This window comes from Podarcis tiliguerta (genome assembly GCF_965153285.1).
Source record: "Podarcis tiliguerta genome assembly, chromosome: 1".
NCBI classification, from domain to species: Eukaryota; Metazoa; Chordata; class Lepidosauria; order Squamata; family Lacertidae; genus Podarcis; species Podarcis tiliguerta.
The window spans coordinates 2,742,776-2,979,446 of record NC_139534.1 but is presented as its reverse complement, the minus strand read 5'-3'; the positions used below and the strand labels follow the sequence as shown (position 1 = coordinate 2,979,446).

The 236,671-nt window shown below is 42.7% G+C and overlaps 2 protein-coding genes and 1 long non-coding RNA gene across 5 annotated transcripts; 2 read left to right on the top strand and 1 right to left on the bottom strand.

The window, feature by feature from the left end:
• The first annotated feature begins 12,661 nt into the window (after positions 1 to 12,661).
• On the top strand, positions 12,662 to 138,290 carry ABCA12 (ATP binding cassette subfamily A member 12). The gene is made up of 54 exons (XM_083400196.1): positions 12,662 to 12,910; positions 25,758 to 25,851; positions 38,131 to 38,278; positions 41,441 to 41,529; positions 43,176 to 43,282; positions 44,290 to 44,475; positions 47,479 to 47,657; positions 48,366 to 48,478; positions 49,200 to 49,293; positions 50,358 to 54,371; positions 56,369 to 56,484; positions 57,325 to 57,431; positions 58,325 to 58,578; positions 58,695 to 58,807; positions 60,076 to 60,200; positions 61,264 to 61,437; positions 65,659 to 65,823; positions 67,651 to 67,852; positions 69,293 to 69,432; positions 69,753 to 69,872; positions 74,649 to 74,739; positions 75,890 to 76,069; positions 77,783 to 78,098; positions 79,961 to 80,075; positions 85,226 to 85,555; positions 86,428 to 86,497; positions 86,602 to 86,736; positions 87,908 to 88,063; positions 89,570 to 89,756; positions 91,091 to 91,309; positions 92,141 to 92,337; positions 93,196 to 93,356; positions 96,475 to 96,711; positions 97,590 to 97,722; positions 102,277 to 102,529; positions 104,306 to 104,392; positions 105,975 to 106,068; positions 108,871 to 108,998; positions 109,876 to 109,963; positions 111,784 to 111,889; positions 114,912 to 114,966; positions 115,309 to 115,486; positions 118,203 to 118,318; positions 118,972 to 119,131; positions 121,456 to 121,724; positions 125,226 to 125,442; positions 126,123 to 126,232; positions 127,577 to 127,721; positions 129,765 to 129,899; positions 131,790 to 131,893; positions 134,024 to 134,116; positions 136,201 to 136,306; positions 136,898 to 137,035; positions 137,870 to 138,290. The coding sequence occupies exons 1-54, from the start codon at positions 12,842 to 12,844 to the stop codon at positions 137,987 to 137,989; spliced, it is 11,838 nt and encodes a 3,945-aa protein (XP_083256322.1). The 5' UTR covers positions 12,662 to 12,841; the 3' UTR covers positions 137,990 to 138,290.
• Positions 138,291 to 169,666: 31,376 nt separating this feature from the next.
• Positions 169,667 to 170,754, bottom strand: LOC310659592. Its single transcript, XR_014502837.1, has 2 exons — positions 170,675 to 170,754; positions 169,667 to 169,935 (listed from the first exon to the last, which is right to left on the bottom strand). It is a non-coding gene; the product is annotated as an uncharacterized lncRNA (long non-coding RNA).
• A 274-nt stretch (positions 170,755 to 171,028) lies between these two features.
• Positions 171,029 to 232,347, top strand: BARD1 (BRCA1 associated RING domain 1). Of its 3 annotated transcripts, XM_083399901.1 has the most exons (11): positions 171,029 to 171,328; positions 172,723 to 172,779; positions 186,147 to 186,292; positions 198,154 to 199,124; positions 211,488 to 211,568; positions 213,310 to 213,482; positions 219,974 to 220,088; positions 222,728 to 222,863; positions 224,956 to 225,048; positions 229,609 to 229,706; positions 231,096 to 232,347. In XM_083399901.1, the coding sequence occupies exons 1-11, from the start codon at positions 171,192 to 171,194 to the stop codon at positions 231,426 to 231,428; spliced, it is 2,340 nt and encodes a 779-aa protein (XP_083256027.1). In that variant the 5' UTR covers positions 171,029 to 171,191; the 3' UTR covers positions 231,429 to 232,347. The 3 variants fall into 3 exon arrangements, with proteins under 3 accessions (XP_083256027.1, XP_083256028.1, XP_083256029.1); XM_083399902.1 differs by lacking the exon at positions 172,723 to 172,779; XM_083399903.1 differs by lacking the exon at positions 186,147 to 186,292 and having other exon boundaries at positions 171,189 to 171,328.
• The last annotated feature ends 4,324 nt before the right edge of the window (positions 232,348 to 236,671 follow it).

The following is a 236,671-nucleotide window of genomic DNA, read 5'->3' as shown; positions in this document are numbered from 1 at the left end:
GTAGATTAGATTGCATAATAGCTATTGATTATACAATGCTTCTGGCCACCTCACCATTGCTTGAAAAGTGAGGATTACATTTCACGTCTCCTGTTACCGAACAATCTCATTTATTTTGCAACAAACAAAGCTAGCAGGGAAACGGAAAAGCTAAAGAAACCTTCCAATCTAGTAGTATTGAGGCATCTGATCAAGGCCTGTATTTTAAAATGAGCTTAAAAATATGTTTGTATGTTTCATGCCAGGCAGAAAAGCAGCTGGCTGAGTACTTTAAAGCCCTATACGGCCTAGGACCCTCGTACCTACGGGACCGCCTCTCCTGGTATGCCCCACAGAGAAACCTACGGTCAGCAAATAAAAACATCCTGAAGGTCCCAGGCCTCAGAGAGGTTAGGCTGGCCTCAACTAGAGCCAGGGCTTTCTCGGCTGTGGCTCCAATTTGGTGGAACGCTCTGTCACAAGAGACTAGGGCCCTGCGGGACTTGACATCTTTCCGCAAGGCCTGCAAGACAGAGCTGTACCACCAGGCCTTTGGTCAGGGCGCAGCCTGACCCCCTCCTCTGGCAATCTGTACAGAGTCTTGCTCAATAGTTGCCATCAATTTGATTTTAATTAATTTTTATAATGAAAGGTTTTTAGAATGTTGGATTATTTTGATTGTTGTTAGCCGCCCTGAGCCCAGCTTTGGCTGGGGAGGGCGGGGTATAAATAAAATTTATTATTATTATTATTATTATTATTATTATTATTATTATTATTATTACTTTTGCAGTTGTTTATCTTCCTGCACAAGGGCCCCACTGATTTATAGCACCAGCAGGAGGCAAGTTTCTCAAAGTTATAAAAGGGAATTGCAGGCTGTGGGAGCAAAGGGTTATACTGACCATACAAATTACAGAATACAATCAAGCTGCAAAAACACTAATTAAGAGTTGGTAAATAGTTTAACAGAAAATAATACCATCAGACTCGAGCCACATTTCCCTAAGGTTAAAGGGCAAAGAGCTAATGGGAAAAGCAGCTGGCTGGGAAAGGGGGGTGTAAATTGAAGAGGTTTCTCTTTACTGAGTTTCTCAGGCAAAGGCCTTTTCTTCTAAAAAGCTATCTATGTTATGAGACTTGTTGACTTTAATGATGCAAAGGATTTAGAAAGTAAGAAATGTTAGATTCTTATGTTAGATTCTTATTTCATTGATGGTGTGTGAGAATATGAACCCAAGATCTCTGTTTAAGATAGAATTTAAAACCATGAGCCATCTGTTTTAGCCATTTGCCCCTGTTGCCAAAAGGGCAAAAAGGGCAAAAGGTGATCTGGTAATTAAGGTGCCTTGTCGAGGCAAATGTAAGATATATGGCTACTTGTCTGCCATTTATGGATAGAAGGAAATATAGCTCTTTGTCTCCCATAAAAGGTAATAGGAAATGGGTGTATCTTTTATGATTGGTTCTAGCAAACAGCCAATAGGAATTTCAATCAGGCTGATTGGACAGAGGCAGCCAAAGGAGGAGCAAGGGGGCTGGGCTGAGGACATATAAGTGCTGGCCATCAGGGCTGGAGTGTGCAGAGCTTTGGTAACCATATACCACTGTGCCTATCATTTATTTGTCTGACAAATAAATTATTATTTTAATTTCTCTATTATTTTAATTTCTCAATTTAATATTCTCTATTTCATTCCAGCTAAGCGTTAACCACAAGCAGGGTGCTACAGTATTACAAAAGAAACAGTGCACCAACAGCTATTATCCCAGGATGCGTAAGCGGCCAATTTGGGCAATCAAGTGTGATGCCATTGATGACACATACTGCTCTAATTGTGTCAACTTTCACACAGACACAGATTAAGCATTAGGCACTCATCACATTCTAGCACCTGGGTGTAACAGGGCATATTTAGTTTCCCTTTTCATTTAGCAAAAGGAAAAGTGACCTTTATAAGCTACAGGTAGCAAATGAAGACTAACAGTGAGACAAGAAGGGACAAACAAAAAGGTGACAAAATACAAGAGACACTTGTAAGGACAGACCTTTTGTTTCTCACTCTCTGGCCTGGCCTTCAAATCCAACAAACAGAAATGGGAATGAAATGGAGTTATGACGTTGTGTTATTGTTTGTTTAGTCGTCTTAGTCGTGTTCGACTCTCTGTGACCCCATGAACCAGAGCATGCCTTGGAAATTCTCACTTTCTTCTCAAAGCTTCTCCTTTTTATGTCCATGGAGTTTTCTTGGCAAAATATTGGAGTGGTTTGCCAGTTCCTTCTCCATCTGACGTTGTAGAATGGTCTAAAAAGAAAACAGAAAAGATAAAGGACCTCTGGATGGTTAAGTCCAGTCAAAGGCGACTATGGGGTGTGGCACACATCTGCATATCACTCCTGACTGCTTGGAAGCCCCACCCACCCCGCTTTTAAATGTCCTTGCAATTAGAAAACTAGAGCAACAGGGAATGGGCTGACCTTGAACAGTTCTCCCTCAGGTGCATTTTCCTGCAGCATTTTTTTAAAAAAACATAAGGTCATTAAAAATAGTGTGTGCCAGATTATAATAAAAGACATGGTTTATAAACCACTGGTAGCATGAAAAAAAAGAGGAATCTATAAAAAATAACTGGACAAGGGTTATCCAAGCTGCTAAATCCAATAACTTTGCTCTGTTATGGAACCCCATAGTGCTCTCCCCAACCAAAAGACCACCCATGTCAGACTGCCATATCTCCCCAATGATTTGGGAGGTGTATTTTCAGGAGCCCTATAGAGACACTGATGGTGGGGTAGCAGGGCAAATCTGCTGTCTCACTTGTACCATTAACTACTAGTGAGTTGGGTTGAAGAAAAAATTATTTACTGCAGTAAATTGTTGTTTTAGCAGGATTGCTCCACAAAGGCTGAAGGTGGGGGGTGTTATCCACCTGGACATGTATAGGGTTTACAGACAAAGGATTCATATAAAACCCAATCAAAAATCTCCAGACATCTGCAGAGAGTAGTTGGCAAAATACTTATTGGATACAACTCTCTGTGAAGCACCCTGACATGGCGCCCCTTCAACGGCCCCTCTCTTCTTACTAAAGTTCTGAAGTCTTCATAAATACAAGCCTACATACTAAAAGGGAGAATTGTAGTCTGAGATTTATGTTTACATAGATAACAAGCCTACATAAGGGCAAGTTGTCCTTGGTAAGCTGGGGCAGCCGGACTCCCAATGGCCAGACTCCCATGAATTTACTTCTTCAGAAGTTCACTCCCCAAATGCCTTATCTTTGGTATTTCCAGCAGACAAGCAGCAACTGGACTTTGTGTCTTTTATGAACCAAGGATTTTAACAGAACCCAGATGTCTCATTCAAAGGTGGCTATTTATAGGTTTCTCACACAAAGCATATTCTCACACAAGCCAGGCCCTTGGGGTCCCCCCACAGTGGAAGTGGCCAAAATATCTAAAACATAGAAAGTCTTCCAAAGTGGGATCCTGTGACAAGAACAAAGACTGGCAATCTTATAGCTCAACCAAATCAGGGGAAAGCCCTAGGAAAAGACTTCATTCCTGCTGAGGCCATCAAAAACAATTTGGATTTTGGGGCCCCTATCCTATACCACCCCAACATTTTCTGAGAAAAAATTGGGACACCTCCCACTCCCTGTCACTTGCCCCCTTCCTACCTCTGACCCCTTCCTCACTTGCCTGCTTGCCCCCCCCTTGTTGTCTTCAGCCTCCGAAAGTGGCCTCCGCAGGAAGCTTTATCTCCTGACACTACGCAGCCTTGAGTGGCCTCCAGCTGCGCTGCCTGGAGGTTTCTGGGAGGTTGTGGTGTGTCCTGGTGCAGGAAAATTGGGGCATCCTGGATTGCTTTCAGAAGCCGGGGCAGCTTCTGTAAATTTGGGGTGTCACCTGCATTGATATCTATGAACCCCCCAAAGATTTGGGACTTTCAATCATTATCCCAATATATAAAAAAGGGAAGAAAGATGATCCTGCTAATTATAGGCCAACCAGCCTCCTCAGCATAATCAGGAAATTGTATGCAAGGCACCTGCAATGGAAATTTCAGGACTGGCTGGAACAAGAAAACACCCTTGCAGAGGAAAAGTCGGATTTAGGGAAGGCCTCTCCACCACTGACCAGTGTTTAGTACTCCAACATTGAATGTTGCTCTCGCAGCACAGCCTCCCTTTATGCTGTCTTTATTGACTTTAAAGCAGCCTTTGACTCCATATCCAAACTATGGGAAAAATTGGAGGCCTCCCCACTTGACAGGTGCTTGTTATATTTAATAAGCATGTTACATGAAGGAACCTCGCTAAAAGTGTGATGTAACCCCCAGGGCTATCTCTCCAATGCTAGAGAAGTAGAGAAGTGCACCCTCTACTTCTGCAGCTGCCCTACTGCCTATCAAGCATCTTTTATTTATGTATGGAGGTGCTTTTATCTTATGCTGTCCTTAGGACCATAATAAAGATTTGGATTTGGAGATATGGTTTAGAACTAAAGCAGAGTTATGAGTTTACAATGTACTGATATTTATGAAGAAGCATTATGGTAAATAGAAATAGATATCCTTTCTTTATCTTGAAAAGTATTAGTGAAATTGGTGAAATCGTGTTCTTCATGTGTTCATCATTTGAGATTATGAGTATGTACAGGTAGTATAGCCTTATGTTAGGCTACCATGAAAATTTCTGCTCATGGATGAAGCATTGTTGTAAATAAAAATATGCCCTTTTCCCTTATGGGGTATCCAAGAGCCCATATAGAGTCCTTACATAGGTTCCCTATTGGTAGGAGAAAATAACAGAGGCCAACCAGAGAATATTGAGAAGCAAAGCAGCTAGTAAGCTTGATCTTTATTGATCTGTTGCAACATGGTACTCCCCTCACACGCAGGAGAGGAAGAGGACCCCCCAGAATTGCTGTGCAAGGGCTTATAAAGACCTTTGAAATTCCCATTCTGTAGATCAAGACCACCCCCAGAAACATTATGCATACATCACAGAAGGGGTGTAACCTAAGACCACCCCTCAGATCCCACCTACATCACAAATTTAAATGTTGTTTTTCTCCTTGTCACAGTTTATCTCCTGTCTGGCAAGTTACTTGATTGGATTGCCTGGGGTGCCTGGCCATTCTTTTGTGGTGTTAAAATACTTATTTCCTGGGCCAGGTCACACCTTATTCAAACAGACATATCTTGTGAGGAAAGAGGCAATGGGGAGGCTTTAAGACATATCTTGTGAGGAAAGAGACAATGGGGAGGCTTTTCCAGTTTAACCTTGCAGGGAAAGGATTTGGTCAGTTTAGGAATCAAAATGGTTCCAGGTTGGTCTTCCTATGTTGATCTATGTATGTGCAGTTATGAACATTGCCATATATCTAATACCATAAAATTCCTATCACAGCATTATAGCTTCTTTGCTTAATCTTGTTATGATCGATCATTTTAATTATCTTTTCTTTGATATGGAAATAGGAGATTTGGCTGAAGGTTCCACATACATTTTTATCTTCCCTGTTGTTTATCTGGGTCTGTGTTATCCAGAATTGGCTATAGGTTGGGGTCTGGGAATTGTTTCACGATGATATGACAGGTACTTTCCAGAAACAACTGAAGGCATTTTCATTCTGCCAACCTTTGCAGCTGAATGAATAGGTTTCTGCCACAGGTGTTGCACTGTTTTAAAACTTGTACACATATATACAACATAAGTCTGGATGGAGAAAGGTCAGAACTTGCACATTGCAAGAGGGTCCCTTGCTTCTCCCGTAGATGCAGCCGGCTTGAGTGCAAGAATAGAGTCTTCCACACAGCCTACATAATCCAAACTGAAATCCTAAAGCCTTTTTTTTTTTTGTCTCTGCCCACTAACACACAGCTGAAGATCCATGCCTCTTTGTCTGGCAGAGAGTAACCACTTTGTTAATCACCCATTATCTTTCTTTTGTTCTACATAATGGCTCTTCTGCCAGTTGATCTCCCAATCAGGAAAAACCTGAGGCTGTAGCCTGAGGCTGTTAAATCCAACACTGGCACCTTCTCTTAATACTCCAAGTTTTGGTTAAATTCTAACATTTACTAATTCTAGGAATTATAAGGAGGATCAGGCACCCAGGAATTGAGAGGGTCCTTACCCAACTAAACTTAAAACAATCCTATCAGATTGCTTTTGTTTTCAAGTTCCCCATAGGTAAACCACTCATGGGCATCATGACCACACTTTTCCAGAATTCTGAGTAACCCATTTTCTTCTAACCTTTGATTAAAAAGAAGGCACTAGACATGGGCCTTCTGACAATGTTTACATTGTCTCTGATAAGGGTCCCTGACAATGACACATGCCTGGATCATCATTGGCTCGAGATAATGATACGGAAGAGCAAGGCATCACTGTTTTTGTGGTTAGCGAAGGTGTGTACCAGCATTACTCAATGAAAGGTTTTTAAGACGGCTCACAAGCAACATTCCAAGCATCTAGATTTTCCCCATAACTTCTCAACAGCCACAAAAGAAAAGTCAATGTTTATTGCTAAAACTAGCTTATGCACGAGAAAATGAGGACAGAATGGCAGAGCCACATAACAAATCCAGAACTAGTATACTGTATGTGATAAAAAAACTAAGTTTAATCCTTCTCTGAACCACGTGCCATGCTGTATTCTGGACTTATTCTTCTGATCACTGTATTTGATAGTTGTTGTTCTTGTGAGATAATAATTTGTTCCTGGTGCTAAAATTTATCTAGATCCCAATTACTGCTTTGAAAATCATATATACTCAGTCTATAATCTTGTAGTATTGCTATCATGTGTTCTGTTCTTCAAGGAAAGACTACTTTAAAGCTTCTAAATAGATACAGGCAGGTTCTTTGTGTTGGTAACAGCCAAGCTATGGTCATATAATTTAGGAGGACTGATTCTTCTTGAATTAGTCCAGTACTTCCGCACCTTCTTTTTCTGGGGGTTGTCTATAAAGGATGACAAACCAGCAGTGCACCCCATTTGCGGAATGGCTTTTAGTTTGCTCAGTGATATTTTCATTCCCTCCCCCCCCCTACAGTCCCCCCCCCCTCAGTCTGATGCAGAGGTGGACACAGCAGGGAGGAGATGAAGGGAAAGTTCTGTTGTATCAAAAGGCATAACATTGGATATTGCCCAGTATCATGTGCCAGACTCCTCTAATCTCTGGATCCAGCAAGTGTTAAAAGCGACTCAAGCCTTCTAGTTCCGGAAGGTGGCCAATCTAGCTTCCTGGTGAGGTGATGGGGTATTAAGGGGCTCAGTGTGAGGTGGCAAATGGGTGGGGCCCCCTTCCTCAACAGATAAAGCCAGTGCTGAGAGCAGAGTTGACAGTGATGTGAACAAAAATCAAAGCAGCAAGCAGGGGAGAGAGCCATGATGGATCTCTGTTTGGATCCAAAGCTATGGCTATGGGAGAAACGAGACCCTTTGAGGGGTGTTAATGCTGTGAAGCCCTCCATCGTAGGCTGATAGAATCATAGCATTGTAGAGTTGGAAGGGACCCTGAGGGTCATCTAGTCCAGCCCCCTGCAATTCAGGCATCTCAACTAGATCATACATGACAGATGGCCATCCAACTTCTCCAATGAAGGAGAGTCCACCACCTCCCAAGGGAGTCCTTTCCACTGTTGAACAGCTCTTACTGTTCTCCCTGATATTTAGCTGCAATCTGCTCCTTGGTTCAAGTGTCCTGCCCTTTGGAGCAGAAGAAAGCAAGCTTGGTCCATCTTCCATGTGATAGCCGTTGAGATATCTCCTCACAGTCTCCTTTTACCCAGGCTAAACATACCCAACTCTGGCTTAAGGACAACTTTTACAAATAGGAGACATTTCCTATAAGAATTCAAAATTTCTGCTTTGTTAGTCACTTCAGTAAAAATATGGTTTTAGTGATTAACTGCATTCTACCAAGATTCAGAAAAAACATTTCACAAGTGCTGTTTGATGCTTTCATTGGTATCTATCTATACATACACATTCCCAAGTGAGAGAGAAAGAAAGTTGTATAGATGTGTAAATAAGCCATATATCATAAAGACACCACAGTCTTTATGTGTGCCTCATTCCCAAAGGAAACCTGAATCCTGGGTGGGTGCCTGGACCCCTTGGTATTTCACACTGCTCAGAGATTGGGATGGCATGCACCAATACCAAAAGTGGTGAGACGGCTGGCCAAAAGGCTTTCTTATTTCAGTGCTTGCCCTTGGGTAACATTTCCCTTCTCACCTGCCTTTACTTCCCTTTCATCTATTTTCTAATATCATTTGAATTAGCTGCAGTTTGCAGAGTCAGTACAATTTTTCCAAAAGTAAGTTGAAGGCAACTGCTCCTTTTGCTGCTGGCTGAATGCTTTGCATGCTGAGACTGGTTTCGTTTCTTCTCCAAGTGAGACCAAATGGCAGCCAAGCGCTTTCCATGTCTGCTACTTTGCATCTAATTTCAAAAGATATTCCTCTGCATGTTCTTTCATCGTTTATACTCTTATTGAGTAAATAGCTTTTTAGGGTGTTTTCACAATGGACACCAAGATTGGCTGTTCAGTCTGGAATTGGGTGACTTGCGAAGGTGGCTAAAGTTGAATGGAAAAGCAGTGAGTTTTGTCTATTAGCCGTTTATATAAAGAATTTGCATGTGCATCACACAGCTGTATGGCACTCAGCCTGTGTCTGAAAAGCATTGTGTAATTTCATATAGTTCATTCAGCAGGCAACCTTGGGCTGAAAGAGCTGGCATTCTGCAGAACTTGCCTGCATCTTGCTCTGCTCATATGAAAGAAGCGCAGGGCACTTCTCAGAAGCTGAGCAGACTTTGCTGATGTCTGATGGCAGAGATCCAATGGGCTGCTTCATAAGCCCAGTGGCAGCAACTGTACCATACAGCAGGTACAAGCTCTCTGGAGTACAGCAATCCACATATCTAGTTTCTCCAGGAATGCTGCTGTTTGATGCATTTCCCCTCAAACCAGCTTACTTCCAATCTGAAAATGTGAGGCACATTTATATTGCAATTAAACTGAGTTGTGCACATTTCAGACAGTTATTAGTTTTATTATGGAATAAAGTCTCTGTTGTTCAAGATGTATTTCATTTTATTTGCCTTGCAACAACTATGAATTCTGTTTCTGCTCCTAATATGATTACACCTGTTCTCTTGCTGTTTTGGTTGCTTACAGTATGCTTTTCTCACTCTCTTCTTTTGCCTGGCGGAGTGGAAGAGCCGAGCAAGTTTTATTCTGCTATCACAATGCCATTTTCTTCTTCTTCTTCTTCTTCTTCTTCTTCTTCTTCTTCTTCTTCTTCTTCTGGGGTCACCCACAGTTTCCCTTCTTCCACTGCTTTCCCCACCCCCAGGGGAAATCACTCTTGACTGCCGGATTGACACTTGATCCGGTTTAGCCCTAAAGAGCAGGTTTTCCCCGAGAAAGGAGTGGGGTGACACCAAACTGAAAACCACTTGGAGCCCTGCTTTCTAGGTAGAGGACCAGAGGAAGTGTGGATGAGCCCAATGTCTCCTTCTTGTGCCTCTTCTTCTTCTTTAGTTCTATGCTGGACAATTGCTGTTCCCTGCAAATATTTATTTGACTGTTACTTACCGTATATACATCCTGCCCCCTTGTTTGCTTTTCTGATTTTGAGGTTTGTCATTCAACTTTCTTGGCATCTTCTTCAATTGATTTATTACTTGGTGGTTTTCATTTACATATTGATCAAACTTCAAATTTTAACACTTTTCTTCTGTTGGGCTCTTGCTCTTTTACTTTCTGTTTCTCCTCATTCTGCTAATCATTATTTTATTGCATTATTCTCTTATGTTATTGAATATTGCCTAGACTTTTTCTGTTGACCTCATTTGATATCATTTCCTTTCTTCTTCACCTGCTCTTTCTAAGCCATTTCATGATTTCCAGTCCTTGTAACTGGATTCCTCTTTTTTTTTGGCTCTCTTGTCTTCTCTGTTTTGCTTGAAGTTTATTTGGCATCTTAAGCAGTTGGGGACGCAGGTGGTGCTGTGGTCTAAACCACTGAGCCTCTTGGGCTTGCTGATCAGAAGGTCAGCAGTTTGAATCCCTGCGAAGGAGTGAGCTCCCATTGCTCTGTCCCAGCTCCTGCCAACATAGCAGTTCAAAAGCACTCCAGTGCAAGTAGATAAATAGGTACCGCTGCGGTGGGGAGGTAAACAGTGTTTCTGTACACTCTGGTTTCTGTCACGGTATCCCGTTGCACCAGAAGTGGTTTAGTCCTGCTGGCCACATGACCACATGCTGTCTGTGGACAAATGCCAGCTCCCTTGGCCTGAAAGCGAGATGAGTGCTGCAACTCACCTTTGACTGGACTTATCTATCCAGGGGTCCTTTACCTTTTTACCTAGCCCAATATATTAGAATTTGGGAGATTCAGTGGTTGAAGTAGCCAAGCCACATTCTTGGTGAGTTAAGGAGCCTAAGCAGGGTCATTAGTATAACAAAAGGAAATATCTTTGTGCCAGAGGGCAAATGGGTGGGCATGGCTGGTAGGGAGAAGGACAATAGGTATAGCTGAAGCTGAGTTGTGTGAGCTGGGCTAGAAGTAGGCAGAAGACAGTGAGTGAGAGCCATGCTTGATTTCTGCTGAAATCCAAGGCTATGGTTATGAGGGAAGCACAGCTCTCTTGAGGTGTTAATGCTGTGAACCCCTCCATTGTAGGCTCATGTTGTATATATGTGTAAATAAACCATATATCATAAAGACACCACAATCTGTTATGTCTCATTTTGATGGAAACATGAACCCTGAGTAAGTTCCTATAACCCCAGGAAACTTACACTGCTTGGAGATTGATCTGGAAGGCAACAACACAATCCAATAACATTTTTGGGCTAAAGCATACTTTGGACATAAATAGCCTCTGCATGCTATTTGCATCTCATAAGTTTATAAGGAGTTGATGCAGTGGTGCCAGAATTCAAAACCACTTTCAAAGCCAACATGACTAACTTGGGCCTTTTAAATTTAAGGAAAGGGGAGCAGCAAATTGCACTTGGATGTTCAAATAGAGCAGTGTTTCTCAAACTTGGGTCTCCAGCAGTTTTTGAACTACAACTCCCATCATTACTAGCTAGCAAGGTCAGGGATGATGGGAATTGTAGTCGAGAAACAGCTGGAGACCAAAGTTTGGGAAACACTGAACTAAAGCTTCCAACCTTACAAAGGGATTCAAATGCAGAGCTGTCATCTTCCCTTTATTGATGAAATCCTCTTTGTAGTTCATGTAGATCTTGAACCAGAATGACAATGTTTTGGTATTAAGACTTGGCCCTGAGAACACTTTCAGATCCATGCTTGTTTCTTCTTTTTCCTACAACCAATCAGCTACCTACCTCTGTTTAATCATTAGCATAATTCAACTGTGGAGAGGAAATTAATTAATGTTGAAGTAGTGTTTTTGACCTAATGTCAAACTGTTATAGCCAACCTACATTAATTTAACAAAATTAATCAATTCTATTCATCTTATAGAAACAGTAAATTAAATTTACTTGCCACACTCCATTCAGGACAAAATATGTTGTATGAATGAAGAGTGCAAAGACTCGAAGAATTAAAAGAAAAAATTGCAGTGCCTATATTCTTTGAAAGGGAGCTCTGAGAAATTGCGCCAGCACGACACTCCCACAGTGTGTTGCAAAGTTACGACGCCATTCTCCACCCCTGCGTGGTCTCTCCACTTGGAACATTCGTGGCTTGGTGAAATGAATATAATTGACTGGCAACTGTGTTACCACAGTAACTTATGACTAAGGCACACATTCAGGGCTTAGCCACACTTACCTTTGCTCTGTGCCATAGAAGGAGCCAGGATTTTTTTTGTTGGGGGGGGGCAGAACCTCAGATTTGTATTGATTAGTATTGCTTTTGATTGATTCCCCTCTCCCCCTCCCCCCGGCTACGCCCATGCTCTGTGCTTTCCAGGCTCAGACCTGCACTTTAAAGCTCCATGTCCAAGGGCTCTTTCTTTTACTCCAGAGCTTTCCCTGCAAAAACAGCAACTCAGGTTTCCCACAGAGTGTCTGATTTAGCAGTAAAGAGCAGGTTTTCACAGAAAAAGCTCTGGAGAAAAAGAGCACACACACTTGGGCATGGAGCTTTAAAGCGCAGGCCATGCCTGGAAGGTGTGGAGGAAAGGTAAAGGCGGGGAAACCCTCTGTCTTAATGATTAAGAAGGAGCTGAAACTATCCTGGCATCTATTCACATGCATCCCTAGGAAGGGCCACCACGGTTGTTTTTGTTTTAAGGCAAAAGTTAGAGTCCCTGTTCTCTTCTATAGCACTCCCTGCCAAATTTATATGCATAGGAAAGCAGGCAAAAGAGTGAGACTGGCCACACTGGCTTGTCAAGCTGGTTCCTGGCTCCTTTTCTTTTATGACTTATCTTCTGCAGGCAATATGTGTAGGTGGCAGGGAGTTCCTAATTGGGGAAAAGGTGTGCTGCTTAGATCCCAGCAGAAGCATCTTGGAATGCCACCCATTTTTTATCACACAGGTACTGGAGGCAGCTCAAAGAGAGGGAGAGAATATTATAATTAACTCAAGACTGTACTGGCTGGTGCTGCTCCCATCCCTTCCTCATTGGAGGAATAACCTGTTGCATTTGCTAGGAGCTATTGCAGAAGCAAAGGCAGCTGCTGTGTGCACAGAGCAGAAGAGACAGGTTGATGAGCAAGCTCCTGAGAGCTATGCTGCGCAGAGAAAGTTCTCATTCAGAGTGGTGGGCCACAGCAGCATAAGCATTTGGACACCTCAAGGAGGGGGGAGAGAAGACTGAACCAGTTGGCTTTTGGGGGGGATTCCACGGATGGCTTCACTATTCCAGCACCTGCGGGTGCTGCTGTGGAAGAACTGGCTGGGCGTCAAACGGCAAAAAGTAAGTATTTAAGAAATAAGAATAAAATGAGAGAAAACCTTATATTCTTTGCAGGTTCAGACTGAGAAATGGCTTGTGACTCTGACCAAAAAAATAAAAATTAAGGTGGAAGATATTTGCTGGTGGAAGAGCCCTGAGTAGGAATGTGGAGGTGTTACATTTTAGATCATGTTCAAAGGTGTGTTGCCTCAGAACAGAAGCAAAGTCTCAGTTGCCTTTATTTGGCCTGTTCAAGTTGCTGTTGACTTTTTGTTCCTTAATGGTGATACTTCAGAGTGGTCTGGTCTACATGTGTAGCAGAATGAGGTGGCAATGAGTTGAAGTGTTATAAAGGGCTGCTCGACTGTAGGCTGCAGGTGATGGGTCACGCTTATGAATGCTCACGTTTCTTAAAAATACCCTTTGAGAAAACTAGCAGAGCAGTCAAAGGTCTGGGCTGGAGTCTCGCTTCAGTAGACTGCTTGCCCTTTAAAAAATGCAGTGGCGTAGCGTGTGTTGTCAGCACCCGGGGCAAGGCAAGTAATTTGCGCCCCCTAACCCGTGGATTTTAGTAGGGGCAGAGAGCTGCGAGTGCGAGCGCCCCCCCCAGATGTTGCGCCCGGTGCGGCCGGCCCCCCCTGCACCCCCCACGCTACGCCACTGAAAAAATGTAGAAGAATAGTCAGATTACTTGTAGTCAGAAGTGATACCAACTATTCTACCTCCTGGGAATTATGCCACCATATTCCATCTCTTTCTGCTGTATGTGTGCAGAAGTCGACCAGGCTTGCCATGCTCCTTATAGCATGAGCCAAATGCTTGTTGAGGCCAAAAAAGGAGCAGTGCTTACCTACAACCTCAGCTGGAGGAAAAGTTACAAAAGGAAGAAAAAAACATCCTCAGGAATCAAGGTTGTCTGTCTTTCATTGGTTCATGACTTTTTAGTTTCCACTGCACCTGTTTCATAAAGGTAAAGGTACCCCTGCCCGTACGGGCCAGTCTTGCCAGACTCTAGGGTTGTGCGCTCATCTCACTCTATAGGCCGGGAGCCAGCGCTGTCCGCAGACACTTCCGGGTCACGTGGCCAGCGTGACAAGCTGCATCTGGCGAGCCAGCGCAGCACATGGAACGCCGTTTACCTTCCCGCTGGTAAGCGGTCCCTATTTATCTACTTGCACCCAGGGGTGCTTTCGAACTGCTAGGTGGACAGGTGCTGGGACCGAACGACGGGAGCTCACCCCACCGCGGGGATTCAAACCGCCGACCATGCGATCGACAAGTCCTAGGCGCTGGTCCACAGCGCCACCCGTGTCCCCTGCACCTGTTTCATAGGTATACCTATTTAGTACTGTACTTATTTAGGACTGTACCTGTGCATCTACTTTCTGAGCAGGTGCTGCCCTGGACTGATTTTAGGAAAATTACTTCATAGCTGTACAAATTGAGCTGCCAGGATTATGCAAAACTTTCTCCGTAATTTCCCTCAAGAAACTTGGCAGTTTGTGAGCATTTGTATCATACAATGTGATGACAACTAAGCATTAAAATCTACTTCCTGAGTGGTAGTTTAATGTAGTGAGATATGTTAAAATTTAAAACCATTTCAGCAGGTATCTGTCTGCTTTTTTTATTTTGGGAGAAGGCTAGGAGACTTTCAGCTCCATATTCCCTGATTTTCATCCGATGAACACTGCCATTTTTATTTAAAATCAGGGTATCCTTCTCCCCTGTCAAATGTTAATGTGCATCACAGTCCATTCACAAAACTTTCCCCTCAGCACTCTGCCATCTGAAGGCTTAAAAAAACCCCTCTCTTCTATAATCCCCCCCCCCCACTGGATTGTTGCTCAACAGAGCTACTGCTTGTGATATTTGTTGGTCTTAATGTTGCCCCTTAAATATGTGGCAGTCGGTTATATCGAAGAGTCTTTCATCTGCCTGGTTTGACTGCATCTCTATCCTTTGGGGATTCTGACTCAATGGGACAGATACAATGAGCAGGCAGGTGGAGGTGTGTGCCAAGGCAGGAATTCTGAGAGCTGCCTTTTCTTTTTCCTCTTCCCCACCCCACCCCAGCTTCAGCCGGCTAGATGCCTCTGGGAAGATAAGCCAACGTGAATTACACCAAACTCCATTCAAGGGTGGGGCTGCTGGTGGCTGAGACGCCCTCAGCCTGGCAGAGGGATGGCAAGCCTTTAAAACAGAGTTTGAGTTACACCACCACCTTTGGGTGGGTGGGCAGGACAGCTTACCTCTCAGACATCTGACATCACAATGACATCAGGATTAACAGGTGGATTGTCCCGCCCACCTGTCAAACAGTGTTGAAGTGTTGAACAGTGTTCTGGCCTGGTGGACCAAAAGGGCTCCCCACCCCTGTTCTCTATGGACCACCTTCTTCCACATGTTCCTTTCTGAATGCTCAGTCCATCATCTGAGCCCTGCTCCAGATTCCTGGGCTGTCCAAGGAATAAAACTTACTATTGCCACCTTGGTAACAATACGCCATTTGGAATGCCCTCCTGGTTGAGATTCATGAAGACATGATAGTTTATGGCTTGTTTAATAATATATTTATTGCATAAAATTTATATACCACATGACTGTAGAAAGAAACCTCAAACTGGTTTATAAAAAAGGCAACACAATAAAATTATTACTTAAAAAGTTAAAGCTGTAATTTAAAACATACAGGAAGTTAAAACCACAATAGACGGAAACAAACTTTCTAAGCATCTGGGTAGGTTTGTCCAAATAAGATTTTTGTTAAAAGAATTAATGGCTGTTTCATGCATTTTGTGGATTTCATGTGATTATATTGCTTTAAGCCACTTTGAACTTCTTTTGGGTAAGGGGCATACAGGTTTGCACACGCACAGGCCTTGTTCTGTGCCCAATAAGTGCAGGGGGCCCTTTCCTGGCTGTTGTGGCCCATAGACTGAGCAAAATACTGGGCAAGGTTTTGCCTAGTATCCTCTCTGAACGATGTCCCATGAGACCTTGCAAAGCTTATATACTGTAAGACTGCTTCCGCTGGAGCTCAGAGCTTCACTCCCATGCACCCCTGGGTTAGAGCCTTCACTGAGCAATTGCATTGCTCAGGGTCAACACAGTATAGGGGCCCTCCATAAGGGGTCTGAGGGGAGGATTGACCACGGCACCCCCAAGTTTGGGTTGGGGTATCTGCTGGGTTGGAATCTGCACCCTGTTTGCCCAGTGAAACCTTGTTGCTTGGCTTGCACCACGGCAAGGTTCAACACTGCCCAACTCCCATGGAACGGGTTTGGGATGGTCCAAACCTGGTGGACCCATTCCTTCAATGTAGGGCTTATGGAATGATGAACTAATCCTAGGACCCCATGCCATGCCAACCATTACCCTGCCTGCTTCTGTCAATAAATATTTGGCCTGATTTCATCCTCGTTATTTTGCTGGTCTCATGGGTCACATAATGCGCTTGCCTGGGCAATTGGAATATTTTGGTTTTTGAATCAGAGGCTTCTTTCAATGTCTATATAAAAACGTCCCAAGGCCCATCTGAGTCCATTTTTGAGCAATTTCAGACTTGAGACTCGGCTAGCCTTTCAGCCTTCCCACTATTTATATAAATATGGAATAATTGCTGATGGAGAAGAGAGGCATTTGTAATGTTAATGACCATTCTAGCTAGTGTAGGCTTCCGTTACAAAACCATTTGATGGGGGAGCTGCTTTAAGCCTCATGCGAAAACACCCTGTGACACAGAGGCCGAAATATAACACAGTGCAAGAAGCAGGGATTTGTGTATGTTTGGATACCATCAAGTGCCATTTTGAAACAAGATGGCAGACTGAACCTTTCAGAACTGTACTGATTTCAACCACTGATTTCACAGCAGCACTTAACTTTTTGTTTCTTAGAATTCCCCCCCCCCCATTTTTTAATTGATTTTCACAAAACTATAGACACACTAACAACTAAACAAACAAAAATCAAACCTTATTAAAACTAATCGTATTAACATTGTTAAGTGACTTCCTCATATCCCCCTGGTTGGGTTTCAATGCATATCATTTTAACGGTTTTCCAAATTCTTATATACTTAACTTGATCACTTAACATCATTCTTTCTTCCTAATTCAGCATTAAACATGTTAATTCATCATATTACTTATTAAATCTTCAGTTACTACATAAATAAGTATCCTTTTTAAGATTTATAAAAATAACTCATTGCTATGCCCACTAATACTTACTACAGTGGTACCTCGGGTTACATACGCTTCTGGTTACAGACTCCGCTAACCCAGAAATATTACCTCGGGTTAAGAACTTTGCTTCAGGATGAGAACAGAAATTGTGTAGTGGCAGCGCAGCAGCAGCAGCAGGAGGCCCCATTAGCTAAAGTGGCGCTTCAGGTTAAGAACAGTTTCAGGTTAAGAACGGACCTGTGGAACGAATTAAGTATGTAACCAGAGGTACCACTGTACCTGTTTTCAGATTTGACACTCATTCTAATTTGTAGCAGAAAATCATTTGCTTGGTATAGGAATGAGGAACCTGTGGCTCTCTAGATGTTGCTGAACTCTAACTCTCCTTGCTGCTGCTCAGTAAGTTACTGGCTGGGGATGGTGGGAGTTGTAGAAGAGTTGCGTGCCTGGGGACATGGGATGGAATTTGTGTGCATTCCCCAGCCCCCTTCCATGTTTTAAGCCCTTGCAGAACAGGGCTGCTGTGTTACATGTAATACTAGAGTCCCTGAAACATCAGCACATGTACTTTTATTTTAACACTATGCTTCATTTTACTGTCTTCATGATCTCAGTAAGTTGGGTGGAAAAAGATTGCAGTCTATGCTACAGCAGCTGCAGTGCCGCTGCCCAATCTAATCGTCAGCCACGGCTGCCAGCTGTTTCGCACCCCAGAGCGATTGTTGGCCTTTGTATGCCATGTCTGCTCCGCTATCCAGTGGGGTGGGGGCTGGGGGAAGTGGGTCTGTAGCAGTGTTGTTATTGATTTTATAAGGCTGCAGTTTCCTGCAAGCCACCCTGATTGCATCATCTACCCAATCAAGCGAATCTAGAGCTGCTTCTATGATTTAAGCTATCACTGAGAGCAGAAAAATTCTCTGTATGCCATTCTGCCCACTGGCAAACCACATATTGCAACTTTTATATAATTCACCACTTTCTGAATAGTTCACTGGGGCACTGAGACAAAGTCCCATATATTACTGAGCAAGTGACTTAAAAAAAAATGCATATAAGAGCTCAAATGCTAGATTGTCTTAGTCATACTGGATAAATTGTAAAGTGTCCATGTTGTGTGATTGGTTTGTGCTGTGTGTTTCAATCAAAATGGGTCATATGACCATAATGAAGACATTTATTATTTTCCTTAGAATACCTGTGCCTTAAAACATGTTCCATGTTTTTTTAATTTGTTGATTTCCCCTTCATTGAGCATGTATTACAAGATAAACCAATAAAAGAGTAAAATGTAGAGTTGCTTGAGCATATCTGAACTATGGGGAGGTTCCTCCGCAAATGAAACAACATGCTTTCTAGCCAATGGACAAGCGAAAATGTGGACAAGTCCCTAATGGCACATTTTGCTGCAACTGGTCGACAAAGAGCAACTGGGATGGTCAAGGAAGTTAACAGCCCAGTTGTTTAAGCTCCAGCCAGGGAGTCAAATTCCCTCTTCCCTCCCTTTGGCTGTCTTTCAGAACAGGCATGAAAGAAACACCTGAAAGGCTGTCACATTTTCAGTGGGGACAAAAGGGTTCCCATAAACCTCCCTCCCACCCTGCTTTGTTTAACTCAGTACCAGAAAGACTGGGGTGGAATTCCTGAGTTAGACTGGGTTGCTATGTATAAAGTTGGGTGCCTCCCCACCCCCTGCCAAACTCTATGGGGTTCCAGGCACTCACCCAGGGTCTGTATTCCTTTGGAGAATTGATACACAGTGGAGACTGTCATAATAATAATAATAATAATAATAATAATAAATTTTATTTATATCCCGCCCTCCCCAGCCGAAGCCGGGCTCAGGGCGGCTAACAACAATTAAATAATCAAACAATCAAATAATCAAACATTCTAAAAACATTCCATTATAAAAATTAATTAAAGTCAAATTAATGGCAACCGTTAAGCAAAATTCTGTGCAGGTTGCCAGAGGAGGGGGTCAGACTGTGCCTTGGCCAAAGGCCTGGTGGAACAACTCTGTCTTGCAGGCTCTGCGGAAAGATGTCAGGTCCCGCAGGGCCCTAGTCTCTTGTGACAGAGCGTTCCACCAGATTGGAGCCGCAGCCAAGAAAGCCCTGGCTCTAGTTGAGGCCAGCCTAACCTCTCTGAGGCCTGGGACCTTCAGGATGTTTTTATTTGACGAGCATAGGTTTCTCTGTGGGGCATACCAGGAGAGGCGGTCCCGTAGGTACGAGGGTCCTAGGCCGTATAGGGCTTTAAAGGTTAAAACCAGCACCTTAAACCTGATCCTGTACTCCACCGGGAGCCAGTGCAGCTGGTATAGCACCGGATGAATGTGATCTCGCAGTGAAGACCCTGTAAGGAGTCTCGCTGCGGCATTCTGCACCCTCTGGAGTTTCTGGGTCAGTCTCAAGGGCAGCCCCACGTAGAGCGAGTTACAATAATCCAGTCTGGAGGTGACCGTCGCATGGATCACAGTGGCTAGGTCAGGGCGAGAGAGGTAAGGAGCCAACTGCTTAGCTTGGCAGAGATGAAAAAATGCCGCCTTTGTTATAGCTGCAATCTGCGCCTCCATGGAGAGGGAGGTGTAGAAGATTACACCCAAACTCTTAACGGACGGTGCTGGCACTAATTGCACCCCCGCTAGAGATGGGAGTTGCCCCCTCAATCCCATATCGTCCCGTCCCAGGCAGAGGACCTCTGTCTTCGAAGGATTTAACTTCAACCGGCTCCCACGTAACCATCCAGCCACAGCTTCCAAGCATCTGATCAGTGTGCCTGGGGCCGAGTCAGGATGGCCATCCATCAACAGATAGAGTTGGGTGTCATCAGCATACTGATGGCAGCCCAGCCCAAAACTCCAGACAAGCTGGGCGAGGGGGCGCATAAAGATGTTAAAAAGCATCGGAGAGAGAATCGCACCCTGAGGCACTCCACACACCAGGGAGTGGCGCGATGACAATTCCCCCCCAAGCGCCACCCTCTGTCCCCGACCAGAGAGAAACGAGCGCAGCCATTGAAGGACTGTGCCCTGGATCCCCACGTCGGCAAGGCGGTGGTCCAGGAGTTCGTGATCGACCGTGTCGAAGGCTGCTGACAGGTCTAGAAGAATCAGCAGCCCCGACCCGCCTTGATCCAGCTGCCTGCGGAGATCATCTGTTAGGGCGACCAGAGCCGTCTCGGTCCCATGACCAGCGCGGAAGCCGGACTGGAATGGATCCAGAGCCGATGTTTCATCCAGAAACCTACCAAGCTGTTCAGCAACCGCTCTCTCAATCACCTTACCCAGGAATGGAAGATTCGAAACCGGGCGGTAATTGGATAGATCTAAGGGATCTAATGATGTTTTCTTTAAAAGCGGGCGCACCACTGCCTCCTTCAGTTCCCCTGGGAATGTCCCGGTGCCAAGGGACAAATTGATGATATCCCCCAGGGGGGCCCGCACCTCGTCTGGACACGCTCTAATCAGCCAGGACGGGCACGGGTCGAGAGGACAAGTGGTGCGCTTTCCAGCTTGGAGGAGTCTGTCCACATCGGCTGGGGATATCTGGTCAAAGTGGTCCAATACTGGACCCGAGGACAGTCGGGGGCCTCCAGTTCCTTTATTGTATCCAAATTGGCAGGGAGGTCATGGCGGAGCAACAGGACCTTCTCCGCAAAGAAGCTCGCAAATGCCTCACAGCTGTGTGTCAAATTGTTATTTAAATTTGGCTGTCCTTCAAGGGATGTTAAAGACCGAATTATACTAAATAATTGCGCCGGGCGAGAGCTAGCGGATGCAATGGAGGCCGAGAAGTAGGACTTCTTAGCGGCCTTCACTGCCATCTCATAGGTTTTCATAAAAACCCTATAAGATGTTCTTGAAGCTCCGTCACGGGCACCCCGCCATACTCGCTCTAGCCGTCTGAGGTCCCGCTTCATTTTCCGGAGCTCCTCGGTAAATCAGGGAGCCCGGTTTCTGCGGGGTCGCAGAGGGCGCTTAGGTGCGATCTCATCGATGGCTGCCAGGAGCTGGGTATTCCAGCCCTCAACAAGCTCAGTCAATGAGTCGCCAGGGGGAGCAAGGTCCCGCAAGGCTTGGCGGAATCTATCAGGGTCCATCAGCCTCTGCGGGCGAGCCCAAATCAGCTCGCCACCTAAGCAGGGTGGGGGTGGAATGTCAATCCTGGCTTTCAGAGCGTAGTGATCAGACCATGGCACCTTCATCGAAGGAAACATGATCACATCTATACCGACCCCAAAGATCAAATCCAGCGTGTGGCCTGCTTGATGTGTGGGGCCCGAAACAAACTGGGAGAGCCCTAGTGTCGCCATGGAAGACACTAGGTCCAGAGCCTGTGAGGAGGGAGTGGCATCAGCATGGATGTTGAAGTCCCCCAATACCAATAGGTTAGGGAACTCCAAGGCCCAGCCGGCCACAGCCTCCAGCAGGCCTGACAGGGTGGCTGCTGGTGCGCTAGGTGGCCGGTACACCAGCCAGACAGCCAAGCTCACCTCGGAGCCCCACACTAGGCCAACACATTCAATGCCGGGGATCGCTGGCGATGGTAGAGCCCTGAAAGAACAATTTTCCCGGATTAATAATGCCACCCCTCCCCCCCCCGGCCCACAGTCCGTGACTGGTGGAGGACGGAGAAACCCGGGGGCGCCATCTCTCGTAAGGTAACAGTATCCCCTTCGCGCACCCAGGTCTCCGTCACACAAGCTAGGTCAACCCCCTGCGAGATAAAGAAATCTCGCAGGGTGGCGGTTTTGTTGCCTATAGACCTGGCATTGCATAACACCAGTGACGGAGGTGAGTAATCCTTGCTCACCCTACCCTCGTCTCTCGGGATGGGGCGCAGATTGGAAGGGGTACGAGCATATCCGTATCTCGATCCCCTTCGCCTATGACATCTGCCCCCACCGCCATACCTCCCTCGCCCCTCCACAGTAGGAATCCCAAGCCTCATACTCTCCTCCATTTACAAAATACTGTATAAAAGCAAGCAAACAAGCAAAAACAGTTACACTAAAACAAAACCAATCCCCACCCCACTCAACAACCATCCCACCCCACCCCAAAATAACACAAAACAAAATAAAAATACATGGATAAAAACCACCGTTTATGGTGGTACAACAAAGTAAAAAGTAAAAACCCTTTTAAAATATATAAAAACATTTTAAACATTTGCTGCTGCAGCACCAGTGTCCTTAAAGTTGTGGCGATGGTGAGTGTGGGCCCCGCCCCCGGCCTAGTAAAGTGGGCTTGCAGGGGGAAGAGCCCTCCCCACAAACTCATGGCGAAGTGGTAGCAGCAATGATAGCAATCATAGCTTTAAGAAATATGGTTTATTCACCTATTTACACCTTCATTCCAGATCTTACAGTCCAGATCTTACAGCATGAGGAGCTTGTCCCCCACAGCAGCGCAGCCATGGAGTCTGGTAGCTCTCCCAGCCAGCCTTCAGCCAACCTGCCCAAGATGAATCCCAGTCTTTATTCTTCCTTCTTCTTCCCATAACACCCTGCTAAAAACTCTCTTTTTACCTCATACCCAGTTACCCTGCCAACCTTCCAAAGCCCCAGTGTCTGTTCACACCTCCGGGCAAGAGGAAGGACAGTTTTATTGCATTGGCAATGGCTCCCAATGGCCCTGTAATGTTTCTTAATGGCCCTAGCTTGGCCAAGTCATTTTGCATAGACTAACCCAGGAATTCCTCTGCAGCTTATATTTCCCCCCTTCACATACCAGCTAATCAAAATCCTATCATTTATTAATTTCTAAGGTGTTTTTTTTTTGGGGGGGGGGTTCCCCTTCCAAATCTATAACATGTTCTGCCATGTCAAAGTCTGGTGAATTCTTTGAAACAAAAGAAGTCTCTTGGCTGATTTGTTGTTTTTTGTAAATTAAGGCCAGATTGTACAATATATTTCACTACTTTCTTTCCTTATGGGTGAAGTTCATTTATCTCTTAATTGGAAACTTATCTGGTATCCAAAGAAACAAAATGTAACTTCTGGTTTGTACAGGGTGCCAGAGATCCATGAGTTTCCAGTTCGCACAAGTCAGTTAGCCCATTGCATGGAGAAAGCTAAAACTATCACTAGGATGATTTCCCATAATTCCCTTGGCCTTCCCTCAATATATGACCTATGGAAGGCATAGGCAAACTGGAGGGCCGGAGTTCGCCTATGTGGCATGCCTGGCCTATGGCTCAAGTTTAAACTGCTTTAGAAACAAGGATATTTTCAAGCTCCCAGTTTCCAGTTACACCTACTTTTATAGATGCTAAAATCATGTAAAATTTTAGAAAACCACCTGAGAAGCAAAGGATTGGAATAAAGTGCACCCAACCAAAGGAAAGAGACAGCTATGCCACCCAAAAAGACACATTTGGGAACTAATATACAAGCTGTAATTAGCTGTGATATGAGCTTGAGCTTTGAGCTGGAGACTCATGGTTTATTGCTTCAACACATAAGTGAAGCATGAGTAGTACCAGCTAGCAGCCACCTCTACATTTGCAATATGGGGCAGTAATAATGCTGTTCTACTTTACACGGATATTGTAAAAATAACTGAGAAAATGTGCACAAAGTTCTTTTACTGTGAAGATGCACAGTTTAAATATTATTGTTGTTGCCATGATAAGTTGTTGCCATGATAAGGGAGCTGGGCATGTTTAGCCTGGAGAAGAGGAGGTTAAGGGGTGATATGATAGCCATGTTCAAATATATAAAAGGATGTCACATAGAGGAGGGAGAAAGGTTGTTTTCTGCTGCTCCAGAGAAGCGGACACGGAGCAATGGATCCAAACTACAAGAAAGAAGATTCCACCTAAACATTAGGAAGAACTTCCTGACAGTAAGAGCTGTTTGACAGTGGAATTTGCTGCCAAGGAGTGTGGTGGAGTCTCCTTCTTTGGAGGTCTTTAAGCAGAGGCATGACAACCATATGTCAGGAGTGCTCTGATGGTGTTTCCTGCTTGGCAGGGGGTTGGACTCGATGACCCTTGTGGTCTCTTCCAACTCTATGATTCTAGTATGGAAGAAAGGGGTGTTTTTGATCCATTGCAAGTGAATTGAAGCTGCTTCAGTGGCTGCTCCTGCTACTATTTCCAGGAGCTTCCACTTCTTTTTCTATGAATGTTGCTTAACAGTTCTGTATCATTTTCAGAGACATTTTTCTGCCTATATAAAATCAGTTTGCGTTGCTTGTAGGTCCCTGTGATTAAAAAAAGAGGCCCAGGAGTTGATTTGCCGTGAGCTGGTGTAAATTAAATAAGAATTACTTGCAGGCTGTGTAGCAATATAAGAAAATATGGGATTTTCACTGATCCTCTAACTGTTCAATTAGGATAATATCTCAAAAACTATTATAGAATTAGTTTAAAATTTACCAGTGCTTTCAAGGATTGAGACTCTCTGGGGAACCTTCTATGGAAGCCAGGTTTATTTGAGCCTAGAATGAACTTATTTGTTCAGTTATTTATTTTATTATTTGATTTATATACTGCCTTTCATCACAAGCTCTCAGGGCGGTTCACAGAATAAAACACAAGATAAAAACACAAGTAAATAGTTAAAAGAAAACCAACAAACAATAACCCCCCTCCTACAAGCCCATTTAAAGGGCTGTAGAATATCAATCAGGCTGGTTGAAGAGGAACTAGGAATTTAGGAAGTTATGTTTCACTGAGTCAGACCATTCAGGGCCAGCCCACACAAGCGGCCTCAGGCAGCAGGATCCACAGGGGCAGTAGCTCCAGCCAGTGGCGGAGGAAGGGGGGGCGGTGGAGGCGGTCTGCCCCGGGTGTCATCCCCGAGGGGGGTGACATCGCCCCCCCGCCCCCCTGGGACTCACACCGCTCGCCATGGGTGGCATCCCCCTGGGACGCTCGTCACAGGCGCTGCCCTGGGTGCCAGAGCAGCTAGCTGCTCCTCTGGCTCCAGCCTCCAAGAAATGCAGTGCCTTCTGCCATTGCTGCTGTCACTGCTGCATGCTCCTTGGAGACCCAATCTGCCGCCTCCTTGGCAGCGCCTCCCCACCCTGCTTGCCACCTCTACAGTGGCCTCTTGGCGAATAGGAGGCTCAGCTTGTCTCCCCCACCCCTATGGGCTGGTGTCTGGGGTCTCCTGGGCTCTGCACCTGCCCAGTGTAACTCAGAGCAGGCCCCTTTCAGCCCTGCAACAGCCTTTGACACCCACTTCAACCATCGGTGAAGGTTGCTTCGATTCCCCCCTTGTTCCTGTTCACTCACCCCTTCTTCCCTTGTGGTGGCAGGGGGAGGCACCATTTTGTGGTTCGCCTCAGGTGCCCAAATGGCTTGGGCTGGCCCTGAGACTATCGGTCCAATTGGTCTAGCCAAGTATGATCTACACTGGCGAGCAGTGGCCACTCAATGTTTCAGACAGAACTTTTCCTTTCTACCTGGATATGCCAAGGATTGAACCTGGGATTTCTCTCTGCAAGGCAGATTCCCTACCACTGAAGCCTAGGACAAGTATGACCACAAACAAATAAAGTTTCTAGTGATTATTTGTGAAATGTTGTTGCATTGGATTCTGGTAGGAGAATGGGAAAGCTGATATTTTATATGAGTGTGAGTTGCTTTGTTGAACAGATTTTCCATTTATGCTACTGACATACACTTTTATCCATTTAACATACTACCCCTGCTTCTCTCTCACAGGTTTGGTCATTCACATTAATTGCATGGCCTGTGTTTTTATTCATCCTTATGGCCATCATACGAACCAGATTTCCTCCAGAAGCCCAGCCAAACTGTGAGTAACTTGATCCCCCTTTAAAGATGGATATGGGATTTGTATTGTTGTAGAAAAGGCTCGGGTCCTTTACTTCTAGAAGCTTTAGCTATTTGAAGATAACTATCATTTCTCCTCTCAATCTCCTCTTTTCTGGGCTAAACATACTCTGGGAAGAAAAAGCTTTTAATAGTTTCTTAGATACCATTGTCCCAGAAGGGTGTTTTCTGTCTACTGCCTCTCTCCCCAATCTGTCTACTGCAACCTCTCCTATTATCAGCAAAGTTAGGTGCCCAATTTTGTGTGATGGTTTTGTCAATGGCGACTTTATGCACTGATTCTAAGCATAATTTGGGAAGTGTAGAGGTGCCACACCCTCTCCTTTTGGATGACACCGGCATGTGTGTGAAATCAAAAACGCTTAAGAGATAATCTGAATTTACTATATTCAAGGTCAGGTTGGTATAACCTGTTTGCTGGAATGTTTCTTAAGAGTTTCTTCAGCATCTCTCTTTCAATTTATTCTCACATAGAGCAAGCTATTCATTTTGCAGGCTCACCTAGAATTGTAGGAACAAGGAACAGTGCCTGTAGCAGCATGAAACTAGTTGAACAAGATCCTTCTCCTGTTAGCTAATAGTTTCTGGTCTCTGCATGATATTAAAAAAAGGAAAGAATTAGCAATTGTGCAATTCAATATTGAAGTCAAACACTATACCAGAATATTTTTCTAACTAATCCTACACTTAATCCAAACTAACATTGTAGAACTTAGTCTCAGTGGTCACTGCTGGACACTTCCAGCATTAGCTGCAGTTGGGGAGTTTAGCAGGGACAAATAAACTGCAAGGCTACAGTTCATCTTTAAGGGCTCGGAACCCACTTTAGTCTGGCAATTTCCAGCTAATCACAGCCATGACAGGTTTGACATCTTCCGGAGCAGAGGAAGAAGATTATGTAGAGTGGAAGGTATCACCAAATTTTCCCCTCTCCTTATTAGAAAGAATTGGGCCATGGACTTCATTTCTTTGCTTACCAGAGATGGAGGGCTGAGTAATCTTAAAATAATAAACTGGGGGTAGTATAGCTGCACCATGGCGGGTGTCTAAATTTGATGGGGCAGGGAGAGGATCTACTTAATCCGTTTACATTGGAAATTTCTCTGCTAAAAACCCTACCCAGCTGCTTTGCTCCCTGGAGGAGAAAAAACCAATGCAGACTTGGGACGCTCCCAGGCAGGAGGTTATTGTGGAATCAGCGCTGCTCATGCACATAAGCATTTTTGCAGTGACTAAATGATGTTGTCACCAAAATGCCATTCTGCACTTCTTCTTTTTGGTATTCAGGTGACGCCTTACTGTGGGGAATCCAATCAGGAGAAACAGCCATCATATATCTTTGGTAACCACTAGTGTGGAAGCTCATTAGAACATTTTTGGAAGGGGGGTGGTGGTTTGTCATGTGTCTGCTGGTGTTTCAGCTTCTCATGCAGTACCCTTACTTCCATTTGCTCCTCACCTGAGCACAACTTAGTCATTTTATCTCAGCAGCACCCAATAACACTCCTCTCTCAATTTCCACTGTTTGCTAGACATTCGTATATGAACAACCCAGCTCAGCAGAGCTGGTCTCTCAAGATCTCCACACAGTAAAGTAGTGGATTACCTTGGAGACTGTAACTGCAGTATTCCTAATGTTTTTAGGCATGTCCAGCCTCCCTGTCCTCCCCAAAAGAAACATAAATGGGTTGTGTTATGAAACAAGAAGGCATCTACATATTTTGGAGATCCCACACCTCTTACCTAGAGGGCCAGCGTCATTCATATTGTCTATGCTTGCAGAAGATAGCCAGGTTACACCTGCTGTTTTCTTGCTCCAGGCAACTAAGCCTCAGCTTGGTGTACTTCCCCTCCCACACCATCTAAATGGAGATTTTGGAGTCAATGTGTATTTTATATACATTCTACAAATGACAGAGCAGTGCTTCCCTTGCAACATTCACACATAAAATAGCCTTGTGAATCAAAGCATCTTCCTACTAACTTGAGTTGCAGCTGCGCTTAGGACTTCCATCTCATTCTCCTAACTATACAGGGCCCTGTCAACACATTTCCACCATGTTGAACCTTGACATCTAGAGCTGCTTTGCACATTGTATTTTGCTCCCGACTTCTGTGGGCAAAAGCACTAACATTCCAGTGGACAATTGTTAAAATGCATAATGTAATTCCTTAAGCTGATGCCTCTTCCTGCAATAAATAAATAATATGATCAACAATGGCATTTTAAACTGCATACCACTATTTGGTAAACTCTGCCACAACAGCAGTCCTCAATAGTGCTGCACTAGCCCATAAACGTCAAGGTCAGAAGTAAGAGATTTTAGGTATGTTAAAAATAGAAAAGAAGACATGCAGTTTTTGTCCCAGTGAAATATGTCACTTTGAAAATAATTTCCTCAGAACTGATACTTATGTAAAACTCAAGCTGGTGATGTAATGTCTATTTTCACTGTGGGAAAATATCATTCCAGATACTTTATAAGAAGGAGAGTGGCACAGAGCTGCCTCAACACTTTGCGTCTCCAGGGGCAAAGTACCCCCACCTCCATTCTCCTCTTCCTCCCCACTCTCACCAATACTTTCCCCTCTCCTTTCTCCCTGATCTGCTGTTGTGCCAGGGCTATCCATGCCACACTGAGGAAGGGGTCCTATCTGTGTACCACCATCATTTTGCTGCGATGGTGGCAAAGCTTGTAAAGTTAAATTTTAACAGGATTTGCCTCTGTCATGGCTAAGGGGCAATGGCACAGGTAACTTCCAGGGTCTCCTCACTTACACTGCCTCACCCTCAGGAAGGGGCACAGATCCAAAATATGTCACCCACGGGAAGGGGCTCACCCTCAGGAAGGGGCACAGATGGGGGCACAATCCACTACCTATCCCGAACCTCTACCTGAGGTGTGCATCAAGGTTTAAGCCCTGCGGTTCCAAAGTCTAACTTATGTAAGTTATTTTCAGGATACATGCATTCAGAACTTTAAAGCACTCTGCTACTGGAATAATCAGCTCCTACCTATTATGTGCCAATCCCTGCCCTTCCCCACCCCCAACTCTGTATCAAGGAAACTCAAATTTGCTGTCAAATTTAAAATTATCATAGTTTATGTACCTTGTGTTGCAGAATTATTCTCAGTTTTGGAATTTTTAGTCAGCAAGTATACTATAGTGGCGTGTAGTATGGGGTATGTCAGGACTTGCAATGCAGCATGTGCAGGAGAACTTATCTTGTCATGAGAGTGAGATACGAATGGTATTGGACTCTGGACAGTTTACAGTGAAAGTTAAAACCATATCATATGGAGAAAAAATACATCAGTTCAATGTATAGAACAGAATAAAACAGCAGCTGACTTAAACCAAAGTATTTAATACAAGATGGGTGACACCTGGCTTGAGAGCAGTACATGTGAAAAGGATCTAGGAGTCTTGGTTGACCACAAACTTGACATGAGCCAACAGTGTGACGCGGCAGCTAAAAAAGCCAATGCAATTCTGGGCTGCATCAATAGGAGTATAGCATCTAGATCAAGAGAAGTAATAGTGCCACTGTATTCTTCTCTGGTCAGACCTCACCTGGAGTACTGTGTCCAGTTCTGGGCACCACAGTTCAAGAAGGACACTGACAAACTGGAACGTGTCCAGAGGAGGGCAACCAAAATGGTCAAAGGCCTGGAAACGATGCCTTATGAGGAACGGCTAAGGGAGCTGGGCATGTTTAGCCTGGAGAAGAGGAGGTTAAGGGGTGATATGATAGCCACGTTCAAATATATAAAAGGATGTCACATAGAGGAGGGAGAAAGGTTGTTTTCTGCTGCTCCAGAGAAGCGGACACGGAGCAATGGATCCAAACTACAAGAAAGAAGATTCCACCTAAACATTAGGAAGAACTTCCTGACAGTAAGAGCCGTTCGACAGTGGAATTTGCTGCCAAGGAGTGTGGTGGAGTCTCCTTCTTTGGAGGTCTTTAAGCAGAGGCTTGACAACCATATGTCAGGAGTGCTCTGATAGTGTTTCCTGCTTGGCAGGGGGTTGGACTCGATGGCCCTTGTGGTCTCTTCCAACTCTATGATTCTATGATTCTATGATTCTATGAAAACCCGCAATGGTGAATAAAACACCAACACGTTATTCACTCATGGTAGAAAACTCCACAAGTACCTCACTCTGGTTATAAAATAAATAAAAGAACTATCACTTTGCTACCCTTTCATGATACCCATAACCAGCTGCCCGAGGTGGTTGCCTCACTCTGCCTAATGGTAGAGCCAGGTCTGAATGTTATGCAACGCAATACTGGGACCTTGCTCTCTACAAAGAAGTAAATCTGTGCCTAGGCTATACCAGCTTAAAGATCTACAGATAGAAAACTACCATGTATTTAAAGAGATACAATAAAGAATAAATTTCCAAGAAGGGTTAGAAATATGAACAGCAGTCAAAAACACTACTGCAAATATATACAATTAATTAGGTGGCATAAAAAGGATATGCAGCAAAAAAGAAAAAGAAAAAAAAGAACCATGGAGAGGTGGAGCTGGAAGTCCTTTAAAAGAAATAAGAGAATGAAAATGTAAGATGTGTATACTAAGTTTGTGAACATGCATAAATAAAAAATTAAAAAGGAAGAAGACTAGTTTTCTGTGTCCACCTGCATTCTAAAATAGTACAGCCTAGAGGGAGATTTACTGTCTCAGTGAGCACTAGACCCTAAGCCTCATTGTGAAGATAAGGGTTTGGGAAACATGCTTAAAGATTATGATTTTCAGGACCAAGAATGGGATGTGTTTGAAGGCTCAGGTTCACTAATTTTATTTTCAACCTCAGTTGACAGCCAGTTTTAATTTCTTAGATCTGTCATACTTTACTAGATGTTAGAAAACAGATCCTGAAATTATTAGAAGTACCAGAATGGAGGAGTGAAGCAGCATTTTTTAGGGATTGTTTCTCTCAGCCTCTAAGCAAGAGCACCTGACTTCCTGGGATGAATGAGAAACTTTGCGCAGGAGGAAAGCACTGGGTGTGAGGTGCAGTGGGAGGAAAATGTAGGTCTCTGCTTCTTCCACAGCATCTCAGAGATCAGTGAAGAAATTTGCGTATGACTTGGAATTGATCTGGGTGGTGTGGGCAGAAAGGCAGTTCAAGCGCTGTGGTGGCAAGGAGGGGAAGCATTTCTGGTGCTTGGAAAGAAAGATCTAATCAGGAACATACTCCCTTGCTTAATGTTGGGAAGATGAAGATTCCTTTAAAAATCATAATCAATTCTAATAATGATAAAAAATACCCTTTAAAAACAAACATTTGTGATCAATAACTCTGAAGAAAACCAAAGCTGGTGTTACCTAAGTGTGTTACCCTCCTAAAGCAGAGTTGTCCAGCCTAATGCTCTCAGGTGTTTGGATTATAGTTCCCATTATTCCTGAACATTGTCCATGCTGAGCAGAGCTAATATAAATAGCCTGGAGGACACTAGCTAGAGGAAGGCTATCCCCAAACATGGCGCTTTCAGTCTTAGACAGAACCCAGAACATATTGTCTGTTGCCATGTTTTCCATTGCTGGTGACCAAGGTGAGTTTCACCCTCACAGTATAGAGGTGGGATATCTCAGCTCCGCATTTGTAAAGTAACAGGTTGTCTGAGGGATTCTGTGTGTGCTTGAATAGTGGCATAGGGGTCGTTGACCCGGGTGCAAAATTGTTAGGTGCAAAATTTCAACACTTGGTGCTGCCTTGATACAGGTGTGTGCTTCTGTCACCGGGTCGGTTGAAAACAGCTTCTCCATGAGAACCAGGAAGTGTCAGCTTCATTCTGGAGCTGATCGAGGCTGGGAATGAGGCCAGAGAAAGAGAGATAAGAACCCTGGAATGTGGGAAGGAGGAGGGCCAGCCTAGCCGCCTGACACAGAACAGAGAGCAGGCAGCAGATGGCGACAGTAACCTGATCCCTGAGCATAGTGGACAAGGAAAGGGGCGCCAGGGCAGAGATACACAAACTAACAGTTTCAGCTCAGAAACAGAGGGAGAGAGGCCGGAAATAGCCAGCCCCAAAACTCGAAGGCGTGAAAGGGTCAGTGAGAGGAGAAGAACGAAAGCGAAAGGGCTTTTTCCCCTGTTGGAGGAAGAGGAAGGGGCAGAGTTTAGACTCAGCAACTGCTAACCTGGAGTCAGACACGGAGTGAAGGAGTGATTTATGTGTTTGAGCAATAAACCGGAGATAATTGCTACCAGTGTCTCGCTTCGCTTCTGTGGGAGAGCCAAGCCATTACAGGGAGTGACCTCCACAGACAACAGATCGACTACTCTTTTCTGATCTCTGTGGCTATGATCTCCTGTGTGATGTGGATGCAATTAGGCAGTTGCATGTGCATGTGTATTCCATCCTTTTCCCTCCCCACCCCTGCAAGGTCCCAGACTCTGGCAACACATGCTATGCCACTGAATAGCTGTGCAGTTACAGAACAGCAGACGCCTAAAGCCTGCGCATCTCCAAGCACAATTCAGTGTGCTGATTTTAATCTACAAAAGCCTTTTGTGTTTGGGATTAGGACTGGACAATGTCAGGTTTTCTACATCACAATGTATTGCTAGGCAAACATCATGATCTAGCGGTACATTGCAATGTTCAAAACCCTGCTTCCAACCACAGCGCTGAGGCATCAGGGTGTGATCGCCAAGGTGGTTTCACCCCAGCGCCTCACAGTGCTAGGGAGGAAGCAGCTTCATGCTCACCATCTAACCAACCCCATCCTTCTCCACCGTGCATGAGAGCAGGAGAAGGATTGGGGCTGCTCAGCTAGAGAGCACAAAGCCTCCCGCTCCTCACCTGAGTAGCCCCAATCCTTCTCCAGCTTGCACACGAGCAGGAGAAGCATTGAGGCGCCTTCAGCTGGGGGAAGGGAGCATTTTAACAGAGCCCCCACCCCACCACTGGCTCACACGAGCCAGCGGTAGGCTGGGTGCTCCGTTAACCGCTCAGCTGACGGGAGCGGCAACTGTGCTCCCCTCAGTGGAGCAGTTTCATGGAGCCTGTGGTGGGTCAGGGGCTCCATGAAACTGCTCCACTGAGGCAAGGGCAGCCGCACACTCCTCAGCCTCGCCAATGTAGCTTGTATCTCCTTCTGCATTGGTATGAGGGCAGAGTGGGATGGTGGCTTCACGGTATATCACTAACTGCTGCCGCTCCTAAGTCCCTCTGCACCTGGCTACAGCTTGTTTCTCTTTTGGTGCACTGGGCACTGGTGGTAGAGGAACTCAGGAGTGGCAGTGGTTTCACTCGCTGAGTGAAGCTGCCATCGCAGTCTGCCCCTCATAGTGGCCCTGGGTGAGGTATCAATACATTGCCCAGGCCTACTTGGGATCAGCGTACTTAAAACAACTGCTAGTAGTTTTGAGTGCTGGATTGAGACTTGGGAGACCAGATTCTCATCTCTACTCAGGAGTGATGCTTGTTATGAGGATAAAATGGAGAAAGGAAGAACCATGTGCCCCACCTTGGAGGCCTCCTTCAAATAGAGGTCTGACAGCCCTTAAGGAATCTCCTCAGTGGTCAAAATAGATAGAGATTCCTCCATTAGACTGCAAACTTAAAACTTTCTGTGAAGTTTCAATGAACTCAGAGGGACTTCGGAATAAACATATTTTGTGCTGTGAGAATCTGAAACTGATGTTCCTATGAACTGCTATGTTCTTACTTGCTATTCTGTTCCTTTTCTTTCGATGGAACAAAATTTTGCATTTAACCTTGATTTAATTTTTATTTTTCCTGTATTTTTTGTATTTAAAGCCATTTGAGTGTTTTGTATATATTTTAATTTCCCCAGTTTTATACTCTCTCCTTGTTGTTTCAGGGATTGCATATTGGACACTCTTTGCTTTTATTTGTTGGCTAAAATTATGGTTTTTTCCTGTATTTCTCTTATTGTATATATAGATTTTTCAGTAATGGGACAGAAAGATGGAGTAGAAATGCTTGCATGAACAAAACTTACTGTCCTTACATGATATAAATAGCAAAAACCCATGGTTTCTGTTGCAACCACCATCAGGAAAACCTGCAAATAATCTATATCTATCATCTATCTATCTATCTATCATCTATCTATCTATCTATCTATCATCTATCTATCTATCTATCTATCTATCTATCTATCTATCTATCTATCATCTATCTATCATCTATCTATCTATCATCTATCATCTATCTATATCTATCTATCTATCTATCATCTATCTATCTATCTATCTATCATCATCATCTATCATCTATCATCTATATCTATCTATCTATCATCTATCTATCTATCTATCATCTATCTATCTATCTATCATCTATCATCTATATCTATCTATCTATCATCTATCTATCATCTATCTATCATCTCTATCTATCTATCATCTATCTATCTATCTATCATCTATCTATCATCTATCATCTATCTATCATCTATCTATCTATCTATCTATCATCTATCTATCTATCTATCTATCTATCATCTATATCTATCTATCTATCATCTATCTATCTATCTATCTATCTATCTATCTATCTATCTATCATCTATCTATCTATCATCTATCTATCTATCTATCTATCTATCTATCTATCATCTATCATCTATCATCTATCATCTATCTATCTATCTATCATCTATCTATCTATCATCTATCATCTATATCTATCTATCTATCTATCTATCATCTATCTATCTATCTATCTATCTATCATCTATCTATCTATCTATCTATCTATCATCATCTATCATCTATCATCTATATCTATCTATCTATCTATCATCTATCTATCTATCTATATCTATCTATCATCTATCTATCTATCTATCATCTATCTATATCTATCTATCTATATCTATCTATCTATCTATCTATCTATCTATCATCTATCTATCTATCTATCATCTATCATCTATATCTATCTATCATCTATCTATCTATCTATCTATCTATCATCTATCGATCTATTTATCTTTCTCTCCAGTCTCTGAACCCCTTTGTCCATGACTGATGTTCTGCCCTAAGAAGGCACTAATTAACTGCTTTGTCATTTTAATGTTATGTTACTTTAATTACATCAAAATCCATTTCTAGAACAGGAAGGCAACTGTGCAATCATTGTTGCTTTGCTATCCAACAGTCATTAATTAATAGGTAGACTTCATTTGTAATTTTCAACTCTACAGCAGAGTTAACACCCCTCAGTCCTCTCCTTTATTAATATAAAGGACTATGGAGGAGTAAACAAGTCGTTTCTGGCTGAATTCTCAAGGGTCATAAGAAGAATCCTGCTGGAAGAGGCCAGCACCCTGTTCTCACAGTGGCCAGTCAGATGTCTATGAGAAACATGCAAGCAGAACCTCTCCATTTGGGATTCCCGGCACCTGGCATTCAGAGGCCTAGAGCCTTGGGACAGTGGAGGCAGAACGTGGTCATTGTGGCTGGTGGACATTGATAGCCTTTTGCTCCATGAATTTACCTTGTTGGCACCTGTCTGTCTTGGGAAATAAAGGAGGAGTGTGTCTTCAGGGGTGAAGTCAAACTGTTGGGGAGTTACAGCGCCTGTTGTGGCTGTAGAGACTGATATGGGAGAGATTTATGTTGTAGCTGGGCCAGATGCTTTCAAAGCCATCTAACCGGTGGCCATCGCTTCCTCTTGTGGTCCCAAATTCAACAGTTTAACTACATGCAACAAAGGTGGAGTTTTTTTGGTCTGCCCTGAGCCTTCCAAGATTCAGCTTCATTGGATGTTCATGAGTTCTAGTACAACAAGGGAGAAAAGCTTTTCTTCACACCGTGCCAATTAGGCTAAACTAAATGAGACAGGAGTGCCTGGCGTGCCTGGTGTGCTCTGGTCCATGGGGTCACAAATAGTCGGACACGACTGAACGACTAAACAACAACAAATGAGCTCTTAGCAGACCTGAATATTTACACATGAGCTTTCCTCAATTGAGAGTATGATCTAAGTGTGAACTCACCCCTTCCTTACTTTTCCCCCAGCAGGGACAGACTTTGGTAATATGGCATCCTGAGTGAAGACAAAATTTGGCAACTCTCATAAAGATGTCTTATATTCACAATAATTCATTTTGGTACAGTTGCTTTTTAATGGATCTTCTCAGTAGGTACCCCATATAAATATATTATTGTGTGCCTCCTCGTCTTGGTGTCCTTTGTGGGGGAACCACTTGCACTGCCCTAAACCTGCCGTTGCTCCCAGCCAGATTCCAGTACCAAAAGTGAGCTGGCTGAGGGTAGACTGCAGGAGAAAGAGAGGGGAATAAGAGGAGGTCGGTTCAGCACATACCTGATAGGCACTTTAAAGCATACCACCACACGTGTGATTGGGATTAACTCATATTTAAAATATCAACAATAAAGACATAAGTTTTAATGACTTTGGTTGAATACTTTTTCTGTGCACCATTTAGTCAGCTTTTACACTGGGGTGTAATAGAGTTCATAGTGGGGGGAAACCTTGGTGCATTGTGTTACCGGAAAAATCCGAGGGCTCCCTTGGACAAAAAGTAAAGACACCAACCAGAGTAAATTGGAGCAAATCAGCAGCCTGTAGGCTTGGCCTTTATTGAACTGTTGCAACAGGAGAGAGGAAAGACACAGAAAATGGTGTGCAAGACCTTATAAAAACTTTTGAAATTCCCATCCCCTAGGTCAAGCCCACCCCCAGAAACATCATGCATACATTACAGAAAGGAGGGGTTGAGGGAGGAGTTGAGGTGGTAACCTGAGTGTCCTGTCACCTGGCTGGTTCCCTTCTACCCCTCCCCATGAGTCATTTTCTGAAGACAAAAGGTAGTCACAGTTTCCTGCCCCCTGAGGGAAGATCTGATCATTGTCCTTTGTTCCAGTCCATGCTGAATCCACTCCCATATGCAAGTTCTTTGTGATCTTGATTGTCTTCTGTCTGGGATCATCAGGGTTGGCATAGCAACTGGGCAGGGCTCCTGTGGATGTGCTGGTATGGTGAAGGGATTATGGCGCCCTGTATCAAACCTTCCCCATTTTGTAGTCTTTCCTTCATGGAGTAAAATAAAAGTGGAACAGTGCAAATCCGATGTATGGTTGATTTTCTATGAATTTATAACAGAAGTGTAGCATATGTAGTGTGTGAGTGTTGAGTGTGTGTGAAGTTTGTACAAACTGAATGATGGGGGGGGGGGTTCCTGCTACAATTGCATCCAGGAAACCAGGCAAGGATAAAGTAACCTGGGAAACGGAATGCCAAATGCTCATCAGTCCATTAAACTTCTTCATCTTCATCATTGTTTATTTGTATGCTGGCTTTCCACAGTTAAACCAAGCTCTGGGCGGCTTACAACATGAAAAGATTTACATAATCACAAAAATATATCAAAAGTTTTAATAGCCAATAAATTACATATCAATAGGTATGCAATAAAATCAAGTGATCCCTACATAAGTCATAATAAGGGCTAACAATAATGAATCTTAAAAATACCCAAAACAACAAAATTAAGCATCTCCAAAATTAAATCTTGACCTCGACAAAAAACCCCAAACAATACCCCACACCAAGTGTCTCTAGGTATCGTGAGAAGCAGGTCCTGCTGGACTCAGAGCGAAGGTGGCCTCTGGCCTTTTCAGCAGCCAAGTGGAGTCAGTCAGGGCCCGGCCCTTCTAGGCCAGGTGCAAAGAGGCCAGCAAGGCAAGGAGCGGGTCTGGCAGGACATATCATATACTATTCTTTGCTCATAGCAAAGAATAGTATATGATATGTTATAAAGGTTTCTAGAACGATCTGAGTGGCTATATCCACTCTTGCCTCTTCTAGTCTTCCTTGATTTATTTTGTTCATCCTGGACCTGGGCACTTCTTCTGTACTCTGTATAAGACAGGCTCTAGATCATGCGCAGGGGGTCCTCAGCTGCAGGACCCTCTCCAGATGGAGCCTTGAATGCACGGAGAACAGGGCTGGGAAGTCTGACCCCCTTGATCTGGTTGGCCGTCTGCACAAGGCTTTGCTTACTTCTGCCCTTTGAGGTGGCCGCTGGAGATAAATAGCACTCTTCTTTGCACTTAGATTTGCTGTCAAAACCTTCATTTCTAATCTATGCGTGGTTCTGTTTTACTTCTCTTCATTATCAGAAACTTTTAATAATAAAAAAATGGAGCGTAATTTTTCACTGATTCTCATGCATACCACCAAGCCATACTGATTTACGCCTATTTCTTGCCTACTTTCCAGGTTATCTCGCCCCCCGGAACCTTCCCAGTGCAGGTTTCTTTCCATTTCTTCAAACTGTGATTTGTAGTTCAGATGCCCGGTGCAAAAGCACACCATATACACCTGAAGACCTGCTACCAAAATTGAATGGTGTATCGCCCATAAACAGGTAAGGGAGTAAGTCCTCTTGTTACGTAAGAAGGGGGCCAAGTTCTCTTCTAATGGAGGGTGGGGGCAAGGCAGCTGGGAAAACCCCTTGCCTGATGAACAGCAGAAAGTATTATTTCCCCATAATACAATAAAATTAGAAATAAACAAAGAAGTGAAAAAGACAATAGAAATAAAGAAAGGAAAAAGAGAAAGAGAGAAGAGTAAGATGAAGAAAACAAAAGTAAAACATTACCAAAAGCTGTAAGAGAACTTCCATGTTCCTTATATAGTAATTATTTTAAACCTTCAGTTCCTACAAACATCCATCTTCTCCACTCTCTGTTGAACAATATTTCTTTTAAATCAGGGTGTCTCAGAATTATTCATTTCTTTTTCCTACATTTCTTTTTCCAAGATAGGTTCTGTAATTATGTTAACCATTTTTTATTTTTTCCCCCCTCTGTTAATTCTGACCACCATGACTCCATATTGCAGAATACTAAATTCTTATATCCATATCCATGTTAAGGTCTCTCCATTGTGATCACACATTAGATCAATATTCCATTTTTACTTCCCGTTATAATCTGCTTGTTCATGCCCAGTTCTGTATGTTCAGTTCTATTTCCTATTATATTCTATTTCCAGTTTTGTTTATGTTTATGGTGGCATCCTGCTCTCCTGCTCTAGCATTCCCCCCCCCCCCAGTCTTTTTCCAGAGAGAGTACCATAACTTTAATACCATCATTCTCTGAATTCAGATCATAGGCAGAGTACTTTTTCTCTGCCAGAACTAAAGACAGGCCAGCGCTGAAGTCCCAGATCTTTCCCCCCTTCTCAACTCTATCAGCACCAAGTTCAAATAATTCTCAAATTCACCATGTGTGATTTTATCTTTTACTTCTCCAAATCCTTGTGTGGGAATCATTTCCATTTCTGCATCACCGTCTGCTTCTTTCTGTTTAATTATTTATTAATCCAGTCCTGCCAACATTTTATCAATTTGGTCTGAAGCCTCTGTGCATTCCTCCTTTCCATTTCCATTTTTGACCTCATATTACTCTGGCTCATTTTCCCCCATCATTCCCTTCATCTTCATCAAACATTGATCTGATCATTTTAAATTATTCATCCATCAACTGCTGAACAATACCAACAGTCACTGGGTCATCCAAAGGTACCATATTGGGTGCTTTTAATGTTCTAGATCTTATTAGACATTAAATCCACCTTAATGTTCTCCCTTAAAAGTCCTGGACTTCTGCAGCTGTAACTGTGTTGTTTCAAAAGCAGATTCTTATCTGCCTCCTTTCTCATGGCTAGTTATGGCTGCATCACTTTCGATTTCCCCGGTTCTTTAGTGGCAAGAAACAAAGTAAAAGGATTGAGGATTTCCTATCATCTGATTTAATTTTTGTTGTCTACCAGAAACCAGGCTGTCTGCTTTGCTATAACTCTTTAACAATTAGTTTCCTTTCTGTTTTTTCAGCCACAAAAGGTAGTACTCACAGATTTTCAAATTATAAATTTCCCCAAGCAGATGGAAAGGGGATGTGTGATTCTCATTACAGTTTTATTGTACCAAATATGTTTTAAAGGGCTTTTAAAAGAGAGGGTGAGATTCTTTTATTGGCATTGCTCCTTAGCTTGCCAGCTCTTCCTTGCTCCTGTCCAAGGTGCAAGGTGCAGATCCAAGTGTCTTGAGGATAAATCCTAGATTACTCTGTCTCCAGAGTGAGTAATAGACCCAAACTATCTGTCTGGCTATTAACAATCCCCACAGAGCTAGCAGATAGCTCTCTGAATCGCCACAACTCTCTCAACTGTAGGAAGCTAGCCGGGCTTGATTAGCTTTTAACACTTGCTGAATCTAGGGATCAGAGGGATCTGGCACATACAAACGCATAACGATAGTATCAGCTTGCAGCAAAACTAAGTGATCAATTTTATCAAGCACATTCCTTGCTCCTCTGAGACTCTCTCTTAAGATTTGAAATATTTTGATGTAGACCACGCACAGGAAGTTTACCTTACCCCAAGTCCGACCACCTGGCTCTATTGTCTGCACTGATTTGCAGTCGCTCTCCTAGGTTTCAGACAGGAGACATTCCCAGCCCTACCTAGAGATGCTGGGGGTGGAACTTGAGGCCTTCTGCATGCAAACCAGGTGCTCTGTCACTGAGCCACATCTATTCTGCACCCAGAATCTCCTATACAATACTCTAACCCTGCATCCCTGCCTAAGGTCACACGGAATGTGCACACCAAAGAGAGTGGCGGGCCATCACATGGTTGACCCTGATTTGGTGGTGTTGGTCAATTAACTTAGATAGGATTCATGAGAAATTCTTATAAGGTCTTGAAAGAGAAAGGTGAGGAAATATGATAGGAGAGTTAATTGTGAATTAAAAATTTCCCAAACTGCCCTCCACACACCTGGCTTTTAGCCCAGAAGTGGCAAACCCTTTAGAGTTGGAGAGCCAGATTCTCTCATGGCAACCTTCTAGAGCAGCCTTTCTCAACCTGTGGGTACCCAGATGTTGTTGAACTACAACTCCCATCACCCCTAGCCAGCAAGGCCAGAGCTCAGGGATGATGGGAATTGTAGTCCAACAACAGCTGGGGACCCACAGGTTGTCTAGAGGCTGCATGCTCATGGTGAGTCTTGGTTAGCACATTTGGGGGCTTCTGCTGATTCCTTGTGGTTGCAGGGGCTCTGCATCTTGTCATTAAGGTTGTGGTTAGACTTGCTGTTGTTCCCAGTCTTCCTTTCATCATGCTCACTTCTACCAGCATTTGTCTCAGTTAAGAGCTGCCATGTGCACTGGCTTGAACTGTTGCACCTGCAACATGCTGGGTGCTTCTGCTCTACTGTTGCAGCATTACCTTGTGATGGAGCTGCAGTCTTGGATCTGGCCCGATCCTCTTTTTGCCTTACCCTATGAGAAAGACCACCAGGGGGGAAAGCAAATAGCTTCTCCGGAAATAACATCAAGATTGGTTCTAGAATGGTTCTAAACAAAACGACAACCCATTGCTTGAAATAAAGGCAGTGCTTTATCAAGAAATTCACATTTTGGTGGGAAGAACTTGGCCTGAGTGGTTTAATGCAAGGAGCTTCAGTGAAGGGGTAGCTATAAGTGATGATGCAGGATTCTTCTCACTCCTTTTTCCTTATCAGAAAACGGAGAAGGTCAGCTAACCCGGAGAAGGACAGCCATCCATCATCCCAGAGTGCTGATGTTCCCAAAAGCAAGAATGGTTCATTGGGTAGGTTATTTGATTCTATTAAGAGTTTAGCAAACTTCCTCTCTTAGCTGCAGATAAATGTTATAACCATGGAGAAGTAGTTGAACAAGGCCCAGGCGAGTTCCATTAAAACAATTGCTTTGTTTTCTATGGGTACTTGAGTGAGTAAGCAATTATTTTAAGCAGCTGAGGATATCTTAGCAGAAGCCTATATGCATGTATATTCAGAAGTTCACTGGGACTTATTCCCAGATATGTGTGCAGTCTCATGTCCTGCAAGCTCCAAAAAGCTCAGTAGGACTTGATTCCCCCCCGTAGGTCATTGATATGATTGTGCTTTATTAGTTAAAACTATTGAGAATAGTTACAGGTATGTGCCTTTATATTAGGGTTGTCATACATCTGGAATTTCCCAGGCATTGTTGGGATTCGGTCCTTCGAAACAATGTCCAGACGTATGGCAACCCATGTCGGAAGTGTAGATTTCAGTAAATTTGCTTAGAAATAGCTCAAACAACTTTGGCCCTGCTTGCTCCTTCCATGTCTGCAAGGGGGGGGGGGGGAGAGAGAAAGAGAGAGAAGGGGGAAGAGGCAGTAGCCTCTGCTGCTAGCACTGCCTAAGCAACCACTCACATTTTCTGTGTTTTAATAAAGTTGTGGCCAAAATTATGCCAAAAACCTGAAACAAAAATTATGTATCAATTGTGTTTTTATTGGGGTGTCTTGGCAGTGGCGTAGTGTGGGGGGTGCAGGGGGGGCCGTCTGCACCGGGCGCAACATCTGGGGGTTAGGGTTAGGGGGCGCAAATCCACGGGTTAGGGGATGCAAATTACTTGCCTTGCCCCTGGTGCTGACAACCCACGCTACGCCACTGTGTCTTGGGGACCTCGACACACAAAACTAAAGTGCCCTTCCTTCTCTTCATGTATCCTCATTGGCTGGTTAGGGAGCCAAAGTGAAAGTGAAATTTCTCAGACAAAGGCAGAAAATCAATTTTCTGAGCTATAAAAATTTGTTCAGGACTATGGCAAAGTCAGGAAATTGGTTTTTTAAGCCATAAAAATGTGTGGCTCCCATAGTCCAGTTTGAAATCAGATAGATAACAGGCTTGCTTAAAATGGCATTAAGGGAGAAAGGAAGTTCTGCTGAAGAAGAAACCCCCTTAAGTGAATGGGAGTTGTTTTAGAAGCTTTGTGGGAACACCTTGGATGCCTCGTGACATGAGGTTGTTCCCTGGGGAAAACTGCAAGTCAGGGTGTCTGCGATGGGAGGGGAAATCCTACCTTTACTTTGAAGCATTGGGAATGAAGTGCAAGTGTGTGGCTGTTGGCTGGATAATAATTACCTGGATTCAGGCTTCTGAAATCAGCAGGGGGTGACTGCTCAGCTAGCTAGCAATTGTATGATTGCACGGTGCAGACAGTGGTGACCATCAGCTCCCTTATTCAAAGGCAAGAACATGATTCTCCCAAAACAAACTGTTTACTACTGGTTTCGCACCACAAAGTGCCTTACCAGTTACTGCTGCTTGGAGTAATGGACTATGACGGCTACCTTTATCTAGGCCAAACAGAGGCACTGTTTACCTTACGTAGGGGGCGTCATGAGCTCACATTCTTTGGCAAATTCAGCATTTGAAATTTGTATGTTTTTTAAAATCATTGCAGGGCCAATTGATTCAACAGTCAATCTGAGCAGCATTGCTGAAAATATTTCCTCATCAGCCAGCCATGCCAGAATTAACTTGCTCAACAAGATTCTCAGTCTGGGAGAGGTAATTTCTATATTCACTTTAATGAGATCACCTTTGGAATACCGTTTTGTTACGTAATATTAGTGCGTGGGTTTATTATAATAAGAAAATGCAAGCATGTTTCTAGTTTCCAAAATTGCTATATCGGTGTGTTCAAATAGCAACAGATCTTATTTTAGATTGTTCCACGGAGATCTGGTACAAATAGATGTGCAATTGAATGTGATTTGACTATGCCTGGTTCACCTTTCATATGAATCCATAGTTAAAATATGCTCCGTTTCTCCATTGTTGCTTTTGGTGCCGCCACACCAGGAAAAAACAAGCCACAGTCAATCTAATAATAATAATAATAATTTATTTGTACCCTGTCCACCTGACTGAGTTGCCCCAGCCACTCTGGGTGGCTTCCAGCATGTATTAAAACAGTAAAACACTAAACCTTAAAAAGCTTTCCTATACAGGGCTGCCTTCAGATGTCTCCTAAGGGTTACTCTTCTTCTTGACATCTGATGGGAGGTATTCCACAGGGTGGGTGCTCCTTCCAAGAAGGCCCTGGTTCCCTGTAGCCTCACTTCTTGCAGTGTGGGAACCGCCAGAAGGCCTTCAGTGCTGGATCTCAGTGTCCATTCTGAGAAGAGCCTGGGGTTTGGGCTAGTAGCAGCTTCATACTTTTCATACTTCCTGGTTTCCAAATAGAACATGAAGTCTAAGAGAGACATGTGCATACCTGAGTGTGAGCATGTGCAAACAAGCTATAGTCACTTCTAGGCATGGCAGTCGGACAGGCAATGCTCCATATGCCTTTACTGGGAAGTATGGGGTGGGGTAGTGGTGTTCACAGATTTCTTACAAGGTCTGGTGCCCTGAACCCTTTTGCTAGCCTCGTGGGTGTAACAATTGTGATCTTCTAACCTTTGCACCAACAATTGTAGCTGTTCAAAAAATTTGATGAAACCATTGATCATTCACACATTGAAACAACCACCTCATTTTCAGTTCTTCTTCTACGGAAATTTATTTTATAGATGCAGATGCACAAGTCTTCTGCAGGAAACCTTAAAGCTGGTATTTGTGAAGTCATGGCGGCTGATGCATCATCACAGAATCTCCTTTGGGAAGTCTTTGGAACAAACATCTATCGAACATTTTGCTTCACCAACTTGTCCCTTGTAGAGTCCTTCTTTCAGGAATTCAGAAGTCAGATTCCTAAAGTGAGTATCCAACTCATATTTTTTTTTGTCTGCTAAATAATAACCTCAATCAAATTGCTTAGAGGAAAAGTTCCCCCTCTTCCCTTATCAGAGTAGCTTTTCACATTGTGCCCATTCATTCACCCTGCATAACAGCTGGCAGTTTTGTGAAAGAGGCATTTCAGTTTCTTTGTGCTTCGTGAGCTCCAATAGCTGGAAATGAATGGCAGGAAGAAGCAGGGATGGAATATCAGACTTTATCTTTGATTGTTGGAAAATAGGCAGGCTGATCTCTCCTTGGTCAAGGGCAAAGGCTGGAGATGGGAACGCTTGTAATATTTGTTAAGCTAAACTCAATAGCATCAGGTGTGAGTGTTTAAACCTAGATTTTCTCAGCCATGTAAAAAGAGGGGAGTTGTGGGGACTGTTTTTAAGAGCAAAACGATTGCAAGGGCAGGAAGTTCTAAACCTTCTCCTTTGTGTGACTTCCTGTAGCTTATACATAGTTTATATCATGGATATTTTAATTCTCAGATGATTAGATTACGTTTCCCTCCATCCCTGACCATTGGCCATGCTGCATAGTGTTGAAGGGAATCAGAATCCAACAAAGACATGAGGTCCACAGGTTTTATAACTCTGTCCTAGGGGAGAAGATGAGAAGTAGGTACAGGGAGAGTTCAGCTCCATCAACCCACATACCTCCATATCTCTAACGCTTGGATCCCCACACCCACTTTTATACAATGATCGGAGCAGATCTGAGTTTCAACAAATAAGTTTGCTGCTGCCCTTTCTAGTTTGACCCTGGTTATACCTGACAAAGAGTTCTAGAGGGAAAATTCAACAGGGATTTGAGGGAAATTGAGAAATGAGCAAGCATTACTTACCCATAAAAGTCAGATTATTGGCCCATCTAATCAGGTGTTGTCTACCTTAATTGGTATCAGTTCTCCAATGTCTCAGAGGAAGGGTCTTCATCAGCTGCAGTCACCAAGAACTTCTGAAGTGGAAATGTGTATTGGTTTGGTAAAAGGAAAAACAGAATGTGGTGAAATAAAATGAGAATTCACTGTGTGCCTAGATTTGGGGCAAGTACTGGGCAAATGAGAGAGCCCAGCAGAGGTTTAAAATCACAGAGCATGCAACAAAGTAAAGCATTGAAATATAGGCTGTTAGACCTTTGAAATATCCCCTTCTAAGTTGCTTCCAAAGTTCCCCACTTCCCTTAGCATAGCAAGAGACCACACGTTTGGGAAGCTTAAAATGGTTTACAGTGGTACCTCAGTTGTCAAACGTAATCCATTCCAGGAGACTGTTCGACTTCCGAAATGTTCGACAACTGAGGAACAAAGGGCAGTTGGCAAAGTCAATGGAGAAAAGTGCCATGCAGTGGTCAGCCATATGTTCCCTCCCTTGAACTGAGTTCAAAAGAACCTCTTAGTGGAACCATCAGATTAGGTTTTTTAAATTTGATTTTCCGTAAGTGTCTGCTTTCTCCTGTTGTGCCTTCATCATGTTTTATATGGGCATCACCCAGCAACTCTTATTTGATCTGATGCTCTAGGACTAGTACAGTACAAGCCTTTGGCATACTTCAATACTATCTGGGAGCCCAAGCCTGTACCACAGTTTCCCCTTCCTATCTGGGAGGTTTTGCAACTGGTAGGGCAAGATCACAAGATCTCCTAGTCATGGAACAGGTTCATGCAGGTCTGTAGTTCTCGACTCACAGCAGCATCAGCAAATGAAGCAAACCTCCACACCCCGTATATAGCTGGGCTTTCTTGAGGTGTAGTATGGAAGCTTTTAAATTTTCAATCAGGCCAAATTAATATTTTTACTACTAGTAGTAGTATGGTTTGAAATATGTGTTTCAAAAAGTACTTTGAACAGTAATCAAAAAACCCCAGAAAGGTGTGCCCCTGAGCTGAGGAATGTGTATTCAGTTCATCACATGTCTTTACTTTCAGTACGGGATGAGAACGAAGGGGTTAAGCCAAAAGCTACTCAGGAAAGTATGGAAGTGGGTCAGCATTACGTAGGTGATCTGGGAGTAAGTTCTGGGCACGAGGAACAGCAATCAGGAAAAGGGGAAGTTTAAAGAGTACAGTGGGACACGGGTGGCGCTGTGGGTAAAAGCCACTAGGGCTTGCCGATCGAAAGGTCGGTGGTTTGAATCCCCGCGGTGGGGTGCACTCCCGTTGTTCGGTTCCAGCGCCTGCCAACCTAGCAGTTCGAAAGCACTCCCGGGTGCAAGTAGATAAATAGGGACCGCTTACTAGCGGGAAGGTAAACGGCATTTCCGTGTGCGGCTCTGGCTTGCCAGAGCAGCGATGTCACGCTGTCCACGTGACCCGGAAGTGTCTCCGGACAGCGCTGGCCCCCGGCCTCTTGAGTGAGATGGGCGCACAACCCTAGAGTCTGTCAAGACTGGCCTGTACGGGCAGGGGTACCTTTACCTTTAAAGAGTACAGTAGTTTGGTGATGAACCTGAAGCACCTTTCTTTGGTTAAGGCACACTTCACATGCTTTATAGGCATAACATAGCAAAGGAGAAATTTCTAAATCCATTTAGGTCATGCTATGACCCGTTTTACTTATCTTAGGCCACAGTCTTGCCCACAGTTGCTGAAATCTATGGGGCAACGAGGTGCACTTTTGTGGGCGGGCTGCTACCCTTAATCTACTGTTTTATTGCAGCAGCAGATGCTCTGTAGGACATTTTTCATCCATTCATTTCAAGATTAATTCTTAATTTTGCTGGCTTCTTCTCTCCTGCCTAGTTCTAAAAAGATATCTAGAATGACAAGCGCTGAAGTCAAAGAAGTGACTAGTAGCCAGGATGCCTGCCCAAGTATGGTATCACACACACATACATTCCCCACAGAGCTGCAGTCTGAAGTTGTTTCCCTCCCTCCATTGTGAGCAAGCTATGATTAAAAGAGAACTGGGGTCCTGTGAACTGCTCTATCTATCTATCTATCTATCTATTCCTTTTAAAAGTTTCATTTTTGTTTTAAGTTGCAGCAAGATTCTCAGTACCAGGTGGCTTTTGTCAAGGAAACAGTTTCGTTCTTATCGCTCATCTCCCAAGTGCAGAATGAAACTTCTCTATGGCGCATCCTCCTGATGGCCCCAGATATCACTCAAGGTGTCAGTGCTATGAAGGATATGATTGCTGCCCTTCAGAACACAAGCAGGTAAAAGAAAAGGCAAGCTATACACCAAAAACATAATAGCTATGCCTGGTATTTCGCTGACAGTGATGAAGTGGTAGCTTCCACTGACAGTTATAAAGGGAGGTGTTATGAAAGGAGAGCATGAGATTTCGGTGGCTCAGTAGTAGACTGGTTTATTTGAAGGTCTAGGCTGTGTACATGGACTTCATATGTAGTGCTTGTTTGATTAAAGTGATTTTATTGTTCTTGGTGATACAGAAATTTTTGCAAGGAAATAAAAATAAATAGTGTTCAAATGGGCAGTGATGATACAACAACATCTAATACAACATTGTATTATCAATTGTTATATCAAAGGAGTTAATAGAATAACATAGTGAAAGAAATGAATGTTTTTATGCAAAAAATTAAAGCAAAACAAACAAACAAACAAATGGGGCAGTGATGATTGCCACGTAGAAGTGTCTTAGGGAGGGAAACCCTGACTATTCAGAATTCATAGACTTCATGGCATTCATTTTCATCCTCCCCTTTATCTCCATTTCTTACTGCTTTGGGAATAGGCTGCCTGCCTCCTGATGCTTGCCATTTTGTTTTCCTAAAATGCCCTAGACATTGTGCAATTTCTTCCCTTACACTACCTAGCTATTTACAGGAACCAAAGCTATTTGATGCTCTATAATATGCTCATTCTGTGTTACTATTGCTTTATTTCCCCTGTTTACAAAGAATTATTATGGCTGTGGAAAAGGATTCTCCGCTAGTTGCAAGTGACAATGGACTGCAAGCCATACAGAACATGATTAGTGGTCTGCTGCATGCCTTGAACTGTTCAGAGCAAGGTGAGGCTGCTTGCTTATCTCTTTATCAGGCATCTAAGTAATATTGATGGACAAGTTTAAGCTCTTGCAAATCCATACTTGTTGCATCATACAAAAAATGTTTTTTTGCTTCAGTTTATAACAGACACTAAGATGCACAAAATAATGAAATGCTTACTGTTAACAGAAGCAATTTTTTCATAAGTTATTCAAGGCCTTGTTGATGTGTTTGTTCTGATAAATGGAAAAGATTAATAGTCATTAGAGATACTGGGGTGGTTTGTATGTAATGCTTAAGAGAGCTAGGAAAAGGGTCTCTTCTCATCTCCTCCTGACACATGCCATCTCTGGCGCATTATTTAACCCAGAGTTCATTTTTTTCTGAAACAGGTAACTCTGGTTTCATGTCAGTTTGTTTACTAACCAGGATCCTTAAACATGGTTTATTCTTGGATCTTGTTAAGATCCTAGTTAGCAAGCCATCACCACCCCAGTGTTCCCCATATGACACACTGTTTTAAGCAAACCGGGACTGAAGGGCTGAATATAGTTTTGGGATGGGGAGAAATTTGTTTCAGTTTCCATGTAAATCCTAACTGATCAAATTTGCACTTTCCAAAACACAGCCATACTTCAAAATTCACATTTATCCTTCAAATGCTATGTTTGACTATCATCACAATTAAAGTTGAAAGGCAGTAACTCAAATTGTGAATTTATCTTGTTTATTTTTATTTTGTAGATAATAGCAGCTCAGCAAAGAATGACATTTGTCGGCTCTCTCTTTACTGGAAAAACAACCCAACTTTAATGACTCAAATGAAAGACATTGTGAGGTGAGATTAGAGTAATAAATTATTTATGGGGTGAAACTTAGGTTTTTGCTAATGTGAAATTTTATTCTGGGGGGGGGGGGGTGGGAAGGGTGTTTTGCAAAAACTGCATAGCTTTCACTAGATCATATGAACATTTAACTAGCATCTGCTGTATTGTTGAGGCAAAGCTGGTCGATTAAACTCATAACGCACTGTGGATTTTAGGGGGAAATGTATCCCTGAGAGTTAGTATTTGTGTAACATGCATGATTCCTCAGAAGTAAGTCACCTTGGCCGGGATTTAACTAACCAGCTCCATAAATGGAAGTCTTGAACAAGGATTTCTGTTTGTGCAATAGGGCTTTCCTTCCTCTCCTCTTTCGGCAGGCCCTGTCCCTCAAAACTGGCTTTCGTGTGTATGTGTGAGAATTCCCAGAATAGTACACAAAGGGAGGAGAGGGGCTTGTTCCATCTAGCAAACTGAAATGCTTGTGTAGAGGGAACAATTGAAAGAGCTTGATGTTGAATTCTACCCACAGTGTTTAGCGGGCTTACTCCCAGCTAGCTGTGTATAGGATTTCAGCCACAGTGACAGAATCCATGGCACATTGGTTGTTCTCAAATGTAGCACAAAACTATGGCTTAAGGTTTATATGCGCAAGTATTGGGCACATGCACTTCCTTCCTCTCTTCCTTCAATGCAGCAGTGAGGTGGGAATCAGAACCTTTGGCTTCTGTTTTTTATGAATGATGATTTGTTGTTATATGCAAGCCTAGAAATGCAGCACCATTCAGAAACTGATGGGAGTGTACTTCATTCTTCAAGCAGAAGCAACATATTGTTTACTGAATTTTAAAGAATTACACATTTGCCATGGCATAAAGACTGACACGTTTATTCTGCCATGTTCTAGCTTGAGGGGGCATTATTGTCTTTTTATTATTATGTTATGTATTTTGTGGGGGTTTTGTGTGTTTTATGTTGCAAACTGCCCTGTGATCTTTGGGTGAAGGGAGATATATAAACTGGATAAATAAATCAAATCATTTGAATTTGTATTTCTGTATTTTTGTTCTCATTTCAGAAAAATATTACCTCCAGATTTTGCTGGTGAAGACTTCAAAACACGTAATCTCTCAAAGGATTTAGAAACCATTAAGAAGTCTCTACATCTTTTTGAAGTTTTGCCAGAGAAGTTTAGCATTGCTGAACTGAACAACCTGTTCAAGCAATATGAGAATAACAGTAGAGTGAACTTGACTGATATCCTTCAGTGGCAAATGGAGGCTGACAGAGACAGTAAATTAAGAGGTGCACTTAATAGGAGAGAAATCAACCAAATCAACAACTTCACATCTCTCCTGCTTCAAAATGACTTTAATAGGCTGCACTTGCTTGATATAATGGCTCACTTGAAAGAAAGTAAAAATGTTCCCAAGTTTAGAAACATTTGGACTCGAACATTTTTAAATAAGACTAATATTATGGTCACAAAGATATGGCAAACCATTAAAACGATAAATTCTCACAAATTATCTTATATGCCTGAAAACCTTAGAAGGTACTTAGCATCAGTCCAAGATGTGCCATCATTGTTTTCAGATTTTCTGTTTAAACCTACAACTATTTACAACTTTCCTGAGAAGTTCTTGGCACTCCAGGAAATCTTAAACACGGTAGCAAATGTTCAGAAAAGTCATAATTACTTATTGCTATCCTTCATTATTGACAAGATGCAGGACATTCAAAATTTCGTTGGTGAATCTCATTGGAATGAATTCAATCATTATTGGCGTATTACAGAAAAACTGAGGTCTGCAAAATGGAGTGATAGAGATATCGTTGCCTATGGGCAGGTTTTGGACATATTGCACCACAGTCTTCATGTTCACCACAATGGCTCTGGCCTTCCTTTGAAAAAGGAGCTTGGGCAGCTGACCAAATTCGTGAACCATTTAATGAAAGAATACAGTGAGGAGAACACCAGTGGGGCAAACTTCTCAATGTTTTTAGACGCTGCTCTGAAAACGCTGGATGTGCTAGAAGACTTGGAGGAAAGGTACCTCCATGAATTAATTCCTGTTAATCCACTAAAGGATGCCAGCAATGAAACTGTCCAGAGATTGTTCCAAATATTCAAGGAAGGGCTAGATATACTTTCTGATCCTAGGCTGACAGAATCATCTAGTATAAAAAAATTGGATGCCCTCTTCCGTTTTTCACGCATGTTACTTTTGCAGAAGTTGTATAGGACTTCAGCACAGCATGATTCTTCAGGAGAAGCAAAAGCACAGGATCTTTTGTATTTAACATTGACCCCTTTTCTAAGGGAAGACAATCAGGTTAATGAAAGACTGCAGAACTGTACTGTCAAGGATGTTCATCACATTGTTCTTGAAGTGTTGTTGAATAATGCCACCCTACTGGATGCCTTAAGAGGAAGCAGCTGCCATTTCCTCTTTACCGCCACAGACTTGGAAAACCAAACAGCCCACCATCATACATTTACTGAGTTGTTTCAGCTTGTGATAAGAAATTTAAAAATGATGCCAACTTTTCAAACTCTCCACAAAGACAAATGGAAATACTTTTCAGATGAATTTCAGTGCTTCATCAACTCATTACAAGTTTCATCAGAGTTTCTCTCCAAACTGAACTATTTCCATAGCTACAAGAATCCCTGGATACAAAAGATGCATAGACGTCTAACAGCCATCTCTAATGAATTCCACCAAAGTAATCTGACCTGCCAAGCACCGTGGCTCAGGCTTATGGACATTATAAATGGACCTTCTGCTTTGCACATTTTAAGCCCTTTTATTCTGAATGAAACAGAACCTCGTGCACAAAATTTATCTGGCAGTGTACCACAAGCCCTTGCATCTTTTATTTTGTTACAAAATGAGCCCTATAAAAATGCCACTGTATCAAAGATGTTAAAAGTGAGCAAAAATGATGCAAGTCAATCAAAATGGAAGAACTTATCAAAGGTATTGAGTGAAGTTGCAAATATGTTGAGCTCCAATCAGAATGTGACAAATGCAAACCAGTATGTTCGACTCTTGGACATGACCAGAAAAGCTCTACTTCTCATTGGCACAGGACTGGCACCTAATAAAACAGAAACTCATCTGCCCCTTGAGACCTTAAGTTGGCAGATGAAAACGTCCTATTTAGAAGATATGCTTGCTTCATTAAAATTATTCCTAAGTGAAACCTCTGACATAGATTTCAAAGCTCATTTAGAAATACTTTTTAATAATTCGTCTACACCTGTTGATGTTCTTGCTCAAAGCCTTTTTTATATGAACCCTCACTGGAAAGAAACCAAGAAGGCATCAAACTTAAGTAGAATGATTTGGAATCAGCTGTTTTTAAATGAGACCAATTTTAAATTAGCAACAATATGGGAAGATATCAAAAAGGTGATGTCCATGGCAAATCAACTGTTTCCTGAGGATGTGAACCAGGACTTTGATGCAACACAGGAAGCTCCATTGCAGTTTTCAGATGTTCTGCTTAGATCTAAAAGCACAAAAAACATTTTGGAGTACTTCTTAGCACTTTTGAATAAGTATCGTTTTACAGCAAACATGAGCATGAGCCACAATGCCCCCTTAATGGCGTACCTTTCAGGAATAATGCAAAAAATCCAAAACACCACAAATTTATACACACAGGATAATGGTTCTGATACTCTTTTCAGTGCAGAACTGGAGGAACTGACTAGACACTTATCCCACATTACACAGAAGTATACTGAGGAAGACTCACAAAGCAGCAACATCTCAGAAGTAATCAATGTGGTCCTCAGGAATCTGTTGTTACAGAAAACTTTTGAACACCAATTTAACACGAGCCAATTAGAAGCAACCCCTCAGTTGGTCTATGATAGCAATAAAGCCCTCCAAAGGGTATATGACATACTGAGGCAAGGGACAATAATGCTTTCTGGCAGCAGATTGGAAGAAGAAACTGCTAAAGAAAAAATTGCTGCAGTGTATGGTTTCTCACACTTTATCTTTCAAAAAGAATTTAATGAGTCTTTGTTAGGGCTAAGTACTTTAGCAGAAGCAAAGTTAATAGATGTCTTGCATTTATCTCTGAGTCCTTTCTTAGATATTGGGAACCATAGAGCTGGAAGGCCACATAACTGCAGTGTCCGAGATGTAATTCACGTAATACTTCAGATGTTGTTTAAGAATGCCACTGTCCCTGAGTCCTTGAAACAAAGTCATTGTGAACTACCTTTTACTTCCAGGGACTTTGAAAACAGAACAATGCCCAATCAAACATTTACTGAATTGTTCCAGGACTCAATAAGCAACTTAAAGCAGACTCCAGAATTAGCAAGACTTTACAAAAACAATAGTGAATATTTGCCAAGTGCATTGTTATGCATCATCAAATCACTACAGTTTTCTTCAAGCCTGCTTTCAAAAATGGACACTCTCTTTCATTATAAACATCCATGGATAAGGGACATTCATAAAACTCTAGCAATAATCTCTAACGAGCTGCCCCCAAATGATTCAACTTGCCCAATCCCTGTTCTTAGTGATACAAATAATACAGTCAACTATGATCCTTTGAATCTTGTCCCGCTTTTCTTTGCCAATGAAGCAGAATTTTATTCACAAAATCTCACAGACAGCTTAGCTGACGGGAATAATTTGTCAGTGTTTTTCAAGCTATTGCAGGATAGCCCTCCTTCAAATGCTGCCATAAACGAAGTGCTTCAGATTGCCAGGGAAGCTATCCACAGCCACTCTGGATGGAAGACTTTTCCCCATATCTGGAACATGTTTCTCAAGTGGAACATTACGGAAGTTGAGTATGTGAAGCGTGGCTTGGAAAGAGTTCTAGTTGACAATGAAGTACCTGATGCCAGTGTTTTTAAAAATGTTACATTTTTGAATTTACTGAAGGAGCTAAAAGCAGATGTGAATCTACATTTTCTTCAAGACAGAACCAATCTGGAATATCAACTTGACCATGTTGCACACCCTTCTGTCATGACCACTGAAATGCTTCTAAATAGAATACTGCTTCAGAATGAACTGGCGCAAACACTGCCTCCAAGCAATTTGATTGGACGGTAAGTAGTCAGTTTCGTAATTGTAACAATCTGTTGTTGAACTCAGCATTTCAGAGATTATTCAGCCTTGTTCTCAAATAGAGTTGGGGTGCCTCTAAATATCAGAGAGTGGCCAAATAGGGAGAGCGCTGTTCCACTCAGGTCCTGCTTGCGAGCTTCCCATAGGCATCCAACTGGCCACTTTGAGAACAGAATGTTGGTCTAGGTCAGCCATAGGCAAACTCGGCCCTCCAGATGTTTTGGGACTACAACTCCCATCATCCCTAGCTAACAGGACAGGTGGTCAGGGATGATGGGAATTATAGTCCCAAAACATCTGGAGGGCCGAGTTTGCCTATGCCTGGTCTAGATGGGCCTTGGATTCTCTTATGTCATTTTAAGTGAAGACTGGCCCACCCATGAGGCAAGGTCAGGTGGCAAATCTGAGCCCATGTTGCACACCATTTGCCACCATTGCACCATCACTGACTCCTCCTGTGTGTGTGCTGCTGCAAGCATGCCCTGCTGCCTCATCTGCCATGGGTGGCACCCATGGAGGTGGTCGTGACAGAGGTGACAGGTTTTGCCTCAGGCGGCAAAAGATCCTGGCCCGGACCTGATGCATGCTTTGGTATTTAAGCATGGGATAAAAACAATGTCTTGAATCCAAAGACAACACAACTCTCCCTTTTTGCTGAACTGCAAAAAAAAAAAAAAAAAATGACTGGAAGCTTACGGATTCTTTCAGAGCAGCCTTTCTGGCGGCCTGGGGGCAATTGCACCAGAAGGAGAAAATCGGCAACCTCCCCAGCACAAGCAGAACTACATTTCCCTCATACTGGAGATTGAAACTGTAGTGTTTGACAAAAATAAGAGGGAGGGGCGGAGGAAGGGGGTGCGGGCTGCCCTGGGTGTCACCACTGAGGGAAGTGACAAAATGCCGGGTGGCACTCACTGGGGGGCCTGCAGCACACCTGAGCCACACGTCTCTCGTGGGTCTGCCCACTGCCTCCCCCCAGCTGTAGGGTGGCTGAATTGGAGGAGGCAGGCAGACTCTGGAGCCCCGCAGTGCGCCCTGCCCCATGGGTGACCCGTCCCGCCCTCGCCCTGCCCCCATGGGTGGCTTGTTTTGCCCCTGGGTGCGCCGCCCCAGACGCCTGAGCGGCTTCCTCCTCTGCTGGACGGGGCGGGGGGGGGGTAAAATGAATGCACAGCTTCTTTTTTAAAAAAAGAGGCTGCGAGATCCAGGATAATAGCAGTTACCAAGACAGGAAAAATATGTAAACTAGAGGAATCTGTGTATGTGTAAGTGATTGAAATAATTGTTGCAGCCCAATCTTAAGCTTGCATATTAAGACACAAGTCTGACTGTTGTTTTTTACTGTGGGACTTCCTTCTCAGTAAGCAAGTTTAGAATTGTTGCCTGATGCCCTAATTGTGTACTTAAAGCTGCAATCCTAAACACACTTACTACAGGGAAAGTTGAATTGAATGAGACTTATACATGAGCAAACTTGCTTTGGATTGCATTTGGATTGGATCAATGGGTTTTAGTTAGCCTGTCTCCTGCTCCCAGCCTTCTAGCCTAAGGCTTACACTTGGACAGGCCGGGGAGGATCTTACTGAAGCTGGTGAGATTTCTTAAATCTATGAAGTTTAGACAGACTGTAAGTAACGTAACAAGTGACGTGTCATACAGAGAAATCTGTTTCATTATGGCTACTATCCCAGATGGTGTATCTCTAAATTTGTTTTACTCAAGAAAGCTGAACTCTGCTATCTCATTTGGAAACTAGGAAAGCTACTATGTGCAGTGTTGTTTAAAAAATTTACCACCCTCATGTAAAATTCAGCTGAGTTGTCTGGCTTAAGCTAATTTGGTCTCACTGAATCAAATATAAGTGGGCTACAGATACATTTTTTTTAAAGGATTTCTATTTCACACCATTATGTAATGTTTGCTGCGGCATACTTAAGAAGTCGGAGCATTCCTTTCTTGTTCTGTTTTTTTGTTTTAGGTTTCTGTTTTCGGAATTTGAAAATGTCTTCTTACGCATGTCCCCCAATAATGTCTTCAGATCGTACTTGATTTGTGTATTGAATGTCTCTGAAAGTCTGGAAAGGGAATTTTCAGGTAATGTATATGTTGATAGTGGCATCCAATTTACAGTGATACCTCGGGTTACATACACTTCAGGTTACATACGCTTCAGGTTACAGACTCCGCTAACCCAGAAATAGTACCTCGGGTTAAGAACTTTGCTTCAGGATGAGAACAGAAATTGTGCTCCAGCGGCGGAGCAGCAGCAGCAGGAGGCCCCATTAGCTAAAGTGGTGCTTCAGGTTAAGAACCGTTTCAGGTTAAGAACGGACCTCCAGAATGAATTAAGTACTTAACCCGAGATACCACTGTACTCGTTTTTGAAACTTCCCTTTATGGATGGCTGAACACTTTTATGTATGAATGTGCCATGGCTGGCTGTGTACACACCATACATTCAAAGCTGATTATCCTCTGTAAGGATTCTGGAAACTGTGGTTTACCCCCCATAGAACTAGAATTCCCAGTACCTTTAATAAGCTACAGTTCCCAGGATTCTTTGGGGGGAAGGAATGTGCTTTAAATGTATGGTGTGTAAGCAGCCTTGGACTAGCTGTTATCCATAAGATGAACTCAATATATGTTCATTCATGTATGCATTTATGTATATGTGCAGAGAGGGAGGGAGGGGAGTGATAGGATTTCCATTTTTGTTTTTACCAAGAGGAGCTGCAAAAGCCGCAGTCTTGATTTTGGGGGTGTCTGCTCAATTTCATCCTCCCCTACCTGCATTGGTACATGCAGGAAAATGGTGGTGGTGGTGAAGATGATGATGATAGTTGCATCTTCATAGTCATCTTTAGGGCGAAAAAAAGTACTAAGAATGCTTGACATAAATAGACAAACAAGTAATTGTTTGTTTTTTCTGTACAGGAAATGCTGCCCTTCCTCCAGGCATAGCACAGCTGAAAAGGGTTATTCTCACTCCCCATGATACCGACAAGAAAGATTTATCAGTTCCAGAGATCCTGATGCTAAGAGTAAGTAGGCTTATGATGTTGGCTGGTACAGTATGTTTGTGTGTGCTTGTAAGAACTATTATTAAGGCCTAGGTCCGCCCAACGTGCAAGTGTATTAAAAACCAGAAGACTACATTCCCTAGAGAAAAGCAGCTTTGGGAGGGGAAACCTAGCACAGAAATGGAGCAGGAACGCATCTTACCTGCTGCTTCTCTTTTCCAAATCTCTCTTTTCCCCATTGCAAACATACATATAAAATGCAAATGGAGAAACTTTTCCAGCCCCCTTTGAGGACCCCCGGTCGGAGGCAAAAATGGATGGAGCAGCAAATGTAAATTTTACCTTTGTTTCTACACCCTCACACAGCCCTCTTTATCCTCCTGCCAGGCACGCAGAAGGCATTTTCTGGGTTCAAGGACATATTTTGGCAACACAGCAAAAACGAAGACCACTCAAGGAGGGTGCAAAGCAGGGCTTATGAGCCATGTTGTCTGTTGAGTGGAGGTGTAGTTGCTGAAGGGGCGTGGCATGAGGACAGTTCTGGGGGCTCAGTAGAGAGGCTGGAGGGGCACATTTGACTCCCTCCCCAGGTCTGAGGTCCCCCTTAAAGCCGAACTTGGGAAGGTGGGAAGTGGTTTTGGCAGTGGCAGTTTAGAGCAACAAAGCGGCAGGTGGATAAGAGTTCATCGCCTCTCCCTTGGCTTCTCTGCTCCAGATTCCCATTCCAAAACTAGGGGAAAGCACCTATTGGGCCTCTGTCACATCCACTCACAAGTGCATATAACTTGCACTGCCATCATCACCTCACCAGTGAAACATTGTTTCTTCACCACGTTGGCCAGATTTTCCTCACTGGTTTTTGTTTTTTAACCACTCATTTCTGAATAATTTTTCTCTCTTGATTGTATTTGAAGCTAACTCACCTCCAAAACTTGACATCCCTCCTTTGTGACCACGAGAGCATCCGGTCATTGCAGCAAACCTGCCAACTCCCTGGCGTTGGCTTTGCAGAGTTGTGTGAACAAAGTGAGCTCCACAAGAAGCTTCTTCGTGGTATAGAACTAAGTGATCGGATTGTGACCAATTTCATGAACCATAGCAGGGTGTCTAGAGAATTTCGAGACATAATCATAGGGGATCCCGACAAACTCCAGCAGCAAATAAACAGGTAAGGCCTTCTTCAAGGTAATTTGTAGCAGAATATTAGCAGTGTATATTGCAGTGTCTTATCTGTAGCAGTGTATATTAGTTTGAAGTAACAAAGTATTTGGTGTGTTTTTTAAGGTTACAAGAAGATGTGCCACAACTTAAATATATTCGTGATATCCCACAGTATATGGCATCTTTGGATTCTATAATGAACATCACTCAGAATAGAATACACTCCAGGAAGCAAGGTAAGTTTTACATTCACTTGTTTGTTTCTTAGATTGAATTGCTTATTAAATTTAGTTGTCAGTATGGATCAAACCATTTTCATTGTGAAATTGTGGACAAGGCTTAGAATTTATACATATTTGTATAAAACTTAATTATATTCAACAAAGGTACAGTGACTAGTTACAAAAGCTGTAATTGGTGATAATATGACCTTCCTATCTCTGCTATGCTGATTTATTGTCTTTAGTGGGATAAGTAGCTTGGTCTCTGTTCAGTCCTGAACAAACAGAATCAAACTTACTCATAAATTTCCTCCTGGAGTCTGGCTTCTGAGATGATTGTGACATTCAGATCAGCAACAAAGCATCCTGGAGAATTAAATGCTCCCCCACTAGTTTCTGAAAGGTGCAGATTTTATATCAAATTTGTGTCCATTTAGTCTCTGTTTGTCCTTTGTAGACAACAGAAGGGCATTCATGGCAAGTGATGGATATATTATCATGTTGGAGGATGGACAGGAGAATGAACCCCTGATGACACAGCTAATTTTATTCATTTCTGTAATAGTGTTGCCTGAGTGGTCATCCAATACTATTATGGACTAATAACATCAGCCATACCTTTAGGGTCTCATTTACTTGCTCGTTCTAATAATATAAGCCACACCATCCAGGGATGAAATGAAGTACGAAAGGAAAATATAGCATTAGTGATTAACTTATTGCTATCAGCTAGGACTGAAATAGCGTTTAAATAGAAAAGTGGTGTTTCGTCTAGGGAGGATTGGTAAAGAAGCAAATGGAATACATTGCTGATGGTAAAATAAACTCATTTGATATGATTCCGAGAAGGAAGTGAAATTAGAAACACATTTATGGGCAATTGGGGTTTATTGTTAGGCTTTTGAAATAGAAGATTTGGACAAAATGTAGCAGGTGAGATTACTGTATTGATTTTTATCAGGGGCTATGCTTTATTAAGACAGTGTTATTTTAGGTTTATTATTTCAATGTGTATGGAAAATGTTTAAATACATCAAAGAGAAAAGAGGAGCTTTTTGAATACTGAATGGCCTTGAAATGATCTGGCCTCAGATCTCTCTGGGCACAGGAATGCAAAATAGTAGAAAATGGGAACGATACCTTTGCATTTAAATGTACCACATGGTGACACTCTTGAGGCATTTTCCCCACATCTCCCTGAAGCTACTTTCAGTGCTCTGCATAAGCAATGTTTCCTGAAGACTGAAATATTTCATTTCGTTTTGTTTTCTGATGTTTTAAAGACATGCTAATAGACCTTTTCAGAAATGTTGACCTCCTCAAAAATGATCTCAGAAATGTGGTAGGAATGTCGACAGAAAGTATCAATGCTTTGATGGAAATGCCTCTTCCAGAAAACAGAACACAGGCAAGTTTATTATGAATGATGCTGTCTACTTAGCTGGCTTTCCACATGCGGTGGTAACACTTGTGTGCAGCTCGTGTGTACTTATGCATTATGGGATGTGGTTACATGATCCACATCAGCCAGTAGCTCATGTTTCTTACTGATCTGTCCATTCGTAATGTATGTTCCGTCATAATTCTTTGTCAACATTTTAGCTTATAGTGCATCTTGTTACATATTCTGGGTGGACTTAATAGTGTGACAGCCTCTCCAGCGGGAGAAAATATGATGCTGAGACATATATAAAAAGTTCATCAGATGCTAGCTGCTACTAATTTAGAGGTGGTTGCTGGGGGGAAGGCTTGTTAAGAGCATGACAGAACATGTGCGTTATTCACAACTGCCAGTACAAAGCAAGGTGGCCCCCTCCCGTTTCTCCATATAACCTAAGTCAATAAACGCCTATCCTATCCTTTAGGAGTTTGGGCAACAAAAACCGCTCGTGGTGTATATACAACTGCTCTCTTTTGCCTCTGTTAATCAGGTTGGGCAGCTTTTTGAGTTGTTAAAAATGTGTAAACCTGTTTGACATCGGGGCAAAATAAATATGTAAGTACACCCCCAGGAAACAAAACCTCTCCCAAAACACTTTCAAGTCAAAAACTAATATTTGTCTCCAGCCCTGAGCATTGCTGGCCAGAGAGTTGTGATGGATTCAGTCACATAGGCTAGAGTCATAGAATCATACAACTGTAGAGTTGGAAAGGACCCCGGGGTCATCTAGTCCAACCCCCTGCAATGCAGGAATCAATGCAGGAGTCCTTCAGCAATACTTTCGTGGGCTTAAGATGCAAAACAAGTCATGAATATGAATAGTTCAAAGAACCTGAATCTTTTAACTTGTGTTCTTGCATGCAAGAGGTTAAGGAAACTCCCAATTTGTTGTGTGAAGAATTGTATGTTGCTCCATCCTCTACTGTGCTAGATGGCGCTGGTGAGGGCCGAAAAGAGAGAGATGCTTAATTCATCCTCATTAGAGAGAGCTCACTATTTACAAACTTGCTTTTCCTCTGTGCCAATACAGCTGATTTTCTGGATACTCGAGCTGGAGTCCTGTGATACTAATGCAGCTGGTGCTGAGCTGGGAGTCATAGCAAAGCAGTTCTGCAACCTGCCACTCACAGAAAGGGTCCACAAGTCTTACGTTTTAGGGGTCACACTACTGCATTACCTGGATGTCTACAGTTTCATGTACAAGGTTTGTGTTGCATTTGAATCTTAAAAATATCTCCCTAAATTTTCCAAGCTTGTTTGTATCAGTACAAGTCTGCTGCTTCTTTTGTTGCTTTGAACATAATAGGAAGGAAGTTCAGGAAATCAAGCAGCCTGGTTTGTGTGCCCATGTGCAGCAATGGTGTCATGTCTGTGAGCAATGGATACTCATAAAATGGCTTTAAATGGCCATAGCATTTGTTGGCATAAGGTAAAGGTAAAGGGACCCCTGACAATTAAGTCCAGTTGCAAACATCTCTGGGGTTGCTGCGCTCATCTCACTTTACAGGCCGAGGGAGTCGGCGTTTGTCCGCTTCCGCAGACAGTTTTCCTGGGTCATGGTGTGCTGCTGACAGCTGACTCCAAGCTTAATTCCCTCTCATTAATGATTGTTTCAGGAATGACGTGAGCCTGGGCTCTCCAACCATTATAAAAAGAATCATGGTTGTAGCTGTGATAAGGTACAGGGCAAGCTTTTTCTGAGCCTAGTTCACCTACCAGTGAAAATATCTAGCAGTGCAAAGGGTAAAGGAAGACAAATACAACCAAGCCATTGTCCCATCTTCCTTCTGCATGCAGTTCTTTATGGGGTCCCACCCGTGCACGATAACCCCAAACAATACCGTAAAGGAACCTGTCTTCTTATCATGCATTGTTCAAAGCTTTCATATTGCTATTACGAATACTAATCTGTTGCTGTGCTCCCATGTCGTATATTGTCACAGTCCACCCCAATCTCTGAGCGGTGCGAGGTTCCAGGCACTTAGCCAGGATTCGGGTTCCCTTTTGAAAAAGAGGCACAGTGGAGACTGTGGTGTCTTTAGGATATATAGTTTCTTTACAGATATATACAACCTGAGCCTATGATGGAGGGCTTCACAGCCTTAGCACCCCAAAAGGGCTTGTTCCTCTCATAATCGCAGCCTTGGATTCAAGCAGAAATTCTCCCTGCCTGTTCAGTTGCAGCTTTGTCCTCTAGGTCACATCATAGCAAATTCTGCCCTGAAAACTCCACCCTCAAAGAAAGGGTGGAGGAGCTCTACCCATTTGCTATCTAGCATAGAATCCTCTTTCCTTTTGTTCTCTTAATGGCCCATCACCCAGGCTGGCCTGGCTATTCTAGCAATTGAATCCAGGTATTAGAAGGGTCTCCATACTTCATAGAATCATAGAGTTGGAAGAGACCACAAGGGCCATCGAGTCCAACCCCCTGCCAAGCAGGAAACACCATCAGAGGACTCCTGACATATGGTTGTCAAGTCTCTGCTTAAAGACCTCCAAAGAAGGAGACTCCACCACACTCCTTGGCAGCAAATTCCACTGTCGAACAGCTCTTACTGTCAGGAAGTTCTTCCTAATGTTTAGGTGGAATCTTGTTTCTTGTATTTTGGATCCATTGCTCCATGTCCGCTTCTCTGGAGCAGCAGAAAACAACCTTTCTCCCTCCTCTATGTGACATCCTTTTATATATTTGAACATGGCTATCATCTCACCGCTTAACCTCTTCTTCTCCAGGCTAAACATGCCCAGCTCCCTTATCCGTTCCTCATAAGGAATCTTTTCCAGGCCTTTGACCATTTTGGTTGCCCTCCTCTGGACACGTTCCAGTTTGTCAGTGTCCTTCTTGAACTATGGTGCCCAGAACTGGACACAGTACTCCAGGTGAGGTCTGACCAGAGCAGAATACAGTGGCACTATTACTTCCCTTGATCTAGATGCTATACTCCTATTGATGCAGCCCAGAATTGCATTGGCTTTTTTAGCTGCCGCGTCACACTGTTGGCTTATGTCAAGTTTGTGGTCAACCAAGACTCCTAGATCCTTTTCACACGTACTGCTCTCAAGCCAGGTGTCACCCATCTTGTATTTGTGCCTCTCATTTTTTTTTTGCCCAAGTGCAATACTTTACATTTCTCCCTGTTAAAATTCATCTTGTTTGTTTTGGCCCAGTTCTCTAATCTGTCAAGGTCGTTTTGAAGTGTGATCCTGTCCTCTGGGGTGTTAGCCACCCCTCCCAGTTTGGTGTCATCTGCAAATTTGATCAGGATGCCCTGATCAATGTACTTCCTCCCACCCCAGCCCCTTGCAAACTGGTCTAGCACTCATAACAATGTATTTTAAAATGTAGCCCATTGAAGAATATTTTTTTAACAGATGATTTTGTAGAATTTAATAAAGCAATGATTAACCTGAGTCCAACTCCAAATTGCATTGAAGCACTCAAGAGTTATTACCTACTTGAAAACGTAATTGCTAAACTATGTTTAGCAATTGTATAATATTCCCTCTTCCCCTCTTCCTTGGCCCAATAAACCACTCTTTCCTTTGCTCTCTGCTTCCCTAGTCAGACCTGCAAAATCTCAGGCCTATCCAAAATTCCATATCCATTGTGTTCCACATGTATATTGACTGCACTCCAAAAGGGACATTTTTATATGCCAATAAGAGCTCCGAACCAGAAGCCAAAGCCAGTTTTTCTCTATCACTGCAATAATGTGATGAGAGGTTACCAGGTTGCCGAAGACTCACATCCTGGGATCTAATGGCAGGCGAGGAGAGAGATCTTAGTTTTGCCTGGTGGGAACAGGGGATGGCACCTGATGTCTCAGAGCCTTGCTGCGCTTGTAACCACAAGATGTACATAGGGTGCAGGGCTACACCAATGCAAGCACCCACAGTTTCTTTTTCAAGTTATACCAGTGGTTTATTTTGGAGTAGCAAAGAGACAGCATTTAGGATGACGGGGAGAAGATCCGGTTTCTGGCAAGAGGCTCCTGTTATTTCGACTCTCCCCTATTGTGTATGCTATTATATTCTGCAGAAAAGTGCAAATGGTCGTCTTGCAAGACTTGAATGGCCTTGAAATTATTAATAGGAACAATAAGTCGCAGTTGGGGTAGGTTAAAATCCACAGCAGCCTACAGCAAATATGGCTTTGAAAAATGTATTTCGCTGTCCAAAGCTCTTAGCATGCAGCAACTTTTCCCTTCTCTCTTGTTTTACAAAAACACATTTAAACAATACATCTTCAAAATTGCACTGCCTCGCTTAAACCTAAAAAAAAATCTGATTTTTTAAAAACTTCTTTTCAACTGGGATAATAAAAAGGCCACTCCCTGTCTTTTGTCTTAAGTTGCCTAAAAGCCATTCTAAGGCAAAATCTAAATGATAAAACAGCCATGTTCAGTCATTTGCCTGAACTTGCAGTAAGTGGAAGCAGGGGCAGCACCCACGCCCCGCTTCCCATGTCCCCAGATGTGCAGGCTGCTCTTCAGATCTTTCTGTTAAGTGCTGATGAGTGTTTTGAAGAGTATTTGATGGAACCTGTTTGATTGTCTTATCAGGGTTTCTCATTGCAGGAAATGTTCTATGCATGTTCAGTTTAACATACTTAACCAGCCCTCTAGATGCTTTTACTGTAATCCCACAAAGATCTGGAGAGCAGGGCTTGCCTTATTGCCCCCTCCCCCATCCCATGACTAACGAAAAGAAATAAAGTGACTTTTAAATGCAGCGGAACAAATTGCATGCTGTATCTGGACTTTGGTGTCGTCTTCTTCTTCTTCATCTTCTCCTTGCCAGTGTTGATAATCTATTCGGTGGTCCACGCCTGGTGAAAAGGCACCAAGTAGGGCTGGTGTGGGTTTCCTCAAGAATGTAGCACTGTCGGAACTGTGTTTTACTTGCAGGTATATGTTGTTCAATCAATATGCTTTATCCATAAAGAATGAAAAGATGTTTGGGGCAGGCTCTTGGCAAGTCATGCCTGTTTTGAATACTTTCCTTCGTACTGAATTATACAAGTTCAACACTGAGCCAGTGTTGATTATTTTACAGACCTAGGAAATGCTAACATATTTGGGGTGGATCCACACACAGGAAAAAATAAGTCAGAAATTAACCAGTTATAACAAAAGAAAAAAACGCTATGGAAAAATCACATGGAAAATTTATTTGTTCTCTGGCGCCATCAGGTGTTGCATGTTTATAATGCATTCAAAGCAAATTTTTTTTTTACTAATGAATACAATCACAATTCAGCCAAAGTTAAGCAGTTTTAAGTCCTATTTATTTCAGCAGGAGAGGTTTAAAAGCATGTGCTCAATGCTCCCATTGGGATCATTAGAATCTAGAAGTTCTCTGTTTTGATTTTGTTCCTCACATGCTTAGTTTTGGTTATGATGTTCCTTTCTCTTTGCTATTCTAGGTGCTTTTCCCAATGGAACTTCAAACTTCTTTGGATAAAGTGCTAGCTCTTCTTAAGGATTTGGATCACATCAAGGAACAGGTTGCATCAGACGTCCGTCCACTCTTAGATGCAATTCATTCACTTAAAAAACTACGTCAGTCAAGAAATGTACCACTGTCCAAGGTTGGTTTTCTTTTTCAATAGGCAAAAGACAAAAATTCATTCTAAATAATAAATACTGTTGTGAAAACTAGTTACTGGTAGAGTTTCAAGGAATGTTAGCAAACATAACTAAAGATCAACAAAACATATATTATGTGTATAAATAGCAAATCATGTGTTTTCCAGAAAGGGAAACCATGTTAGTTTGCTGCAGCCGAAACAATAGCCTTGTGGCACCTTAAAGACATAAGGATTTATAACAGCATAAGGTTTGATTTCTGCTACAGCATACTTCTTCAGATGCATAACAGTGTTTTACCCTGAATACATTTTATGCATCTGATGCAGTTACTGTAGTCCACAAAAGCTTATGCCATAATAAATTTACTGGTCTTTAAGGTGCCACAAAACTCTTTTTGTTGTTTTATGGTCTATTTTGGGGGAAGAATTCCAGGTAGGACAGTAGGAGCCATAATGAAGGTGGACAGTTGTATATCAGGTCTTTCTGGACTGTATTTAGCACTAAAGTATGTGCAAGATTTTACTGTTGTTGTTATTTTATTCATTATATTGATTTGTTTAGGTAGTTATTTAAAATAGATTTACCCGCTCCCCAGCAATAATATTTTTTTGGAACTGTCTTTAACATGAATTAAATAAAAATACATAACCATTTATGTATTTAAATACATAACCATTCTGCCACCAGAATGTGGCAGCTAGACTGGTGACTGGGAGTGGCCACTGAGACCATATAACACTGGTCTTGAAAGACCTACATTGGCTCCCAGTACGTTTCCGAGCACAATCGAAGTGTTGGTGCTGACCTTTAAAGCCCTAAACGGCCTCAGCCCAGTATACCTGAAGGAGCGTCTCCATCCCCATCATTCAGCCTGGACACTGAGGTCCAGCACCGAGGGCCTTCTGGCGGTTCCCTCACTGCAAGAAGTGAGGTTACAGGGAACCAGGCAGAGGGCCTTCTCAGTGGTGGTGCCCGCCCTGTGGAACGCCCTCCCACCAGATGTCAAGGAAATAGACAACTACCTGACTTTTAGAAGACATCTGAAGGCAGTACTGATATCCATCTTGTTGTGACGGGGCAGGGGGGCTTTTCTGTTGTGACCCCATCTCCCCTGTGATATAGAGCAGGTGCCAACTGTGCTTTGCTTTCAGGGCTGGTCAAAACTTAGCTATTTTGCCAGGCTTTCACTGGCTATTTCCACCAACTTAACATGGTTTCCACTGATTTGCACTATATTTTGATACATTCTAAATGATGTTTTATTGTGAGCCACCTTGAGATTTTTCTTAATGAAAGGTGGTATAGAAAGTAGAAAATTTATTTTTCTATAAAATTCTGAGATTTTTCTTTTTCCTGCCCATCCCCAAAGGAAGGCCATTTTAAAAAATTGTGACTGCCATTTCACTGTCACAATGTCCTGGAATGATGTCATGTCCAGGGCACTGTGGTAGATACAGAATGGTGGACAGCTGCCATCACAGCAGCTGCCTGCTTCCTGCAACAAATTACAACTACTGTAGGAAAAAAGAAAGAGATTTAGTCCCAAGAAATGTGGTGGACAATTTCTCCTGTCCACTCACTCCTTGTTCCCTGGTGGGGTAGCGGGACATGGGTACCACTTTGTGGTTCATCTCAGGTGCCAAAAAGTCTTGGGCCGGCTCTGTGTATCATCCAGACACAACACTAACCATCCTAGTCCCATTTTGGCTGCCAATGTTATATGTTGCCACATAAATGTTATGCCATATATAAATTTGAATGTTACCATTATCTCATTTGCCAAAATTTATTCTGTCCATCAACATGCCTTCTGTTTGCTTCCACAGGCATTGTCTCAGACGAGCAACTTAACAATGAACAGAGGGACATTTAAAATAATTTCGAAAGCTCTCTGCAATGAGGAAATCACTCCTTTGTTCTTTGAGTCTCTGCTTCCAGATTTTGAAGAGCAGAATGTTCACCATTCTTCTGTAGAAGATGAGCGAATACAACATATTATGATTAAATATGGCATCCCACAGAACACCAGTGAGTTGTTAATACTATTGGTATCTGAAGCCTCTTGTAAAACCTACAGGGTACAACCCAACAAATTATTGGGTGGGAGCAAGTTGTAACAAGTCTTAATTGGGAATTAAGATTTCAACTCATTGCTTTCAGGAGAACATAAGCACAATTAGGAATGTGCAAAACTGCATTTGTTTATTTCTTTAGAATTGTCCAATATGTTTTTTAAAAGTCCACAAATAGCCTGCTTTTCAAAATCCCACGAACCTCTGCAAGATCATGGTCATGTTTATGTGCCTATTTATGCCATTTACATTTCTTGATATGAGGAAACAGGCAAATAAAGATGTCCTAAATATTTTAGACATTTCCCCTTTCGCTCTTTCAACCACTGATCAACCTTATTCCCTTATAAATTAGTTAGAGGTCAATGAAATCTAAACACACAGGCAATCATAATCCAATAAGATACTCTCTGTGAACACTATTGAAGTTGCATAGGAACTGGTCCAAGAATAGCTTTTCTTTTGTCCTCCCACCTGTCTCACCAGGTAGAATAGAAATCTGGGACCTTAAAGATCAGCTTTCATTCTAACTTCATGGCTTATTAGTAAGGGTAATTAAAAGTCCCATTTCTAGAGTTAGAAAAGCACTTATATGAGCAGGATTCTGTGCTTTTATATCAACTGAGTAGGAAGATGACCACAAGAGGGAAGGGCGTATACAGGGTGTATTTTGCATAAGGACCAGATTCAATCCAGTTATAAAGGATTTCAGGTGGCAGGAAAGACCTAATCTTGAGACCTGGTGCCAGTCAGACCATTGGTCCAATGACAATACGAGTCAGAATGGACTCAGTATGGCAGCACCAGATGTTCATAAGGGCGCTCCGGTCTCAATGAGATCAAATTCTGCAATACATGTTTGTATGTAGTTATGGTGACCTATTTCAAAAATGGAAAAACTGACTTTGCTGCTGGAATTGCTGAGCTTTCAGCAGACACTTTACAAAGAAATGCAAGGTTTGCATTTTCTTGGTGCAAGAAAAGTTTCTATCTGAAAAGTGAAGCAATGCAGACAGCAGTTGAAGTGGCTTTAATACATTGCCAAATCTAAAGTCCCCAATGAGTTTGGCTTTAGTATTCAGAAAGGTCACTGCTTTTATTTTGAGGAGTTGTTTTTCCATCTGTACTGACACTCGCTCCTCTGAGCTCCAAAAGCTCCATTTAACCTTAAACAGAAGAGGTTTTTGCTAGAACAATAAGAACCTTGTTAGCTGAGTTCAGCTATGGGAGATCTTTGGGGAGGATTAGCTTTGTCAAAAGGCATCACATCAGGATGTGAAGACAGGGCTTTCAAGGGATTCTTCAAGCATCTGCTATCATCTGGCAAGCATCAATATCTGCATCCAGACTGTGCATCTGTGTTATATGTGCTAATTCTCACTCTGTCTTTTTCTAGCATCATTCTGCACATCAATCTTTTTGGACTTGGTGAAAACACCTACAGGGGCTTTAATTTGGTCTTTCTTAAAGCCCATGCTGTTTGGGAGGATTCTGTATACACCAGACACCCCTGAAACAAGAGCAATCATGGAGAAGGTAACACCACGCTCAATAAAATCAATAGTTCTTGGTGATTAGAAAACACTTGGTACTTGCAGTAGATACCAATTAGGAGGTTGCTTCTCCAGTGACTTAGGAACATATGGAATTCCTAATGTTAATTTGCCTTCAGAATATGTGACTTAGTTGGGAAGAAGTTTTGTAAAAATAGCAAGAAATTACTATTAACCAGTGTGAGACTGCTCTCATAATCAGGGAGCAAACCAAGGCATCAGAGCACTGTAATTCACTTGATTGACTAGATATGCATTTTTCTTTGCCCATATATTTTTTGTTCTCTCACCTAAATTCTCTAGTCTAATGCAACATTGAAACTGATGGCTGAATTAACACAAAAATCTCAGGAGTGGCTGGACAATTCACCATTGCTGATGAGCTCACTGAATATGTTAAAGGAAACTATTCCAATAGCAAAGGTATGAAATGTTTACTCCCTATCTCCTTAACTGATCGAGTGTTGATTTTGTCTTGTTATGGTTTTTGTGCTAGTTGATTTGTACGTCTGGATTAATAATTATGCTTAACATCTCATAGCATAGGATTCCAGCAAAGCTGACCTCGGAGCTCCCTGATTCATAAAATAAGGTCCCCTCAGCTGCTGCTTACTTTAAAATGTGTGTGGAAGATGAGAAGTGTTTCCTTCTCTCATAGAAAGGGGAGCATTGCCTACATGCCCAGGCCTGAAAAGCTTCATGTGCCAGTCTTCTGTCCATGATGAATGATGTGTCAGCCTTGCTGTCAGCCTTGCAACCATTTTCACATGTATCATGGATGGGGAAAGGGCCTTGCAGCAAGTGAATGAGTGGGTGGGTGTAAGGTTTTAATCAGAAGCAAGAAACCAGAGGAGACATAATGATTTCACAATAGAGTCTCCATCTCCTGTCATCCGGCTATCTCAAGTTCTCTCCCCCAAACCCAGGCTTTATGGGCCAACCACTGCTAATTTCTCAACAAAACGCCAAAGGTATTTTGGCTCAGCTATAGTTGCATACTTCCTATTAACTGTCTCCTCTCACGTGTACCTTCTTGCAATTTGGGGGTAGTGCTCTCTCTCTGCTTGGGGGCGGGAGTTGGTGGAGCAGTGGTGCTGAGGCTGCAGTACTGCAGTACTTTTGACCATCTGGCCCATCACATGGGGTTTTCTGATGAGGAAGGTAGACATAGCTTTTGGGCCTTTTGCAAGGGAAGGTTAAACTGGTCAAACGGCTGACAGAGCTAGTTCCCTGTCTAATTTTTAAGTGCAAATTCACCTGTCTGTACCTTTATGGTGTTTTAATTAAGCTGCTTAATTTTTTAAAAAAGTTATATCATTGTTGCAATGTGTGATTATTTTGAGGTCTTGTATGCCCCCTTGGAGCAACTTTGTTTTATGGGAAAGTATGCAGTCTGAAAAGTTTAAAATACTTTTTTTCATGATTAAATTAATATCTTTGAGCCTTTCCCTAAATTGTAGAGATACCTGTGTGCTGACAGGCTGGTACCTGCTCTATTATCTAAGAAAACCTGTTTGAGTCAGGAGGATTAAAATGGCTCTGTAGCATAATGAGTTGAAATATTTGAATTCAAGCTACAAAATTCAGACCTTCTTCATAAATCAGTGCTAAAACTCCCCTCTGGCGCTGAGTCCTATGGCAACAATCATTTTCTTTTTACTATGAAGTTGCAGCTGTCTTCTGTCAAATGATGTCTTTATTAACTCATGGTAGCATGTGAAATTCAAGACAATGTATCTGACAGAGCTAGCTATAACACAGGAACTTATTAACTCATGTAAGCAGTCAAATTCAGTATAACACAGTCAGTATAGCAAGGCTTGAGGAAAACCTTAGGGGTATTTTATTTTTTGTAACATGGAAATAAAATCTGGATGCTAGAAAAATTCATGCATCTCATGATGTCTTAATGGTGGCTTGTTTTTCTCTCAAGCCCATTTGAAGGCTTCATATGAAACATGCATATCAAGGCTATAAATAGGGATAAACAAAATTAGTAACGCTCATAAAGTGCTATAAAGTGAGCTGGTTTTGTTTTGCTGCCCTTCCACTTATGCCTGATGCAGTACTATCTACTCCACTGTGTGCTATGGTTTTGTTTTCAATCTGTCATGACCTACGCTGCTGTGCTATGCTATATTTACTAATCCATTGTCTCTCCTGCATGTTCCCTTTCAAAGTTTGATAAACAACAAATATCCTTGTGCCTTGTGTTAATGAACTGGCCATTACAAAACCATCTATGAATGCAAACCTAACCATGCCTACTTAGAAGTTAGTCATACTGAATTTAGTGGGGCATACCTTTGAGTGAGATGGGCGCACAACCCTAGAGTCTGTCAAGACTGGCCCGTATGGGCAGGGGTACCTTTACCTTTACCTTTACCTTTACCTTTACCTTCTGGTAAGTGAGGTTAAGATTGTAGCCTCTCTCACTGCCTTGATTTCACAACTCAGTATAAACTTGCCATCTTATATCGCTTCCCTCACTCAGTTACCAGAGGTAGGCAGTTGAGTTACAAGTCAAGAAAATTTCAAGGGGAAAAAAGTAAAGGAACTTTAATTTAAATTTCCTTTTTTCCAAATTACTTTTATTAATTTTCCAAATTATTACAAATCAAACCAAATTAAATTAATACAATTTCTTAAAATCAGGTCTTCCACTCATGTTCCAAACATATTATCATGATCATCATTTCCTCACATTGCCACATCATTTCTTATTTAGAGTCCAGTTGACATCCTTCACTTGCCGTTAAACCATTCTTCGTGTGTAGTCCTTCATATACATTGTTGTTCCAGACCTGGTGTGCTGGGAGAGTTAATTACTATCTTCCATTGTTCAGTTCTTTGCAATGTTTATCTGGATGGTACAAGGTCAAATTTCATTTTTCCCGCTGTTTACCAACTAGCGTATGAGCTGCAGCCATAAATAACTCACAGAATACATATCCAAACTCTGCCATTAAAATTCTGCTCTGGAGTTCTTCCTCGGCACACAGTTAAAAACAAGATCTTTTCTCAAATTCAGTCTCTTTGCCAGATCTGTTCAGCAGCATTTCATTCTCCCCCTGCTGCATTCCTCCAACAGCAGTTCAGGAATAATTTTAAATAAAGTCCATTCAGCTTCAGTCGAGAGGAGAGGGCTTAGTAAACCCTTGTTAAATTCCTTGTTGACAATAAATCAAAAGCCCCCCCCCTCTTTTCTGAAGTAACAAACAGAATAACATAGCAGTACATTGCCTGGCTTTTTTGCCTCAAAAATCCTGACTATCCCCTGCCTGAACCTCCCCTTTGCCTGTGGAGGGCAGCGAGGAGCTACTGCTATTGAGTTCGTGATGTAGCCAGAAACCTAGTTGAAGTTTACTTTTAAGGGCATTTTTATAGTGGTCAAAAATCCAGATGGTTCTCCCCACTTTGACAAAGAGGCTAGCACTTTAACAGAGGAAGAAATATAGAATCCACAGGTAATAAGAGAGATCACTTATTTACATATGAAAACAAAAATTGCATTCCATTGACTTCTAAAATTCACAATATGAAGCAGATCAAGGCTGAATCCCTAACTCTATTTACCTGAGAGTAAGCCTCACTGAAAGGGACATGGGTGGCGCTGTGGGTAAAACCTCAGTGCCTAGGGCTTGCCGATCGTATGGTCGGCGGTTCGAATCCCCGCGGCGGGGTGAGCTCCCGTCTTTCGGTCCCAGCTCCTGCCCACCTAGCAGTTCGAAAGCACTCTTAAGTGCAAGTAGATAAATAGGTACCGCTTTATAGTGGGAAGGTAAATGGCGTTTCCGTGTGCTGCGCTGGTGCAGGCTCGTCAGAGCAGCTTCGTCACGCTGGCCACGTGACCCGGAAGTGTCTCTGGACAGCGCTGGCCCCCGGCCTCTTAAGTGAGATGGGCGCACAACCCTAGAGTCGGACACGACTGGCCCGTACGGGCAGGGGTACCTTTACCTTTACCTTTACGCCTCACTGAATTCAATGGGATTTACTTCTCGGGTTTGCAGTCTTAGTGCATATGGGCTGCCTTCAGGAATAAAAAAAGAAAAGCAACACCTGTGTACATCGGTGACTTTCTTACACCTTGGCAGTGCCTCCCTCCATCAGCCCCACTTTCCTGTTAATTCTCTTTCAAAGTAAATAAAGCAGGTAATGGCCCATGAATTAGCCATCTCCCCACAGGGTTCTAAACATTTATTGAGCTTCATGATAACAGCATTGTGGAACATCAGGTGAAGTGACATGTAAAAAAATTACATTAATTATGTCAAACCTGCGTACTGAAAAAAATAAAATAGATGGCAGTGTGAATGTGGGTTGCATTCACTTCAAGGAATTCCATCCCTGAATATTGGGAACAAGAACTTTCCATATCTGCATCTGCCTATAGCAAAACTCTCCGACATCCCTAGCTATTAACAAAACTGCAGAGGGATAAATTTTGCCATTACTCTGAGGCCAAATTTGCTTAGTACTCAGACCTAATTTAGATTTACAGTTTAAAAAAAATAAGATTTTAAAAAAGAGGATTGAGCTGTAGTGTTACATATTTCTTCCACTGTGACTCTTTTCTCCCATATGTATTACCTCACCCTCCTCTATATTGTTTTGAATGAAACTAGGAAGACTGATAAGCTCACCTGGAGAACTTTGATTAACAAAAACAGGCCATCATTCAGACAATGTGAGGCACATAAGTTCAGAAGTATCCCTCCCTTTCTTTAAACTGAGTTAGCAACAGTTACATGACATACAGAAACTGGATGCATAGTTTTGGGATGGGCAGATTAATAGGAGCGAAGGGAAGGGCATGCCAGAAATGTAGATATAGGGAGTTTTGGGTTTGACAGTCATCTTTGGATATTGGGGGACAGTTTGCTAAAACCCACTACATTCTCAGCCTTGGTATATAATTATCATGGCAAAAATGTGCTAATCCTGGTGTGTTCCATGGCTTGGTCCCAGTCCAGCCCTTTTCCTTCTACAAATGGAAAGCTTGAAGTTCAGTTCCTGGGCCTGGCCTACATGACACAAGAAGCCAGTCACTGAAAGAGGAAAAGCTTGTGTCTTCTCTGGGAACTGACCAGACCTTCTTCGCAGGGGACTCGTTTCCTCCTTCTGACAACTGTGGTTCTAATTTTGAAAAGTGGTTGAATATACTTTGTTTAACCAAGCACTCATTCCATTATTTTGTAGAATGCACTGCAGAATCCCTTTGTGCAAGTGTTCATCAAACTCATGGTGAAACTAGATGCTGATGACCTTCTAAACCAAATTGATGAGCTGGGTAAGTTGTTGCACACAGCCATGCATGCTAACAGTACTAGAGATGTTCCTGATTATACACCTTTACTTGTCTCACATAAGTGGGTGGTTGCCGCTGATTTCTATAGGAAAACATAAGTGCAGTACCCTGTGGAGACACCTATTTTTTGGACTGCATACTAGTTGACAGAGTACCCACTGAAAGGGACTACATTTTGTGGGGTGGACAGAACACCCCACGCTTCCCTGTTGCTTCCCAAACTGCAAAACATCAGGTTCTTGTGTGAAGTGGGATTGTTGCTCAGGGGTAACAGAGCCCTGTAACCCACTTTAATCATGCAAATCTAAAGTTCTGGTATGCACTTGAATCCCTTCACTTCCACACAATATTAACTGTCTGGAGACACCCAAATTGGGAAGAACCCTAATGTGCGGTTTTATTGTGAAGGGATTTGCTTTTTGTATGGAAGAGTATTGGGTCATTCAGCCCTCATCTATAGTCTAAAGTGGTCTAGGCCAGATACAAGTTTACCCCTTTCAGAGAGAACTAGGCAATCATTAGATCTTTTTCAGCTTTATGAATCTGTGAACAGAAACTACTAAAAGTAACTTCTGCTAATTTTTAGGTTTCCTTGTGTCTTCCACGGGAGAGTGTCACATTATAATCAATAGATTATGGCAGAAGTGGTTTTAGGTTGGTGCAACTGGCAGGCCCAGACAGAGGGGGGGGGGCCATGTGAGCCACTTGGCCCGGGTCTCCGATTCCAAAGGGGGCCTCGGTCAACATATTTATCTATATTTTCAGTTTTGTCTTTATATGCAGATACGGTTGAAGCCTTGAAATAAAATTATTTGTCGGCATAACTTTTGTGAAAATTATTTATATACTTACTTATTTATAAGACTTCAGTTATCCCCAGGGTAAAGAAAAAGGACGGGCACATTATCTACCTGGCCCGGGCCTCTGCCTGGCTCTGCAAGGCCCTGGCAACTGGTGTGGTCATCCTGGTTGCCATCCTGCAGGGCTTGCCAAATCAATGCTGTAGAATACATTGTGAGAGGCTGGGGGGGGGGATTTTTGTCTCGCACAGGGCGCTGCTGAAATTTGAGAGCCCAAAGTGCACCACTGATTCTGGTTCTCTTGCTTCATTTCCCCCCCCCCCCACCCCCAGATGATATACGTTGGGAACTGCAGAATAATGCTGACATCATAAACCAGCTTAGCGTCTTAGCAGGACTTTCAGTAAATATCTCCTCATGTGTGTTGTTTGATCGTATCCGTCCATACAAGACTGTAGAGGAGCTGGAAATGGTGGCAAAAGATTTCTTTTTGAAGAATGAACTTCTTGCAAGTGAGTATTGTCATCTGAATTTGGATTTCTTTACTGAAATGAAATAGTTTTCAACCAAAATTCAAGATGGGTGTTAAAAGGTGGATCTTTGGGCTGAGATGAATCATTTTGGTCTGTTACATCGGTGGTTTGAAATACATTACTTGACAAATCAAAGCTGATCCCCAGTAGCATGTTTTCCAGCATCATTCGGGAATATCTTTTAAAACAAACAAGCTGTCTAGGAATAAAGTGCATAATGCACTGAGGTTATCTGTAAGCAAGGTCTGTTGCGAGAATCACCAGGGACTGCAGTGGCCAGGTGTGAATCGGATGTATAGCTCACTTCAATTTTTAGTTTAATTCTCTTCCCACCTTTTCCCTCCAATGGGCACATGGGCAGCAGTGCCATATCAATTCTCAGTTCAGCTGTCCCCAAATCTGATGATATACCTGTGTTTTTATTGTATACTAACTTAACATCCTTAAGATTCTCTGCTTTGCAAACTGAGAATCATAGCAATAGACATTATATTAATGCCTGTTCATTTTATTAAAGCATGCTTGAGATCACAAGCAAAATAAAGGGTGTACACACCTGGAACAGTGAGAAGGCCAGGCAATTGTACTCAACCTGTTTTTGGCAGATGCACAGACTTCTTTTGAGCATCAAACCCTGTTCTGCCAATTCACCCACCTTTCCCTAGACTAGAGCATTTTTTAAAGTTTGCAGTAACTGCTTTTTATTTCTTAGCTATTTATTCTTTGATAATTTTGTAATGTTACAAGTTAAACAAAGCAAAACAGTTGAAGTTGAACGCACAAAACAAGAGAAGTTTGCATTGTCAATTAAGAACTACAGAATCAATATAGCATCTGATACATTAGTGGCATTTACCAGATAAAAAGAGATAGAATATCAGTATTACATACTGATAAGATCATGCCAGAACAATTTATGTTGTGTTGAATAATGTTGTGTTGAGTATTGAGGGATCATTATTACCATAAGAAATGAAATGAAACTATCGAGCTACAAGAATTACTTATGACTACACAAATCTGTTGCATCAATTCTTTCATTAAATGTAATCTTCACATTCCATTATCAATTTTCTATATGACAAAACATTTTCTCTCTCTTCAGTTGGAGTTCTTTCTTTTGTCTTGTAGCACATATAGAAACAAGGTGATAAGGAACTGAGAAACATATTTAACAGGATTGGTTTGGTTTTAATGGCTGACAGATTAGTTTACTTATTTCCAGAATGTCTGTATGGTGATGCATGTGATATAGGGACCCTGAGAAATTTTGTGGATGTTTCCCTATTAAAATGAAGCAATGCATGAGTTTGATTCCAAATTACTGGCATTTCTTCTTTAGTGGTTACTGAACAAATGTTTAATTAAGGAACTTGCAAGATATCTGAAAAACAACATAAAAGGTTACTAGTTTGTCTGAAGCATGGTTGCAGGGCTGGGGAGAGAAAAGTAAATGTGTGTTTGCTTCAGAGGCAAGTAGACGTGTAATCTGAGGAGGACATTTTGGTGAGGAGGACCAACAGCAGACACAACTTCTGATCCCTGTCTAGAGGCCTCTGAGTTTGCATCCCAGAGTTCAAGGCTAGTGTCAAGGGTCAACTTGCTGATGGCCCCAGTAAGGAACCTACTGACACGAACCCCCCTTAGCCCTGCTACAGTGAAATGCATTTCTCTCTCTTTCTCTTTTAAAAGGTATAATTTTCAAGCCATTCTCAGACAGAAACAGGGAGGAGACAGAAATTCCTGGCAGCCTTTCCCTTCCACCACTAGTCAACTACACCATCCGAATGAGCAGCAAGATTTCCCAAACAACCAGAAGAATACGAGAGAAAATCTGGACGGTGGGTCCACATAACTCAGCCTCTCAAAGTCAGATCTACAGCCGAGCATTTATCTACATCCAGGATAGCATTGACAGAGCAATCATTGAATTGCAGACCGGGAAAACCGCAGAAGAAATCGCAGTACAAGTTCAGGCTACCCCCTACCCCTGCTACAACAAAGACATGTAAGTCTTCTGACTAAACCATGATAAGTAGAGTGTTTAATAAATGGTAGAGCGTTTACAGCAGTATGCTCTCTGTGGGGCTGCCCTTGGGCCTAGTCTGGAAGCTCTACCTGGTGCAGAATGGGGATCCTGGGTGGGGGCACAAAGCTACCAACATGTGACACCACTGTTAAAACATCTGCACAGGCTGCCCACCTACTACTGGGCCACCTTCAAGGACCTTGCACCAATTTACAAAGCCCTCAAGAACTTAGGTCCAGGGTACCCGAGGGACTGCCTGAACTGTTATCTCCTAGCTCAGTCACTGAGATCATCTGCAGGCACATCACTGGCAACAGTAAATTGAGTCTTTGGTGTCATCAGCCCAGTGGAATGTAATGCAACAGAGATTTGGGAGGTGCTTTCTGTTTTAACCTTCAAAAACCTGCTGAAAACTGTTCTGTGCCACCAAGCTGATGCAGACAATTAGGAAAATTAGGAAAACATCTTTCCTCAATAGCAGATGATCTCTGAGTATACATTTTTATGAGGGGTTTTTTAGTGATATATAGATATGGTATTATGATATAGTGTTATATAAATATTTTTATAAATAAATAAACATTATAATGGGACAGAAACATGGTTGCTCACAACGTCACCAGTTGTATCAGGCTTCTTTGCTAAAACACTTCCTGGTCAGGTAAAATCACCATAATGTGACAACTGGCAAAGGGATCAAGTAAGATCTCCAAACCAAACAGCAATCCTGATTTGGATGGCTCATTCAAATCACAGTTTGATAGTTTGGATATAATGTCTGTCTGTGCTTTGATCCAACTCATGTACCCAAGCTTCATTTATGCCTTCATAGACTGCCTTAACAATATGCAAAACCCTGAAAAACTATGTTCCTTTTCTTTTATGCCAACCTCTACCCACCTCCCTCCCTACCCTCACCCACCCACCCATTGTAGTGGAATCCTGCAACATCTGGTTGCCTGTATCTTAACTTTAAGAATTAAGTAATTTTTACTTCTCAGATAGGAATCTCCCCTTCTTAAATTATTTAACGATAGCCATGGTAAGGTTTGATTTCTCACTATCACTGTTTTAGGCATTGCTAATGGTAAATTGTCTTTGATCCAAGTGTTTTGTGTAAGTAAACTCAGAATACAAGTGGATCCATACCAAATTCATACTATGTATGCTCTATCAATAAATGACTGCAAAAATAATCATTTTCAGCGGGACTTAGTTCCACGTAAATATGATTCAGTTTACAAATTAAACCTATGCATGTTTACTCATAAGTAAATCTAAGTTTGCAGTCCTGTATAACAGGAAATTGCCAGGGAATAAGCCACGTTGAATACAGTAGGATATAAGTCTGAGTGAAGATGAATAGGACAGGACTTGTCTGGCATAGATGTTATTGCTGCTTTCATATTCATCTCCTGAGAAGATCACAACGTCAAGTGATATTTCTGCAAAACATAGTATGCTTTGTTTTGAGGCGGAAAATTGAAACTACTTCCAGTCTCTAACTTCACAGAGTTTTGCAAAGGTATAAGAGCCCTTATACCTTTATCCCTACATAGGTTTATACAGAGGAATATTAAGTATCAGTCAAGGAAGGGTGGGGCACAAAACATGGCTCTATGTAGGGACTCTGAGAGCCATAAACCAGTAGCTATAGTAAAAGCAAAAATTCTTTCATTGAATGTAGTTACCAGGTCCTAGAATGAGCCAAATGTTTTTTAACTATAGTCCAAGTTTCAGAGAAAAAACAAAGGCTTTTATGTTGAAAGTCATGTTAGTTATCCCTCCTTAATCCAAAATACTTTGCCTTTGCAGCTAAATAATTGCTTTTCTTTTTACAGGTTCCTAACCAGTGTGACTTACTCCCTTCCATTCATGTTGATGGCTGCTTGGATACTTTACATTGCAGCCTTTGTGAAGAAACTCGTTGAAGAAAAAGACCTGAGGCTTTACGAGGTAGTCTGAAGTTTTGAGTATTCACCACACCCTGCGGCTGTAGCTGACAGTCTGAGTACCTGGGTTGAAGGAATCCAGTCTATAGGGTTCCCTGTTAACTTATTCACAGAGACTGACAGAGAAACCACTTATGAAAGCTATGCCCTGAGCTCCTCTCCAAAACAATTCATACAAGCAAATTCAGTGGAAATTGCTCCTGGATAAGACCTGAGAATGCAGGTCTCAGAGTTCATTTTTCAGAATGAGAGATAGACTGCCAACAAGACTTGCACCTTTAAAAGCTAACAGAGTTAGTTCTCCAAGAATGTAGAGGGGCCTAGCAGTTGATCTAGAAGACATTCCAGTCTTCTTTGTGGGGCTCCTATGTTGTTTATCACTCCTATGTAGGGATGCAGGAGAAATTCAGTTCCTTTTTCCAGTGAAAGCTGAAGCTATTGAATTTGCACTTTCTGAAACAGTATGTGAACTGAAGCACATCTACATTTTGCGGTGCAGTTCTCCAACTAATGTTTGAAAATATGCATATATTCAGGAAAAGTATCCATAAAAATGAATATATTAGTGAAAACTCCTTGCATTGGGGGACATTGCTTGCAAAACTGTGTACATTAGTCAAAAATGCATATAAAATGAGTTCGCATTCGAATGTTGATAGATTTTTACAATTTCATTTATAAATTGATGCAAAATGTGGAGAACTCAGTTAGAAAAATGAGAAACCAAGAAAGCAGAAGCAGATCCTTCTGTTCCTGCTCCTAATTATGCATATTTAACATTATTTGTTCTTTGAAATATTTCTTACCCTTCTTTCACCACAACGCAATTCTAGGGTAGGATACAATTAAAACAGATAAATGACAACTTTGGGTGTTCCAAAGCTGGGGCCCACAATGACAAACCTCCTTGGTAGATCTCAACAGCCAGGCAGATCTATGTGGGAGGAGGCACTCTCTCTAAGTTATGTAGGGCTTTATAAGTCAATGCAAGCACCCTGAAATGGGCTTGGTAGCATATAGACACCCAGTGTAGTTCTGCCAAGATTGGTGTAAATTGTTGGCAATAAGCAGTCCCCAATAACAGCTCAGCTACCTCATTCAGCACTAACTGCAGCTTCCAAAACAGCTTCCAGTGCACGTTTCAGCAGTCCATTCTTAAGGCTGTTGTTGTTTAGTCGTGTCCGACTCTTCGTGACCCCATGGACCAGAGCACGCCAGGCACTTCTGTCCTCCACTGCCTCCCGCAGTTTGGTCAGATTCATGTTTGTAGCTTCGAGAACACTGTCTAACCATCTCGTCCTCTGTCGTCCCCTTCTCCTTGTGCCCTCCATCTTTCCCAACATCAGGGTCTTTTCCAGGGAGTCTTCTCTTCTCATGAGGTGGCCAAAGTATTGGAGCCTCAGCTTCACGATCTGTCCTTCCAGTGAGCACTCAGGGCTGATTTCCTTAAGAATGGAGAGGTTTGATCTTCTTGCAGTCCATGGGACTCTCAAGAGTCTCCTCCAGCACCATAATTCAAAAGCATCAACACTTCGGCAATCAGCCTTCTTGATGGTCCAGCTCTCTCGTTACCTGCACATGAAGCTTTCCCTGTCAAGACCATGTGTCCTGCGTGCAAGTTATGCATCATGCATATTATAACCCCCTCCCCCCCAATGTGCAGTGTGACAAAATATGTGGAGGAATATAATTCTCACTTTCCTGGCACTCCAACAGGGAATATTTGGCTGGAAAAGTTCCATTGTGAACAAACATCAAGAGGAAAACTGTGGGATGTAGTTGGGTGGGGAGGGTCTGTTGCTCAATGGAAGAGCACCTGCTTTGCATACTGAAGGTCTCAGGATCGATCCCTGCAGTGACGGACCTTGGCACCTCACAGCCACACAGGTCACAATCTGAGCCACTCTGATCCCTGGCATTTCCAGGCCTGACTGGGAAAGACTCCTGTCTGAAACTCTGGAGACCCACTGCCAATCAATGTCAACCATGCTTAACTCGATGTGCAAACGGTCTGACCTTTCGTAAGGCAGCTTCCTGAGCTCTTAAAAACTTTTGCACACAGCAAAGGGGTTCTTTGGATTATGGGCCTCTAAAAGAAACCCATAGATTATAGAAGAAAGGTCATTAGTAAGATCAGTGATTGGAAGCTCTTCGCTATTTTGTTTAGATACATCAGCGAGTTGTTAAGAAATTATTTCTTTCATAATTGGTTCTTCTGACATGATTCTACTTCCCTGACCTCTTACATACCATGGTGTTTTATGTGTTATTATCTCAAGTGAGGCATGTGCAAGATTAGATTTCCTGTGAGACAACATAGCGATCAATGTGAAAATCTTTCCCCTTCTTAACTTGATTTAGTTTTCAAACTGAACTTCCACCAGAGGAGCAAAATGGCTTTGTAATTCTTTGTCTTGGTAGTCAATGACTTCCACAGAATCAATTATTGCCTTAGCCCAACTACTCTCAATTTAGTGTACACTTATTTAAAATATGAGGCTATTTCTGCTAAAAATGTTCCTGTGTGCTGTCCTAACACTCAGTGGGACTTTTAGCACTTTCATTAGGGATTCAATCGATTCCACAGGTTAAACAAAGAAAATTATTGTTTTTGAGCAAACAAACAGATCCCACAGAGATACTACTATTTCACAGAATCATCTCGGGTCATCTAGTCCAACCCCCTGCAATGCAGGAATCTCAGCTAAAGCATCCATGACAGATGGCCACCCAACCTCTGCTTAAAAACCTTGCATGAGGCAGAGGGCACCACCTTCTGAGGGAGTTTGGTTCCACTGTGAAACAGCTCTGATGTCATTTGTGTAATATTAGAACAGCAGCAAGCGTGGAGAGCCTCAACTTTTGTAGAGTTATATCTGTGTATCTAATCCTCAAAGTATTTGTAGGGAAAGGGCAGAGCAGCTCTGTCGGAGGTTAGCTTCAGAGAGTCTTGGCCATGCCAGAATAACTCTCTCTTGCAAAATGTGGTAATGCAGGCATGAGGAGGAGTTATAGTGTGATCTTCTCACACCTCTAGTATTACGTTTTTGCCAGGGAAGAAGCTGTGTTAAAGCGGCTCAACAATGTAACATAAGAAATGGTCCACACATTCTTGTTTATGCCGAGTTAAAAAAATAACCAGGCAAAATATTTGGGGCAAATGGAGCAAAATATTTCACACATGCACCAGTAGCATTCAAGGATGTCGTACAAGGAAGTCTACCTCCTAATCCTTGAGTTATAAATGTTCACTCCAAAGAAACAGCCTGGAAATGTTAAACGGAGTGAATTTTAGGGTGGGGTGCATGATTTGTTCAGCAGATTGGCAATTTAAAATACTAGAATAGCTGGTATTTTTGAGAAACTTATCTATTTGGGAGGTAAGTGCCACTCTGTTTGTACTCCACCATAGTGTTGTTTATTTATTTCATTTTTCCCCTTAGCTTAGCAAGCTAGAGATTCCAACTTTTTGATCATAATACATTAAAGATTTTGGTGCAGGAAACAATACTTGTTGGAAGAAGCTGGCAGAGCTGTTGCTGACCTGGCACCAGTCAATAGTCCCTGCTGGGAGCACACTTGATAGGCTGGGCCATTGCCACTAGTAAACCTATCAATGCACACATAGCCCACTGGCCTTGTAAGGCAACCTCTACAACACCCAATTTTTAAAACACACACACACACAAAACAAAACCTACTTTGCTGTTAGTCAGAGTTTGCAGAAATATGAACTGGAGAGGTAACAGTGGCCTCAAGCATCTGATTTCTCACAATTCATTAGGGTGTGCACATTCAGCTTAGTGGGGCACAATTTGGGCATTCCTGGTAAGGACTGACATGTCCCTCTCAGAGACTGTAAAACTGAAATTAATGCTGCAGACCACCAGTCACCCCTTCTATTTTAAAAGAAGAGACAATGGCCATCTTACTATGCCTACAGTACATAATTAGAATATCTGGGTGGCGCTGTGGTCTAAACCACTGAGCCTCTTGGGCTTGCCAATCGGGAGGTCGGCGGTTCAAATCCCTGCGATGGGGTGAGCTCCCGTTGCTCGGTCCCAGCTCCTGCCAACCTAGCAGATTGAAAGCACACTGGTGCAAGAAGATAAATAGGTACTGCTGCGGCAGGAAGGTAAATGGCGTTTCTGTGTGCTGTGGCACTCATCACGGTCCTCCGTGCGCCAGTAGTGGTTTAGTCATGCTGGCCACATGACCTGAAAAACTGTCTTGGACAAACACCGGCACTCTCAGCCTGAAAGCAAGATGAGCGCTACAACCCCATAGTTGCCTTTGACTGGACGTAACCATCCAGGGGTCCTTTACCTTTTTTACCTGGGTGAGCTCCCGTTGCTCTGTCCCAGCTTCTGCCAACCTAGCAGCTCGAAAGCATGTCAAAGTGCATGTAGATAAATAGGTACCGCTCCAGCAGGAAGATAAACGGCATTTTCCCTTGGCCAATAAAGCGAGATGAGCACTGCAACCCCAGAGTCGTTCATGACTAGACTTAACTGTCAGGGGTCCTTTACCTGTTTTAGAAGACGACAGCACTTAATACTTTGGTGTTTGTGTAAATGGTTTTATTGCTTTAAAGGTAAAGGTAAAGGTACCCCTGCCCGTACGGGCCAGTCTTGACAGACTCTAGGGTTGTGCGCCCATCTCACTCAAAGAGGCCGGGGGCCAGCGCTGTCCGAAGACACTTCCGGGTCACGTGGCCAGTGTGACATCGCTGCTCTGGCAAGCCAGAGCCGCACACGGAAACACCGTTTACCTTCCCGCTAGTAAGCGGTCCCTATTTATCTACTTGCACTTGGGAGTGCTTTCGAACTGCTAGGTTGGCAGGCGCTGGGACCAAACAGCGGGAGCGCACCCCGCCGCGGGGATTCGAACCGCTGACCTTTTGATCGGCAAGCGCTAGGCGCTGAGGCTTTAACCCACAGCACCACCCGCGTCCCTTCTTTATTGCTTTAGAGTTGGCTAAATTGATTTTATTTTTCTTTGAGTCTGTGTTTCTGTGTTTTAGTCTGTTTTTACCCTGTGCACCTCTTTGAAACTGGTTTCTAAATTTGTTTTCATAATAAATAATAGTAATAACTAATATACATGTTTGAATTCAATTAAGTGGCTATCCTTTTATTATTTCTCCCTCCATAGTATATGAAGATGATGGGTGTCAATTCCAGCAGTCACTTCATCGCCTGGTTCATTGAATGTGCCACCTTTCTCCTAATTACTACCACGATTCTCATTGTTATGCTCAAATTTGGGAACGTCCTTTCCAACATAAACGTTGTGATACTCTTCCTGTACCTCCTGGACTACAGCTTCTCCATCATCGCCATGTGCTACCTCATCAGCGTCTTCTTCAACAACACCAACATTGCTGCCTTGGTGGGCTGTCTCATCTACATCTTGACCTTTTTCCCATTCATCGTCCTGCTTGTCGTTGAGAATCACGTCAGCTTTTCCGTGAAGAGCCTGCTGGTAAACCTCTCAGCTGTGTTAAGATGCGTGAAGGTGCTGGGGCAGCCTTAGTCAACCTGGAGCCCACAGAAGTTTTGGACTACAACTCCCATCCGCTCCAGCAGGGCAGTGCTAGGTGGGGCTGGTGGGAATTGTAGTTCAAGATGTCTGAAGGCTGGGGGAAGGGTCATTTAGCAGGGTTCACAGGGCCAGCAGATACCAGTGCTGATCTTCCTTCCTTCTTATTCCTGACGTAGATCTTCCTTCATCTCTACTTCCCTGGTGGGAAGGGGGGGCACCATTTTGGGGTCTGCCTCAGGTGCCAAAATGTCTTGGGTAGGCCCTAGTTAACACCTCTATGTTTCCTCTTATCCAATACAGGGTAAAATAGATGAGAATTGGCAAAATGTCAAGAATATTTGGTTTGGATGTGCAGTGCTGGATTCAAAAAAGCACACTCATGCCATGATGCTCAGTCAGTGGTCCCTAGAACTCTCTCTCTCTCTCTCTCTCTCTCTCTCTCTCTCTCGCTCTCTCTCGCTCTGTGTGTGTGTGTGTGTGTGTGTGTGTGTGTGTATAGGGTGAACTGCATGGATGTTGCCTTACTCTCCTTGTAGGAAGAAGAGTCTACAGGGATAATAAGAATGATTCCCAAGGCTTCTTTGTGCTCATTCTCTCAGGAATGCCTTCCTTCACATCTCCCCACTCTCTCCCTTCTTTCGTTTAAAAAAATACTTTCATTTTCATCTGAATCATGGGGTATAATTTTACATCTATACTTACATTTTATATGTCTCTGAAATCTGCATTGTCTTCATATGTTTACCTGGATATTTGTATGCAAATATTTCAGTAGGGTTTTTGTGTGTTTGTTTCTCCCCTGCTTTTTCCAGAGCCTGCTGTCTCCAACCGCGTTCAGCTATGCAAGCCAGTACATTGCCCGCTATGAAGAACAGGGCGTTGGTAAGGGCTCTTCTTATGTGGGCACTTCTCTGGGCAGCCCTGGTGCAGTCTGGTTCATTGGCTAATGTAGAAATTGTCTTTATCTTACCTTTTCTCTTTTGTAGGCCTGCAGTGGGATAATATGTATAAATCACCTATGTCTGGAGATGAGACTAATTTTGGCTGGATGTGCTGGTTAATTCTGATAGATTCTTTTATTTATTTCATTCTGGGCTGGTACATTAGGAATGTTTTTCCAGGTAAGTAGTGCATGCAAGAATTTTCACACACACACTCAAACACACACAATTACTAGGGTGCTCATAAGGGCATTATTTGTCTATTAAGTTTGCGTTAGATGGGACAGATTATGGACTGCAGCCCATTGTGTTGTTAATCACAGAGAAGCCACCAAAGACATTCTTTGGTTGGGGCAACCCAGCCAGATATGTGGGGTATTGTTGTTGTTGTTGTTAATAATAATAATAATAATAATAATAATAATAATAATAATTCCTATTGAGGACATCCTCTCCCTTGCACATTTGCAAGTGCTTAACAAATGACATGTGCCCTATATTATTGCACATTCTACCATTCTTTGCTTCTAGGGACTGTGCAGAAGGATGTATTTGCATGACGAATGGCCATACAAAGTCCTTACAAATGTCATAACCAGAATGGGTATCACTCATAATTTTCCATATGTAAATTATGGTGAGCTCTCCCACTCTATTTCTAGAGGCAGATGAATTCAGGAATGTGTGTGTGTGTTTTAATGTAATTATTTTGACAGCATTGTGGCATCATTATCATCATTTGTTCGCCGCCTTTCCATAGTTAAAACAATGCTCAGGGCTGCTTACAACATGACAAGATTTACATAATTACCAACGTAATAAAAGTCATAAGCAATAAATAAAACACATCAAAAAGTACACAACAAAATGGAAAACAACTTCCACATAAATCATAAAATCTAAAACTGAGAATACAGCATTAACATCAGTTACAATTTAAAATGACATAGATTAAAAAAAAGCAATTTAAAAAACAAAAATGGAGCCCTCTCTGCCCAGATGGAAGGAGGCAGGCAAGTCCCTCGCTGGGCAGCAGCAAACAGACACGGTCCTTATAGAGCCCTGTGGCCCTCTAGCCATCTGGTATGGGTACCCTTAGGATACTGGGAAATTAGGGAAGAAAACAACACATTCACTTGATCAGAGGTTGCACAGCACACAAGTGCAATATACTCTGGGAAATGATGAAACCACATTGAACTCACACTGCCGCATTCTTTGGGCTTGCAGTCGCATAGACCATGTAAACCTAATTCAGACCGTCACATGCTATAGAGTAACTTTTCCCAACTTCTCAGCCCCCCTCTCTCTCTCTCTCTCTCTCTTTCTCTTTCTCTCATTTTTTAAACAGGCAAGTATGGTATTGCAGCCCCGTGGTATTTCCCACTCCTTCCATCTTACTGGGCAGAGCGCTATGGCTATTTCCCCTTGTGGAGTGAGAAGAGGAAAAACTTTCTTTTCACCAATTTCTTCTTGAGAAAAGAGCCAGCATTCCCTGAAAAGATATGTACGTACTCCAAGTTTTTAGATGTGGTGAATATTTATTTCATAGATTCGCTTACTTTAAACCAGGGCACCCAACAAGGTGCCCTTGAGATGTTTTTGGACTACAACTCCCATCAGCTCTGCCAGCATGGTCAAGGATGATGGGAGCTGTAGTCCAAGAATATCTGGAGGGTGACACTTCGCCTGATCTCGCTTTAATCAAACCATTAGTCTTGTACTGAAATGTAACATAGATATTTGCCAGAGCTCAAAGCTGAGCAGTTATCTTGAGACGAGGGGTAAAGTTTAATGTTGTTGCATGTTGACCTGATGCACAGAGAAGGTGGTGAGGCTGGACCATGAACAGCTGCAAGTGAGCAACTTGCTCAACAAAGGCTGAGAGCAAACTGTAGCCTTACAAGGCTCTCTCTGCAGACTACCTCCTCCAGGCTCCACCTCCTTGTAGAAAACCTTAGAAGCTTAAAGGGCCAGCCCTCTGGCCTGAAGATGGACACTCCCTTGCTGTGTCATAGTCTCCTTTCTGGTGCTCTCCCAGACTAGTGATGCATGGGAAGCTCCTGGCTCTTCAGGCTCAGGTGCCCGTTAGTGACCAGGCTCTGGCCCTACAAGCCCTGGGGGTCAGGGCCTTTCCTCTGAGAGCTCCTGTCCAACCGTCTCAGGCCCAAGGGTCTCCCTATCTTCAGCAGTCAGCTCTGTGCCCTGAATCTGGCTACGCTGCCCCACAACCTCCGACTCCCTCTCCAGAGCACCATTAGGGTCAAGGGTCATGACAAAAGGCAACACAATTTAGATTCCTCACCTGACCCTGACTATATTTGGAAATATGTATGCTGTCATGTTTTGCAAACTTAAATATGGGTAGGTTATTTGGATACTCTGCATTGTGAAATCCCAAACCAAAAATTACCCCCTCAAGCTGATTGTGCAGGGCTTGTGTGTGATGACTGACAGGTAGGTGAACCAGGGATTGTTTGTCATTAGATATATACACAAAGTATAATTTCCATATTAATCTTCCACCTATTTAAAGACTACCCATCTTGAACCATATATTTCTTTGGTGGGGGAAGACAACCACAACTCACTGCTCTTAAATTTGCCGCTAAATCTGCTGTTTATTTAAAACCCACGTTGATGCATTATAGTTTGTTACAAAATGTTGTGGCTACACTGTCATGTACATCTAATTTTCATAGAAAAAAGTCTTAGTATCCACCCAAACAGCTGTGTTTTCCATTTCTCCTTTTGACATGTCAAACCTGGGCAGTAGCAGATATCCACAACATACGCCCCTTTCCTCTCCCTAAAACGAAACACAATTTTGAACTCCCAGCTCCAGAGGCCATTCCGCCAGCATACCTGCCTGTGTGGTACATTTTCATGCCACTTAGCACACTTACCATTTTTTGTGTTTTCTTTTACTGATAGCTGTGCATTTATTCCATATGCAAATTCCCACCATCTGAAGCACAGAGTAAAAGGTTTCTCCGTTCTTGTTGTTTTATAGTTGTTCAAGGTGCTCTGCCTTCTAACCTTGAACCTGAGCCGACCGACCTAAAAGTGGGAGTTTCTCTGTATGGAATAACAAAGGTCTATGGATCCAAAGCGGCTGTCCAGAATCTCAACCTGAACTTTTATGAAGGAAACATAACTTCTTTGCTGGGACACAATGGAGCTGGAAAAACTACCACAATGTAGGTTCTCTTTGAAGAGGAATTGCTTCGAACTGCAAGAAATACCACTTTGTAGCTAGTGAAGATAAATGCCAGAATCAGTAACATCTTTTTATGTTTCAAGACCAGATCAGTTGTTGTCTTTAAGATCTGCTTTTTTGAAGTTTATGCCATATACTTTCAATGTTCTTTATTTATCTCAGCAGGTTTCTGTCTCCCCTTCCTTCACAAATGAAAGCATATTTCTTATTTTTACTGATTTTTCTGCTGGCTTTTCTGCTCCTAGGCCAACAGAAGTATCAGCAGTAACACTTGTGGATGCTAAAGGTTCCCATTTTGTTGAATTATTGTAGAACTGTGTGCTGCAGCAGCTGGGCTTGGTGTTTCTTTTTATGCTCATAGCGGGAGAATGACATGCAGCAACAGCTTGTACTAGTCATCCTCCACACTAACTCAGTGGCTGTCATTTCCCATCAAACTAAGACCGTCTGAATTTGCAGGGTGCAAAAGTCCTTTGGGGTAAATCCAGCAGCTTTTCAGCTTTGCTAGTCTCCAGGAACATCCTGTTCTGTGCATGATATCTCAGTGCGGAGCTCCAGTTTTGCATAAGCATATCTCTGATCAAACAACTTAAATATATTTCAGGATCTGAACTATATGTTACAGATCAGTCTATTGTGATTGCCTTCTGTCAGCAAGGTGGAGCCTTATGACAGAGAGCTGAAATGAAATTTTGTCACAATAGCTTTCCATATTGACAATTCTGAAATATTTAAATTCTGATTTTTTTGTTAAATAAACAATTTGAGAGGGATGCAGACTGCAAAATGTTTTAGTTATCAAAGGAAAACCAAAGTCAATGAAAAACTATGGATCTTGGTTTGGACAATCATCAATAATAGCTTGCATTGTGCTGATCAAAGCGAGACAGGCATCCATCCTCCTGACTCACAGGGTACATGTAAACTGGTCTTAAAAGGATCGTGGCAGAGTGAGGATGTGACTTCCTTTGCAGTGACATTTCATCATCTAGCAGTGTTTGCAAACATAGTTCTGCTTTAGCGTGTATGCTTTACATACATTGTCTTGTTGAAATCCTTATAACAATCCCGTAAGACATGTTGTTATTATTAGCTCCATATTACAGATGCATGGCTGAAACTGAAAGAGGCAGGTTTTCCTAAGGCTACCTAGGGAGTTCATGGCAGAGGGAAGATTTAAAGGGATTTCCTCATTCATAGCTCAGCCTCATGGCCACCCCAGAGTGTCGTGACTACACTATACTAGCTCTTATAACTTGTGGGATGAAATGCTGGATATTTGTCTCAGCTGTTCTTTATTTCCCCTATTTCTAGATCTATTCTGACCGGCTTGTTCCCTGCTTCATCTGGCACTATATTTGTTTATGGTAAAGATATCAGAACAGACCAGGATACAATCAGGAAAAACATGGGAATCTGCATGCAACACAATGTCTTATTTAGTTACCTAACCACAAAGGAACACCTGCTTTTATATGGCTACATCAAGGTGCCCCACTGGAGTAAGGAGGAGTTACGCGAGGAAGTAGAAAGGTACATCAAAGTAGTTATATGGAGAACAAGTCTGAATTTGGTGGGTTCACATTAAAATGAGATCCAAATAAAATTTCTTCCCCACATTCCTAGCTGCAGACAACCAAATCCAAATCCAATAATGTTCTTTCTTGGTTTTGCTGTTTGTTATCACAACATTTATCTCCACACCGATTTTCTGTGTCAAGACTTAGCTGATTTCTGTATCCAAAGTGGCATAAAAAGACTGCATGGAGGAAATGATGTTTCCTAAATTACTAGGAGGTTTTCTGAGCAGGGTATACTTTGGATAAAAAATGTGCTTCTTTCCTTTGGCTGAGTCAGAATAATACTGAAATATTGGTGGTGAAATCAGGGTTTCATGACATTAATCCAAGACAAGCTAATCCCTGTTGCCAAGAACAGTAGCTTTTGCATAGTAGCTTTTCCTCATTATTATTGTCCTTTTTGTTTGGTTTTACCGACCAGTTTTTCTAAGGCTATTTCATGCCACTTTAGAGATATTAATCAACCTTTGCCATCCAATCAAAATGAGTTTGTGGTTTCTTTGCATCACTGGGGGGCTTGGAAGCCGGCCAGAATACATTGTGATTCAGCTCTGAGCCCTTAACCTCGACACATTGGCTAGAAATTCTGAAACATCTTAAAAAGAACAATAAATGAAATCAAGTCCAAGGAGCATGTTAAATCACAGTTTTGGATTATGCCAATTCTAAGACAGCAGTTTTTCATTTGTATTGTTGGCGCTTTGATATATATAGGTGCTTTTGTTTTAGTTGCACACAACGAAACATATTTTATTCTTATCTTTTCCTGGGCGCTATTTTGAAGGACTTTGAAGGAAACTGGATTATACAACCATCGTCACAAGCTGACCGGCTCTTTATCAGGAGGAATGAAAAGAAAGCTATCAATATCCATTGCTCTCCTTGGGGGGTCGAAAGTAGTGATTTTGGATGAGCCAACTACGGGGGTTGATCCATGTTCAAGGAGAGGCATTTGGGAGATTATTTCAAAAAACAGAAAAGGTAATGTGGACAGAAAAGTTGACAACCTGGCTGTTTAAAGCAAAAGTAGAAGTTAATACTGTCATACACACAATAAAAAATTGGTTGGGGGGTCACGGTGAGCTTGCATCATTGTTGAAACTCATGTCTGGAGTGTTAGGTAATCTTATGAAAAAAGTATTCTTTTAAAAAATATGTATTTTATTGGTTTTCAGCAGTAACATAAACATTACAGAAAAACAAAAACACAGAGAGTGCATATTATTGGATTGTTAGCTACAAAAAATAACAGTAAGGTACTTAATATCTGATTAATTAGTCCTCTGCACAGAGATACATGTGTTATAAGGGGGTTTGCAATAACTGCTGACTTACTGATGTGATCAATCAACAAAGAACACATGCCTAAAAATGTGTCTTTCTTTGCCTGACCATTATTAACTCTGCTGTGTTGGGTCAAGCATTCAGAAAGTGCTGTTCCCCATAGACATGCATGCCAGGATTTTCTCCTGTTTTCCACCTGACAGCTCTCTCCATCCAGGCAGCAACTAAGAGGAGAGAGACATGAGTTTGAGATGGAACCTCAGAGTTAGAGTTACACTCAAGTGACAAAAGCGCTAATTTAGGATTCATAATTGGTGACTTGCAGGCCAAAATGGATTGCCCAGAGGATGCCATTTACAATCGTCTGAGCCCCACACAGACCTATAGAGCCTCAGAGGAGGGCCTGCTTTTCAGTCTGAGCAATTCATCTCCTAGAGAGCAGACACTATCACACGAGTCCCTGTTTCCCATTTCCCTGTCGCATTTCCTGCTGTCTGCAACATCTCTGCAACGTATCGATTGATATCTGCTGCCTTTTCTGTATGCTTTTTTCAGGCAGAACAATCATTCTGTCTACCCATCACTTGGATGAGGCAGAGGTATTGAGTGACAGGATTGCATTCTTGGAACATGGTGGGCTCAAGTGCTGTGGGTCCCCATTCTACCTGAAGGAAACTTTTGGCAGTGGATACCACCTGACCCTGACTAAAAGAAAGGTTTGGAATTGCTATGCAAAACACTAGAATGTTGTTATGGGGTGTGAAAATATCTAATGTTTTTCAAACCTGATGTTGCCCTGAGGAGGAAAGTGAAGAAATGGCATCTAATGAAAATGATTTTTTTAAAAGGTATCCAGTGGCTGTTATGAATCTACAGGAAATGGTAAAATCGAGAGATCAGATCGTAAAACAGATTCTCCCCACGGTGTCTTTACGTTTTGATTAGCTATTTGTATAGAAACGGCCAAGTGCTTGTCCAGTTACACTCTCTTTAAAAATTTAGCTTTTATAGTTTCATTTGGCTGTTTAGAATAATAAAATGTCTCTTCCTGAGTTGCTGGAGAAAGTACATTTTCATGCATGTTTTGAGCAGGCCAGGAAATATAGTGACAAACCACCCCATTCCCCTTCAGCCAGTATCTGATGGTTGATTTAAACTCAAAATCAGGGATGCTTGAGGAATTGCATGTTTTGCAAGTCCTGATATGAACTTGCCTGATCCATAATTCTATCCACCAGATTTTGCACTCCTCCAAATGTTGCAGCACAGTTCACAGAAATTTAGGGTTACCAAGTGGGGCATTTAAATATGTTTTAAGAGAAATAACTGACTTTAAAATATGTATTTAAATATGCATTTTGTAATGGTTTCTGATTTGGAAGGAGAACAAAACTGAGTAAAAATCTGCAAAAGTTGCATCGCCTGGAAATAGGCAGATTTGACCATGGCTATAGTTGGATGGGGTTTTGTACATCTTTCCTACATTGCTTTTTTAAAAAAAGAAAGTTGAACTGGAGGAAGTGCAAGTGGATAGAAATCCATGTCAGAATCACCATTCCTGAGTTGCTTTCTCTCTCTCTGAAAGCATTACGTAACCTCTACCCTGGACGCGGGTGGCGCTGTGGGTTAAACCACAGAGCCTAGGACTTGCTGATTAGAAGTTTGAATCCTCGCAACGGAGTGAGCTCCCATTGCTCGGTCCCTGCTCCTGCCAACCTAGCAGTTTGAAAGCACATCAAAGTGCAAGTAGATAAATAGGTACCTCTCCGGCGGGAAGGTAAATGGCGTTTCCGTGCACTGCTCTGGTTAGCCAGAAGCGGCTTAGTCATTCTGGCCACATGACCCGGAAGCTGTACGCTGGCTCTCTTGGCTAGTAAAGCGAGATGAGTGCCACAACCCCAGAGTCGGCCACGACTGGACCTAATGGTCAGGGGTCCCTTTACCTTTACCCTGGACTACCCTGGATTTTAAACATGTGGAGAAAATACCGTATTTTTCGCCCTATAGGACACACTTTCCCCCCTCCCAAAATGAAGGGGAAATGTGTGTGCGTCCTATGGGGCGAATGCAGGCTTTTGCTGAAGCCTGGAGAGCGAGAGGGGTCGGTGCACACCAACCCCTCTCGCTCTCCAGGCTTCAGGAAGATATCCGCAAGCCTGCGGAGCCCGGCGGGAACTCCCGCCAGGCGCCGCAGGCTTGCGGATAGGTGCTTGCAGCCTGAAGTCCGGGGAGTGCGGCACTGTGCACCCCGGGCTTAGGGCAGCTATCCGCAAGCCTGCGGAGCCCTGCAGGAGTTCCCGCCGGGCGCCGCAGGCTTGCGGATAGCTGCCCTAAGCCGGGGGTGCGCAGTGGGCTACAGCGCCGCATTCCCTGGGCTTCGGATAGCAGCAAGCTCCGGGAGCGATGGCGAGGTTGAGCGCAACCTCGCCATCATTCCCGGACCTGTTTTGGGGGCTGGGGTTGAGGGAAGCTCAGGCTTCCCCCGGCCCCAGCCCCGCAAACTCCAGGAGCGATGGCGAGGTTGAATGCAACCTCGCCGTCGCTCCCAGACCCCTTCTGGGGGCTGGGGTCGGGGGAAGCTTGGGCTTCCCCCGCCCCCAGCCCGGCAAGCTCAGGGGGGGGTGTAATTTTTTTCTTTATTCCTCCCCCCCCCAAAAAATAAGTGCGCCCTATGGGCTGGTGCGCCCTATAGGGCGAAAAATATGGTAATTTTAAACTTTGCCTAACCTGTAATTTCATTCTGAGACTGATCCAGGGAGTGAGGTGGGAGGTAGTGGAGCAATTCTATTTTAACATATTTGCAGATTTCTTATAGTTAGGGATTTGTTGGACTGGAAAAGAAATAAAGTAGGTATGTGCTACTGTGTCGAATTTTGACTGGCCAAAACTACTTTTTTAATAAAGAAAACCACCAAGCAACTGCTGGATTAGGCCAAAGAGGCCTTGTCACCCAGCATCCTGCACTTATGAGAAGCCTGGAAGCAGGGCTTGCACCCAGCAGCACTCCCCCTTCGTGGGATTTTCCTTAACTGGTATTCAGGGGCATCCTGCCTCCATAGTGGCCAGGAGCCATTACTAGCCTTCTCCTCCATTTCTCTGTCTAATCCCCACTTAAAGCCATCCAAGTTGGTGGCTGACACTATACCTTATGGGAATGAATTCTATAACAGTCTACTGTGTCAAGAAGAACTTTCTTTTGTCTGCCTGGCCAGAATGTGCCAGCTTTCACCTTCACTAAATGCCCCTGGGTTGTAGTTGTTGTTGTTTAGTCGTTCAGTCGTGTCCGACTCTTCGTGACCCCATGGACCAGAGCACGCCAGGCACTCCTGTCTTCCACTGCCACCCGCAGTTTGGTCAGATTCATGTTTGTAGCTTCGAGAACACTGTCCCACCATCTGGTCCTCCGTCGTCCCCTTCTCCTTGTGCCCTCCATCTTTCCCAACATCAGGGTCTTTTCCAGTGAGTCTTCTCTTCTCATGAGGTGGCCAAAGTCTTGGAGCCTCAGCTTCATGATCTGTCCTTCCAGTGAGCACTCAGGGCTGATTTCCTTAAGGATGGATCGGTTTGATCTTCTTGCAGTCCATGGGACTCTCAAGAGTCTCCTCCAGCACCAGAATTCAAAAGCATCAATTCTTTGGCGATCAGCCTTCTTTATGGTCCAGCTCTCACTTCCATACATCACTACTGGGAAAACCATAGCTTGAACTAGACGGACCTTTGTTGGCAAGGTTGTAGTATAGTATCTTTGGTATTAATAAAGAAATATGTCTGGAGAACCAAATCCTCATATGCAATTGCTTTAGTGCGCTGTGTTCTTCTCCCCTCTTCCCCTAGAGTCCAACTCTAAACTTCTCAGAAGAATGTGATACCTCTGCAGTGACAGCCATGATCCAGTCTCATCTTCCAGAAGCCTATCTCAAGGAAGACATTGGTGGCGAGCTTGTATATGCACTCCCCCCATTTAACAGTAAAGTTTCCTCATCCTACCAGTCTCTCCTGAGAGGTCTGGACAGTGGCTTGAGTGACCTCCATATTGGCTGCTTTGGAATTTCAGACAGCACCGTGGAAGAAGTGAGCATCTAAACACTTTTAAACATCTGATAAGCTTTAAGTATCTGGTTGTTTTATTGCTATTTTATGCTGAAGTTTTATTGACTGTTGTTTTGTTTCAATTTTGTTGGGGGGGGCAGTTTAAAACTTGTGAACCACCTGATAACAATTTTACCAAAAGGTTGGATACACATTTATTAAAATAAATAAATCTACTGGGAGCTACAAAGGTGAAGCCAAGGTATTGATTTTCCCTTAAATATATGAACATGCTTTCAATTTATTTATTAATGTATACATCAATCGACATAAAGGGAGAATTGCAATCAGGTGCATAGGACTATTTATAGCCACCTCCAAGCTCTGCTTTCCAGAGATGGAGCAAAAGATGGTGTAAATTGACTCAATGGCTGGCCAGTGGCAAAGGTGCCAGCATGTACAAGCAGCATCTCCACTGGTCAGCAGGGTTTTCTGACCCCTGGCAGTGGGTTATTTACCGTACTTACGTCCAAGGCTCTTTACTCCAGGGAGGAATAAAAGAAGATGTGGATGATGAGGAAGATGCCAACTCAAGTCTTCCTGTTTCCCCATCTGTTTAGTTTCAGTGGTGATTTAGTGCTAGAAGTTTGTTTAAAGATATGTACATATTTTTGAAATATTTTTGAATTCACAGAATTATCAGTTGTCGGAAGACTCTGAACGGGCACTGTACACCAAACCCTTTGTCCAAAAAACTCAACAAAACTCAAAGTCCTTTTCCTTCCCTTCTGTGTGCTCCTTCCCCCCACCTCTACCTGCTTTTAATATTTTGCCTGGGCTGTGGCTTCTTCCCCCTTCTACATCTGTGAGAGGGCTTCACGGAACTGAAATAAAAGCATTTTTGTTTTGCCGTTATGCAGGTATTTCTCAATTTGACCAAAGACCTGGCAGAAGATGAACCAGCTGATGTGGAGTTGTCCCAAGAGGCGGCCAGTTGCAATCTGGAGACCGACGATCTCTCCATGAATGCCGATAACTTCACTGAGAGAGATGGTATTTATCCATGATTAGGTCCCTGGCAGCTAAATAATTGTCTACATTGTCAACTTGCGTTAGCTAAGGAAGGACTCCTGTTTCCTAGGGGAGGCCCCTCTGGGGGTGGTGTGTGTGCTACAAATATGAGGATTCTCAGGAACACTTGCTCCCCCTGCCAATCAAGAATAGTGGATGCCCCTGTCAAATCATTTATCTCATTTCCCCACTTTTCCATGCAGAGCACCTGCTTTGCATGTGGACGCTTCCAGGTTCAAAGCCCAGCATCTGCAGTAAGGACTTGGAAAGACCCTGTCTGCAGCCTTGGGCAGCCACTGTGAGTGTGGTGAGCCAGTGTGGTGTGGTGGTTAAGAACGGTGGACTCGTAATCTGGTGAACTGGGTTCGATTCCCCGCTCCTCCACATACAGCTGCTGGGTGACCTTGGGCCAGTCACACTTCTCTGAAGTCTCTCAGCCTCACTCACCTCACAGAGTGTTTGTTGTGGGGGAGGAAGGGAAAGGAGAATGTTAGCCGCTTTGAGACTCCTTAGGGTAGTGATAAAGCGGGATATCAAATCCAAACTCCTCCTCCTCCTCCTCCTCCACTGGCAGTCAATGTAGACAGTACTGAGATACATGGTTCAATGCTCTGGCATAGTATAAGGCAGCTTCCTATGCTGTTATGAAAATCTTTCAATGGGGAGAGGCTAAAAAAAGACTATGAAATCTTACCCCAGTGTACAGTTTCGCCCCCAAAAAGTTTCAGGCTTCCAGCATGCAAGAAAGAGTAGTTGCACTAACTACGATGTAATGCAGGCTTGCAAAACTCAGGAACCACCTCCCACAAATTAATGCATGTCATCAGCCTCCTAGATCCTTGGCCGCTACTCTGTTTAGACAAGCTGGAAGTTTATCAAGCCGGCTGGGTGGGTGAGAGATCTGCCATAGTAAAGGAACTTTACAGCTCAATTGTAACCACATTTATTGAGGACTCAATCTCATTTATTTTGGTGGGGTTTTCCAAGTAAATAAGCTTTATATGGATTCAGTCTTAAAGGACACAACAGGCACTTTCACAGTCAACCATTTGGGGAAGGGGTGAGAGTTAAAGTGTAACTTTTGCTTCATTTGCAAACCTAGCAATTCAAGTCCCAACTAGCAACCAACTTTTCTAGGACCAGAGAGCATCATCCAAAGAAAATCAGAGCTCTGAAGCTGCAAGTTGCTTAAATAATATTTTGCTTGTCTGAAAAAGCAGCTTGAATTATAGGCCTAGTTCCAACTGAGGAGGTAAACCCCTGCCTTGAGTGGGCTACTAGGTGGATGCTCACATGACTGAATATTCCTCCATAAAAATGTTAGATTTCAGAGAGAAGGTCCTTGCCTACAAATAAAAATGGGCAAATCATGTGAGCCCCCACGTTCAGACAATTACCTCCATGAAGAGAAGTAGGGCTTAAATACCTTAGGCAGCTGAGTATCATAATTGACTAGGTAAACCCTATTTTCTGTTGGCTAGTTCAGTACCCTAAGGTTTCTCAAGAGTTTCAAGCAAATAATACAAATACAGCTGTGAGGAGAAAGTAACTTGTGACTCATCACGGCCACACTGATAACTGACGCTGCTTTCCAGTGGTTAATCTTGTTGCATTAAAAATGGGTAAATATGTCGGGTAAAAGAAAATAAGGCTCCATTTGTTCACATGAATTACTGCTATCCACATGATTGTGCCAGATCAGACATCACTTTTTTCACCCAACGTTCTGAACTGGCCCTATGACTACATGAAATGAGCATTTTAAGGTATGAAAATCATGATGCAGTGACATATATGCAGCTTCATGGCTGTTTATCACTCAGGCTGGTTGAGAGCTTATTTAAAGTAATAAATATTATTTAAAGAGAGAGAGAGAGAGCGAGCGCTGAACTGCACTTTCTATGTGTCAGTGTAGATAATCTAATGTGGATAGCAGCATATCACCTCAATTAAGATTTGAGAATTTGATTTGACTGTTTTAATTTCTATTCCGCTTAATAGATTTCAAATGTCCCTAAGTGGTGTACAAAAAACTGAAGCAACAACAGGCAACTGTAAGAAAATATTTCAAAAATACACAGTTACATACACAAATGTTGCATTAATAAAAACATTACAATATACATTTATTTTCCTTCTGATACACCCTTTCTACTATGGCAAATTTTATATCTTTACATACTAAGAGACAATGTTCTTGTCTTTTTTTGGAGTCCCATGTATTATCTTGTAGTTGCGGCTTGCTTTGTACAAATTTAAAGTATGGCTTATTGCCGATGGATGTAGTTCATAAAGGCTGAACATTTTACCTAGAAAAAGTAAAAATGCCTGCCGTTGTTGTAAAGTCTCTATGTAGATTGGAATCTGAAACTTTGCTTCTGTGTTTTCATAATCCTTCAGCTGTTACTTTGCAATGACCCCAACCCCCTTCTCATTGCATTTGGGAATATTAGTGGGTCCAATGAGTGCTACAATTGCACAATACAGACTGCAATATGTATTTGGGTTGCAACCCCCAGTATCATGTTTTGAACAGCTACAGGATGATCTGGGAGGGAGCGCAGAGCTTTTGGCTTGAGGCTCTTCCTCAGGCCAAGGAAAACGAATTAAGCAGCACTGACCTTTGCCTCTCCTTTCTGGAGTTAGGCGTTGAGCCAAACTCCAGGCGAATCTTCCTTGCCTGAGCTGTTTCTAGCCTTTAAATTTTACCTCCCAGCTAATGCCCTCTTCGTGCTTCCTTCCCATATAACTTTGTGACAGCCATATCTCATGAGCTTAGAGACCATAGATCAGTGGCAGAGCACCTCCCTCCCTGGCACCTCCAGTTAAAAAGGCAAAATCTCCAGTAGCAAATGATGTGCATACCAGAGATCCTGAAGATCCTGACTGACTGTCAGAGTAGTCAATATTGAACTAAATGAAAAAAAAACAGCACTAACATGTCTCTATTGCCTCTCATGTCACTCTTGGGAATGGCCGGGTTGCACCTCTTTTGTGATACTGATGGGTCAGTTGACACGCACTGCAGCACCTTTCCACAATTGGTAGGTTTCCTCCAGTCTTGGCTGTGGGTCTAGGGTGAGCGCACCAACTCCTAGGGGCCGAGGCAGTTTTGGCCCCTCCCTCCCAAGTATTTTTTTAAGGAGCTGAGCCCCCTCAATATTCAGGGGGCATTTGGCTCTGCCCCCTAACTTCAGATGCGCGATGTCGTGACGTTGCCCCCTCAATCCCTTTAAGAAGATGGCGCCCCTGTTCTAGGGCCAACTTCACACATGTGGAGGAGGTTGAGCAGAGGGTTTGTACAGTCTGGAGCACTGGAGCAGCAGTGTTAGTAAGCCACTTTTTGTTTAATTTTTTTTACTTTGTTTAAATGGTAATTTTCAAAAAAATTTAAATTTGCTTTTTAAAAAATTTTTAATTTTTTTTTTAAATTACTTTGTTTAAATGGTAATTTTTTTTTTGGTACTATTCCATTCCTCCTGCTTTAACCACAGCTGGAGGACATCAAGCATAGAGACTGCATAAGGATCTTAGACCTATTTTTGAAGATGACTCTTTATCCATGGAATGAGGATAGTGTATCTGCTCCCCTTCTTTAACCTTGACAGCAACAGTGTGAAGTCAATTAGGCTGAGAAAGAGTGATGTGCCCAAGGCAATACAGTAAGCTTTATGGTAGAACAGGAATTTGAACACATGTACCCCTCCATCCCAGCCTGTCTCCAATACTCTAGCTACCACAACACCTTACAGAGGTGAGCCCTTACTACTTGGAGCTCAGAGGTTTGTAAAAACTTAATGTTCAGGCTAGCTAATTAATGAACAGCAGGAATTAACACAAAGCTGCATTGTCTGATTTGGTGCTATCTGCAGTGGACATTTCACACCCTCTAGTGTGGTGCTTTAGTACAAAACTACTAGTATGGTAAGCAGCACTTAGAAAAAGTTCATGTGAGGCTTCTACATGCCAGCAGAACTCTTTGCCCCGTGTTGAGTGCACCATCCATGTGCAGCACATAATTCCATGAGGTGGCAATTTGTGCCGCAGGTGTCAGAGTGCCAAGTGAGTGCATTTGAGGCACTTTTAAAAAAATCCTTTAGAGCAGAGCTTTCCAAACTTTTCATGTTGGTGACACACTTTTTAGACATGCATCATTTTGTAACACAGTAATTCAGTTTTACTAGCAAGCAGGAGGTTAAGCCTAACCCCTTTCCAGCCTCGGGAGGAGTGCCAGGAGCATTCACACCTACACACTTTGTCGCAAAAGTGTGAAAGAAACTCTGCTTTAGACAATGAGCTCGGGCTCTTGGCTGGCCATCAAGCTTGTGGCTCCAGCACAGATTTCTCCTAGGAAAGCAGCACTGGTGCAGAAGCCACCCCAAACCAAGGATTTTTGATGTAAATTAGTGAAAGAGAGGTAGCATCATTTTAAACCAACCCACGTGTTTGGGTCGGGTAAACTGGGTGAATGCAAGTGTGAGGAGGGAGCAACGCTCATTACTTATATATCTCGCTCATCCCTTTTTTGCTCAATAGACCAAGTGCTGGTGAAGCCGATGAAGTCGAACAGCTTTCCTCTCTTGCTGAGGAAGGCCACAGCTTTGCTCATTAAGAGGTTCCATCACACACGCCGCAACGTGAAAGGCTTTATTGCCCAGGTCATCCTTCCTGTGCTCTTTGTGACTGCTGCCATGGGCCTCGGCACCTTGAGAAGTAAGGTGGCGGAATATCCAGCGCTCCACCTCTCCCCATCCTTGTATGGTTCCTCCAAGCAGACAGACTTCTTTGGGTGAATATCCCTTTTTATGTTATTAAGCTAGCATTATGGACCAGGTATAATGGCCAAGATCTGCCATGTGCCATATGGACTTAGTCTGGGGGCAAAAAACAGTATCACAATGAGGTATACTAGGAATATGGTTGGTGTTGTCTTGTTGCTGAGCAACAACGTGCAGAGCTCAGTGGAATGGGAGCCCAGCCAACCAGAAGTCTCTTAGTCAGGTCCAATCCTAGGGTCGGGCAAACAGCAATCCACGTGTTCAGATGGTCCAAGGGAATATGTTGATCTTGGGGGTCAAAGGTCAAGGTGAGAAGGCAGCAGCATGGTGGGGCCACGAACTAAAAGCATTGTTACCAGCATCTGACTGCTGCTGGAAGCTCTGCTTAAGAAGGCTGAAGCCAGCTGGTTTTCACCAGCGCCTTCTCCTCTGCGTCCTTGATCAGCTGCTGATGGAGTCATTCTAGCTTCTGCCCCTTCAGGCAAAACTGACTCCTGGCTCATGACAGTTGGAAGAGGGGGTGGACAAAAGGAAGACATTTTATTAAATTCTGTAATCCAGTGTTTTCTAGAGTTGGGAAAGCCGCTGGGATTCTCTTGTGGGACAAATCCTCAGCTTACCAAGTGATGGCCTAAGAGGCTGGGTCAGCAAAGTGCAGGAGCACAGCTGTTGGCTGGTCGGCAGGGGTTTGTGTGTGTATCAGGGCCCTTCAAGAACACAACAGAACTCTGCAGACCCAGTAGTCCCACTTCCTCTCACACCTGTTGGTCAGGGACCTGAGCTCCCTTTGGTTTCCACAGCCAGGTGTTGCCTTTCAGCTCATGAATTGTCAGAGGCAGCTTTAAAGGCAAAAGAGGCTCTAGGTTGCCAGTCTGACAACCTGCGTGTGTGCACCTGTATACACACACACACTTCAACAATATGATTAGGTCTACTAAGAAATTAAGTCTGAATTTTTTTACCTATCAAAGAGATTACCCAGAAATCTCTTGACTGACAAATTCCACAGATTTGAAGCCTCGAAACATTAAAAGTTTAATTCAGTAGCGCACAAATGCGGAGCATCACAATTATTTTTAAACCTTTTCATATCAGCAGCTCTTTAGTAAACTTTCAATTGCTACTTTATATTCTTCTGGATTTCAAAAGTTTTGGCACAAGGCCGGCAGATAGGAAAACTGCTATCACTGTGCATACACCTTCCTGCCCCCCCCCCAACCTTAAAATGAATTTCTATATCAACAGATTCCTTGTGCTGAACTGCTTCTTCAGTTCAAGATGAATTGAATTCTAAGCAGCAGTTTGTGGATTCACCTTCAGGGACTGTTTACAGGGAAACACTTCAGAAGAATGACTCCAGTGTACTGTGCAGAAACTTTTTAGAGTGCTCTCTCATGTCAGAAAACGCCCCCTCCTGAAAAAGACACAGGAGAGCTGGGAAATTTGCTTCTGAGATAAAAGCTGTTGGTTCTTATTTGAAACGGGACTTATGAGTGATACAGGAAAATTTCTTTAGGGTAGATAATTGAAGAATTGCTCACAAACTGGTTATAGGGTCACAGCTGTAAATTTTATATGGCAAACCGTTAGTTTTATACGTGTAACTTTGAACCTAGCAAACAAATGTTTGTGCCAAAACTTCATATCTATTTCATGTTTTATGCAGTGGGATATAAAATAGTGTTTGACTTTGACTATGCTTATTTTATTCAGTTTATATGCTATGTATCAGTTCTGACTCTAATGAAAGTTCAATTAACAATTTTTGTACTTTTTAAAAACCGTAGAAATTATAATGAGACTACTGATGCTCTGGTTGCTTCGCTGCTTTCTTTTCCTGGAGCAGATAGCACCTGCGTGAACAAAAGTCATTTGTAAGTAGCAGTTTTCTTCTTTTAAATTCCTAATCAGGGAAGGGAAGTGGCCAAAAATTAAGAGTCATCCTGCATTAAGGGCACCCTTTCACCATCTGCCAAGCTATGATGCTCTTAGAAACAGGTCTCCAGCAACCCTCAGATTGTTAAAGAATGTCGTTTTTAAAATGTTTTGCATTTACTAAGGCTGATATTTAAAGCACACTTACTTGAAAGGTTCTGTTGGTATCCATTCTGTGTTCAGTGCCTAGATGCAAGACAAATGACTTCAACTAAATTTAAACCTTCCTCACAATGCTATTCATATTTACCCAGAAGTAAGCCCACATAATTCAATAAATTTTATGCAACCCAAAGTTATGTATGTTTACATTGAAGTAAGACTTTTTGCATTCAATGTGACTCAGTCTGAAGAAAATAGGCATAGATTACAGCCATGGATTTCCTGTTCAAGGAGGCTCACTAACAGTTAAAAGTGTGTGGGGTTGTAGCCTTACCTGCCCACGCCATATTCATACATTGATGGCATGGGCCAAGGTGGGTAGGAGATTCTGTATCACACCTGTCAGGTGCTGGTGGTGGTTGCTCGTGAATAACCAGGCAGGACTCTGATCTGTCTTTTACAGGTTTTATTGTGCAAACTATTTACAGTGCAGAGCTAAAGGGTTCATTTCCATCTTAGTCACTTGCAGAATCCGGGAGTGGCCCCTTCCAGCTTCTCCCCCAACATAAGAACTTTGACACCCCAACCCTCCGCCTCCCCTCCTTGCGTTTCACCCCTCTGCGCAAGCTGGGCGACGGAAGTGGCGTGTGTCCCTCTTGACCAGCCAGGCTAGGTGAGGCGCTTGGGCTCTCAGCAGCATCTTCGAGCCCTCTCCTCGCTTGGCTGCCCCCTTCCCTCTCTTCTCCACTGGAGGTGGAGGAGGAACTGCTCCTCAGAAGTTTCTGCGGCTCCCTGTATCCCAAAGGCCCCCTGCCTCCCCCCTGTTCCAATGGCAGTCCCCTGACAACACCCATTGAAGCACATGTCTCATCTGTGCTGACTGATCTGTGTGTGGGAAAGCATGATGGATTTTCATCTTGGGCCTTGGCAGTAGCTTCTGATTATCCCTGAACCAACTTAGCACAATTCTGTTGCTTAGGGAAGTATTTGTGCAGACTGCACATGATTAAGCAAGTATCACAGGATTATCCAATTAATGCTTTACCCATGCAATGCCTCAGGGCAGGCGCTCCCTTATGTTTTCAAGAAAATGTTGTTATTTTAATGTTAATTTCTAAAGTTTCTTGCTAAGGGATTTAAAGCAAGTCTCATTAGACCTTTGCAATCAATATCACAATTCAATGACTGAAAAGAGATTGACAGAGCAATAGGCAGAACCATTAAGAACTAGACAGGCTGAGTGAACTTCGCTCCCCTTGAAGCGAGTGGGATTTCTTGGGGGCTCTCAGGAGAATCAATCAATAAAGGCGATCTCCAGCCAAGTGCCCGGCATTAAATAGGAATCTGCCACCTTCTTACCATGTGTCATCTGCACACCTGCCAACAGGAAATGTCAGTGTTAAATCTGCTTATTTTCAGAGCATGTTTCAAGGAGGACGTGCCTGGAGAGTGGGTGTTCAGTGGGAACCAGAGTGCTCAGTATTCTGCCTGCAACTGCACAGACACCAGACAGGTAACGTTAAATTAAAACTCAATGAGAGGAGATAAATATGAAATAAACATCAGGGACTTGTGGAACTTGTTCAGGAGCAAGTGGCTGACTCCAAGGATTGCATATTTGAACATGGGCTACATACATTGGATAAATTGGTGACAGGAGTTGCTGTCCACTGTCTGTCACTACCTGGAATTGAAAATAAGGCTGTGATTTCAGTCTTTTTTAGTCAGGAACCAATTATGGTATAAACAGATATGCTTCTTTTTATTATATTCCTTCCACTTTCCTCAACCTGGTACCTTCCAGATATTTTAAACTTCAGCTCCCATCAGTCCCAGCAGCAGAGTTGTAGCCCAAAACATATGGAGGGCACCAAGTTGGGGAAGGCTGCAGACTCCAAGGTGGCTTGATGTGTTGAATGCTGGACAAGCACAGAGCTGGTTCACTCACAAACAAGCTAAAACAGAGTTCATGGATTTAAACTGCTTCATGGTCCAATCCTATGCACATGTATTCAGAATGAATTCAGTTGAACTTATTTCAAAATAATGCTGTGTGGGTTTAGAACCTTGGGTTGCAATTCTATGCACAGTTAGGCTGCTTAAATCCCACTTAGGCAAAGCATCACAGCCCGATCCCACTGGTCTCAGTGGGAATTGCTCCATAATACTATGGACTGTGATCTTAATCTCATTGGAAGCCCTTTTGTAAAGAAGGGAATTGCATTTGCCTCTGGAAGATATTAAAGCTGAGGGTTGGACTCTGGTGCTTTCAAGGCTGGTCTTCAACCAAAAGGTGAAAGATATAATTTGACTTCCAAGTGCTTCTCCTAGACCTAACACTGCACTTGGCAGCATATAGCAATCTTAGTTGGGAATTCATCTCTCTCTCCAACGTTTTGTCTATCCCTGGGTATACTTAAATCCTATTGTGTGCAAAATTTTGTGTGTGCAATCACTGTGCACATTTTTTTGAATGCTGATAAGGGTGGAGTTGCCATAGTCCTGACAAAAAAAAAAAAAAAAAAAGGAGAAAAAAATCCTATCTCAGAAGCTGCTACTTGCATTTCAAAGGAAACTCCCGTTGGCAAAAATGCATTTTTGTTGACAGCATACAGACCTGTCCCAAGACATTTTGCTGCCTGGGGCAAAATACAAGGTGCCCCCGCCCATGTCATGCCATATTCAGAAGCTCAGTGGGCCTGCAGGTGAACTTTAGTACAACAGTGGTGACTTGAACAGTACACCCCCCCCCCCCGGAGTGCAGCTGGTTAGCTTAGGAGGTGTACGGCAGGTCATGTGACACACACTGCTCCACCCTTCAGCATTTTGCCACCACTTCCCACCCATAGCAGCTGCCTAACTCTGCTTAATGGAACCATGACAGGGAATGAAAAATGCAAACTTCCCTGCCCCTCACTCACCCCACCCCGCTGTTGGGAGGCTTCTCAGGCATTCCACATACATAACAAAAATGTGGACATTCATTGCATTTACACAATTAATGCCACTTCCTGTCTGGCCTGCACTGTGCATGTGTGCCTTTGTATGTGTGTCACTGAGTGAAAGGAAGAGTGTAAAGAAGAAATGAATTATGTGCTCCAAATAGACCGTACTTCCTGTGATTGAGAGGGTGCCATATAAACCAAGAATATTGTCTTGTGTTGTCCTTAAGCCCGGGCTTAACAGGGGCTGTAGCAATGCCATGGTGTGCATATTAGTCTAAGTTTAAGGGCCTTAAATTCAGTGTGTTATGTTAATGGCTTTTGATACCATTGACCATGGTATCCTTCCGGGTTTGGGAGCTGGGGGCACTGTTTGCAGTGGTTCCACTCCTTCCTCCTGGGCCGTGTCCAGAAAGTAGTGTTGGGAGGTGAGTGTTTGGACCCCTGGGCTCTCACTTGTGGGGTGCCTCAGGGCTCTGTCCTCTCCCCCATGCTTTTCAACATCTATATGAAACCTCTGGTAGAGATCATCAGGGGATTTGTATGCGAGTATGCTGATGATACCCAGCTCTACCTCTCTTTTAAATCAGAACCATTGAAGGCAGTGAATGTCCTGTGTGAGTGCCTAGAGGCGGTTGGAGGATGGATGGCGGCTAACAGATTGAGGTTGAATCCTGACAAGACAGAAGTATTGTTTCTGGGGGACAGGGGGCAGGAGGGTGTAGGGGATTTCCTGGTCCTGAACGGGGTAACTGTACCACTGAAGGACCAGGTGCATAGCCTGGGAGTCATTTTGGACTCCCAGCTGTCCATGGAGGCACAGGTCAATTCTGTGTCCAGGACAGCTGTCTACCAGCCCCACCTGCTACACAGGCTGAGACCCTACCTGCCTGCAGACTGTCTTGCCAGAGTGGTATATGCTCTAGTTATCTCCCGCTTGGACTACTGCAATGCGCTCTATGTGGGGCTACTTTTGAAGGTGACTCCGAAACTACAACTAATCCAGGATGCACAGGCAGACTGGTGACTGGGAGTGGCCACCGAAACCATATAACATTGGTCCTAAAGGATCTTCACTGGCTCTCAGTATGCTTCTGAGCACAATTCATAGTGTTAGTGCTGGCCCAGTATACTTGAAGCAGCTGGGGGGGAAAATGCCTAGCTGAAAAAATGGTTTTTTGAACACATTTTATGTATCCATATTTGAATTTAGTTAACATTAAAACAAGAAACCTATTTCAAGCTAAATTTTATTATGTGTACTATGAATGACAAGTGATATAGGAACAGTAAAGTGAGTTGTACATAAGAATTATTTGCTAAAACTATATGATTTTTAGCTAAAAGAGTTAAAATTTCTGGTTGCTTCCTAGAAATGTCCAAAAGTTGACTTTTCTCCACCTCACAAGAGGACTTTCTTCTCCCGGACTATTTACAACCTTACTGGCCATGATGTTGAGACATACCTTCTAGTGACTGCCAAAGACTTTGTGCAGAAGAGGTACATTGTTTATTCTATTAACCCCTCTTTATTTCTTCCGCATTTTATTCTTTCAGTAAACCCTTTTTATTATGTTGCCTCCAGTTGTCAGGTCATTGGAGTTAATTTACAAGTGTGCTGTGTATTTAATTTTGATTAATTTTGAGGCATTTCCATAGTTCTCCCAGTAGATAGGGGAGGTGTGGGCAATGTGTTTTTGACTACAACTTCCATCAACCCCGGCCAAAGTAACCAATGTCAAGAGATTGTGACGATGACAGCTGAAGTCACCAACATTTGGGAAATTGCTGTGTGGAGTTTCTCTCTATGGTGCCCTGTTCACCTGATTTTACATCCCTGAGCAAATCCAGGTCACATTTCTTAAAGTTCTGGCAAGCCAGAATGTATGAATGACGTAATGCCACACATGGTTGAGGGCAATCAGGCTTGCTCTAGAGTATTTTAGGAATCTCAACATTCCTATTTTGAAAAGGAGAAAATTGTACAACTACATTTTTTAAAAAACAGGAAAATGCATAAATAATTTTTATTTTATTAATTTATTATAACATTTGCAGATACTGGGTTTTGTAAATGTAGAATTGTAAATATTGTGACTCTGCTTTCACTGCAAGAGATGGTTAAAATCCTGCAAATCTAAAAATAAAAGAAAATCACTAACAACCATTTGAAATTGTTATTCTTCATTAAGATTTCAATGCGCTGGCTTGGCATTGCCTTAATGTAAGTACTTATGCAACCATTGCTGTACATGGTATGACTGGGCTGCTGAGCCTCAGAGTTTCACCCACCTTTAAGGAATGAGGCAATCCTGTCTGGCATGTAATTTATGACTGTTCTGTGTATTTCCTGAGGCGTATTTGTTTCCCCGCTCTAGGTATGGTGGTTGGAGTTTTGGACTGCCTTTGACTAATGACCTGAAGTTTGATATAACTCCAGTGCCTGCTAACAGGACAATAACTAAGGTAAACTGCAGTTCTGGGATGAAATATGGAATCTAGAAAAGCAGTTTATTGCATTCAGTTTAAAATAGGTACATAAAAACTAACCTGGTTAAAACTGGCTAAAATAATTACATGTCAAAGTTGGAACATTGGGCTATATTCAACTAAGTGATGGTCAATAATTTCAAAATTCTTTGAAATTATTGAACATAACAAAGTTAGGTCCATTAGTTTCAATAAGTCTACTCTGAGTAAAGTTCAGTGGTCTGCCACCACCCAAATAACAGGGATTACCAGTGTTTATGACAAATTATTATTAGGATTAGCAGGGATTTCATCTGTTACATATTTGAGGTGTTTAATTAAAATGTCTTACCTGTGCCCTCTCAACCATAATGTATGCACACAACAAATATTATTTATTATATTCGTTAATTAATAAAATAAAATAAAAATTATTATATATAAGATCTTTTCTGGGTGGTGCTGGTGCCATGGGACTGGCTGTGGTGGAAGTATGTGTCACTGTTGCATAGGACTCGTTCACCCAGCTGGCTTGTTCTGGTGGAACAGTCTCTTGTATCAGTCATTTTTTCTTGCATCAATAACATTTTTATTATAACAAATAAAAATCATTGTGCAAAGGGATACATAGCTGCTGCCTGTAGCAAAAGAAACATAGGAGGGGCGAAGCCTGTCAAGATACTTGAAATAGTTCCATAAAAAAGACATTTCATGTTTATTGTCTTTTTGTGCTCTTGAGTGAATCTTTGAAAGAGCCTCCCCAGACCCCCATCTTATAGCAGTCCTGGGTTATGGCTCCTCCTGACTGATTCTAGATCATTTGACATCTTCAGGACTTGAGACCTGGGTTTCCTGAGGCAGGAATCTGAAAAGTCTGAGAACACAGTCCAGTGGGCTTACAGCTATGTCTGCCCCTTGTTAGCACCGTATATTGAAGGAGGGAATGTGACTGGAATAAGTATCAGGACTCTGCTAAATTGGGGGTCTTTTTCAGTCTAATCCCATGCATCAGTCAGAACTGAGTTGCACTGACGTCAGTGGCATTCATTCCTAAGAAAGTGTTGTAAAATTACAGGCCCAGGAACATTTATAGCTCATTTTCTCTCCTCCAAGGAACTCAAAGCACCAATATTAATTTTATTTTTACAGCAAGCCTAAGAGAAAGTTTAGACTGAGAGTGCGTGCCTTGCTCAAGACCACCTAGTGGGCTCCTAGCTGAGTGGGGTGCTCTGCTGTTGTTCAGTTACTGGAGGGACTAGGAAAATATCTAGGCTGCTTTCTGTACTACCATGTTAAAAAAAATTACCCACAGTTCAGAACATCACTCAGGGTCAATCTTTGAGGCACTTCTGAGTAGCGACTGTGAGGATAATACAGGAAAGTACAGAAAGGCAGTTCATGGAAGAGATTAGAGTTCATGAATTGAAATCAGGGGTACAACCTGTGAGGGAAATACCATAAATCCCTCAACAACAACAGAAGACACACACAGAGAGACACACACCTGAGAAGCTGCTTTGGTGGCATCCTGGCACTGATATTCATAGCTTTCAACGTTTCCCTTTTTTAAAGAGAAATTCCCTTATTCCGAATAGGATTCCTCGCAAGAAAAGGGAAAAGTTGACTGCTATGCTGATATAGGTGTTACTGGAAACTACCATTCACAAGTGCACCTTGTTTGGGTGGCCTTGGGCAGGGAGAAGAAGACACACAGGCCATATGCATAGTGCGTAAAGAACCATTTCTTATTAAAAGCAAAAATTAAAATTAAAAAATGACTCTTCCCTGTTGCTCTTGCCTCTCAAATTTAAATATAGGTCTGGTATAATCCTGAAGGTTATCACAGCCTCCCAGCCTACCTTAACAGCTTGAATAACTTCATTCTCCGTGCTAACTTGCCAAAAGAAAACTCCTCCGGATATGGTAGGTGCTCAAGAGGCTTTGGCAGCATCCGTTGCCTCTTCAGGTTGAGAGGCTTTCTTTTGTGCCTATTGCCTAATGAATTGTGACATTGTAAAGCATAACACTTTTATTCATGCCCATTAAGAATGATTGGCGTAAAACAGCAAAATGGCTTGTCCAATTTTTAGGCTTCTCAGGGCATCAATTACACTTTCCTTTATGTTCTTAATATGTGCTGCTGGAGACAAAACTAATTAGTAAACATTGTCTTAAGACTCACATCCCATGATCAAGCAGGAATTGTTTTCAGTCTTTTCATTTAAGCTCATTCAAGCACTTGGAACTGGTAAGTATGCTGTGAACTTGTAACTTTAGATAGGTCAGGCTTATTGAAACCTAGTTGGAGACAGAATTGATGGTTTTTTTCACCATGGCACCTTTCAAACAGCCAAAGTCGTTTGTTGCTTTGACAAATAAATGACAGCTTAAGAACCGTTGAAATGGCCAGATAAAAGTTGACTGTCATTTTAGCAATTTGAAATAGGTGGCAATCCTGCTTTTGAGGTTTGACTTAGGCTTCATGTATTTAAAAAAACCACATAAAAAGAGCTTTTTACACTGACACTAAGCAAATCATAATGGCTTTCGACTTATGTATATTGTGCTTCTTTGCCTTCCAAGCCTAAAAAATATGTATTGAAATGGAAATTTTGACTTCTAGCCTAAGCTGCAGTAAAGGGAAAATGGCTTTATAGTGAAGGAGCATTAACAGCTTAGTCAAACTGTATCTTCTTTATTTTTGATTGCTGGTTGGGGGGGGGGGATTGCTTTCTAGTTGTTAGTAGATCTTGTTCTGAACTAGAAATTGCTTTCATTCTTTGATTGAGGCATGAAACACTGCACTGAAGGGGAAATTTGGGGGTTGGTGGGTTTTTGGTTTTTGCAATGAACTGCAAGAAATATCCTGCTATTCCATATTGGCAACCTATTTTAAAAAGCCTACCCCAACTGCAGAAAACAAAACAAGTTTCCCCCCCTAAAAGAACAAATGTCAGCCAGGACCCCAATAAGAATGGATGACACATAAGCACTTGGCAGTGATTTCGAAATATTTTAAGAGATCAACCCCCTTGCCCCCCCCCCCACCTGCAGGCCTCATTTCAGCTCTTGTATAAATGTAAAGGAAAGAAATCTACATTTTATTTTATTTTAAGGGTTTTTTTTCAATACTTAGAATTTGAAAATGCTATTATTACATTTATATCTCACCTTCCTTTCAAGAAGTTTAGGGCTATGTAAAATGTTCTCTTCCCCAGTCCAATTCTATCCTCACAGCTATTCTTAGAAGCACCTGACTGTTTGAAGGTCACCCAAGGAACTTCATACCTAAGTGGGGATTTCATTTAAGTCTCCCCATTCCTTTTTGTGGAACTTGTAATTATTGCACCATACTTCCCATTTAAAGGTTGTTGTTTTTTAAAAAAATGTAATTACATAAAACAATACAATTAACCCATATAATCATAAAATTGTAGAGTGGGAAGAGACCCTAGACCAACCCCAGCAATGTAGGAATCTCAGCTAAAGCATCTATGACAGACGGCCATCCAGCCTCTGCTTAAAAACCTCCAAGGAAGGGGAGTCCACCACCTCCTAAGGGAGACCATTCCACAGTCAAAAAGCTCTTTCTGACAGAAGGTTCTTCCTGATGTTTAGTTGGAATCTCCAAACCCATGCAAAGTCTAAGAGTTAAAGGTGGCAGTATCTCCCCTTATCATGCTTCATCACTTTGGATATTTTTGATTTTATGGATTTTTGCAAAATGCAGCTGATGGTTTTCTTCCAATCTGGTACCTTTCATCTGGTCAGTTCAATTCTGACAAGTAGTAAAGGATCATCTTCTTTTTCTGAGTGGAGTCGGATCATGCATAATGATGGGACCTTCACCTGCTGCAAAAACAGCTGGATCACCCATTCCACCTATTCTGAACATGGCCCCATCCTTTTGACATCTGTCATAATTACATGTTTTCCCTAGCCCATTCTAGACCACACCTGGCCGGCTCCTGTAATATTCTCTGGCTCCTGCACCTATCCCCATCTTGCACCATTCATTGTCTCCAAAGGATTCATTATTCCAGTCCACTGAGTTCTAGCTCCAAGTGCCCTCACCGTCCTAACTTCTATTCCTAACCACCACATTGATCCCTTTAGATCTAAGAATGGAATGCTTTAAAAAGAGACACAGCTAAGGTTGTTCTTGTGGCTTTCTCTCCAAGAACAGAATTGTGAGCACCAGTCTTCAGATGCCTCAAGTAAACCTTGCTTATTGTCCTTGTATCCTGCTTTTCATTTGGAAAGAGTGATTTATATGCGACTTCCAGGGGACTTCCATCTAATCACTAATAAAAGCTACAGCTCCCCTGAATAAAACAACACATGACATTGGAAACCCGTTGCTAAAATTGGTTCTGCAGTGCCTCCCAATTCTTGTAAATTCAGGTGGAAGTGCAGGATGGGTGAGTAGGAAAGGGGAACTGAATCCTGCACTCAGTCAGCTCCTTTTACTCTGTAGCTGCTGCATCTTAGCTGCATTCCCACCCACCCCTGGCCAAAGCAGGGCTCCAAAACCAGAAGCTGTTCCTGCCATGAAAGAAAGTGCTGCAGTGTGCAGTAGTGTCAGGGTGAAAAGCGTGGCTGGGAGGAGATTTCAGTTCCCTCCTCCTGCCCACTTGAGCTTTACTTTCAATTGCATCTCCTGCTTTATAGAGGTTTGGTAGGACTCAAGATAGGTCTGTCCTCAGAACACCTGATTTGACCCTTAACTTCACTGGTGATATAGGATTGCCAGATCATTCCTTGGATAAATGATGGTAACAAATACTATTAAAAATACCTAATGGTCATACCTAATGGCTTGCCCAAGATGAAATACCATGGCATTCAGAACATAAATAGACTGCTGTTAACCTTCCTGCTCCTCAGCTAGCACTTGTGTTCAATGATCAGTTAAAGAAAACCCTAATTATTGTTCTTTGTGTAGGCATCTCAGTCGTTTCTCATCCTTATCCTGGTGGAGAGAGTCAAGAACAAGCTATGTAAGAAGTTGATTTTATTATTTATTTTTATGGAATTTAAATTGTAAGTCCCCCTTGAGGGTTGGGGGAGGGTGGGCTGCTGAGCGGCACCAGCCAACTGGACCCAGCCACCCTTTTAATTCCCCACAGTGCCCCAGAGGGGTGATAGGTTAGAGGCAATGTGGGGAATTAAAGGGGTGGCCGGTTAAAGCTCTGGCACCAGAGCCCAGAAAGCCCAGCCAGGATGACAGAAAGAAGAGGTGTTTGTGAAAAGACACTTTACCAGGACATCTATCAAATCTAGAGCTGGATCTGTCTGCATACTTATTTTGAACGTACTTTTGTTTACCTTCCCCCACTCAGGCTTAGTAGTTTACTGGATATCATAGTCTCCATGTCCGTCCTGATTGGCTACTCCATCACGACAGCCAGCTTTGTGCTTTATGTAGTCAAGGAGCATCAAACCAAGGCAAAACAGCTGCAGCATATCTCAGGCATGGGTGTGACAAGCTACTGGGTGACTAACTTCATTTATGACCTTGTAAGTATCTTACCTCTTACATATCAGTTTGCAAAATGGTGTATGATGAAGAGCAGCGTGGAGATTGCAGCACTGAGATTTACCTTGAACTCTGACACAGAACACCTGAAAGGAGCTATTAAGTACGTATTAAGCTCCTTTCAGGTGTTCTGTGTCAGAGTTAAATCAACACCTGGGGCTGGAGGAGGGAGAGAAGATCAAAGATGAGCCTGCTGGTTGTATCCCATCACCCTTAACTTTTGCAGCGAGCCATCTGCTAGACTTGTACAGGTTCCCCATGTGGTTAGAACCTGGACTTTCCAGGTTTCTAAATCACACAGGTAGCCTCCCTAAGTAGAACAGGCTCTCTGCTACAAAAGTTATCCCTTCAACTTGTGCAAGAGTGGGAATGAGAGGTGGGCTCAGTGTTCTTGTCCTTTCTCTCCTGTGCGTGTGGAACAGTTGAATAGCTGCAATGATAGTGGTGATTCTGACCCACATAGGAGCAAACTAACTTTGTGCGATGACATTTAAACATATTTAGAACTAGAGCTATTACAGTACGTATATGCTAAGAACATGGACAACCCCTTTTTTCCCCTGGCTGTAGCATATGCATAAAGCTCAGCACATTTATAAAAAGATCAGTGTGCTATTAAGGTCAAGACTTCATTTTATTTTTAACTTGTAGGCATAAAAATTGCTTTAGGTTAAATTGCAAAGAGGCAAAGGCAAAAAGCCAGGTCTAAAAGTCATCCAGTGGTATGTATTTTGTTACGAACTATGAGTAATGGCTGTTCATGTAAGACTGTTTCCTGTGACCTTCTAAACTCTGTCACATCTAGGCAGAAAATTTGCTCAAAAATACTCTGAACCATATTTTTCCAAGAAACATTTAATTCTTATTCTTATTAAATTATTTTGAAACAAGTATGTTGGAAGCTTTCCCTCTTTTCTGGGCTTGGTTACTTTTTTCAGAGTTGTTCAACCTCAAAACATAAAAAATTGTATTAAAAATTAAAAACATTTCATGGATTCACAAAACGGCATTGCATTAGCTTCTCAGGGGAAAAAAGAATATTTTTGATTGCAGCAGAATGAAAATATAACCGGAATAGAATCAATTGGATTGACTTCTGAGTAGACATTTGTTGCATTATGATGTAGAATGTTATAAAAGTTACAAAAGTAAGAGGTTGAATTATTACAATTAACTGGAGGGATAGTTACCCCAGAGCATAATACAACTTGGTTCAGGAAAATGATAGAAAGGGGTCCATGATAACAAAACAAGTAGGTTAGCTTATTCAATTCCTCTTCCCATTAATTAGGATGTGTCAAATCCTTATCTAGTCGCAGTTATTTTTTGACAACCTCTCTCTCTATACATCTCAGTGGCATGCTTCACTACACTGGTTCCTCAGTCAGGCTGAGGCTTCATACACACTCAACATTCAAAGTACATGACTCACCCCCCCCCTTAAAATACTTAGGAACTTTAATTTGTCAAAGGTGTTGAAAATTGCAGCTCCTTGAGGGGTAAACTACAGTTCCCAGGATTCCTGGGGGGAAAAGTATAAATGTGCTTTAAACAGAAGCTACTTCTGATATTGTGTGCTAGTGTTCAAGGGCTGCATGACCACCCAGAAATTCGTAGTCTCTCAGCCTGCAGGGACAAAGGTGCCTGCACTATTGCAATGGGAGAGGAGAAGGGGGGGGGTATGAGAGCATTTATGTGGGCTACACTCTTGTTCTCTCTTTTCAACACTTAGCCACCTCTTGCCAAATTATTCATTAGATCTGGGTTGTTTTCTCCAGTGGTTGTCCGAAATCACCTCCAACTGGCCTGTGCACCTGCAAGAATCATACAAGCCACCCAAAGTTGGTTAGAGCTGAAGAACTTGCCAAACATACTCTTCTGGCTCTAACCTTCATGTAATAGGCCTGCCTCTATCAGGCTCCATATGCTTGCCGTGAAATGGCGTATTTATATATCATCCAGTCGAAAACGTCACAGTGATCTAACTGAAATCAATATTCACCAGACTGAAACTAATGCAGTGATACTCTCCAACCTGATACTTCTCGGTGAATTCCTACTGGCAAACAATTCTCATTTCAAATTAAGGGGAGAGACTGGGAAGTCTTGAAGCTGCTGCTAATTAGAATTTGGGTTGGACTCAAGTGATTACACTTTCCCCCAACAAGAAACTATCAGCAATATTAAAAAAACAGCACACCTTGTGGTCATCCAGTGAGCTTCCTGCTCAGTGAGGATTTGAACTCTCCTCCCTGGTCCTAGTGGAAAGATGCACAGGATGTGTAGTTCTTGCAGAGAGTTGAAAACAATTTGAAAGAGAGAGTTGCTCTTCATGATGTATTTTGCTTAGCCCACTTTTGTTCTTGTTATCAGAGTTTGCAGAGTTTTCAGAAACCACAGGTAACAATGCGTCTCTCGAACTATTTTCAAATCTCTTAAAGACTACTGTATGTCTCTAGCAAAAGACTACTCATGCTGCTTTAAAAAATAATAATGAAAATTTCTTTTATTGAAATAAAAAAGCTTCACCAGAAACACAACCTTAGCCCTATGTGGAGTGGTGATTTCAATCCATGTCAGTGACTCTGATCAAACAAAGGGGAGGGAAGAAAAGATGTGATTATATGTATCTGTCCTAAGGATGCTTCATATTTTTCATGCAATAGAAGCTAATTCAGTTCCATGTGTAATTTTCAGGTTTACTTTCTGATACCTGTTACACTCTCAGTGGGAGTAATTTCAGCTTTTCGGATACCAGCTTTCTTCAATGACAGCAACCTGTTGGCTGTATTCCTACTTCTTCTCCTTTTTGGGTAAGGATTTGGTTTAGTTTAACCTACCTGAATTTAACACCCCATCCTGGCTCCAATTGTGAGCAGAACTCTCTAGCGACTGCCGCCTCACCCGTTCTGCTAATGGAAGCCTTGCCGTCAGCTGAACTACACCCGCTGGATACAATCAGAGTAAGAAAGGAGGTTTACAACATTGCACCATTATAACTTTCCACTTGGTGCTTTAAAAAACCCCAAACATATTTAAGAACCCCTTTTTTATTTTGGGATATTATGATTCTGTGTTGCCTTGCTGGCTCATTTGGATATAAAGTCAGGCATAACTAAATAAAGTACAAACTATGAATGGTCAGGCTAACCTCAGTTAGCAGCTTGATTAATTTAGTAATCAATCAAACCAAGCTCATCCCAGAAACAACATGATCCTTTCCTCATCTTTTTGCTCTTGATAGATATTTCAAGGAAGCCGATGACCAACACCAGCTTTGCTGTTCTTTTTGACTTTGCCCAAAAAAAGATGAATGGTGCAGCCTTGTTGTTTTCTTTACCAGAGACAATAATCAGCTGACAGGCTGACTAGACTAGTAGTGTCAGTCAATAAAGGACATACTTTGCTGCTTTTGTTGGTCTCTTGCTTTATTGTATTTTTTATTCTTGTTGTTGATGTTCTGCAGATATGCAACATTTCCATGGATGTACTTGCTGGCTGGAATGTTCAAGGAAACAGGAATGGCCTTTATAGTTTATGTCTGCATCAACTTGTTCTTTGGCATCAATACGATCATGACTCATTCAATTATGTTTCTACTTTCCCAAGAAAAGGCCACTGATCAGGTATGAGCCTTGCAAACACACCTTTAACTCTCATGTATAGAAGTTGTGCAAAATTCATTCTGTTTCATGCGGGGGACAGACAACAATGCTCTTACTTCAAGGAAGTTTTGACTTGATAGTACCACATATCTTGGAGGCTGGATAAATAAAGATGTAATATAATTGCTTAAATTGAGTACTTTAAATCAGCCTGTACCTAAAACTTCTAAATACAATCAGCCAACCTCTTGACATTGCCTTCTGTTTATGTAAGGATGGCTTTCTCTTTCAGATTACAATGAATACCATCCATAAAAATATCTAAGGGCAATAAATCTGTACTGTGGGTATATATCTCAGTGATGGGGTTTCCTTCATGTAGGCTTCTCCACTCTGGAGGTCTCAAGTGCCAAACTGCATCACCATTCTCAAGTCTCATTAGTGCAGCACAATGGACGGTGCCTGGGACCTTTAGAACAAAGGAAGATATTTCAAGGAAACAGAATGAATTCATACCTTCCCTCCAAAAACGAACCTCCTTGGCCAAACTGGTTGCAGTGGGACCATCCCTGCGTAAACCAGGAGAGGGGTGTCAAAGAGGAGCAGAGCTTCTCTTCCTCTGCCTGGGAATCTCATGATATATAGCTTCGGGCACTTTTTTCTGCAGCCTGAGTTTCCTTCCCTCACTGGATGTGGGCAGGGTAAGATGTGGGGTATCCGGCTGTTGTTGTTCCGTGTATTTCTTACCTGCCCTTCACTGGGTGGGCTTTTTTATATGAATCTTTTGGTTGCTGCAAAAAATGTCTTGGCCCATATTTGGGAATTGCCTTCAATACCAACAGCTGCAGCAAGGATAGTCACAGTGTGTGAAATTGTACACGTGGACAAATTGACATCAGTATGCTTCAGATGGTTTTCTGGGACTGTGTACTCATGTGCACAAACAGCGAGGTTTTTTTAGCTGTTCATATAAATGGGTGACATCCAGTGGAATCGGGCCCATTGCATCCACTGGCACAATGCAGGCTAGCACCTGGTGCTTTTATTCTTAAAGACACAGTCCTTATTTCTATTTACAATTTTTTTGCCCAAGCTACTGCATCGTATCTCTTTTTCTCTTTTATAAAAAAAGAAAGCAACCACAAAAACCACACATTGTGAAGAAGGATGATAGGTGAATAAAAACTGTGACTGCCCTTGTCATAGCTTGTTTAGATAACATCATGCCTGTCCAATTTAAAAATGTAACGATGGGTAGACTAAATTCCTAAATCTAAACATAAAAGCAAAGTACTTCCTCCCTAGTAAGAAAGTGTAGAAGCCAGCTCCCTTCTCTAAAATATAAGCATTGTTTTATAATGGACCAGCTTGTCAGCTTTCATTATGGACATAGGTCTTTCCTGAACATGCATTCAGCATTTTCCTTGAAGGCGTTTGATCAGGAAAGCGCACGCAAAGGATTTACAATATATTTGTGCCCATAGGCAGACAAGAGTTGTTGATTGACATTGATATGTCCCTTGCAGGTGCCTGGCTAAGTCTCCCTATGATGATTTATTGCATATCTGATGCCCAGCACAAGTGTCAACAGCATTTCTCACTCCATGACAAGAAGTACAGGGATCAGACACAAAGACCAACTTTTCACTGCTTGTCAGATGGTATTTTCACACACACCCTTCTTGGAACAGCTGTACATAGCTTGGGCCAGATTATAGCCTGAAACCATCTGCAGCACCAGTTTTTGTTGTCTGCTAGCTGACCTGAAACTAATGTCTTCAGTGTATCTATGTGTTAAAGACTAGCTGAAATAGAAGGTCATTTATGGGCTGTGGCAACAGTAGTGCTAGCAATGTAGTACCAGAGGTGAAGCGTTCCACTGTGCTGAAGATGCTACAACCCAGATCTCCAGAAGTTAACCTGAATCATATTGGCCTGGACTACATACCTGTAAACAAGATGTAAAAATAAAGCATACATGATGGGGAAAGGCAAGCATATTGGAAAGTGTGGCAGGAAAGGGGGGAAATTACCTTTTCTTGAGATGGGAGCAGGTTAAGCCAGCAAGTCCCCTTTTCTCATATAAGTGAGAGGTAGGGAAAGCCTTCCCCATTCTGGTGAAACTGGCTGACTGAACCTCCACCAAGAATAACCTGTTGATGAAGAAGGGGTCACAATAAATTTCTGTGTGATGCACACATACTTAGCAGCAGGATGTGTACAATCCCTCTGCACCACCACCAGGAGGGACATTTTGCTATAAAACTCAATACATTATTCCTAATTTTTATGACATATGAAACTAGAAAGTAAATGCACATTAAGGTATTTTTTCTTCCTTTCAGAGCTTGCATGACCTTGCTGAAACACTGAGGCATATTTATCTGATATTTCCACAATTCTGTTTCGGATATGGATTGATCGAACTGTCACAGTATCAAGCCTTGATGGGTTTCCTAAAAGCATATGGAGTGGATTACCCTGACAGAACCTTTGAGTTGGACAGGATAAGTTCCAAGCTGCTTGGGTTGTTTATCCAGGGGACTATATTGTTTTCAATCCGCCTCTTGGTCGATGATGGGACAATTCAGAAAGTCTGGCATAATACATTAGAGTAAGTGACCTGCGGGGAAAGGGTTCTCCAAAATCAGAAACAGGATGATGGATTGACAGGGAAAAAGATGTGGCATATAGACTTGTGATTTATTGTTTTACATTTACACCAGGGATTTGTAAAATGCTTCAGCAACAAACATGGATTTCTGATTAGATTATGATTATGACAACAGCCAAGCTCAGTTTGCCCCAATTTCTCTCCCCCCCACCCCCGCATTTCAATCTGCCTTCTGTGCATTGGATACAGGAATTAGAAAATTGTCTTGTCGCACTATTGCCTTACTACATAACAGGCACACAGCCCCAAAATTAGAGAAATCCAAAAGCAAGAAGGTATTTATCCTTGAGACAGGAGAATGGTCCCTCAGCTTGATTCACAAACCAGTATAAGCAGGTAGTTCTTACACTAAATTGGATTGCATTCCAATTTCTTTTTTTAAAAAAATAATATTTATTCGAGTTTCCACAAATACAAAGTTAAAAAAGACCAAATACAATAGAGTAGAAAGAAGAAAAAAGAGAAAAAGTAAAAATTTAAAAATACATAAAAACACCCCCCCACCCCACCAACAAAAAAAAACACACACAAAAAGCAAAAAACATTTAAAAAGAAAACACTTCCATTTTCCAAGTTCTATCTTTCAATAACTTATTTCCTCGGCCTCCTCCCGCCTCCCTTTTTGTATTCCAGTTAATTATATCAGCAAATTCTTCCCATCTTTCACTGCTTACTCGCTTATTTGTCTTAGTCCATTTAAACCTTATTCTCCCATCAGCATCTAAAAAATTGTCCAAACTCCAATCTACTAAACAAAAAAACTTAAATCTTATGCCCTTAAATCCTAATATCTCAAATCTTTATCTTATTTCCACTAAAGCCAAATAGATTCATTCCGCCATCTCCCAAAGTCCTTAATCATACAATGTTATGCTAAATGCTATTTTTAAAAGTTTCCAATTTTTCCCACCATCTCTTCCCCCTGGTTTTGGATTCTGCCAGTTTTTTCTACAATTTTTATCAGTCTTTCCTGTCAGCCATTGGTTCCTTCAACCCGGTTCCCTTATGTCCGAGGCTCTTAAATCTTCTCTCTGGACTGCCTGCAAGTTTCTTTCCAAGCCTAAAATTGAGTCCCAAAGAACTTCTTTCCCGACGTCTCCTTTACTCCTTTTCAACACGCTTGCCCAAGCTCCATGTTTAAATTTATAGACCAAAAGATATTCCAAAGCTTACTCCACAGTCTCTTTGGTGTTGCGAAAATCCATTTTTCCAAGGTTTCCCCCCAGTGCCACCCTCCAAAATATAAACCATCCATCTTGCCTTACTCAGTCCAAGTGGGGCACTGCCTTTCCAAGTCAGTCCTTCAACCTCCATAACCTCAATCTTCAATTTATATCCATCAATTTGAGTCCCTAATACTGGGGCTTCCACATGGAATTCCTCTTGCAGAGACAGAACAGGTTTTGATTGTCCCATCCTCTTCTCCAATGCTCATCCTTGCAAAGTTGGTTCCACTTCCCGAACCGCACCTGTTGAATTACTCACTTTCTTTACCAAAATAGCCACATTTTGTTTCAGACCAGAGATGCCCTGTTCAAGAGTGCCCACTTTCTTTGTGATTTGTTCCAACAGAGCTGTTATTCTATCAACCATGCTCCCAGGCTCTTCTTGTTTTTCCAGTGTTATCTACTACTCTTCAAGGCCACTTGTTTGCAGCCTCCATGGAATTTTCCGTCTCAAAAATGTAACAGTCGCAGTTTCTAAAACTCCCTCTGTCGGCAACAGTTTCTTTTTGTTATTTTCAATTCGAATTTCAGTTGCAAAATTACAGATCAGCTCCTTTTCATTCCAAATAACACGAAATCATTATCTAGAAATATGTATCTCTGTTCATCCTTCCATAAAAGTATACTCCATTCCTCCGTTATTGTTATTTTTTAAGTTATAAAGCCTTTTGACAGCCCGATCCCAGGCTTGAATTAGGTGAATTAGGTCGTCTTTTTACTGTCCTGCAGGTCTCAATCGTCCACAAAAGAATCCCCCCCCCTCTTCCCCTGCTTCCGAGGGGGTGCTCAAAAAACTTGAATGGTGAAAATTAATTCTTTACAAAGCACTTTTCAAAAGCTCCAGCTTACGGCGGCTTTGCTTTGATCTTTCTACAAAACGGAAGGTGGGCTTCCTGTTTAAACCTTCACGTTCAAGTGCCAAATTCAGAACCACAGAATCAAAAAATAGTAGAGTCGGAAGGGACCGCAAGAATCATCTAGTCCAGGCTTCCTCAAACTTGGCCCTCCAGATGTTTTTTGGACTACAACTTCCATGATCCCTAGCTAGCAGGACCAGTGGTCAGGAATGTAGTCTCAAAACATCTGGAGGGCTGAGACAGAGGATCTATTCCAACCCTCTGCAATGCAGAAATCTTTTGCCCGACGTATCTATGGGAGCTGGTCTCTTTTAACACACCATTTTAAGCAGGAAGTTGTTGCACTAAGCTCAACTAAGTCTGCAATCCTATGTTCACCTACCTGAGACTAAACCTGATTTAACTGAATAGGACTTATTTCTGGGTAAACATGTATAGGATTGCACTGTTAGTCTCACTGACTTCAATGGGATGGAATATTCCTCTCTCTAGATGGTATCTAGTATGTGCCCCTGGGGCAGCTCAGTCAGCAGAGCATGAGATTCTACCAGGAAGCAGGGCATGGGGGCCATAACCCTCTCCTGCTTTTGCTTTGGGTTTTTGTGCCCATTATCTCATCCTGAGAGATATTCCTGCCTCTGATAATGAATGCTCCATTTATTCTCAAAGGTGACAGCTATAGACTGACTTCTTCTCTTTGTCAAAAGTTGCCAATGTGTTGTCATCCATTGTTGTCCCAAGCCAGCATGACCAATGGTCAGGCTTAATAGGAGTTGCAGTCCAAGAATATCTTGAGGGCTGCAAGTTAGCTACCCCTGCTTGCCTCTGCATCTGTCCAATCCCCTTCAGAAGCTGTCTAAGCTGGTGGTCATCATAGCAACTTTTGGTAGTATCAAAGCTGCTTTGAGGATCAGAGTCAGGAACATAAGATTCTCTTGTTTCTAAATGCTGCTTCGAGGGCTCAAGAGTAGGTGTCTCCAACAAGCAGCTGTGCTCCTTCTGCATGAGATGGTTTGTTTGTTAATGTATTTTTATTGTATCCCATTCTGGGATTGCTTTTAGTAATGAAGAGCAGGCTAGAAATATTTTAAATAAATGCATTACTTAAATGTATTTCATGCCAATCAAACACGACTACAATTTGTGCCATCGCAATCTGTTGTTATGGAACATTCTCCTTCATCCCTTAATTTTCCATTTGTCTTTTAGTGGGGCAGGGCTGAGTTGGATCTATTTTTTATATGGGTGGTTCTTGTTATTACACTTGCTTTTAATGTGTGTGTTGTCAGCCACTTTGAGTTCACCTTTCTGAAAAACAATAAGATAGTGCTAACAGGAGTTGTCTTCCACCATGCCAGATTCATGCATAACATAGTACATGGCAAGCCACAATTCCACCTGGAAGCCATTGATGAGGAGGAAGACAAGGATGTACAAGCCGAAAGAGAGAGAGTCACATTAGGCTTAGCAGATTGCGACATGCTGCAGCTCCAGAACCTCACCAAAATCTACCATCTTCCCCACCGAAGAATTGTGGCAGTAAAAAATGTCAGTATTGGAATCCCAGCAGGAGAGGTAAGTCGGTACAATTAAAAACACTGCTACTGCCTTGGAATACATTCACAGACTGGCTGGCTGGCTGGCTGGCACCCAACACTGAGCATTTGGGGAGCCATTTACTCAGAGCTCTCTGCTGCTACACAGTGTTATTGTCTATAATCAACAGCTCATCCAGGCTACAGTAAGCAGGGATGCAAGTGAGTGAGTGTGGGATTTCTTCCCTAAGTGGCCATAATATTACATTGGAACTTCAAGGAAAAACAACTCCAGTATTGTGGAAAAACAGATGATATGATCCTCACGATACTGTACCGTATTACAAGCAAGATGAAAGGGTTTGTTCCTCACATCAAAAACATCCTCCATGTAAAAAGTGAACGTGTTTGCAGGAGTATTCAGCTGAGGCATTTGACTTCTCCACCTTGGAACTGTGATTTTGATTAATTTTGTCTGAAAATGAACGCATCCAAACACACTCAGGTCCCTTTGCTGAAGCCCATAAATCACTTCCTAGATTTCTTTTGTTGTTTCGGTTTTCTCATATGAATTAACAACTATGCAAATAAGATTTCAGATTTTGCATTTTCAAATCTGTTTTAGCTCCAGCTATTGGGTTTTCTGAAAGAAATTATGAATGTGTTGATCTTTATTAATGCACTATAACTAAATTCTGGTCTTTCCCCCTCACAACCCAGTGTTTTGGCTTGCTTGGTGTGAATGGGGCTGGGAAAACCACCATCTTCAAAATGCTGACGGGAGACATTGAACCATCTTTTGGAAGGCTACTGGTGCGAGATGAAACCGGGTATGGCAGATTAATTCATTTTGGGCAATGAAAGACAAGCAAGTTAGCTGAGGAAACAAGTCTAATGTGTGCTTAGGTTACAAATTTAACCATGAAGGCTGGCCATAAAGGAAGTGCAAACAATATAAATATAATGATTTTGCAGTTCCTTGGGTGTATGACATATGCCCAATTTTACTGTGCTCTCCATTTTGTTAATGGGAGATGGAAGCAATGTGGCAGTCTTAATGCAAACTTAGTTGGGAGGCATTCCCACAGAACTGAGTTGAACTTGTTTCTGGTGAAACAAATGTATGATCAGTCTGAAGGTTGCATCAAGTCATTTCTGCCCCAATCAATAGTCGGTTCTCCTTACTCCCTGAACACTTCCATGGTTACTCAACTACATCTCCCAGTGATTCCAAAGGGCCAGACATCCAGCGAAGTTTGACATATCCATATAAAAGAAGCAGTGTGGAATTTCTGTGGAGGGTTAGGGTGAGGAAACAAGACCAGTCGGTGAGATCTTGCTCCCCTGCTTGCATGCACTTTCACACATTGTGTCTGCAAAGTGTTTGCAAAGACATGGCCTTAGCCATCTCCACCCCCATTGTTCAGCATGGACACTTGAGGTCCAGTTCCAAGGGCCTGCTGGAGGTTCCCTCACTGTGAGAAGTAATGTTACAGGGAGAAGGCGTTCTTGGTAGCTGCGCCCGCCATATAGAACTCCCTCCCATCAGATGTCAAACAGATAAACAATTATATGACAATTATACACAGAGATCCAGCACTGAGGGCCTTCTGGCAGGTCCCTCGCTGTGAGAAGCCAAGTTCCAGGGAACCAGGCAGAGGGCCTTCTTGGTAGTGGCACCCACCCTGTGGAACACCCTCCCACCAGATGTCAAAGAGAACTACTAGACTTTTAGAAGACATCTGAAGGCAGTCCTGTTTAGGGAAGCTTTTAATGTTTAACAGACCACTGTATTTTAATATTTTGTTGGAAGCCACACAGAGTTGGAAGCCACCCAGTCAGATGGGTGGGGTATAAATAAATAAATAAATAAATTATTATTATTATTATTATTATTATTATTATTATTATTATTATTATTAATACAGCCAGATAGATATCTGAAGTCAGCCAGGAAGCTTTTAATGTCTGATGTTTTGTTGTGTTCTATTAATGGTGGAAGCAAGCCAGAGTGGCTGGGGCAACCCAGTCTGATGGGGGGGGGGGCACAAGTATTTATTTATTTATTTCTGCCTGCTGCTGCTACTACTAGACGGGGCTTAGGTGTTTGTTTTCTGTTAACCCTCACTTTTATTGACTGAAACCTTTCACATAACTTAATTGCACCCATTCAGGTCCTTGAATGATGTTGACGATGCCCACTGGTCACTGTTTGGATACTGTCCTCAAGAGGATGCCCTGGATGATTTGCTGACAGTGGAAGAACATATGTATTACTATGCCCGACTGCATGGCATCCCAGAGAAACATATTAAAGGGGTCAGTAGCTGTACATAAAGTTAGCAGTGAGTCTGTTGTGAAACTCTGCTCACCGTAGTTCTCTCTGGGTGTTACTTCCAAGGAGAGACACAATAGCAGGGGAAGCCATTGACCCTGCCTCCATCATCACATCATCATCTGGGTGCTCTGATGTCCAGCTTCTACTTCAGAAGCGGGAGCCTCCTGTAGTTGTAGAGAGACCCCTTGCATTTTAAAACCCTGGAAACAGGAGGGAAACCTCCGTGAGTACAGAAGGTCCCCAGCTTCAAAAGCAGCAGCCAAACATGAGAGCACATAGAAGTTGTGTGATGATGTAAAGACTGCCCTCTGTAATCCTGTTCTACTCATACTTCGGCTTTATAGGGATAACTCCTGAAGAGACACCGTGTTTTGGTCAGATATGTATTCATACATCTGTCCAAATTACTAAAGTATTTTGATTAACACTAAATAAATAATATCAATTGTCTCAAATTTTCATTCAGTAGCTGGAATTTTAAACAACTAGTTTCCTAAAGAGGTTGCTAGCAGATCACAAGTTACTGCCTTACAAAGCACAATGAAGCCACCCAGTCGTGGGGACTTAGCCTAGAGTTAAAAAACTTGGGGGACTTTGCTCTGCTGAACTGAACAAGGCTTACTTCTGAGCTAGCGTGTATAGGATTTCACTATCCAAGTGTGAAGATTGTGAATTGAAAGTCAAGTTACCTGGTGCATTTTGACCTTTTCAGTGTCTTCTTCAATGGCTAATATACAGAGTGTTGTCACATAATTCAGATTCGTCCACAATAAGAGAAAGGACATCTCTTTTAAATTCCCTTGCATATCACGGCTGAGATAACCATGGTCTTCAACAAACCTGTATAATTTTACTCATCACATAATAATGTATAAAATATAATGCCTTATATAGCAGGTTTTCCTCTTCATTGTCCACTATAATCTGGACACATGCAAGCTCTATGGCATTTCTAGGGAGACAAATAAGCATAGTGCCAATTAGACCTTTAATAATTGACGTTCCACTTGAATTTAAAGATGAAGGCTTTGCACTCAACCCTGGTTTCAGCTAAATTTGAGTTCTTGATCTTCTGCTTTGCCACGTCATCTTGGGGAGCCATACAGGACAGCAGCTGCCAAATGTCCAGTCTTCTCCCCTGGACTGAAACCACGGGAGGCCTTTTATTCTGATTTGCGGCAGAAGCTTCTGCACAGGGTGCTGCTGACTGGCTGGGAACTGGTGAGGTTATTAATCCGCTTCCTCCCAGAAGTAATTTTCAAAACTGAAAAAAGCCTCTGACAAAGAAAGAGGAAAGACAGAAGGAAGGAAGAGCTGGATATGCATTGTGATTGCATAAATGTAGATACGGGGCTTTAAAAACAAAAGAGCCGAGAGCCTGCTTGGATCATGGCAGAGAAAGGATGAGAGACAACCAAATCAGCATTCTCCTCAGTGGGCGGTATGTCTGTCAAATCAATGGCAAATGTGGCCTAGGAGGTGGAAGGTAGGAGCCAAGTTCAAGACATGACAGAAAAACACATACAAAACACAGCCTTACAAAACAGCAGAGTTTAACATGAAGGTCTTGTGAATGCTGACCCTGTTTTATTCACCTTCCTTCTTTGCTAACTCCAAGCTGGCAGAGCAGCCAGGCATGCACTGCTTTTGTTTAGCAAAAGAGGCTATAATATGACAGCAGTTTTTAGAGTTCAATACTTATTGCTTAATTTGACAAAACAGGATGAACAAAAATAAGAGGGTTGTTATTTCCATTCATTATAAATTAAGCAAAGTTTTATTTAAATGCATGCAAATTTCAAATTGCTGATTAGCTAGCATTCAGGCTGAGCTATTGAAAAAAAGGGCATATGAGAGGCAAAATAAATGTTGGGCAGTCTTGAGGCTGGCAAAGTAACTCATTTACCTGAATGTCAGGTGCTAATGGTTTTGTTGTCTTGCTGTCATTGTGCGAGTTGCTCAATGAGTTGCAACAATGACAACATATCAGTGCCCAATCTTAAAAACAAAATATGTTTCCACAGATTGTACTTCGGCTTCTTTATCGACTTAACCTGATGTCTTATCAACACAGAATCACTTCTATGTGTAGCTATGGTACCAACAGAAAGTTATCAACTGCTCTGGCCCTTCTTGGAAAACCCTCGATTTTACTCCTGGTAAGAAATCAACACCATTTTGTGTGTGTGTGTGTGTGTGTGTGTGTGTGTGAGAGAGAGAGAGAGAGAGAGAGAGAGAGAGAGAGAGAGAGAGAGAAAGTCTAAACTGTTACAGAAACAGCATCAACAAGAAGGGGCACCACATTAATTGTTAGAGTGAGAAGGTGTACTCAGAGCATTTAGCCATGAGATTAATGCTCTGAATAGAAACTAAACAATAGGGAAGGCTTGTTAATGTTTCACAATAAACGATCTCTTCTCAAGGAAATCAGAAACACTCTACATTCACTTTTTATAAAATCATTTTTTGGGCTCCAAATTGGAGTGGAATATAAAAGTTTTAAATAAATAAATACTCTTCTCCCCTCCAATTAACATATAACACTCAAGTGCTGAGTTCAAAGGGTAGGCTACAGAATAGTTTATTTTGGGTGAGAGAACGTAGGAGACTTGTATAATCTTTGCAGCATTTACCTTATTTACGAATATATGGGCAAAACCTAATGGAGACAAATACGCTCCTGTAAAGCAGACAGCACAGCCATTAATTCTGGCTCAGATCTTGTACAGAAAATAGCTGCACCCAAGAATGCTTCATCTTCAACCATCTCCCTCCCCCTCTCCCTTCTTCCCTCCCTCTCCTTCTCTTTCTCGTTTAATTTGCAAACCTGCTCCAATCTTCTAGCTCTGAAAAACACTATCTCACCCATTAAGGGGCATTAAGGTTCTTATGTTAAATTCTGGATTGTGCACCAAGGACAGGGCAGCCCATCACTTCCTCTAATAGCAAACTCAGCTGAGGGTTGTTGACAGTAAAGTTCAACCCCTTGTAGCATCTGATCAGGCAGAGCCATTGCCTCCTTGCATGGAGTCTCCCTTCCCGTCAGGGGTGCTTGTCACTGTCTCTGCTTCTTGCCCAATTAACGTCTGCGCATCCTGGAATGTAGCATCCAGCATGTCCTCAAGACTCCTTTGAAGCTGCACCACTTGCTGTGGGGTCTCCTGGTCCACTGGCCACTCGAGCTGCTCCTCCATTGCATTCAGTCCCTCATTCACTCCTTTATGTATCACATTTATACACCTCCTTTATCTTCCAAGGAGGCACTCCAAGTGATGCATTTGCACTAGAAGAGTGTGTGTGTGTGTGTGAAAGAAACGAATAAAGAACAAGGATGTTGTGTTAATGACGGAACTTATAATAGTTGGGAAGGAGATTTCCTCAGCAGAACAACTGCAAACTCAGCCTGGTTTCTGACTATCAAGCTGTGATGTTCCCGTTTTTAATATCATGTTATCAGCAAACAATCACAATTCAAACAATCATGAAAGTGCCTGGCAATTTTTGCTGATGATGCCTGCTGAAGGATAATAGCATATGGGAGCTCATCTGTGGTCTATTGTCTGTGTAACGCTCAAAGCAGAAACCTTGCTTTAATCTATAAATGGAGTAGTAAGAATGTGCACAGCCCAAGTACTACTTGAATAGAAGTCATACATATTATCTGCCCCCAACATCGTAATATCTGCCCAGCGCTGTTATCTAACAATGTGCATCTATCACTAATATTAACCATTTCCATTGTACACAGTAGCAATTGACTTTTGCCATTCATGATTACTTTTGTGTATTCTAGGAAGCATTCTATGCATCTGTTTAGTCATGCTTCTGTTGCAGCTTTACTGTTACAGCATTGCTATTATTATTATTATTATTATTATTAACAATAATATTAATCTTTTCTGGAAGCAACTACAACAAAAAGGGAGGAGTGATTAATGTGAAGGTCAAATATTAGTGGGGTTCCCCCGAAAAAAGAGGAAACAGTGGCAACAAATCACAAGTTCCTCTTCTTTACTTTTTACATTTGCTGTCGACTTCTTTTATTTTAGGATGAGCCAAGCTCTGGCATGGATCCGAACGCTAAGAGACATCTCTGGAAAATCATCACGGAGGAAGTACAGAACCAATGTTCAGTGATACTTACTTCTCACAGGTAGAGTCCCAGGCTTCTAATGAAAATGTTCAGACTCACCTTCCACATTGAGATGAGCCCAGTTCCTCGTTAGGCAAAAAAATTGTATTCAAGCCTGTATTTGTTCACTCAAGGTAGAGTGAGCACAAATAGAGACTACCATATGCTCCACTGAGTTAAAAGCTAAAAGAAAAATGGAATTGAAATGCTGGACTGGCCCATAGAACTAGCCTAGGAAATATAAAATAATGTTTTAAAGTGGCTTACAATGAAACACAGAATGCAACACAAGAACAGACCAATATCCACGGACTAACATGGTGCCTGCCCACTTGCACTATAGAAATCCACTTACACAGCAAGACTTCTGGTTTCTCTTCTCTCTCCAGCCCCCAGAACCCCTTGAAAAATATGCACTGCAAGGTTCCACAACCCACTGGTGCAGATTTTGGAGGTGCACAGAGGGCTGGAAGGGGGAGAGAGGAGAAGTCACATTGCCCACTCAAACTACACTGGGTTTCACCCATACTAAATTACATTTTTTACTGTATGTTCCCACTACATCTTCTCTTGCTGTTTCTAGTGGAGCAGAATTTCTGAGACTCTGATTCCCCTGAAAGACACCTCCTAAAAGCCCCTCGTCCTTTGATGGTGCCCCTTCGGCAGCTGCCCAAAGACCTTCTAGTCAGCAACTAAATGAAGGGTCACAAAGTTAAGCTAAACCACTAATTTCATTTAGTTGCTTGTTTCTAAAATCTCTGTACTGGATTCTTTGCTACCAAAGCACTGTCCTTTGCATTAACCAATAAAATGAAATGAAAGCCATTCTAAAAATGAAGAGCAATTTAAATCCAGTTATCAAATCCACAGAAGCTTTTATAATAGCTGCAGTGGAAAAAGAATCCAAATTGTATCAACCTGAGCCATCACTAAACACTTTCCTGAGGAACCATGTTTCAGCTAGTCATTAAATGTCAACAGTGAAGTGGCTGAATGGGCTTCCAGAAGCAGCGCATTGCATTCCAGAGCATGGCTGGTGAGGTGACTGCCTCGGGCGGCAAGCTCCACAGGGGCAGCAGATCCCAATGGAGACCTTTATTTTCCCTGCCCACCCCCTCGTTGCTGATGTTGATCTTCACCTCAGGGGCCAAAATGTATTGGGCCAGCCCTGGCTGCCATCTTGGAGAAGGTTGTGACTGTGCTTTCTTAGTCCTCAGGGTGCTGTACTTCCTCCACTATTCTGGCCCCCAAGGTGGAGGGGGGCATAGCATACTGCATAACTCTTATGCGCTTGGTGGTGGAAACTGTTACCATTATTTAAGCAATAATTGCACATTTTGCTACAGACCTGGAACATTATCAAAGTGGTAAGATGGGAGTGTTCCCTTCCTTTCTCATTCAAGAACAGACAGAATTATAGAGCTGAGGGAAAGTGTTGCTTGCCCCTCATGAAATGAAAAGCTAGAGAAGCTTAACGTTACAGCGATTAGAAATGGCAATCCTCCCCAAGCTCTTATTTGTGTTTTAGGGCAGGTGCTTGGAAAATGGAAAACGTCTATTAATAACTTTATTTATTTTTTTCGGAATAAAAAGGCCAGACTTAGTTCTGATTTGCTATACAAAAGGACGATCTATGGTGGGGATGGGAAAGGGATCAGTTCCTGATTATGGAAGACATTCAGGCACTAAACCAAGTTGGGGCATTGGGGAGGGGGCACGTCCAGTGATTTGGGCAGTGGGACCAATATGTGCACTTCCACCCCACTGCACACTTTTGCCCTCGCTTGTCCAGGCAGTCCTCCCAAAGAGGGCTTCTGCTTTCCTCCAAGAGGAAATTCTGCAGGGAATTCTGTTGGAGATGATGCCCCCCCCCCCATGGTCCCTTCTAACTGCACAGTTCTATGATTCTGTCAATGCAGCAGTGCTGCTGCTTGGCACTGCCCAGAGTGGATGACAGTCCAGGGAAAGCCCTTTATGTATAAGCCCTGGGAGGTCAAACAGCTGAATCCCATGCTGCTTAATATTGACTGATGTGCAAATTGTGTGCATTTTCCAAATACACTGGAGATCCACTCCACACACATTCTCACCATCATAGATTCTTCTCGTGCTTCTTGGGGACTTCATTACTCTACTTTCTCCGTTTTTCAGCATGGAAGAATGTGAGGCTCTCTGCACAAGACTGGCTATCATGGTAAATGGAAGTTTCCGGTGCCTGGGTTCACTGCAGCATATAAAGAGCAGGTTGGTAAAATGTCTCTCACAAGAGTTCCCGTAGGTTTACTGTGAGACCCAACTGAGCAGGAAATAGTGAAATGAAGACTTGTTTTTGTTACAAAGCCAAAGAAAAAAGGGAGAATGGAAATTGCAGGTTGCAGTCCTGTGCACTTTTCCCTAGAAGTAAGTTTCGTTGAACTCAATGGAGCTTTCTTCTGAGTAGGCATATACAGGACACCACTGTTAGTCTGCACCTGTTATCTCTGAGGATTTGGACAGGCTGGTTGGATGAGCTGATTCTCCTTGATTCTTGCCCATCCTGCCTTGTTATAGCAGCCAGGCTGGGCTGGCCAGGGGCTCCATAGGGGGGTGAGGGAGTTTTCCTGGACTCCCTTAAAGAAGCGGTATCTTTGGACCCAGCCATTATGGTCAATTATCGCCCAGTCTCAAATCTTCCATTCCTGGGCAAGGTGATTGTTCGGACAGACGGAGACCCCCAAGCCCCAGGCGACCCCCAGAATGAATAACGGCACCTGACAACATGTTATGGGATTAAAATTGGCCACAACTTTATTAAACTTTCAGATGTAGGAAGACATTGGCTTAGGCATTGGGCATTTATCCCTCCCAGTCCCCGTCCTGGGATCTGGGGAACATCAGGGTTATCCAAAGTGTGTGAGGATTGGGCTGACTCTTTAGAATGTCTCTTCAAACAGAGAGCCCACCCCCAATTTCGCTGCATTGAAGGGGAGAGCACTGACAACCCGTTGGCGTATGGCCAGTGCCTCCCCTCAAAATAACCCCTTTAATGTGGAACCCTGGGATCGCCGCCTGGGGGGGGGGCGTGGGTCACCGCTTCACGCCCCCCCCCCCATTGAGGGAAGAGAGACTACAGGATTCCGCCCAAGGCCTACAAACCACCAAAATTGTGACATTTTGCTACGGGGAAGGCGAAACCTGCCAATGCAGGGAAATTCCTTCCCGGTCTCTCAACGGCAACCATCAAAGACCGCAGCAGCGCCTGCATAGCTGTAAAGAAGAAGTTTAAACTGCAGAAGAAGGCATAAATTGAGGGAGGGCGGGGGCGGGGGGTTCAGGAGCCAACTGAGGACAAACAGGTAAGTTACACCCTCTATTGTGAGTGTGGGCAGTCCTAACTCTACCTGGCCAATTCCCTTGGCAACGCCCCCCCCAGCCAGGATTGGTTAATTGTTGAGGCTAGGCGGGAACCTCCAGGTACCCAGCTGGGGGGGGGGGAGGCGAAGCCAGGCTACCTTGCTGGGAGCCTCATAGTCTGGGGGGGGGGGGCTGCGCTCAACCACGCAAAAGCTGCCTCCCTGTTAATGTGGGGAGCAGTCATTGAGCAGGTGGTTGTGGAACAACTCCGGGCACATCTGGAGGATGCAGAACATTTGGATCCCTTCCACTTGGAATTCAGGCCCCAACATGGGAATGAAACTGCCCTCGTCACACAAGGGACTGAGGTGAAACAGGACTTCAAACTCTGTTTAGTAAATCATCTTCTGGTCAGCCCGAAAATAAACTCTAAATTATATGCAATACAGCTCTCATTTGGAGGGTCACACATTACCCATCCCTGGTGTGGATACTTGGGGCATGTTTTGTTTTAGATGCAGCACCCATACGCTGAAGGATGAGCATAAGGCTCATTAAAGTCCCACTGCTTCTCATTCAGCGCACTCACATTGCAGCATTTAGGCAATGATTAAAATCTGTGTGCACCTTCTGTATCCCCAGCCAGTCCTGGGTGTAAAATACTTGACCACTAGCCTATTCCGCCGGATGGTGACCTAGATTTTGTGACGTACATGCAAGCTGGGTGGAGGAAAGGAGCTCTGCTGAAGCAAATATTAATTCCTCTTGCACAGATAGTTTGCTTGCGCCTTACTTCTTCCAGACCCTACACGTTGACTATCCCTGACATGGGAGTTTCTGCACATTGACAGTGGCCAGATTTATCCCTAATGTCCTTGCAGTTATTGTAAGAATTTAAAATAGTTTTTGTTTGGTGTCCTAGAAGTACTGCTTGATTCTAGTTTTTAAACCTCTTTTACATTCCATAAAATATTTATTTCCTTTTATCCCCCCAGATTTGGAAAAGGTTTCACCGTGAAGATGCATTTGAATAATAATTCCGACAGTATAGAAAAGCTGACAGAATTTTTGCAATTGACCTTTCCAAATACACATCTGAAGGTAAATGTAGAAGAATGTGCAGGGCATTATGTTGTAGGAAGTGATAAATATTTTGAGTATCCACCTGCAGCCTAAAGTGGCGGAGCCCAGATACTGGCAAGAATGAGGGCAAATAGTTTTGAATGCATTTGAGCACTATCAGAATTTTTAAAGTGTCTTGAGTTATTTCAGCAATGCTATCATTAAAGTACTTCCATGATTTAACAGTACCAACCAAATATTACCTTCTTATTATAAAGGCAAGGGAACTGAGGTGTTAAGATTTTACATAGTTCCTCTGCAATCTCATGACTGAATCGATCTATCATGTCAGTGACAAAATGAGAGAACCAACATTTGAAACATCTTCCTGATCAATAGCAGCTAGTAACATTAGACCTAACTGATTTCGGTGCTCCTTGCATAACTGTTGTGTGGAGATCCAGAATCAGCAACAGAAACATTGGAAAAAAAGGAGGCTGTACGGAGGAATAAACACGAGCACACAAAGGGGCCAGAGCTCATAAGGATAGCTATCAATCAATAAGATAAACAATGCCTACCCCCTCTGAATCTGGCATTCATTAGCAGTAAATCTTCTTATTGGTACAGGACCATCAACTGAATATGGTGGAATATCATGTCCCAGTGTCTGCAGGAGGCGTAGCAAACATATTTCAAATGCTGGAAGCAAACAAAGAAGTCTTCAAAATCAGGCACTTCTCAGTGAGTCAAACAACTCTAGAAGAGGTATGGAATGATACTTGTCCAATTATGCTATACATGTATTTATGTATGTGTTTATTTTTATCTTAAATATGTCTACCTTGCCTTTCTAGGCATCCAAAGCAGCTAGCAATTTGATTGTCTTTATAAATAATAGTATACAGCACCAACACCTAAAATAACACAACACAACCTGTAAACACTGAAAACATCAGAGAGAAGCCAACAGATCAATATTATTTACTATCAAAAGCCTTGAAGAACATGGCAGTTTTAATCAAGTACCCAGAAAATAGCAGTTTTGGTGTCCTTCTGGGGAGGGAATCCGAAATCAGGGCACCACCACAGAGAAAATCCTGCTTTTGGACCCACCTTCTAACTTCCAAAGGCAGGGACACCTGGAGCAGGTTTATGCAGATGGTGGTATCTTTTAGATATATTGTATTTCCTTTTCAAACTGCTCCATTACTGAACATAGAATATCTAAAAGCAGCTTTTACCAGCTATATCATTCTAAGCTCACGGCCCAAAGTATAGGAACAATATGGCAGATACCAGCTAGATTTTTTAAAAATATAGGTGTACCTGAGATACAACGTGAATTCTTTAGCCAAGCAGTATATGAAGGCTTCTATTTAACATCTAATCCATTTTGCTATTAAAACAAAAAGAGGAATGTAGTAGGCAGGAAATTTCAGAGGGATCTGTAGGAAATAGGAAAAACAATAGTTTGCCTGTGGAATATTATGTTTTGCCAAGTCTCTTTACATGCGCATGAATATCCAGCCTTGGGAAGGCATTTGTAAGCAATCCACAAAGCAGGGTAGATTTAATTTCATATATTTTGTTTCATTTTAGGTTTTCATCAACTTTGCTAAAGATCAAGGTGACCTGGATGTTTCGGATGCAAGTTCAGACATAACCTCAGATAGCTGTGACTTAAGCAGCCAAGATTCTAACGTAACTGCTCTTTACTAAGGTTTTAGTCTCTCAAGATATTTTAGGTATTCATTTTGGAATCCTGAACACTAGAACCCTGGATGGAAAAACCTATCCTTATATCAGATTGGTCTTTAAATTGTTTCCTCTGCATTGGCTTCTGTGCTCATTATGTATAGACACTTTCCTGTGCATGTTGCCCTGTGGGCTTGGGAACTTCCTTCCCCCAAGTACCATATCCGCTAGATGAAAACAACTCTTCTGCATTCAGGGTCATAAGCTAATGCTTTGCTGTGTACGGGGTTACATCAGTATTAAATAAAATTATTTAAAACCCAAAGTCGTTACCTTTTAATTTCTGTGATCTTTGGTTAAAAAAAAAGGTAAAGAATCCCTGACAGCTAAGTCTAGTTGCAGACGACTCTGGGACTGCGGCGCTCATCTCGCTTTATTGGCCGAGGGAGCCAGCGTACACCTTCTGGGTCATGTGGCCAGCATGACTAAGCCGCTTCTGGCAAAACCAGAGCAGTGCACGGAAATACTGTTTACCTTCCTGCCGGAGTGGTACCTATTTATCTACCTGCACTTTTTTACATGCTTTCGAACTGCTAGGTTGACAGGAGCTGGGAGAGAGCAACGGGAGCTCACTCTTTCACAAGGATTCTGATCGGCAAGCCCTGGACTCAGTGGTTTAGTAGACCACAGTGCTACCTGCATCCCATGATCTTTGGTTAGCCCCATATATAAAACATGAAGCACCATATAAATTTTCCTGAAGAGTGGCCAGACAAAGAGAGTGTAGAATGAAATTTTCTTGGACTGATGGAGCAGAATTTGGATGTCAGATTCCTTCTAAGAAGAAAAATAAGTTTCCTAATCAATGGAAGGTTTCCAGCAAGGCTCCCAAAGGTGCAAAGTCCCCCTGGTGTAGCTCCCATATCCATATTGATACACTCTCTTGTCTTCTACCATCTTTGTTCTTGCCAAGATATTATGAAATTTACCCAACTTAATGGTGCAGCAATAAAACTGCTAGCGCATTTGCAAAGCTAACCAGGGACCGGTATGGTTTCATCTGAGGTGGGGGGTTGTGTGGTGAGATTCCTGCTTTGCAGGGGGTTGGACCCAACTCTACAATTCTGTGATCCTATCAATCCTCTAAAAAATCAGAAATAACTTGGATATAATATAATTTGATAATAAATTGGATATAATATGCAATATATATTATAGAATAAATTGGATATAATATAATTTTACTTTGTTCAGTCTGGAGGCAGATTATTCAGCTCCTTTTTTATTGTACAAAATTTGATCAGATTTAGAATAATCTCAGTGTAAGAAAATTTGCCTAGTAAAATGTGTAAATCCAGGAGCACAGCAACCTGTTGCTGCTGAGACCTATTACAGAGAGTGATTGCGGGTTTATCCACATTCCTCTGGCCTTGCTGCTTCCCCCACCCCGCAGAAAACAACAATTTGTGTTTTCCCCAGATGGACATTTGTTCTGATCTATCACTAAAGAGCAGGTTTTTCCTTGGAAGGGAGCAGGGCAAAGGGGAAACTGCTTGGACTCACGCTTTCTAGGCATCGCACAGGTGGAAGAGTGGCCATCCCTCATCATTTGCTTTTTTGTTGTTATTCCCATATTATTTTAATGAGCATAAAGGGGAACACATCCCACCTTTTCTACAACACTGATTTTTGTATTATTAGAAAGTGAGGTCCTGAGTTAGTCTTGCTATGTATGTGCAAGAGAGAAGAGGCTTCACTGACTTTTTTTAACCCTCCAAGAATTGCTCTTTCAAGCTATGCAGTCTTAAACTTGCTTCCATGAAGGTAACTCTCATGGATACTTCCCTCTTGTGTGCAAATGGTATCATTTTGGGTACATAAGCATCAGCTCTTACCCTGAACATCAGAAATAAGAGGAAATTGTTTTTATTTACTAAGACAGTGAAAGAAATTTTGCACCCAGGATATTTCTAACACCCCAAAATGCCCACAAAAAGCAAATTGTGGTGAAATCAGACTGATTAAACGGTAGTGAAAATTTGCATGTGCAAAGTACTTTAGTACAGAAGTTAATTTGATCAGGATCTGAAACAGCTATTTGTTGAGGAAAAAGTAAGTGTTTGATACATTAAGAAATACTTTCTGCTTCTCCCATTATGACTGTTGTCCCTATATTGTGAATTGGTTTTCGGTTGCATGTCACACAGCATAGACTCAAGTGTTCCTTTGATGGTGGGTTTGCTGTAGCTGCAAAGGGTTCAGAGCATGAATGCCAATGATTTAAATCCAATCATTCATTCCAGGCAGTGCATTGTTTTATGATGTCAGTGGCTTTGCTCTGCTGGTGACAGACGATTCCTAATCCTCAGTGTCCAGGGCTGGCTTTGCATTTGATGTGGGATGGAGAGAAAAGTGTCCCTTTTCCCCACTTTAGACTTCTGTAACTAGAAAATAATGTCTTTAAATGCTTTCACATGACTGCCAGTTTTAGCTTTAAAGAAAACATACCATGTTTAAGTATAGAACGGATGGACTGAAGAATCAGCAAGAGGCAGCATCCCTAGGAACCATTACTCTTTGCCTTTATTGTAAAGCACAACATTTTGGCCTCTGTCTTTTAAACCAACTGAGGCTCTTTCCAGCAGATTGCCTTCAGCGAAACAGTTTTTCAAGGTGGCTTCAGGTCTTCTGTCTTCCAAAGTCACTAGGACCAAAATCAGTATTCCCAGAACTTTTATCTAGACTATCAGTGGGAATGAATGTCGAATATGAAAAATCTAGTCAGTCACTCTTGAGTAGCTTTGCCCAACAGCAACTCTGGGGTTACATTTTGTCAGTGCTATTTTTCTAGAAAAAGAGGTTCTGGGGCTCACCATGAACGCTTCCCTTGTTCTCTTATAATGACAATGGCACCCACCTGAGAGGAGCCAGAACTGAGTTCCAGTGAGTTCCAGCTGAAAAAGCCCTGCATTTTGTTCATATGAATGCATTTGCCCTTGTGTCATAGAACAAACACTGTTATCTCCAACCTAAAACATGGAACTCACTTTTAATTTATTAGCATATAGAACCCACCTTGTTCTCTCAGATATAGGGTTATCTCACTCATCTCTGTGACGTGCGTTTCATCTCTGGTCTGACACAAAAGTTGCCTTGCCTTGTTTTTCAGAGCCTTAGATCTGTTCCACATTGACTATAGGAGGACAATAACAAATGCCTAGATCTTTTTTTAAAAAAACATGTTAGCTGATTTTGATAAAATTTTCAGGAATAATAGGACCTTTGGAGGGGATGAAGCCTACCAACTTTCAGGCAAACAGATGCAGGACTTTTTGTGATAGGTGTCTTTAAAGTTTTAGGTCTTTTCAAATGTGTTGTTTTCCTTGTGGGCAGTAAATTAGGGTTGCCATGTGTCCTCTTTTTCCAGGACATGTCCTCTTTTTCTTGGGTAGAGTCGTCATAGCAATCCATAGTTAAAAGCAGAAGTCAGTAAATGTGTCCTCTTACTGCTCTTCAAAATATGGCAACCCACCCTTCCTCACAGAGCACAGGGCAATCCATAGCATAAAGGTCCCCCTAAAATTCAGAGAGATAGATGCAGGGGTTAGGGATTTATGTATTAAAAAATAAGCAGGCTTCAAACCAGCCCTTCCCACAGGAAGAGAGAGAGAGAAGTACACACTCGCCCTTTTCTGTCTTCTCTCTGCCTGGCATTTCCCATTCTTGGAGAGCTTCTGGGAGAGTTCAAAAAGAAACAACTAGGGTTTTCTTTAACCCACTTTACAAGCTCTCCTGAGGTACTGAAGAGGTTCTGAACCCTTGGAGCCAGTTTGCTTTGCCTCAGACCATCATCCCAAGGCTGCTTCAAATCTCTCCCCAGGAAGGTTTGACTGGCCCCTTCAATATATAGTGGTCCCTTGGTTTGCCACCATTCTGGATCACAGCCACATCAAACCCAGAAGTGCATGTCCGTTTTTTTGGTTTACAACCCATTTTTTTGGATTACAACCTGGTTTTGGGGGGGAGGCCCCATTGGTGAAAGTGCACCTTGATTTACATCCTCTTTTGGTTTACAACCAGACCTCCGGAATGGATTATGGTTGTAAACCAAGGTGCCACTGTACACCTTTAGGAAACAGGCCTTTGGCTGATTGATATCTGATGCCCTTTTAAAATGTGTTGTGGATGGAGGGGTTATTGGGTTTTCTTCTTTTTTGTATTTTGTGTTTTTTATCGTGATATGTTGTGAACTGATCTGTAGGTATGGGGCAGCATACAATCAATCAAATCTATCTATCATCTATCATCATCTATCATCATCTATCAATCATCTATCATCTATCTATCTATCTATCTATCTATCTAGCATCTATCTATCTAGCATCTCAGAAGCATTGCTCCACATGTTGGTCTCATGCCTCATCTGAGGGGAATGTACAACTCTGTCACATATGTCCTCGTTATTTCTTCTCTTTTCCGACTCCCTGCCCCTTCTCTAAAAAAAAGAGGTAAATACAAATGTTGATGATACCGTTGGTGTGAACCACTTCAAAACAGAGTGCAACAACCTATTTATTAGCCATCACCCCAGTAGCTAAAGACCAAAGTTGTAGAAGTTCCCTAGGATACACTGAAACAATTGTGGCACAGCTGTCATTTCTGTGTGATTCTCCTCTGGCAGAAGTCTTGTGCAAACATGTCTTTCACTTCAGCACAGCAGAAGAACTCATACTTTACTGACTGAAATTCATCAATCTCTCTTTTCCCACCACTACTGATCACTGTGGTCCTGAAGCCCTCATTTCTTTTCCATCAATAAGCTTTTGACCTCTGCTCCCTTCCACATTATCTAACTTGAGAACTTCACAGTGCTAGAGCATTTTTCAGGGAATAGGAGAGAAATGAGTGTCAACTAGATGAATCATGTGGCCTCTAAATGTTAATTAGAAGAGGATGGTTGATTGAAGGACACTCTTGTAAATCACAAATGCAAGTGAGGAAGATTTGTACCTTGTGCAATGGCTAGAAAGGTCCAAGGCTAAAGATGTCAAGTAGACATTTAATAATTGACTCACAATGGTGACTTGAATTGATTGAAGTTGATTTGCCTCCTTGGGCTAATTTGGTACTTCAGGTGGCATTCCCTTTTATTACATGCCAAGTGTAGCATCACAGGTTACTTCTGGTCACAACGATTGGGCTCAATTGATTGGGGATAGCCCCTCCATGCCCAAAATAAATAAATCACTATGCCTAGAAAATTTAGTGTTGGGGCGGAGGTTCTAGCCTAGATTTCTCTCTGACATTTAGTTTCTTGTGTCTTTTTTGTATGGAGCACTTGCAATTTGTGATGTTACACTCCAGACACAAGAGTAGGTAAATGAGACTCCAATGATTTGTTGATGAACGAGCTTGCAATCCTTTCTTTTCAGAGTGCCTTGATCACGTAAGTACTGTGTCCAAATCAGTTTTTATACTTGAATAAATAATTTGTTTCTGAGACATTTCCCTTCAAGATACTCCTTTCCTTCCCTCCAGCCACCACTCTCAGCTCCTTGAAGATATTCTCTCTCTCTCTCATGATTTGGCTCAATGTATGCTGGATTTTATATATGTGAACTTCCAGAGGTGCTGGAGGCAAAACAGGCACAGCCAATAGGTGGAAGTTGCTTTTGTAGACAGAATAACTATCTGAATCTGAATTATATATATGTATAAAACCGGTAGCATGTATATATAATTTAAGTTGCATTTGGCTAAAAACATGCTATAGAAGGGCATCTACTAGGAAAAAGGAGGACAGGGAGGAGAGGTTGTTTTTTAAAAAAACAAAACCTGAAGAGCTCAAGGCGCAATAGGAGAAAGACTCTATGGTGTTATCGCACTGGTTCTTAGCATGTGAATCTAATTTGTTGTATTTGGCTAAAAACATATATTCTAGAAGGAGGGACTGGGCTTAAAAAACACCTTGAAGAGTTCAGTAAGTAAAAAGGAGGAGTACTCTATCATGCAATCATACTGGCCATACTGTGGCCTTTTATTGGTTTGAGGGTGATTTTGCATTATAAAATCTGCTTTGTATTAAAAATATGCAGGGACAAGGAAAGGGTGAAGCTCTATAACAAATGAAAAACATAATGGAGGAGGGAAAGGAAATTTGAACAGTGGTCGATGGTGGTGTTGTGGTCATTTTTGAAGTGCAAGAGCTGGCCATGGCAGTGCCCCGGCCATGCACCTAAGTAGAGTCCAAAAATGGTGGTCACATTGTTTGCTCATATATGTGTGTATGTATGTACATACTTATGTTGACATATTCAAGATGCTTTTGTTGTCATATAGATCCCTAAACAACTTGGGTCCTAAATATCTGTGCTGCCAGCAATTCATTGAATACTAAATGTCCTGTATTCCAACCTGCCAACATGGCAAGATGGTGATCCTGCATATGGTGTCATCACTGATGCAAAAAAAGTTCTGGAGATGTGTCTCCCTGCCACCCCAGGTTCTTGCTCCACCAAATCACTGGGCATTCACTTTATTCCCAAATAACTCTCTGCTGGTTATGTGTTAGTTATAAAGGGAGATGGGAAAGGTTTCTCTCAATATTTTATTCTGTTGCTCTCAAATATTATCTACACATAGTAAATTCCGGCACTCTGCTAGGATGGTTACACAAGCTCAAACCCAAAAATGCAGTTATTTGCAAAGTCTAAATCAGACAGGTCAGGAGGCCGTTTCCTGTCTAACCAGCTATCTGAAACTGCTGATGCTAGTTACAGGTCAGAAGGTCGTTTCCTGCCTAGCCAAAAACTGCTGTCAACTAAAAACCACTAGCAAGATGTTTCCTGCTTTGCTTCTGCTTTAAGTAATGCAAGATAAGAAGAGATACGAAGGGAATGCTTAGCTAGACACGTGTACAAGGAGGTGGGAGGGAGTGCTTGGCTTAGCAGAAAGACAGGAATGTTTAGCAAGCAATAAAATGTGTTAAGCAAGCAATATTTGCTAGCCGATTGGGGAAGTCTGGGGGTATAAGAAAGTCTGCTGAAGTGTCTTGCTTTACAGCCAGTGTATTTCTAGGAACTAACCAGCAGGCTGTCTCTGAGTACAGACCTTGACTCTGTGCTCAGATCTCAATAAACTCTTTTTCTCCAAAGAAGATTTTGCTTTCCTGGTACTTTTGTTCCCTCCGAGGTCCAGGGGATGGCGTGGCTAATGGATCCCTAGGTAAATAAGGCTTCATTTCTTTGGGGGCTCGTCCGGGATCAGCCCCCTCCCCAAATACGGACCGGAGGGCCAGGCTCAACCAAGGTGAACAAGCTCCAATCGGCGTTCGCATTTCCGGTGCACACCCTGCCAGTTTGTAGGGGGAGATTGCCACACCGTCCTGGAGCGGAGACATCTAGTTGAGGGAGAACAAGAGGACAGAACGGCGCCGAGGGGACAGGTCCGCAGCGGAGAAAGGTAAGCCCGAGGGAAAGGGCTAGGGGCCCGAGGGAAAGGGCCAGAGGCCTGATCAGCCTCACCTGGTAGTTGGCAGTAGAGTGCCCGGCAGTAAGAATGCCACCAGGAAAGGAATTGGTAAAGGTTTGGGAAAGGGAATGGGGCAGAGGGAATTGAGTGTTTTGTTGACATGTTGTGTGTCAGATACTCCAGTGACTGAATTGTTGTCAAGTGTGGGTCGGGGCCTAGCGCTCCCCTTGGCCGAGCGATTGCAGGGTTGTGCGTTTTCTGCCAGGGCGACCTCGTGCAGACCACAATCTGTATCGTGTGAACTGTGAAAGAATTTACAGCCCAGTCAGGTGCGGAGTATCTGAAAAAAAAAAAAAAAAAAAAAAAAAAAAAAAAAAAAAAAAAATAGGGTCTGGAGCAAGCCAATGTATTCCTCTGGAATGCTTTTTTAATAACTGGAAAACAGCCACGAAGAGTGATGATTCACATTGAAAAAACAGAGACTCAAAACTTTATGTGAGGTGGACTTGCCAACCCAGAGAACTGCGTGGCTTTGATTTGCAATTAATCAACCCCCTGTGGCAAATCAACCCCCTGTGGCAAAATATATTAAATGTCCACCCAGACCAGATCCCCTATATCTCTACATGGAAGACCAATGTAAAGAAAAGAATCTACCATGGCTAAAGTCTTGCTGTGACAGCAACACACAGAACAGGATTTGTACAGTGAAGCCTCTGGTGTTAGAAGACCCAGAAGATGAGGAGGGGGAGTGATTAAGCCACCACCTTACACTCCACCAACAGCCCCTCCAAACCCCCCCCCCCCCCCAGGCCAAGATCAAGAAGCACAGGGAGGTGCTGGTGTAGGGGGGAGGAGGACCTGCGAAGGAGGATAGTGAGACGGAAGAAGAGGAAGATGAGGAAGATAACGAAGAGTTTAGGAAGACACTAGATGATATGAATCAAGGAAAGAAAATGTGGACAGAAAGACAGAAAAAGAGACTAAAGGAGTTTGTAAAGCCATTTGAGGAAGAAGTTGGATGTAAGCCCCTTGTTAGTTGAGGCAGCAGAATGCTGCACCCCTGAAAAGAGGAAGAGATGGCAACGTAAGTGGGGACAGGCGGCGAAGAGAGTTATGTCTCACAGATAGTATGAGAAAACCAGGAAGGATCAGGCAACTGGAGAAATGCCCCTTCAGAGGGTTTATGATCCACCAGCCCCTGTCCCAGCTGAACAAGCGAAGGCACCACAGACCTACACGGTCCAGCATATACCCTTTTCAAGTGCAGATGTTTGTAATTGGAGAAATCAGAACCCCTCTTTTGAGGAGAATCCAGCAAAGATCGTAAAATTGTTTGAAGGGATTTTTTTTTTTTTAAACCTATAATCCCACTTATGATGATGAACAATATCTCCTGGACTCACTACTAATTACAGAAGCATTGCTTGGCCCCTGCATGAGTCAACTAGGGAATAGAGAAGGATCCTTTTATATGGGGCAGGGAACAGCAGCAGGCTTTTCAGGATCTCAAAGTGACAACAAGCCCCAGTGCTTGGCATCCAAACCCCAAGAAGCCTTTTACGCTGTTCATAGATGAAGACCAGGGGGTAGCCAAGGGAGTCTTATGCCAGAAACTGAAAAATTGGCAGCAACCCGTCGCATACTTGTCAGAGAAGCTAACCCCAACAGAACAGAGATTGCCCCCCCCCTGTATGAAAGCGATTGTGGCAGTGGCCACCCTACTCACGAAGGCAGATAAAATTCACGTTTGGACAGGACACCACCTGTGTGACTCCACATGCAGTCCCAGCCTTACTTGACATGAAAGGCACCTATTTCCTATCACAAGCGAAAATGAGGAAGTGCCAGATGCTGTTATTACATTCACGCCTGAAGTTTCAGGTTACCACAGCCCTTAACCTAGCTACCTTATTACAGGTAGGAGAAGGTGAACAAGGGAGCTGCCCACTCAGTCTTACCTGTGCCTGTAACAAAACCCACAAACCAAGTGGTTAATATAATTGGGGCCACAGGTAAATCACAAAAGGCCCCGTTTTTTGCAGTCTGTTACCTGCTGCCTAGGTGGCCAAGTAGTCCAGCACAATTTTTTGTATATACCAGAGTGTCCCATTCCTTTATTGGGCCAAGACTTGTTAACAAAATTACAAGCCCAGATTTCCTTCCAACCAATGGGGGAAGTAATGATGACAACTGGACCAGCAGGAGAGTTTTCTTTAGAAATGCCCCTGAGAGACCATTGGTGCTTGATGATGGTAAAAGAAGAGGAGGGAATCCTCCCTGTTAGCCTGCCTCATGATGTTGACCCTGGACTATGGGCGAAAGATAAAAACCAATACCCCATCCCACGACAGGCAGCTGAAGGAGTGTGGGTGCATTTGAAGCGATTGCTTCAACATGGAATCTTGAAACAATGCCAATCACAGTGAAACACCCCACTGTTGCCAGTGAAGAAGGAAGATGGTGGGTACCGCATATAGGCCCCAAAGTTCTGGAAAAGAGGAAAGGATGAACAGGACTTTGAAAAAAAACCATTGACCCAAGAAACAGGGTCTAATTGGGTGTCCATGTTGCCCTTGGCTTTGCTTAGAGTCTGTAGCCTCCCATTGAAACGTATTCACTTGTCACCCTTTTGAAGTGATGTTTGGGAGACCGGTTCCTTATGTGTGCATGCTTTCACCTATCCCTGCTCAAGATGTGGAATTGAACAATTATGTACAGTCTCTCTCTCGAGATTTTCTCTCTCAACCCAGGCCCGAACTTCTTGCATGACCAGTTTGAGCCAGGTGACGAGGTGTGGATGAGACTGGTCCCAGGCACCACTGCCGCCGTGCTGGAAGGGCCCATCTGCTCTCCACACCCACAGCTGTGAAGGTCGCTGGCACCACCCCTTGGGTCCACCACATAAGAAAGCTGCTTCAGATTGGACTGTGTCTCAGCATCCTGAAGATCCCCTCCAGTGACGACCGCCTTGCTGATATCTCTACGCACGGTGAAGAATTGGATGGGAGGGGCGCCCGCAGGCAGCGCCCCCAACGTAGACATTTGTTCTCCAGCCAATTTAGAGGCACCACCGGGACTTTTGATATTGGTACCAGAACTCACTCCAGACGATGTGGAACCACGTTACACCCTTGATGAACAGCAGTGGACCAGCCAAGAAGGAGCAACGCTCCAGGAAGGACCGGACAGCCGTGTTTTTGTGCCCCAACATCTGGCCAGCACAATTGTAAAGAATTACCACGAGTCCACCCATTTGGGAGGCCCAGCTGCTAAGGCGCACCTTGGGAGAATATTCTACCTCAACTAACTGCTGCTATAACTAACTGCTGCTATATCCCAAAATGTGCCCTGTGCGCCAACCAAGAGACTGAGAACTATCACCCTTTGAACTTCTATATGGCAGGCCAACCCCTTTCGTCCGAGGCATCCCCGCCGGTTTGGGCAGATGGGAGATCACATCACCCAAGAACAAGTGCAATCCCTGTGTTTGTTGTGTGTGTTTGCTTTCTTTCCAGGTATTCCCTCAAGCGTACACCTGCAGTCCCGTGGCAGTCTCGCTGAGCCGGTTCACCAGTCCCTCTGAGTGACAGCGTCTGGCGACCCCCTCATCCCTAACTGCAGTGAAAGTAGTCGAGGTGATCCCCTGGGTACATCACACGCATCTGAAGAAGGGTGTCTGGACTTGCAAAAGAAATCCCGCTGACCCTCTGAAGTTGATCATCACCTTGTGTCTGACGCTACCAGGAAAAAGCGTTAGGCCACGGGCAACGAGATCCTGCGACTAATCATCACAAGGACAGTTACAAAGACTTTCTCTTTTCTCTCTTATTTTCTTTATTGACTTGCTCTATGTCTTATTGCCCTGACCCTACCGAACCATACCAACCCTATTGGCCTGCTGGCCTCTGCTACGACTGGTTCGTCTTGCCGGTGGTAAGAGATGGCGTGCTCCTTGGCTATTGGAAACTGGGGTTTGATGAGATTACCGTATTGAGACACCCCACTGCCCCGTTGTGGCTCCTCTCCCACACCACTGACCAGCATGCGTGGACAGTGCTCTTACGGGAAGCTGTAGAGACGATCGAAATCTATCTAGTTCTGTACCGCTCTTGCTGTTGTGGGAGGGTAGTCAACTGTTATCTGGAAGGTAGAGCACTGTACCAACCTCATTTGATAGACCAGGTCCTACTCTTAACCCAGGTGATAGATGGGAGCCTGAGCCAGGTGTGCATTGAAATTACTAAACAAGTGCCAGTAAGAATTGCCACCCCAGGATTTCAGCTTCCATATGCTCTGGTCACTAGGGAGGCAGCACGAGAGTTCAATCCACCCAACAGGGCTAATAGAAAAATTGACCCACATAGTGGGAGCATCAGCTCACCGGTGGGCTCTCATCCTTGAGGCTCAACAGGTAGTCGGGCACAAATATCAGTGGGCTCTTCAACAATGAGCACACCCCCTGAATATTGGTGGGAGGAACCATGGAGATATTGGGTTTGGTGGGTAGGAGTGATATGTACCGCCCTTGTCATATGGATGCTCTCGTATTTCTGTTGGCATGAACGGTATCGTATTTGTGGGGAGAATAGGCCCAATAATGCTTCTATTGCTTTTCTGCTTCTGTATACCCTGCTTAATGCAATGCCTGCAACATATGATGAAAAAGATGATGTCTCGCATGATGGGACCTCGCGTGATTGCTGTAATGAGAGAATATAGACCCCTACCCCAGAACGAATCTAAGTAATAGATTGTTCAAAAGAAGAGGACGGAGTAAAGGGAGATGGGAAAGGTTTCTCTCAATATTTTATTCTGTTGCTCTCAAATATTATCTACACATAGTAAATTCCGGCACTCTGCTAGGATGGTTACACAAGCTCAAACCCAAAAATGCAGTTATTTGCAAAGTCTAAATCAGACAGGTCAGGAGGCCGTTTCCTGTCTAACCAGCTATCTGAAACTGCTGATGCTAGTTACAGGTCAGAAGGTCGTTTCCTGCCTAGCCAAAAACTGCTGTCAACTAAAAACCACTAGCAAGATGTTTCCTGCTTTGCTTCTGCTTTAAGTAATGCAAGATAAGAAGAGATACGAAGGGAATGCTTAGCTAGACACGTGTACAAGGAGGTGGGAGGGAGTGCTTGGCTTAGCAGAAAGACAGGAATGTTTAGCAAGCAATAAAATGTGTTAAGCAAGCAATATTTGCTAGCCGATTGGGGAAGTCTGGGGGTATAAGAAAGTCTGCTGAAGTGTCTTGCTTTACAGCCAGTGTATTTCTAGGAACTAACCAGCAGGCTGTCTCTGAGTACAGACCTTGACTCTGTGCTCAGATCTCAATAAACTCTTTTTCTCCAAAGAAGATTTTGCTTTCCTGGTACTTTTGTTCCCTCCGAGGTCCAGGGGATGGCGTGGCTAATGGATCCCTAGGTAAATAAGGCTTCAGTTACTGTTAAAATGCAACAGCCAATTTAGACCCTCCTTGTGGCTGGTTGTTGTTGGGGGTTTTTCTCCATCTTGGTTTATCCCCCGCCCCTCACTGCCCCCAATGGATTGTGCTCTTGCTTTCAAAGCAGAAGATTATTTAGGCACTAAATCCAGACAGGTCTATTGAAATCTGATCTGGAGTTCATTTAAACAGGATTGTCTTCGGTGTACCTTAGAGCTTAAGCCATCCTTTGCTGTCAAAATTAAATGATAGTTTAACAACCTTCAAACTGTGCAGATAAGTGCACTGTCATTTCAGATTTCTTGAAAGCACTTTTGGGGGGGAAACTGTGGACTTCATCTCAAATTAGAGTTCTTCTTTAAAGTGCTGGGAAAGCTTTTAATAACTTAACATTTATCTATGAGGTGATTCTCCTATCCCTGCACGATCCTAGACCAATTGAACCTGGAGGTGTGCACAGGGCAAATGAAGCACTGTGCCCACAATGTGCCAGCATGATGCTATGCAGGATCACAACCCCACTCAAGTCTGCAGCCGCTGTAAGCGGTACATGTCTGAAATACATTCTCTGCTACAGAGCATGGAATATACAGAGTTATGATTATTTATGTAGGGATGGGGAGTGCTTAGGGTGGTATAAAATGATAGCACATGACAGAAAATGTATTCTTTTTACCTGTTCCAAGCCTTATTTGCATTTACTGGCATATACAAATATCTGACTTTTGTCATCTGAAATGAAAACACTGAGTCACCGTGTAGCACAAGGCACCTATTAATATGCTAGTCTCATTCTGAACCAAACCGCCACACCATTTTTAGTTTGATGTAGCAACGCATGCACAGACCACAACATCTTCATAGCAAAGAGGCCTTTTCACTTTATGCATTTGACAGTTTGCATCACAGGTTGAGTTCAAAATAGCTTAACTCAGAACTCCCTATTGGATAAATCCAGCCCCATACAGCCAATATAATTTATGCATAAAGGGTTAAGACCATAGAGCAAGTTGTCCTGTCAGGTTTAGCTAGGTCCGACACCCTCACCTTAGAAGGAAAGTTTACAAAGCTATTTGTGTTCTCTCATTTCCACCATGTGAACCCTACCAGTAAGGATATCTAAGCTGGGTGCGTCATGCTTGGACCACATGGCTTTAGCAAGCCATCTTTGTGTTTCATTTTACCTATAGTCCCCCCCCCTTTCCAACCAAATTACAAAATATTAAAAACCAAGAGTCCTTCCAGTGCTTTCATCAGAGGAAAGATTGGTGCATTTTGCTACAACAGGCAGTAGGTCTTAAACTGCAGGCTGGGCCTCGAACTGCTGCTTTTCAAAATTGCTTCTGAGTGACCTCAGAGGCTGATACAGGGTCCTTGTAAGCAAGTTTAGTCATGCACAAGTCTTTGCCTGACAAACTATTTTCTTACAGCTGTGGGCACCAATGAGCTCCTTCTGGGGAAGGAAATGGGTGTGTGGATTATCTTGAGCTTGTTTATTTGGACTCTTTTATTATTATTTTTATAAGCCCTTTGTGCTGTGCAGAAATTGCCATACATTAAGCGCATAATACTTCACATTTCTGTACCACCTTTGAGCACACAAAGGGCTTTGCATACATTATTTTGTAATCCAAAAAACAACCCTGTAAGATAGGTCCGCGTTATTACCCCTCCCCCACCGCATTGTAAATTGGGAGGGAGAACTGAGGTCGAGAGAGTAGTAGCTTATTTAGGTGAAATCATGGTGAAGATGAAGTTTAAGCTGGGGACATCCGCATGCACTGTTCAGTCTCCATTTGTCAGAAGCAGTCATTGTAGTAATTACATTTATTCATTGTAAGCCTAATTGCTTACAGTTAAGTACTGAAATAGTAATACATACTACTGTTTTCAACTTCTGGAGAAACTCACCCACTTTGAAAGAGCTGATTTCTTGAGAGGTTTTCCTTCCCAGTGTCCCTTACTGTTTTTGAGGCTCTAAAGCGTAACATCCCAGCATTAATATCCAGGCTCTGCCTGAGCAGTACAGGTGATAGATTTACTTGTCTACCTTTCCTGGCAGTCTATTTATCTCCTAACCAGCTGCATCACAGTTGTCTTTGTTTTATAGTTATGAATAATGTCTTTGTGATAAGGGAACTCCAAAAGTCGGGCAAGTTTGTTTCTCTTGCACCAGACCAGCTTTTTTGGGATGGTTTAGCGGTGTGATCCTCGTTGGCTTATTGCTTCCACCCCTGATGGTCAAGTGTGTGAGTAAATTAGCAAAAGGAAAACGCATCTGCAACACATTTCAGTGATTGGCACAAGGTGTCAAGTGCTGCATTTTCCCAAAGATATGCCAAATGGGCAGAATCAGAGGTATGCCAGTCTTGTATGTGACACTACACTGAGAAAAAGAAATAACCCTGTCATGGCAGGGCTTTCTCAGTGGCTGCCCCCGCCCCCAACTCTGGAATCCCCTCCCCAGTGATGGTGTTTGCCCCCATCGCTCCAAAAGAAGTTGAAAACATTTCTGCTCACTCAAGCACTCAGTAGATAAAGATGTTTGATTTGGCAGGCGTGAAATTTTTATTTCTGACAATATTGACACGTATTTTTATTGTTTACGTTTCGCGTGTTTAACTGAGATGCTGTGTGGCTGCCTGGGTTCCTTTGGGAGGAATGGTTGGATAAAAATTGAAATAATAATAATTTAAAGGTCACAAATCATTATAAGAAACCATGGTTTCCATGTCTACAGGTTCCCCCCACCCCTCCCCCACCTTATCAACGGCACAGGATTTAATGAAATGGTGCCTTTTATGCTGTTACTTCTCTTACTGTTACATTTCCCTTATTTGTTAGGAAGGCTGCCTTGTCGAATGCCTTCAGGTATCCATCCTATGCAGGCTTACTTCAGAGTAAGGCCAACTGCACTCAGTGGGGCTTACGTCAAGTAAACATGCACATGATGAGCTTCAAAGATGGAAGAAAGGCAAGAAAAAATGCAGTATATAAAGCTGCAGTGCAAATAAAGCTGTATGCCCTAAGAGAAAGTAATCTATTTGCCCCCCTCCCTCCCAAAAAGGTACATTGCAAAATTAACATATAGATCATCCACTTGGCAGTGGCACATATGCAGGTATTCACGGGCAGAAGCATGCCATGATCGATGGGACTCTCTAGTATTTGTAGATTCTGGTAGTTTAAAAAATATTTAAAAAATTGTCGCTATATGTAACCAGAGTTTACAAGCTTGGAAGTTGGAGCTGCCTAGAGTTAAATCACCACCTTTTCTCTCTCATTCACACATCACAAGCATTGCTTAAGGGGGGGGGGGGACATTTTTCATTTCTCTTTTAATTTACATACCACCTTTTTTATATTCCTATATACAAGGCAGTTTACAAGCAGAAAAAACAACAAAATATACAACAAGGTCACAACACACAATCTGATCCAATACAAAGAATCATAGAAACATAACCATAAGATAAACAACAAAGCAATATTCACTAACCTATTAGAACAGTAATAACAACAACAACAATAATAATTTTATTATCTATACCCTGCCCATCTGGCAATAAATAATGACTGCCACAACCATCAAGCAAATTACTAAACTACAAAATAATAATACAGAATACAAATTAACTTATAACATTTAAGAACAATTTTAAACACCCCCCCCAAATAAAACAACCCCCACCCCAGTTAAACCCCATTCTCATTAAACATTAGCACAGGAGTTCGGGGGGGGGGGTATTTGTTTACAGGTTCTTCACATGCACAAGGATGGCTTTGGATTCTACTCTATGCAGAAGGTACGAGGAAGACACCTTCAGAGCCCCCTGGCGCCAGAAAATGAGGAGGGCAAGAGTGGGAGAGAGGGCTGCTGGACTTTCTCTTAGTCTCAACACTGCCCTTTACTGACTGGAGGCCTTCAAGCTTGCTTGTACCCAACAGTTTCTTCCACTCATTTCCTCAATTTGTTATTTCTGTAAAGGTTTAATACTTTCCCGCTGGACTAGGTGGTCATTTAAACTTTTTTTAAAAAGTGGTGAATATTCACATTAATAAGGCTGTTCCGTTGCTGCAACAATGCCCTGAATTTTGCAGCTTTAATTTGCTTTCTTTAAAAGCTGTGTGCTTACGTTCTCTGACATTTCTGTGCATGCTCCCCATTTTATTAAAAAGAAAGGAAGCAGCGAAACCGACGGCGTTTTTGCTTTTACCCACAAGGTTAGCCCCCAGCTCCATGAGAAGGGAACACGATGTGGTATTTTCCTGGTGCTGGGTCAGCACTGGTGCCAAAACAGCATTAAGCATTTTTTTAATTATTCTTCTCTGGACATGCCTTTAGGTATTACACTGGGGTGAGGTTACAAGAAAGAATTCATGGTACGTGGTTTAGCAGCTCAAGCCACACGAACAAAATTAGCCTGCTTTGAAAGTGTGTTTATTTACAATGAAAACCCTCCCCGCAAATAAGTCTCATTAATCATACACAAAGCAATATGTGGTTGCTGTTATTTATTATACCAACATAAATCACAAGGCACGGCCTCTGTATTAATTTGGATATACCATGTAATTCTAGAGAGAAGAAAAATGTCCTTCTTTGTACATGCTTCTCAGTTGTTTCCTCCTTCCAATCTCAATGTAAGAATTGCAGCACCAGCAAGGAAGTCCTTTTGTCTGAATTCTGACCACTGCCGTGTTCCAGGACCAGACGCAAGGAGGTAACACGTGGGACTTGTAGCAAATGTTGCCATGCCCTCTCTGAGCATACTCTGTTCCGTTTCCCACCTCCACCCCACTTTTTCTTGTAAGCATAGGAGCCAACTCCTAAGGGCCAAGGACCCTTCGGTCCCCCAATAAAATATTTGAGGGGGTCAGTCCATTCAAATGTTGTGTGTGCACCGTGTCATGTGATTGATTATGAAGTGTGGGGCTTACCAGGGTCTCCCCAATATTTTATTCCACTTAGCACCCCTGCTTGTAAGGTCAGTCAGCATTTCCTGCCCAGTGGGTTCTATTCCTTAGGGGAGAGGCTGTACCCCTTTTCTACCTCAGTTAACCTCGGGGTTCCACCAAGCCTGCTGGTCCCCCTCCCTTGTGACATTTTGGGCCCATAAAGACCCAGACTTGGAGAAGGAGTTCATTATTCGTATATGGGATTGACTGGAAGCCTGCTAGAAGCACTGTGGTCTATGATTTAACAACAAAAGACACACAAACTTGGCTTGGAAGTATGTAAGTGTAACCCTCGCCCCAGATCAGTGGGGCTGTGTAACTTACACCGGCATAGGTTCCCCCAAAAGAGGCCTGGAGCGACACAGGGCCCACACTCACCTGCCTGCTCAGTGGGCGGTGGGGAGGGGCAGTCAAAGTGGTTCAGCCATGCTGGACCTGTCCCTGAATCCCGTTTTAATTCCTGAAGCAGAGCCCCACATGGCGCTTCTTTCTTGCTGTTAACATTCAGACACCAGTTCCTGCCTTCATCCATCTTCCACCCCATGATGCGACCAGGAGCAGGTCACTTCCCCCATGGTTGGTCTGATCTCAACCGAATCCCTCTGCAACAATGGAGTGGGTCTGTTTTCAAGCTCAGCCTGGATGGAAGAAGCAACTCTGGCCCAGGACATTTTGTTGCCGGAGGCAAATGATGAAGTCCTGCTCCCTCTCCCGTTCCATCTACAGAGGCTGGCTGGACTGTCTGCCCACTCTTGCTTCATCAGTGGTGACAGGACAGCACCTTCCAAGACACCTGGCAGCTGCAGGTGGGGGCTGTGCCATTGGCACACATAGCTCTGATGCCCAACAGAGGAGAATGGCCAGGGGGCTTCGAAGGAATCTTCCACTTTGGGTGATTGTCTCACATGCCTAATGGTAAGGCTTGCCCTGGGAAGAAGGGGACCCTTGCCTCCACCCCCACACATCCCCCAAAAGCTGATTCAAAAATATACCGTATTTATCACACTGAAGCTCCTAGACCAGAAGCAACTCCCCCGTGGGAAAACATTCATCTAAAAGGGGAAGTTTTCATGAACTCAATTTTAAATTGGCCCATCCCTCCTTTATAAGGAACTATGAGGATCAAGGTCGGATCCTGCTGTTGTTACATCTGGTCACACCCTCATTTCACAAAGATGACGATGGCACATTCAGTCTCTCTCAGTTCAAAAGGGAGGGAGGTGGTTTCATGGGGTGCTTTTTCATATTCATCTGCTCCACATACTTTGTCTACTTTGTCCTGAGAAACAAACACACAAACACCTGCCACTAAAGGAAAGATTGGCCCCTGCAAAGCTCTCAGAAGTTCCAAATTAGTTTGGAACTCTTTCCCTTCCATGTTGAACGGTTTCAATAAGAAATTGATCACCTGGGTTGCAGATGTAAAATAAACTGTCAATTTAGCCACTTTTTAGTTGTTGCCATTTTTCTACTTCAATTTCCAGAGATCACGTCCTGGCTGGCTTTTTTTTGCAGGAGTGCCCTTTGGATTTAGCAATTCATAGAGTGAAAGCAGAACTGATGAACCACAAGCTCCTTGTGCTGCTGACTTTAATTAAAAATGCCATGTCTAACTCCAGCAGATGTTCCTGCGGTTGAGAGTAGACTAATAATTTAATGCTGCATAATGTGGTGCTGAGTCTGCTGCTTAGACTAAGAATGTACCAGATTTCTGTTCTTTTTTCTTTTTAAAAAGGCATCCTTTAGGGATCAAATCCCCCACCGCTCAGACTCTTAAAGTTTGCTGTTCTAATAGAGCTGAACCAATTATGGACTAAACTCAGCTTAGTAAACAGCAGTTCCAGGACTTGAAATCCCAGAGTTTGAAGAGACCAATATCACCTAGTCTGCTCCTGCAGAACATGAGCATCCCACCCACTCAGCAAATCTGGCAACTGGCAACCTCTAGAGGTCGTCCTGAATTAAAAGCACAGTGTAAGTGGGAGGCAAAACAGCTTTTCTTCCTTATTGCCCTCTTGTTTGAGCATCTTGCCTCCACCTTCTCTTACCATGAGCAGAATTCCAGTCTAGCTTGCTATATCAGGTGACGGAGGAGGAGGGGGAAGGGGAGAAAGTGGGAGAAGGTCCAGTGGCGTTGCTCCTTTCTCCTTAGCTATATGCAGAACATCTGCGCCTGGAAGCAGCGTACAGTCGCTCAGTGGAAGAGCGCACAAGTTTTGCATGCAAAAAGTCCCAGGTTCTCCAGGCAGAGCTGGGAAACATCCGTCTCTGAAAAGATGAAAGTGTTTCACAAATATGTTTTCAGTAATCCTAACAACAGTTTTAATGACTAGGCCTTATTATTATCCGCATATTGCAGATTGTGGACTTAGGTTAAGCGAGAATCATTTGCCTATTGGAAGTGATTTGCCCATTGGGCTTTTAGCTGAAGTGAGCAAGGCGGACCTTTGGTTCTTGCATACGTTGCCAGCTTATTTGCTGGTCCCTGCAGTTGTGCTTTTAATGACAACTTGATTGGCAGAAATCAGCTGGTAATGCTTTTATGGCATGGGGAAAGAAAACACCAACTAATCTCCATGCTCCAAAAGGATTATTTGCTGACTTCCTGCAAAATCAAGCCGCTATAATAATTACAGTAAAAAGAAGTAGAAAGTTATGTGTTTTCCCCCAGCCCAACATCCCTTTTCCTTACAGGCACCCCTGTAGTTTTGGGTCAATTAGTGCTGATCCAGCCACACACACACACAGGCAGGCAATGTGCCTGCTGACACCATAGGCAAAAATCAATGCAAATCGGCTTTCTCTCCCCACAACTTCTGCATAGGCTGTTCTGCATTGAATTTTGCAGGTGGCATGGGTGTTTGCATGACCTTCTTGGCATGTGCAATCTATAATTGGGAGTTGATTCAAAGCCACAGCATGAGAAGGTTGTAATAATTGTTCCTTGGAGGTTGGATTAAGTCCAGAACAAGAACTATGAAGATTGGTACAGAATGCAAGATAACAATGTTGTGAGTTTGCCGTGTGTGAGAGAGGCAATGGCCCCCTGTACGAGTCATTAAGGTAACCAACGAAGTGGCTCTGTGCCAGATGGCAAATGGGTGGGGCCCCCCTCTCTCAACAGGCAGTTAGTTAGAAGGACAAAAGGGCTTCTTAAAGGCTTGAGGTGTGTGTGAAAGAGCTAGAAGTTAGAAGCCTGTGTGAGAGAGACACGCCTGATTTCTTCTTTGAATCCAAGGCTGTGGCTATGGGAGAAGCAATACCTCCTGGGTGGTAATGCTGCAAGCCCCTCCACGGTAGGCTCAGGTTGTATATGTTAGTTGTGGGTGAACATATCAGACAACACAGCGATTCTTCAAACAGCTCTTGTTTATTCACAGGCCAGAACAGAACAGAAGGGTTCAGTCAGCCTGCTTATATAGAGCTCCAGTACATCGTAACTGTAACAACTTTCTAAAACTATCCAATCACTGAACGTCACTTTCGATCCCTTATTTGCATAACTATCTACAGTATCCCCCTGCTGGCCCAGGGTGAGAACTTCAGTACATAACAGTATATATGTGTAAATAAACCATATATCCAAAAGACACCACAGTCTCTGCTGTCCCCCTTTCTGAGGAAACTGAACTCTGGGTAAGTGCTGGAACCCCTTGCACCGCTCAGAGATTGGGGTGGTGTGCAACAATATGGTTTCAAAAAGTTTGGAGTGCTCTGCTTTCTATTGAATTAGCAGAAGTTTTGCTTCTGAGGTCAATGATGATAAGTGCTGGGAACATAAGTCATTTTATTTGTCCTCTGAAAGATTGCACTCTCCAGAGGTATCAGTGTTGTTGGTTGATTCATAATGTGAAACGATGTTGTTTTAAAAATGTTGCTCAGTATCTGATTTAACAGGAAAAACCTTTCCCTGTTCCACATGCTCAGGAAGGGGAAAGCAATTGACTTGTCAAACAGAAAGCACTTGCCTCTGTTTATCACCATCTTTCTTACTGTACCCTGTGCTGAGATATGATGAATACGGTAATAACTGTAACTTTACAGAGCAGTTGGGAACTTTCAGCAATGAATAAAATTTCAACTGGTTGAGTGTTTATATTAAAAGTGCATGACATAGGGAGCTCCCAGATGCAGAATGATGGATGGTCAATACACTTTCAATTGCATCAAGACCTACCACTAGCTGAGCGTGTGAGAGCAGTGGTGACTGCTTCTCTACACTAAGGTGTGCTTCCACCTTGCCTAAAAGAGATCTGCTTTCAAAAACACCCTCCCTGAACCCAGTTGTGCTGGATGATTTCCCTGGCTAATATCTAACCATCCGTCCTTGGAGCCTGGTCTTTCAGCACTTGCATCTCACCTCCAGATGTTCCTGGAAGACGGAGATGATCTAGAGCCATTTCAATCTGGTTTTAGGAACACAGAGTGGTATTCAACTGAGTGTTACTCAGAGTAAACCTATTGAAATTAATGGCCCTAACTTAGCCCTAACATTCATTAATGAGTCTACTCTGAGTAAAACATAGTGGACTACCACAGCCTTACACCACTGGTCCATCTAGCTCAGTATTGTCAACACTGTTTGGAAGCGATGCTTCCAGATTTCTTGCAAGAGACTTCCCAGCCCTACCCGGAGATGCAAGGGATTGGACCTGGGATCTCGAGAACTGCTGCTGGACAGACTAGCGAGATTGCCCGCTTGTGCATTAAAAGAACATATTAGTGAAGATAACATTTAAAAATCCATTGTATTGGGGGAAAGACTTGCAAAAACATGTACATTAATCAAAACTGCATGCAAAAATGTTCTTATTAGGAGAAATACGCACTAAAATGCTGATGAATTTCCACGAGGATTTAAAAAACATAAATAAATCTCAGACCTGAATTTGAGATTGGAAAAATGAGAAACAGAGAGAGCCAAAATTGACAGATCCTTCCATCCCTTTAAAAAAAGAAGACACAAATACTGGAACTATCTAACCCCCCCCCCCCCCCGAAACAAACAATCGCAGATCCAGACATCACTTCAACCCCACTGTTGGTTCACATTAAAACATTATCAAGTCTAATATAAGTGCTAGAAGTTTTGCTAGAAGTTCAAAAATAGCAAAAATGGGCGACATCTTCGAGCATATACAAAGTTCATATACATTACAATAGTCAGTCCTCTTTATAGCAGAGAGCTGGATATTTTAAGGCACTCAGGAAATATGTGCCTCACATTTCTTCTTTATTTAGATTAAACATGGGCTCCAGCAAGAGCGATTTCTTGATTCATGCGTTTGTAGGAACATGGTTATCTCTCTATATCTCACCAGTAGCAAAACTATTTTACTCATTTTCTGTCACATAACAAATTGATTTTAAAAGATGCAGGTATTGTAAAGACCAGACTTGCTTCGCCTGTGCTCTAAATACTGCATAAACCAAATTTAGGGACCTGCTTATTTTTCACTCCTTGCTTGTCTCCATCGTTTCCACTTCTGGCTGTCCAACTGTCTGAAGTAATTCACCAAGAGGACATTCCTTATATTTTTAGCATCTGCAACACCTTAACCTTATAAAATTAGAAATAATGAATCACTGGAGGCTTTTATATCACGCCTGAATGAAAATGTTGGTTACCTCTCACTAGCTGCCCTATGCTGTAGTTTGTCTTGCACAGTACCTGCTATTCTGACAAACCTTTCTACATGACAGGACTCTTCACGCGTGTACTTTACTGAGGAGGCCCCAAATATATTTTATCTGTCAGATGGGGCAACAATGTTATCGTCTGTTTTATGAGCCCATCCAGCATATAATGGCATCCAGTATGCTGCAGATGTAAACGTCTGCCTCACTACGGAGATTCATGGATCATCTGTGGGGTTTTCTTCTAGCCTCTGCTGGGTGTTCCATATCACTTGTGAATGGGCAGACCTATTGGGATGTGCACTCAGTGATAAACCTAGGTCAGCCCCTCTGTAATACTGTATACAAAGTGGACTCTCAATATCTCCTGGCCACTGCTATGATAACTCTTCCTTGTCATTTAGCAGGAAGATTAATCAGGTTTTTGTGTTCAGCTTCATGTCTTGCTAAGTTAATTGCTGAGACTCTGAAACTGTTCTTGGAAAAAAAAGCCTTAATGAATGAAATACAGCTTCATTGCAAAGTTTCAGCGGAGACAATTCTTTATACTTCAAAGGGACTCAAATATCACCTGGCTTACTAGCAGTACAGTGGTACCTCGGGTTACAGATGCTTCAGGTTACAGACTCCACTAACCCAGAAATAGTACCTCGGGTTAAGAACTTTGCTTCAGGATGAGAACAGAAATCGTGCTCCAGCAGCACAGCGGCAGCGAGAGGCCCCATTAGCTAAAGTGGTACCTCAGGTTAAGAACATTTTCAGGTTAATAACGGACCTCCAGAACAAATTAAGTTCTTAACCTGAGGTACCACTGTACATGTGAAAGGATCTAGGGGTCTTGGTGTACCACAAGCTTAACAGTGCGATGCAGCAGGAAAAAAAGCCACTGCTATTCTAGGCTGCGTCAACAGAAGTCTAGGGAAGTAATAGTCCCACTCTATTTTGCTTTGCTCAGACCACACCTGGAATACTGTGTCCAGTTTTGGGTACCATAATTTAAGAAGGATGTTGACAAGCTGCAACGTGTGCAGAGGAGGGCAACCAAGATGATCAAGGCTCTGGAAACCAAGCCTTATGAGGAACGGCTGAAGAAGCTGGGTATGTTTAGCCTGGAAAAGAGGAGACTGAGAGGAGATATGATTGCAATTTTAAAATATCTTAAGGGCTGTCACAAGGAAGATGGAGCAAGCTTGTTTTCTCCTGCTCTGGAGGGTAGGACTCAAACCAATGGTTTCATGTTACAGGAAAGCAGAATCCAACTAAACAAAGCAGTAAGAGCTGTTCAACAGTGGAACAAGTCTCCCTTGGGAGACTTGCATTGCAGGAGGTTGGACTAGATGATCCTTGGAGTCCCTTCCAACTCTACGATTCTATTATCATAGCAGTAGATATGCTCACATGGATGATATAGGGCCAACCTAGCTCTGGTACTAGAGGTGACGGGAACATGGAGAAAAATACCTGAGGTGATGGGAAGGTGTTACTCGTTCCCCACTTGCCGGCATAATAAACTGCAACCCTAACTTACATGTGAACAGGGCAGTCCCACAAAGAACAAATGCAGCCGCCCCCAACACATCTACTTTGCATCTTAGCACAGGATCTGATGGATGTTCCACAGGTATACTGCATTATTTATGTTTCAGTTCTATATTATGCTGCCACAGAAAACTGCTCGTTCCTGCATTCCTGCAATAAATAAGCAGGAAGTATTTCTGTCCTGCTGAATAGAAATCAGTGACTAAAGCATCTCTGCCATCTGGCAGGCCGGGGTATCCAAGGGCATTTCTGGATGACAGGAAAAATGTGTTTTCTTCTTATTGCAATATTAGCATTTTCAGGTATTTTAGTATTATATTGTAGGCAGCCAAGAATAAATGTACCTTTCTGATGGTAAAAAAGCCTAGGTAGTATAAATGACAAAATATAATGTTATTTTAGTGCAGTCAGTTGTCAAGGTTAACACACGAGTGGTAGCAGTGCAAAGGGCTATGGTAGAGGATTTCAACCTTTTTGAGTCCACGGCTCCCTTGACCAACTCCATTCTTTCTGTGGCACCTCTGTGGGGCTCAGGAGCCCAGTTATGTCCCCCCTTGCCTGCAGAGCTTTCAGCCTCTCACCCTTTTTTGAATTTCTCCCTTGTGGAGTGTTTCCTCAGCCCCCTCTCCTCTCCCCTCTCCTTGGGAGTCCTCCAGGCTGCTGCTGCTGCTGCCCCTAGTCTCTGAGCTGAATCTCTCCTTCGGGAAGCCTCTATTAAGCATTGCCACTCTCACCTTTGGGCCTGAAGCTTTTTATTTTTAATTGAAGCTTTATAGTTTCGTTTGGCTTCAAACCACTCTGCAGGGAGTGAAGGTAGATTGGCAGACCTATAGTTCCTATACTTTCCCACCAAAGTAAGCTTCATAGCGTGGCATTCATGATCAAACCAGGGTTTGGATTTGTTAGGACGTAATGGCCGCCGTGTTGCCTTTTTTGAGTCAAGCAGGCTTGAAGGAGTAAAATCAAGTCCTGAAACAAGTCTATTCTTATATTAATTAATTATAATTATAAGACAACTTCCAGAATTCAGAATTTTGATTTTATGCTACTCTATAATACATACTTGGGACACGGGTGGCGCTGTGGGTTAAAGCCTCAGCGCCTAGGGCTTGCCGATCGAAAGGTCGGCGGTTCGAATCCCCGCGGCGGGGTGCGCTCCCGCTGTTCGGTCCCAGCGCCTGCCAACCTAGCAGTTCGAAAGCACTCCCGGGTGCAAGTAGATAAATAGGGACCGCTTACTAGCGGGAAGGTAAATGGCGTTTCCGTGTGCGGCTCTGGCTCGCCAGAGCAGCGATGTCACGCTGGCCACGTGACCCGGAAGTGTCTTCGGACAGCGCTGGCCCTCGGCCTCTTTGAGTGAGATGGGCGCACAACCCTAGAGTCTGTCAAGACTGGCCCGTACGGGCAGGGGTACCTTTACCTTTACCTTTTATAATACATACTTTGTGCTTTCCTATTTTATTGATACAATAGAAAATGTAAAAATATTGATGTGTGAAAACAAGTATTACAAAATCAGAGGCTGCAGTGCTATATGTACTTACCTAGAGTAATTCCCATGGAATTGAACAGGGGTTACTTTTGAGAAGACATGTATAGGATCGCACTGGGAAGTACTTAAATGGGAATATGTTTAGATTGTAAGCCTGCAGGCAAAGCTTTTTATTGTTTTATAACTACATTTTATTAATTTTCTTTATTGATTTTAGCTAGTGTACAGTGCCCAGTACATATAAGGTGTCATAAAATTAACACATTTTCATAGTTAAGGTAATAAAATTGAAGAATATGTTATAATTATGCAACTAATATGAATGTAGGTACTTGAATCAACACAATGCCCGAGTCAATAAATAGCTTAAGCATTTACTCCAGGTCAAGTTGGAGTCGTGTCTCTTTACTGACCTCATGCTTAATACAATTCAGCCCCTCCACTGCTGGTTTCTCCTGGTTTGAAAAGAAAACTTCAACCAAATTGGCAACCTAATTTCCAATGCTATTCTGGCTGAAATCAAGATAGTTGTAGACATACAGGAAAGCCCTAACCTCAGGGCTAAATGAGGCACAGCAGCAAGAGCAGACACCTTGGTTGCCATGCCAGCCTGCCTCAATCACATATCGAAAAGGTGGAATCATAGAATCATAGCACTGTTGAATTAGAAGGGACCCCAAGGGTCATCTAGTCCTACCCCCTGCAATGCCAGAATCCTGCCCACAGCTGTTCCTAGGTGGCTTCAACCACCAACCTTCTGGTTAACAACCAGGTGCACTGACCCAGCAGCTCCTAGGGTCTGGGGAGTCTCAGGAGAGCCCTGCTTGCTGGGGCCTGGGAAGGTCATGTGAGGCCTCTGAAAGTCTCTGCGCGATCTTGCTAGGCTCCCACAAGATCTTGTTGGTACCCAGAAGCTGTAGCCATGTAGTGTAACATGGGGGGGGGCATTGCCCCGGGCTCATGTTTTGAGGGGGCGCAACCAGGCACCCCCACTATAGTTCCCTCATTGAGGGAAGCCACGCCTGGGCTGGCGTTTGGGGCTGGGACGTGGGTAGCAGCAGCAGCCGCTCCACTCCTGGGTCAGGTCTGAAGTGTCCACGCAGCGCCCCTGAGGCAGCCCCAGTAAGCAAGGCTTCAGCAGGAGTGGCAAGTGGAGCAGGCACCAGGCAGGGCACCAACTTTCCATTTTCTCAGGTGGGATGGCCTCATCCATTCCCTGATCCAGGCCAGTATTTCAGAATGCTCTGGGGCATTCTTCCGCAACCCACTTGGGGCCCTCCAGATGTTTTGGACTACAGTTTCCACCCGCCTCTGCCAGCATGACCAATGGTGAGGGATGTTGGGAGTTGTAGTCAAAAAGACCTGGAGTGCAGTAGTTCATTGATACTTATTCCCAGGTAAACATATTCAGGATTGCAAGCTAAAGCTGCTAATTGGGCAAGAGATATGGAGATGATATGGTTTCACAGCTCAAATGCAATGGCAGTGTATCCAGCTGAGGCATTTAACTATAAAAATTATTCAGACCTGCTGTATTACCAGCTGCAGAAACATCTGTAGTTCTGGCTCTGTTGGAGGACAGTAATGGCAAACACCAATTTAGCAAGCTTTAATGTAAAGTGATTTTGAGGGAAATAAGTAACTATTTATTTGTAAAATTTCTATCCCACTCTTCCTCCCAAAGCAGTCCAGGAGTGGCAAACCACAAAACAGCCAAACAATGTAAAAGCAGTTTAAAAACCTGGAAACATTTAAAAACAATCAAATATCCTCACAGCTAATAATTAAAAGGTTGCCAGGAGCTGTATATTTCTGACACCCAATGTTTGGGTGAATAGGAATGTTCTTAAATTTCTCCTGGATGTTAGCAATGAGGGAGGGGGATAGACTTTCCCAGGGAGGGCTTTCCACAAATTGGGATCCGCTATTGAGAAGGTCCCAGGAGGACTTGGGGGGAAGGGAGCCAATGATTTCGGAACTTGTGGGAATAAGCAAAGGGGGCAATGCTGGCTTCCACTCCAATTTTAATTTTTCAAAAATCCCACAGAAAAATCGTAAATACAACATATTGGGCCCCTAAGAGACTGGAGGAAACTCTGGGTAAGAGGTGGCCATGCTGCTTAGATTTACAATGATGAAATACTGTCTGTATGATGATATGCAGAGTTTCATTGGTAGCAAAGCTACTGATGCCACAAAATGCAAGGACCCAACACTTCTTACAGGCGCTGCTTGTGTGACACAGATGATAAAGGCAGCTGTGCATAAGAAAATAGTATAGATAACATGGGGGAAACTGCAATAATAATGGGAAAATATTCGTGGGTGTTTCTTTTTATTTGTTTACATGCCTGCGATTGATTGCAAATATTTAATGCTTTATTTAAAAAAGGAAACCATTAGCATCTCTTTAAAAATGCTGCATTTCCTTGGTCGTTTCCTTATTCCCATGTTTCCCATCTAAGCTGAGAATGCCTGATACAGCATTGTCATCTCAAGATTGCTTTCTTAGGATTGGTTCCTGTGATAAAAACTCCTGTCCAGACAAGCCCAAGATAGTTTGGGAAGCTTCAGCCACACACCATTGCTAATCATTGAGAAGTCACATTCACTATATTTCTAGGTGGAACTATGAAATAGCATCCACCAGCCTGTTACCATTTATCACAGGAGAGACTTAAAAAAAAAAAAAGTATGTAGGAAGGAGGCGCATTTTTATACTTTCTACTTGTACTTTCACCTCCTGTTCATCTTCTAAATCAGAGGCTTAAAGTAACACCAGTGATGAAGACATATCCGATTACTGACCACATAGCTGGTACAGCAAAACTAGCAGCACAACCTTGTGCATGTTTACTTTGGACAGAAATTCTACAATGGTGCTTATTCTCAAGTAAGTATAGTATATATTGGGGAGGGTTTACTGGCTCTTTTGGACAACAAATGACAAGGTGAATCTGGGTAGTTCAGGATAACCTTTCATGTTACTGGCTGTAGGCTATGTACCCAATAAAAGCAGTGAGGTTGTTTCAGTTTCTTATGTCACTAATACATACCAGGAAGGGGTATTATTATTATTATTATTATTATTATTATTATTATTATTATTTTATTTATACCCTGCCCATCTGGCTGAGTTTCCCCAGCCACTCTGGGCGGCTTCCAACAAAGATGAAAAATACACTAAAATGTCACATATTAAAAACTTCCCTGAACAGGGCTGCCTTAAGATGTCTTCTGAATGTCAGGTAGTTGTTTATCTCTTTGACATCTGGTGGGAGGGCGTTCCACAGGGTGGGCGCCACTACCGAGAAGGCCCTCTGCCTGGTTCCCTGTAGCCTCACTTCTCGCAATGAGGGAACCACCAGAAGGCCCTCGGTGCTGGATCTCAGTGTCCGGGCAGAATGATGGGGGTGGAGATGCTCCTTCAGGAATGTCTTCATCCAATGTGCATTACCTGATCTGTTTCCTCACAATTAACTCCACTGTATCCCAGGCACAGTTCAAACACCATGTTATCCAATGTTAACTTTCTTTTTGGATAAATAGCAGGAGAATGGTCAAGAAACTGGATTCAAGTGCTAAAGGCAAGGAAGCTTAAGCTAGGCAGAATCTAGATCACCTAGACATAAGTAATCCTCTGTTTGGCCTTTTGAAGGTAGAGCATGGCATGAATAAAACTGAAATGACAAATGTGTTATTTTGAATGCACATCAGAATCAGTGTTTCCTTCAATACCGTCATGTGTGAAAACCCAGCTTTTTTATTGCCATAGTTGTTTTTTTGATGGTGATTTACTGTAGCATTTCTAAAATTTGAATGTTTGTCTGTTCTTGGTCATCCAGGTTACAAGTTGGCACACAAACCATCCACTGTCACTGGGTTTATAAGGGAAGCTGTTTGTACTTTCAGTTAAATCTTACTTCAACCCTGGCAATGGGTCAGGGTTCTCCATAGCACCAGAGCACATCTGGCTAGTTTAAGGGGCAGGCCGTGTGGCAGATACAGCTCTGTCCTCCAACACTGTGCCATCGCTGTCAGCTACCCGGCATTTGTTGCCGGAGGTGGCTGCCCCACTTTTCTGATACCAGGGCTGGGCCTCACAACACCCACAACGGAAGAAAACCCACATAGTCCCAGAGAATGGAAGTCACTTCACATTGGCTTCTATATGCTGCCAACATTGGGTTGGGAGCAGCCCTGTGTGAAATGTGCACAATACTATGAGTCAATTCAATGGAAGGAGGTTTTCAGCTACAAACTTTGCTGTTAACGATTAGCCCCAAATGGAGCAATGATTCCCCACTGCAGACTTGATATACACACACCAAAAATAACACTTGAGAATACCATTAAGCTCTTTATAAAATATGAAGGAGATGCAATGTTGCCAGTGCTCTTTTACCAAAATGAACAATTTACCTTACTCCCAAACAGCTAGTGGCATGGCAAAAGGATTTAAGAGAGAGAATGGTTGTACATTTTACTGACAGCTGTTTTTAATGACTTTTGTCAACCAAATTTTGCTGCTTTGCATCAGAGAATATATTTATGATAAGGCTCCCTCCAAGAATAACTTGCTTGCTCTAATCACGTTTGCGTAGAGATTTATGACTTGGTGCTTATTCACTGGTTAAGGCTTCACAACATGAAATGTCAGTGAGCCTGTTATAAATTGCTTTTGGCATCCCTATTCTATCTTTTATTTGGCTCAGAGTATTTCTACCTGAAAGTGATAAATTCCTGCTATAACCGCTTTATGTGCTCCAGTAATTACAGAAGGGGTGTGTGTGCAGATTTCTGCAGAGGTATCTTTTTAAAAACAGCAAGCAATAAAAAGCAGTAGAATGGGTTGAACCCTGAAACGTTATTGAACGAAAACAATGGCCAGTGAAATATCTGTGTCAGGAAGAATGTGATAAATGATGGGGGGAAGAACAGAAGCTACAGAAGTGCTTGAAGCCTCTTTAGGAACATGTTAATACTACTGAATTCCACAGGTTTTTCAAACATCAGGCTTAGGGACTGACCACATTTTGAACACACATTTCATTGCCCTCTCTGCCACCCCATAGCTTCAGCCCTGTGTCAATAGTTTTTCAGAGGAATTCCTAATTTGGACCTTGTGTAGAAACAAATGAGCTTTACACCCAAAGAATTGGTTTCAAAGTTTTACTGCAGAATAATCTTAAAACTAGTTACATATAAACATTACATGAACAAAGTAATAAAGTAACACTACAAACATGTAATGTGATTCAGTCCTTTATGCACTTCAGTAAACTTTCCTCTCTCCGATGCCAGAGATGAAATGTTCATCATTGCAGAGCTTCTCTGCTACTGCTACTACTGGCCATCTCTGACTTCTCAGGTATCCTCTCTTATATGTGAGAACTGCAGCGATGTCTCATCAGATAGTTTAGCTCACTGAAATAGAAAAAACACCAGCTTTCTGCTTTCACCTAGAGCGGAGCCTCTTGCTTAAGGTAAACTTCTCTTTACAGCATTCCAAATACAACCACAATATTTTACGTACATTAAGCTTACAACATTAACACCGTGGCCTCAAAAGAAGTCATGCAGATCAATATTGTTGATGCAAATTGGCTAGTTTTGCATTCACATGCTCAGCTTGTGCATTTCCTCCCTGTTCTAGGGCTCAAATTTAAGTTTGCATATACCTGCATGGCAGGATCAATATCGGTCAGAGAAGTGGGAGACAATCTGGATGCATAAATGGCAAAGTGGGGATGAATTATTGTTGATTGGAATAATTCTTTAGAGAAAATAAAATAAAATTTATATACCACTTGATTATATAATGGGGCATGTTCTGTTTTAACACTTTTTCACATATGGCTGTTTGACTCCAAACCTTGATTTTATACTAATTGAACTCTAGATGTTGTTTTCTTTTGTCTTTTCTGTTTAGTAAAAACTGGTTTCGCATTATACGACTTAGAATTATTTCTGCAGTCTTCCAGGTTAGTTTAATGTTGGATTCTCATACCTCTGAATCAAACCGAGGGAGGCAGAACATCCACTTACCTACCAGCAGAGCTCTGTTACAAAAGTCTAGATCTGCTTTTTGCCTTTTCCCAAACATATCATGGGCTTCATTCTCACCAGTGCTTTCCCCCCTAGATAAATAGGTGTCGGTACTCACCACTAAGTGGCCGGGGGAAGCGCCACACTTTTTAACAACGAAAAGAGGCGCTGGCGCTGCGCATCCTTGAGCACCCTCTGGCATAAAGCACCGGCCACTGACACGTCCAGTGAACCATCTCACCCTGTCAGGAGTCCCGGCCGGGGGGACCTCTGCCTGCCTGCCCGCCCGCCCGCCCGCCCGCCCGCCTGCTGGAGCCACGGGGCTGCAATCCCACCCAGATGCCCGGGAAGGGGGGACTTCCGAGGCGGCGCTGCCCCGCGCCGAGGGACCCCGGCCTGGGGCGCCGAGAGGCCTCCAAGGCGGAGCGAAGGGGCTCCCGGCTCTTTTTCTCGGGAGAGAAGCGATATCCGCGCTCTCTTCCCCGGAGGGCGGCGCCTCGACCCGGAAAGGCCGCTTCGGCTTTGGCGCGCGCGCGCCTCCCTGGGCCGTTGGCGCTTCGTGAGGGGCGGAGCCGGCGGGCGGCGGCGGAATTCGAAGCGGCTCCTGTGGCGTCGCGAGGCGGCGAGGGCGAGCCATGAGGGCGGCGGCGCTGCGCGGGCGCTCCGGGAACCAGCCCGAGGGACGGATGGAGGCCGAGCCAAGAGGCCTCGGGTGGAAGGAGACCGGCGCGGCCCTGGCCAGGCTGGCCGAGGCCCTCAGCTGCTCCCAGTGGTAATCAGTTGCCCGGGGTGCGGGGGGGGGGGGCAGCGGGCATGTATATATCCATATCTATATACATATAGATATGTATATGTTTGTGTGAATATATACGGTGTGTGTTTTATTATTATCAGGAGGGTTTGCAATATAAAAACACAAAAATATAAAGCATAATAGCAAAAAAACAAAAAAGAACCACCCCCACAGCATTGTGTGTGTGTGTAAAAATACATATGTTTATACGTATGTGTATCTCTAAGTGTCCAGGGTGGGTGGGGGAGAAGGATGGCTCTTCATGCCCAGGGTGACCACTCTTGAAAGATTCCTGCTGTCTCTCCCCCCCCCATTTATTCTTGCCCTCCTTCACCAGCTCACCCCAAGTCTCCACTGTTTTGAATTGTAAGTCTCTTGGGGCAGGAACCTGTCAAACCCCTTCCTCATGAAGGTGCTGTGGTGTTACTGCTATTTATTGTTATGTATTAAATTTGTCGGTTGCTTTTATCTTGCCCAAAGCAAGCCAGAACAACTTAAAATCAAAAGCAACCCCTCCTCCATAGATATATTAAAATCAAGAAAGAGAAGAAAAAGCACAATACATTAAAAACATCCCACCCACTTCTAAAGGCTGCAGATAATTAAAGGCCCTCTCTGGGGAGAGCATTCCACAAACAGGGAGCCATCACAGAAAAGGCCCTTTCTCATGTGGTGGTGGTGGTGGTGATGGTAAAGCTAGCTTGTGTGTAATAAATCAAGCTGGACATATAATCATCACCATTACAGGTGTATTTATACTCTGCCTTTCCCCCCTTACAGATAAAATAATAACATAATTGCTGTACACTGAGTCAGACATATCTGTCTATCTTAGGGTTGCCTTATTTCAAAAAGGGAAAACCAGGACACTCTGAAAGTTGAGTTGTTGTTCCATTGACTTGCCTAAGATCCAGGACAAAGCACCACATTTCAGAAATTTCCCCCGGACGTCATTTCTGCCTTTGAAATCCCGGTAATATCTGGGACGTATGGCAGCCCTAGTCTATCTAGCCTGCTTCTGTCTGCTGTGAGTGACCGCTTCCCTCTGGGTAAAACAACAACAATTATTATAATAATACTTTTCCTCAGCCACTCAGGGCAGGTTACTAAGTCAAAGGCTTTCCCCAGCCCTGCTTCCTGAAGTTCTTTTACTTGGAGATGCCAAGAACCGAACCTGGGACCTTTCTGCGTCCAAAGCATGAGCTCTAATTCTAAGCCTTCCTTTAAAATTTGTCCTGTTACCATGGGAAAATCAGAAGGCAACGCCACAAAACAAATAAAAAGCTATAGGCTTTATACCAGAAGTTTATTAGGAATTATGTGATTCTGATAATTAGGACAGGAACTTAATATATATATACTTTCCTTGACAGTAGGGACATTTTGAAGAAACCTGTGAACATCGGAGGCTGTGAACATGTCTTATGCCTGTAAGTAATTCCATATTAGACAGAAGTGCCTGGCGTGCTCTGGTCCATGGGGTCACGAAGAGTCGGACACGACTGAACGACTAAACAACAACAACAATTCCATATTATGCTGTGGTGCAATAACTCCTCTTCTGGCTTATTGATGAATGTTGAAGATCCTTTCTTCTTCAGTATGTTTTTAGTCATAGAATCATAGAGTTTGAAGGGTCTTGCAATGCAGGAATCTCAAGTAAAGGATCCATGACAGATGGCCATCCAGCCTCTGCTTTCTGTGTTCTTGCTTCTGTTTTAAAATGATCTGCTCTTCTGTCTTTGGTATTTTTTGTTTCTTTGTCACATGGTGTTTATTGCTTATTTTAAGCTTTTATAAACCACACTGTTTTAAAAAGTGGGATAATTGTACAGGAAACATCAATTCACCCTACTTAGGAGTTAATATTTGGAGTCTGCTAGGCTCAGTAATGAGTGTTGGATGAGTGTTTTACATTAGGTGCAATAGTTTGCTGTTAACTAATGAATTATATATATTTGTGGTTGCCTGGGAAGTTGGGCCACTTTCAGACCAAAATAATTGTTTTAAGAGCTGTTCTGGGTTGCATAAAAACATGCATACTTTTAAAGCAATACAGGCTGATCCAATAATGAAAACCCACTCCAACTTCTCTTGGATAAGGCTTGATTGATAATTTTAATTGATAATTTTCTTGATTAGCTTCAGTCAGGGTTTAGGCATAGTTTTGGCGCATGAACTGCCCAGGTCACCACATACAGTGACCTCTGTTGATTCTCCTTGATCTTTCACCAGCTTTCAATACCCACAACCTCCTATAGAGGCTGCCGAAAGTGGATCTAGGTTCACTGTTTTGAGATGGTTTCAGCCCTATTCGGATGGCCATTTCCAGAGAGTGGTGCTTGGGTGAAGCAGTGGGGTTTCACAGAGGCCAGGCTTCATATTGTTTAGCATCTGTATGAAATGGCTGAGTGGGATCATGCAGAGATTTGGAGTGTGTTATCAATGTGCAGATGACATGCAACTTTTATTCTCCTTTACATTTGCAGGTGTGGCAATGGATGTTTTTAATGTTTGATGTATTACAGTATTTTAATATTTTTTTGGAAGCCACCCAGAGTGGCTGGGGAAGCCCAGCCAGATGGCCGGGGTAGAAATAAATTATTATTATTATTATTATTATTATTATTACAACTACTACTACTACTACTACTACTACTAGACTGGTGTCTGCCTGTGGACTAAATAAGAGCCAGTAAACTGAGGCTCAATCCAACAAAGACTAAGGCACTGTTACTGGGCAGTTCCTTAGACCTGAAGGGACACAACCTTTTCTAGAAACAGTTGCACTCCTCCCTAATGGAGCAGGTGCACAGCTTGGGGGGCACTTCTGGATCTATTGCTGTGGTTGGAGGCACATGTGACCTTGAAATTCTGGTTCATTTTAAAAAATGGTTTTGCCCTACATTGCTTAAGGCCCCTTAAATATTGTCTCAAACCACAAGAACCAGCCCAGATGCTGTGGTTTTCATCAGGGTGTGAGTGAGGTGGGGAGTGTGGCTGCATGGGAATAGACCTTTTCAGTGGTGGCACCCCATCTATGGAATGCTATTGCCAGAGAAACATTCATGGTGCCATCAGTGTCAATTTTTAGGTGCCAGGCTCTTTGATGTTAAGTTAGCTTCTCCTGTGGTGGAGCAGGTTAGGACTTGTCTTTTTATTATATTGCTTTGTCTTCATTTTACAAATTTTGTATTGTGAGCCACTTTACATTTGGCTTTTAGCTGATTTTATTTTGATGCTTTGACACATTTCTTTTTTTGTATAAAGTGACTAAGAAATGTAATTAGAATAACTGACTGCCTTATATTACTTTATCTGATCAGTACAGCAAGAAGTTTCCCTGTTTTTGTTAGTTTACCTTTAAAACGTTGCAGGTGGATAAGATCTCCCTGAGGTTTGGATTATCTGTTTTGAACAGACTGCATACTTAGAATCTGGTTCTAAAACATCCTATACCAGTAAGCAGATGCTTTAGGAGAGAGCATAGAGGCTGCATTTTTCTGTAACTGCACATAACATTGCTTCCATTTTACATGCATGTAACCAAGCACAAATACTGGGTCACCTCCTCTTCAGTGGCAGCAGGTTAATTGTGAAGTTGGCAGACCATCATGTATCCTGCATGCCTGTAAAATATGAGGACTTATCAGGGTGCTCCATTTCTAGAGTTTGCAGTGAAGGAACAGGCAAAAACTGAAAGCAAACAAGTAGATCTAAATCATGTGCTTGCTGTATGGTTTTTAAAGCCCAAATCATACCTTGGAACATAAGCCGTGTAGTTAGCACAAACCGTGGTTTAGTGTGTTGTCTGAAAATCGAGCTTATGTGGCCTGTGTGTTTCTTCTGTTTATCTTAGTTTGCCGTTTCTGCCCATCACTGTGTTAGATCCCCCTTTAATAGAAAGCTGTAGTCATGGAGACTTTTAAAAGAAACAGCAGTAAGATGCATTTTTGTTGTTGTTTAAATGAGCCCCCAGAACTAGTAAACTAAAAGGTTGCAATTAAACATTGTCTACAAGACACCTGGCAACATTTATCATCACATCATTTGTGGAAAGGTTCCAAAGTGACTCCAGCTGCTGCAGCATCTTTTTGGCCTTATTGGTAAAGTAAGAGAGGGTACCTTTAAAGTAAAGGTACCCCTGCCCGTACGGGCCAGTCTTGACAGTCTTGACAGACTCTAGGGTTGTGCGCCCATCTCACTTAAGAGGCTGGGGCCAGCGCTGTCCGGAGACATTTCCGGGTCACGTGACCAGCGTGACATCGCTGCTCTGGCGAGCCAGAGCCGGACACGGAAACGCCGTTTACCTTCCCACTAGTAAGCGGTCCCTATTTCTCTACTTGCACCCGGGAGTGCTTTCGAACTGCTAGGTTGGCAGGCGCTGGGACCGAGCAACGGGAGCGCGCCCCGCCGCGGGGATTCGAACCGCCAACCTTTCGATCGGCAAGCCCTAGGCGCTGAGGCATTTACCCACAGCGCCACCCGGTACCTTTACAATGTCCTTAAACTGGTGTGGGTTTGTAAGCTTTGCTGGTTCCATAAGTGGCACAGCAATGGGCTGCATTATAAGTTTACAAAGGTGTTATAGGTTTACAAAGGCATGCAAACATAAGTGAATGCAGGGGAGTTTATATTCTGGGGTGATGGGATTGGGTTATGCAGCCCCACCCATGTGATTTATATCCTCTAGCTGCTGTGGTTGTCCCCCTTAAATTGTCGTGACACGTTTCAACGTATGTAAGCATGAAAAGCTGTCATACTTTCAGGTGGGCCACTGAGCTATCTTGCCCAGGCTGGCAACATCTCGCATTGAACTTAGGCAGGGGTTTTCTTCTCAGTCCTGCTTCCTGGGACTCCTTCTAAATAGGAATCTCTGGGGACTAAATCTGTGAGAAGCATGCACACTGCCACTGAACTGTTTTCTCACTATTCTTGAGTTATTTTTAAATGCCTCCGGAAATAGTTCTAAAATATTCCACAGTGCTAGTTCCTTGAGACTCTTTAACTGAAGTTCTCTTGCCCCTTTCCATACAAACTGCTTAATTCCTGCTTTCCTTCAGTTCCCCAATTCCCTTGGACTTATCACCTGATCTAACAGAGTCTCCAGTGCCATTCATGGTATAATTCCCCCACCTCCCCACCTAGTTTTTACCTTTCCTGGAATGTCCCACCACAGTGGCTCCTGCTTCCTTCTTCATTCACATCCCCTTGACTCACTTTGTACCTTTTCTCCTTCCTTTTCTGCTTCTACCAAGGCTCCTTGTGTTGGAGACTTGAGTGAGGGAGAGAACAGAGTGTGCCATATGAGATGGCAGGAGGAGTGTGTCTTAAACTGGCCATTTGACTAGTTAAATATAGTTGAAATTAGTCAAGTCGTAGAACTATAACATGCTTTCATAGATTTGCTCCAGTGACAAAGACCCGGATTAGGTAACTGGTATGGAGATAGATTACATTTTAAACTATTGTAATCCATTGCTGATAGGTGAAAATATCATGCAAATATAAATATTTGTGTGAATAATAGAAGACTGAGCAGTCGTCTTGGCTTTTATCTTTGGAATCCAGGGACAGCCCAAGCAATAACAATTTAAATGGTATGGTGGTTTAAATGCTATCCAACTAACAAAATGGACTTGAATCCACAAAAGCTTATGCTATAATAAATTTGTTAGCCTCTAAGGTGCCATAGGACTCTCTGGGTTTTATGTTTTGCTTAAAATGAAATTAAACAATGGCACATGGAACCAATAAAGACTTGTGGGGGGAGGGAACAAAGTTGATTTCTTCCCTGCTCCCTGGCATTGCATGGCACTCCCAAGGGTTTCCCACTCTTCCAAGTGGCATTGCCAGGGGTCCAAAGGGCTGCACAGAAGTGAGTGAATATCTGTGTGTGGTTCCATATATTATACAGGACAGAGAGTGCCTATACTTCAGTTAAAGTGTGCATGGAATCAAGCTCTTGTAAGGCATAGAAAGCTCCCTTGCACTTAAAGTTTTAGCATTGATCCATCTAGCTCAGAAGTATCTGTACCAAGTATAGGGAATATGTTTTCAGCCCCTTCAGGGCACACTGTGTTCAAGGCAACCTTCTGGGGGCCACTTTCCAGTGGACGGAGGAGCCAGAGGCAGAGAAGTGGGCTGATCAATAAATGTGAAATTTTCCTTTGTATAGTACACTAGTCTCGTCACATTTGCACATTCATCTGCATCCTCTATCCAGGAAAGCAAAATGCATTATTGATGCTCAAGGGCAAAGTTTTTTTTTAAATAATATTTTTATTAAGACTTTCAGATAGAAAAGAGAAATAAAAATACAAAAATAAAAAGAAAAACAAATTAAAAACAATTCCATTTTCATAGTATTTCCTACATTTGCTTATTTCCCAGACTTCCCCACACCTCCCCTCACTGTATTCCAATTCAAATATTTAATCAGCAAATCCCTTCCCTCTATCTTATCTTAATCTTTATCCTAATATATTAAACCTTTAATTTTTCATCTTTTAACCTTCGAATTTTCCATACTCCTTCGCCACATTATTCCTAATAACCTTTTAACCTCCATCGCATGTCATTCTAACATTCATTGATTTTATAATATTTCTGTAAATAGTCTTTAAATTTCTTCCAATCTTCCTCCACCGTCTCTTCTCCCTGGTCTCTAATTCTGCCAGTCATTTTTGCCAATTCCATGTAGTCCATCACCTTCATCTGCCATTCTTCCAGAGTGGGTAGTTCTTGTGTCTTCCAATACTTCGTGATAAGTATTCTTGCTGCTGTTGTGGCATACATAAAAAAAGTTCTATCCTTCTTTAACACCAATTGGCCCACCATGCCCAGGAGAAAGGCCTCTGGTTTCTTCGGGAAGGTATATTTAAACACCTTTTTCATTTCATTATAGATCATTTCCCAGAAGGTCTTAATCCTTGGGCACGTCCACCAAAGGTGAAAGAAAGTGCCTTCCGTTTCTTTACATTTCCAACATTTGTTATCAGGCAAATGATAGATTTTTGCTAGCTTGACTGGTGTCATGTACCACCTGTATATCATTTTCAATCAAGGGCAAAGTTTCAGCCAGGCAAAGACGCCCCAGAAGGGTTCATAGTGGGGCCAGTAGAGAGTGTAGCTCTGGGGAGACTCCTGAGGGCCAGATGGGCCCAGAGGACTGAGGTTTCCCCATTCCTAGTTTATACAGAGGAGCAGCGACCCTCCAGGGTTTCAGTCAGGCAGTCTTTCCTACCCCTACCTGCAGATTTCAGGGGTTGAGCAACGGCCCTGTCCCAGTAGAGTCGGCAGTTTTGCCTTTGCTTTCTGATGGGGCTACTGAGGTGTGTGTAAAACAGCAAACTACCTGCTTAACACTATTCGTCAATTGATTTACTGATGTATTAATCCTCACATGTCCACCAAAAGAAATCTAGATGGCTGAAGCAAGGGAGTTGATTTGGAACGGAGACGTATGGATATACAGTATTTCCCACTGTGTGTGTCATGGAGACTCTTTCCAAATCCCAAGTATTGGCATTTAGCTGAAAGCAAAACTGTTGTCTGATCATCCCCAAGATAAATTTCTTAACCCGTAGTTTGGCTGTCTTCTTAAGGGAGAGACCAGCATCTGGAAAGAGTGGGGGAAGGAACTCCTGACCTCAAAAATCTCTTGTGAATCAGCAAACTAAGATCCATCATCCAGCCTTGCTTTAGAAGAGACTGATTTTCGTTCCCCAGGTGTCTTAAAGAAATGATTCTAGTGTGCTCTTCTCATGGTTGGAAGAAGGTTGCTTTGGAGAAAAGGCAGAAAAGGAGAAAATATAACAGTAGCAGCAACAACAAAAGCTCTTGTTATGCTGTTTCCTCTTATTGAATACAAATGATAGTCGAGTCTTCCACAGGAGTACGCCCTGAACACTGCTTAGGGTAGTTAAGTCAGCTGCAGTTAGTTTTCCAAGCCAGCTGCAGGTCAGACCAAAATAGTTTTGCTGCGGCATAAACTGTTAATGTGCCTGGAGAGGGGCGGAAAGTAAGAGGTGACTGATGTATAAGAGGAGAAGTGTGTGGAAGCAACAAAACGGCAGCCACTGGGTCATAAGGGGTGTCTGAGCACTGGGTAACCTTTTCTGAGGCTTGAACAAAGCTGGTCCCTGCAGCGCTGCAGTTTGGTCAAAGGTAGTTACTTCTGAAAGCTGCCTATGGTTAGCATGCATGACATGCCACCTGAAATTTAGTGCATTCTGACATTTGAATATGCCCTTGAATATCGGTCTTTTAAAAATCACTGTAGTTGTACCAGCAGGCTCTAACAGAGGTCATTTGTGTTGTCTAGACTTCCTCAAGAGGCAGGCCTTGCCCTATAAAAAGAGAGGAAAATCCTGCTTAAAATCCAAATAAAAAGTAGATCTCTTGGGAAGCAGAAGGTGATAACTGCCGGTGCAGTTTGTTCTTTTTGCACTGTGGTCATTAGAAACTTTCTTTGGTACAATTTTAACCCATTCTGTCTTGCTGTGTCCCCAGGTTTCAGGACAGTTGTTCTTCCATGTTTTTTATGGATGCTTCAGCACTCTGTATTCTCTTCTGCCCATCTGCAGTGTCCTATAAGTTCAACATTTCCATTTCTTCAGTTTCCTCTTGTATATTATTTACTCTTTACTATCATTTTAGTTTTCTCTAGTCCTTTATTAGTATATCTGTGTTGTCTTGGTCTTTGTCTAGCAGGACTGAACACAATGTTCTTTATGTAGCCATAAAGAACGACTTGGATGATGGACTCAACGACTTGGATGATGGATATCAACGACTTGGATGATGGACTCAAGGGCATCCTGATCAAATTTGCAGATGACACCAAACTGGGAGGGGTGGCTAACACCCCAGAGGACAGGATCACACTTCAAAACAACCTTGACAGATTAGAGAACTGGGCCAAAACAAACAAGATGAATTTTAACAGGGAGAAATGTAAAGTATTGCACTTGGGCAAAAAAAATGAGAGGCACAAATACAAGATGGGTGACACCTGGCTTGAGAGCAGTACATGTGAAAAGGATCTAGGAGTCTTGGTTGACCACAAACTTAACATGAGCCAACAGTGTGACGCGGCAGCTAAAAAAGCCAGTGCAATTCTGGGCTGCATCAATAGGAGTATAGCATCTAGCTCAAGGGAAGTAATAGTGCCACTGTATTCTGCTCTGGTCAGACCTCACCTGGAGTACTGTGTCCAGTTCTGGGCACCACAGTTCAAGAAGGACACTGACAAACTAGAACGTGTACAGAGGAGGGCAACCAAAATGGTCAAAGGCCTGGAAACAATGCCTTATGAGGATCGGCTAAGGGAGCTGGGCATGTTTAGCCTGGAGAAGAGGAGGTTAAGGGGTGATATGATAGCCATGTTCAAATATATAAAAGGATGTCACATAGAGGAGGGAGAAAGGTTGTTTTCTGCTGCTCCAGAGAAGTGGACACGGAGCAATGGATCCAAACTACAAGAAAGAAGATTCCACCTAAACATTAGGAAGAACTTCCTGACAGTAAGAGCTGTTCGACAGTGGAATTTGCTGCCAAGGAGTGTGGTGGAGTCTCCTTCTTTGGAGGTCTTTAAGCAGAGGCTTGACAACCATATGTCAGGAGTGCTCTGATGGTGTTTCCTGCTTGGCAGGGGGTTGGACTCGATGACCCTTGTGGTCTCTTCCAACTCTATGATTCTATGTGCTGTTGTTGGTAGTACAGAATACAGCAAGATGTCCCTGAGATCTGACCAAATGCACTGAGTAGGATTTAACATATTGAATCATAGAATCATAGAGTTGGAAGAGAAGGAGACTCCACCACACTCCTTGGCAGCAAATTCCACTGTCGAACAGCTCTTACTGTCAGGAAGTTCTTCCTAATGTTTAGGTGGAATCTTCTTTCTTGTAGTTTGGATCCATTGCTCCGTGTCCGCTTCTCTGGAGCAGCAGAAAACAACCTTTCTCCCTCCTCTATGTGACATCCTTTTATATATTTGAACATGGCTATCATATCCCCCCTTAACCTCCTCTTCTCCAGGCTAAACATGCCCAGCTCCCTTAGCCGTTCCTCATAAGGCATCGTTTCCAGGCCTTTGACCATTTTGGTTGCCCTCCTCTGGACACGTTCCAGTTTGTCAGTGTCCTTCTTGAACTGTGGTGCCCAGAACTGGACACAGTACTCCAGGTGAGGTCTGACCAGAGCAGAATACAGTGGCACTATAACTTCCTTTGAGCTAGATGCTATACTCCTATTGATGCAGCCCAGAATTGCATTGGCTTTTTTAGCTGCCGCGTCACACTGTTGGCTCATGTTAAGTTTGTGGTCAACCAAGACTCCTAGATCCTTTTCACATGTACTGCTCTCAAGCCAGGTGTCACCCATCTTGTATTTGTGCCTCTCATTTTTTTTGCCCAAGTGCAATACTTTACATTTCTCCCTGTTAAAATTCATCTTGTTTGTTTTGGCCCAGTTCTCTAATCTGTCAAGGTCGTTTTGAAGTGTGATCCTGTCCTCTGGGGTGTTAGCCACCCCTCCCAGTTTGGTGTCATCTGCAAATTTGATCAGGATGCCCTTGAGTCCATCATCCAAGTCATTGATAAAGATGTTGAATAAGACCGGGCCCAAGACAGAACCCTGTGGCACCCCACTAGTCACTCTTCTCCAGGATGAAGAGGAACCATTGATGAGCACCCTTTGGGTCCGGTCAGTCAGCCAGTTACAAATCCACTGAGTGGTAGCATAGTCAAGACCGCATTTTACCAGCTTCTTTACAAGAATATCATGGGGCACCTTGTCAAATGCCTTGCTGAAATCAAGGTAGGCTACATCCACTGCGTTCCCTTCATCTATCAGGCTTGTAATTCTGTCAAAAAATGAGATCAGGTTCGTCTGACATGACTTATTTTTCAGAAATCCATGCTGACTATTGGTGATCACAGCATTCCTTTCTAGGTGCTCACAGATTGTTTGCTTAATGATCTGCTCCAGAATCTTCCCTGGTATTGATGTCAGACTGACTGGGCGGTAATTATTTGGGTCCTCTCTTTTCCCCTTTTTGAAAATAGGGACAACATTTGCCCTCCTCCAGTCTGCTGGGACTTCGCCTGTTCTCCAGGAATTCTCAAAGATGATTGCCAGTGGTTCTGAGATCACATCTGCCAGTTCTTTTAATACTCTTGGATGCAGTTCATCTGGCCCTGGAGACTTGAATACATCTAAACTAGCCAAGTATTCTTGTACTATCTCCTTAGTTATTCTGGGCTGTGTTTTCTCTACTGAATCATTTGCTCCAAATTCTTCAGGTCGGGCATTGTTTTCTTTATCGGAGAAGACTGAGGCAAAGAAGGCATTGAGGAGTTCAGCCCTTTCTGTGTCCCCTGTTTGCATTTCACCATCTTCTCTGAGTGACCCCACTGTTTCTTTGTTCTTCCTTTTGCTACGAACATACCCATAGAAGCCTTTTTTGTTGCTTTTAACCTCTCTAGCAAGCCTGAGTTCATTCTGTGCTTTAGCTTTTCTGACTTTGTGTCTACACGTGCTGGCTATTTGTTTGAATTCCTCTTTGGTGGTTTCCCCCCTTTTCCATTTTTTGTACACATCCTTTTTTAATCTTAACTCAGTTAAAAGTTCTTTAGATAGCCACCCTGGCTTCTTTAGGCACCTTCCATGTTTCCGTCTCATTGGTATTGCCTGAAGTTGTGCTTTTACTATCTCCCTCTTAACAAACTCCCAGCCATCATGAACTCCCTTTCCTTTTAGTATTACTGTCCATGGGATCTCACCCAGCACTTCCCTAAGTTTTATGAAGTCGGCTTTCTTAAAGTCAAGAAATTGAGTCCTAGTATGCTTGGCTGCTCCTTTCCGTTGTATAGTAAACTTCAGAAGAGCATGATCACTTGCGCCTAATGATCCTTCCACTTCTACCCCATTAACCAGGTCATCGACATTGGTTAGGACCAGATCTAAAATGGCTGTTCCTCTTGTTGCTTCTCCCACTTTCTGGACAATGAAGTTGTCTGCAAGGCCAGTGAGGAATCTGTTTGACCTTATGCTCTTGGCTGAGTTTGACATCCAACAAATATCTGGGTAATTGAAGTCCCCCATTACTACTATCTCCCTTCCTTTTGCTTGCTTGGCCATCTGTTCCAGGAAGGCATCATCCATGTCCTCCGTTTGGCTTGGGGATCTATAGTAAACTCCCACAATGAGGTCACTGTTATTCTTCTCTCCCTTAATTTTGACCCAAATGCTCTCACTTTGGCTTTGAGGTTCTAAATCTTGGATCTCTTCACAGGTATACACATCCCTGACATATAACGCCACCCCTCCTCCTTTCTTGTCTGGTCTGTTTCTCTGAAATAGATTGTATCCCTCCATTTTTACATTCCAATCGTGGGACTTATCCCACCAGGTTTCAGTGATGCCTATTATGTCATATTTAGTTTGCTGTACCAAGAGCTCAAGCTCATCTTGTTTATTTCCCATGCTTTGTGCATTAGTGTACAGACATTGAAGTCCATTAATCATTCCCCCGTGTCTCTTATTTAAGGATTTTTTCCTCCCACCACTAGGTCTGCTTGCTGTTTGCTCCATTTGGTCTATGACATTTGGATGATCATCTTCATCAATTGATAGACTCCTACCTTCAGGAGCACTGTCTCCCTCCCCCACATTAGTCAGTTTAAAGCCCTCCTGATGAGGTTTCTGAGTTTTTTGGCAAAAACATTCCTCCCAACCGTTGTGAGGTGCAGCCCATCGCTTGCCAGAAGTCCATCTTCAAGAAACTGCAGTCTGTGATCTAAGAATCCAAACCGTTCCTGTTTACACCATTTGCGAAGCCAGCTGTTTACTTCCACTATTTTCCCCTCTCTCCCTGGGCCACGTCGTTCAACTGGGAGGACAGATGAGATGACGATTTGTGCATTTAATTGCTTCAATTTCCTGCCCAGAGCCTCGTAGTCTCTTTTGATCTTCTGGAGGCTATTGCTTGCAGTGTCATTGGTTCCCACATGAACCAAGAGGAAGGGGTATTTGTCAGTGGGTTTTATGATTCCTGGCAGTCGTTCAGTTACATCTTGGATCTTAGCCCCGGGGAGACAGCACACTTCCCGAGACATGATGTTGTTTGTTTTATTTTCTTCCATTTATACCCCACCTTTCTTCTATGACCCCACCTTGGGTCATGGAACCCAAGGTGGCAAACCAAGTAGCCACTGATCCAGGCACTGACCAGACCCAGGCCTGTTTTGCAAGGTGTTTGACACATGTGCTTTTAGACCATATCCTGTGTCATCAGTTTTTGTGATTTCACTCCCACTCTGCCCCCCACAAATGGTTATTTCTCTGAGTCCAGGGATCCATTTGTGTGCCTATTAGTTGCTCCTTCTAGCTCACAACATGTATGAGTTATCCAGAACTTCAGACAGAAAGGAAAGGTAATTAATTCTCAAAAAATTGTATAGCTCAAAGATGAGGAATTTGTGCCCTCCAGATATTTCTGTCATCTTACCACTGGCTGTAATAACTGGGTCTGACAGGAGTTGGTGTCCAATAATATCTGGAGGGCCAAAGGTTAGCCATCCTGGTATAGAGCAAGATTTATTGCTAAGGGAAATATTTGATCGATTCTGATAGGTACTCACAAAACTGTTAGGCTATGATCAAGCCTAAATTAAGCACTTAAAGTCTCATGGAAGAGAATTAAGCAGGTGCTGAATGATTTCAGCAGGAGAATTAAGTGTTAATGAATTGGGCTTCCCCGCCAGCTTCCCCCGCCAGCCAGCGGGCAGGCTGCTCCCTGAGCTGCTCCCATTAAAGAGCGCACGGCTCTTGCGGGAGGTGGGGGAAGTGACAGAGCGAGGCTCTCTCACTTCCCCCACCTCCCGCAAAAGCCCCCAAGAGCTGTGCTCCCTTTAAAGAGCCACGCGGAGAGTGTGTGTGGCTCTTGTGGGGGCTTTTCCCCAAGGAGGAAGAAGGACTGCCCTTCTCCCTCCTCAGGGAAAAGCCTGCAAGCTCCATGCGGCTCGTGAAAGGGAGCGCTGTGCAGAGCCGGGGATGCATGCAGGCTCTTCTCATCACTCTCTTTAAATAATATTTTTTTTCTTGAATTCCCTCTCTAAAAACTAGGTGCGCCTTATGGTCAGGTGTGCCTTATAGAGCATAAAATATGGTAACTTGAAGCACATTTATCCCAAGGTATGACTGTATTATATTCTTGGACACCATTCTTCTTCGATGGATGCTTGGTAGAGTTGTAATGCTTAAAGCCTACTTCAAACCAGGAATTATCATCCTAATTTGTATTTGACCCTTAACCATGTTTGGGTATCCATACTTTAACATTTTAACTATGATTAAGCCTTATATTTTCATAGGGCCATTGTCACAGGCTGGATAATCTGTAGCCAGATAAATCTGTTAAAAGGTGCATGAAATATGTTCAAATCACTGTTTTCATAATTTATTGCAACCTGGTATTTAGTCAGATTTTATTAGGCTCTTTTCGCTATTGGGCTCTTACTAGCTGGAAAGATGTGGTTTTCGCTGGTTTATAACTTATTCCAAATGTCTACTATCTTGTCCAGCATTAGAGACAAAATGTAAATAATTCATTTATTTATTAAATTTATATGCTGCCCTCCCTACCAGAGGAGCTCAGGGTGGCAATTATTGCCTTGCTTTGCCATATTAGTACTTCAGTACTTATTTAAGACTTCTCTTAAGCCACCTATCTTGAAAGCTGTTGCCAGTACTCTGTGTGAAAATGTTTTTGCTTATATCTGATTTGCAGAAATTGTGTGGGTGACAGCAGTGGAACAGCCTGCCCAGTGTGTCACGTGCCAGCCATGGTACAAGATGTGAAAGTAAACAGGCAGCTGGACAACATTGTCAAACTGCACAGCAAACTGCAGAGTCTGTGGGGCAGGGACTTATCAGGTAAGTGGAAGGATGGCTGTTTAAAGCATGTGGGGCAGACACATTTCTGAAATGCTATTAAATGTGAGATCTGGACATTTTATAGCAAAGTATGAACCTCATCCTCCTGAAATCCACTGAGATCTTCGTTAGAATAAAGGGTAAAGGCTAATGCAGCATTTATACCTGCAGTTCACTAGAATCTCTGTTGAATTTAGATGAAAATGTCACATTTTGCGGATGTGTGGGGGACTATCTCCTGGGAAAAAAAAGCTTAATAAAACTATGGGGCTTCTGTATTCTCATCCTTGCTTAAGGTTCTGAGGGTCAGTTTTCTCATTATGTATTCCAAGCATGGGCCCATTCCTACAACACAGTGCCCTGTTTTCATGATATTGAAAGACCTGTGGTTAGGTAAGACGTGCAGTCTGCTTTCTACAGAGCTTTTTATTGTAGAGTAGATGTTTGTAGCCCTGTGCCAGGGAACATGGTTTGTAGGTAAATTGAGTATACTTATGCATATTTCCATGCCATATTTTCTGGTTATACAATTACATTCATGAACAAATATTATTCATTTGGAGACCAGCAAACATAGTGTGAGTATTGGCTCTTAGATTGCAGTCAAAACCAGGATCTGTTCATAGAAAGCCTTTTCAAATATTAGTATTGAATGCAGTTCGTTCAGTGCTCTTTAATGCTAGAAGATTGTGCCCCAGGTTAGTGCTTTCCAGATGCTTTGAACTACAGCTCCCATCAAAACATTCTGATGCAGCTTCTAAGATCACAGGCGTTCATTACTGTTGCATTCACATTGGATAACTGGCATTTGTATTTGGTAAATTCCCCCTTCATTTGCCCACCAAACTCAGTGCGTGGCCTTAAATTAAGTCGCTCTCATGGTAATTGAGGTAGAAAGGAGTGTACCTACATTGACATGGGGAGATTACAGTGGTACCTCGGGTTAAGTACTTAATTCGTTCCGGAGGTCCGTTCTTAACCTGAAGCACCACTTTAGCTAATGGGGCCTCTTGCTGCCGCTGCGCCGCTGGAGCACGATTTCTGTTCTCATCCTGAAGCAAAGTTCTTAACCTGAAGCATTATTTCTGGGTTAGCGGAGTCTGTAACCTGAAGCGTATGTAACCTGAGGTACCACTGTAATTCAAATGCTGGCAAAAACATCATTGCTGTGCGCTCTGCCAGCCAGTGTAGCACTTCCTTGCCCTGAGCATGTTCGCATTGTGGCAGCCTTGCCGCCTTGTCCTTATCTGTCACCATGCGCAATGGCAATACAGGCCGCCAGATGCCAGATGAGTGCTGCTGCACCACCCTGCTATTGATCTCCGCACTTGGAGAGTGCACCAAGTGTTGGTTTGGATATTATTTTAAATGGAAGTGGCTAATTGTGTAGCTCTTTAGCCCTAACAAGCAAGGCCAGTCATTGGGGGTCATGGAAGCTGTAGTCCACTGGTGTCTGAACAGCCACAGGCTAGCCATTCCAGATTTTAAAATGGCTAGAATAGTAGCTTTGTTAATCAGTTTCATCAGAAACGAGAGTTTTTGTGTGTCAGAGTCCAGTTGCGCAGATGCAAGTGACCGAAGTTCTTCAGTCCTGTAATATTGTTGTCAGGATGGACATGGGGACAGGATATCAGCCACAAGGTTTGGGTCCTTGTTCACTTCCTCATTTTCCAGTGTGATATGTGCCCTTCTGCTTTCTATGCTTGAAAATAGTTTGGTTTCTATGCAAAGGAAGAAAGTGCAAATCTGGCATCAGAAAAGATAGCATTTTAAAACCAATAGGAGAATGCTCTTAACCAGCATTCAGCTAGAGTTCCTTGGTTTGAACATAATGGAACAGTGGCTTAATAGAAACCAGAATCTTTGCACTGACGCCAGTGATGCAAAGTGTTATACCATGGTTTTATGAAGACTCATATAAATTGTCAGAACCAGTTCATGGTGAGTGCGTATCGGAGCCAACCGATCTCCACTATTTTTTCTTTAAAGAGCAACTATTACTTGCAGATTTGCTTATGTTGAAAGTGTATTTTCGGACATAAGACTGAATCAGATTCCCCCCTTTTGTTATCAGATTGCATGGTAGACCCTTTTATTAGTTTCTTTTTTCTTGAGTAAAAAAAAATATAATTGTCCGCTGGTTCATTCTTCTAGATTGAAAAAAATGCTAGCAGTCTGCTTATATAAAGGTTCACGTTTACAAATTTAAATTAAATTAAAGGAAAACTCCTTCAATGCAACTGTTTTGTGTAGTATCTCATTTATTTGGATGTTACCTTCTTAAGATGACTGGTAGGCAATTTGAAAATTAAATCTTAGAAGGCAAGTGTTAACGAAACCATCTTCAAGTGACAATCAAAATATGTTAATTAAGTAATTGAAAAAGGAAGATTCTTTTTAATTTACATGTAATTAAATTCAGACTAGGGAAGACTTAAATGCCTTTCCTGATGAGCTAGTATTGAACCACAGTGCTGCTGCCTTAGCAAAGAAGGGGTTTGTTTTGTCATAATCTTTACTCAGGGTTTTTGCTGACATATTGAAATCTCTGTCTTGCCAATGCAGTGACTCATGGGAAACCTGCAACAGTGTCTGCATATCAATTGTGGATCCTTTGTCTCGCAGAATTGAATCAAACTAGACTTTAGGAAACAATGCTTTGCCTTTTAGGGGTGAAAACAGATGTGATATGGGAGATCCATGATTGAATTCCCCAGGTCTTTATTGGTTTAAGGCAGGGGCATGTGGGGGTGTCAGATTTTGATCAGAGCAGCAAACAACACTTAAAGAATGGTTCCAAGTGCTGTTCCTTTATCACTTAACTGCTGCAGCTATTAGACTCGCAGAAGAAAAAAGACAGTGCCATTCTTGAACAAAGAATTTCAGCATGAAATGGTGAATTGCAACTTAGCAGCATGGTGGATAAAAATCAATGATTTTTTAAAATATATATATATATAAAAATGGGACTTTTAAAATTTAAATCAGATTTTTAAAAATAAAATGCTTTTGGAGGAAAAATCTTTCTAAAGATAGTTTTCTATTTAAAGTTACTTTATAGTCCAAAGGCTTTTCATCAGGAAATAAGGATTTTTTAAAAATTATGTAGGCTTTATATGCAATGTTTAATTTTTTTTTGGTAAATAAATTCCATTAATCCATTCACAATGTCATGTTCTTCCAGAGGTTTCTGTAAGATTATTTGGAGCAGTTTTTCTAACGAGAAGATATTATCACAGACACTTGTTTTTGCAGTTCTCAAAAGTGTGAATTTGTGTCTGCAGAGATAACATGCCTTTTTTTCACAGGAAAAAACCTTAATCCCATTGTTCCATTGCAAATTTATATACACAAAATCAACCCCTTACCTCTTAAATGCTAAGTTCCAAGAGGTTCAGTGAATAGAAGGTTTGGAGTGGAATAGATCTGCACTAGTAGCTAAGTGTGAGGCAGTAAAAATGAAAGTGCAACCTTGTGAGCAGAATACTCCACAAGTCTTGGGATCCTTGTGGAGTACCGTATTTTTCGCCCCATAGGACGCACCGGCCCATAGGACGCACCATGTTTTTTGGGGGGGAAATAAAGAAAAAAAATTTTATTTCCCCCTCAGGCGCTTGTGGGGCCAGGAGCGGGGAGAAGCGCTTTTCTCCCCACCGCCAGCCTTCACATCAGGTCCGGGGACAGGGGGAAGACGCGCTGCGCCTCCCCACTGTCCCGGGAGCTTGTGGGGCAGGCAGCGGGGAGAAGCGCTTTTCTCCCCGCCGCCAGCCTTCACGTCAGGTCCGGGGACAGGGGGAAGACTTGCCGCGCCTCCCAGCTGTCCCCGGAGCTTGCGGGGCTGGCGGCGGGGAGAAGCGCTCTTCTCCCCACCGCCTGCATGTAGAACAGGTCCGGGGACAGCGGGAAGACGCGCCGCGCCTCCCAGCTGCCCCCGGAGCTTGCAGGCAGGCAGTGGGGAGAAGCGCTCTTCTCCCCACCGCCTGCATGCAGAACAGGTCCGGGGACAGCGGGAAGACGCGCCGCGCCTCCCAGCTGTCCCCGGAGCTTGCGGGGCAGGCAGCGGGGAGAAGCGCTCTTCTCCCCGCCGCCAGCCTTCACGTCAGGTCCGGGGACAGGGGGAAGACGCGCCGCGCCTCCCAGCTGTCCCCGGAGCTTGCGGGGCAGGCAGCGGGGAGAAGCGCTCTTCTCCCCGCCGCCAGCCTTCACGTCAGGTCCGGGGACAGGGGGAAGACGCGCCGCGCCTCCCCACTGTCCCCGGAGCTTGCGGGGCTGGCGGCGGGGAGAAGCGCTCTTCTCCCCACCGCCTGCATGTAGAACAGGTCCGGGGACAGCGGGAAGACGCGCCGCGCCTCCCAGCTGCCCCCGGAGCTTGCAGGCAGGCAGTGGGGAGAAGCGCTCTTCTCCCCACCGCCTGCATGCAGAACAGGTCCGGGGACAGCGGGAAGACGCGCCGCGCCTCCCAGCTGTCCCCGGAGCTTGCGGGGCAGGCAGCGGGGAGAAGCGCTCTTCTCCCCGCCGCCAGCTTTCACGTCAGGTCCGGGGACAGGGGGAAGACGCGACGCGCCTCCTCGCTGTCCCCGGAGCTTGCGGGGCTGGCGGCGGGGAGAAGCACGCATCTCCCCGCCGTCAGCCTCTAAACCACATAGGGAGACAGCGGGATGGCGGCGTTCCGCCTCCCTGCTGTCCCCCGACCTTGTGGGGCTGGCGCTGCGGCTCTCCTGAAGCCTGGAGAGCGAGAGGGGTTGGTGCGCACCGACCCCTCTCGCTCTCCAGGCTTCAGCGAAAGCCTGTATTCGCCCCATAGGACGCACACACATTTCCCCTTCATTTTTGGAGGGGAAAAAGTGCGTCCTATGGGGCGAAAAATACGGTAATTGTGCAACTCAGACTTGAGGCAAGTGCTGAAGGCTCTTCAGGGCTGGCAAACTCTTCCTAATCCCACTGGATTCCAACAACTGCACTAACACTTAACTGTGCAGAATAGGCACCTGAATGTAGAAGCAAATCCAAAGGAGTGTTTTTGTAGGAGGAAATAGTAACTGGGATCTTTAAGTCCTTGGCAAGACCTTGAAGTGCTTGCCAGTCAACTAATAAGAGTTCCAGGCCCTTCTTCCCAGGGCTCGCCGGACATTCTCCAAGCAATAAAGTCTCTACCTGGAACTTCAGTCCTGCAGCAGGAATCCCTGAAGTTCTCTGCTCCAGTCCTTGATTCCCCTTTTCCAGCTTTCCACTAGCCTATTTCTCCTCTGCCTGCTCTTTCTGCTCTTTCTCCCCCCCGCCCCCCCCCCCCGAAGAAGGAAGGCCAGTCTCTCCAAAGCCAGAGCTGCTGGGAGATATAGCCCCTATAAACAGTTAATTATGAAATTATTGTAAGGTTTAATGTTATCTATGTATTTCTAATAGTATAACCAAATCAGTAATTTTTGATATAACTGTAGAAACTACTCTGAACAATTATTATTCTGAAAATAAAACCTTCATCTGGTTGTAAATATTAAGATTATACCAGCAAGAATGAATCTTTCTGTAAAAAAATGATTTAAAACAAGTCTTACTGACTAGTGATTTAAATCGTGATTTAAATTGATTTGATTTAAATCAAATCCACCCTGCTTAGCAATAAGTTTAGTTCTATCATCTGTGGCTTTAATCATGAAAATGGCTTCCTATCACACAGCAGGGTTTAATTACCTTACAAATGCTAGGATATTCAGTTTATCAGTTACTGTTGTGAATGGTTACTGTGTTTGTTTCACCTTAACATAATTGTCACATTTCATTTTCATCTGATCTGTTTTTTTCTCCATACTTGTGTCATCTGAAAATATCACTATACCTGCTCTCTGAGGAGATCATTCCATGTGTCTAGTGAGGTAGATTCCCATCCACAAAAGATCATCCCATAATGTTGATGTTAGTCTTTAAGGTGCCACATAACTTTTTTGTTTGTAAGAAGTGGGAGGGTGTCAAGCCCAAAAGGGAAAAGAGCCCCTAACTATCCAAGGGCTATGTCTTTCTTGCTTTCCATTTTTAACTCTTAATCTTGTGAACAAATTGGGGACAGAAGTGAGGTATGGGACTTTAGGAGGTAGCTGGCACAGCAAGCTCTTAAGGCCATTGTTGAAATGCATTTCCCTATACGTTGCCTGTGAGCTGTGATTATCAGTAGCAATTTTCATTTGACTCTGTTCTCCTCCTCTTTTCTATGTGCTCAAGTCTTCCTCCCCTCCCTAAATGCATGGGAGAAGGTAAACAGCCCTCCTAAATTATTGTCATTATCGGCTTTGTCATCCCCGAGAGGAGCGAGGCTTTTCGTTCCACTGTCTTTGACAGCATCCTTTCCAAGTGAACCTTATTACCTGCATTTACTCTAAAGTGTATAATTACTGTAATTAAGGTGGGTAATTAGGAAGAACTTGTTCAATTGAGGGACATAGTATGTGGCATGCTGGAGATAAAGAACTCTGATTTACAGTAATGCTTTTTTCAGAAACGAACTTCCCAGCTACTTTAGCAGACTTTTTTTTTTTCTTGGCTCAGTGTACTTTAAAGAGACACAGTTGTCTGCTGTAATCTTTCCTGACCGCTGCTTATAGATGATTCTACCATACTCTTCATAACATAGTTTTACTTTCACTGAAGAGCTAAAAGGAAAGCTATTTTCTTTTTAAAGCGTGCAGGTGCTGGCCATGTGCTTTTAAACACATGCTGGACCAGGTGTACAGGGCAACAAATTGGACATTGCGGAGGTGTGTGTGTCCCAATTTGGCTGTTATGCAGAGGTGATGATTTTGACCCCCTTTCTGTTATGGATTGCATGGTGTTGCATGTGTATGATAAGAGTTTTCATAATGGCTCAAAACAAGTGTTTGAATAAGCTGGAAAATCCTCATAATTTTTATTCCCCTAGAGCTGAATGCTTAACATACGAACTAATCATTCTGTCATGAAGGTGCTAATGTTGTGCAGATGGTATCAAAGCACTTCCCTTTGGTTTTTAATAAGGGACTAGTTTGTCAAAGAGATTTCTCAACTTCTGTTCTGAAAACTCATAATAGAGAATAATTTCAGCAGCACGCAATGTGCATCATTATATTCTTTTGATACAGATTAATGATAGTTAAACTAGATTTTCTAATTGCTGCTTTTTCCTCTATAGCTTGTTAGTTCATTACAGGAAAACCGTAGATAAGCAGCACTATAGCTATAAATCTTTTTTGATCTCAGATTTTATCTCCTCGGAAGTATCCTTAAGGGCTGTGTCAACTGAGAGCACAAGGAACCTTGGTTCATCCTGTAGAAAATAATTCTGCTTCAGTTTGGGTAGATATTATTCCTGTACCATTGTATGCAACTATATATTAAATACAGTGGTAGCTCAGAAGTTGAATGGAATTTGTTCCAGAAGTCTGTTCGACTTCCAAAACGTTTGGACACCAAGGTTGGCTGCAGGAAGTTCAGGTTCCAAAGAACGTTTGCAAACCAGAACACTCACTTCCGGGTTTGCAGCGTTCAGTTGCCAAAACGTTCAACTCGCAAGACCCAAGGTATGACTGTATATGGCTAATATGCAGCGTAGCAGTATCATGTACAGTGGTGCCCCGGAAGACGAATGCCTCGCAAGACGGAAAACCCGCTAGACGAAAGGGTTTTCCGTTTTGGAGGTGCTTCGCAAAACGAATTTGCTATGGGCTTGCTTCGCAAGACGAAAATGTCTTGCGATTCCTGGGTTTTTTTTCCCGCTCCTCACCCCCTTTTTCTAAGGCACTAAGCTGCTAATAGCCTTTTAGCAGCTAATCCGCTAATCCCTTAAGCCTTTAATAGCTGCTAAACCACTAATAGCGCTAATCCGCTAATCTGCTAATGGGCTTGCTTCGCAAGATGAAAAAACCGCTAGACGAAGAGACTCACGGAACGGATTCTTTTCGTCTTGTGAGGCACCACTGTAGTTGTGTTTTCTTTGTTTTCTTTGTAAAACAATCTTGTACTATATTAAGATTGGTATGTTTGTGCCCAGTTCTTCAAGTCTCTTGGTGAATAAATGCTAGAAATGAGTCTTGACTAAATGCAGTGGATTTAGTCATGAATTTATAATCCATTAAATGCATACACAGTTGGAATGCATATTGAAGGGCCCAGTTGCTTACTTTCAAGTTGATAGGCACCACCCTCCGATGTGGGGACGCGGGTGGCGCTGTGGGTAAAACCTCAGCGCCTAGGACTTGCCGATCGTCAGGTTGGCGGTTTGAATCCCCGCTCCCTTTGCTCGGTCCCAGCGCCTGCCAACCTAGCAGTTCGAAAGCACCCCCGGGTGCAAGTAGATAAATAGGGACCGCTTCCTAGCGGGAAGGTAAACGGCGTTTCCATGTGCTGCGCTGGCTCACCAGATGCAACTTGTCACGCTGGCCACGTGACCCGGAAGTGTCTGCGGACAGCGCTGGCCCCCGGCCTCTTAAGCGAGATGGCGCGCAACCCCAGAGTCGGACACCACTGGCCCATATGGGCAGGGGTATCTTTACCTTTACCTTACACTCCGATGTGGGGGTGAAGCTCAAACTAAACATAGTGATTTCAAACTCATCTCTGTTCCTCACGTCTAAAGTACAGAGTGGAGATTAAATCTTAAAATAGTGAAGGGGTGCTTAGGCATTCAGAGCCCTCTTTCCTGGTCTCTTGTTTTTCCTCCGGACATTTTCTCCCAGCTACGTTAGTATCAACCCTGATTGGCGCAGGGAGGCAGAGGCGGAATTGGCTTCAGAGGGTGGTCTTCAGCTGGGTAAGAAGACAGGAAAAGATTCATTCTCTTCCGCCCACCCCCTTTTGTTTGTTAAATCGCACTACTTTCTTTAGGTATTGCAGTGAATCGCAACCTTAGTAGAACCTTTGAAGAACATAAAAATTGTCTTGCTTGATCAGATCATCTAGTTGAAGTATTCTTTTAAAGAATGGCATTCTGCATTCTTTTCCACCTGTGAGCATTTTAGAATGCTGAAAAAGCACACCAAAATTGCCAGAAATTTTGAATCCATGGGGGGGGGGTTAGTTTTTTCTTGCGGTTGGGAGGTTATCCAGTCAAAAGTGACTGCTAACAATAATAAAATTATGTGGACTGTAGACATGTATGTGTGTCTGTAGGTGGATTTAATAATATACGTAAGAGATTTTCAGAGAGAGTGTTCCATCTCTTGAACCTTATGTAATTACTTTTATTTTATTCCTTTTTAGTGTTCTGCTCTTCTGCCCATTTGAAATATCTGAATTCATACATTGCAGCAGACTATGACCTATGCTAACCATAGGTTACACCTTGTAGCTTGCATTTTCAAGTGCATTGTAGGCACACCACGGTTTAGAATTGCTTTTGTGTTGTTGTTTTTTTGCTTCTCCCTGCCAAGGCACTTTTATAGCTAACTTTCTGTTTTATTAAAATGTTCAGAGTACTTTATTATAATATTATAAACACAAAAAAATTCTCAGCCTCATAAACTTTCTCTTGCTATTGTTCAGCAGCCTCTGGGGGCAGAGCAGTGGCTTTAAGTATTGTATAGTGCATCTTGTAAATTCAGTTTTGCAACTGGCTGTAGCCTAGGGATTGCCAATTTGGCTGTTGCACTAAACCATAGTCACAGTGCTATCCAATGAATACCCATTGTATTCACTGGGGCTTGGTCTCAGGAGAGTAATATAAGACTTCATCCTTGGGCTTCTTTAGCTAAAGCTTGGCATAGTATCAGAACTGAGCCAGTGCACCTGTAACAAAATGTATAAACCTATTGTAGAGTAAACGAATATGCAGTTAAAATCTTGAAGATGCTTCCTACGTTCTATGACTGGTATCCAACTTCTACTTGCTTCCTTCATTTGTGGAATTGTTGAAAGCCCTGCTTATAATCACATACAAAGCTGAGCTGGTATGTCTGCAGTAGCAGTTTTTCCTTCCTTCCCTGAGCTATTTTATTTCTCTCCTGCTTCATGAATGTGAATATTTATATCAAGGTAAATATTTTGCAATTAATCTTGTTGAAGTGTAAACAGAGAAGAAGATAGGAGTAAATATCATCTGCAGAGTGTATTCTTCCCCAATCTGTTGGCAATCAAAGCGTGTAGATGCTATTGTTCAGCTAAAATTAGATCTAAGATTTTATTTGGATGGAAAGCTTCCTGGTGAAGAAAAAGAATGCCTTGTTTCCAGCGCTTCTTTTTGTTCTGTCCTGTGGCTTCAGGCTAGCTGTGTAGGATTTGTGCTTTAATGGACTAGCCTTGGTATACCACTGAGGTACTTAGATTTCTTTATTAATTGGCCATCATCACCTGAGGTTATTTTTCTTCTTCTTGGAGCAGGCAGTGACTGATTGGTGCAACATCCTCTCAGCCAATGCAGTAATTGGAGAAGAATGAGATTTGCATTCAGTCCATCATATTAAAGAAATTCCTGTAAGAGCTCAGGAAAGTTGCAGTTGTAATACCCTGTGCTCTGTTAATTTTCTCTGCAATTTTTCATTTGTATTATGGTAACATGGGTTTTTATCTCTCCCATTGCAGGAGCAGTTATGCAGTCTATGCCTCTGGTTTCATGAGAGGGTTAAAAACCCATTATATTCTAAAAAAGAAAAATACAACTGGAATTTTAATGCTGTGAGGTAGAAGTAATGTTAACTGTATGTAGTCTCAAAGGGCTATCATTTTTAAGTATTACACATTTTGATTTGCACGTCCCTGTTCCCAGAATGTTAAGCAGCTAAAATCTGCCTTAGAAGAAAGGATATGTCTTGATCCTTTAAAAAATACTCTATATCAAGATCCATTTATATGTAGTGCATGATTTCTTAAAATTATGATGTGGGAGAACGGGACATGTTCCCTATAGTGGCACATTTAGTTGCAAGCTTCTCGTGGATGCAATTTTTCTGCATTTTGTGTCCATCTTGAGTCAGCTTATGGATCCTCTTGGAATAAGAGTGACAGTGGGTCTGTTCAGAGGCATAATGCGAAAACATGGCTTTTCACTTCAGGCACAAACCGTTGTCTTGTGTGTTGAATATTTGAAGCTGCTTTATACAGAGTTAGACTATCGGTCCATATAGCTCAGACTTGTCTGTACCATTGAGAGCATCTCTCCCTAGGTCTTTCCTTCCTCTCCCTGGAATTGCCAGAAATTGGACCTGAAACCTTCTATATGCACAGCATATACTGTGCCACTGAGCTAAGGATCCTTCTCTTGGTTTGGAGGGCGATCACTCACCAGAGTTTGATGGTTCAAATGTAATGCAAAACTATGGTTTGTTGTGAACTATGGTTGTGATTGGGAGCCGCCCAGAGTGGCTGGGGAAATTCAGTCAGATGGGCGGGGTATAAATAATAAATTATTATTATTATAACCAGGGATCAAGCAATTAAGCAGAGTATTAGGGTGGGATGGCAGTGTGTGACTGAACTAGTGTTGCATTTGAATTGACCTTGTTTGCATGGGTGAATTGTGCCAACTTTTTGCACAAGGTCCACAAAGGAATCTTAATTGTGATTGGTTTGGTGTCTGAATTGACTGTCTGAAATCACTGTTGCAACTCACTAGCCTACCAGAATAACAAACCATGGTTTGAAGAAATTTATTGCAAATGGAAAACCAGTAAACCATAGATAGATAGATAGATAGATAGATGGATAGATAGATGGAAGAAAATTTCAGAATTAATAAAGCTTTCCATCTGCAGTCTGAAGTGGGACAGCCCAATCACTAGTTTGTCACCTCATTGAAAACTATACCTTAGTGTTCCAGATTATTTTGAGTTTAAACAGGCCACACACAGTGTTATAACGTTTTTTTTGTTTTTTGTTTTACTTATTCCAACTTCCTTTGCTAGGTTCAGGAGAGACCCTGTCTGACCCTGGAGATGTGGTTTGTGAGACAGGAAGTAAGAAGCAGCAACTAAAAGAGGACTTCAATCCTCGCAGGAAGAGCAAGAAATTGACCATGCAAAAGAGACCAGAGAAGACAGAACAGGCTGTGAAGGGCCAGGATGGCCAGCCTCATGCCCCAGCTTCCACTCATGATTTTTGTCTCTCCCCCACTCAAGAGCCTTTTAAAGAGCAAAAGAACCCTAATCTGAAAAAGCCGAGGAAAAAGACTTTAACAGGCATCAACAGCCAGCCAAGATTGCTCAAAGAAAGACAGAAAAAGACCAGTGGACATGATGAAGAGAGCACAAGCAAAGCAAAGGTGGTGTTTTGCAGTCAGTCATTGGATATCCCCAGTCCAGACCCCAAAAGCACATCGGAGCACAAGTCTGTAATGGGGGCAGAGCTTGCACAGGGTGAGAGTGAAGTCAGTGTGGATGCCATTGCGAAACTTACAGAGAAGAGCAGCAGGGATAACTTGTCTTGTTCATATGGTGTTGTGGAGGAGAACTTGAGTTCTGAAGAGTGCCTCCTCTCTAGAGGGGAAATGGCTCCACTAAAACGTAGAAGGCAACAAAGCAGATTGCCTACTCCTTTACACAAACAGCCCAGCAGGAAAGAGCCTAGCACCCCTGGAAGTTTAGCACTGCTGAAGGTGTCCCCAAGGCCATCACCCAAAGATTCCCTTGGGGATTCTTTGCCCACCATTGACTCTATAAGGTGTTATCCATCTACACCATCTGCTAGCTCTTCACCAACAATGAGAAACTCGGAGGATGCATGTAACAAAAAAACTTCCAAAGAGGCACATCTGTCCAATACTGCTTATCAAAAAGAGGCACAGCTAACTGAGTCTTTCTCCAGGAAATCTCCCAATAGCCTGCCAGCCAAGAGAAATCATAAAGGGGAGACTTTGCTCCACATCGCTTCTGTTGAGGTAACGTAAGCTTTTTGATTCACGCACTGTAAGAGCACTGTAAATACTTCGTTTCCATTTTATATAGCAATTGCAAAATTTATTTAGCCAACTTTATTAGCTGTATTTCTGTTTGGAGTGACGGCTTCTGAGTTGCACCATTCTGGAGGATTAGCAAAAATTCTGTTGTCATCATTTGTGTGCTGTATATTCATGTGAAGCTTATGGTATACTGCATGGTTTGTGGTTGGAGGGGGTGGGAATGCACATCAGTGGCAGATGCACAAGATTAAGGGACTGAAAGCTGCAGCAAACCAGGCATGCTCCAGTTCAATAATTAAACCTGGAAATAACTGAAATTCCAAAGGAATGAATTTTAGAGAAGAGTGAACCAGAGGAAAACCAAGGAATGGCTTGCGTTGTGTTTAATAACCACCAAACCCAGGCCTTGTTTTTCTGAACAGGGTATCTCAACTTGTGTGGAGGTTGTGGGGCTGCAAACATTGTCCTTGTCACAATGTCCCCACAAGGGCTGACCCTGCCTGTCCCACCTTCAACTGTTCCATGTTGTGTGGGAAGGCCAGAAGAAGGTTTCTTAAATCTACTTGTGTGAGCAATTCAGGGTTTCTGATGGCGGGGAGGCATATGAACTCTTCCTTCAGACCTTCCTGCTCAACTCTGAAAGATGTGCATAGACCTTGCTCCAACTTCCCCGCATACATTTCCCCTACATGAGTTGGGATAACCTGTTCAGGAATGATGCTAAAACTATCAACTGATCAGGCTTGTAGGGTGGACAAACTTTTGTGTCCATCTACGATCATCAGGAACGTTAACTGGGTACTTAAACCCAGTTTGCATTTTCTTAAAAAAATGAATGTGCATATGGAATTCACAGAATTCCATATTTGGTATTTGTAGATTTTGGATGGTTTGTCAATGTAGCTTTGTGTGAATGACGTATGGGAGAAGTGAATAGCTGTAGCTCCAGAAGGAGGAATAGATTGCTGTGATGAATGCACATGCTACTTTCCTTTAACCGAAGCCCCATCTGTCTAAATGAATTTGGTGTGATTGCTTCACAATAAATATACATGTGGATTTTATCATAAAAAACTATTTGTCTTCCTTTTCCCTCATGGAGTCAGTATAGCATTTTTTACCATGTGTTTATGAAACCAAACTTTTCACTTTAAATGGAAGTGGAAGCTGCATGTTATTGCATACAAATTCCCTATCTGAAATCACTTATATTTAATTAGTCATTGGGGGACGGAATTGTATCGATGAGAGTGCTTCTGCTTGGAGGGAATTGCTATTCCTTCACTTCATTGAAATCAGCATTTTCTTCATTAAAATGCTGTGTGCCAAGTATCCCAGGACTCTTTCCACAGGGATATTTGCGAAGGAGATGTTGAGCTAGGTTGTTCTGAAAAACTCACTTAGCTTAGCAGTTTTCTCCTAATGAGAGTCCCTTTCCTTTTCAGATTCACAATAAGTTTGTATATTTTAAGGAAGCAAGTAGTTCTGGTAGGAGTGAGATAAAACAGTTAGGTTATTATTCCAGTATTCAGCTTTTTTGGGGTGGGGGTGAGAATTCACATGGAACTAGGTGGCAAATTAGTTTTATTAAATCTAACACAACTCTGTTGAGCTTCTCTGCCCTTCAATGCATCTCTTCATATTTCTAAGTTCTTTATTTATAAAAGTAGATGATGATGATTTTAAAAATTGTATTCTGCCCCATACCCACAGGTCTCAGGGTAGTTACAACATAAAATCACAATATAAAAATGCAAAATTCTTAATAAAAACAAAAGCAACCCAATAACCCCCCCCCCGCACATTTTAAAAGGGCATTCACTCAGTGGATTTGTAACTGGCTGACTGACCGGACCCAAAGGGTGCTCATCAATGGTTCCTCTTCATCCTGGAGAAGAGTGACTAGTGGGGTGCCACAGGGTTCTGTCTTGGGCCCGGTCTTATTCAACATCTTTATCAACGACTTGGATGATGGACTCAGGGGCATCCTGATCAAATTTGCAGATGACACCAAACTGGGAGGGGTGGCTAACACCCCAGAAGACAGGATCACACTTCAAAACGACCTTGACAGATTAGAGAACTGGGCCAAAACAAACAAGATGAATTTTAACAGGGAGAAATGTAAAGTATTGCACTTGGGCAAAAAAAATGAGAGGCACAAATACAAGATGGGTGACACCTGGCTTGAGAGCAGTACATGTGAAAAGGATCTAGGAGTCTTGGTTGACCACAAACTTAACATGAGCCAACAGTGTGACGCGGCAGCTAAAAAAGCCAATGCAATTCTGGGCTGCATCAATAGGAGTATAGCATCTAGATCAAGGGAAGTTATAGTGCCACTGTATTCTGCTCTGGTCAGACCTCACCTGGAGTACTGTGTCCAGTTCTGGGCACCACAGTTCAAGAAGGACACTGACAAACTAGAACGTGTACAGAGGAGGGCAACCAAAATGGTCAAAGGCCTGGAAACAATGCCTTATGAGGATCGGCTAAGGGAGCTGGGCATGTTTAGCCTGGAGAAGAGGAGGTTAAGGGGTGATATGATAGCCATGTTCAAATATATAAAAGGATGTCACATAGAGGAGGGAGAAAGGTTGTTTTCTGCTGCTCCAGAGAAGCGGACACGGAGCAATGGATACAAACTACAAGAAAGAAGATTCCACCTAAACATTAGGAAGAACTTCCTGACAGTAAGAGCTGTTCGACAGTGGAATTTGCTGCCAAGGAGTGTGGTGGAGTCTCCTTCTTTGGAGGTCTTTAAGCAGAGGCTTGACAACCATATGTCAGGAGTGCTCTGATGGTGTTTCCTGCTTGGCAGGGGGTTGGACTCGATGACCCTTGTGGTCTCTTCCAACTCTATGATTCTATGATTCTATGATTCTATGATTAAATGTCAATCAGCCAAAGTCCTGGCTAAAGAGAAACATTTTTGCCTGGTGCTTAAAGGTGTCTAGTGTAGGTCTTTTTGTCCAGGACTGTACAGAGGTTACCTTGAATGTGTGGAAGGAAGGGCAGCGTATGCTATCCTACCTCATCACACACAGGTTCAAAGTAACTTCTGAACAGTTCAATGGACTGCTTTGTTCAGTTGTGTGTCTGTTGATGTTGAGACTTCTAGTTGAGGTTTTCAGAAACGTGACTTCAGATGATTCCTAAATCAAAGTTTGAAGATTTGGAAATAAATGGCAGGCTTGGGACATTTGAAGTAGGTTTATAACTAATTTTTTGGAGAGCAAGAACTAACTATAGTTTACCAATATTGAAGCAGCCTGATTAGTGCCACACAGTAAAATCTTGCAGAGGAGGCATGCCTTCCCACTTGACTTAGGATTTGTATTTCTAGCACATGCCCCTCTTGCCCCTCCCACGCTACATTGGTATCATGATTTACACCGTCACGAAAGAAAAAAATCAGGTCTCCTCTGGGCCTGAGTGTTGCATATAATCGAGTGCAAGAAATATCAGCCACAGTAACAAATGTACTGTGTAAACAATACATGGAGTGCCCCACCCACTCTGGGTGGCTTCCAACACATACAGTATAAAAACATAATAAAATGTCAAACATTAAAAACTTCCTGATACAACAGGGCTACTTTCAGATGTCTTCTAAAAGTTGTATAGCTATTTATCTCCTGCAAGAAGTGAGGTTACAGGGAACCAGGCGCAGGGCCTTCTGGGCAGGGGCAAGAGGGATGCCCTCCTATCAGACGCTTTAATGAGAAACTGTATGTGTTGGAAGCTGCCCAGAGTGCCTTGGGCAACCCAGTCAGATGGGTGGGGTATAAATAAAATTGTTGTTGTTAGGACACAGTTTGGGTGGGCACGCATCATTTCCCATGTATTCACAGCCACTAGAGGGCTGTGAAAATTTGTGTTCCTGACTTTTTAGACTCATCTACTCCTGTACTATCTGAAACCAAAGGGGCACTTTGGTTGCCAGATGTGAACTATCTTGGTCTTATTTTAAGCTCTCCCACCCCACTACACACACACACACACACACACACACACTGCACATAGAGTAAAATTGCATGATACATATGGTTATATGCCTGGTCCTTCTATTGAAGTAAAGGAGTTGGTTGTTGAGGATTAATATTCATGGAAGGAAATCTAGGTGTCCCATTGATCAACTAGCAAAAGTATTTTTCTTTCCTAGTAGTTTTCCTATCAAAGTTTTCTGAATTACTTAACCAGCCGTGTTTCTCGATTTATCTGTGTAATGGAAGCAGTATTGTGGGAGGGTGGGTGAGAATTACACTTATTTCTTCTGGGACTTCATTAATTATCAGGATAAATCCATATTATTTTCATTAGGTTGTAGGGCTTAATACACCAAACTTAATGAAAGTTAAATGAGTTGTACGTTTTGGACTCTTAAAAGAGAGTATTAACAGCATTAGGCATTTAAAATTAAGTATGTTGTGTTGTTCCAGATCAATTTAAAATGGAATTGCGGGAAGGTCTTTCCCATTTTACTACTTTGACACTCATAATAAACATCCTAAAAGCACATTGGCTCTGAAAAAGAATCCTAGAGTTAGATGAGTTTGAAGCTGAAATGCATTAATAAATTGAAACAAATGTAGCCATTTGCCTAGTAAACTGGAATCCATGTTTTTTTTTATTACCCACCATACTCATTAAAGGTAGAATAAAATTAGTTAAATACAAACAGCAACCTCTTGTACTTCATGGGGTGAAAATAATCAAAGATAGTTGGGTAAGCTCTCTGTCACAAGCTTAGTCAATTTTAATTATCCAAATGTCATTCCCATAATTATCTTAATAGTTTTTTCTGATAAGCAGGGTGTTCGTTTTTGATATATTACTTTGCTGTACAGCTTTAAGTTAAAGAAAAGTTAAAGTTTATATCTCAAATGATATTGTGTATAGATAGTTTGGGACGCGGGTGGCGCTGTGGGTAAAACCTCAGCGCCTAGGACTTGCCGATCGCATGGTCGGCGGTTCGAATCCCCGCGGTGGGGTGAGCTCCCGTCGTTCGGTCCCAGCGCCTGCCAACCTAGCAGTTTGAAAGCACCTCCGGGTGCAAGTAGATAAATAGGGACCGCTTACCAGCGGGAAGGTAAACGGCGTTTCCATGTGCTGCGCTGGCTCGCCAGATGCAGCTTGTCACGCTGGCCACGTGACCCGGAAGTGTCTGCGGACAGCGCTGGCTCCCGGCCTATAGAGTGAGATGAGCGCACAACCCTAGAGTCTGGCAAGACTGGCCCGTACGGGCAGGGGTACCTTTACCCCTATAGATAGTTTGTTTTAGGGTATTATGTATCCCCTGAGCTGAAGAACACATTTTGAGTCCCTCCCACCTAAGGTATAGCTCTAAGAGGGGCAATGATGGTGGAAAAGTTTGTTTGGAGTGTCACTCTTTGTTTTGAGTCCTTATATTGTGCTTGGTCACTCCAAGGCTGCTGCAGACACCGTAGGTGCAATCCCTGTGACATGCAGGCTCGTGTTTAATATTCCCCAGTGTCTTTAGCTATTCTCATGCTCCTGCCCATTACACACTCAATAGGAATAAGGGATGTGAATGACACCCCCCCCCCCAATCTTCACCCTATAGAAGCAGGCCCCATTGTACTGCTGGCGTGTCCATGATGCACCTTTCTCCACCTGCCAAACCAATGTGACTGCCCTCCCCTCCCTTGACAGATAGGGGCACATTTCACAACTCCATCATTCTGTGGTCCACATTTTTAATTTGCTAGTAGAAGTATGTGTATGGGACAGCATACATAATCTACATCTGTGTCACAGTTGAGAAAGCAAATAATAAAAAAGCATGTACACTGACACATTTTTAGAGCATTTGTTACAAATAGCATTTTTGCTGCATCTGTTCATGGTTAGAAAGAGGCATTTTTACAGATAGGACCTCAGCATTTTTAGGTACTCATGTGCATGCAGTCCCCTCTGGTCATAAAACAAACCACATTGTGGTGTTGAGAAACAAACACATGCATTGTAGACCTAGAAAACTCATTGTCCAATAAAATATTTATGGTGTCTCCACTTTGCTGTGAACTCTGACTATGTGGTTGCACCTTTTAAAAAAGTTCATTGTGGTATACATGTCAAATTTATTCTATAAATACTGAGAAAATAACACCCTTAACTATCTTCTGAGTCAATCCACAGAAGTTATGAGAAGCAAGGAAAACTGAATATTTTAGTCACTTGTGCTTGTTTTTTCTGCTTCTTCATAATGTGCGAAGAGAACTTTAATATCTTGTTGCAATAGTGATGTATTTAAGGGTCGAGTACCATTTAAGTGTCTGTTGTCATTTTTAGGCTACGATGTGACAAACCAAGATGCTCAGTTACAATTTCAGCCTTTTTGAATCAAAGCAACATCTAACAGGCAGCTTAATGTATCTATAAAAGGAGCAGAAGGCCCATAAATGTAACATAGCACTCTCGCTCCCAGTTACTGATGTTTGTGCCCCATAATTTTATGCACTTCACTCACCAATATTTACTTTCATTTGAGGGTAGGCTAACAGCTTTCTGGGATGTTTTTAATCAACTAAGATGTCGAGTGTGATCCCCGCAGCTGCTGATGAGGATGAGCATTGAAACTGGATGAGATCTCCTCTCGCTATAGACACATGCACCATTTTAAAATGTGTTCTAGATAGTTAAACCAATTCAGAATCTTAATACAAGGTGTGCTGCCTACCCAAAGATCATAAAACAACTGCCCCGATCCACTTCTAAATATAGCCTCTGCTGTAATCAGGAGTGTGAAGGGGGCCAAATATTTAAACTACCTCATTCCGCCCACCCACCCCCGCCCCGTCAAAGCTCCAGCCCCTTACCCATTCCAGCTTTCTTTCCCCACCCAAAGCTTATCTTGCTGTGGTGACAGGCTATCATTCCTCCATGGCCTCTTGAATACTGCAATGGCAGCATCACACTGTGCTTCTTTAGAAAGCTTATTTTCCATGCTAGGAATTTAGGAACACTGTGGAACTATATTTTGTGCAATGCCTGGGATGCTGCCTTTGTAACATTAAAGACGGATGGAAAAGATGCAGAGGGACCGCTTCTCTGCTGCAGCCATTGGGGAGATTTGTGGGAAAGAGGTGCCTCTAGTATGCGTTCCAGCAAATTCATGACCCAGGCCCATGAGTTTTTTGAGTTTGTGCTTTGTCTCAAAATGAATTCAGGGTGTGTTTGAACTTGTAAGTTTGCCATTTTATGCCTCTGAATTCTGAACTTTAGTTTCATTGCAGGTTAGAGACTAACCCAACTTACCAGCTGTCAACTGGCCAGCCATTACAACTCTCCACTTACTGTCCTGTTCTGACTGGACCAACTGTTTGGCAGCCAGGTGCCCTCCACATCTTTTGGATAAAATCTCACATCAACCCCAGCTAGCACAGGTGGCTGGGGCTGTCATTTAAAACATCTGGAGGGCATCAGAGCAGTTCATTTCTAACCTATTGACAGGCACTTCATTCTTTCTTGTGGTGTCTCTGAAAGCCACGAGGAATTTGAGGAGGTTGCTTCTCTCCTAGTTATTTTGTTCATTTGTTTGTGTAGTGCATATATAAGAAGAATCAGGGAGAGCCAGTTGAACATGTAGAGGTGGCTCTATGTCAGGAATGGGCTGGACTAACATGTTAGCAGTAGACTGTCAGATGATCTCCTGAATCGTTTTCATTTCTAACAAGCAGCTCATTGTATGTGCCAGATGAAGGCCTGATGCACATTTCCCCCATGGATTTGAATTTCAACATGCATAATATATTCCATCCTAAGGAAGCTGAATGTATTTTGTTAAAGATACAAAATGAAAAGGGATGGCTCCTGTGAGAGCTTTTGCAACTTCTTTGGCCGCTGCTGACATTTTCCAAAAGCAGCAGATGGAGGAAGTTTAAGTGACTCATGCTTCTGGGTCATATCTGAAGGGGGAGATGTGCCCCCTGCTCTGTCTCCTGCTTGGGAGACAGAACTTTCATTCCCCACCCCCACCATGCCACAAAGTGGTGTGTAAAGCAATCTTATTGCTTCTGCAAAACAGCCACAATAGCCCTTAATTTCAACTGGAATTTCACACAGCTATGTTACTTTACCATTATGGACAATCTAGATTTGATTGAGTAATGGCTTTTTTCGAAGCTTCTTTTGTTTAATGTTAACTACCATGTACAGGTTAGATTACCCAAGGTGTGTGGTTTCTTTCCCCATATCATTTTTGGAAAAGAAGCTCCTTTTTGTTGCATGCTCTGAGATGTGATCTACTCATAATGCAAGCACACACACCCTGCTATTTATGCACATTTAAATGTATCAGCATCTACCTAATATAAAAATTAAAATAAGTTATTACTGAATACTAATCTGCAAAGTGCATATCAACATTGCAGTCCATATCTGAGCCTAAGGGAACCCATTGGAACCTTCCACGGCCCTCTCCAGGCCGCATTACAAACACTTCTTGAAGTGGGATGAAAAGGCCATGTCTGATATTTTTGTTTGAACTTCAAATGTATGCATGATGAGAACAATGACCAGATGATAATATTTGGCAATAACAATTCTTGCAAGGCAGTAGCATGTTAATTTTAACACCCCCTAGTGGGAGAGAGGGGTGTATAGGGTGATAGGGGAGGGCTAGTACCTCTGGACTAAGGTATGCCATGCTCCTTCTGGAGTAGTCTGTCCACCTTTGGTCCCTACCTTGCATTCAGCTCTCACCTTTGGCTCCTAGAAGCTGTCAGCATGGAACCGTGGCCATACCTCAGGAACAGCTTAGGAGAAGGAAAACTCTGATCCTAAGTCCTGTTGTCTGGGCAGCCCAGGACCTCCATACACACTGGCCAGGCCTGCACCCCAGTGAGGTCAGTTTGGTGCTGCTAATGCAGTCGTTTGACTTCACCCCCAGAGGCGCACTCCACTGTCTCTCAAGACGGATGGATGCCAACAACAGTAGCGGGAGAAAGATCTTGTGTCTCTCAGTTGCCTCAAACTGTAAATTAGCTTTGCATAGATGTTGCACAACACCCTTGTGTTTCTTGACCTTTGACCCCACAGTTAGCATCTCCCCAGCCCTCACTTGTATTGTACATATATGACAACTGATTATACTTTTTATATATCTGATGACTGTAGCCAATGAAAAGCTGATGCCACAAATCTGTTAGTTTAAGATGCCCCAAGCTTTGTTTCTTTTGATTCTTGTATTCTGCCTACTTAGTAATTTGTGTATTTTGCCTAAGGATGGAGACAGGCCTTGTGTTTCCAGAGATGGACGATTGGCCACTGTTATGCTTCTTGTTCTAGCAGGCCTTGGTGCAACATAGCATCTATATGAACATCACTTTGAACGTTTGCTACGCTTCTGGCATACCATCTTAAGACTGTGACCAAATGCAGTCTTCAGCTTTCTGGCTTCAAGATCAGCAAAACAAAATTTTTAGCACCAAATTAGTCTGCTTACCATAAAGCCTACTGAAGAGTTCTAGAGAACTCAAAGGCTTGCACATTATTTTGTGATATTTTGATTAGCCCAATAAAGGAATTGCTGTAATGTGGATTTTTGCACAATAGCCTGTTTCTTGGTGTAGCAACTTGATGCACCTCATTTGGAATTTAGTTCTCTTAATTGTGGTTGTAGTATTTGCTGTTAACATGGGTTTTGAGACACCCTTGATTAAAATAAATCCTATTTGTTCTTAATAGCTTTTGTTTAATATTTGAATAGTAAACTCATTAATAGCACATTAAAAACAGAGTATTTTAACTCTGACTATTTTATTTGAAATGGAGATAAGACATGGCCTTGTATCCAGCGTCTACAGGAGCAGAAAACAGGTCGTGCAACCAGTATATTTCTATATAGAGAGGGTACCTCCTGACCCATCCAGGATCTCCCCTGGACTTTCCCCATCAGTTTTGGGTTGTTGTTGTTGTTTTGCTTTTCTGCTACATTCATTTCCCATCACATTTATAGTATTTGAATATTATATATATGTTTGTGTGTGTATACGGTGCTTTTTTTAAAAAAAAAATGTTTAGGGGTACTCTCATTTTGACTCAAGAAAATCACCATTTTATAGTTCGAATTGGAAAAAATAAATACAATAAATGGACAAAAGTACAAAGATTCACAAAATTTTAGGAGTATGCATAGCCACAGAAAAAGCACTGTATGAAAATACTTTTAACTACCTTTCACCAAAGGGGAAAGAGCAGTAGACAACAGTTTGAAGGTTGTTTTTTAAGTAAAGTAAAATAAATCCACACAACACCAACAGTTTAAAATCAACAAATGAGCATAATAAAAGGCAACAAGGCCAAAACACAAAATAAAATCAACCCAGAAGATGAAAAGACAATTCCCAACAAATTTGTTGGAGTAATATGTATAATAATCATGTATGGTAAGTTGCTGCTGCTCTTATTTTTATTTGCTCATAAAATGCCCAAGCTTTTCTAAGTGCTGTACAGACATTAAAATATGATACAGGCTTAGAGTGATACAAAAGGAAAAAGGGAGGAAGAAGAAGGTTAATGGCTCCTTATTGCAGACAAGTGAGGGGAGCTGAATCTGAGAGGTGTCACGTAGGGAGTTCATGCCTGAGGAACATTTTAAACCTTTTAGAATTACCACCACCATTTTTAAAAATTAAACATAGATGCCATCTTTGTTTTCACTGATTTGATTGATTGGTGCAGGTGCTACTTAATTCTTCCTATCGTAGGTTATATGTAGAAGTCATTGAGAGAGAGGCTAGGTGCTTTCTGCAGCAGAATGCAGAAGTGTTTGTAGGTAATAAGTATAGTCATTACTTGAAAATGTAACGGTTATCCTGCTTTTTGGTTCCCCACTCCATGCTTCAGTTTATCATGAGAATATTTTGTTCCATTATCGTAGGATGGAAATGAAATTATTTGGTTAAAATAACTGCCAGAAAGATAAGCAATGCTGCCATCTCACTATGGATAGTCACTGAAATATTAAGCAGAAACTATCTTGTTTCCTCTGCCTATATTTTTAATCGTGCAATCTGGCTCATTGCATAATGTGTGCAAACACTTCTGTGGGTATTCTGGATTGGGTAGGGTTTTATTTGTTGGGGGGATACTTTGATGAAAGACACTTTATTTTATGACAAACAGTGAAACGACAGTTGATTTTAACTTGGTGAAGAATACATCTATGCTAACCTGCCCAGTTAGAGTTCTGAATTATTGGAACTGCCAGAAGTGACATTAGGGTGATTTGTACAGTGTGGATGAATGTTGATTCAACCCATCAGTTGAGGTGGGTAGTCCAAAACATTAGGGGAGCATCAGGTTGGCAAAACGAGCAATACATGCCTAACTTGGAACCCAAACAATAATAATGTAGACTGTTCTTCCCAGTTAATTATTTTGTTCATTTTTTTTAATTATAAAAAATAAGACCCTTCTAATTCAAATAAGCTTCATTTCATGTGAGTTTCCATTCCCAAGTGTGGGGCAAGGGTGAGAATTGCAGGTGCCGGTCTTTTTGGGCAAGTGAACCATAAGCTTGGAAGTGTGGGATGGTGCCACTCCAGTGAGCCCTGTGACACGTAAGCAGTCCTTTGCCCCAGTGCCTTTGGGGGATTTGCTGTCAGGAGTCTCAGGCAGGAGTGCACACTGGAGATTATTTAGGCCAGGTGTGTGGGGTCATGCCGCATCACAATCGGCATTCCCACACATTATGCTTGTGCTGCAGTGTTGCTAAACCTGTTTTACAGCAGAGGGAACCAATAGTCCATTCATATGTGGCTCTTGGACTGATTTCAAAAGCCCTCTCTGCAAGTAGTTCAAACTTGTAGCAAAAGGAATCTGTCCACTAGGAGTTAAAGGGGTGACAGAAAGAGGGGGCCAGTTGCAGAACAAGATGCCTACTTGCATGCAGCACCTGACAGATCACCCTCAATGTAATTCAGCCCTTGCAGAGAAAGGTTTGCCACCTGTATTCTATAGTGAGTCCAGGTACCCATCTTTCCTCTTTAAACAGTGGAGATCTGGCTCTTTCTAGTATTCGTTGCAGTGTTCTTTGTAACCTGAAGGCTTGTGTCCTTTCTCCATCAAATTATTTTTGCAAATAAATACACCTTTCACTGAGTGTAGAGGGGAAATGTTAATACTAAAAGGTACAAAAAAGAAGATACTGTAACAGTTTACAAATGCGGCCTCAAGGAGACAGTTATAAATAATTCTCAACTTTTCATATTAACTGATTTTGGGGGGCTGAAGTTTTTATTTCCTTCCTGACAGGTGCTTTTTTGTGTTGCATTTCCTTGAGAATTAAATGGTTCCCTCCCTCCTCTCCTCTAGGGTGATCTTTCTGCTGTTAAGCACTTACTGAAAAGTGGAGCAGATCCCAATGTTAAAGACTATGCTGGATGGACTCCACTGGTAAATATCAAGTTTTCTAAACATGTTCATTCTTTTTCATTCTGCGCCACTTTTCTTCTCTCTCTCTCTGTTGCATTTCAAATGGAAAAAGTGGCTTTCAAATGACAATGCCATGGCTGGTATGTTTTCCCAGGAAAAAATCATGCTGAAGCTTTGCTGGATTTTAATTCAGTACTCCGGTAAATCAGCAGTTTGGGATATGAGGCAGCAGGCTCATTGGTTTTAGAATAGCATGGTTCCCATAGTTCACAGCCAGAGTCCCATGGATATACCAATCTCTGGTGTAGCCAGACGCTTTGGATGGATAGGGGACCCACACAAGATGAAGACACTCATTCATGTGAGGCTTCGTGTGTGTTGGATATACATCAGTTCCCCTTCAAAAGTAGCATACAGAGATTCCCTGCTCTGCAATTTGTTGTTCCATAAGCTTTCCCAGACTATGGTCCACTTCATGAGATGGACCAACAGGGCTAGTGGGCTCTAGTTTGCAAAGGGTCATGTCACGCTAAAGGCTTTATAACGGTCTGCTTCCTACTACAGTAGTCTTTGTTGTGTTTGGTGTAAGAGATTACAGTAGGCTAGCTTTCTAGAACTTTGAGTCATGGGTAGCCCATCTGGTACTCCCATCAGCTGCACTACCCTAATGAATGGTCAGTTGTGATGGGAATTGTAAGCCAGCAACAGCTGAAAGGCATTATGTTGGCATCAAAGGGAGAGCTTAAGTAAAAAGTACTTGGTCCTAGGAAACACAGTGTTGAGTACAGTATCTACAAAGGATGCACTGGTGGTTTTCGTTAACAACACATGCTGTTGTTATGTTTTCAGATTTTCCTTGTACTGGAAACAATTTTAAAAGGAGATTCTCAGAATTCTTGCAGATATAGCTGGTTGCCATAAATACACTCAGTCATCAAGGACAGGGAATAGGCCAGTTTGGACATGATTATATCCAGTGGTTTATTATGTACGTGAGCCGTTGGATTTCTGTGCTCCCCAGTTAGAGAGGACTTCATAAGATTTTAATTTCCAATGTCAGTTAACCACAGTTTAATGTTAAGTTGTCATTAATCCTAATTGTGGCTAGTTAAAACAATCTGGTCTGATGGGTTTGAGGTTGGCTAATTTAACCTAATCATAGTTAAGACTAGCTGCAGTTGTCTTGATTCAGATGTAACACTTAACTGTGGAAGGGCAAGCTTCCAAACCTCCTCCTCCTCTTCCTCCTCCTCCTCCTCCTCCTCGTCCTCCTCCTCGCCATGCCAGAGGAAGAAGGAAGTAGAGAACAGGCGAGTCTGAAGGTCACTGCAGCTCATTTCTCATAACAAGAAGCCATGGTTTATCATTAACATCCAAACGAGGCCAATGTCTGTGACAGCTGATATACTTTTGTATTGCATTTTCAAACTCAAGGGAAATTGAGTTTAGAAGTAGTCTGTGTTCATCATTGCTAGCTGTAAAAATCCATTTATGATGGATGTTGTATTAAAATGACTTCATTTTTACTGCCAGACTGAGCTCGTTCACATACCTTTCCCATCATTTATGTAACAAAGATTCCTAAAATCGATGACCTTTAATTGTTGTAAGCTTCTTTGAGAGTAAATGTAGTGATTTTTATAAAAAAAAATTCCTTTGAGCAATTCTCATGCATTGTCATGGAGATCAAGACTCATTTTTTAATAATGCAGGTTCTTAATGCTTTTTTCTGTGTTTTGCTCTTATCCAATTCAACACTTAGCATGAAGCTTGTAATCATGGACATAAGGAGGTCGTGGAGCTGTTGCTACAACATGGGGCACTCCTGAATGCGGCTGGGTATCAAAATGATTTGCCGCTTCACGATGCTGTCAAGAATGGACATACAAGTATTGTTGAACTACTGCTTCGGCATGGAGCTTCTCGAAATGTAGTGTGAGTACAGGAGAAATTGATTTATCTCTGTATTTTCAAATGAATGACTAGAGGCATACCATTAGATCCTGGTGTTCACAAATCTTGGGGAACCTACCACCTTTATTCTGAAGTGGTAAACATGACTGAAGTGCACTGCTTCATCTTGCAGGTAGAATGTTTTCCCCTCTAATTAAAAAAAATCCTATACATAGTAAACCAGGGAGAAAACTAGGCTAGAACAATGCCATCATCCCCACCCCAGATTCAGGTAGGTGGTTGTGTTGGTCTGACGCAGTTGAAAAAAATTTAAAAAATGTCCAGTAGCACCTTAGAGACCAACTAAATTTGTTCTGGGTATGAGCTTTCATGTGCATGCACACTTCTTCAGATACACTGAAACAGAAGTCACCAGACCCTTATGTGACCCAGACATCGTGGGTGAGATTCAACTAACAAATTCTAGTAGCAGTGAGTGCAAGGACTTCCACTAACACAACAGGGCTCTCCTCCTCCCATGCCATCTGAAATTTGTTCAGGGGTGTGTGCCAAGAGAACCCCAGAATAGCGCAGGGGGGAGGCGAGAGGGGATTGTTCCATCTGGCAAGCTGAATTCCTCCCCTCATTTTCTATGTGGTGGGAATTTGTATGGAGGGACATCTCATCATGTGGACGCTCGGCTGTAGTCTGAAGAAATAATAATAATAATAATAATAATAATAATAATAATAATAATAATAATAATAATTTATTTGTACCCCGCCCATTCTGGGCAGCTTCCATAGAGACCAAAAATACACTAAAATGTCACACATTAAAAACTTCCCTGAACATGGCTGCCCGTGTATAGCCAAGTCACAGGCTTACCCCTTCAGGGAAGAAAAACCTGACAGGAAGTTGACTTGCTGGAAGCTTCCCAGTGACCTTTATGTCATGTTATTAGTTTTGCTTAGAGCATTTTTATCCCACTCTTCACCTGGAGAAAAAAATGCTCCTGGAGTGACTTACAGGGGTCAGAAATAAGACAATCCCTGCCCTCCTCAGACCTGCAATCTGAAAGACATAACACAGGAAGAAAAGGTATGGGGAGAGATGAGGAGGGAAAGCAAACTCCCTTTCTTCAAAGGGAGATGAAAAATCTGATGGGGTGGTTCTGTTTCGTTTCTCTTCCTTAAACTTAGAAAGCCCCAAATGTCTTGCACCCTAATATTGCTTCTTACCTGTCCCTGCTGAGGTACAATATGTTACTTCAGCCCTCCTGTGCTGTCCTCAGGCTCCCTGCATTTGCAAGTGCCTGCACCATGAGAGCCAGGCTCTTCAAATAGCAATCTAGCTATTTTAAGAATATCGGGCCTTCAGGTGCCTTTTAAAAATGTGTTTGTGCTTTTCTAGTGTGTTTATATAAATTCTTAGTACTTTTGTATGCTTCTTCATTTCTGATTGTGGTGAATACTGTGCCTGAGAAATGTTTCAAATGCAGGTTTTGAAGTGACTTCTCTTTGTGGTCACCTCTTGGTGTCAATGACTAGCCTGCATTTGATAGCCCCCCCCCCCCCCAAAGACCTAATTTCTTATAAGTGGTCAGGAAATAACTGTTTGGCAGTGCCTTCTAAATGCCATACGTAAGTGATAAAGAACATATATATATTTATTTTGGCCAATAACTAGTAGAGAAGATAGGAAGAAAACAGAGCACATAAAACACAATACAATACGTTAAGTATACTATTAATTGTAGATACTAAATACTAAATACTAAAATACATATGTTAAAATGGTATAATTATATTTAAATGTTAAACTAGCATGCTTGGTGGCTAGTCTCCCAAATAGTTGAAGTCACCTGTACTACTTCTGAAACTGGCCCTAAGACCTTTAGAAGTTAGCATGTGTTTATTGGTTTGGGATTTACTGATAGAGGGCTGTGGGTGGGTGTGTTTATGCGAGCACATAGATATGTATTTGAAATACAATTTTAGGTCTTAAAATTTAACACAAATGATAGGAATTGCAACATTACAGTAGCGACATAGAAAGTACGTAGGTTGAGAGGTAAAAAACGAGTTCTCTGAGTACAAGACCACTTTCAGTTTGCAACCCTTGGTGCCATTAACCTGAAACTGAGGGAAGCAGATTGTGATCTGGTCAAAGTAAGGTAATAAGAAAAAGTGTGCTAGGTATGTCTAAACTCTTTGATATGCCTAAAGTAGCTCTTTGGATCCCAACCAGTATAATAACTTGCATGCTTATATAGGCTTTAAGCACGTGCATCTTGTTTTCCATGAGGAAAACCAAAATGTCTATTCAGGAACTTAAATGAAGAGAGCAAAGATTAATTCTCCCCCCCCCCCCAAAAAAAAAATCTTATTCTGTAAGAAAACGCCAGAAGGCAGATACAGTCATACCTTGGGTTACAGACACTTCAGGTTGTGTTTTTTTTGGGTTACAGACGCGCCGAAACCCGGAAGTACCGGAACAGGTTACTTCTGGGTTTTGGCGGTCGCGCATGCGCAGAAGCAGCGCTGTGGGTTTCGAATGCTGCGGATTGTGAACGTGCATCCCGCACGGATCACATTCACAACCCGAGCATCCACAGTAATGTATGTTTCTCTGGAAATTGTCAAGTTTTAGTAACTGCTTTCCTAGTTTTTTAACCTTTTCTCCATTTAGCAGAGATGTGAAGCTACAAATAGAAAATATTATATGGACCAGTGGACCTATTAATTGCCCTGTTGGCCTAGTTAATTTTTTTAAAGTTAATCTCCTGCACATAGCTAATTCATATTTTATAACTGGATTTTTTTTATGTGTTTGCTCCCTTGAATTTCCTGTCTGTCTTGCTTCACAGCCAGCCAAGTGACGTGAAAAATTAGCTCTCTGCATTTGCAATTTCAGTTGCTCATAAAGGCTTTCACTCAGATGGACTGTCTTGCCAGTTTTTCCCCATGCACAATAAGTTTAACAATGGTAAAAGCTGTCTTCTTCCCTTTTTTCTGCATAGAATAATGGGTTCCATCCAATGCAAGTTTGAATTTGAACACAGTCGAGCTGTTGGGAGCATTTGTTTAGGACCAGATAGTGCTTTTAACAACAAATCTGAAGAAGGAACCTCTTCCCTTTGCTTGGAAACTTTTTGACAATCCTTACTTGTCTTTTTCACTTGACTGTACCTTGCGATTACATATATCATTTGGCCACAGTTTCTGTCCCCTTATGGCCATGGACTTTTATCTGCTTGTGGCATAGCTGCTACTGAGTTACTACTGTGTGGAATGGGGAAGTATTTTCTGCAAAGTGGTTCATATGTGGTGTGAGTCCATTTAAATCCAGCCAGTGAAATCCCATGAAAACTGGAAAATAAAATGGTGGCCCGGTTCAACTCTGTTCTGTCTGCCCCTAACCTTAGTGTTGTGAGATCATTTTGTCATCTGAATGATCATTCATAGCTCCCTACCTATAAATTGCTGTGCTTCAAAGCGGGGTGGCTGGTTGGGTTCTTTCTGACATAACAAAATCAATGAACTTGTCCAACAAATGTTTTATTCATAGTTCTTAAAGTTGCTGCTAGTTAATAATATTCATATTTTACCTTCAGTCATAGGCAATACATGCCTTCCATGGCAGTTGACTCCTCACTCTCAATGCTATTTTAAAAACGCGGCTCTGAACTGCAATACAAAAATTCAACACCAGAGATTCTCCTAGCTTAAGGGGCTTCCTCTAGCATTGACCAATGCTAGGTTTTTATTAGGAAATATATACAAGATATTTCACGTAGTAAGTTCACTTTGTGCCTAATTCCTCATGTAATTGCATAAAATTATCCTTAATTGTTAAACTGAGGGTTGAATTGAACACCTCATTCTTTACCGAATACACATTCGGTAAAGCTAACAATATCCTACCTTCTAGGCAATGTAATCTTCCTTGTTGGCCTTGTGTCCTTTTCATGTTTTAAAATGATGTCCAAGTTGAAGCAGACTTCATTCCATTGATTTAAACAGGTCTGCTCTGAGTATGATCAACACTGCATATTATACTTAAATAAATATAAATATTAATATTAAAGCATGGTTTTGATATTGTGTGTTTGCCTGCTCCTTGCTCCCCTGCCATGACAACTATGTGAGGTATGGTAAGCTGTGTGTGTGACTGACCTGGTCACCCAATTAGTGACTGGGGATTTGAACCTGGATCTCCTCAGCACCACACTGATTCCCTTAATTCTTCTCTTATTTTTTACAAAATATTTTGCACGATTTAAATAAATCTGACGAATATACCTTCAACTGCTTGAGCACCAGAGCCTGCCTGTAATCTGGGAGTATGGGCATAATTCTGCTTGTGGGGTCCATAGTGATTCAGAGTATGATCTGAAGGCACATGAGGCTGCTGCCTTGCTGAAGCTAAGCAGATGTGGGTCTGGTCAGTACCTGGCTGGCTGGCCGCTCTGTATGCTGCCTTGGGTTCCAAGGTGGAAGAAATAAAATAAAATGCAAAATGGGTGGTGTTTACTTGGTAAGTGTCTGGATCAAAATGTCTACTTAGTCAAGTGTTTCCTCAAACTGTTGTTGGACCACAACTCCCATCATCCCTAGCTAGCAGGATCAGTGGTCAGGGATGATTGGAACTATAATCCAACAGCAGATGGGGACCCAAGTTTAAGAAACACTGATCCTACGCTGGGAGCATCTGTGGATGCTGCAGCACCCCTGCAGGTGAAAGTACTGTATATAGAATCACAGAATTGATCCTTTTGGCCTTGTATCTGTCCTCAGTAGGAGCTGCTTTCTGAAGCTTCAGAGCCAGTGTGGTGTAGTGGTTAAGAGTGGTGGACTCGTAATCTGGTGAACCGGGTTCAATTCCCCGCTCCTCCACCTGCAGCTGCTGGGTGACCTTGGGCTAGTCACACTTCTCTGAAGTCTCTCAGCCCCACTCACCTCTCACAGAGTGTTTGTTGTGGGGGAGGAAGGAAAAGGAGATTGTTAGCCACTTTGAGACTCCTTCCGGTAGTGATAAAGCGGGATATCAAATCCAAACTCCTCCTTCAGGCCCCTTGAGAGACTATTAACAGGAGATGTTAGGGATTAAACCCTTCTGAGCTGTGGTCTCTTCCTTCACATGCCAGGGATGTCCAACAGGTCGATCGCGATCTACTGGTAGAGATCCCTGCAAGGTTTTGGTAGATCAGTCGATCTCTGGCTCCCTTTCCTTAGCATCACTAAAACTGACTCCTGCCCCGCCCCCTCGGCCCACCCTCCATTGTTGTTTGATCTCTGGAAGGGAAGACGAAGCTTGTTCTGTGCTGCTGTTTTCACCCATAGCGATCTTATTGTGAGTGACCTTACCCCTTTGTTGCTTGCCTTTAACCCCCCCCCAAAAAGGGAAGTCCTTCCTAAAGCTTTTTTTAACCCCTAAAAAATGGGGCTTTCCTCCTCCCTAAAGAAAGCTCAACAACTTCAAGCTGAATTCCCCCCAAAACGGGGTTTTCCTGGCCACCCCTGACATAAGTGAAAGAAGACAGCTTATGCTTCTCTCTCCCCCCCCCCCCCACCTCCTTCCTACTATGAGGATGCTATAGCAATATGTCAAAGCACTTCATAGATAAAAGCATCATGCCATCTGTTGTGGTGTTAAGCCAGTGCTTTTATACGTAAACTAATATTTGCTTTCTCTTCTGGGTATGTCATCTGAAGTCTATTATAGCGGATGATGTTAAATATAGCCCCTAAATTAAAGTGAGGCCAAATGACTGTGCTGGTGATTTATACTGAAATAGAGACAACATGGCAGTCCTTAGTGGTTTGAAACTCCCAAGAGTGAAAAGGATTTTAAGCATTGCTGTTTTCATCAGACGCATTTATAATATAACCTGCTCCCGTCTTACTGATGTCACTGGAGGCTGGCAACGCTGTGAAATGAGATGTGAGCCAAGTCCTAAGTAAAATTGTTAAGCAGCAGCCGAGTTGTGCTAGAAGAGCAAACAAGTTGGTGGCTGAGCTGGAGCAGATGGCAGTGTGGATCTTTGGGTGGTGGTCTTCCTTTAGAGCCCCATGCCTCCAAGCTCAGTCAGAAAAGGAAACGAGACGCAGCCCAGGACCACTTGGGAATGAAAGCCACTTAAAACTCTTGGGCAATGTTCTAGAAAATGGTTTTCCTTTTTCTGATCCAGTGAATACACTTTCTGTATTTTTAAAGCTTGAATTCCCACCATATCAGAAGTTCCAATCAGTGTATGATGAGTGTGCAAACAGTAGATCATTGGCAAGGACTGACTTAATTACAAAGTTTCAAGCTTGTGTACCACCTCCTGCTTTTTATGGTGAATGCAGCCGCTTGTTATGCTAAATCCATCTGTCCTAAATTTAGTGCTTTAATTGGGTTTTCATTCAATTTTGCTGTAAACTGCATATTAAGAAGGCAGAAAATATATAGTGCAACTGTTTCCAGATAGTTAAGAGTTCAGTCACAACCCTTATTTACTTGAAATCCATCTGTCCTTGTTTTATTAGTAATATATTTGGTCACAAACCTGTGGATTATGCTGAAACAGAAAATATGAAATCACTTCTGATGCTCCCAGCAAAGAATGACTCTTCTACTACTACTACTACTCAGTGTCCAGAAGTAAGTATTAAAACCTTTTTTTATTTTTTTTAAAAAACCCCTTTAAACTGAACTTTGGAATTATGTTTTAAACTTAGCTTTATTGATTGTGCATAATGCAGAAATTGAAGCACTCAAGGCAACTTTTAACAATAAAGGCCACACAAAAACTAAAACAACAGAAGTTAGGTGGCAATCTGTGAAGCAGAAGCATAAAACCTCATTTAAAATAATAGCCAATCAATAAACAGAGTAAAAAAAACAACCAATACAAGGGTAGTAATAATATAAAAGCATCCAAACATATTAGGAACAGGTAAAGTAGCTAAATACTAAGGGGAATAGCTTTATCAATAGCAGCACTGTGAACGCAAGAGTCATAAAATTCCACACAACTGGCAAAAGTGTTTTCTTTGCTAACTATGTCAAAGAAATGACCCAGTGGACTTTCTTTGGCAATGAATTCCCCCAGAAAGCTTTCTTAGTCCACTTACCGACATACTGTATACACACGTTTTTAAAATCTTTTTTTGCAAACTGTCACCCTGAAAGAAGGTACCGTAACTACTTAACACTGTTCCCTAGAAGTTTCACTATTTGTTCACCAGAAGAGTGCCCCTCTGATTCACCACATGTGGCTAAGCAAATGTCAGTTCAAAAGCCTGCTGAATGCGCTCCTGTCATGGAGCCCTAGATCCCGATGAGGCAGTGGACGTTGCCCAGTGGATACATCACCCCTCTGGCCCTAAGAGAGAGCTGCTGTGGTCTGTCCTTACGCTGCCAACAGCAGTTGTCTTTAGGTGCTGCCTTTTGGGGTTTGGAAAATGGGACCGTGGGATGAGTGCTAGCTCCGCCTCCATTCCACCATTTTTTTCCACCACCATCAACTCATGGAGGGCAACTGTGTGAAGTGGGGACCCTCCATCATCTGTGAAGGCTCCCTGTATATTTTGGAAACCTGGCAAAGTTTGTACCTTCTGTTCCCCACAGGTACTTTTTTAACTTGGAGAGACAGTGCCATAATACATATTCCTCTCTGGGAAAGTATTGATAATTTATATGTCATTTAATGCCATAACAGACAATACTATTTAATGGAACAGTCCAGTAAAGTGGAATAGTGGCTTCATAGCTACTTGCAGTGTTGGTGTGATATCTAGCTACATGCAGACAGTTTCAAAATCACTTACCTTCAAAATGACTGCCTAGGATGTGAGAAAGCAAATGTAATGTGTAAGGTTAGGTGCTGTAAGGATCTGCACGAGTTAGATTCTTTTATGTACTGATAGAGGGGTTAGCCAGCTTCATTTTTTTTTAAAGCCCTGCACAATTTCCTCATTTGCTTAAAATGATCAAGTTCCTTATGTTACTATACATATATTTATCATTAAATGCTCATGAATGTGTCCTCATATGAACTGGAATCTCCATGAATGGAGTTGCCACAGGTCACAGAACTGACTGCAAGAAGCGACAGCTGGATCTGTGGAGAGCCTAGCTTGTGCTAGACATTCTCAGGGGAGGCAAAATTTATTCTGCTCAGGTCTTAACACGAGGGATGGCTACTGTCTGCCTAAACTGAGGCTTCATGACTGATCGGGAGCCATTAAAAAGGTGATAACACGTAGCAGCAAGGCCCAGCCACAGTGTATTACAAGAGCTTAGCCATAACATTGCACACAATTATTTGTATTTACGTATACAGTACATGTGAAGTGAAGAAAAAGGCAGCACTCAATAGCTCCATTTCTTACATCTTGCAAAACTATTTTATTTTTCTTACCATTGAAATGACGTGCAAACTCTTAGCTACATCTATATAGGCACCAGGCAAAACCATTCCTCTTCATTCAGGCCTTTGTCTGGCTGAGCAATCTATGGCCTGTGAAATGTGTCTGTGGGGGTTGTTATTATTAGTTGTTGTTGTTTTGTGATGTATTTTGAATTTTTATACTGTAAACTGCCCTGCGATCTTTGGTTGAAGGGCAGTATATAAATGTAATTAATAATAATGCACCTTGATTCAGTTACTGAGGACCAGGTAAAATTGCATTGGGGACCAGTCGTTGGCTGTCCCTGGCTTACACTTCTGCCTTCTGGTATGGGTGTATTTTGTCTCATAATTTTATGCTGATTTTCACAGGCAATGAAATCCAGCATCATGTGACAGACTTCATCTCTTGCAGTGGGATGTCTCCTTCCTTTCCTCCTCCCTGCAGCCCACTGCTCTTCCCAAAATCTACTCTGGGTCCCCCAATCCTCCAGAGTAGGTTTTGGTGTGTGTGGAGAAGCAGTAGGAGGAACACAAGCAGAAATCTCTTCTGCTCACTCACAGACACCATTGAATTTCACCAAGACATTTTCACATATCTTCCTATTAAAATTGTTGCTAGGTTCAGAAGGCCAGCTATGTAAAACTTAAATGACTGGAAACTGCCATAAGACCCTTTTTGTCCCTTTAGTGCTGCTTTGTTAGATTTCATCAATATTTGTTTTTCTGTCTGTTTACGTCCTGCAGTGCTCCCATGAATTATGTTCATGTCAAAATAGTTATTTCTTATTTAATAGAAATGTCAAGTAGAGATTAGTTGCTCCTTCAAAAGGAAAAGATGCTGGCTTTATGTAGGACTTGACGCTTTCCCCTTTTTGTCCTTGCAAAGCAATTAAGCCTAAATCAGCCAAGAGAAGGACCTGTTGTTCTCCTCGGAAGTGGTCTTAATCCAGTTCAGCAGCAATTGTTGAGCAAACTGGCAAAGGTTCTGAAAGCTAGAATATCTACGGCATTTAATAGCACAGGTAAGTTTTTTGACTGTCTCTGCCCTTTCTATTTAAATTTAGTTTGTTCAAGGACTTAAGAACCTCACTTTCAAAATGTTAATTAAAATATTAACAATTAATTAATTAACAAACGGGGGTAGTGTTTGTTTGCTATTATATTATATATTTTTGTGTTTTTATACTTTAAATTTCCCTGTGATTCTCAGCTGAAGGTCAGTATATAAATTTAATAATTTTAGTTAAACAAACAAAGAGTCCTAAACAGCCACAAACGTTCTAATTTCTGAGGACATTTCCTCACTTTCCTTGTTTCATACTGATCTCTGAAAGTGCCCTCTGTACATTAAGGAGGATATGCAGAGAGATATCAGGCCAAAGTTCATCTCTCAAAGACCTCCTATCTCTGGGAAATTATAGACAGGGTTTAAAGGGTAGTGGATTTTTCAGCTCTCCCCCTCCCCACACTTTGGGCTGCTGGTGAAAGGAATATTTCCTCCTCTTCTGCACCTCTGGAAGCGCTTTCTACTCATAATTGGCAAGCTTGCATCATGGCCTATGTAGAGCTTTTTATTTAGACCTGGATTTTATGAACTGAAAAAATAGGGGATATATATTTTAGCTGTATTTGCTTTACAAAATGAGGGCTACAATCTTATGCACGCTCTCCTGAGAGTTATTTCTGAATAAACATGCATAGGATTACACAGTAAACCCAGAAAAGCTCTTTGCATATGTCTAGTTGGTTCCCATCCTTTCCCGTTTTTGTCATTTCTATGGACCATATTCAACTAAATTGTTGCACTAGCTGAAGCCAGCACAGTTCCCACGAGTGCAGTGGGAGTTCCTCCCTCTCCTCCCCACCTTCCCATATCTACCCCAGAAGGTCAGGAGAACCCCCAGAACAGTGTGTGGGGCAGGGGGCAGAGGACTAGGGAAATGGTTTCATCAGAAAAGCAAAAAGGCTTGTGCAGGTGAAAAAAATCTTACTGCTACATTGAATACAAGCCCCTGAGTTTCAAAATTCCTGTGAACCTTGCTGCATGTGGGGGCTACTTTTTGGAGAAAGGGAGTGCAGCCCTCACCCCCATAGAGCAATCATGTCATTAGTTGGATGTTCATCTGCATTGTGTCTTGTAGTTCACAATTGGCCCGTATGATGCATTTTAAATAGTCTTATAAATGATTACATACAGTAATTGTGTTTCGGAAGGAAGTACTTCCGGGTCAGTATGCTTAGCCCATTCACAATTTTTCCAAGTATGAATAATGATGCCTGCAATAGGATTCTAGTTTTGTTTTGTTTCAATTCTATGGGATGAGTGCTTTCAGAAGAAGGATATACATCATTATGTTTATCATTTATTGATGACTATTTTTATGTGCCGCTGCATTTAAAAACTTGTCTAATAACTTAATTATGGGCTTCTGAAGAGAGATGTTGAAAGCCTCAAAATAAGAGCCAAGTTCCAAATGGCACTGTGTGATGGTCTGCTGATGTATGGCAGCCCCCCCCCCAAGGTCAGAGAGATCAACTCCCCATGGGGTGCAGAAAGCAGCCAGCATTGAAAACTACTGCTCCTCTCCCTGTGCATTATTTCTCCACTCGTGTGTGAGGATGTTTTTGCCACTGAATGGCATTTTCCTATGGACCTGAAATAGCAGCAGTGACTCCTAAACAGGGATCTGACTTGCATCTTACATTTTTTTACATGATATGTGGCTTAAGTACCATATTTTTCGCTCTATAAAACACACTTTTCCCCTCCTAAAAAGTAAGGGGAAATGTGTGTGCGTCTTACGGAGCAGGAGGCTCTGCCCAGCGCTCCCTTTAAAGAGCCACACACACGCTCCGCGCGCTCTTTAAAGGGAGCACAGTTCTTGGAGGAGCCGGGAGAGGCTGCGTGCGGCTATCCCATAAGCCAGAACATCAAGAGGCTATCCCAGAAGCTAGATCCCTCTTGCTGTTCTGGCTTCTGGGATTCAGAATATTTTTTTTCTTGTTTTCCTCCTCCAAAAACTAGGTGTGTCTTATGGTCTGGTGCATCTCATAGAGCGAAAAATACGGTAGTTAATATTACTAGGGCTTCATATAACCTGTCTTCCGTTTTAGTGACACATGTTGTTATCCCTGAGAATTCTACATGCAGTACTATGAAGTGCATGCTGGCTGTTTTGACTGGATGCTGGATCTTGACATTTCAGTGTAAGTAACCAGATGGTCTTGTGACAAAAAATGTACATGTTTTGACATAAGGGGTAAAGACAATATGAATACATCAATAATGCTTTAAAAGCCTGGGGTTCTTTGTTAGGTGAATGACAAGAATTCAGTGCTAAATGTTACTCCATCTGTTGAAAATGTGTAGTGCCTCCTATTATTGTTAATGGAATGCCACTGAGTTAATCAGAGCTTTTTGCTTGTAAGGAGGGAATGCAGCTGTTAACTGCTTGGTTTATTAGTGAAGACATTTGACAGCTTAAGGGGAAAAGAATGAAAATACAGTGGTACTTCAGGTTACATACGCTTCAGGTTACAGACTCTGCTAACGCAGAAATAGTACCTTGGGTTAAGAACTTAGCTTCAGGTTGAGAACAGAAATTGTGCTGTGGCGGCGGCGCAGCAGCAGGAGGCCCCATTAGTAAAGTGGTGCTTCAGGTTAAGAACAGTTTCAGGTTAAGAATGGACCTCTGGAACGAATTAAGTACTTAACCCGAGGTACCACTGTAATGAATCTGCTGATGAGCAGAACATCCCAGAGGCTGAGAGCTTTGCTTCCACCTGAGGTTGTTGGCATCTGCCTGTCTCAGGAGACAATGGAAGAGTATGCCTTCAGGAGTAAACCATCAGAGCATTACAGCACATGCTGTGGCTGAGCAGGTTATAGATGTAAGTAGAACTGCTTTTCTTCCTATATCTTCTTTCTTAGCTGATGCTAAAGATCTAACTATGCTGTTTTCAAATGCCAAATGGGCACCACCCCTTTCCATATTAATTGCTCTGTCGTTTTCATTATTGATGTGCTATGACACATTGAAGTGCAGTTTTTAAGATTCAGGGTTACTCCTTTGAGTTGCTGCCCAAAAAGATTTGGCACACAATTTAAATGAGTGAAGTTCAAGATTTTTTAAAAGAACAGTTTAATTGAACAACATAGAATAAAAATAAAATGTGAAAAAGGAAAAAAGAAAAGGTATACTACATCATTATAAGAGTTAAAAATTACAGTTCCATATATACTTACCTAATAAATAGGTATCATTATTATCTGAATACATATATGTTTATTTTTAACCAACTATGTTTTGTATAAATGCGTTTCAGAGGACATTATTCTTGTCCATGAAAAGTCTATGTTTATAAAACAATCTGTTCATAAGTTGCAAGTGTAGTCATTTATTCAATCCATTGATTAAATGGAGCTGTACACATTTTTCCCCCAGTGCATCAGTCTTTTGACCATAGTGTGGTGGTGGTGGTGTTGTTAATAAAGATCACAGGGCGGTTTGCAACACAAAAATACAAAATGAGAACACAAAATACATAACAAAACAAACTGAGAATTCCAGTTCCACAAACACATTTAAAAACCCATAGATTGTTTAATCAGCCCAAGGCCTGTTTATTGAGAAAAGTTTTTGCCCAGCACCTAAAGATACATAATGAAGGCTCCAGGCTATCCTACTTGGGGAGAGCATTCTTCTTAAAGAAGAGATTTTCCTTAAAAATATAAAGCGGTATAGAAATGTAATAATAATAATAATAATAATAATAATAATAATAATAATAATAATATAAAAAAACAGGGAGTCACTGCACAAAAGGCCTATTCTCATGTTGTCGCTCTGTGGACTCATGGAGGGGGCACACAGAGAAGGGCCTCAGCTTGGGTCAGTTCATATGGAGAGAACTGGTCCTTGAGGTACTGTGGTCCTGAGCCTTTTAAGACTTTATAGGTAAAAAACAGAACTTTGAATTGGGCCCAGAAACTATTTGGCAGCCAGTTGGGCAAGGATCGGTGTAATATACTCAAAACATCTTGCCCTGGTGAGCAACCCATCTGGCAAATTTCTGCACCAGTCATGGATCAGTGCATCTTGACATCAATGAAGTGGGGAACTTCAGGCCTCTCTCCAGTTCATAGATGGAGTGTGGTACCACTTTCAAAAAATGCATCCAACATAGAGTTTTATACTCATTTAATGAGGTATGGAGTCACTTATTAGTCCAGTTCTGCCTCTTAATATTCTCAGCTTTGTAAGCAACATGCTACTTTAAAAAGTCAGTGATTCTCCTCCCTGGTGGGAAATGTTAGGAATAACTTATGGGGTCTGATGCAGCTAAGTGCCTGTAATTAACACCATGGCTCCATCTGTTCCCACCAGTCTTTGTTATTAGTCTTCTTCAGAGTCATTACACATTAAAGATTGTTATAACAAATAATTGGACTCCTGCTGATGAAACATTTGTCTAGGAAAAATGGTTCCCCTCTTACTCTTGCTTATTTATCATACCTTCTGTTTGGCAATTGCCAAAGTCCACTTAGACATAACTGAGAAATAAATCTCATCAGAGTGCGCACACAACATTTTATGATCCAATCTTAAGACTTGCTGTGCCAGCAAATAAGTGCTTGGGAAAGGACATAATGGGTGCTGCTTAGAGACACAACTTGCCTAAGTTTAGTTGAAAGCAATAGTATTCCAGCTGAATCCCTTGGTTTCATCTAGAACCTAATGTTTCCTAAAATACTTTCAAACAGCACAACACTCTTAAGTCACCACATCATGCCAGCATGTCATGGACATCAGTATCTGCCAGTGTTCACTATTGATTTTTTCCTGGTTTGATACTGAGGAACTCATTTAAACAGTGATTGGAATGCTGAAGCCAGGGCATTAAATGAATACAGTGGTACCTCGAGTTACAAATGCCTCAGGTTACAAACGTTTCAGGTTAAAAACTCTGCTAACCTGGTAGAGTTATCTCGAGCTGAGAACTTTGCCCCAGGATGAGAACGGAAATCGTGTGCCAGCAGCGCAGCAGCAGCAAGAGGCCCCATTAGCGAAAGCACACCTCCAGTTAAGAACAGCAGAGGCAGACGACACTGCCACAAATGAATTTATGTGCCTTTAGCAGTATAGTAGTTACTATACTGCAGCAGGCTTACATAGAAGTGGGGAAGAAGAAAGAAGTTGAACCTTTTGTATGACCTACTGTACTGTTTCACATTGTTCATACTGTTACCATCATAATTTGATGTTTTTCTAAGCTGGAAGTTTCTTACTTGCATCAGGTGCTGTAAAGAATATAGCCTGAATGCAGATAATTGTATGGTTTTCTGTGCAGACAGTGCTGCTTTCCTATCCCAGCCACGGCCAATCCAGTGGTCTGCACCCACATTTCTCCCAAAGCTTCTGAGCTCAGAAGTTTCTCAGCTGGAGCCAGAGTGGGGGAAATTGGTAAGACTCCCCTTGTGCAAGTAGAATTTTATAGCCAAGCCAGTTAACCCTCACATTGCTACCATGATTCATACCAGACCTCTTGAACAATGTTTGTATGATACGGAGACAGTACTATATAAAACATCAGTGCATTCATTGCCTGCAAGCACTGTCAGCTAAGCTGACTCCCACCCTTCCCCATTATGCAAAACTGAATTATTTAAAGTTGATTTCTAATGCAGCAATCCAAACCCATCATCTGTTCAAACATAATTCCTCTTAGGACTAATTATCTGAAGTGCAAAAAGAATCAGTGTGCTAAAAATCATGATCAAGGCCAACTGGCAGGTCAGGAGAGTTTGTCCAGAAATAGAAATCCAAAAGCAAACCTAGCCATCAAGGGTGGGCACTCAAACGCAGGTACACACACTTTGACTTGCAGTTATTTCAATGCCTGTAAAGATTTTTCCAAAACTATTTACCCATCTTTTTTGTTTAGATTATGTTATGTCCCCTCCATAAATCCCTACTCTTGCAAGTCCTGGATCAAGTACAAACACCTTCATCCTCCATTTAAGGCCCTCTGTGGCACTGCCCACACGATGGCCATTCATTCCCATGTGAAATATCCCAATATCTGCCTGCTTATGGCATTCTCTTCTTAAGCTTCTCAGGTCCCCTTCTCCATCAAACAACTCTGCTCTTTCTTTGCTGTATGTCTCCCAGAGCCACCTACATGATGCTGCCGTCTAATCTCTTCCTTCAAATCCTACTTAAAGTAAAATAAAAACCCTTTTGTCGAGAAGCTTTTGACTTACCACTCAGCCCTGAGAAAAGTGTTGTTGTGGCTCAGTGATAGAGCATGTGCTTTGTATGCAGAATGTCCCAGGTTGAGTCTCTGAGTAGTGCTGGGCTATTTAAAACTCCTATCTGAAATCCTGAAGAGCTTTGCCAGCCACTCTTCTACTGTACCAATGTTTTGACTTTGTATAAGGCAACATGCAGTGTAACAAAGAGGTTCTTCTACTCCCGCTATTTATCCTCTCCTCCTTCCTCCCTTCCTCCCTTCTTTTAATTTATTTTTTATTGAAACTTTTCAGCATAGACTGCAACAATTGCTTGACATAAGGTCCTTCTTTCAAGCCAACCATATTCCATTCTGTTCCATATCTGGTCATTCTGTCAGGGTTTGATTTTTGCCTTTTGTTTTCAGGATGACTTCCCCTAGTGTTGCTATCGCTTCCTACAGTGGTTTTTTTTTATCAGCATAAAATAAATCACTACATTTCCTCCTCTGTCCATCTTTTCTTCCAAATTTCAGGGGTAGATGCCTGCCTGAAGACAGGTGCTCGGGAGCAAGAAGAGACGTATGAAATAGATGGTGGCCCACGCCAAGGCCGACTGAACAAGGAGCAGCTGGTGAGAGCTTCTTTGTTAACCTTCAAGTTTGTTTTTGTAGCCCATATGATGTTGTTGTAGCCCTTTACTATTTTCCACCTGTTCAGGCTAAGGGAAGTAAAGCTGTATACTTTATTCCAGCACTTGCTTTTGAGAAGTGGTGTACAGCTTCTAACCAAAGCGATTTTGACCTCTTAATGGATTTCTGTTGTCATATATGCTGCTAAAACTTTTCAGTGCTTTCAAGGTAAGTCTGGGAAACATTTATACAAGATGCTGCCTGAACCACCAAGAGCTGAAGCTTTCACCTTTCACCAACCCTTGGTACCCCAGGGGTTTTGGTTGAGTGTTTTTGTCCTAGTACACTCAGGTACCAGTTTTCAGTTCTTACTGAGAAGAAATTGCATCTGAAATGGGGAAATATAGCTTAAACAATTTCCTATTTTGCTTTCCATTTGGTTATTTTCTTGGTTGTGAAATCTCTTGAGAGTACTTTGTAACCCTTTTTAGTTAATTATCTGTGACTAGAGGCTAAGATCTGGGTGGTTGTTTTTCATCAGTGTAGCTCTTCGCACTCTGCATGAATCCCCAGCCACAACCATTTCTGTTCTGATAATCTATATCAAGCACGTCCAACTCCCAAGACACAGCGAGGGCAGTGGGGGGCAGGGACTTTAAGGTTTTTCCCCATCTCATGATCAATTGGCATCCCAAGATCACCCACAATCTGCCACAGTCATCTGGGGATCTACCTGCTGATTGTGGTCGACCGATTGGACAACCCTGCTCTATATTGTAACATTTGTCCATTCTATCTGCCTCCTGCCTTTCCCACACCATAGCACAACTCCTCTTCATGTTCCTAGGGATGCTGAGACCATGATATCGCCTATTGCCCTTTCCCACCACCCTCCTTGGGGTTTCCTGTCAATTAACTCTCCTATTTAATATAACGCTCCCCCCCAAGCAATTCTTAGTCCTTGCCCTCCCTTACCACCCTTAGACTCCTGCCTCTTGTCTCCTCTCTAACTTCCTTTCAACGGTATTTTTTTTCCGGTCAATCTGACCTCATTTTCCAAACAAAAGTTGCACTGTTTGTCAGTATTCTGTTGCTGAGCAATTGCGTTCCTGCTGAGCAGTTACTTTGCAACCATGTCGGCCACATCAGCCAGTGGCTTGGCAGAGTGATAGGTGGGCCAGAGCCAGCTGCTGGTTTTAAGACTGCTGTTCATACAGAGTATGATGGGGGACTTGACTTTGGACTTCAACAGAGAGAGAGAGAGAGAGAGAGAGAGAGAGAGAGAGAGAGAGATGTGTTGTAAGGAAATGGTATTACAGCTTCCGGTTTTTAAAAATCTGGCTGTTTGTTTGTGACCAACTCTTCATATTTTCCCCCTTTCTCTATTTCAGTTACCAAAGTTGTTTGATGGCTGCTACTTCTATTTTTTGGGAATGTTTAAGGAGCACAACAAAGATGATCTGAAGGAATTGGTGAAAGCAGGTGGAGGACAGATACTGTTGAGGAAACCCAAATCGGATAGTGATGTGACACAGACAATCAATACTGTAGCCTATCATGCTGAGATTGCTTCTGACCAGAGTTCCTGCACACAGTATATAATCTACGATGGCTCTTCTAACTACAAGCCAGAGAAAATTCGGCAAGGAAAGGTTTGGGAGGCACCGTCTAAGTGGCTTATAGACTGTGTGGTGTCATTTCGGCTATTACCTGTTGAGAAATGAAAAATTCCAGCATTGTGATGCTAGAATCTTTAGCTTAGCCCTCCTTTTCCGACAGATTGAAATTATGTACCTCAGCCTAGAACCAACTATTAAGCAACAGATTCACTTCATTTATATGATTTTGGGGGTGGAGGACACACATTCCAGATTTAGTTAGACTTGATACAATTTAGACCCCTTTAGTGACAGACTTTTTTTTTAAAAGGAGAATCATTGAAATGTTAGTTCAAGTTAGGATTCTAATAGCAGTAATATTTAAATTAAGACCTAAGTTTGTGCAGAGGTGAGAAGGTATGGGCCTCAAGTTGTTGCTGGATTCCAGCTCCCACCAGCCCTCGTGGCCAGTGGTCAGGAATGATGGGAGTTGTAGTCTAGCTGAAGGAGTTGTAGTCCAGCTGTGTTGTAGGGCCTCAGCTTTTCCATTCCTGAATTGAAATACAATTTGCATGCAGTTTATCATTGCTGGTTTTAATAGTAGTAGCAGCAGTAGTAGAATAAATTTCTGAGCACACAAAACTAACATTTTTAAGCCTTTAGGACGTGTCTGGACAAAATAACTCCTGTGTGCTTACTATTATGGGGCATATTCTGAAATGATGGTCATTTTACACTGAAATCCTGTGTCTGCCTTTTAAAACCTTAAATCCTGTGTCTGCCTTTTAAAACCCACCAGTATCACTTTGGCTGCTCTAATCTCTTTATTAGATAAAGCGCTGCAGGCTATGATATAAACTACCTTCTGAAACAGTTGTTAAAGCTTTCCTCCCTGTTTTGCTTATAGTGAAACAGACACTAGCATTGGTTTTGCCAAATGTTTAAATGGGTTATTCTTATGTTTGTAATCATGATTTCTGTGTTCTTTCTTATGCTGCGATTATGTTCAGTATGTCATCAGTGATAAATCATGACTTGAAGCATTGCTCTGTGAGTCTTTTTGTATGTATGAATGCTGTGTAAGTGGCAGGTTGGGGGAGACAGGCAAATCGCCACACCATCCTTCCAGTCATCTGCCACACTGAAGTAAATCCATCTCCACTCCAAGACCCTGCTCATTTGGAGAGTTGCTACAGCTCAGAGCTGTCACACCACAAGTAGTGCTTGACAACCTCTGTGCATTTTTGGGCTTAGTTTGAGGGGAAAGAATGAGTGCAGCGTCTTCTATACCTTTTTTCTCTTTGCCTCATTCCAGAGAGCCTTTCATTTACCCTGAGCTGCTATGGAAGCTTCTGAATCCAGAGTATAATCCTTAGGCAACATTCATTCATCTGGGTCCCTGGTGAAACCTGTGTCTAGGCTTTACTAAGTCAGAATGTAGGTGGGAGCTCACATAGAATCAGAGAATTGTAGAGTTGGAAGGGATCCTGAAGATCAACTAGTCCAACCCTCTGCAGTGCAGGAATATGCATCCCATATGGGGATCAAACCTACAGCCTTGGCAATATTAGCATGTTTTCCCCAGCATTTTAAAAAAATAAATCCTGCACACAGGAGACTAGCATGTTGCAGAAGGATAGGGTCAAACTGTTCTCCCTGACATACTAGTTCTTTATGTGCAAGGAAGTATTCAGTCCTGTGACTGAATCTGCAGTTAGAAGACAGATAGGTTAATCCTCTCCATGAGAATTAGGCCTACATCTGTGAAGTAAAATCTTGATACAATAAATAGTGTAATGGCCAAAAAATAAAGGCAATAGTCATTTTGCTGCCATGTTTCACAGCTCATTTCATCCCTTAAGATGAAGAACTGCATTCAGTAAGAAGCAAATCCTTGGTGGGCAATAAATCTTGGCAATAGTGTTTAATTATATGTCTATATAATATCTGAGAGGCTGATCACACCCATAGGGGACTGCTAATTTCCCTCCACAATAAAAACAGAAGCAGCCAAATTTTGAAGCTGGAGTATAATGTCCGCTCACCCGATTCACCAGTGGGCGGCAGTTGCAACCCGACATGGGACTCCTCCATCCTCCTGCAGCCACACCGTTTCGTATTAGACTGTTGCTACGCTTCCCTGGCCGTCGCAGTGGCTTCTGGTTCTTGCCAAATCCTAGCCTATCTGTGGCAGCCTGGGGGGGCAGGGCAACAGGAGGGACCACGTTGAGGGAGACTTCTCTCCGGTCCGCTCACAGGGCTTAAAAGGGGGCCTGGGCAGCCAACAGCAGCACAGTCGGTCCAGGAGCGTCACCTACCCAGCCCTCCCTCTAATCTCGCTTTTCTTACAGGCTAACCTTTTCCTTTACAGGAATGCTGGCGTTGCTTTCGGTGTACAATGGTTGCTGTTTTTTCAGAGCTGGGAAGAAATTTCTGTGATAGCAATTATCACAACTCTGGCATGGGCCTTGGGCGGAATCCTTTAGTCCTACATCTGATGAAGGGGTGAAATGGTGACTCACCCACTTTTCGTGGCAGTGGTAACAGGGTACCCCGTTAAAGGGGTCTTGAGGGCATCTCTGTCCACAAGTGCATGGCAGGTGGGCCATAGAGCTCCCCTCAGTGATTCAGAGAGGGACCAGCTGTGTAAATTTGTGTTTTGTACTTTGTGGGTCTGGCTTCCAGGGGATGGGGTGCTGCACCTGCGTACGCAACAAGTTTATTCTGTCACTGTACAGAATAAGCTTAGTTTTACCAGTGGTTTAACTAGTGCTAAGTCACCCTTAAAAATAGCAGAGTGCAGTGTATATACAGTGCCTTTTTTGGAAAAGAAGAAACAGGCTCCTCATTTGTGGGGAGGAACAAGTAGTTTCTCTATCTCAATCTAACTCCCAGCAGGAGGTCAAGTCTGATGTATCTGAGAAGTGTCAGTGCCTGCTGGGAAGAGAGAGGAGGGGCCGTACAATGCAGCATGGTGATGTTGAAACGGTGACAGGTAACAAGGTGCCACCTATTATTCAGTGCAGCATTTTGTGTTAACTTCTTTCCAGTTCCAAAAATGTGCATGCTTTGTGGCTGTGGCAAGTTGTTTGTATGTGTGTTGCCGATTTTAGCATGGGAGGTGGGGTTCTTTTGAACTAACGCCAACTATACTTAAGAGAGCAAGAGATGTTGTAGCTTTCTCTTATTATCTAGAATCAATTTTCTGTTGTAACACTCTTGAGAGGTGAGTTCTTTCATTAAGAGAACTTAGAATTACAACCTAGGCATGCTTAAGGAACCAATGTGATGATGCGCACACTCTGAATTTCAGAAACTGGCCTTTTGATACAGAACCTTGGCAGCTCCTGCAGCACACATATAAAAACTTTCAGCTTTCAAATAGAATTTTTAGACACGTGAAAGCAGTTTCTGCTTCAAAAGCTTTTCATTTATCAGAGGCAGCCCATTGTTTCCTGCAGGACGTGTCCCCACGCACTGCCCTTTCGGCTGGCATAGTATCCACAAGGGCGCATGGCTATGGCGGCTCAGGATCTCCCCCAGCCTGGCCCCATCAAGCCCCTTTCTTTGGTTGGTTATGCTGGGTGGATTGTTGGTAGGTGTGACTTCTACACGCCAGGCGGCCTGTTGCCAGGTGGAAGAACTTCTGCTGGAAGGGTGGGGCTTACACCAGTGTAGCTTCCCCTCCAGTGAGGGCCCAGTGGTTGTACCATATCCTAATCCTCATGGATTTGGACCATGAATCAGTGAGCAGTGGGAGAGTATGCACAAACCCGGTTGCATGTTATTAACCGTTCAGTTCTCACCTCCTGCAATTCAGCCTAAGCTTCACAGAAGGTAGGTTTTGTGGAAGCATTTGAAGGGGAAGAGAAGTGGCAACAGTAAACACTGTTAAGAACAATTGAGCCAACTACTTGTTTCCACAGTCTGTAAAGTGGTTGTAAGGACTGTAGCAGAGATGAGACTGGGAAGACTGCACTAATTAACAACGTGAAAAGGCCAAAATCATGTTTTGCATTTTGCAAATTGCATCTACTGTTGTTGAAACCCATCAGATAAATTGTCTGCATGGGCCAAGAAGAGCCGATTACTTCAGCTTTTTATTTCCTCATCAGTCAGGTGAAGGGCAGCAGCGTTGTCAGCATGGAGTCTCATTAGTGCTGTTGACAGCGGGGTACTCCTTGGTTGCTGAGACAGAGAGCTGCCTTTCGGGATGTACCAGTCTCAATGCACTGCTATCACTATGAATATTCATCCACTCATATTTCTCTGCAATTAAACAGGTAGAAGTACAGATATTCAAACTGAACATCCACTAATGGAACTGGAAGAGCAGGCCACCCCTGATAAACCAAAGTAAACTGAGGACAGTACAGCATGCAAACACACACACACACACACACACACACACACACACCCTATACCTTGCTTGCATTCATCCATGAAAGACCAATTCTTTCCCCTCAGCTTCTTTGGCCCCCTGTCTTCACCACTGAATTTATTGGGGGAGGGAAAGGAACTAGGGCTTGGGTCTCAAAGCAGCCACTGAGTTGGATGAGTTTTCTTTTCATTGCAACCATCACCACACACAAATCCCAAAGAAAGCAAGGGGGGCAAAGGGATGAAGGGTGCCCTTCATTTCTTTCCCCAGAAGCTGTTTGCAGTTTCCTCTGTGTTACACTAACTTATGTGAAATTGGAAGATTAATCTGCAAATCTACACTATCTAAAGTGATATTTGCATGTGTGAACACAAGCACCCACTAGGGGCTAAGGGCCACTCCACATTCCCACTGTCCCCACATTAATCCCCAGAGCTTCCCTTTCCCACCCCACTTACTCCTTCTCAACCACATTTCTGGCCATGTCTCTTCTATTCTGCAGCCCCACTTTGAACCCCTTTCTTCACCTTCACACCCACACCTATGTCTCTGGCTTCTCCTCCTTTTGTGCAACCACCCCTTTAAGCACAAGCCGGCCCCCATGATCACCTCCTGCACCTTCCCATTCTGCAACTGCTATGCATAGTTTTCAGTTTCTACCCAGATATGAAGCCCCCATCCCTGCCCATTCTGCAACCCCTTTCATACTCCAGGTTTCAGCTTCACTCCCGTTTCCATGCTGTCGCCCCCCCTCTTTCGTAACCCTCCTTTTCCTTCTCCCCTCCTTCTGTTTCTCAACTCCCACTTGCACACAGATCACACTCATTTCCATGCCGCCACCTCCTATTCTGCAGCCTTGGCGCACACATCCTATAATGATGCATGTTATAGTAACTTTAATATGAACAGAAACTTGAGAGCAAGCCTCTCATTTTATTCAGCTAGAGAAAGTTCAGCTCTGCGGGTGGATGTTGTACACATATGGGTG

Excerpts from the sequence above, each read along its gene's own strand:
- BARD1 (XM_083399901.1), top strand. The coding sequence starts at position 171,192 with ATGAGGGCGGCGGCGCTGCGCGGGCGCTCCGGGAACCAGCCCGAGGGA. Across the intron at positions 222,864-224,955 it reads TACGGCATTTAATAGCACAG|TGACACATGTTGTTATCCCT; the intron begins GTAAGTTTTTTG and ends CTTCCGTTTTAG. Across the intron at positions 225,049-229,608 it reads CTGGATCTTGACATTTCAGT|GGGTAGATGCCTGCCTGAAG; the intron begins GTAAGTAACCAG and ends TCCAAATTTCAG.
- ABCA12 (XM_083400196.1), top strand. The coding sequence starts at position 12,842 with ATGGCTTCACTATTCCAGCACCTGCGGGTGCTGCTGTGGAAGAACTGG. Across the intron at positions 12,911-25,757 it reads TGGGCGTCAAACGGCAAAAA|GTTTGGTCATTCACATTAAT; the intron begins GTAAGTATTTAA and ends TCTCTCTCACAG. Across the intron at positions 115,487-118,202 it reads CTAACTTCATTTATGACCTT|GTTTACTTTCTGATACCTGT; the intron begins GTAAGTATCTTA and ends TGTAATTTTCAG.